Source organism: Podarcis muralis, chromosome 5 (assembly GCF_964188315.1).
Source record: "Podarcis muralis chromosome 5, rPodMur119.hap1.1, whole genome shotgun sequence".
NCBI classification, from domain to species: domain Eukaryota; kingdom Metazoa; phylum Chordata; class Lepidosauria; order Squamata; family Lacertidae; genus Podarcis; species Podarcis muralis.
Window position 1 is genome coordinate 79545059 of NC_135659.1, and position 220853 is coordinate 79765911.

Below are 220853 nucleotides of genomic sequence, written 5' to 3' on the forward strand. Positions count from 1 at the left end.
CTTACTCCCAGGTTTGCAGCGTTCGGGAGCCGATTTGTTTGACAACTAAGCCATTCGATAACCAAGGTACCACTGTATTTTCCAGGGACCTTGAAGTTAGGGCACCACACTAAAACACATCAAAGAGAAGACGTGCCTTTCTTTTTACCACTGAGTTGCAACCAGCTGGGATCAGGGTGTCACAGAGTGAGCCAGTCAGTAAATCACACCATCCAGAGTTGGAGCTAACTCTTTATCAGCAAAAACACAATCATCACAGACCTTCTTGAGTGTCGGGCCTAATAAACACAGCAGTTCCTTCTCTGTAGGTCTTACTCCAGGAAATCAGTTACCAAGACTAAAGGTCTCCCTACTGCCATCTGTGTCTCCTCCTCCTCTGGGCTTTCCCCCAAGCAATCAGAGACTGCATCTGCACATCTGTCTTTGCTTCTCCTGTTTTATGCCATTTCTGGTCCTGGGAAGAGGGAGGGTATCTGTCCTTTGCTTTCATGGAATAGGCTGTGATCCTATTAGGCTTGTGTGGAGCCATTTACCATTTTCTAAGCACTCATACAATCAATATTTTATCATTCTTCTACCTCACCCCCAGTCTGTAAGGGTCATATTTGGCCCCCAGGCATGTAAGTCCACCCAACTGGATCTATGATTTGGGGTTCTAATTCATTAGGAAAGTAACAGGGCTTATGATTGGTAAACACAGCATTTGGCTTAATTCCAAATCACCCCAGGATTCATGGGCTGTATCAGAGAACTTGTTGCATTGACCAGATATTTCAAGGCTACGTTTTACTCAAATTATGCCTCCTGTTAAGCTACAGTGGTGGAAGACAAGGGCAATCAAGTAGGTTGGGAGGAGAGAAACTAAGAGGGGACCCCAGGGTATAGAAATGGAGTGGCAGACGACGAGAAGAAGTGCCCATAAGACTTACCCATTGCTCAAAAGATGTTTGTTTTTTTAATGTAACCAAAGCAGATTATGGAAAAGTCACCATCAGTTCCCCCATCACCAACTTCCAAAAGGAGCATCAGCTTCTGGCTGTTGCTAGGCAACTGGTGCCCTCCGCATAATATCTCCTAGCAACCCAAGGACGGTGACAGCAACAAATAATAAACAAACAGGTGCCTTGACTTGATAGCTTCTCACATTCTCTATGAATGGCAGCCACTCTGTTTGTGAAACAAACGCTCAGCACTACAGATGTCCCAGTTCATCACTTCCTGCGGGGTCCCTGGCATTACTTTCTGCACAGTTAATTTGCAGCTTTTGTGCTCTGGTGTTCTCTGTGACACAGGCTGATCAGACATGGTGAGCAAATGTAGAAACCAGCCAACAGAAACAGTGAAGGAGCAATCCAGGGCCTGATCCTACTCTCCAAAGTTTCTTTGTAGCTGCACTTTGGTGCTGAGCTTTTGTTTCCCAGGGTGTCTAATAAGTAAGGCTAACACCCAACTGAGGAAATCTGAAGTCCTGGTCTACACCTGTAGCAGCATGAGCAGGAAATGAGATGGCACAGAACTGGTGGTGGACGTATGGATGGCACCTCTTCAGGCTGAAGACAGGTGGGTATGGAGAACATCTTTAAACACCTGTAAGAAAGGAACCCACCCTACAATCACCCTACAGCAAGGAAGGTGAGGACCATGTGATTCTTTATGCTCCACCTTGGTCACCAAGATCCTCAGATGTGGCACTTCTAGTGGTTCCCCATACCCCTGAGGTTTGGTCTGATGATTTCAGGTAGCTTCCTTGAGCATATATTATTTTTCTTAGTGGATAGCACCAGGGCAATTCTGGGGAGAAGTGATGCAACAACAGCAGAATGTGAAAACACCAACAGCAGAATGTGAAAACACCAAGAGAGACACAGCAAAGAGCCAACTCTCACTCTCGACAGCCAAAGACCACATCTCATGGCACTGGTTTCCTTTCCCTTTCTCCACCAGTGAGCCAACCACTGCATCATCCTGCCTGTGGTTTCTGCATATGCTGCCTCATGGAAGCCCTGAGCAGCAATCAATGTACCGTAAATGATCTCTCAGGGATCACAGGACTTTCCTCCTACATGCATGTAGTCCTGAGTCAAATCTGGATGGTTTGGTTTTCTCTACACATTCGAAGATGGCGATTTGCAATAAAGATCTGGCTTCTAACGCCACTATTTCATAAGCAGTATTCTGTGATGCATCTGCCCAGTTCAGGATAGATAGATGATAGATAGATAGATGATAGATAGATAGATAGATAGATAGATAGATAGATAGATGATAGATGATAGATAGATAGATAGATAGATAGATAGATAGATAGATAGATGATAGATAGATAGATAGATAGATATAGACAGATAGACAGACAGATAGATAGATGATAGATAGATAGATAGATAGATAGATAGATAGATAGATAGATAACATTTATATATTGCTTTTGTTCCACCATGGAACCAAATGGAGAATCATCCTTCCAGGCACTGAGCAGACCCAGATCTCCTTAACTTCAGTAAGTTGAGAGCCTCATGTGTATTCAAGACCATACTTTGGGATGTAGAGCAGGGCTGGAAGATCCCTGGTCCTCCAGATGTTGTTGGACTCTAACTCCCATCAGCCCTAGCTAGCATAATTAGTGGTCAGGGATAGAGATGTGAAGGCCGGGGGGGGGGGGACCATCAGGTTTCTCCCCACCACAACTGCCACCAGTTTTTCTACTTTTTCAAATTTTTCAGATACAGATAGGCTGGAAAAAGAAAATTGGAGAAAAACTATCTCTTCCCCCTTTCCTCCAGACGTTTCCAGGTTTTTTCCCAGCCTTTCACATCTCTAGTCATGAATGATGGGGGCTAGAATCTAGCATTCAGAGAGCTTCAAGTTTCCCACCCGTAAATGTAGGGGTGATCAATCTTTCCAGATATCACCTGTGTGCCGAGAGGCAGGTAGTTATTCCTGGGGCTGCACCGCATGTGAGTCCAAAGGTATGGAGAACAGCTACATTGGCGCTGGAATGCCAGTCCCCTGGGGCACTCATTACCATGTTCCCTCAAGGAACAAACCAAGGTCTGCAAGTAATTAGAGCTAAATCTCGAAGGGCTCACAAACTATACGTTGGAAGGCTTGTTAAGGTAGCCACACTTGTTTCTCCCTTGGACTCTGCTGCTTTTTATCATAGGAACAAGTGTACAAGAAGCATACAGGGAGCCCGTTTCCAAACTCACAAGAACATTCTCAGCACCCCATTTTCGGACCTTTGCATGCCTCATTTCCGATACATTTGAGAATTTCTCCTATCATATTTGCTGGCAAATACTAAAAGCTGGTGCTGCTTAGAGTGAGTTCACTTCTGAGTAAGCATGCATAGGATTAGAGCTATGCAGCGCAATCCAGGGCATATGTACTCAGAAGCCGCTATCTTCAATATGGCATAAGGTAAAGGTAAAGGCACCCCTGGCCATTAGGTCCAGTCGTGAACGACTCTGGGGTTGCGGCGCTCATCTCGCTTTATTGGCCGAGAGAGCCGGTGTACAGCTTCCGGGTCATGTGGCCAGCATGACTAAGCCACTTCTGGCGAACCAGAGCAGCGCACGGAAACGCCGTTTACCTTCCTGCCGGAGTGGTACCTATTTATTTACTTGCACTTTGACGTGCTTTCGAACTGCTAGGTTGGCAGGAGCAGGGACCGAGCAATGGGAGCTCACCCCGTCGTGGGATTCGAACCCCCAACCTTCTGATTGGCAATTCCTAGGCTCTGTGGTTTGACCCACAGCGCCACCCGCGTCCCTCAATATGGCATAGTCCCAGGTATTTGTGCATATGACTCCAGCTTACGTGAGCTTCGATCTGCATTGTATTCTGGTCTTCAAATTCTATCCTGCATTAAAACAAGAGAATTGTTTGTTGATTTACTCAAAGCATCATCTAGTCCAACCCCCTTGCAATGCCAGGAATCCTTTGCCCAGCATGGAGCTTGAACCCACAACCCTGAGGTTAAGAGACTGTGGGTTCATTTTGCCTTGTGCTCAGGACATGCAGTTTCTTCCTCTGGGTCCAGATAAAACTCAACCGAGTGATCAATTGGGCAGGCATGAACCCCAGAGTGTCATTGCTGAATGGCGCAGTTCTCTGTGTTGACCACAAGATGGCACTCATTTGTGCCAAATGAGGACATTTTCCAAGCCCTGAAAATGTCACCTATTTTCTATCCTTAGCAAAGAAAACAAGGGTGTCATCGCCCTTCACTTGCCATGCTGTAGTGCATATTTTTGCATGCACAGTTCTCCTGCAATATACACACAGAGGAGATTGTTCCTATTCCTGGCAACACATCTCACACTTTCAAAATGCGACTGAAGAGATGCGGCGTAAAGGAAACTCAGATATACAGTACATAGAAACTCAGATATATAAGCTAGGCACCAGATGGCTCCTTAAACCAAGGAGTTGCCAAAACAAAATGCCTAGTTGCCATTTTGGAGGACAAGACGGCTCTGAAGTCTTATTTTTCAAAGGATGGACTGACAATGATCGATTCTCTGTTAAACATCTGGCAAGTTCAGATGACAACCTTGAACTAGGTTAAGAACTTTGAGATTTTAAAGAAGAAAAGTCACTTGATCCACATATATATTGGCCTATTCCTACCTTTTTTCTTAATGGTGACACAGACCATTCATAAGGCAAGAACATTCTTCACAACTGTGAGCAGGGCAGTGGCATGGGGTAGACAAGCTGCAACAATTAACTGTATCCTTTGAAGGTGACCCAGAAACTACAACTAATCCAGAATGCGGCAGCTAGACTGGTGACTGGGAGCAGCTGCTGAGACCACATAACACCGGTCTTGAAAGACCTACACTCGCTCCCAGTACATTTCTAAGCACAATTCAAAGTGTTGCTGCTGACCTTTAAAGCCCTAAATGGCCTCAGCCCAGTATACCTGAAGGAGCGCCTCCACCTCCATCGTTCTACCTGGACACTGAGGTCCAGCGCCGAGGGCCTTCTGGTGGTTCCCTCACTGTGAGAAGCCAAGTTACAGGGAACCAGGCAGAGGGCCTTCTCGGTAGCGGTGCCCGCCCTGTGGAACGCCCTCCCACCAGATGTCAAAGAGAAAAATAACTACCAAACTTTTAGAAGACATTTAAAGGCAGCCCTGTTTAGGGTAGCTTTTAATGTTTAATAGGTTAGAGTGTTTTGTTGGAAGCCGCCCAGAGTGGGCGGGGTATAAATAATAATAATAATAATAATAATAATAATAATAATAATAATTACTACTACTACTACTACTACTACTACTACTACTACTACTACGCTGTTCACTGCTCCTGCTCAGGAAAAAAGCATTTTGGTACCTGAAGTTCATTCCGATTGTGCAGATAAAATATCATGGATAGAATTCTACAGGATGTGGTATTAGTGTGTGAAAACAGCCCAAATCCAAGCATAGCCCCAGGCATTCATTTTCAGATGGTGGAGATGGCAGGTGCCATCTTGATACCCAGACATCTTCACTTGGTCGCAGTTTCGAAAACTGGTTAATTAGCAAGCAAGGTGTTGCACTCCTCGGCTGATGCAGACTGCCTGCCGTAGCCTTTTCCAACCTGATGCCCTCCAGACGTCTTGGGAGTGGTACTTCAAAATATCTGGGAGGTCACCAGTTGGGGACAGGCTGATCTACAAAACAAAAGGGCGGGGAGCTGGGGCCCCATGAACCTATGCATGTTGCAGCACGTAACACAAGAGTGGAGTTGATTTTCACTGCTATCGGGAGCAGAAAGCCTGGCACACTTTTGCAAGGAAAACACACACCAAGCCCAGGGGAGGAAAAGGCTTCTATGGTGGCTTCTCAGAAGCTGAAGAAATGAAAGGAGTTGGGGAAAGCAAGCTAAGAGACTGAAGTCAAGTAGCAGCTGGTGGCTCTTCCACAGCCACTTCTGCCTATTTTAAGGGGCTGAAACTGTCCCCATGAGAGTGGGAATGTCTGGGGGATGGGGGGAGGTAATTGGAGGGAAGGCACTGTCAGCACATGCATGTGTTATGCAGCCAGAGTGACAGGCAGCTGCTAGAAAATTATTTGCCAGGCTGATCAACACCTTTAATTGGATCACTTCTGCTCATGAAAGTTGGCTGACTAAACTGGTATCACGTTACCAGTTTCCGGTGGCTTAAAAAAACCTACAGTCTTTTTATAGAGCTTCTTTCTTCCCACACCCAACTAGATGCTGCCTTCTGCCCCAATGCACTTTTAAAACTGGCATGGTGACATTGCACAAGGAGCAGAATATTTTCATGTGTTGCCATTATGGATTAAAATCAGTGGTGGAAAGCCGAGGATGGGGAAACTGTGGCCCTCTGGTTGTTGATACCCCTGGCTAATGGCCACAGTGGATGGAGCCAATACTAATCCAACACAACAGGTGTCACATAAACACACCCAAAGGTAATAGCATGCTGCACAGTTGTAAACAGGTTGAGCGATGAGCCAACTGTGGATCTTCAGACTCGCCCCTCTGGCCAGATGTACAGCCTTCCTCTGGAAAGCAAGGAGGCCTCCCACTTTCGAGAAAATCAGGTTGTGCAGAATGCTGATTGGCTGGGCATTGTGTCAGTCACAAAGCCACCTCCCTTCCACCCCTCTTATCTCACTGGGCAGAGTGCTGATTGGCTGGGCATTGTGACAGTCACAAAGCCACCTCCCCTCCTCTCCTCTTATCTGGCTGGGCAGAGTGCTGACTGGCTGGCCCTTGTAGCATATACAAAGCCAAAGCACTTCCTCCAAAATCTAGTGTTCATTCCTTTTTAAAAAAATAAAATCAAATCAAAGCCTGCCTAAAGTCCCCACCCCCTCAAAACATAGCTTCAGGAATAGGTTTATGTGTCATTAGAAGAACAAAGATGTGGGGAGCGGGCGGGAAGCAGAGCAAAAAAAAGAACAAAAAAAGGCACTCAATCCAGTAGGACGGTGGTTTTTCAACCAGTCTGTCATGGCACCCTGGGGTGCCTTGATTGATGGTCAGGTGTGCCGTGGGCAACACTGACCTCTGTCCCTCTTTCCCTCCTCTGATGCCCTCTCGCATCTCTGCCTCCCCAAGGCTTGCACAGCTGTTTGTTGTACAAGCTCCCCAGGCAAATGGTGCCTCTGGGGCTGGCCAGGGAGTGATTCCAAGGCCCCTGTGGGGCAGTGTGAGGAGGCACCTCTCTTTGGGGTGGGGGGGAGCAGCTCAGAGATCAGGGGCAACGGCAGGTGCTGCACGGAGGACTCCCAAGGAGAGGGGTGAGGAGAGGAGGCCGAGGGAACACTCCACAAGGAGTATTTGAAAAAGGGTGAGAGGCTGCCAGCTCTGCAGGCAAGGGGGTGACATAACTGGGCTCCTGAGCACCACAGGGGTGCCGCAGAAAGAATGTAGTTGGTCAAGGGAGCCGTGGACCCAAAAAGGTTGAAAATCTCTGCTGTAGGAGGTACATCTGTACACTCCTACAGTTGGGGGTAAAGCCAGGACAAACCTAGAACACAGGCTGCAATGATGTAATTGAGCATTATCTATGTATTTTCCCCTGAGGCAATAATTAGGGCTTTCTGCAGATGGCTTGACAACTTTGATGCACTGTGGGGTTCTATTATTTAAGTCCCCTAAAACACTTAGCTTCTCCTGCAATTGTTGTGACATACTCTGTTGCTGGGAGAAGCTATTTTCCACAATTTGTATTTTATAAAAAGCAGTGCTCAGGCAAGTGCATTGTGGAGCTGGCAGCACCGCAGGTTGGTGGCCATTTTGGGATGTGCCCGCAAAGGAAAAAGAAGAATAAAGGAGATGAAAGAAAGGCAACCAGAACAACCCGGCGTCTCAGTTCATAATTTATCATCAAAAGAAGTTCAGGAGCAGAACACAGCTCAGAGTAATAAAAAAAAAGTCCAAAAAGAGCATGCACGTTTATCAGATAGACTTCCTCCGCAGCTGGGAGTGCTCCCGGCAGCTGGGACTATTGGACGACAGAGTGCTCCGGGGGGAAGACAAGCCAGTGTGGTCCTTACCGCCCAGGGAGACTTCCATGATTTTGTAAGAAATGGAATTGTAATATACAAGGTTGGTGTGGCAGTTGAAGGCCTCTGGTTGGGAAGGAACTGGGCTCCTGCTTAGCCGCGGCCGGTAGCACAGGCAGTTGCAGAAGGAAGGGACTCTCGTGGTGGAGCCTGAGGACTTGCCCCTCTGTCTCCCGGCCTCTTCTTGCATCAACGGCAGGAGGTTCATCTGACTTGTCCCGTCTTCGATGGGGAGCAGGAGGTCGTTCCTGCCCCGGTTCTCCTCCCGGCTGATGTAATTCCTGGCCCTCCTCAGAGACGCCCTTTCCTCTTCGTCCCGCCGCTCGTCTTCCGAGTTCATAATCAAAAACCGGAAGACGACCAAGTTGAGGAAAGCCCCGATCACCGTCAAGCCCACCAGGATGTACATGAAGCTGAAGGCGACGTAAGGGGGCTTCTTCTGCAAAGCTTCGTGCTTCTGCAAGGCCACAAAGTCTCCGAACCCAATGGTGGTCAAGGTTATGAAGCAGTAATAAAAGGCGTGGAAGAAAGTCCAGCCTTCAAAATAGGAGAAGGCGGCTGCTCCGATGCCCAGCGTCCCCATGCAGGAGAGGAAGCCCACCACCACCATGTTCTTCATGGAGACGGTTGGCTGCCTCATTCCCAGGCACCTCTTTATTTTCTTCAGCACCATTCGGACCAGGATGTTCATGCGCTCGCCAAGGCTTTGGAACATCACCAGGGTGAGGGGAATGCCGAGGATCGCATAGAACATGCAGAAAACTTTGCCAGCATCCGTTCCAGGCGCGGCATGTCCGTAACCTGTGGCAAAAGAAGAGAAAACGTAAGCATTTCTCTAGATTGCGTATTAATGAATGGAGAACCATGTCAACACAATCCTTTGTCACAGAATTATTCCCATACACCCCCAAAAAATGTTTTATTTAGTCCACTCCTCCAAGGAGCTCAGGGTGAAACACAGAAGCCCATTTTTGAACTCACAACACCCTGAGAGACAGCGAGTGGCCCAAGCATACCCAGAAAGTTTCCTGGATGAATAAGGGGACCTGAAACCAGGTCTCATGAATCCAGTTCTGTATCTCTCCTCTGATTTTGGGGGGCATTATTGTTGCTACAGGTTATTTTTCATTGGTACTGCAATTCTAATCCATTTTAATTTGTATGTTGCCCAGAGAACTCAGGTTATCAGCTGACCCAAAATATGAAATACCATATTTTTTGCTCTATAAGACTCACTTTTTCCCTCCTAAAAAGTAAGGGGAAATGTGTGTGTCTTATGGAGTGAGTGCAGGCTGCGCAGCTATCACAGAAGCCAGAACAGCAAGAGGGATTGCTGCTTTCACTGCGCAGCGATCCCTCTTGCTGTTCTGGCTTCTGAGATTCAGAATATTTTTTTCCTTGTTTTCCTACTCCAAAAACTAGGTGCGTCTTGTGGTCTGGTGCGTCTTATAGAGCGAAAAATACGGTAAGTAAATATTTGCTTTGATTGCATTATAGAGGTTCTCAAGCACATGTCCAAATTATCAGTCTGATGACCCCACATGTCCTAATTTTCAGCAGTTTTTCATATCACCCACTAGAGTCGCTTCTAATTTAATCAAGTGTAAGCTTCACTCGGTGTACTTCAGTTAGTATTGCCTTTGCTGCGCATCATCATTGAATGAAACAACTGCTCCAGGAGATAAGGTGAGCCATAGGGAAACCTGAGACTGCAGAAGGGGGAAATGTTAATGTTTGTCCATCGTCAATAGCTTCTTCCTGGGCCCCATTTTCAAAACAGTCAGATAAACAAGAAGAGAGGACCACACCGAGGTGGGTGCAATATACCCAACACCACTACAATTCCTCATGGCAGTAGTTCAGCTGCACAAGCCTGATGGAAGCTGGTAACCTCTGCAATACACAGAGGTCAAAGTATCTGGATGGACCATTACACTACAACTTGCTGTAACTGTTGTGGACAGAAGAGCCACCAAAAGCCATATTCTAGTCCCAGCAAATACAAACTCTACCATTTAAGCCTGTTTACACTCCACGAGATTAGCCCATCACACCAAACGGCCTCCAAGTAACAGATCAAAAGCCTGACTCATTAAAGAGCAATCATCTTATGTTGTTGCCATTTTGCTGAGTTATGGGATGGAAGATGTTTAATAGTAATCGACCGTTTCTTTTATTCTGAAGATTTTTGATGCAATTTTCATTGAGCTTCCAACAGATTGTTTTAGATCTCATAAACTTGCCTTGGAAATACAGATGACAGACTTTAAAAATAAATAAGGTTTAAATCATCCCTGGGAAGTCTATGACACATTGTAGCATATTTCAGTATATGAAAATATTTCTGATCCTGTATTATGATTCCTTCTGCCCTCGTCGCATCTAACAATTCATTAAAAGCTATAATAAGAAAACAGCAAAAAGTCTCTCCCTCTTGAATAATGTGAAAGAGCCAGATTTTTGCTATTCACCAAAAGACAAGCAGGGTGGGCCTCTTTGGAGGGAGAAAGAATCCCACAAACAAGGATCAAATGTTGTGTATCTGTTTGCTGTTCCTCATGCAGCCATCTCATACCTTTCTAATGTAAGCACCTGCCAAACTGCAGATGATGGAGGGTAACAGAACTCCACCTCTTGATGTTGACCTTAATTCCCGCATACGTTAGCAAACCATACACCTATGTAGGGGAATGCTGTCCATAACATAGCTGTCAAATATCTGATGCTAGACAAAGGCTAAGTCCAGGAAATGGTTTAAAGCAGCCTTTCCCTACCCTGGTGCGCTCCAGTTCTGTTGGATGACAATTCCCATCTACTGCAGCTAGCATAGCCAATGGTCACAGATGACAGCAGTTGTAGCCTAGTCTAGAAGAATGAGGGGCCTCTGCAAGCCCCTCTAACTATCAGCCTTACCCATATCGTTGGGTTACACTCCCACAAGCCCCAGTCAGCATAGTCAATGGTCAGGAATGATGGGAGTTGTAGTGGGAGGGCCACACATCAGCCACACTTGCTGTAGACTATCTGGATGGAAGCCCACCTAGAAACCACATGCAAGTTGTTTTGAGTTCAGAGGATGAGTGTGGAATAGGTGTAATAATAGGGGTGGTGCAGTTGGCTCCACATAGCATCCCTCCTGCATCTGTTGCCATGGTGACCTAGTAGTCACCAGGAAGTTTGTCTGGAGGAAGACAAGCCATGAAACCAGGTTCAGATGACAAAGCCAAAGCATGGCTTGGCTCACAGCGGTGCAGGAGCCCACACTTTCAAACGATGCTGTAGTTTGGCTTAGCATTATGTGTAAACCAGCTCACTGGGCCAATGTTTTCATTGAGCTGTCCACCATGGCCCCAAGATCTGTTAAGTCTCACCATCAACACAGACCTCAGTTATTGCTTTACAATATTTATTATTTGCCTTTTGCTGCTCATCAGAGGCCCAAGCCCAAGCCAATATACAGTCGCTAAAAATATGCGCATTTGGAATTTGGGGCCCAGTGTATATCGCTTTACACTTACATCAACCATCGCCTGCCATTTTGTTGCCCACTCACCCAAGTTCGGAAAGATCCTTTTGGAATGCTTGTAGTTTTTCCCCACCACTACCCTGTCATCTGTAGACTTGGCCACTTCACTGTTAACCCCCAACTTAAGACCACTTAGGATTGTTAAAAAACAAAGAAATCCTGGTCCCAATAGAGATCCTTGGAGGACCCCAATTCTTACAGCCCTCAATTAATGGACCTGTCCATTTATTCCTACTCTCTTCTTCCCTTTTTTTAAGCCAGTTAAAAGGTAAAGGGACCCCTGACCATTAGGTCCAGTCGTGACCAACTCTGGGGTTGCGCACTCATCTCACTCTATAGGCCGAGGGAGCCGGCGTTTGTCCGCAGACAGCTTCCAGGTCATGTGGCCAGCATGACTAAGCCGCTTGTGACGAACCAGAGCAGCACACGTAAACGCCGTTTACCTTCCTGCCGGAGCGGTACCTATTTATCTTCTTGCACTTTGACGTGCTTTTGAACTGCTAGGTTGGCAGGAGCAGGGACCGAAAAACGGGAGCTCACCCCGTCATGGGGATTCGAACTGCCGACCTTCTGATCGGCAAGCCCTAGGCTCTGTGGTTTAACCCACAGCGCCACCAGCGTCCCTTTCTTTAAGCCAGTTACCAATCCATATAAGGCCCCATCCTCTTATCCCATGACAACAACATTTACTCAGGAGCCACTTCCCCTTGCCTCATGGCAGGGACACCTCTGGGTGCCAGTTTCCTACAGCAGAGACAGTCAGCAAGAGGACAAAAGGCTGCATGCTGATGATGAGAGCATCATGCACAGCCGATGGGAGTGACACACGCGCCACAGCAATATGACGACAGCATGGCATGCCCATTTATTATGCCAGACGTCTGCAGGTCCAAAGCCAGCAGGACACTCTCCTGTTTCTTCTGGTTTACCTCGCCCCTTGTGGGAAAGTGCCATCATTGGTGCTAACTGTACTTTCCAAAGAACAGGCAGTTCAAGATGAACGCCCTGGATACAGAAAACGTGTATAGTATATATATATTTGCAGCAAATGGAGCAATTGCTTTTATAATGGGACGAGAGGGGAGCTGCTGTTGTCCTTTCTTATTGCAATGTTTAAAAGGTTCTTCCTCTACTGAGGTTCAATAAAGAACTTCATAGTTGCTCATTAAAATGAGTATTCAGGACACTAGCTCCCCAGACAGTGAATGGCATGATTGTCAGTGACCCAAAAATGCCACAGAAAGAACAGGGACAGGTCTGCCTGCTGAGTTGTTTGCTCCCTGCAGTAAGCACCCATAGGTGCTTGTTATCCATCTTCATGACCTTAACTCTTCACTGGCTATGTTCCACCTGCACTGTCAGAGGCATTGTGCCTCTGAATACTAGTGGCAAGAATCGCAGGTAAGAAGAGTGCTGGGGTGCTTGTGTCCATCTTCGCAGGCTTCCCACAGATATCTAGTTGGCTGCTGTGTGAACAGGAAGCTGGACTACATGGCCCATGGGCCTGACCCAGCAGGGATTGTCTGGAGTTCTTACATACTGACACCACATAATGCAGAGAGGCAAGGAACCTGAACCCCTATAGATGTTGTTGGACTCCCATTGGGCCAGCGGTCAGAGATTACGAGAGTTAGGTGCAGAAATTATAGGTGGTGCAGTGGCAAATGCAACAAAAGTGAGCATGAGAGGATCTTGGTTGCTTTTAATGTGGCTTTGGAACTGCCAAACCCTGTGGACACTTGGTTTTATATGGTGGCAATTTATGCTCATCTCTCAAGAAGCAAAAGTGTCCTCAAATTCACTTGCTCATTATGTAGTGGTATTGATGTGCTTGAAGAGGGTTGGATACCTGCTGAATGGGCACTGCTGGGTCTGAAGCTTGGCTGAGAAATCATGTACAGTGGTACCTCGGGTTAAGAACTTAATTCATTCTGGAGGTCCGTTCTTAACCTGAAACTGTTCTTCACCTGAGACACCACTTTAGCTAATGGGGCCTCCTGCTGCCGCCGCTCTACCACCACATGATTTCTGTTCTCATCCTGAAGCAAAGTTCTTAACCCGAGGTACTATTTCTGGGTTAGTGGAGTTTGTAACCTGAAGCGTCTGTAACCTGAAGCATTTGTAACCCGAGGTGCCACTGTATTTTGCCAAGAAAACTCTGCCCCCAATTTCAGGTGAGAGAAAGCTAGCTGTGGCTACACTGTACTGGAGACAAAGCACTCAGTACATATGTACTTGCAGGTGCCCTTCACTGTAGTTGCTCCACGTTTTCTAGGGCTGAAGCCAAGGTTGAAAGTTGACCCTGCTGATGCCCAGCCCATGTGGACTGGAGATAGCTCAAGGTCTCCTGGAGGACCCACTGATCAATTTCTGCCAGAACATCTAAAGCTTGTTGGAAGTTGGCTTCTTGCTAAGAACGATAGACTAGATGAAACTTGAGCTGGTCCAGCAAGGGACATCTTATATTCTTAAAACGAGAATGTTCTACTCATGAGGTCTTTCAACATGTTTGGAAATGACATTAAGCCAGATGCGTGGAGACAGTGCAAGATGGCACACACTGCTACCATTCCTGATCTCCTGGGCATTCAAGGGCTCTCTATGCACAGTCTACACATGCACAACCTGAGCGCATGAAGGCTGCCCCTCCCTACTGCATGGACCTTACGAAATGCAGGTTGCAGATCACACTATGGCAAAATGCATACAACCTGCATGTACATATGTTGGTTCACACACAGAACCAATGAAGGGATGGAAGTTCAGAATCAACTTCCCTTCTGCACATTTCAGCCCAGCATGGTTAACTCTGGGGTAAAAATGGCTAGGTTGACTAGGTTGACACTGGTTAAGTCTTTACTGATTGCAAAGACGAACCCCTGCATTGTACATTTAACACACATTAGTGGACCACAATGGGGATCTGGGGAGGTGGAGAAAGGGGTCAAATTGAGCAAGGCGGAAACAAGCCCACACCGACTCCTGGTCCAGGAGTGGGAAACCTGTGGCCGTCCAGATGTTGCTGGACTGGACTCCAACTCCCATCGTCCCTGGCCATTGACCATACTGGATGGGGTTGATGGGAGTTGGAGTCTAAAGACTTCCACAGGCTCTCCTGTCCCTGCCCTGGAGAGTGACAGAAGAGAGCCCGGCGCACCCAGCGATGGGTTGCTTTGGGGATCGCGCACTCACCGATGGTGGTGATGACCGTGATGGCGAAATAGAAGGAGCCGGCGAACCTCCACTGCGTGCCTGCTCGGTGCGGCTCGGCCCGCAGCGCCAGGCGCTCGAACTCGCGGTAGTCCTCGGCGGTGAAGCGGTACTTCCTCCGCAGGCCGCTGCGCTTCTGCTCCAGGAGGCGCTTGTGGCCGATCTCGGCCTCCGACTCGAGCGCATCGAAGACCGCGGCGCCCACCAGCAGGTAGGAGAAGACGCACACGATCAGCGACAGCGTGCGCAGGTTTTGCCGCTTCATGGCGAGGCCGGCCAGCCGGGCGCCGCTGCCCCGGGCACAGCGCATCAGCCGCGGGGGCGCCGCCGCCGCATGGCACCGCCGCGCGGGGAGCTGCCGGCCTCGGCGGACGACGGCCTCCTCGGAGCCCGGGGCATTCGCGGCACAGCCTCTCCCCGGAGCCCGACCACCCCGGCTCCCGCTCACATCGAGGGTCGCTTCTCGTCGCGCAAGCGGGGGCTACCGGGAGCGCCCCCCCCCGCCGGAGCCCCGGTTCCCGCGAGGCACCGGAGGCGGCTCCGTTCGTCCTCAGCGCCTCGGTGCAGCTCCCTCCTTGCGCCGATCGCAGCCACGCAGCTCCGGAGGCGAGGAAGAGGAGCCGGCGCTGCTCCCGCCGCTGCTCCCCGCGTGCTCCCGCCGCAGGGACTCGCCGGACCCGGCCACGCCTCCGCTTGCCAGCGCCGGCTGCGAGGAGGAGGGGCTGGCGGGGCCGGGGCTGGCGCGCGGGGACGGGCCACACCTACAGCGCGCTCGAGGAGAAGGCAAACGGATCGGTACTCTTCCCACGGCCGCTCTCTGAACTACCCCCTCGCCTTCTGCTCCTTTGCGCGATGCTTTTGCAGCGGGGATTTAAGACTGTCGGTTCAGGACGAGGACAAGCCCAGAAACGGGATAAGATCCTAACCTAAGAACAGCCTTCTTCTTTCTTCTTCTTTGGCGATCACTCGTAGCCGAATAAGATTGTCTTCCATAAACACGGTTTTAACAGCGAGTCCGTAAGTGACCGTGGAGGCCAATTCTGGATCCACACGTCCTTCCACAGTGAGGACATTGGTTTCCGGGCGGGAGTTGATCACGGTTTGGATTTGCCAAGCGTGCCTTCCTCTTAGCACGTTTCTCCCTTGCTTCCTGAGTGTCTTCAAAGCCTATGACACCTTTGGTAAAGGTTGTTCTTGGTTTGGTCCTCTTGCATCCTTTTAGGAAGCAGCAGAAGGCTGCTTCCTAAAAGGATGCAAGAGGACCAGACCAAGACCTCATCCTGTTCTCAGAGCCAGATCATAGAATCATAGAATTGGAAGGGACTCGAGGGTCATCTAGCCCAACTTTCTGCTATCCATGACAGATGGCTATCCAACCTCCGCTGAGAAACTTCCAAGGAAGGAGAGTCCACCACCTCTCAAGGAAGACCATTCCACCGCTGGGAAACCTGGAAGGAGGACTTCCATTTGTCTCTCAGTTTGTGATGCCCAGCATGCTGCCTTCAACAAAGGAGGTGGAACAGAGCCATTGCTGTTAGTAGCTATGGATCACATTCTCTGTGCCTTTGGCTAATATTCTTTTAAAGGCATCCAGAATTGTTGCCGTCATGAATGACATCTTGTGGATAGCTCAGTTGGTTAGAGCTTGGTGCTCCTGATAACACCAAGGCTGCAGTTTTGATGCCCATATGGGAAAGGCACATATTCCTGCCTTGGACTAGATGATCCCCAGGGTCTCTTCCTTTTTTTTTTAAATAAATTTTTTATTGAAGTTTTAACAAACACCATAGCATAAAAAGAAAAAAGAAAAGAAAAAAAAAAGGTACAAAAAATAAAACACGTATAACCTCAATTTTTACTTTCTTTAAGCTTACTTTCACGACTTCCTCATACCTTCCCTTTCTGTATTCTAATTTCAGATTCAATTTTCAGCAAATCCTTTCCCTACATTTACAATAATTTTAGTAACAAATATTTTCTTCCAATTATCCCTTACTGCTTTTAACCCCTTAATAACCAATCCAACATTTTTCTAACCTTCATTAATTTTACAATATTTTTTTTAGATACTCTTTAAACTTCTTCCAATCTTCCTGCGCCGTATCGCTTCCCTGGTCACGGATTCTGCTCGTCATTTCTGCCAGTCCCATATAGTCTATCACCTTCAGTTGCCACTCTTCCACGGTGGGTAGTTCTTGCATCTTCCAGTACTTTGCGATGAGTATTCTTGCTGCTGTTGTAGGATCCCCAGGGTCTCTTCCAACTCTACAGCTCTGTGCTTCTATGCCCTTGAGTCCCTTCCAACTCTATGATTCTAATGTTGTGACCTTTTCCAACAGGGGGAGTTGCTGTGTCCCCTTGACCATTTTGGTTTCTCCTTTCTTACACTTTTCCAGCTCTGCAATATCCTTTTCAAGGTGAGGCAACCAGGACGATACACAGTATTCCAAGTCTGGTCTCACCCTAAGAACATGAGAAGAGCCCTGCTTGGAGCAGGCCAATGGACCATCTAGGCAACACTGTGTTCTCAAAGTAGTCAACCAGATACATATGGGAAGTCCAAAAGCAACAGCTCAGTGCAACAGCAGTCTCCCACTTGTGATTCCTATCAACCCGCAAATAAATTTGCACAACATATGGATACTGGCAGTTTATTATAAACCCCTTTCCTAATCATTGCTGTCATGAAATTAACCTTTTCCACTGCTGCCTCTCACAGGGTCAACATCAGCAGTGAACTATCCTAGTCACTCGTGGCTGGTTCATGTCCCATTAGTGTATATATTAAATTAGGGTGGGTTTTGGTTTTTTTGCTCCAATGTGCATTATTTTACATTTGTTTACATTTGCCATTTTACTACCAATTCACTCAGTCTGGAGTTCTTTACAATCCCTTTCAGTTTTAACCACCTCAAACAATTTTGTATGGTCAACAAATTGGCTACCTCACATCACCTCTTAACTCTGAATTATTTCCAAACAAGTTAAAAAGCACAGGCCCAAATGTCAATCCTTGGGGGACACCACTTTGTACACCCACCCATGGACAGAACTGTTCATTTATTCCTACTCTCCACTTCTTATTTCTTAACCAGGCCATGGAGGGAAGGACCTGGCCTCTTCACCCTGCTGCTGAACTCGCTCAACTGCTGAACTCACTTGTTACCTTGATGCTTTGTCACTGGGATTGAGAGACTGCGTCAGCTGAGGCACCCCTCTTGCTCATGGAATGGACTCCTTCACTCAATTGTTTTTAAGTTTATAACCCTAGCTAGCTTTCTCCAGCTGCTAAGGCAACTAATTAGATCAGGAGGTTCTTGTTTGAAAAGCACAAGGAGGTGTGTGTCTCAACAACAGGGCTCACACAAATTCCAGTCAGGAGGCGTTTGATCAGAAGAGATAATGAGATAAAAGAAAGTGCTTCTGTCAGTATCTTTTTTTAGCCCTATGCAGGTGTTCTGATCATGTGCAAAACTGATACATCAGCAGAGATGTGCATGCTATTTTAGGAAACGAGGACATTGCATAAATACTACTAACAAAAAATACAGTTTACCCACTAGAATGGGTAGGATAGCTTCAACTATATCTTGAAGTAAGTGAACTCATGCTCACATCGCCATCTAAAGAGCTGCCCCACTTCCATAAGACCATTAAGTCCAGAGTCTAAATTTACCTAACTGCATCATTGTATCCACTAAATAAATTAGGGTTGGGCACACAATCCTCTCACTTCTTATGTGACAATAACTGGGGGGCAGGGGGTGGAATATGTTTGCAAACAGGTTCCTCCTAATTATTTTCCCAGTTATTGTCACATAAGGCCTGGCGAAATGTGAGTTACGTACTATGGTGTCTGGAAGAACAAAGCTTACTCTGCACTTCATTGATATATCAAACTAAGTGGCATCTAATGATTTTAACCCAGTAGCGAAATTACCAAATGCTATACAAGACTTATCGAAAGCTATACTAGAATGGGACTGCGCTGCTTAACATGCACCGTTGAAAAAAGTGCTAATTTGATTCATTTGAATCAAAGCCAAGATGGTGTCAGTATAAATTTAGCTCCCAGCTATTCTTGCTGATAGATAGCCCACTATCTTCCACACACTTCTCCCACTCCTAAGCAAGGCTGCTAAGAGGTTGAAGGGTACCCCAGCACAAAAGGACACAGGTGGCTCTTGGGCCTGCCAATTGGAAGGTCAGCACTTCGATGACAGGATGAGCTCCCATTCCTCTGTCCCAGCTCCTGCCAGCCTAGCAGTTCGAAAGCACACCAGCACAAGTAGATAAATAGGTATCGCTGTGGCAGGAAGGTAAACGGCATTTCTGTGCGCTTTGGCTTCCATCACAGTGTTCCGTTGCGCCAGAAGTGGTTTAGTCATGCTGGCCACATGACCTGGAAAGATGTTTGCGGACTAATGCCAGCTCCCTCGGCCTGAAGCAAGATGAGCACCGCACCCTAAAGTCGCCTTTGAGTGGACTTAACAGTCCAGGGGTTCTTTACCTTTACCTTTTTATCTTATTCCAGCACAATCCACCATGTGATTAGACCATACGTTCACCATGTTTGGTATCTCAGAATGTGAGGGTTGATAACTTTTAGATCAATATTTTCCCTGCAGTTCCGTTTCTGTTGTTTTATAAACCATAATAGAGCAAGCAGATGGCTAGCTCTGAAAGAGGGGGACGGGGAGCCACTCTTCCATTTTTAAATACAGCTGGTTAAAAACCACCATGTCTACGTGCGCAAAGGGGAAAAAAGAAAAAGTAACCTTCAGAACAACATTTTGATATATTAATATATTTGATATATTGATCAGCTGTATTTTAAGCTATATTTTAATTAACTGTTTGTTTGTTTGTTTGTTTGTTGTTTTTCTATTATGTTTTATTGTAATTCATATTTGGTGTTAGCCGCCCTGAGCCTGGCCCTGGCCAGGGAGGGGGGGAATATAAATAAAAATTATTATTATTATTATTATTATTATTATTATTATTATTATTTAGCAGCAAATCCCATTCAGGACTTTTTATTATTATTTTAATGTAGAATGTCTGAATTTCAGTGATACCCCTCCTCTCTCACACACACACTGGATGTATGAAGGTTGCTGCATACACTCAAAGGGCAGTGAGGCTGCAGCTCTGGCCCTGTCCTGAGGTCATGCACCTGTCCCCAGTGTGCTCAGGTGTGGGCACCTACAGGGGAAAAAATAACACCTATGTCCATGGCAGATTTGGGAGAAATCATAGAATCGGAGAGTTGGAAGGGACCACAAGGGTAATCTGTTAGGATATAGTTCCGTTCCACCTTAAAAGGATCAGGCATGACTGTTGTGTGTCACATGCCTGTTTACTTCCAGCACAGTCTACTGGGAACTTCCGTTTGTATATTGCTTTTGCTATACTGTTGTGCTTGGACACAAAGGGAAGCAGACATGTTGTTTCCTTTGTTCCTGAACTATGCTGAATAAACACCTGTAAATAATGCTTACACATGTCTCTGTCCGCCATTTCTGTTGTGAAAAGTTATTCACTCTGCTGACTAGAGCGTGCCAAGTCTCTAAAGGTCTCTGAGGCTTGTGTTGCTGTCTGATGCTGTTCCGAGGACTGGAGATCGCCTGGCTGCTGGCCGGTGGCTGGAGCCAGCTGGGGCCTGCCAAATGCCTCCACCTCCCCAGATGCATCCCAATATAATCTAGTCCAACCCACTGCAATGCAGGAATCTTTTACCCAATGTGGAGCCCTGAGATTAAGAGACTCATGGTGTTCCGACTGAGCTATCCCTTATGTGTATGTCCATGAACACCGCTATTTAAAATCAAATCAACAAATCCATGCTTGAGCCACTGTAGGCGTACCTAAAGGATTTTCAGGGCTTACTGTCTAACTGCACCTGTACAGTAGCATTGAGCTGAGGCATAGAGGAAGGATGAGTAGCAGAGGTAGGGAGACTATCAGGGCAATCATGAGCGGCATCTGATTGGACAGCAGCTGCCCCTTTTCAATTCCACGTCTTTATTCTCTTACGGGGAGGCAGAAGCAGAGTCGGGAAAAGTGAGGCCTTTAGCTATCATGGGCTCCATGGAGAGTGTTGGGCTAGAGGAGGAATCGAACTTGGGTAGATGGGGTTGGAAGATGGTGGGAATGGGGGATGTGACATGCGACTCCTCTGTGTTTTCAGCAGCAGCAGCAGCTACTTGTCCTAATGAGACAAACAGAGGGGATTTAATTGTGCAGAAAGGAATATCTAAGTCACTGCCAAGAGAGAGAGAGAGAGAGAGAGAGAGGGGAGAAAGGATTGTGTCTCTCAGCTAAGGCTTTGCTTAGAATTCAGCAGAGACACAGGAGGAAGCAGAGCTTTCATATCTGCATCTGAAATGCACCCCTCCCCCTGCCAGCTGACAAGCATCAGCCTAATTAGGCAGGGGAAGAAACCAGGCTGAGCTTCTTCCCTTAATGAGGCCAAAACTGGAATTTAGTTCCATCCCCAGTCTTGGAAGATGGGAAAGGGAGCTTTCGTATCTCCGCACAAACTCCAATTTTGGATTTTTTTATTCCTCTTGGAAACCAGCTCAAAGATGCCTGCAAAGCATCATCGGTCAAGTCCTTAGCTGATGACAGATGCTGATTCAGGACACCCACGCCCTCACCGGGATCAGCAAGCAAGCCCCAGAGCCGGGCATCATCTGCATACAGAAAACACCCCCACCAGCTTGGAAGACTTTAAAAGGATTGGACATATTCATTACAATCTGTGGCCTTTTAAACTGTGCATGGGGTGGGCCTTGTTTTCGTTTGTTATTATGGTGTGTACTTTTGCGTTTTTATATTGTAAACTGCCCTGTAATCTTTGGATGAAGGGCGGTATAGATATTTAATAAATAAGAAATAAATAAACACAAGGCTATTGACGGCCCCGTTGCTGGAAACTGCTTGGGCTACGCTTAGGGTGTTAAGTTGTGGGTGAACATATCAGACGACATAGCGATTCTTCAAACAGCTCTTGTTTATTCAGAGGCCAGAACAGAACTGAGCTGAAGGGCTCAGTCAGCCTGCTTATATAGAGCTCAAGTACAACGTTACTGTAGCAACTTTCTAAAACTATCCAATCACTGAACGTCACTTTCGATCCTTTATTTGCATAACTATCTACAGTATCCCCCTGCTGGCCCAGGGTGAGAACTTCAGTACATAACATAGGGGTTTCCCACAGGCTTCTGGTTGGCCAGTGTGAGAACAGGATCCTGAACTAGATGGGCCATTGACAGGCTTCTCTTATGTTCTTCGCATTAAGTAGCATGGGAGATAAGATTGGATTTGTTCGTTTGTTTAATAAATCACTCCCCATGAAACAGACCCAAGTAGTTTCACAAGAAAAGCATCAACCGTAATAAAAACCATATACGCATAGATAGATCTTTGTTGGACCTTGAACACCCTAGGCCTGTTATAATAAGTTGGTTAGAAACCTTGGAAGCTGCCTAATACTGAGTCAGACCACTGGTCCCTCTAGCTCACCTGGAAATGCCAGGACTTGAACCTGGGACCACCTGCTGATGCTCTACCACTGAGCGACAGGCTGTCCCCAGAGTGGGTGATGGTGTTATTCTCTGTTTCTTGAACAGCTTTGCTGGCAGATTTCTATAGATCAAGGTGCTGTAAAAGGTACACAAGCAGGCCAGGTTGAAGGGGGTTATTCCCTGGTCAGTTGGCAACCCTACATCGAAAGTGCACACACCAACCCACTGCAGGGGTTGGACTAGATGATCCTCAGGGTCCCTTCCAGCTCTACAGTTCTATGATTCTTTCTCTTTTCGTGCCCCAGAACACTTGAAGTGGTATGCTCAGACACTCTGAGAGTTCAGAAGTGGAAATAAGGGCCCTCCACTTACAGCACGACTTTCTCTCAGATAAGATCACTGCCTGTACATTTACCCCTTAACATTAAAATGCATTTATTTAAAATATTTCTATCCTTTTTGGGGCAAAGCCTCAGATGATGATGATAATATAAAAAGATTAAAAGCAAAAACAATTAAGCAAATGTAATAAAACAACCTCAGATTAAAAACAATGGGGGGGATTAAGGAAAATCTCCCTGGCATTGTTTAAAGCTGGGAGTTCTGAAGCCCTCTAAAGCTTACACCTACTTCAAAAACACACCTACTTTGCAATTTTGGTGGAATCTACACACATATAAAAACCGTTCTGAAAATGCTTTTTTGAAAAAAAGGTTTTTTTAAAAAAATACATTGAATTTTCCATAAGGCTCACCATCACTATCTAGTATCACACTGTATATTGCACTTAAAACACACTTAAAACGTTTTATTTGCAGCTGAGTCCCAAATCTCTCAATCTAGAGAGTTCTGTTGCTGGCAGACCAACCTTGTTCCTCCTTCAATACCCTGAAAATTGTACTGAATCCTGGCTAGTTATCAATTCTGTTCACTCCCCATGCCATTCAGCAATGTCCAGAACCTTCTACATATGCCAGAATCTGGTTGCAGGTACATCCTTGGTATAAATTCCTCTTTCTTGCTGAAATTGACATATTTGATCCATTCTAGATGAGTGACAGCCACTTCCAAACATTCCCTATGCAGTTCTAAATAACTAGAAGAGGTATTACAGGAAGGTTATGTTTTCACTTTGATTCATTTTGGCTTTGCAAAGACCCCCAAGAGCATTTTATAGATTTCTGCCTATCCTTTGCATTGTTTAGGTTCTAACTGCTTTTTCTTGATATTGCACGCAATAAATCCACCCCTCCTCTTGCTCTTCCTGCACCTTTTACTATGGCATTCTGGTTTTATTTTAAAATGTTAGACATGTGCTTTAAATGTGTGGTGTGTATGTGGCTCTTCTGGGCTCACAGAGCTTCTGTTTCGTTCCGTTCGAAAATCTTCCCGGTGCTCACAGAACCCGTGACACAGTTTGCAAATGAGCAGAGTTATATTTATTTTTACGTTGCTCGTGGTCCGAGTTTCTCTGCAGCACTTCAATCCTCGTGTCATTGGAACAGAAAACATTTTCCGCTCCTCGTGGAGTGGCCAGCCACCTTCTCTGGGCCTGTCACAGTAGCCTGTTAGCAAAGTGGTAAGCAAATAATGAAAAGGACCCTACTCAGCTTTTTCCACCCTCCGTTCTCTCCCTTTCAGAAACTGATGTATTGCACCTATTAGCGGAATTAGAAGCACCAAGACAGTGACATAAACCCTTATCCCGCCCCTGAGTTAATGGAATGGAACTGGAAACCCAGTGAAGCAAGAATCCAATGTCGTCTTGCTGCTTCTATTTATACTTGGTGAATACGATAGGACCAGGATGTAAAGCATTTCGATTCTTCGTGTGAAATGAATGCGAAAAAAAGAATAATTCTGCACCTCCTCCTTTTTTGCAGGGAGTCAACAGCAGGTTCCTATTCACACTTCAATACAGAGATTCTTCAAGGTCATTCAAGATTCGTGTTATTCCTGGAAGGAAGGGAGGGAGCACTGTTTATACATCTTTTCTAGAAAGTCACCTTTCCAGCAAAAGGAAAATATTATTTTCCCCAATAGTTCATCCATTGTTATCGCAATTGCCCCACATAAGATAAAAACGTAATATGAGCCTGCTAGATTAGGCCACCTCGTCCAGCCCCCTGTTCTCACAGGGTAAAAGGGGAGGGATGCAGGTGGCGCTGTGGTCTAAACCACTGAGCCTCTTGGGCTTGCCGATCGGAAGGTCGGCGGTTCAAATCTCCATGATGGAGTGAGCTCTCGTTGCTTTGTCCCAGCTCCTGCCAACCTAGCAGTTCGAAAGCATACCAGTGCAAGTAGATAAATATCTCCCCAGGTGGGGAGATAAATAGGTACCGCTGTGGCAGGAAGATAAACAGCATTTCTGTGTGCTCTGGTTTCCATCACGGTGTTCCGTTGTGCCAGAAGCAGTTTAGTCATGCTGGCCACATGACCCGGAAAGGGAGATGAGCGCCACAACCCCATAGTCGCCTTTGACTGGACTTAACCACCCAGGGGTCCTTTGCCTTTGCCTTTTACCTTTTCACAGGGTCCAAATAGATGCCCACAAGCAGGGCCTGAGAACAAAAGCCATCTCCCCACATGCAATTCCCAGCAACTGGCATTCAGAAGCATTGCTTCCTCCAACAGTGGAGACACAACCTTAACACTGTGGCTGGTAGCCATTGAGGGATTGATCCACCACGAATTTGTTAAATCTCTTTTAAAGCCATCCAAGTTGAATGCGATCGAGACTGTACATTCTGTAAGAGCAGGCAATCAAGCCAGCTGCAGGTTTGAGAAAGCTCTGAACAAACTGCCCTCAGCGCCTCAGATAAAAGGGCTTGATGTGGCCTAGAGAGCCACAGCAGGTGGGGAGATGGTAGAAACAGGTCCAGCACCCTCCAAGTGTCCCTATTTTCCAGGGACAGTCCCAGATTTACAGAAGCCATCCCAGTTTCTGATTTGATCCTGGAATGTCCTGCTTTTCCTTGAAGGTAAAGGTAAAGGGACCATTAGGTCCAGTCGTGACCGACTCTGAGGTTGCGCCGTTCATCTCGCTTTACTGGCCAAGGGAGCTGGCGTACAGCTTCCAGGTCATGTGGCCAGCATGACTAAGCCGCTTCTGGCGAACCAGAGCAGTGCACGGAAATAGGATGTCCCTATTTTCATTGGAGAAATATTGGCGGGATGGAGTTATGCGACCCCCAAGCCTAGGAGATAACTATACAACCTTTAGAAGACATCTGAAGTCAGCCCTGTGCAGGGAAGCTTTAAATATATATATATTAATGGTTTCTTTTGTTTTTATATATGTTGGAAGCTGCCCAGTGTGGCTGGGACAACCCAGTCAGATGGGCAGGTAACAACAACAACAACAACAACAACAGGGTGTCCCTGTTTTCATCAGAGAAATGTTGAATGCTTTGCTAGCCACCAGGCAGGTTGGGCCTGGTCTCCAGGGTTGGGCCAAGGTCTCCAGGGTTCAGAAGGACCCCTCACCAGCTCATTTTGCCACATGTTCACCACTACCCAACCCACGTGGCCCTGTGTGGACACCACATGGCAGCCAAGCTCAGCACCCATCTGCAGCAGTTAGCTGGGTGCCCATCTTCACCTCCCTGCTGCCTTGCCTAGGCTCTGAGAAAGGGCCCAGGGATCTTCCTTCTCAGAGACAGGTTTTCTGGGCAAAGTCGCCAGGAAAATGCCCGCTTCAAAGTCCTTCAAAACTGGAACCTTCTGCCAAACACATCTTCTGTAATCCAGCTGCTTTGGCATTATATCCTAGTTCCGCTAATGCAGGCGGTATCTCGCCATTAGTTACTGTTGTTATAGTTATTGTGGCATTTGTCCTGCTCTCCCACACAAAGCAGTGTTTCGTCTCAGAGTCTTTACCGATAATAAAAAAAAAGGCTTAGCCATCTTAGGAATAAGGCAGGGGTCTTTTTCAGCAGGGGGCTGGTCCACTGTCCCTCAGACTTTGTGAGGGGCCAAACTGTATTTTGGGGCAGGAGGAAATGAACGAATTCCTATGCCCCACAAATAACCCAGAGATGCATTTTAAATAAAAGCACACATTCTACTTATGTAAAAACACCAGGCAGGTCCCACAAATAACCCAGAGATGCATTTTAAATAAAAGGACATATTCTACTCATGTAAAAACACACTGATTCCCAGACCGTCTGCGGACCAGATTTAGAAGGTGACTGGGCCGGATCCAGCCCTCGGACCTTAGTTTGCCTACCCATGGAATAAGGGAACGACCTTATAGTGCACAGATCGACGGTTAGTTTCGGTGTGGGACGTTTACATTCAAGCCCTAGCATAAAGATTACTAAGGTGGACTCAAGCAAGTCACCTCATAGTCACTTTGTGCTCTAAACAGAACTGTAGAAATGCTGTAACCATACAAGTCCCGCTAGCCTCTGCATTTGTTTTTCCCTCCTGCTCTGCCCACCCCCCAAATCCACTCTGAAAGGCCAGGAGAACCTTCAGGACCACACACTGGGATGGAGCAGCGGTCGGAAGATCATTTCATCAGGCAAGCAGAAACACTTGTGCTGACCAATCAGTCTCTTTAGTGTTGGAACTCCGCCCTCTGTCCCCATGTATGGGAATACGGCCACCCGTGATATTTTTTGCAAGGACGTTTAGTTTGTCCATTAGATCTGTTATTAAAGCTTCCTGCATATGTAGAACTCTCAGCATCCGTTGTTGTCTAGAACAAGCCACAGGCTTTGGAAGTCTCCGATATGGTGACATATTTATAAGACCCACCTGGATATTGTAGCAATGCCGATAACCCAGTTGTGCTTAGCGAATGAGGACTTTGCAGCCAAAATTTCTGAGGTAGGTGGGGAGTTTTGTCAGGATTAGATTTCAGCTGAAGGCCATTTGTTTCATGTCTGAGGCAGGCTGTACATCATTTATACAACTGAGATTTCCAAGACACTTTTGCTTGTCTCGCCAACAGCCATTAAACGAACCTTAAGCTGCAGAGAAATGATGGATTCAAGGAGACTCAATAACTCATAAGGCAGTCACTGTTTGTGTTTCCATTCGTGGTTTGAATAGCTGACCTTCTATTTAACAACTCCTACTTAATCTGAAGTCAAAATAGCACAAGCATTGAGGGTGTTTCACAATTTCAAAGCCTTTGCTATTCTGCCTGTGCAAAACCAACAAGAATGAAACACATCTGGTAGGTTATAAATGTGCTCAAATGGTCCACTAACTCTGATATTATCTCTTTCATAAAGACGTGTTTTCTTTAAAAGGGAACAGGCTGCCAAACTGTAGGATGGTCCTAAGACCATGATAATATTTCAGTATCCATTCAGAATTCCTTCTTGCACACAATTCTCTTTGATAGCGTGAGACCTAAATTTGATACCACATTTGTCAGACTCCAAATCCCACCATCCCCAGCCAGTATGGCCTCCAGCTGGGGATGGTGGGAGTTGGAGTCCCAACAACATCTGGAGGGCTGCAGAATCTGCCCTGCAGTTGGTCTCTTTAAGATGTTTATATACTACTTAATTATTTGAATTTCTTAGTAGTGTACGTAAGAACAATTAAATAAAATGTGACAATAGAACAATAATATAAAACCAAAGACTTCCTTAAAATGCCTGCTGAAGGAACAACAACAACAACAACAACAACAACAACAACAACAACAACAAATCTAGTGCCTGAAATTTAACTAGGAGAATGCCTGTCTACCCTCAGTTGGTAAGAATACAAAGAGTAATTCCATGAATAATTCTACATTGCTCTCTATCCCATGCCATTCCAGTAATGCCTGTACTGCATTCATCTCAAATTGACGTGGACAGAGTACTGGCACAGAGCTATTTTTCAAAGTCTCCTAAAAAATGGAGGGAAATGCTAAAGTGTATCTTAACCTGATTGCCTGCTTTTCTCTAATATGAGAGAATTGCATCCTGTATTGGCCTGCAGCTCCCATGCGAATTGTCCTTAAGGATTTGGCTAGCATTATACCCATAGCCCATTCCTAGCATTTAAAAAAAAATGTCAGGCAAGAATTGCTCAGTCACACAAAAATCTAATAAGTGCAGAAAGCTTCTGCACAGTGATATGTGGTGGTTTTGTTTTGTTTTGATTCTTGATAGCAATCATTCCATCTTTGTTTGTTCTGCTTTCACTGTATGTGCCCGTGGTGGAAAAGCTGTGCTCCTCCAGATTTATTAGACTTCAACTCCCATCAGCCCCTGACAAGATGGCCAATGGTCAGGAGTTGGAGTCCAGAACCATCTAGAGGTGCTCATTCCTGTCATATATCATTGTGAAGCTGAATTGTCGTGAAATGCAAGGAAAAGGTTAAAAGCAATTGCAGCTGCACATGCTTCCAACTGAAGGCTAGTCCATAATAGCAAATAGGGCACTGACACAATGTCCTCAATCTATCCTCACCTGTCTGCCTTCTCACTTACAACCAGACTTGGTAGTGGGCCTGGATATCAGTTTGCTTCTCCTTAGTCTCAGGGTTTCTCCGCACTTCTGTTTGTCCCGTGCCCAGGGACGGATTTAGGTTTGATGAGGCCCTAAGTTATTGACACGGGTGGCGCTATGGGTTAAACCACAGAGCCTAGGACTTGCCCATCAGAAGGTCGGCGGTTCGAATCCCCGTGACGGGGTGAGCTCCCATTGCTTGGTCCCTGCTCCTGCCAACCTAGCAGTTCGAAAGCACGTCAAAGTGCAAGTAGATAAATAGGTACCGCTCCAGCGGGAAGGTAAACGGCGTTTCCGTGTTCTGCTCTGGTTCGCCAGAAGCAACTTAGTCATGCTGGCCACATGACCCAGAAGCTGTACGCCGGCTCCCTCAGCCAATAAAGTGAGATGAGCACCGCAACCCCAGAGTCGGTCACGACTGGACCTAATGGTCAGGGGTCCCTTTACCTTTAAGTTCTTGAAGGTAATGGGGCCCTTTATATGTCCAGCTGCCCTTTGTCAACAACAAATTGTCGCTGTTTTTTGTGTTGAATATATGCTATGTGGTAATTTATGGACCTAATAGGTATCTAAAGCCATTTGCACATGTTGCCATGCAACTAGTCCATGCAGAATGTAGGCACCCTATATATAGAAATGAGCAAACCAGTGATATTTTAGGGAGCAAGCTAGCAGGTGGGGCCCATTACTTACATCATAGGAGCCTACACAACACAAAATACTGTTGCTGTATGTAGGTTTTGTTTTATTAGTTTTTTATCTTATATTTTGGAAATGTACATCCAGGGTTTCTTCCTTTAATTTTTTTTTTTGGGGGGGGGGGGACTAAGCTATAGCTTGTTTAGCTTATATGTAAATCCAGCACTGGTCCTGTGCTTAAAAAGCATGGTTCCAAGCAATTTTCCTCGTGTCCTCTGCTTTCTAGGCATATGCCTGAGTGGATTTCTGTTTGCTCTGCTGCTTTTCCTAGGAAGACCCACTTTTTATTGCTGAAATGGAGCAAAAGTCAATCCCCAGAAAACTGATGGCTCCAATTCAGCGTTCAAGATCAGATTTTCCAGGGGAATGAGGCAGGACAAGCAGAAATGTGGATGAGCCTATCGTCTCTCTAATATTCGTCTAAATACTCATTCATCAAGTTTCCATGAAGAGCAATGCCTGCTGTGGCATCCCAAGTAGTAACTGAGAGCTTTTGAACGAGGCAACTTCCAAATCTTTTCTTAGTGCAAAGAATAAGCCCCCTGTTTACTTGCAAAGCAATGGAGGTTTGGGCCACGGAAGAGAAAACGAATGCAGTATAAATCAGGTAGAGCAATGCCTTCAGCGATGTGTAATAAATAATATGCAGGTGCTGTAGTTTGGATGTGATCTGGCATGAGAACTGGCAAGTGTGCCCCTATTTTCATGTGAGAAATGATGGGAGGTATGAGAGAGGCCTCAACATGGGCAACATGCTGAGTATTCATAGATTATTACAATCTTATTAACTTGATTTCTTACCAGTTCTTCATCCCTAAGGTCCCTGATGGTGGAACAGAACAGGCAGAGTTCTGGGGCCCTGGCAACTGCCCAAGGATGCCAGAGGTACTGCCCTGGCAGTGCTTCCAGCTGATGCTACCCACTCTGCTAAAATGTCCCTGGATCTATGGTATCTGCAGGTTTTGGTTTCTTTTCCTGCGATCGCTTGCTGCTGAAGGGATATGCCTTCTGGATTTTTATACAACTACTGCAGTCAGTGACTGTTTATAAGGGAGACACTACACAGATGGAGACGGCAGTGAATTCCCTTCTCTTTCTATTCCAAAAAAGATCAAAGTAAGCAGAAAATACTACACTCAGAGGGATTGTTCTCTGTTCTCTCAGTCCGAAAGAGAGGTTGCAGTCTCCTCCGATTCTTATTTATTCCACAGTGAAGGTGAACAATGTGGAAAATGTTCCAACTGCTCTCTCTTTAATCCATGTATAAGCATTGGGAAGGAAGAAAAATCACAACAGTTGGGAGTTAATAATGAAGGAGGCTTCCTTGCACAGTTCTAGATCAAAGCCAAATGCCTGCCCAAGTCAAACAAATGGTACCTGCACTCTTCAACCTGGCTACTGGATGTTGTTGTTTTGATTTGGGACTAGTTGCCATGAAAGCAAAGAAGAAGGTTGCTTTCTGCTCCATAAAGGTAAAGGTAAAGGTACCCCTGCCCGTACGGGCCAGTCTTGCCAGACTCTAGGGTTGTGCGCCCATCTCACTCTATAGGCCGGGAGCCAGCGCTGTCCGCAGACACTTCCAGGTCACGTGGCCAGCGTGACAAGGTGCATCTGGCGAGCCAGCGCAGCACACAGAACGCCGTTTACCTTCCCGCTGGTAAGCGGTCCCTATTTATCTACTTGCACCCGGGGGTGCTTTCGAACTGCTAGGTTGGCAGGCGCTGGGACCGAACGACGGGAGCGCACCCCGCCGTGGGGATTTGAACCGCCGACCATGTGATCGGCAAGTCCTAGGCACTGAGGCTTTAACCCACAGCGCCACCCACGTCCCTTTCTGCTCCATACCACCACCTATTTTAAAAAGCTGTACCCTTCTGGGCAGTTTTGTTTTTTATAGACAGTTTAGGGTTTTTTTTAAGAGAGTGCTTTGGGCCCATCTTCTTCTAGAGAGCCACACCCCAGATACAGTTCGATTAAACAAAGGATATTGCTAACTCTGCAGTCTTAAAAGAAACTTATCAAGGGGTAGGTACCATTGAACACAAACATGCATAAGGTTGTGCAGCTAAACAGGCAGCTGTTTGTACACTCCTTCCAGTATACAAATACAGCAAGGGTACCCAGTGCCGGATTTACGTAGGAGCTAAACAAGCTATAGCTTAGGGCCCCATTCTCTTGGGGGCCCCCAAAAAAAATTAAAGGAAGAAAAAAACTGGATTTACATTTCCAAAATATAAGATAAAAAATAAATAGAATAAAACCTACATACAGCAACAGTGTTTTGTGTTGTGTAGGCTCCTGTGATGCAAGTAATGGGCCCTGCCTGCTGCTCATTTCTATATATAGGGTGCCTATATTCTGCATGTGCAAATTGCTTTAGATGCCTATTAGGTCCATAAATTACCATATAGCATATATTCAACACAAAAAACAGCGACAATTTGTTGTTGACAAAGGACAGCTGGACATATAAAGGGCCCCATTACCTTCAGTAGCTTAGGGCCTCATCAAACCTAAATCCAGCCCTGGGCATGGCCCAATGTTGTTGGACTGCAACCCCCATCATCCCTGATTATTGGCTTTGCTGAGTGGGGCTGATGGGAGTTGTAGTCCAAGAACAGCATAGCTCAGTTAGTAGGGCCTGAGACTCTTAATCTCAGGGTCGTGGGTTCGAGACCCATCTTGGGCAAAAGATCCCTGCATTGCAGCAGGCAAACTAGATGACTCTCGTGCTCCCTGCCAACTCAAGAATTCTGTGGTTCTAACATCTGTCGAGGGCACCAGGTTGAAGACAGTTGGGCTAGATGGACAAATTGTCTGACAGATGTTTCCCAGGCTGGTCTACATGTAATAATAAAAAGGTAAAGGGACCCCTAACCATTAGGTCCAGTCGTGGCCGACTCTGGGGTTGCGGTGCTCATCTCGTTTTAGTGGCCGAGGGAGCCGGCGTACAGCTTCCAGGTCATGTGGCCAGCATGACTAAGCCACTTCTGGCGAACCAGAGCAGCGCATGGAAACACTGTTTACCTTCCCACCAGAGTGGTACCTATTTATCTACTTGCACTTTGACGTGCTTTCGAACTGCTAGGTTGGCAGCAGCAGGGACCAAGCAACGGGAGCTCACCCCGTTGCAGGGATTCGAACCGCCGACCTTCTGCAACTTGAGTTTGACCAAACTGCGGGAGGCAGTGGAAGATAGGAGTGTCTGGCATGCTCTGGTCCATGGAGTCACAAAGAGTCAGACACAACTAAACGACTAAACAACAACAATATTGTATATGCCTTTTTTTTTTTAACCATAAAGACATTAAGTAGTGCAAATAGCATCTGTATGCTTCTTACTAGCATAAGGATTTCACATGTGCTGTGCCATATGTTTGTTTACATTCTTGCTATGACTTTTGGCTGCCTGCAACACAAATCTAGATTTAATCCGTAGACTATTAATCAATTTAACGATTTGCCCAAGACCACCTAGTAAGTCTTGCGGCTAACCAGGGACATGAATTTAAACATGCATGAGTGCCTTGTATCCAGACCCCACAAACCATCATATGCACCCACCCCTGCCCTCCATATTCTTCCCCCCTAAAATGTGTACTTTTATTTAATATTGGGTGTTATATACTTAGCCCCAAATGCCCCAGCTGACTCAGAGACAAAACTAAACATTCTTTTTGAGGCACGAAAACAAAAAAAAAGAGGAGTATGTTACAGTTCCAGCTGATCTCTTACAACAATGTCTAAAGTACGTCAAGTGTTTCTAATTAATTCAAATTAGGCAGAAGGAGACACAGAAATTGACACAGAGTGCCTGATCTCCAAAAGTCCAGCTGTCTGAAACTGAACACATCCCCGAATGCTTCACTGCAGAGGACATCTTTCCAGCTTCCCTTGAAAGGATATTTGAGAGCACAATGTATGCTGCCTCCTCTTATGAGAAAGCAGTGGGCTGTTTGAAAACAAGATTAAGGGCACTTCTTATTTCATAGAATCACAGAGTTGGAAGGGATCCCAAGAATGATCTAGTCTTACCCTCTGCAATGCAGGAATCTCAACTTCTGAAAATCAGTTGCTGGGAACCACAGGAGGGAAGAGGGATCCTGTGTTCAAATCCTGCTTGTGCATTTCCCACAGCCATCTGTTTGGCCACTATGAGAACAGGATGCTGGACTACATGGGCCATTGGCCTGATCCAGCAAACTCTTCTTATGATCTTAAGAGAAAACAAGTCCACACCATCCTTTTCCTACATGGCAGCCCTTCAGATATTTGAAGACTGCTCTCATGACCCACTCCTTAATCTTCTCTATAGACTGAACTCTATAGACTTTCAACCATTCATCAAAGTCCTTGATGCTAAGGCTGCTGCTCCATGTTTGATCGTTTAAACCTGCATTCCCATACCTTCAGAAGTTTTGGACTACAATTTCCACCAGCCACCAGCCAGTTGTTGGGTTGGACAGGTAGCTGGTTATGGATCTGTCTCTTCCTTGTAATATAACAACAACAACAACAACAACAACAACAACAACAATTTATTATTTATACCTTGCCCATATGGCTGGGCGGCTTCCAACAAAACACTAAAATACAAAAACCTATTAAACATTAAAAGCTTCCCTAAACAGGACTACCTTTAGATGTCTTCTAAAAGTTTGGTAGTTATTTTTCTCTTTGACATCTGCTGGGAGGGCGTTCCACAGGGCGGTTGCCACTACCCAGAAGGCCCTCTGCCTGGTTCCCTGTAACTTGGCTTCTCGCAGTGAGGGAACCGCCAGAAGGCCCTCAGCACTGGACCTCAGTGTCCGGGCAGAACGATGGAGTGTGGTACCTTGAGTTACAAACGCCTCACGTTACAAACGCTTCAGGTTACAAACTCTGCTAACCTGGAAGAGTTACCTCGAGTTGAGAACTTTGCCCCAGGATGAGAACGGAAATCGTGTGCCCGCGGTGCAGCAGCAGCAAGGCCCCATTAGCGAAAGCACACCTCTAGTTAAGAACAGTTTCAGGTTAAGAACGGACCTCCGGAACGAATTAAGTTCGTAACTAGAGGTACCACTGTACTTGCAAGAATGAGCTCTGCGGCTCTTCTGTGAGACTCTGGGCCAGCTGGCTTGCATTCATTCACATTTTAAACAGCTCAAAACAACCCGTCACCAAAAGCTGTAAATGTTTATTTGGTTGCTATCATTATCTGGTATGAACAGAGAAGCCTGGTTTCCTTTGTGTACGTCAAAAGAGGGCCGGGAGTGCACACAAGCCAAGCTTTGGTGCGATAAATCTTCATCCAGTCCAGCGAGCTTTTATCATGGAAAGCTCTTCAGCTCTTCAAACTCAGCTGGTGAAATAAACCATCTTTGTAACTTCAGGACTCTCTTGCCGGTTGTCTGAAATGGATAGACTCAAACTAAGCACTGGGTGTTGTGAGATTTGCCTTCTTGTGCAACAAATGGGGGTTCTTTGAGGTGACCCACACTGAAGTTAATCCTTGGCTTCAGTGTGTGCTGAAAAACCCTTTGCAGACATTTTGTGGCAATAGGCTTTAGCCTTCTCTTCCCAGAAGACAAGCCCTGACTGGAAATGAAAATGAGGCAAGTGATTAAGCAAAGGAAGCCAAGATTAACAAATATATAATCAGAAATTGCTTTCGGTTTTTGATACTACTTATCTGGAAGATTCCAGACCCTCCAAGTGTCCCTGTCTTCCAAGGACAGTCCCAGATTTACAGAAGCTGTTCCAGTTTCTGATTTGATCCTGGAATGTCCCGCTTTTCCTTAGGACATCCCTTTTTTCATTGGAGAAATATTGGATGGTATGGAGTTATGCAACCCCCGAGCCAAGGAGATAAGTAACTATACAACCCTTAGAAGACATCTGAAGGCAGCCCTGTATAGGGAAGTTGTTATGTTTAATGGTTTATTATTGTGTGTGTGTGTGTGTGTGTGTGTGTGTGTGTGTGTGTGTGTGTGTTGGAAGCTGCCCAGAGTGGCTGGGGCAACCCAGATAGATGTGTGGGGTATTATCATCATCATCATCATCATCATCATCATCATCATCATCATTAAGGATGTCCCTATTTTCATCAGAGAAATGATGGTGGGGTATGAGATTCTGGTACTACCCATTCATCTATTAAAAGTCACTAATAAGGGGTGACTTTCTGTATGATGTTGTTATGTTTCCGAAGAGTGAAAGTAGACATTGCACAGGAATTTGCCTTATACCGAGGCAAGACTATTTCTTTATCTAGCCTAGCACTTTTGACTAGCAGTTCTCCTGCAGAATCACAGGCAGGGTCTTTTACACCACCTGTTCCCTGATCTGTTTAACTGCACAGGCCAGTTAAACCTGGGAAACTTCAACACATAGATATGGTGGGCTTAGCCAAAGAGGTGCCTTTCAGCCTTTTTTGAACTACAAGTCCCATGTTGCATTTCCTCCTGAGCTAGGGTCTCTCCATTTACATGAAACACCCAACCACTGCTGTTTTTCTTCTTCCCCTCTTCTAGCGACAACGCCGCACTGTGCATTTATCTGACCCCAATGGCAGCTAATATTGTTAAGTGGGGACAGGACAACCAGGGATGGAGCAAGGTGGGGGTGGAGGGCGGACCGCTTGGGTGTCATCCCCGAGGGGGGTGACATTCGACGGGCCGCCTGCTCACGACTCAGACCTATCCCGAGCCGTCGGGGGAAGGGGGGAGCTGCGGCACTTTGCTGGCGGCCTTCCCCTCTTCCCCCTTTGTTTTGACAGCCCTGAGCTCCCTGGCTACTGGAGGCGGCATGCAGGCAGCAGGGACAGGACGGGAAGGAGGCAGGCGAGCAAACAAGCAGAGAGTGGAGGGAAGGAGAGAAGCAGAAGCTCCCTCAACTCAAGACCCAAACCCTGTAACCCCAAAGAAAGCTCAACAACTTTGGCCAACCCTCCCCTAAGAAAAGCACAGCAACTTTGGTCAATCCTTCCCTTAAAAAGGCTCAGCAACTTTCTGTCAATGACAATGGGTAGATCACAGCCAGTCTTTTTATACTGTGAGTAGATCGCAGTCTCTTGGGAGTCCAACTAGATTTCAATGGGGGAGGGGAGAGACAAGACATTTTCTGCACCGGGTACCACCTGACCTTGCTACACCACTGAGGACAACGCAGAGCATGATGCTGTCATGGGATGAGGGACAGAGGGAGAGCAATGTAGTGATGGGAGAGAATATTGGTTCATTTTAAAGGCAAACCTACCTACCTAATCCATACTTCTCAAAACAATGTGACATGAAAGCACAGCCACCTTTCGAAAAATGTACACCTCTGAATTTTGCAGTGCAGTTCTCCGGCCACATCATGTGTACAGAAATGCAGATATTGGGGGGGGGGGGGGTTAGTAGTGCAATTGACCAGATGAGATTGTTGGGCGGCTTTCATTAAATTATCAGAGGTTTCTGGCTCCCGGTAAAAGAACTGCTTGCACTTAGGCTATACAAAACAGAGAAGAGTATCAGTCTTTGGATGTAGTGGGCAATCATCCCCTGAGTCACTGCTTTGCATCGGTTCCCCCCCCCCCCCCCCGCCAAGTCACAATTTTGGGCCTGGCCAGGTACAAATGAGGACAAGCCTCCTGCACCTTTGATAGTTGCATAGAAGATGAAATGTCAGCAGGTGTAGCTTATTGAAACCCCGCCCCCCACTAATGAAGATGCAATACAGTGGTACCTCGGGTTAAGTACTTAATTCATTCCGGAGGTCCGTTCTTAATCTGAAACTGTTCTTAACCTGAAGCACCACTTTAGCTAATGGGGCCTCCTGCTGCTGCTGCGCCACCAGAGCACGATTTCTGTTCTCATCCTGAAGCAAAGTTCTTAATCTGAAGCACTATTTCTATGTTAGTGGAGTCTGTAACCTGAAGTGTATGTAACCTGAAGCGTACGTAACCCGAGGTACCACTGTAGTCCTGTTCCTGTTTTGCATCTGGCAAGCATAACCTTAGATTCCCAGGTCTCCGAGAGAGAGAGACAGAGAGAGAGTGAGAGATCCTATCCTGCAAAAGTAAAGTCAGCCCATGCCTGACATATTGCATATATCGCAGTCAAAATAAATGCTGAAATAGGCAAAACAAAAAACAAAAACCCACAACCCCTCTCAATTGCAGTGATAAAAAGCATGTCACTTTTGTGAACACACATATAGGACTGACCACTGATGTTACTGAAGAAACACTATAAACTGAATTATTTGTGTTCAATATAGGAACCTGCTGTATACCACGTCAGACTTAGGACTGTTTGCCTAGCTCTTTCTCTGACTGGCAGCAGCTCTCCAGGGTCTCCTTCCCATCAATGGCTTTCCTATCAATGGCTACTTGACCCTCTTTTTTAACCAGCCAAGGGCTGAACCTCAAACCGTCTGTGTGCATGGCATGTTCTCTATTACTGAGCCATGGCTTCCACGCCTAAATTTAGCCGGCCGTATACATTTATGGGTAAAGAGTTGTCCTGTCACCACTACCTCACATTCAAAGGGAAACTGGCTAAGGGGAAATATACAGGATAGGGGAAAAAAGTGTAATTTTGTGTTGCCAATTTAGCAATTCAGGCAGAGAAGCAGGGCATTCAAAATCCGACCCTTTCATGCCTATCTCCAATTTTCTGATGAAGGGTTCCTGTAGTCTACCAGTGTGGTTTTCTTGTGGGTGCATTTGGCAACATGTCTTTGAGAGAATTATACTGCATTAGTGGTGGATCGATTCTGGACCATACAGAATCATACACTTTAAGAGAGCCAGTGTGGTGTAGTGGTTAAGAGCGGTAGTCTGCTAATCTGGGGAACCGGGTTCGCGTCTCCACTCCTCCACTTGCAGCTGCTGGGTGACCTTGGGCCAGTCACGCTTCCTTGAAGTCTCTCAGCCCCACTCACCTCACAGAGTGTTTGTTGTGGGGGAGGAAGGGAAAGGAGAATGTTAGCCGCTTTGAGACTCCTTAAAGGGAGTGAAAGGCGGGATATCAAATCCAAACTCTTCTTCTTCTTCTTCTTCTTCTTCTTCTTCTTCTTAAACGTTGCTCTGCCGTGCTTCCCCAATGCTACCACATTATTGCCATTGAGAGGGGCACTCTTGCACTCTACCAAGGCCAAAAAACAAGCAAACAACCCAACCAAAACCCAGGACATTTGTGGCATCAAAAGCTACAGGGTTTCAGCAGGATGGTACAGGGTATGCACTCTTTGGGAACAAAGCAATAGGTCTGCCCAGAAAGTTTTGCAGACACAAACAGTATTAAAAGTGGGATCACATATAACTGCCCCATTGCCGTCATGAGCACAAATCATCATGAAGGCACAATAAAAAGGCCATTGGGAAGGACCCCAAGACTACTCATATACAGTTGTGGTAGCTTCTGTTTGCTCATGTGGTTCCTCATCTCAATAAGGATATACTGGTATGTGTGGAATTCTGTTTCCATGCCCATATTTCCATTAGGCTAAGCAAGCCGCTCTTTAAATATTACAAGCAGTGACCGTGCTCAACTAGCTGCGCTCAGCTAGAAATGCCCAAGCCACTTCTACAGTTGCAGATAATTTTATTTTTGAATTAAATACTAGCTCTTAGCAAAAATGCAATGGCGTGTCAACAACACCAGCAAAAACCCTTTAAAATCTATCTAGAATGTCTTGTTTCCACCCCACCCCGAAGCCATCATCATATGTCACCCTGCAATAATTATCCAGTCAGCAAGTTTTCCCTGAAATTCTTGTGTTTGTCACAAGTGACATTAGTTGGACAAGGACTGTGAATTCCCAAACATCATCTTTTACCAAAAAAAGGCACCTACGTAAAGCCTATGTCCAGTTTCACAGCAACTAGCTATGTGTGTGGTTCTGATCTAGCTGCTAAAAAAACCTGGAGATAGTTATTTTGATCAACTGAGTGAAAGGGAAAGCTGTGGGGCTGGATTTAATTTATCTAGGTAAAGGGACCCCTGACCATTAGGTCCAGTCGTGGCCGACTCTGGGGTTGCGGCGCTCATCTCGCTTTATTGGCCGAGGGAGCCGGGGTACAGCTTCCGGGTCATGTGGCCAGCATGATTAAGCCACTTCTGGCGAACCAGAGCAGCTCACGGAAACACTGTTTACCTTCCCACCGAAGCGGTACCTATTTATCTACTTGCACTTTGACGTGCTTTCGAACTGCTAGGTTGGCAGGAGCAGGGACCGAGCAACAGGAGCTCACCCCGTTGTGAGGATTCGAACCACCGACCTTCTGATCGGCAAGTCCGAGGCTCTGTGGTTTAACCCACAGCACCACCCGCGTCCCTTTAGTTTATCTACTCCCTTGCTAAACTGGCACCACCACTGATTTATCAGATCAGATTATGTGTGTTTTTCTGTCCTGTGCATTTCCACTTGAAAGAAAAACAGCCAAACTCCAAATAACATAAGAGCCAAGTGATACCTTATGCAGGAAATCTCTGGATTTGTATCCCGGCCACTGCTGCCTTTTGCAGGTCAAAATAGCAGTTGGAGTGGGTGGGTTTTGGCCAGCAAAATGGCATGGTGGGGAAAGGGTTGACCACCATTAACTGCATTCCATACAAAAATGCAAAGGGTTGGATCTTGATTAAGCTGGTTCAGTTTAGGTTCTGTTGAAATTGATGAACAGAGAGGGAAGGACCACAGCTCAGTGGCAGCACATCAACTCACACCATATGTCCATCAAGCTCAATACTGCCTACACTGACCTGCAGTGGCTTTCCAGGGTTTCAGACAAGGAGTCTCTCCCATCTCTACCTGGAGATGCTGGGGATTGAACCTGGGACCTTCTGCATGCAAAGCGGATGCTCTGCCACTGAGCTATGGCCCATCCTTCAAAGAACTGCAGCCTCAATCTGGAGCCAGCCCAGTATCCTAGGACCTAGTGTACTGCAAACTGCCCTGTGATCCTTGGATTAAGGGTGGTACATTAAATGAATGAATGAATGAATGAATGATCCAACCACAGACCTCCCATGTAAAGTGTAGTTTGAGTTCAGATTTATCAGTACACTGCTGCTTTTTACTGAAGCGATCTACACTGTTAAAACCTCAGCTCCTGTAAAACAGGATAGAGACTTTACAGTGTGACAAGAGATCCAATCTCAGTCATAGAAACACAGAGTCATAGAGTTGGAAGGAGCCACATGTTGGAAGGAACCCCTGCAATGCAGGAATCTTTCATCCAATATGGGGCTCAAACCTACAAACCTTAAGATTAAGAGTCTCATGCTCTACCGACTGAGCTATTCCAATCCTCCTAAGACAATAAAAACCTCCTTATTCCATTTTTACAAACCAACAAGGAGATGTGCAAAGATTATCATGGATTGGACGGGCAATATCATATGTATTTTGCTCTGATAATGTTTATTTTCATAAAACTAAGAAACCCCCAAAATGTCATATGGAATTGTAAGGAGAAACAATATGATTGCAAGGTACTCCTCCCAAGATAACCATTCTGATCTGATGCTTAGCTGTTGTAAGCCGGAAACCTGTACAATGCTTTCAGATTTCATCTCCAGAAACAAAATGCTTAAATTTGTTGCATACCAAATAAAACGGGCTGGATAAAAATATTAAGTACACCAATGTGTGAATTCCTGCGGATTAGCGTGTATGAGCTGCTAACTGTTTTGTGATTAGACCCCTGGCTGCCTAAAGTGACTACATGCATCTGCATTGTTCTACTATCTTGCTCTCCCAAAATAGCTGAGAAACAAGGTGACCTTTCCATTCTGCCCAGTGAAGATTTGGATGCAGTTCAATGACTTATACCTTCTTCTAGCAGCATCAACACAAATTATTACTTTATCCATTTTGAAATTATTGCACTCACTGATTGACCTTGGGCCCTTTTCTCTCTTTCCATCTCTCCCTCCTCCAACCTTCCTCACGGGATAGCTCCAAGGATGCTGTAGCTCTGTGGTAAACCATAGTTGAGTGAAGGCCCGTGTTTCTATAGACCATAGCTCAGTGAAGGATCCTGCCTTTGCACATAGGTCTCAGATACAATCCCTGGCATCTCCAGGCAGGACTGCAAGAGACCCTCTGCGAAACCCCAGGAAGCTGTTACCAGTCAATGTAGCCAATACTGAACTAGATAAACCCATGGTCTGATTCAGTATAAGACAACATCCTTTGCCTCTATGCCCACCACTATGCACACTCCTCAAAAGACAGAATACAAATGTGGGAGTCTGACAAATGTGGATGAAGCTGTGTGTTTCAAAAACTGATTCTGGAAGATATAAGACCAGTGGGCATTTTCTAAGAGATAAATATTTGTGATAAAGCAAAATCTACCAGACCCTTGGATTCAACTGTTAACTTCACTGCATAATGCACACATTGTTTTACACCCTTTATCTAATTGGCAAATACAGCATATGATGTTCTGATGGGGGGTGGTTTGTTGAGGACCAGGGGTGGGGAAGTACAGACGTTGTTGAAGTACAACTTCCATCATCTCTGACCACTGGGCATGCTGGCTGAGGCTGATGGGTCCTGGAGTCCAACAACTTTTGTAGGATCACAGATTCCCCATCTCTGTGTTTGGATAATGAGAGGTTTGCTTGGTGCAACAGAGACTCATGTCACATTAGATGTGGTGACTTAGCTCAAGAGCTCATTGACTTGTGTTAGAGAGGCTCCTGGTTCAATCCTTTCTACATGGACCGACAGCCAATCTTTCAAACAACCAAAAGCTACCTTAAAATCAAGCAAATGCAACATCTTCAATGTGCTCAGAACCATTTCAAAAAATTATTTAATTCCTCATTTCAAAATCTTGAAATAGACACCAAAGGAATTGGTACAAATGAGTAAATAACTCCAGTACAGCTATATTTGTAATCATCATAATGTGCTGTAAGGTCATTTGCACGCATTAAGCAGTGGTATTGTTAGCCGTACGTGTCTTACTGAGCTCAGAAGAACTTCCTAGGTAAGAGTGCATAAGGTTGCAGACTAACTGGTGTAGCCACTTCAGGATATACTTTAGAGAATGTTGTCTGATTCAATGTAAACACTGTAACACAGCCCCTCCAGAAACAAAACCACAAGTTTCTAGCCCTCAAACATTTTGCATAGCCCATTTCTTCCCAAATGTTTGTATTAATCATTTGTGGTCAAAAATGGGAGGGGGAAAGTGTCAATGAATTGTTGAAAATCCTGGATCTACAGTGACAGCAATAGCATTGGCATGCTTTCTCCAGTAAAGAGAAATGGTAATTTTCACGGATAATTGAAAAGTGCATCTAATACAGGCATCTGGATAAATTTCCTGCTTATGCTCCCCACCAAGTGGTACCACAAATATGGATATACATAAGGCTTGCAATCCTTCGTGTTAAGTCAGGTTGCTTAAATCCTATTGTCTTCAAATGCACAGGCCTCTAGTCGTGGCAATTAGACATATACTGAGTAAACAGGTGCAGGACTATCAAATTGAGTAAATGAATAACTGTACAGGTGCAGAATAATCAAGGTGCAGTGCTATAAATCTTGGCTGTGCATCGGACAGTTTCTGATAAACCCTTCCTTTCTGGTAAAGGACAAACACCACATTCACCCCACTATTGCCTCTGAACATAGCCTTTCCAAGAAGCACTTGCAGGGTTTACTAGATCTGTTTCACTGGAGAAAACAAGGGCATAAAAGAAATATGTGCTTAAATCACATGCAATGGTGCCTCCATGACATATCACGTTTAGTTCTTTTAAAAACCACCGTAGTCTCTGCCCAGAGAGAAATGGATATTGCAAAGAAGCCCACATAAGCATTTAGGGTATGCTTTTCTTCTTCTAAAGTCAGTTCAGAGATAATTAGACACCTCCTCGCATTCTTCATTGAGCATAATGCTTTGCTTATTTTGGTCCAAGCGCTGCTGGTTTTGACTTTGCCAAAGATACCCCAGCGCCTTTCTCATCCTTCGGCCAAAAGCCCTTGACTGGGTCACCAGGTCCTCGCTAGCCATCAGGTACAAGAGAGGATTCACAGCACTGTTGAGGCTGGCCAAGCCTCGTGTCACTTGATATGCGATGTAGATGTTCCTCAAAGTCTGAGTGCAGGACCCCTGGAGCTGCCACCTCCGCGACAGCAAGTTGAGGTTCCTGAAGATGTGGTAGGGGAGGAAGCAGACGGAGAAGAGCACCGTCACCAGCACCACCAGTTTGATGCTCCTGCGCCTGAGGATGGGGTCCACGTTCCGGTTCCTCTGCAGGACCAGGACCACGTGGCAGTAGCATCCCGTGATGATGAGGAAAGGGATGACGAAGCCGGTCACTGTGATGGTCAGGATGTATGGCAGGTAGGTCCCCAGGTTCTCGTGCTCCGTCGTGTCATGGCACTTGACACCCACACGGTCCGTCTTGCTGAAGATGAAGTCGGGAGAGAGCTGGATGAGGACCCAGGCCCAGACCACGACGCTGAGCGAGACGGTAGGCCCGAGGGTCTGGCACCTGCCCAGCATCCTTAGCGGGTACACGATGCCCAGGTAACGATGCACACTGATGCAGGTCAGGAAGCCGATGCTGGCATAAAGGTTCAGGTGGAACAGCAGACGCGTCACCCGGCACCAGCCTTGGCCAAAGAGCCACACGCGACCCAGGAGGTAGTAGGAGACCAGGAAAGGGAGTGTGACCACGTACAGCAAGTCCGCCACCCCTAAGTTGCACACCAGGACGCTGAGGGCGCTCCAGCTGCCCTTCCGAGAGCTGGCACACAGGTTCCACAAGCCCAGCCCGTTGCCCACAACCCCTAGCAGAGAGACCACCAGGTAAATCGTCGGCAGGAACCACTGGGTGAAATCCGTGTTCACGGGGCACAGGAGCTCAATGTTGAGTGGGGTGGTGCCAGCTGTGGTGTTGGCCAGGCTGTCTATTTCTCCTTCCATGAGGTCCATGACAAAGCTGCAGCTGGGGTAGAGGAGGAGGAACCAGGGAGAGGAACTACAGAAGGGGGTCCTGCCAGGACTAAATCAGGGAAAGGAGCAGGGGAGATGTCTATGCAGGAGGGATCTATGAGTTCCCAAGGGAAGGTTTAGGAAAGGAGGCAGCATTGGTGGACGGCAGAGGCACCAGGAGAGCTTTGCAGCCTTGCCTCAGAAGGGAGGTATGTGAATCAAGAACAGTTGTGGGCAATGGACACAGAAGGGAGCTAAGAACGGGAGGAGGAAGGCAGCAGAAGGTGTCCTAGGACAAGGTGATGAGGATGTGGAAACTCGAGGGAGGGAAGCGGAATGGACGGCACTTCAGAGGAAGAAAAGGTGCAGGGCTTTTCTCCTCGACGGGGCGGTTTTGGAGGAAGGGGAAAGGGCGCAGGAGGACAGGTCTCACTTTGCCGCTGGCTTGCTTCGCGTTGCGTCCGATCTCCGCCCTCTCCGACTCCAGATTCGACTCGTGGCCCCGGGTCGCGATGGAAAGCTGTCGCCTTCCGACGTGCTGCTCGCGGTTGAGGCGTCGGTGGGGCCGCGTCCGCACCGTCGTGAGGGGAGCCTGTCGGATGCGCGCTGCTCCCGGAGCGCGGCGGAGTCTGCAGAGAGGAGGGGAGGTGAGACGCGACGGGACGGGACGCGAGGAGAGCAGGGGGCGGAGATGCAGGAGGGATCCGGGAGGAGCCCGAAAGTGAAAGTCCAAGCTGGGGTTGTTTGGGAAAGGGGAAGGCGGGCGGGGAAGGGGGCGCCTCGAGGGAGGGGAAGCAGGGGGCGTGGGACGGCCACCCTTCCCGTGCCCTCGGTTTGAACCTCGCCTTTGCACGACTACCTAGATTGCATTGGCTTTGCTGCTGGTCCTCACCACGCACTCCTGCTTTTATTTGTCCTGCGTTCGCGCAGGTTCTCCAAATTCCTCCAGGGAAATGGTTGTGCAGGATCCAAGTAGGTGAAGGACTTGGGCTTCATGGATGATGGCTGCAGCCATAACTTGCCACGATTTCCCCATCTTACCACTTTATTACCTGTGAGTAGCGATTGTAAGCCACTTTAAGGTATTTTATGGTGTGTAAGTGATGAATAAATGCAAATAATAGTTACATGTCACACCTGGTTGTCTGACATGTATAGTCTGCTACACATACAAATCCTAAGAAGCTGGGGACTGGCTTCGCAATATGCTTGAATACAGCTTACATGCGCATAACGTCATTGGACATGATGATGTATACACATGGGACATAAATTGTGTTGCTTTGTTGCTTCGGTTTAATTATTTACTTGTGTTTTATCTTGTATTTTATTCTGTGAACTGCCCTGAGATCTTTTTATGAATTTAATAAATATATATAAATTTAATAAATAAAATAATCATAATAAATATTCCCACTTAACTGTTTCCATTGCTTTTTTTCTAAAAAAAATGTATAGGGGTACTCTCATTTTGACTCAAGAAAATCGCCATTTTATAGTTCAAACCAGGAAAAATAAATACAGTAAATGGACAGAAGTACAAAGATTCACAAATTGTTTAGGGGTATGCATCCCCCTGCATCCCCCCCGAAAAAAGCACTGAGTCTTTCTTTCACAGCTAATGGATCCCTGGCCATCACTGAGTGAGTGAGTTCCATAGCTGAACAATACGCTATACCCTTCAGGTATTTGAAGATGGCTATCTCAGTCTTCTCTTCTCCGGGTCAAACATACCCAACTTATCTCAAAAGGGAGAGACAAAGAGTGAAGTTTACAAACTAAAATGTCAGAATGAGGAAACGGGCTAAGGCACCTTTCCTGAGTCTACTTGGGTCTCCAGCTGTTTTTCTGGACTACAGTTCCCAACATCCCTGACCCCTGGTCCTGGTAGCTAGGGTTGATGGGAGTTGTAGTCCAAACAGCTGGAGACCCAAGTTTGGGAAACCCTCCCCCAGAGACTCCTGGGAACTGTAGCAAAATAGTACGGGTCATTTGCAGAACGCCCCACTTGTCCAGTTCTGATTCCCAAGCATTATCCATCTAGGAATGTGGGAGGCTACCTTGCACTGAATCACCCATTGGTCCATGGGTAGGCAAACTAAGGCCCGGCAGTCGGATCTGGCCCAATCGCCTTCTAAATTCAGCCCACGGACGGTCTGAGAATCAGCATGTTTTTACATGAGTAGAATGTGTGCTTTTATTTAAAATGCATCTCTGGGTTATTTTGGGGGCATAGGAATTTGTTCATTCCTCCCCCAAAGAAATATAGTCTGGCCACCTACATGGTCTGAGGGACAGTGGACCGACCCCCTGCTGAAAAAGTTTGCTGCCCCCTGCATTTGTCTATCTAGCTCAGTGTTGTCTATCTGCACTGACTGGCAGAAACTCTACAGGGTTTCGGATCTGGGATGTTTGCAGCCCTGCCGGAAGATGCTGCTGACTGAACTGGAGACCTGTTGCATACAAAGGAAATGCTCTGCCTCTGAGCCAAAGCCCTTCTCAAGCAAAAGGAGACAGAATGTATTTATGGCAGCCTTAGCTATTCTTAGGGATTGCTACATGCTTGGACCACCTGCCTCTCTGGCCCAGGAAAATATGTTGGCCGGTTCAAAACAAACCACGGCTTGCCTGGGGTTTATGGGCACCGAGCAAGAGATCTGCAGTTAGCCCCTCCACCCCCCCAGCAGAAACACACACACAAACTGCATACACTGAGCCCGTCTGGGCAAGCAATGGGGTAGTTCCTGCTTGCAGAGCTGAGCTGTTATGGCAGCTTGGCTGCGGCTCAACGTTGGAAAATGTCGATCACTTCTCCTACCTAGGCAGTTATCTTTCCACAAGGGCCAACACTGATGCCAAAATCCAGCATTGCCTGAGCTCTGTGAGTGCAGCTTTCTCCCGATTGAAGTGCAGAGTGTTTGAGGACTGGGACATTCGCAGGGAAACCAAAATGCTTTTTTACAAAGCTATTGTACTGCCAACCTTACTATATGCTTGTGAAACATGGACCACTTATAAACGCCATCTCCAACTCCTCAAAAGATTCCATCAATGGTGTCTCTGAAAAATTTTACACATCACTTGGGAAGACAGGAGACCTCATATCAGTGTACTGGAAGAAGCAAAGATCACCAGTGTCAAAGCAATGATTCTTCAACATCAACTTCGTTGGACTGGTCATGTTGTGCGGATGCCTGATGATCGTCTTCCAAAGCAACTACTCTATTTCGAACTTAAAAATGGAAAATATAATGCTGGTGGTCAACAAAAGAGGTTTAAAGACTGTCTCTTTTTTTTTAAAATAATTTTTTTTATTAAAGTTTCAAAAGTTTAATAACCGTGATCAACTCCAGCCCGGAAACCAATGTTCCCACTGTGGAAGGACGTGTGGATCCAGAACTGGCCTCCACAGTCACTTACGGACTCACTGTTAAAATTGTGTTTATGGAAGACAATCTTACTTTGCTACAAGTGATTGCCAAAGAAGATTCCTTCCCTCTCCCAGCAGTGGCGCAACATCTGTCTGTCTGAGATCAACCGGCTGCAGCTTATGTGCATGCCTGATGACATGTAACCTGTGCACCTGTTTGTGTGCATGGGCCAAGCAAAATAGCACTCAACAGCCCAGGGTATTTGGTCAGGAGGGTGTCCTTGTTGTTCCAGGGGTCCTGCCAGCTACCAGACTGCACCAGTCACAGCTCTGGTAGTGGTGCTCACCCTGTGGAATGCCCTCCTATCAGATGTCAAGGAAATAAACAACTATCTGACTTTTAGAAGACATCTAAAGGCCGCCCCGTTTATGGAAGTTTTTAATGTTTGAAGTTTTATTCAAACTGTTTGGTTGGGAGCCGCCCAGAGTGGCTGGGGAAACCCAACCAGATGTCTGCTCCCATGCATCTTTCCATTCAACATCGCATATAAAAAAATGCAAACAGTATCTGCTGGAGGCATGTGATCTTTGTTGGGATTGCAGCAAGCATGGAGAGAGAATGCAACTCTTTTCCCGCTATGGTACTGAGGAAGATCCCTCCCCTGAAGCTGCTATTTACATTAAAAAATGCAGATATCTCCCCACATTGGCACCAATAGGTTGGCATTGAATATCTCGTCTAATTAAGCTCCTTCTCTAGGCTAAGTCTGAGGCTGGGTTTTTAAAATGTGTGTGTGTTTCATCTCTATCAAAGCCAGCACATATGCACTCCTTACAGCAGGACAGATTGGGGACACAGAAATATTAGTTGTGCCCACCCGATTTTGGCAGTGCTAGAAGATCTCTACTGACGGTCCAGCATGAACAGGTGGCCTTAGCTGTTACTGTACGGATGTAGCAAATAAAGCCCAGAGAAGCAACCAAGGAGAAAGGAGAGAGAGAGAGAGAGAGAGAGAGAGAGAGAGAGAGAGAGAGAGAGAGAGAGAGAGCTGAAGGTCTGAATGATTCTTGCCTAATGGTGGTTCACAGCCTATCACATATCTGAAGTTCTGTGTATACAGAGGTTACACAATCCTGTGTTGTAAATGTGACCAAGCAAATAGTGGTCCGAACGTTGATGCTCATTTTGCACTATGACCTCGAGAGCTTCTCATCACTAAGCATTTTTTAAAAAATCAAGACCAGGTTCTACTCATTTTCTTTTCAATTTTTTTTTTTTAAAAACACCTTTAAGTTGTGTAAAAAAAAAGAAAAAAAGCAACCCCACCTAAATTGTCCCTGGTGTTTGTCAGCCCCAGCTTCTCCCTGTGATATTTTTGACAGCAGAATCAGGGAAACAAATGCCTGGCATGACTTATTCCTGGCACCGATGCTTGCCTTGGCAGCAGTGAGGAGCTACGTTGCCTGACAAATAAGGATTCTATATTAGAACAGAGGGTTTGCCTTGCTTGTTGATGGACCAGGGAACCGTCCAGTTCAGCATTCTGTCTCCAGTAGGGGTCAGGCAGATGCATTGAAGCTGACAAATAAGCCATTAAGGGGAAAACCAACTTCTTTTGTTTTGACTCCAGCATCTGGTCGTCAAATATCTTGACCTGCATCCAATGCAGCTCTAAAGAAGCATGCCACCAGCACAAGGATCCCCACTCGTGTGATGGGACTTTCCCTCTCTTCTTCCCTTCTGCTGCAACTCCCCCCCCCCCCATCAGTTCTGGGTTTCCCCCCAAACCCTCCAGAGCAGGTTTGTGGAAGGTATGTGGGGCACAAGCAAGGATAACCCATTGTGCAAGCAGCAATCCTTGCATTGATAGGATGTTTACTTAGCACTGCATTGGATAGAGACCATTGCCTGTTTGAACATGGATATTCAGTTTCTAAATATGACCGTTTATTAATTTCTACCATTCGCTAATGGACACTGTCTGGTACCCTAGATTTAGGACATGGAACCAGAGGCCTTTCTTCTGGGGATAACAGGTCTGGAAAGATGTTGATTTATTTTTGTATGCCACGACGGCTGCTCGAATTTTACTAGCTAAGAACTGGAAAATACAAGAATTACCAACTGTGGAAGACTGGCAGATGAAGATGATGGATTTCTCAGAGCTAGCTGACCTGACTGGAAGAATCCGCAACCAGAAAGAAGAGGAATACCAAGAAGATTGGAAGAAATTTAAAGACTATTTGAATAAATACTGTAATATAAAAAATTAGAAATCACTTGAAAGTATCAAATAGGCCTAGGATTAAAATAGGAACTATTAAACAAATGAGGTCTAGAAAGTAAGAAAAGTGAATAAATTAGATAATAACTGGAAATATTTTTGTTTAAGAATGATATTGGAAAGCTGTAACATACAGGTAAAAAAGAAATTCAGAAGGGAGGGAATTGAGGAAGTCAACTAACATGTAAATAAGTATGGGTTTTTAAAGAATCAAGGTTGTTTATTTTTTATGGTGGTGGATTGTATTGTTTTTCTTTTTGATGCATTCTTTATTCCTTTTTTCTTTTTTCTTTCCCCCCCTTTCTTTATGTGTTATATGTTCTGGTATGTGTTATAATTGTGGAAAACTCAATAAATATTTTTATTTTTTTTTTAAAATAGATTTAGGAAACTATCTTAGCAGCCTTCTAATTCATGGGCTGTCTGGTCTAAGTCTAGTTTAAAGATAAAGAACCATAAAAAGGAATAGCAGTAGAAACTTTGAGTTGCCCATAAATAGTTGGCCACCCTGACACACACACCCCACGCCCATCCGTCTTCTGACTACATGCCAGCAATCTTCAACATCTGGCGTGGAGATGCCTCTGAAGTCCATGTAAACAGGACCTAGGAATCTGGCCGCATCTCCAGCCCACATGCGGAGCATGTTTGGAAGAAAGAACAAAAGCAAACCATTGGCATATCGCTAAATAAGATGCTGAGGAGGCAGGAAAAGCAGTGTATGAAATTAAGCATGGTCTGGAAAAAGTGGACAGGATGAAGCTTTCTCCCTCTGTCACAAAACTAGAACTCAATGAAGCTGAACGCTGGGAAATTCACAACAGACAAAAGAAAGTACATCTTTAAACACGGCAATGTGAAATTATGACATTTGGCTCCACAAGAGGCAACGATGGCCAGCAACCTGGTTGACTTTAAAGAGGATAAGTTTCTCAGTGGCTACTAGTCACAAGAGCATAGCTGTCAACGGTCCCTTATTTGGCAGGAAACTCCCTTATCCCAGCACCGTGTCCCCCTGCTGTCCCTTATTGATGATGTCCCTTAAATTTTCAAAGGAAGGTTTCAAAGGAAGGTTTCAAAGGAAGCAGCTCCTCTCCCTCCCTCCCTGCCGGCCAGGGAGGAGGGAGGCTCCAGCTGTGTTGCTTGGCTGCGTTGCTCACCCAATAAGGAGTCTAAGAACGACTGGAGGGTGGAGCTTGCATGCCTTGTGCCGATCAAATCGGCCGCGTTGCCTGGGGACTCGCCTTTGCTCAGTGCTTCCCAGCGGAGAGGTGAGGGTGGTTTTCCTTGCTGCATGCCGTTTGCCGGGTTGCTGCACTGTGGGAACCACCGCTTGAGGCTTCATTTGGCTGCTGGCTGGGCTTTCTGCCTTTGGCTTTGAGGGGCTCAGAAGTCGAACATACCTGTGCCCAGAAAATCCCTTATTTTGGCTGCTGATCCCTTATTTTCGAGGCTGCTGGTCCCTTATTTTCAAATCTGTAAGTTGACAGCTATGCACAATAGCCATATTTCACCTCCACTGTTTTAGGCAGTATGCCTCTGGATACCCTTTGCTGGGAATCAAAGAGTTCTGCACTGCTTTGGTTCGGCTTCCAGGCTTCCCATTGGGATCTGGTTAGCCATTATGAGAACCCCGTGCTGGAGTAGGTGGGCCTTTGGCCTGATCCAGCAGGCTTGTCTTCTTAGGCAACTACAGCTTCTCTGTTTGAGCCTGTTGTGATGGAACTGTACTCTAGTGGAGAGCATTTGGTTCCTGGTCCTAAGTGTGACATGCTTGGTACTGCCAGGGACTGGAAATCAGAGGAGGAATGGTGGAGACCGTTCCCCCTCCCCCTCCTCCTCCTCCTGCACTTCCCACAGAAGGGGGAGACAGTATAGATTTAGAACAGTGGTTTGCAGAAGGTCACAATTCAGAGGCTGCAGAGGAGAGAAGCTGGGAAATATTGGGAGAGGAGCAGGAGGAAGAAGAAGCACCAGGGGAGAGACAGCTGACAGACTCAGTGTCTTTGGACAGCATGCCAGAACCCCACCCTCTCCCAGGTCCAGGTGGGCATTGAGAGTAGGAGAACAGAAAGGTCAGAGGCAAAAAGCACAGATCAGCCACCGTAGGGATGACATATAATAGGAGAGATGAAGGGGGTGGGACTTTACTCAGAGCAACGTCATTATCCTAGAGGCAGCATCATGCGTCTCTCTCTCTGTGTGAATACAGTCATACCTCGGGTTACAGCCGCTTCAGATTGCGTTTTTTCAGGTTGCAGACCACCGAAACCTGGAAGTACTGGAACGGGTTACTTCCAGGTTTCGGCAGTCATGAATGCGCAGAAGTGCTATATCGCGGTCGCGCATGTGCAGAAGTGCTGATTTGCAACCCACACGTGCGCAGACATGGGTTGCGAATGTGCATCCCACACGGATCACGTTCGCAACCTGAGTGTCCACTGTATTGAATAAATTACATTGGTAAGAACTTCTTGTTTTTCCATTTCTGGCTGCCAGCCGTAAGGGAAGGGAGTCGGGTTCCCTGAAGCCTGACAGATACTACACAACCTCAACTCCTGAAATATAACCAATCCCCGCTGGTAGGTGACACAAATATCAACATCAGGCAGATGCCATCACTGTATTGTTTCAGATGCCTAATGAAATCATGTTTGTTTCAGCAAGCCTAACCTGATATATAATTTAGTTGCATATAGTTTAGTTGCCTGCATCAGTTTTAAATATTTTAAAGGTTTTATTTGTGGTTTAAGGCTGATGGTTTTATACACATTTGTGTGGGTTTTTTTTTAAAAAAAAATGGTTTGTGGATTTTAGCAATGGTACTTGTACCCTGTATGGAGAGCTGTTTGATCAAGAGGTTCGTAAATCTTTTAAATCAATCAATAACATGAAGTGTACCTAGGGAGTTTAACGGTGCTTGTTTGCGACTCTTGCTTCTTCAAAACAACATCTAGCCAGAAAAGCACAATGCATCTGAAGAAGGAGAGGTATTTGCTTGTCGGAAAAACAACGCTCTGCTCCTGCAGAGCCTCACAGAGCCTCGGGCTGTTGCACAATTATGCTGGCCTAGATCCCAGGCCCTGCACAAATTCAAAATAGAACTGCTGTCACTCAGGCCTAAAGAGGGCAAGCAAGGTAAGAATGAAGAAGGAGGCAGCATGAAGGACTTGGGTCATCAGTGAGCTGCAAGACAATGAAGCTGGATGTTGGAAGATTTGGAACCAATAAAAGGAAAAACTTCTTTATGCAATGCACTGTTAAACTATGAAACTCACTCCCACAGTGATGGCCACAGACTTGGATGGCTTTAAAAGAGGATTAGACAAATTCATGAAGAGTAAGTGTTAAGTTGTGGGTGAAAATATCAGATGACACAGTGATTCTTCAAACAGCTCTTGTTTATTCACAGGCCAGAACAGAACTGAACAGAAGGGTTCAGCCAGCCTGCTTATATAGAGCTCCACTAGAACGCAACAGTAACCACTTTCTGTAACTATCCAATCCCTGAACATCACTTTCAATCCCTTATTTGCATAAGTGGACCTGAGTGAAAACTATCTACAGTATCCCCCTGCTGGCCCAGGGTGAGAACTTCAGTACATAACAGTAAGGCTATCAATGGCTACTAGCCATGATAGATTTGCTCTGCCTCCATGGCTGGAGGCTGTAATGCTACTGAACATCAGTTGCTGAAAACCACAGGAGGGGAGTGTGTGCTTGTTCTGCTTGCAGGCTCCCCAGACGCATCTGGGTGGTTAGTGTGAGAACAGGGTGCTGTCTTAGAATGGCCATTGGTCTGGTCCAGCAGGCTCTCCTTATGTTCTTATGAATGATCAATGTGCAAGCATTGAATTCAGAATGAATGTTTATTGTCAGATAACCTTTCCAGAAACAAATCAAATGCACATTAAAGACAGTATGGTCTGATCTCTGTGTGAGTTTTGTGCAAGCACATTTGTAAAGCTAAGCTCAGCAGAGAGCGGGGGCAGCGCATGACTTTTGGAACAATGGTATGGCGAGTTCTCCTTATATGCAGCCGTTCTGCTTCCTTCCTTGTTCTCTGGGAAGTGACTTCCATGGACTTGTTGTGCAGTCCGATAGGCCATCTAATGTTTTAGGCAAACGCTGCAATCGTATGAGCACTTCCTTGGCAGTAAGACCCACTGAACACAGTGGGACTTGCTCTTGCCGACGTATTCATACCTTGGGGTGCTCTGAACATGTTCAGTTAGGGGGCATTGGAACATTTTATGCTCACATGTTGAAACCGAACAAACTGCCCCAAGCACCTTTCAATGACTTGAAGCTTTCGTTGTTTGATTTGTAATTTGTTTATGGAAGCAATCTGAGTTCCCTTATTTATATTTTAAAAATATAAATCCTTTTAAGATTCTTTCCCCCATCCCCACCCCCCAGTTTCCCTAGCTATTTCCAGTTCCACAGTCCTTGGCCTGGGTCAGTTTTTCTATTGCCAGCAGCCGTTTTTGCATTTTCTCATCATTCCCTCACTCCACAAGCCACAAACAAACCTATCTCAATATATCTTCCAGGAGGTGACCGAATGGGCAGTAACTTTTTTTGCTCGGCTGCATGGTTTGATGTAAACCCCACCTCTCTGCGCATATTATTATGGAATTTAAAACATCCCACAACAACGCTTGGCTTCAGAATAGAGTTCTCTGGTAACATGCTTTGGTGGTCTGCTATACTTTTGTCTCCTGGCTTCTGGGGCTGCAAAACCTTTCTTAAGAGGGAGTATGTTTCACTGCCCAGACACTGAAAAATACTGCTTTCTGTTTGTCCTGATCATTCGTTCCATTTCCTAGATAAGAGTGGCCCAATTTTGCTTTCAATATATTGCTGCCAGTCCTCTTTTCCAGTGCCAAACTCCTCGATTTTCCCACAGAATGCCATTGTTAAGTTTCCTCACCACCATATATTACGAGTCCCCTTTTGATATGAATCACAGTCTTACTGTTATTGCAGGCCAAAGAACATATTACTTTATTGCTGGAAAGAAGACTTGAGGGTCAAACTAGATGTGATTGTGGAAGCCATGTTTTTTATTCAAAGTGTGAGCATAAAACAGCATGGATGGCAAACCTCCAGCCTTTGGGCCAAATCTGGCAAACCAGGGGTTCAAGTTTGGGCTGTGAAGCCATTTCCCCCAAACCACATCCACTTGCTCCCCACCTCATCTTTCATATGTGACGTTAGGTGCAGAGCAGGTACAGACACAGCTGCCAATGCACATTCAGGAGCCATAAAGTGCACACTGACAAAGTAAAACAGGCTTCAACTCTACCAACTTTTGGGCAGGTGGGTTGGCTGTGCTAAACCCAAGCCTCAAGTCTTTAAACTACCACTCAGGACTCTTTGCAGGCCCCGTGCATTGCTCTGATGTCCCTACTTTGGGACTTCAAAGCGCCCAATCGCTTCATGTCATTGTGACATCAAGCGATTGGCAGGTGGGCAATGTCACCCACCTGCCAAATTTGGCCTGTTAACAAAGGATCTGGCCCGCAGAGTCAAACAGTTCCCCACTCCCAACATACACAGACAGGGGAGTATGTGTATATTTTAATATCGGAAAGGCTGCATGAATGAGGGGCAGGGGCGAAGCAAGGCAGCATGACACCCAGGGCGGGCGTCGCTACGTAGGGCGCATGTGTGGCATCACTACGTTTGGTGCATGCGCTGTATGTAGCGATGCTGCACATGCGCTGTATAGCGGTTTGCCGGCGCTGGTGCTCCAGCGCCGTGCGGACAGTGCCAGGATCCCTCCATCACCACTACAGCCATTTAGGAAAGTTTTTAATGTCTGACGCTGTATTGTTTTTAATATTCGGTTGGAAGCTGCCAAGAGTGGCTGGGGAAACCCCAGTAATATACTAAAAAATAGTAAATTGTTATTATTATTATTATTATTATTATTATTATTCTCTGTTCATGGCTGCAGCCATGAGCAGAGGATCCCGACACCGTCCGCACGGCGCTGAAGTGCTAGCGCCGGCGCACTGCTAAGTACAGCGCATGTGCGGCATCGCACACATGTGCCGTATGTAGTGACGCCGCACATGCACTGTATAACAGTTTGCCAGCGGCACCGCTCCAGTGCCGTACGGATGGTGCTGGGATCCTCTGCTCACGGCTTCAGCCGTGAACGGAGGATCTTCTCCATGTGGCTGCGGCTGTGGCGGCGCGATGGCTGCTCGCGCTACCGCGAGCCCCCACGAGGTGACTTCTTGTCACCCCCGCAGACATGGAACCCGGGGTGAACTGCCCCCCCCCCGCCCACTGTTGCGATGCCACTGGTGAGGGGAGCTTAATGTTCCCCAATCCTGAGCCTTGTTTCTCTGCATTCAGCCACCCCTAGAAATTTCCTCTCACCTTTGTTCCAGTATTGGAAAGATGATCACAAGAGGTGCCCTGGTAGCTCAGATCCCTCTAGTGCAGCAGCATCCTCTTCGCCACTGTAGCCAATCAGATGACTCTTGGAAGTTCACCAGGAGGGAATGAAAGCAATGGCTCTCTCAGTAGCATCCCAGTCAGACTATGGGAAAATGCCTGAAGACATATACCAACTTTGCAGAAAGGACAAGAGTTCAAACAGGGCTACATCTCTGGATGTGCTTTGTTTATTTTTTGTTTTGCTGTTGAATATCGTTGTGCTGCTGTTCAATGAATGTTGCGTATTGCTATGTTCCATATATAAAAGGGCCTGAAATGATTGGGTACAGGAATATAATGTGGGGGGCCCCCCCCCTTGTCCACACAGCCTCTTTGAGCTTCTCTTTCCACCTTATATGGGAAAAGAGTAGACACATGTGTAAGTAGATAAATATGGGTTCCACATTGTGTTTTGTGTGGCCCTGTGCTGACACTAAAAAGTCAGAAAAAGGATCTGAGCAACATGTCAGGATCCGGCTCAAGATAATAATGGGTGATCCTAAATGTAACCTTATCATGCATTGACAATCCAGTCCTGCTCTTACCTTGCCAGCCCCATCCTCAGTTCTGTTTCCTTCTCATACCAGAGTGGGTCAAAATACTGGCTTGTGTGAAGAAAAGAAACACAGTGAGAGGAAATGTACTTTTGCTGTCAGAGATCCAAATGATAGACAGCTTATATATATAGAAAGGTTCATTGCTTAGCCTTCATCACTGTTCACAATTTCCCAGTTTTATGCCTGCAGATCTAGAGCAAGGCCATTAGAGGGCATTTAAACTTCATCCTTCAGTCCAGCTAGAAGTTTCAATCCCCACAACAAAACTTCTGGATAACCCCATGGCCTGCTTGGAATAGTTTCGTTTTGTTTGTTTTCATACGGCTTTCCATCTCTGCTGCATTGTTTTTCTATTTTGAGTCTCTTATTTTCACCTCAGGCTGCAAAAGCTTTGGGGCTGGATATTGTGTAGTGTGCCTGGTAATTTGGAAGGGTGTGTGTGTGTGTTTGTGTGCTTGAACTCCTTCTATTTCTAAGTCCCTAGCCACCTCCATTAACAATGTGAAGATGCTCAGAGGGAGATTATCTCCACCCCACCTAATTATTTGGAGACAGGTGCCCTTTCAAAGCAAGAAATGTCAAAGGCACCCGAAGAAGAAGAACCTTCTTGTTTTGGTGACAGCTTGAACGTGTCCTGTTTATTTTGGGTATCTGCTGGATATAGCAGGATAATTGCTGCCTTATTCTCTGGGGCCAGTCCAAAAATAATTGACTTTTTCATAGAAACAAATATGACAACACCTTCTGTATTAGATCACATTCATTAATTAATTTTTATAATGAATGATTTTAGAATGTTGTTTATGCTGTACTTTTGTACTGTTTTATTGTTGTTAGCCGCCCTGAGCCCGGCTTCGGCTGGGGAGGGCGGGATATAAATAAAATTTATTATTATTATTATTATTATTATTATTATTATTATTATTATTATTATTATCTCTTCCCCCTGAGCCAAGAAATTCCTGATAGTTTGAAGTACAGGTTTTCAGACTTTATTTGCAAAACACAACAGTGCTTGCCATTCCTAATCCACGGTCATCTGTTGGAAAAGTCAGGTGCTTGTCTTGGGGGGGGGGTCTGGCCCTGAAGGAGGGCATTAAGCAACAGGGAAGAAAAGCAGACCTACATGGGCACAATGTGGGCAAAATACAAAACTACACGGATGTGCGACCTTTTAGCACATTACCCAACAAACCCTGAGGCCTCCGTGGTATGCAGCAAGTCCCACCATCTCAGGTTGATGCACAGGGACAGGCTTGTGGCCCCTCTTGGGCAGAGATGACCCGAACTTCTAGGTATAGGATGCATCCAAAGTAGTGTGGAGTAACACATCCCATCAGTGCAAGGATATCTCTGCCCCCCATGCGTCATCTGTTGTAAGGGTTCTCCCTCACCTCCAGAGCAGATTTGGGAAAGGTGTAGAAAAAAGAGAGGTGAGAAAGTCCCATTGTGCTGATGGGACACATTCATTGGCTATTGCTGTCCACTTCTGCAGTAAATATTGCATGGGAGCACCGCTGAAGACTCTGTTAGTCCAGAACATCAGCTAGGTTGCTAGAATATTGCTAGAACATTGGCTTTTGCCCAACTGGGGATTTTCTTGGGTAGTTTCCTTGAGCATATAGTGAGTTCTTAGTATCCAATCCATAAACTAGGAGCAATAAAGGCAAAAGGCTGTTCTGTAGAGATTCTGAGTGCAAGGTATGAATGGTGTCACAGACATGATAAATACCCTTCAGCAATGTCAAATAGACCTTCCACCTTTGGGGAAACTGTTGATGGTTGGAGCAAAAGGAAGGAGTCCTTCAGACCATCAGTGCCACTTTCCCTATTCATGTTTACACAAGCAGAACAGCTGCACAGGGCATCAAAGAATACCTTGAACTTTACTACAGATGCTCTGTTTCTCTTATACTGCTGTTCTTCCCTTTCTTGTATACCAAATAAGGTCTATTTTCTGCTGCATGTTGCCTGGGGCTTGCCACGAAACATTAGATTTCACTGCGAGTTCCTTGAACGACCCCTGGTCAATTCATCCTCAGCCAGTTCATCATTGCATTTATTCTTTTATTTCTAACAACAACAGCCTGGTTTGAACAGTGGTGGCTGCTTCACCCTTCCCTCCCCCAGCCCCCCCATAACTATTCTCCAGTGAAATGATAACACAGAGAAAGAATAACAAGACACGGTTCCTTAGATTACTGTAGCTGCAAAGCATCATTTTTCCAATGGATGGATTTATAATAGTAGCCACAAGCTGGCATTAAACACATCAGTATTGTACAGTATTAAAACATATGGTCTGGTTTCCCTCACTGAACGATAACATTGCCTAGCATAATTGCAGGGGAATCAAGGGAGAAGACAGATGTCGGCTGCGATGAGGAGCTGCACTTTAGCTTTCTTCCTCTCTCCCAGCTAAAGACGGTCATTTCTTCTCTCTGTTTCTAGGCAGTTATCTCATTATCAAAGAAATGAGAGCATCTTGGACTTGTGACGATCCAGCTGCTAGGATAAGGCCAGTATATCAACTTCTGAATGGAGCGGGCTGGTTTTACAAGCGGCTTCCTCTTCCTCTCTGTGGAGGCAACACACTCAGTGGAATTTCCAACATACTCTGAAAAAGCACAGCTGAATGAGAGGGCCAAACTAGATGTCAAGAGAGGATGGGAGAAAACTCACCAATCTCCAGGTTTCTTTTCAATTGAGAAGCAGCCCTCGGAGGCTGTCAGTTTTAGTGGTGGAGAAGGGGGTGCTTAATATTTTCTCCTCCCGTTGTTCACCTGCTCACATTATCCCTCCCAGAATTGCTTTTCTGGATCTCTGTATCTGTATCTATTCCCTTACATTAGAAGAGTGGGCCCTTTTGACTAGACAGATGGTGGGATATGAATGGGTTGAGATGCTCATCGTGACTGCTATTCTTTTGTTCAAATTGGCAGACTCTCAGATAATAATGATGATGATGATGATGATGATGATGTCTTCTGCATAATGTCTAGTTTGGGTATGATTTTCTTTGGAGTTTATTTTCATGTATCTGGTGCTGATGTACTTAGGGTATGCTTGCAGCGTTCCTTCCCAATTTTCCCTTGTTTATCTCCCTATCTCAGTATCCTATATGTTGGGGGGGGGGGGTTGCACCATTTCACTGCTTCCACTGATAGATAGATAGATAGATAGATAGATAGATAGATAGATAGATGATAGATAGATAGATAATAGATAGATAGATGATAGATGATAGATAGATAGATAGATAGACAGATAGATAGATAGATAGATAGATAGATAGATAGATAGATAGATGATAGAAAGATAGATAGATGGATAGATAGATGATAGATAGATAGATATAGATAGATAGATAGATAGATAGATAGATAGATAGATAGATAGATAGATAGATGATAGATAGATGATAGATAGATAGATAGATAGATGATAGATAGATAGATAGATTGATAGATAGATGATAGATAGATGATAGATGATAGATAGATAGAGATAGATAGATAGATAGATAGATAGATAGATAGATAGATAGATGATAGATAGATAGATATAGATAGATGATAGATGATAGATGATAGATAGATAGATAGATAGATGATAGATGCAGGTTTTGGTGTCCTCGGGTGTCTTCCCGTGTAAAAGATGGGGTGTCTAGGCGACGTTTCGACGAGGTCTCACTCGTCATCTTCAGGCTGGTGTTTTCGGCTTCTTGTTACTGGAACAGAGCAGGGTCTCAGTGTTTGAGTTCCTATAAATACTGTTGAGGTGTGGTGTATAGCCTCCAATGTTCTTGGGCAGAGAGGAAGTTCCCAGGCTAGTGTGCCTTTTCTTCTTTTGTTCCTTAATTACTTGAGGGATATCTTGAGTGATTTCTTGAGTGATATCCTGAGTACCACTTAGGTGGGTCATTAGGTGTGGATTAGTTGCTAAAGCCTTTGTGTCTTGACCTCTTGAACTTTGTGAAGAGTTTTTCTGAGAAGATGCACTTAGTTGTGCTCTGGCTTGGCTTCGTGTATAGGGGCGAGCTGTGGTTTTGTGGCCTGTGCCAGCCAGATCTGTGTAGGGATTGCAGGGGGGTGCAGCATCCGGAGGTGCCACCATGGTTTGGCTACTGGATGGTGTCTGTAATTTATCTGTGGAGAGGGTCTGGGTTTGGGTCTGGTGTGGTTGATTGGTGATGGCGTTCTGTGTGCCTCTGGCTCTGGTGTCAGTTTTTGTGGGGAGGGCTAATTTCCAGATGTCTGGCAAGCGGGATGTGTCGTCACGCTTGTTCATGTTGTGAGGGTGTTTCAGTGTGAAAACACCAGCCTGAAGATGACGAGTGAGACCTCGTCGAAACGTCGCCTAGACACCCCATCTTTTACACGGGAAGACACCCGAGGACACCAAAACCTGCATTCCTGTACCCGTGAAAATCTACGAAAGCACATAGATGATAGATAGATATAGATAGATGATAGATATAGATCAATATAGATAGATATAGATAGAAAGATAGATGATAGATAGATAGATAGATAGATAGATAGATGATAGATAGATGATAGATAGATAGATAGATAGATAGATAGATAGATAGATAGATAGATAGATAGATAGATAGATAGATGATAGATATAGATAGATAGATGATAGATAGATAGATATCAGTACCTGTACAAAGGAGCCCTTTAATCAGTATGTATAGGTGAAAATCTGTTGTCTGGACTGATCAATGACTTAAGTGGCATTGCTGAGCACACTTTTCACTGAAATGTGCTTAATGTAACATGTAGTTTGACCTTGGCTTTAAATCAAACATTTTTTTTTCTTCCCAAACTCCATCTGGGTTTGTTTTTCACAGTTGACACTATGAACACATTTTAGCCTGGGCTGATCCAAACTGAATCAACTTTACAGGAACAGAAAATGCCAAAACCAACTTACAAGAAGACAGGCACAAAATTGAAGTCTCAGATTGCTTGGGAAGGACCCAGGGGGCAGGAAGAGACTTAGGCAACTGTGGGAAGGTGGGGACCTTCCATCCCCACAGGTGCCTCATAAGGGCAAGATCTACTGGGACAAGTTGCTGTGCTCTCTAGGCCTTGCCTCATAAGTCAACCTTGTTTCCTTGAATAGTTAATTTCACTGAAGCTGTGTGATTTATTGCCGCCCTACCCCTAATCCCAGCTCCTGATACCAGTCTGATGCTCCTACCAGTGTTTCTTTAAAACCCCAAGCTTGACAGCACCCAGACCTACACCAGTCCCATCCAGGTAAGTTGTAGCGACACTAGTGTTCAGAAGGTGCTCTTGCAGCTCTGTCCCATCACACCGACCGCTACACATATCTTTGATGTGTGGAAAGCAGTGTGAGTGTTTTATTTCCCAGAAATTGCGCTATCAACTGCCGCACCCAGATCTTCCAAAGTAACCTTCGTTGCAGCCCTCCAAACTTCACACTTCGGAAGCTATAAAGTACGAATTGTTCCTGGTGGAGCCAGAGCCCCTCCCCAATGAAGGAGGAAAACAGCACAACCTCCCCTCCCCAAAAAACAAGCCAGTTTAAATCCAGCCAGGTAGCTCATTTAGCTCCAGCTGTGTCAATAAATCACGCTGCTGCATTTTGGGTCACAGAGGGTCCGTTGCTATTTGGGGATTCAGCCACTTACAGAGCTTGGCAGTCGAATTGCAAGTATTGATTTTGCTGGAACAATTTATATCGGACTTAAAGAGAATGTCTTTCTTAAGATGCTCGGTCCTTTAGCACGCAGCTAGGTGGTCCATGGAGAATTTAGGGAGAGTTTAGGTAGAGGTAGGTGACAAGGCTAGTCATAGGAATTTGGGGGGCCCTGTGGCAGGTGGGGGAAGATTAAAATGCCTCCTGCTCTGCACTGGAAAACAATATCATAAAGAACTGCCCCCTCCATAATGTCTGGCTAAATTTACTCTATGCCAGATTCCCCCAGATTTCAAGATGTTTTGGACTACAAATCCCATCAGCCCTGTCTACGGTTGATGGGATTTGTAGTCCAAAATGCCCAGCGGACACCAGGCTGGGAAAAGCTGCTCCATGTCCTGATGTCAACGAAATGTGCATTTGCTCAACCCCGCCAGGAACATCCAAAGCTGTGGGAGTGAGGGAATGCACATTGTACATAGGTGGTAACAGAGGGGCAAGCAACCCCCTCAGACAAGTTGTGCTCCCCCTTCACTGGACACCTGTGGCTAACTTGAAGGAAAGGCAAATTATAACTGAATCATGATTTGGGCATTAAGAATTAAGGCTGCAATGCTATGCATGCTGACTTGAAACTTAACTCCATCAGAGCCAGCTGGACTCTCTGCAGAGGGAATGTGTTTAGGGCAGAAGTATTAATATGAGCATTCTTCCTGTTTGGGGAATCTAACATATGAGAATAAGGTCACACACACACGATGAACTTTTCCCCCTCTGTGCCTTCCCTCCCCAGCAATCCACACACCCACACACACACCCGGTTCTCCGGTTCTGCCATTGTAATAGGGAAAACGGAATGGGGCTGTTACAGAAGGAGAGGGTGGGAAATCGACACAGGGCAGCCCTAGGCACTTAGCCTGTGAGTGGTTCCTAGAATCCTAGAATGGTCCAATTGGAAGGGGCCATGAGAGTCATCTATCCCAAACCCCCTAAAATGCAGGAATCCTTTTGCCCAACTTGGGGTTTGAGCCCACAACCCAGAAATCAAGAGTCTCGTGCTCTCCAGATTAAGCTACCCATCTGGGCTTGCTTCACAAATATGTATTTCCCACAACTATACCAAAAAGCTGGCTTGCTGGGCCGCTCATTCACATACAGACCTTTCTCCATTATGTCCCTCAGCAAGCCCTGGTCTTCCAGCCAGGCTTCACACTCAAAAATGTCCTACACCCCATCAAAGGACCTCCTCCTTTGTACTTGCCCTCACTTGCTTGTTGACCAGCCCCTTTTTCCTGTCCTTTAGTTCTGTATCCTCGTTTGCTCTGTCTCCAAAGCGAGGAATTCTCTGTGACAGTAACCACATTAGCCACCTGACATATGTCTGCCATGTGGTGGGGAGTCCCTCCTTTAAAAAAGCAACTTCAGCCCTGGTGGAGATTTCTTGTATTTTGCCACAGACCCATCACTTACCATGCTGGCTATTCCCGTCAGACCCTGGCAGGATCTGAGGAGGCATAAGCGTCTTTGGGTCTCGAGCCTGCAGTACTGATTCTGGTTAGATACTCGCGTGGTGAACCCTACGCCACAGGTGGCAGAACAGGCGGACCATTCAGTGCTCCACTGTTCACATGCGTAGGGGATCAATATCGACGCTGTCCCAGGGAGCCTTTGTGCTGAGCAGGGAATGAAAGAAAGAAGCTTCATTAAAATGGATGCACATCAATTTCAAGGCAACAACCTCCAGAGGGATAGTCTTCTTAGTTTTGTAGCAAAAAATGGGAAGGATTTTTTGGGATTTGTAAAACTTGCAGGTTTGGCTGAGGCAGCCAGCTAGATGGGCAGGGTATAAATAATAAATTTATTATTGTTGTTGTTATTATTATTATTACTGCTGTGGCCTAAGCTTTTGTGAATTAGGACCTCCTCCAGACTGAGGGTGGGTTGTTGTTGTTGTTTTTAGATGTATTCTGTAACATGTCATGGATGCAATAACAACATATTTGTGCATGCACACTTCTTCAGAAGAAGTGTGCATGCACACAAAAGCTCATACCAAGAACTAACTTAGTTGGTCTTTAAGGTGCTACTGGAAGGAATTTTTTTTGTTTTGACTATGGCAGACCAACACGGCTACCTATCTGTAACTGGAACATATTTGTGGTACACTAATGACAGTGTACTGGAAGAAGCAAAGATCACCACTGTTGAAGCGATGATTCTTCAACATCAACTTCGTTGGACTGGTCATGTTGTGTGGATGCCTGATTATCGTCTTCCAAAGCAACTACTCTGTTCCAAACTTAAAAATGGAAAGCATAATGCCAGTGGTCAACAAAAGAGGTTTAAAGACTCTCTCAAGGCAAATCTAAATAAATGTAGTATAAACACCAACAATTGGGAAACGCTGGCCTGTGAGCGCTCCAACTGGAGAACAGCCTTTACCAAAAGCGTCATGGGCTTTGAAGACGCTCAAACTTAGGATGGAAGGGATAAATGTGCTAAGAGGAAGGCACGCTTGGCAAACCCTCACCATGATCAATTCCTGCCCAGAAACCTATGTCCCCACTGTGGAAGGACGTGTGGATGCAGAATTGGCCTCCACAGTCACTTACGAACCCACTGTTAAAACCGTGTTTATGGAAGACAATCTTACTCGGCTACGAGTGATCGCCAAAGAAGAAAGATTTGTGGTGGATTTATATTGGACTGTCCACATAGCATTCTGATTTATTAGTAGTTCTACAGTATTTCCCTAATGTTTTTGTTTTGTTTTTCGGAGTTTTAATGTTTTAATGTTCAACTGTGCTGTGCCAATAGCTCAACTTCTTGAGAGCAGCAACACAACAATGTTTACATTTGGGGAAGAAACAAGCATAAGGAGGAAGCTTGTGAGGTCTTTTTTTATATAATTGTCAATAGAAATCACCCACCCCCAGAAAAAAACCAAGTTCTTTCAGGCTTCCTTTTCACAGAAGAGAAGGAGGAGAGAGTTATAGGAAAGTGAATCTGAAGAAGAGGGCATGGCTTGCCCCTAATGAGTCCTGCCAGTGCAAAGGTCAATGGAGCTTTCCCACCTTTCCTCCTCTTGTGCCCCCAGAAATTGGCTTGGGATTTCAGTGTCAGGAGAAGCCTCAGAACAGTGTGTGGGGTGAGGACATGGGGGATTATGCCATCTGGTAAACCGCAATGCTTGCACTGACAGAATGTTCGCCAAGTGCAAGGTTGAATTCCACCCAGGGGTTCCTGAAATAGCTCCTTGGTTCCATTCTTAGCAAGGTCTTCCAAAGGAGGAATCTGCACATGATTTGTCCAGTGAACTTTCAGTTCCAGCAAGTGCCAGTGTGCACCGAATCATCTAACTCCAGTTGAGGATCTAAGCTGCACAACCTCTGAAGCAAATGCTTTAAGGCCTAGACCAGCAGCACCTGAACAGCAGACTGTGCCAGTACATACAAGTCACCTGGCCACAGTCTTCCCCACGATGGGGAGATGCGTTGTGCTTGTTTAAATTGCAGAAATTACTTCTAAATCTAAGTTCCAGGAAACTCTAGAGCCTCCTTTTAGGCAATGCCTTTCCTCTTTTTTTGTCAGTGTCTAAGTAGCCACCCTTGCAAGCCCCCTCATTCACCTGCATGCAACAGCTTTTCAGCTCCGGCTACCAGGCTAGTGCTTAAATGCAAGGTTAGTTTGGGCTGTAACTTCAACAACAAAGTGATGATCGAAAAGGTGGGCCAGGACCTGTTGAGTGTTACCTGCCATGGTATCCGGCAAGATCTGCCTGTCTTGTCTTTCACAAATCCATTCCTGGCAGCACTTTCCTGGGATCTCCACACGCCTTGGATGGGGGCAATCTGGAGTGGGGAGGCGAACATCCTCACTGCAGAGGGGGACACATGTGAAACCTCCTCCTGAGCAGCGGCACTGGAGCTTACAGCTTGGCTGGAACACTTCCCCATCCTGATAGATCTTCCCATTCACTTCGCAGCTGTCGTCGTCGTCCTCATCTGTAGTCCACATTCAGAGCAGACAGAAACAATGGGAGAAATCAAATGTAGGCATTCAGTCTGTAACAGAGCTACCACGTAATATGATCAGCAATGGAATATGGTACTTCCACATTCTGAAACTGAAATTGGCTCTGTGTTTTTGTTTTTAGGAAAGGGAATTTCTCCACTGAATTCCCTACATAGGTACAGTATCAGGAATTAGGGTCAGAAACCCAGTACATTTGAGCCTAAAAGCCCAAAACTAAAAAGGTTATTTAAAACTTAACATTTTGGGCCAAAAGACTAGTTATAAGACTGATGAGTCCATGTATCTTCTTCCACTGCAAGAACAGGTGAGAGGTACATTGTTCCTAATGATTATGAGAAATATTTTTGTGCCAGAGATTCTCCTACAGGCAACTCCACAAACCAGAAGGTTGGCTATACAATATAAGGTGGAATGAAAAGCCGTTACACAGTCAGGCCTTGTGTTGGCCTTCCATCTGGATTTTCTGCTGTGGCACAGTCTTCCATGGAGAAGCTCAGAAACCATGAAATCCACTGGCAACATTCCAAAGTGGGAATGGGAAGTGAAATCTGAACAATTTCAGACCAGGTTATTTGAAGAATCCTCTGCACTCATATGAACAGGGCCAGCCCAAAACAATTTACATAGAAATCTGTATTATATGGTGTCAGACCATTGGTCTATCAAAGATGTCCAGACTGTCGCAATTTTCAGCTGGGATTCAGCCATACACCTGCAAATTCATGTTGCACAATTAAAGCGGATTTGGAGCTGTTGCACAACAAATCTGCTTCCTCAAAAGATCTGATTGTTTGCAATAGGGAAAGTGGCAGGGAAAGTCAGTGGAAAGTCTGGGACAACACTTGCTTTGATGTGACATCATCTAATCTCGTGGCAAACAAATCAGGATGGATGCCCAATAAACAGGTCATTTGGAAGGGTGGAAGCTCAGGATTATCTACACCAGTGGTTCCCAAATTTCCCCTGCCCAGGAGCATTTGAAAATTGCAGATCATGTTGGTGGACAATAGAACAATATGAATATTTATTGCTGATATGGAACAAACCACCCAAATTAAGCTCGAAAGAAGGTCCACAGACCACATTTTTTGGAACCCCTGATTTCTACTAACTGGCAGTGACAAGCACAGCCTTGTTTCCTGCTAGAATGAAGGTCTATAGTTCAGTGACAGAACTTTACTTTCCATGCAGAGATTTCCAGATGCAATCCCTGGCATCTCTAGTTAAAAGCAGGAGATGATGTGAAAGACTTCTGCCTGAGATGTTGGGAGTGCCACCTGCTAGGGCTGAAAATACAAGACAAACTAGATAGTAGTTTCTTACCTGGCAGCTTCTGATATCCATGTTTTGTTTAATTGCCTAATGGACTAATACCCAAGCTAAACCTGACTCCATCCTCAGAGTGTGGGATCCCTACCTTTCCAAGAGTTGGTCACAGTTCTCCCTCTCTTTCTAGAAAGCTTTTAAAAAGGGGAAAGTCACTTTGCTCCAAGTTAGGTCTTGTTATTTTGTAAAAGGCCGATATTTGTTTAACTCACATCCCTGTCAGCTGACCTGAACTCTCCAAGTAGGACAGGAAATCGGGGCATATTTGCTGAGTTTTGTTTGCATTCCTGCCTGCTGCCATGGGAGCTCTAGGGGAAGAATAGAGAAGACACAGTCATGACATATAGCCAAGCCTGCACTGTGTACCAACTTACAGGACTGTCATCACAGCCTCTGATTTATGGCCCTGTGAGAGCATCATCACCCCTTTCTAGCAAAGTGCCCACCAAAGGGTGTGAATGTTTGGAATTGCCAGCGTGGACCAATGCGCCATTCGACACTCAGGATTTTCACGCATGCCAACAGAGGCGAGGGCAAAGGGAGAAGATTGGTTCACCGAGTGCTGATGTCACAATGGCCCTTAACTCTTTGGTGAGTGAAATATTCTTCTTTACTAGTACTTCTCAGGATATGGAGCATTTCCTAGTTATGTATGGCACTTTCTGTCTTGCTACGGCTGTTCATAATTATTAGGTATGAGTATAATAGCAGCAGGGTATCTGGAATTTAGATCAGGGCCATGGCACAGAGGAGCAAAGTTTTAACCCTTTCCACACAAATTTTCCTGATTAACGCCCCCGTCCCTAAAAAAGCTATACAACAACTGCATGTCTTGCCATAAAGGACCAATAGAAACTTCTTGAGAGAGGGGTGTTAACTGAAAAGAATAATGTGAGATTGAAAAATCTACACACACGCCAGCGCTGCAGTCCCAGTTCAAATTCCTCTCCCTGCTACCCTGTAATTCCCACAGTTACTATTAACACTTTTAAAACACAAGATAGTCATGAATGATGGCTAGCCATGTGTACTTTGGCCCTGACTCACAGATCTAATAAAGATTTTGGAGTGCAACATGCTTTTGGACTCTTGTGTTTCAAGGGCACCCCGCAGGTTTCCTAATCTTTTCAGGCGTTCTTTCCGTATGCATTAGACATTTCTGGCTTTGCCCAGTTTGAGGGATCCAGTTCCATCCCGCTAAATGACAGAGGGGCTCCTGCAAAGAGAGGCAAGAAGGAATAGCTCACAATTGCAGGTTCCTCCTCTCCCCATCAGGGCAGCGCTGTAATCACAGACAAGTCCTTGGCTCCGATCGCAGACGTGTAGATAGCTGCAGGGCTCTCCCAGTCTGCGGGCGCATATGTTGCAGCAGCCGCAGCCGTCCAGAACTAAGGAGGAGCCTGGTGGACAACGTGGAGGGATCCATGGGCAGTAGCATGGAGTCTGGCAAAGCTGTGCATACACCTGCAAAGAGAGAGAGAGAGAGAGAGAGAGAGAGAGAGAGAGAGAGAATATAGGGACATGGTGAAATGAGCAGCTGAATAATAATAAGTTTTTTAAAAGGATATACAGTCATACCTCGGGTTACAGACGCTTCGGGTTGTGCCATTTCAGGTTGCGCACCGTGCCGAACCTGAAAGTACTGGAACTGGTTACTTCTGGGTTTTGGCACTTGCGCATGCGCAGAAGCACTAAATTGCACTTTGCACATGCGCAGAAGCACAGAAGCACGACCCGCACATGTCCACACGCTGCGCTGCAGGTTGCAAATGTGCTTCCCGCATGGATCACGTTTGCAACCCGAGCATCCACTGTAGTGACACTGAATGCCTTTCTTTTTTAGGTACACAAACCATGGCTACTAGCAGCATTCTCCTGAATACCAGTTACTGGGAATCGCAGGTGGAGAGAGGGCTGTTGTGCTCAAGTCTTGTATGTCATAGAATCATAGAATTGAAGAGTTAGAAGGGACTCCATGGGTCATCTAGTCCAACCCCCTGCAATGCAGGAATCTCAGCTAAAGCATCCATGACAGGTGGCCGTCCAACCTCTGCTTAAATATGTGGGAAGGAATTCACTGGGAGCAGTCAAATACAACATTCCTTGTTTCGCTAGAGTGGACATGCAAGGGAATGTTTGGTCCAGCCAGTCGAAACTTCCTGTTCCTCCTGGCCTGAAGCATCCTTCCTTGCATGTGACTAGTGGGTGGGCGTGACCTTTCCAGACCTGGTAAAAGGACAAGGCATGCTGCCTCTCTCTCTCTTTTCCATCTTCCTTTCATCCTGTGAACTGCTGGACTGCTAGCCTGCAGTCACTAGGTAAATCTCCCTTATGGGGTAAACCTGTTTGTATATGTTTCAAACTTGAAGCCTAAAGCCTGCCTTCGGGGATCACACTGTGCTCTGTCTGATCGTGAGTAAACTTTCTTTCTGTTACTTATGAATAAGACTGTGGTGTCTTTATTCTTTTAGGAGGGATTCAAGGGGTCTTACCAGGAAAATATGAGAACACATTTCAATCTGGACAAGCAAGGCTGAATTGCGTATTGTCTTAAGAAATTCACACGAGTTTGCAACAAGTTTTCTGCTGTGTGAAGGGGAATGCACTCTGCTAAGTGAAGGAACTTGCTAGCGCAAGTTAGGAAGGATATCAATAAACAATATATCCTCTCCTGCCACCCTCAAGATTCCCACAAAGGAATTCTCTCCAAGGAAGGAGAGTCCACAACCTCAAGTGGGAGTCTGTTCCACTGTCGAAGAAGCTCTTACTGTCAGGAAGTTTTTTCTGATATTTAGTTGGAATTCCTTTGTGGACTTCCCATAGGCATCTCACCACAGTGACAGCAACATGCTGGCTAAATGGCCCTTTGGCCTACTCCAGCAGGTCTCTTCTGATGGGGCACAATTCACCAAGACACTCTGCTTTATAATCCCTCTCCACCTAAAATGGCTGGGGTCGGTTGAGGAGCACAATAGGCCTCCCTCCAAGCAGAGGCCTAACTATTGATTTGGCAAGAACTGTTCTTTGTTTGACTGACTCCTCTAAGTAGTTGAACCCTTCCAATGATCAATCATAGCTAAGGATACGTAGCAGTTAATAGGATAGGGACTCTCACAAACAATAATACCAGGAGAATCACGTGACTGAAGCTCACTTCTGTATTGATGGATGGTCAACTTTGATTTATGGTCAACTTTGATTTTGATATTGGCTTTATTGTGTTTTCATTACTGACCAGTGACTGAATAAGTAAGCACCTTAAGATGGGATGAATATCCTTAGATGTATGCCCTGGTCAGGACCAGGCTCAGGGTGGCTAACATCAAAGTAATACTATCAGCTAGTTTAGTATCAATCGAACAAGTATCCAATTGAGTGTCCTCTGGCATAACTCATAACAAAGGCTGGAAAATTCTGTGCCTTTGTAAAGTTGTTACATCAATAATGAGAGAAGCAAGATAAATAAATAGTTTTCTGCATCTTCCTAGCTTCTAAAATACATTGAAAGGGTGTGTTCCAAATTGACAGACTGCACCACAACATTTTGGTGATACGTTTTTGGGCTAGTCTCTAAACCAGTGGTGCCTTCCAGATTTTTTTTTACTACAAATCCCATCAGCCCCAGCCATCATTGCCAATGGGCAGAGTTTATGGGAGTTGTAGTCCAAAACACGTAGAGGGAAGCATGTTGACTACCCCTGATCTAAACTAACACAGAGTTTAGTACAGTGTTACCTCTGGTTATGAACTTAATTCGTTCCGGAGGTCTGTTCTTAACCTGAAACCGTTCTTAACCTGAGGTATCACTTTAGCTAATGGGGCCTCCCACTGCCGCTGCACCACTGCCACGTGGTTTCTGTTCTCATCCTGGGGCAAAGTTTTTAACCCGAGGTACTACTCCTGGGTTAGCGGAGTCTGTAACTTGATGTGTTTGTAACCCGAGGTACCACTGTTTCTGTATTTCATTCAGCTTCATTAGGTGAAGGCTCGCAGCCTTTGAGAAGGATTCTCCTAGTCCATGTCAAGGAGGAAGGTGAAAATCTAGAGACTGGGCTGTACATAAGGACACAGGGCACCATTAATATGCCTGAACACAACACAGGGTCTTTTTATGGTTACTACTCTAATTACATATAGGCCACGTTTGGACTTCATGGTAGTCCACGTATCATTATGTGTCAGGCTTCAGAGGCACTGCTTCCTCCCTCCCTTGGCCGTAGATAAGCAGTACAAAGTGAAAGCAGTCTCTTACCATTAACAGAAATGTTTAACGAATGCAGCAAAAGAACAAGCCACCCTTCTCAGAGTGCAGGTACTCCCAGTTAAGGTTCCACCGACTTCCCTCTAGTCACTTCCATCCTCTTGTCTCCTAGCCACCTGATCTGTCAACCTTTAGCCTTTTGCAAAGCCACCTTATCTAATCTCCTAGCCTTGACACTGAGAGGCTGAACATCTTCCAGTGAGAGAGAGTCTGCTAGCTCACTCTCTTCCTGTTCTGCTTCTTGCTGCTCACCTCCCAGTTCTGCCCAACTATTGTCTTCCGAACTGTGCCCCTCAGAAAACCATTGTTCCAAATCAACACTGCTCCACTGTTCCTGTGGAGTTTCAGGATCCTGGCCATTCCTCATCAGAGTTGTACTCCTCAGGCTGGTCTGTATTGCTCCAAACCATGATGATTGGCCACAGTTTGTTCTTGGCTTACCAATCTTGGTTCCTTAGTACAAAACAAACCATGATCCTTGTTTTAGATGTAACACTAAATGATTTGTCAAGATTGAAAAAGCACTGTTGTTAAATCAAGTATGGTGTTTTCAGACTAACAGTGTTCTATAATATCACATTTTCTACAAAAAAATAACATCTCTGTGCAGAGCACAGATCTCAAGTGCAGATGATTTCTTGTGATTTACAATTGCACACACACTAAGCCATATTTTCCCAGCTCATGTACCTCATACACAGATGCAAGCATTTTTATTTATTCATAGCAACTTCACCCCGCTCTTCAGACAAAAAGACTCCGGAGTGTCTTATGTACAATCATTTAATGGATTAACAACTAAAAGACATGGCACAGAAGGGGAAAGGAAAGATTGAAAAAAGCCAACTCAGGTTAGATTCAGGAACACCTGGGTTCAAATCCCCATTCAACAAAGAAGCTCACTGGTTAACTTTGGGCCCATCACTTAGTTTACTACACTCAGCTTAGTCTACCTCACAGGAGGCAAACAACTTCCCTGAGCTCAGCAAAGGAAGGAAGGGATAAAAACGTAATGAATGAGCAAATAAACTAATTGACACGAGAGTAAGGCCTTGAGGTAAGAAGAGAGGCAGTGGACACATTAAAGCAGGGGTTAGCAACCTTTTTCAGCCGTGGGCTGGTCCACTGTCACTCAGACCATGTGGTGGGCTGGACTATATTTTTTGGGGGGGAAATGAAGGAATTCCTATGCCCCACAAATAACCCAGAGATGCATTTTAAAGAAAAGGACACATTCTACTCATGCAAAAACACGCTGATTCCTGGACTGTCCACGGGCCGGATTGAGAAGGCGATTGGGCCGCATCCGGACCACGGGCCTTAGGTTGCCTACCCCTGCGTTAAAGCAAACAGGAAAGTGGTGAATCAAGACTAAAAAAAAGCAATGTATTTAGTATGGATACAGCCTGCCACACTCCTTCCTTTCCAATGAAGTGAGAAAGGGACTAGTGTCTATGGTAACTCACAATTGCTCTACTCAGTAGACAGGGGTCAAAGATTATAAGAGAATCTGCCTTCTTAAGAATCTGCTCAAGGTGAGCTTCTTTGTCAGTGTTTCTTCTTTATGGTGATATATTTGCATTCGAAAGAAAATAATGTCATTGTGATGCTAATATGTTCAGCATCTCTAGCAGTGTAACTCATCAAATGATGCCCTTTCATCTCCTTCACAGAATTTGGAAACAAAACCTACCTAGAGTCACTCACAGGAGTGCTATTTGAATAATCTAAAAATTGATCAATTGTGTTACCCCTGACATTGAGTCATACCGAGAGTGTGCAGTAAGGAAAAGCAAACCACACCTTTATATTTCCTAGGATAATATGACCAAACGAGAATTGATGTCATTGGGATATAATGCACAGCTTCTTATAGCTGTTGAGGTATAGTATTTGTTTTAATAGGCTTGCTTGTCTCCACTACAGGCTATTCTTGGATGTAAATATGCTGAATATCTGCTATGATCTGATTAATTTTACCTCTCCTATGCTTTATATTCTGGGTTGCTGTGTCCTTAAGTAACACCTGATTGTATTTTCACACAGGTATCCAGTCCATGTGTTACATATTTTTAAAGACAGGCAACTGCAACAATCTCAGCATTTACAGTGTGTTTCCAAAATCTGAAACTGAAGCAGTATTCTAAAACCACTGGAAAACTCTCAAGTGATTAAATTGTTCTCGTGTGTGTGTGTGTACATGTTAAATGAACAATGTTGTTCATCTTGTGCAATCCTGCAGGAGGCATCAGCTGTACATGTGCTTCTCTGTATTTCTCGGAGCAAAAGTTGGACAACAATTGAGCAATATTGAAAAATAATGCCAGCTGCTTGGCTTTGTGCCTCTTGAGATTGTAAAACAGAGAACTGAGTGTGCAGAAGAAACTATTTAATTGATTACTATGCAGCCTCCTCTGCTAGCATAAGCACATGACTTTGGTACCGGCGCACAATTAATGAAGTAGATTCAAATACAGTGATTTAAAATATGGGAAGAGTGGTGCTAAAGGATAAAAGTTGGCCTTTCAACATTTATTCACAACAGCACATTCTCCACGGTTTGCACAGATGTGACACTTAAGCATGCACATTAAAAAGACACATTAGTGTTTGAAGACATCCTTTAATTATTCCAGTTGCCAAACTGAAGTTGCTTGATTATAAATGGTTTTGTAAGTGGGGGAATGGGGGAAAGATCCTTGCTATCTAAACAAACATTCCCAGCTTCCTTACCTTGGAAAGGAGACAAAAGAAGGAGATCAAGAGAAGCTGGAGTTTCATTCTGACACTTCAGCACATCCCTCCCCAGGCAGTTTGGAGACAGCAGCGTGTCTGAAGTTTTTAAAGTCTGCGAGTAAAGCCCTGCAAGTGTTTATACTCTTCCCTGCTCTGATGTCACTCCTAGGCTCCAGTATAAACACGAGTAGGTTTGGACAAGCTTCAAGTTGTTTCTTTTTCTTTTTCTCCCCCCACATTCCAGTTAACATTTCCATTCACCTCAAGGTGAGAACATGCAACCCATTCACAAAGCACAGAAGGGAAGTTTTGCTGGGCTGATTGCAGAGAAGCAGAACAGAGGGGGAAGCAGCAAAGGTATCAACAGTAAGTGTATCTTTTAATGGGAGAGCTTCTCTCAGTGTGTATTTGTGTGCTCTCAACAAGACGCCTGCTCCACAGAGATCTTTGAGGAGCAGGGGTTCTGTGTATTGTGGCAGCCTGCACACTTTGAACACCTATGCACCCAAGTGAAAGCTTTCAAGGGAGGTTGAATAATAGCATGGGTAGGCAAACAAAGGCCCGGGGGCCGGATCTGGCCCAATCACTTTCTAAATCCGGCCCTGCGGATGATCCAGGAATCAGTGTGTTTTTACACGAGTAGAAGGTGTCCTTTTATTTAAAATGCACCTCTGGGTTATTTGTGGGGCATAGGAATTCGTTCATCCACACCCCCAAAAAATAGTCCAGCCCCCCACAAGGTCTGAGGGACAGTGGAACAGCCCCCAGCTGAAAAAGTTTGCTGACCCCTGGATAATAGCAGCTGACCACTGCCAATGGCTGTAGACCCAGACCAGGGAAGGGAACATGAGAGGCACCGGGGCAGCTAAGGCAGTGCCGAATGCAGGCAATGCTGCTGAATAGCCAGCAGCGCCCAGGTCAAATATATCATGCCAGATTGGGAGCTCATGGGTATGCAGCCGTACCTGCACCCATTGGTGCACAGAGCCCCATTCCAGTGGTGTAGCATGGGGGCAGGGGAGCGATGGCTAAGGGTGCAAATTTCTGAGGAGGTGCAACCAAGCACTCCCACAATGGGCTCCCTCATTGAGGCCAGAGCTGTGGGGAGATAAGTGCCTCTTTCTGCTCCCAGCCGGCAAAAGGACGCCCATGGGCCGGCCAAGAGGGGGGGGGGGCCGCTGCCACCCAGTGGCGTAGTGTGGGTTGTCAGCACCCGGGGCAAGGCAAGTAATTTGCGCCCCCTAACCCATGGATTTGCGCCCCCTAACCCGTGGATTTGCGCCCCCTAACCTGTGGATTTGCCCTAACCCCAGATGTTGCGCCCGGTGCGGCCGGCCCCCCCTGCACCCCCCACGCTACGCCACTGCTGCCACCACTGCCCACCAAGGAGGAAGGGAGGAAGAGGAAGGCGGTAAAACACTGCCAGAGCCACGTGCGCTGACCTGATTGCCTTTGTGTTTCTCTGCTTTGTCTCTGCTCCCAGGTTGGGGCTTGAAATATACTCAGAGTCCTGCAGTGATTTCATGCTCTTTATTGCAGCTTGTAAAACAGCGACTGAATTCCCCCCACACCCAAACCTCAGGCTTTTATATACATTATTTACACAATGAGTCCTGTCTGATTGGCTGATTCTGCTTCCCTCCTGGAGCCCGATTGGTCTTCTCCTGCAGGCCAATCAGTTGTTGCATTCTAGGATCCTACCTGCCTGTTGTTCTAGGATCCTAGCTTAGTACATAACAGGGCTAGTTTGCAAGGAGAGACTTCCTTGATTGGACACTGGCATGTGAAGGGACTGACCGCTGCCCAGTCCACCAGGGGGCACAACACTCGCCTCGCCCTGGGTGCCAGCAACCCACGGTATGTCCCAGCCCCATTCTCCGTCAATAATTGCTCAATGACTGCAGACTACCCTCCTCTCCAGTTTACGAGCTGCCATTGCTTGCACCTTTCTTGCTTATTTGAACACTTGTTGCCTCTTCACAAGGTTGCCTCTATGTGTCAGCTCAGTGGAGAGGGGATGGGCTGTATCTGCTGACCCTGACATCATATTGTACCCCACCCCACTCCTCAACATTGGTGAATTCAGTATGCGCTACATGAAAAGGGGAATCCAGATTGCATGGGGTTCTGAATCACATGAAATCCTATGAGCACGCAACAGGACATCCTCTTTGCAGATGTCATGCAGAGTAAGTTGGTAGGGGCATAAGGTCAATAGCTTTGCTCCCTACCCCATTTAGGCTGTATGTGGAGGTGACTTGTGAAAAGGCTGTGATGGAGCACAGAATAATGTGTCTCTTAATTTCATTGAAAAGCATTGCAACTTGCGCACTGCGATGGCTCTGCACAAGCTACCACTTCCTTCTATAGTCATTTTCTTATAAATATGCAGAGTGAATGAGCTCTTACCTGCCTCATTTGTCTTGCATTTCAATCCAATATTATGCTTTGAAAGAAATCCCATTGGTTTTAGCAGGAGTGATCTCTGTATAATGGATTCAAACTAGCATGTTTCAGGCCACCTCATAAAACAATTGTGGGGGCTACCGAGGGCCATTTTTAATTTGCTACTTAGATATTGACAAAATCCAGGTTTTGGTGGGTGTGAAAGCTTACACTGGAGGAAAGGGGGTGAAAAACAAAACTGCCCATGATGAAACTGCCTTTTTTTTTGAAAATCTATAGTGTGGCCATGCTTGCTGTGCTGTGCAAAGTTCTGGTTCCTGCAAATGGTGCTGTAGGAAAGGTAGAGGTGCAGAAAAGAGCAATGAAAATTGTCAGAGGATGGAGAAACTTCCCTATGAGAAACGGCTAAAAAGCGGGGCTTTATACTTTAGGGGAAGAAAAGTAACTTAGACAGGGAAATGATAGAGGGGTATAAAAATGTACATGGTGTGACAAAAGAAGATAGGGAGATGTTTTGTGTGCATGTGTGGTCATATGAGAACTTGGGAATTATCTAATGAATGATAGGAAATTCAGAATAGACAAACGTACTTCTTCACACAGTGCATAGCTAAGGTGTAGAATTCACCCCCACAAGATGCAGTAGTGGCCACCAGTTTAGACAGCTTAAAAAGGAGAGTAGACAAAATATCAAATTTGCATTTTTCGGAACAATATGAGAACCAAACCACAGCTATCCTTTGAAATTGGAACTTATCTGAATTGTGTGGTGCAGTTCTCCAACCAACCAAGATTTAGAAAAAAGCATATATTTCAGGAGAGTGCATAAAAATCATTTTATTAGCAAAAAATTAACATGCTAAAGTGCTTTATAGTACATTAGTCAAGGCTGCATACAGAAAATGTGTGTATTCTGTTGAATTTTAAAATCACAATACAATTTGAGATGTATAACAATGGGTATAATAATGCACTTAGTATGCAAACATTGTATTTATTTATTTAAAATCATTTACCAGCAGCTTAATTTTTTAATCTCTTAAGTGTTTGTATGTACAATATAAAAACTAAACAATATCATTAGAACAAAAATGCAATGCAAAACCAATAAAACAGCAGCATAAAATCTTATAAAACCAAAACAGAGGATTGAATCACCTAAATGGCCTCAGCTCAGTATTCCTGAAGAAGCGTCCCCACCCCCATTGTTCAGTTCGGACACTGAGGTCCAACTCTGAGGGCCTTCTGGCAGTTTCCCTCACTGCGAGAAGCGAGGTTACAGGGAACCAGGCAGAGAGCCTCTTCGGTAGTGGCACCCGCCCCTCACATCAGATGTCAAGGAAATAAACAACTGTCTGATTTTAGAAGACATCTGAAGGCAGCCCTGTATTGAGAAGTTTTTATTGTTTGATGTTTTATCGTGTTTTTAATATTCTGTTGGGAGCCGCTCAGAATATGTTGTTGTTGTTGTTGTTGTTGTTGTTGTTGTTGATGTTGTTGTTAATAATAATAATAATTGTTGTTGTTGTTGTTATTCAGGGTCCAGTCTTCTGGGTAAGGGAAAGCCTGGATGAAAAAGATGTCTTTTAGTAGAACTGGGCCCAGAGTGTGGTGGGGAGCATGGGGACTCTCTTCCTGACAATATTATGGGTTAAGATGGGAATTAGGAAAAAAGAAATCCATGTGGATAAACTCAGCATCAAGATTTTCTGTTAATCTTTCCTCTCCTTCCTCTGTTGTTCCTGTGGGGATTTCTTGACTTGGAAGCCCCTTGGGAAAGGGACCTATTCTCTTGTGCTCTGTAAAGTACCATGCATTCCACTGAGGATATATTATAATAAGAGCAATAATGATTTTTGCATCATGATTGGTCTTAAGGCCAAACCTGATGTGAAATGTGTTTTTGCATTTAATGTGGAGATTTTAAAAAGAAGAAATAGAATCAGCTGGGGGGAGAGCTTGGAGGGTGTGAGTTTGTGTGTGAATGGAGTGGGAAATTAACCCCTTCTTCCCCTGCAATAGTCCTAAGGAAACTCCTTCATCTGAAGCTGATACTTGCTTTGAGGCAGGAGGACACCTGCTATAGTTCCAGGCAATATCACCCCCTCCCAGTTGATACTATTTGCATTTTGCAAAACCTGCTATGGGCCATGTCGCCAGACCTTCCAAGTGTCCCTATTTTCCAGGGACAGTCCCGGATTTACAGAAACCGCCTTGGTTTCTGATTTGATCTCGGAATGTCCTGCTTTTCCTTAGGCTGTTCCTATTGTCACTGGACAAATGTTGGAGGGTATGGAGTTATATGACCCCTGGGTTAGGGAGATAACTAATTGTCCAACCTTTAGAAGACATCTGAAGGCAGCCCTGTATAGGGAAGGTTTTTTTAATGCTTAATGTTTTATTATGTTTTGATATATGTTGGAAGCCACCCAGAGTGGCTGGGGCAGCCCAGTCACATGGGTGGGGTATAAATGTTGTTGTTGTTGTTGTTGTTGTTGAACAGAAAATCCCTATTTTCATCCAAGAAATGTTGGAGGGTGTCTCCTCCACGTCTCCTCATGCAGTTACTCCTGTACCACACTCTCAGTTCAATAAGGAGTATGTATGATCTATTTGTTGCATCTTAATCCCATTGTTCTGCCAAGGAAGGAGTGGGGTACATGCTCCTTTCCTACCCCCATTTGATCTTCACAATAACACTGTGAGCTAGGTTAGGCTGAAATAATGGCCACTGGCCCAAGATTAACAGTGGGTGAGGGGCACCCAAAGGGCAGGCTGCATGGGAAACACAGGTCTGTCCTCTGACAAGCTGCTGCTGTCTTCCAGTATCTGATGCCTGAGGCAGCCAGCTCACTCTACCTAATGGTAGGGCTGGGCCAGAAACATAGAGAGAAATCTAAGAGTTTCTATCTGGAGTTACCTCAAACTGGGGTGCATCCTTTAGAGTGGCCAAGTTGCTCTCTGAGGATCTACTTTGCAGGAGTGTCTATTTTGGCTCTGCTTATCCTCTGCTTAAATACTTACACATAAAACAAACATTGCAAAGACCACATGAGTCTTTCTCTCTCTCCAGCGCTCTTGCCTCCAAAGGAAATGAAATTCCGTCACACTGCCCTGAGAACACCTCACCATGTGGGGAAGGACCGTGTGACAATACAGAGAAGCATTGCCCCATATTGTATAACTCACAGAGTTGAGGGAAAGCAAGTCTGAAACCAGTGAAGAATCCCATATTATAAACCTTATGCCAACAGCCACCCTGCTGAGCTCAGGAAGCAGAAGGAAGCGGCTGTGATTTTCTGGAAATACCAAGGAAGAAAGGAGGCCAAAACCACAAATGTGAAAACAGCCAATGGCCCATACTTAAGATTTTATCAAGGCTGTTCACTGACTAAGTGTCCCCCAGAGGGATTTGCTCCTGCCTCATTAGATTTCATAGCTGCTCCGGGGAAGGCAGCATGGGAACCAGGCAGCATCTCCACCACTGAACTGCCATGGCTGCTGATATCAGTCCCTTTGTGCCCTACGCCAGGTGTCATTTAATGAGGTGCCAAAGAGCAGTATGGGCCAGGCTGATTCCATGTGCAGTTGCAAATCAATGAGCTTTTAGGGGGGCTCAATCATCCATTGGGAAAAAGCACTGGAGAAGAGAAGATGGGAGGTGGTGCAACAGCCATCTTCAAATGTCTGAAGGGTTGTTGCTGACCAAGGTTGTGGGTTTCCTTTGAATCTTATTGCTCACCCTGGTGATGTACTTTCTGAATGTCTTCGTTGTTTCACTTTTCTCCTTTAGAAAGTACACAACACAGTCCCTCGAGAAGTCACCCAGAAAAAATAGTATGTCTTAATTTTTTTCCCTAGAGAGGGAATATAAAGTGGAAGACACACGTCACTGCAGATTACATCTAGCACCCTGGTGGTTCTCTTTTCGGTGCATGGAGGGAAAGAAGACTCCACACTTTTCTCAGTGATGCAACTTGCACACTTGGTTGTGCCATATCTGACATACAATTTCATTAGATGCATAATGAAATCACGATGTCAGTCTCTACATTTTCCATGGTGTGAAACCGTTGGACTCTCTTTCTGTAGCCAGTTGTGTAAGACAAGAGTTGACATAAGGACGAGAATCACATTCCTTTGCATCTGGAACTGGCAGTCGTCCTCCTGTGTTACTATAGAAATGAGGAAACCAGTGCAAGCAATTCAGATTCTGTGCAGTTGGCTGGCAAGCCTGTGTGTGCCCTTGGATGACGATGCCAGTTGCATCTCAAATAAGATTTTCAGCATACCCTCCGATATCTGCCAGATGGAAACAGATACACTTGCTTTACATTAAAGGAGGAGAGTATTTATTGAATGTAAGCAAGCAGTATGAAAAACAGCTTTGTGATTGCCACGTCCCTCCAAACCATTCGGGAAACCTTGACTTCAGAATTTACATTTCCCTCCCACTTAGAAAATGCAAATATTGTTCCCAAGGAAACTAAACAACATCTAGAGTTTCAAGTAAGCTTTATGCACTAGCAAGATTATTAGTTCTGGCATCGTAAACAAATAAAGGAAGATGATATTGTAATTATACTTAATGTATGTGACAGAGGCAATGCAAGCATCAACCTTGTGAGATGGGCTGGCTGCCAAGCAATCTCCTTTCTTTCCATCTGTTTCTGCAGCCATCGTGGCTTGTGAGATGCAGGGAGTCCCACAACCTATGGTCTATTAGCTTGGAAAGAAGTCACTGCCAGCTGACTTCCAGCTTGATACCCTTATTCTATCTCTTGTAGGGCCCCCTCAAGACCCTTTCCTGCCTGGTATGAAGGACAACAAAGTGTTTCCTCACCCCCAACCCCATCCATGTACAGACACTGATTGGGACAGTCCTATTTGGAATTCTCTTCCTCCCTTGTGGCAGCAATACGCAGAGAAAACAAGGTAGAGTCCTTTTTAATGAGTTTATTCATTCATAATAGCGAGAGACAAAAAGGATGCAACAAGCCCTGACAATGGCGTTGCTCCAACTGAGCACCTCCTCCTTCTTCCTAACAACAGCATTTCCCTTTACGGTGGCCGCTTGTGGCCAAGAGCCTCTGCGTCCTTTGTTCCTGCACCCTTAGCGAAGGCCGAGTTCTAGGAGAAGGTGGAGTCAGAAATACTCTCCAATGATGTGTCAGCTAGCTGCTCAGCCTCCCATCCCCTCCCCCTTCTCCTAACACTTCCCAACTCTTTTGTTCTTCTATCTCTGAGCTGTGATCTTCCTCAAACCCCTGCTGTAAAATCAGTACTGCTTCCCTCTCCTCTGGAAGAGTCAGGAGAAGGAGGGGGGGAATCTCCACCATTCCTCCTCCTCTATCTCGTCCCCTTCAGACCAGTCTCTGACAAGTGATGGGACAGCATCATCCATCAAACCTCAATGCAGCAAGCTAGCTTAGGGGACACAGGGCACACTTCTTTCCATAGTACAGGCTTCCTCAAACTCGGCCCTCCAGATGTTTTTGGCCTACAACTCCCATGATCCCTAGCTAGCCAGACCAGTGGTCAGGGATGATGGGAATTGTAGTCTCAAAACATCTGGAGGGCCGAGTTTGAGGAAGCCTGCCATAGTGCATAGTAATAGTAGTAGTTGTAGTAGTAGCAGTAGTAGTAGTAATAATAATAATAATAATAATAATAATAATAATAATAATAATAATTTTATTATTTATACCCCACCCATCTGGGTTTCCCCAGCCACTCTGGGCAGCTTACAGAATACATAAAACATCATAAAGCATTAAACATTTAAAACTTCTCAATACAGGGCTGCCATCAGATGTCTGCTAAAAGTTGTTTAGTGCTTTATCTCCTAGACATCTGAAGGAAGGGTGTTCCACAGAGAGGACGCCACTACCAAGAAGGCCCTCTGTCTGGTTCCCTGCAATCTCACTTCTCGCAGGGAGGAAACCGCTAGTAGGCCCTCAGAGCTGGACCTCAGTGTCTGGGCAGAATAATGGGAGTGGAGACGCTCCTCCAGGTATACTGGGCAAAGGCCATTTAGGGCTTTAAAGGTCAGCACCAACACTTTGAATTGTGCTTGGAAACACACTGGGAGCCAATGAAGATCCTTTAGGATGGGTGTTATACAGTGGATGCTTGGGTTGCGAATGTGATCTGTGCAGGAGGCACGTTCGCAAGCCGCAGCATTCACAACCCACAGCACTGCGTCTGCGCACACACAGGTTGCGATTCGGCACTTCTGTGCATGCGCAAAGCGTGATTTAACACTTCTGTGCATGTGCGAGTGCCGAAACCCAAAAGTAACCTGTTCTGGTACTTCTGGGTTTGGCGTAGTGCGCAACCCGAAAACAAACAACCCGAAGTGTCTGTAACCCGAGGTATAACTGTAGTTAAAACAGCCTTCAAGGAGGATTGGAAAATATTTGTAGACTATTAAAAAAATTATTGTGAACATGTTGGTACACTAGCAGGCTTGGAGTAAGTTCAGCCATTAAAAGTTACTTTGAGAATAAAGTTAAGAAAAGAAGGTATAGATAAATTATAATATGCAGTAGCATAAGATAGGGTAATCATGAGAAAACCATGGAAAGATGGGAGGGAGGTCATCTGTTTAAGTGACTGTATATGGGATAATGTTTGATTAACCATTTTATTTGTGAAAAATATACAAATAAAATATTTTTTAAAAGGAATAAAGATTTCATCCCAGAGTGCTTCTTGCTATGCAAGTTTTCTACATGGGGATGTGTTTATCCATAAGGTAAAGGTAAAGGTACCTCTGCCCGTACGGGCCAGTCTTGACAGACTCTAGGGTTGTGCGCTCATCTCACTCTATAGGCCGGGAGCCAGCGCTGTCCACAGACACTTCCGGGTCACGTGGCCAGCGTGACAAAGCTGCATCTGGCTAGCCAGCACAGCACACGGAATGCCGTTTACCTTCCCGCTGGTAAGCGGTCCCTATTTATCTACTTGCACCCGAAGGTGCTTTCGAACTGCTAGGTTGGCAGGTGCTGGGACCGAAAGACGGGAGCGCACCCCGCCGTGGGGATTCGAACCGCCGACCTTTCGATCGGCAAGTCCTAGGCACTGAGGCTTTAACCCACATAGGAGCATTCAAAAATGTGATCCCCTCCTGTAGACTCATTTTAGTATATTGCATTCTGTTTCACCTCAAAACTTTACTACAACATTCTAATGCATATGTAAATCTGTTTTATTATCACCTGTGAATTTGGGGGTGGGGTGGACTGACAGGTTGTCCCAAGACCATTTGATTATTGAGGCAAAGGACCCTATTTATTTTTTCTAGCCAATGAAAAGAAACCTATTTGGATAATGCTAAGCATAGCTGTCAACGTTTCCCTTTTTTAAAGGGAAATTCCCTTATTCCGAATAGGATTCCTCGCAAGAAAAAGGGAAAAGTTGACAGCTATGATGCTAAGTGTCAGCTGGCTCTATGGAGCATCCTGATCTCCACTTTGCTCAAAGCCCCCGCCCCCCCCCCCCGCCCCCGCAAATTTGGAAACTGGTTTTGGATTCTTATTCAGACTCAGCATTCAAAGAGATCTTTAGGAATAACTGGAGAGCAAACATTTGGGCAACAGATGTGTCAAAATGCAACCTGCCTTTCATGGGGCTTATTGCACAGCTCCTGCCATAAGGTGTGTGTGCATCTTGCATCTTCTGTGCTGCCTGCAGTGAGGGCAAGCAAGATACATACTGAAGACGGATGGATGTACAACTGGATTCCCTGTAACTCTCTGTTCCCAGACAGCCAGGAAGAAGCAAGGAATTAAAGCAAGGAGGTTAAATTCAATATTGCCAGCAGGAAAGCCAACAGTAAATAATAAGTCAGCCAAAGACAAGAAAGAATTCATAATCCAAGCCCACAGGGATAATTATTTTAATATCAGCGTATCCATCTCCTCATTCATTGCGAGACGTGCTTTCTAAGGGCTGTCTCAAATCCTGTGCAGTAATTGTCTGTCCTTCTTTGCTATACCATGCCGTCACTGGAAGTCTGGACAAGAGCAAATTCCTGAACCTTGCCATCAATTAAACCTCATCATTTGATAAGCTCTGTCTGATATCATAAAGCATCAAGCAGCACAGTTGGGTTTATTATTATTATTCCTGCAAAATGTTAAAGCACGCCATTCTCATTCTGTGACTGTTTTGTCTTTTTGCATGATTGTAAAACCCAGAGTCTGATCGCTGTGATCCCACGGGGCTTGTGTGAAGGAGCTGAATTGTTAAACACGCTCTGATCAGAGTGCAGTTCTGTCTGCCTTTGTTCCCCTTGGCAAACTTTGCTTTGAGAAAGAGTTCAGCTCCTCTCCTAAATTATTTAGGAATGTTATAGTGAATGTTGTGAGTTGGTACAGGCAGACCTCCTGTGCACCTCCTCCCCACACAGTGATGGATATTTTTTCCAGGCACCCTGTTTATATAGAGCTTTGAGTATAGCAGTGAGTCTATAATTGTAATTCATGTCCGCACTGGAAGTTATCCTTACTTCCCAGCTCAGGTGGCACTGATCTGAGCTATTCACAGAGCTCATCTGCTTATCTGCCTTCTCCACAGCCTGTCCCTACAAAAAAATACTTCCTTTGTGTATCAATTGCACTAGGTTAATCCAAGGAACCTAGACAACATCTTAAAAAGTAGAGACATCACCTTGCCAACAAAGGTCCGTATAGTTAAAGCCATGGTTTTCCCAGTAGTGATGTATAGAAGTGAGAGCTGGACCATAAAGAAGGCTGATCGCCGAAGAATGGATGCTTTTGAATTATGGTGCTAGAGGAGTCTCTTGAGAGTCCCATGGACTGCAAGAAGATCAAACCTATCCATTCTTAAGGAAATCAGCCCTGAGTGCTCACTGGAAGGACAGATCCTGAAGCTGAGGCTCCAATACTTTGGCCACCTCATGAGAAGAGAAGACTCCCTGGAGAAGACCCTGATGTGGGAAAGATGGAGGGCACAAGGAGAAGGGGACGACAGAGGACGAGATGGTTGGACAGTGTTCTCAAAGCTACAAACATGAGTCTGACCAAACTGCGGGAAGACAGTGGAAGACAGGAGTGCCTGGTGTGCTCTGGTGCATGGGGTCACAAAGAGTCAGTCACGACTAAACGACTAAACAACAACAACAATACAAGGAAATGGGTAGCACTCAATGAAAGTGCTGCGGCAAAGTGCCTTTGGAGCAATAGCTCTAGGGGTAGGTGATTTTAGTGAGACAGGCTAGGTCACATTGGTGGAAAATTCTCTCTATAGACAGCCTTGGCTAATAAATGAAGCACAGTGTTTTGAGAAAGTCCTGTGTACATGTCCCATTAGAAAGACCATATGTGGGCAAACAGTAAAATGGGATTTACTGGTAGATCTCTGAGTCATTTGCAGTAGACCAGGAAGAATTCTGTTTAGCAACAGCTTAGCAACAGCAAAAAGACCTCCCCTCGCATTTGAAATTATGATTGTGAGATGAAGAAAGCTGAGAAGGGCAGACCTTTGTGTGCAACAAGTTCTGGTACTGCATCTAAATTTCTTGGCTGAGTTACGTGCTCACAGGCACCCTGTTTCTTAATTCTAAGAGCGTCATCCTCCCCAGCCCACCATTTTTCACCTTGGTCTGACTGGCGTATTTCAACTTTCTATTTAAAAAGATATAAGTAGATCTCACAACCCTGAAGCCTTCCTGCCCCTGAAAAAGACTATTCAGGCTATTCTAGGGAACTAAAATTAAATAATAAATTCTCCTCCCAAAGGAGCCCAGGGTGGCAAGCAGAAACATAACAGCTAAATAAAACATTCTAAAAACAATTACAAGTAAAAACCTCTAGAAGCAGATACAGTTCAAAACATTATTCAAAACATTATTTCATGCAGCACCCTCAGGGTTGCCCGGAACAGCATTCTTCAGGTGCCAAGTGCCTAGATAAACAGGAATGTTTCCAAATTCCTCCTAAAAGATTAAAAATGATGGATGGATACAGGCACACCTCACTAGGGAGGGCATTCCATAGCCAGGAAACCACCACTAGAAAGGCCCTGCCATGGGTCAGCAGCACCAACCAGGGAAGCCTCACCTGCTGATCGTAAGGCCTGTGATGACTGATATTGCCTCTTTTGGGTACTTGGGTCCCATGCAATTTCGGGCTTTATATGCCAGTGAAGTGGTGGCCAAACTTGGCCCTCCAGCTGTTTTGGGACTACAACTCCCATCATCCCTAGCTAACAGGACCAGTGGTCAGGGATGATGGGAATTTTAGTCCCAAAACAGCTGGAGGGTCAAGTTTGGCCACCACTGTGCTAGTACTAACACCTTGAATTGGACCCAGTAGCTCACTGGCAGCCAGTGCGGTGCTTTCAGGACTACTGTCACAGGGCCCCACTGGGCTGCCCTGCTTACCAACCTAGCAGTTGCCTTCTGTACCAGTGGCGGCCTGCAGACCCTCTTCAAGGGCCGCCCCACATTGAGTGCATTGCAGTAGTCCAAGCTGGAGGTCACTAGAACATGGACAACTGAGGTTAGGGTATGCCAGTCCAGGAGCAACTAGAACTGGCAAACCAGCCTAAAGCTAGGCAGAAGCATTCTTAGCCATGGAAGCTACTTGAGACTCCAGTGTTAAGTTGGAATCTAGGAGTGCTCCTACACTATGACCCTGATGCTTCAGGGAGATTGTTGGTCCTCCCAGAACAGGGCACACACCTAATTCCCAGACACGAAAACCACCTGCCCACAACACTTCAGTCTTTCAGGATTCAGCCTCAGTTTATTGGCCCTCATCCACTCCATCACTGCCTCCAGACACCTTCAAAGAATAAATCACGCCTGGCCAAACTTTATTCTTGATAAAACCCATGTTGGTTAGTAGCAATCAATGCATTCTTTACTAGATTCTCATAAACTGGCTCTTTAATCATCTGTTAGATTGCAAAGGAAGCTCTCTGCATTAATTGAGTTGCAAGGTAGAACGGTGACTATGCTCATAGTGAAATGGAGGCTGAGACTTGCCAATTGACATTGTAGAAGCAATATCTGAACCAGCAGTATTGCAGTTCATAGTTGAGGATGTAGGAAAATGCCTTGTTCACAATAGGGATGGTCAAATTCATCCATTTCAGTTTCTTTCAGTTCCTCATTTTTCCGATCTTAAATTCAGTTATTCGCATTTTCTCATCGGTTTTTGATTTTCTTTTTTAAAGTCCTCGTGAATGAATTTATCCTAACATGCACATTTGCATTTTTGCCAAATATACACATTTTTACAAAGCATATTTCGCTTAACATTTATACGTTTTCTAGCATAATGCATTCTTGTATGCAACTTTCACTAATATAAGCATTCCATGCACAGTTTGGTGTCTGATTTTTTGGCAGACATTGCCTGGCTGGAAAACTGCTTTGCAAAATGCATTGAGGTGTGAATGAGGTAGATTTGCCTTTAAATGCTAAATCAATCCCTAATACCAAGTGAGACTATTTGTCTACATAGCCCAGGATTGTCTACTTTGAGTACCAGTACCTCTCCTGGGTCTCAGGCAGAGTTCTATCCCACCACCAACTAACTGATCCTTTTAAGTGGACAACTTGGGGATTGAATCTGGGATCTTATGCATGCAAAGCATTTGCTCTGCCACTGAGCTATGATTCATCCCCATAGCTCTTTAGCCATTAGAGTAGCTCATTCCAAAGGTCTTGAGACTCAGACAATGCTTTAGCTCTTAACAGCTGCAGCCAACACAATGAATTCCATCAGAGGCATTTCAGGTGCAAAGGTATCCCTTCTTTCTATCTGCTAGCAATGGACTAGTCTGGTTCCTGGCATTGTATGCCATCTAGTGGAAGCATTGCAAAAGAAGATTTTGTTGACTTGCAAAGCATGATTACATTTCCCCTGCTCATACTTTGAAACGTATACAAGGGAGGGAGGAGAAAGGGTGGATGCAAAACAGGTAATACATGTGTTTCATTATATCCTGAATGAAGAATTTAATTTATTTTCACAAACATCTTTTCCAGCAACACTAATATCATAGTAGCGCATGGTCTGGAGGAAATGAGTTTTCCTAGTTCGAAGGGATGCTGTTCTGCATCTAAACTCAATTTAGTTTCTTTCCCTGCCTATGGCAGGCATAAAGCTGCAGTTCTTGAACCAATCTACATAGCATGGCCTTTCATGTAGAAATTCTTCTCCCCTAATCACAATTAGCTGAATTTGGTTGTGGCTCTGCAGAGAGGAGGAGAATGTGCAACATGAGTTCGAGGCAACTCCTGGCTTGGAGGGCTAGATGTGGAATCAGGGAGTGTGCTAGCTGGCAATTCATTCTGGGCAACAGCCAATCCACAGCAATGCACACAAGGAGGAACAAGGAGGACCCTGGTAGCCCCTTAACAAATCCCTCAGTACATGTGTGTGTGGCTACAGGCACACTGGGGAGGAATGTGGCCAACACATGTCTCTCTTTCTTACCCATTTTTGGCTGACATTTTAAACAGATTCCTCCCATCTTTGAGCTTTTGCCTCAGGAATATCAGATTCCCAATAATGAATGCATGGTTCTGCATCTCAAAAAGACACACAACACATTCATATTGAGATTGCCATGTGGTAGTGGCTGCGCAATTATCATGAACACCTATTGGCTAGCAGGTCATGTCCCTGTCCGTGTGGCACTTTGCAACCTCTCTCCTTCTCTTGCTTTTCCGAAAGCTTTTAACTTGGCATTTTTAAAGAAAGAATTGTGCCTAATGTTATAGCTAACAGTTAAGAGCCAAGATCTGAACCAGAAGGTCTTTGAGCACAGTTTGAGGGGGAGGGGATGAAGAATTACCAGTATCTCCACCAGGATTTGTTGAAGAAAATCACAAATGTGCATAAATGTGCACAAAACCTATACAAAAGGGTAGCAAAAATCTTTCCTAACAGTTGTTTTTGCAGTGGTGGTGCCACATATCATGCCATTGTGCACATTAGCGGCTCAAAATGCAGCAAGGTCATTCTTTTTCTCAATTTGGATCAAAGCTGGTTTGGGAAAAGAAGTGTTAAAATGCAGTATTTCATAAGAATTGGCAACATTAGATACAAGATAAACATTGTCACACGCCACAGGGAACCACTGCCTGCCAAGCCCCTTTACAAAATAAATGTTGCCAACCTGGGACCCCAAACAGCAGGTCCAGTTCCCATTTAAATTTCCCCAAGTGTTCCAGAGTGACACTACGTCATAGGCATTGTGGGAAATTAAAATGGCAGCTGGGTTCAGCTGCCCAGTGCTGTTTAGAGCATTGCTTGGAGGACTGTTTGAAGCCTACTAGAGTTCACCAAAGGAGGAGATGGCCTTTGGTTGACCCAGGAGCCCTGCCCAATAGCGCATCCATCTTCCCACTTTAGCTTAGAACAAAAAAAAGTTCTTTATGACCTTTGTATACAACAGAGGTGAGGAAAGGTTGCCAGACTCCTTAACTCCCATCAGTCCAGAGCTAGCATGGCCAGGGGTTAGGGATGATAGTAGTTGTAAAGGTAAAGGTAAAGAGACCCCTGACCGTTAGGTCCAGTCGTGACCGACTCTGGGGTTGCGGCGCTCATCTCGCTTTATTAGCTGAGGGAGCCGGTGTACAGCTGCCGGGTCATGCGGCCAGCATGACTAAGCCACTTCTGGCGAACCAGAGCAGCGCATGGAAATGCCATTATCTTCCCACCAGAATGGTACCTATTTATCTACTCGCACTTTCAAACTGCTAGATTGGCAGGAGCAGGGACCGAGCAACGGGAGCTCACCCCGTTGAGGGGATTCGAACCGCCGACTTTCTGATCGGCAAGTCCTAGGCTCTGTGGTTTAACCCACAGCGCCACCCGTGTCCCAGATAGTAGTTGTAGATGTTACTAAACATCTGGGAGGGCACTGGTTCTCCATCCCTGCTGCAGTGGTTCCTTTGGAGATGTTCTTCCTTTGCCCTCCATGCTGAACATATCTGGTGGCCTCTCACTCATATACAATTTATATAAGCCAGTCCAAGAAGGGTCTTCCTTCCTCAGCATCCTGAGACAACTCAGTAAAGATGCAGCTGCAACCTGTGTGCGAGAGTGTGTCTTGTGTTATGTGTTTGTACGATTCAGCCGAGAAAAATAAACTTTTGGTCTAGTCTGGTTATGAAAGCAACGATGTCGCCTGGAAACTATGCAAGGCCAAGAGAACATCCTGTATCAGGAGGCGGACGGGAAGGGGAGGACGGCGGCTCAGATTGAATTCAAAATCAGTGGGAAATATAATTACTCCGGCTCCAGCCACGATCAATCTGAGTAACTAAAGTGCCTGTAAAGAGGCTGAGAATGCAAAGCATGCGAAGTAATTTGTAAAAGGTGTTTGGCTTAAACGCAAAGACATGTTGTTGTTGCTGCGTTTGCTGTGTAAGGCTGGATGGGCCCGGCTTCTAGTGGGTGGCAGCTTCTGAACCATAAAGCAGTGTTTCAAGAGTAGGAGAAGATGATGGGACTCAAGCTTGCCTGGACACAGCATCCTCTGATCTGGAAGCCGTTTCCTGTAATCCTTGATTGTGAAAACTCTCTGTTGTCATTCAGTGGGAGACCAAAACTCACATCCAACACTTGAAACACAAAGAATCCTGGGAACTGTAGTTTATTAAGGGTGCTGGGAATTGTAGCTCTGTGGGGGTAAACTGCATCCCCAGGATTCTCTGGGGGAAGCAATGTAGCTTAACTTGTGCTTTAATAGTAGAGGGTGAATGTGGCCACACTGCACCTGATTGGGGCACTTTTGTCTATTCCCAGTGTCCCTACACAAATTAAGCCCTAGGGTGAAGAAATATTCAGCATAGCCCAACGAATGTCTTTTTATATGATGCTGCCCTTGGCATTGACATTGTCCAGTCAAGAAAACCCATAGGGCCTCCACCACTGTGCAAGGAGAGGTCACACAAACAGTTCTGTCCTTGATCCTACAGGAAGCAGGTGGGACAAAACACATCACTCAAAACAACTGAAGCAGATGTGTCTGATTGGCACAGTTTCTTCCACTTAGAACAGAAGAGCTCACATAGACATCTAGGTCTCCTGGTTAACGTGCCTCTGACCAAAAGCTCCTTGTCCTGTCACTGATTTTCATTTCTGTTTCAAATCTAGTCCTCTGTTTTCAGATCAGTTTCCAGATGGGAATAATACAATGTGAAATAACTAAGGCAGGACCCCGGGGAGGCTGGGGAATTTGAAGAATTTCTTAGTGGAATGCGGCAGCAGCTGAAGTTTCCATTGCCTGCATCTCCAAATATGAGAAGGAGAAAGAACTCAGCACCAAGCAGACATGGCTAATGTGGAAAGCAGAAGTCTGTCTCCTGCTTCCTGGACCTTCAGAGAGGAGGGTACCTATAGAATTCAAGTGGGAAGCCTGAAGCTGGGGGGGAGGGAGCTGAACTCACCCAACAACTTCTGTGTGTGTGTGTGTGTGTGTGAGAGAGAGAGAGAGAGAGAGAGAGAGAGAGAGAGAAATAGGGGGGGAGGGAGAGAGAGAGAGAGAGAGAGAGAGAGAGAGAGAGAGAGAGAGATTTGTTATTTTTCAAACACACACCAAAGTTGTGAAGTGGCTGCAATGGCAGGAGATGATGGGGAGGAGGATGGGTGAAGGTTGCTTGGAATTTGCTGGGGCCAAATGACACATTGCAGCAGAGATGCTGTCTCTTTCATGCATCTCTGTCTCTTTCATGCTTTCACATACAACACCCAGACCGGGTCCACAGCATAGGGGCTGGAAGGGAAAAACTGCCACCCCGGGCTCCTTCAAGAGGAAAGCTGGGATAGAAATCAAACTATAGTAAATTGGGGAGAGCCTAAATCCACCTCTAGATCCCGCTCTGGAACACCTGGTTAGCATTATGCTCATTTCCTAAAAGGGATGCTGAGAGCTAGATCAGGGGAGGAACCATGCTGCATTGGACAGAGTTGCACTAGATGACCCTGGAGTCCCTTCCAACTCTATAATTATGTGGTTCATGTGCATGGTGCTTGGGTCAGAATTTGAGTTACTTCAGCTTCAAACCCTGAGCACAGGGAGCTCTTGGAACAGACACCTCACTTTCAGGTGGCTCAGAATATGATCATTTCAGCATATGAGTGACAAATAAGGTTGCCGGATCAGGAGCCTCCCAGAACCTGAGATTCTGGGAAGCTCCTGAGATCTAGGGGTGGCCCAGTGATGTCACAGGGGGAGACCCTCTTTCCCCTCAACCACCATGTCCTTTCGTGACATCACAGGAGGCCCACAGACAATGGCAACACCCTGCGCCTGGCAATTGTGGGGCTCTTGAGCCTTATTGGCCATGTTAGGGGTGGAGCCAGGGAACTTCTGCAAAAAGTGTGTTGTCCAACCTGAAAGTGTCCTTCCAGACTGGACATTATTTAGCAAAGCAAAGTACAGCACACCTGGAAGAAGAAGGGGCAGCTATTGGTTTGAGGCCGAAGATGGACCCTAACAGGCACTAGAATGTGATATCCAGGAGTTTATGACAAGGCTCTTTCATAGCCTGCTCTGCTAACTTTGATGGATGGATGGCAAGGATGCGGCTGGGGGTTCATTTGCCAATGAAGTGCATTCCTCTGTCCTCTCTCTCTCCCCTCTTCCCATTGGACCATAAAAACACATGCTGGGAAATAGCTGAAAGGAAAGGGAGGAAGCCCTCTGTTTTCCTTTCTAAATTTGGGCCAGCTGGAGCTGTTTGAAGCATTTAAAAATAGCCACGAAGGGAACCTGCCTAGTTCCTGTTTGCTTCTATCTTCCACCTTTTTTGCCCCTCTTTGCACTCCTTGCAGCTACAAGAAATAAACTTCGGCACATAAAGCAAATACTACCAGATCTGGATCGTATTCTGAGCCACCTGAAGGGGGTGGGGCTGCTCCAATGGCGCCCTGTGCTCAGGGCAGAGTATGCTGCATGTCTGAGGAACTTTTGGAGCCAAAGTAACTCAAATTCTGGCCCAAGCACCATGCACATGGTTCCTGCCCTGATCTAGCTGCCAGGATCCCTTTTAGGAAATCAGCAGAATGCCAACCAGGTGTTCCAGAGAGGGATCCAGAGGTGAATTTAGTCCTTTCACCCCTGCCCTGTTTTCATCTCCCCACCAAAAAGCTGAGGGGTGCAATTTCAAGTTCTATAACATGCACGTTTAGGGTAGCACCATGCAGACTAGCAATAGGTTATAAAGCCCACTAGGCATAGTGGTTCATAAAGACCACTATAAAGGTAAAGGGACCCCTGACCATTAGGTCCAGTCGTGGCCAACTCGGGTTGCGGTGCTCATCTCGCTTTATTGGCCGAGGGAGCTGGTGTACAGCTTCCGGGTCATGTGGCCAGCATGACTAAGATGCTTCTGGCAAACCAGAGCAACACACGGAAACGCCGCTTACCTTCCTGCTGGAGTGGTACCTATTTATTACTTGCACTTTGACGTGCTTTCGAACTGCTAGGTTGGCAGGAGCAGGGACCGAGCACCGGGAGCTCACCCCGTCACGGGGATTTGAACCGCTGACCTTCTGATCGGCAAGTCCTAGGCTCTGTGGTTTAACCCACAGCGCCACCCGCGTTCCTATAAAGACCCATTTTTCCAATAATGACTACAATAATACGAGGCCGGCCCACTCATGATGTAAGGTGAGGCGACCATCTCAGGTGGCATGATTCACAGGGGCAGCAGATCCGGCCTTCAAGGAATGATTGGCAGCAAGAGTTGAGGCATGTTCCTTGGAGGCCAGATCTTCTGCCTCCTTAGCAGCCTCCCCCAAGGCCACCTCCATAGTATAGGAGGCACTGCTGGTCTCCTGCCACCCTTGTTCCCAATATAGATCTTTATTTCCCCACTTGTAATGTGTAGATCTTCGCTCACCCCTTCTTCCCTGGGTGGAAGGGGACACCATTTTGTGGTTTGCCTCAGGTGCCAAATTGTCTTGGGCTGACCCTGCCTAATGCTAATGGTTACACAGCAAATGCTTCTCCCTGATCCAGTGAAATAGTTGGGCTGCCCATACCAAGCCAGGTTGCATGCTGAAATAAGGGAGAGAGACGTTCCTCCTTCGGCTTCAAGCTCTTCCCACCACCACCACTCAAGTTATTTAGGAGCACATTTTCACCCCTGCGAATGGTTTATCTGACCTCAAGTACATAACCGGACTCTAGCAGTGCAACAGTTATGCCTGCCCACAACCTACCCTAGAGCCTAAAATAACAGTCTTATGTGATGCGATGTTATTAATTCCATCCTGGTGTGTTTATACGACCAAAGAGGTCATAAAGCGGTTATAATAAGTGCTGACCGATGGCTCATAAACTGACCCCTGTAAAAACACTGGGTGGCAACACTCTGAAATGTTTAGGTCTTTATGTGGTTTGCCACTTTGGCCTCTCTGCGTGGCCTGAATGTTATGCCCGTAAAATAGTTGAAGAGATCCTGCAGCCCTGTTGGCTCTGAAGTGCAGTTAGCAGCTCATCAGAGAGACCTGGGACTCCAGCTGACTTTCCACTCTTCCGAGATTGTTGTTGACAGTGCTTCAAATGCCCTGTGAATGATGACTATGAGCAGCAAAGCTATGAGACTGTGATATCAGACTGGGAAAGCTTAGTCTTACAGGTTGTGATTATAGAAAATCATAGAATTATAGAGTTGGGGGTAATCTAGTCTAATTCTTTGCAGTGAAACAGGAGAAATAGGCATGCAGACCATTGGCTTGTGATTTGCTTTTGTACTCTAGATCCTTTCAGTCCCAGCGAGCATGGCTAATGGTCAGGGACACTGGGAGTTGATAGGACCTAGAGTCCAAAAACATCTCGCAAGCCACAGGTTCCCCATGCCTATTTTAAACCCATATTTCAGGTATACCTATGACATTGTTATACGCTCCCCACTTCCCCCAAGCAGTAAGAAGTTCCAGGGCATGGCTATCAGGGCATGGCTCCTACTTGGAGGAGCGATCACTAGAGACATACAGTGGTGCCTCGCAAGACGAAATTAATTCGTTCCGCAAGTTTTTTCTTCTTGCGAGTTTTTCGTCTTGCGATGCACGATTTCCCATAGGAATGCATTGAAAATCAATTAATGCGTTCCTAGGGAAACCGACTTCAGACCAGGTCCGGGGACAGTCTGTCCCCCGACCTCTTCTGAAGGCTGGGGGGGGACAAGGGCTTTTCTTCCCACCCCCAGCATTTTAAAAAAACCCGGGACAGCGGAGGGCTTCTCCGCTGTCCGGGGCGATCTTAAAATGCTGGCGGGCGGCATTTTAAAATCGCCCCGGACAGCGGAGGACTTCTCCGCTGTCCGGGGCGATTTAAAAGCCCCTGGGAAGGCAGGCAGGGGGGACAAAGACATTTGCCCCCCGCCAGCCTTCAGAAGAGGTCCTGGACCTCTTCTGAAGGCTGGCGGGGGGCGAAAGTCTTTGTCCCCCCTGCCTGCCTTTAAAAGCCCTCCCGGAAGAGCGGAGAAACGCAGCGTTTCTCCGCTCTCCCGGGAAGGCAGGCAGGGGGGACAAAGACATTTGCCCCCCGCCCTCCTTCAGAAGAGGTCCAGGACCTCTTCTGAAGGCTGGCGGGGGCGAAAGTCTTTGCTCCCCCCCGCCTGCCTTCAAAAGCTGTCCGGCCAAGGCTTCGCGGACCTCTCCGCAAGCAGCGGCAGCGCTGCCGCTGCTTGCGGTGAGTTGCCGGCATGCCTAAGCCTGCGCGCGCTGAGATCAGCGCGCCCAGGCTTCGCGGACCTCTCCTGCCTTCAAAAGCCGTCCGGGATAGCGGGAAGCGCTTCCCTGCTATCCCGGACTGCTTTTAAAATGCTGGCGGTGGGGAGCAAAGCCTTTCGGCCCCCGCCAGCCTTCCTGGACCTCTTCTGAAGGCCGGAGGGGGGGGGGAAAGGCTTTGCTCCCCACCGCTAGCATTTAAAAGAGGTCCCCGGAGATTTCCCTATGGGCTTTCGTCTTGCGAAGCAACCCCATAGGGAAATTCGTTTTGCGAAGCGCCTCCAAAACGGAAAACCCTTTCGTCTAGCAGGTTTTCCGTCTTGCGAGGCGTTCGTCTTGCGGGGTACCACTGTATTGCCTTTTAACTATATTTGATTTATTTACAAATATAGAAGCAGAGCACAGGTGGAAGCCAGAATATAGGAATTCAAGAAGGGAGCAGATCCAGTGCCACACTTCACATCTCCAGAGAGGGATCTGAAACCCCAAGATTCTTCCAGACCTCACAGGTTCCCATGGCCGGCCCAAGATATTTTGCAGCCTGAGGCAAAGGACAAGATGACACCTCACTCTATTCCCATTCCATGCAGAGAAGCAGACTAGACTGCCAGTTGAATCTTACTTGTAGCCTTATCCTACAGCACACCTGAGGAAAGCAATCTAGTGACAGGGGTGCAGGAAAGACTGCCCGGCACACACAATTCTATGCTCCCACAGGGGAGAATGCCTGGGGGCTCAGGAGGAACAGCCAGCAGACTGCTGCTGCTGCTATCCCCTATCATCAGAAACAATTGTCCCACTCTGCCTAATGGACCTTGCCAACAAAGGTCCGTATAGTTAAAGCTATGGTTTTCCCAGTAGTGATGCATGGAAGTGAGAGCTGGACCATAAAGAAGGCTGATCGCCAAAGAATTGATGCTTTTGTATTATGGTGCTGGAGGAGACTCTTGAGAGTCCCATGGACTGCTAGAAGATCAAACCTATCCATTCTGAAGGAAATCAGCCCTGAGTGCTCACTGGAAGGACAGATCCTGAAGCTGAGGCTCCAATACTTTGGCCACCTCATGAGAAGAGAAGACTCCCTGGAAAAGACCCTGATGTTGGGAAAGATGGAAGGCACAAGGAGAAGGGGACGACAGAGGACAAGATGGTTGGACAGTGTTCTCGAAGCTACCAGCATGAGTTTGACCAAACTGCGGGAGGCAGTGGAAGACAGGAGTGCCTGGCGTGCTCTGGTCCATGGGGTCATGAAGAGTCGGACACGACTAAACAACTAAACAACAACAACAACAAGCTGATGGTAGGGCTCGCCCTGCAGCTTGCAGTGAGCATGCTTGCTGTCTAAAAAGCTGGTTTTTCGCACAGAGAGACCTCGGATCAGTTCCTGAGACAGTGTGTTACTTTCACATAGCCTTTCCCTTTGCATAAACATCAACCAGGCATCCTGAGTAATTAGCCAGCAATCTTCCTAACAAAAGGAAGCTGCAGCCAGAAGTAGTTGCCCATAGCACCGTGTTGTGTGTGCATATATAAATGTGGCAAATGCCCCCTGCATAATATAGAAAGCTGTCTTATACTGAGTCTTGGTCCATCTAGCTCAGTATTGTCCACACTGACTGTCAGTGGATCTGCAGGATTTCTGGCAAGTTGACATTCCTAGCCATACCTGGAGAAGCTGGGGTTGAACATGGGACTTTCTGCATGCAAAGCAATCTATACCGCCAGATATAAATGTCGCGGGGATCACAGTAACCTTAGATCCTTAGGAATGTACACTCTGTGACAAATGCACACTCTGAGTTCCTCCGGCTGCTTCACATGGGTTTGGAAGGGGAAGTTACTCTAATCTCAATAAAATGTTGCCAATGGCTGCCAAATCCCACTTTCAGCCCCAGAGAGGTTGCTCTTCAATGCAAATTAAAAATTCTGTGTCCACAAGTTGATGTTTCCTTAACTCTTAATGTTTTCGTCCAATAAACTATGTGTCATTCAGGATGTGCTGCAAACTTGACCCCAGTGGATTCATTCATTTCCAAAAATGAAGGAACATTGGCGTTGAAGCAACACTATTCCCAGTCACTTACCTTTTCTCTGAACCCAAGTTTTCTTGTGGACTCTGGGGGGAAACTTATTTTAGCCTAGACTTGCATCATGGTTGAGGAATGATCAAGAGGAGTGCCAACTTCATGAGAGACAGCCAGTCGTCCACAAACCGAGGTAGCTGACTCCCTAATGATCTGTTTCCAAATTCTCGACAATTGACTCTTTTGCCAACATCTACACACAAGACAAACACTTTTAGAGTTTTGACACAGCAACAGCCAACAATTCAAGGAGTGAGAATATCTCAGCTGCAAGAAATAGGTATCATTGCCTTTCAAAGCAAAACAAAATACACAAAAAACCTTGACTTATTTTCTGCAATTGTAGGGATAATAATCCTGGCTTAATTTACAGAGTTCTTGTACTATGCAAAGCACATTGAAACAGGTTTGTCTGAGTGCTTTGTCTGGTTGTTTTGTGACATTTCATATGTCATGTAAGAGCTGAAAAAAAGATTTGAACATGCAGTCCTCTGAGATTGATGTCTTTTCCCACTGCACTCCTATGATGCTGAACTGGCTTGTCACAGGCGGCTGTGGATACCAGGCAGCATTTGGTAGCAGTCTGCCAAGCATAGCAATTGCTATGACAGCTATCTGTATTGACCACTACAATCCAAACCCCCTTTGCAATGGGTTGCAAGGGAGTTGGACTGGCTGGAGATGTCCCTGCGCCTTGCCCTGCTGACTTCAGCCCAGTGAGTGGTACCAGCATCACCCTGCAGGTGTAGAGATCCCCATTCTGCCCACCAAACTCACTGACAGGTGAGAGCCCCACCCAAGTGGGGCATTCTGGCGATGGGGAGCGTTGAAGCCTGCCTGTGATGGACTGGATCCTGCAACAGCAGACTCAAATCCAGACACATGCAACAATTTGCCTCTCTCCCCACCTTCCACCCTGGCCAGTGTGAGCAACAGGATTGAAGATGCAGCAGTGTCTATGACACTCTGCCATGCCCTTTTGGGTTTGGATTGCACTGCCCACGGTCAAAGTGAGTCCATGCATCATGTCCAACGAAAAGACAATGGCACTGTACTTTTTAAAGCAGAAAACATAATGGCAGCAATCTGTCTCTGGAACCTCAAGTCAGCAGGAGAAGTCAAGCCTCTGTGATTTTTACAAGTTAACCACCTCTCCTGAAGTAGCCCCTGCAGCTGCTAACAAGGTTGATGAAATCTCACACACAGGTTTTGTGACACAAACACCCCCCTCCGGAACACCCCTCTCCATTGGTGGAAAGGTGAACACACAACATCCACACTAACAATGGGGGATAGCTGCAATCACACTCTGTGCACCAACTTTATTTTCTAGAATCATAGCACTATATATATTTGTGCTAGCAAAGCAAGGAGGGTTATTTTACAAGTCAAATATTCTGTCTATGACAGCAAGAAGAGAACACATTTTCATACTCACCAATCAAGCATTCTCACATAAGCAAACATATGCATGTCATCTGACAGCCCACACTTGCAACACAATCACGGACATTACTGGGATTTCAAAGGTGGAATTGATGTTCAAGGGGAATTTCTGAAATGTGGCGCTTTGTCCTGGTTCTTAGACAAGACAATCAAAAAATTGTGTTTTGGGGTTTTTTTTTTTAGTTTTTCCCAAAAGCTCAACAATTTTGGTGGTTTCCTAAAGAAAAACTCAACAATTCTGAGGTCTTCCTGAAAAAAGCACAACTTTCAGGGTGCCCTGGTTTTTACTTTTTGAAATATGGCAACTCTATAATTCAGCCAATATAAAGTAGCAAAATATGCAAGAAGGTAAAACTGAAGTAAGCCCATGCATAGATAAAACAGTTATATTTATAAGAATATTTATTTACAAGAACATTTATAAGCTCGTGAAAAATACCAAGGCAGTATGCAATAAATTTAGTGTAAAAAAAGGTAAAGGTAAAGAACTCCTGACAGTTAAGTCCAGTCGCAGAAGACTCTGGGGTTGCAGCACTCATCTCACTTTACAGGCCGAGGAAGCTGGTGTTTGTCAGCAGACAGTTTTTCTGGGTCATGTGGCCAGCATGGCTAAGCCGCTTCTGGTGCAACGGAACACCGAAACCAGAGCAGCACACGGAAATGCCGTTTACCTTCCTGCCGGAGCAGTACCTATTTATCTACTTGCACTTTTGGCATCCTTTCAAACTGCTAGGTTGACAGGAGCTGGGTCCAAGCAATGGGAGCTCACCCCGTCGCGGGGATTCGAACTGCCGACATTCTGATTGGCAAGCCCAAGAGGCTCAGTGGTTTAGACCACAGCGCCACCCGCGTACATTAGTGTACTTAAAAAACTCCTGTTCTCATCTATCACTCCTTTTAAGTCGGTTTGAGCTGAAATCTGTGGGGAAAGATATCTGGGGGTTGGACTGGATGACTTCCAAGGTTCCCTGCAGTTCCACAGTTCTTATGGAACCAACCATGCTGCGCCTCCACAAGCCCCTAGAACAGTCAGCAATGTGCCGAATTTCTTGTGCTGTATTCCAGAACGTATACGGCACCTTGGCTACACAGAGCTTGCCTTAAAGACCCATGCAATTCCCAAAAGAGGTCGGAACATTTATTTCAACAAGAAAGCCAGAGAGCCTCCTGTGGAGAATAAAATATGACTATGTGATGGCAAAATGGACTGGCCTGTGTGGAACATGCCTGATTTGCAGCCAGTTCAGCAAGCGCATAGTGCCCTCTAATGGCTGCTTGGCACAGATATCGACAGATTCATTAGAAATGCAGGAAGTTACACTATGAGGAGACAAACCTTTGGTCCCTAGAAGAACCACTGGGCAGTGGGCCAGGTGGAGCCTCCGCATCCACCCCAAAGCTTCTCCTTCACCCACCACTGCGAATAGGCTAGAAAAAGGCCTCCTACTGTAGCCAATAAGGGAGTGTTAACCCTGCTGAAAATGCCCCACAATGGTATATTTAGGCTTGGGGAAAGACTCGAGTTACTTCCAACTGGAGCCTTTTTCAAGCTTGGTAAAGTGAAAAATGTACTGTGTGTTTGAGAGAGAGAGCAGGGGGGAAGGAGGCTGAGAGGGGGCTATGTGTGGCAGCATGTATTCGCAGGACAATTTAGTTAGGCAAAAGGTGAGGTGACCTGATAGAAGTTGACAGAATTATGCATGGCCTAGAGAGAGTGGGCAGGGAAATTGCTTTTCTCCCTCCCTCATTACACCAAAACACGCGGACATCCAGCGAAGCTGAATGTTGGAGAATTCAAGCCAGATAAAAGAAAGCATTTTTAAAAATGCAGCACATAGTTAAAACTCCGGAAGTTGCTGCCGCAGGAGGTGGTGGTGGCCTTTAAAAGCAGATGGGACAAATTCAAGGAGGATAAGGTTACTAGCTGCAATGGAACTACTTCTGCCTCCACGGTACGGGCAGTAGTGCTTCTGAATACCAGCTGCTGGAAACCACTGCATGAGGGATACGTGAAGGAGCATCTCCACCCCCACTGTTCAGCCTGGACACTGAAGTCCAGCTCCAAGGGCCTTTTGGTGGTCCCTCCCTGCAGTGGTGGAGGAACCTTCTCCAGCACCCGGGGTGGCGCAGCCCGTACGGACTGCGCATTTGCGACATCCTGTGCATGCGCACTCTGTACGGAATGCCACACATGCGCAGTCTGTATGGGCTGTCGCGCATGCGCAGTCCGTACAGGCTGCCATTCATGCGTACTGCCACTGTACAGACTGTACGGATGGTGCACGCACTCAGCCGCTCTACAGCTGGGGGGAGGCAAGGGCCTTCTTGTCACCCCTCCCTGAATGGCACCCGGGGTGGCCCGCCCCCTCCACTCCCCCTTCCTACGCCCCTGCCTCCCTGCGAGAATTGAGGTTACAGGGAACCAGGCAGAGGGCCTTCTCGGTAGTGGCGCCTGCCCTGTGGAACGCCCTCCCATCAGACGTCAAGGAAATCAACAACTATCTGACTTTTAGAAGACATCTGAAGGCAGCCCTGTTTAGGGAAGTTTTTAATGTTTAATGTTTTATTGTGTTTTTAATATTCTGTTGGGAGCCACCCAGAGGGGCTGGGGAAACTCAGCCAGATGGGCAGGTTATAAATTATTCTTATTCTTACTTGTGCTCAGGTCCTGCTTGAAGGCATCTAGCCAGCCACTGTGAAAGCAGAATGCTGGATTAGATGGACCATTGGCCTGGTTCAGCAGGCTCTTCTTATGTGAATGTGTATGTGAGGGATATGTTGCAGTGTGGGTGGGTGGCGTGTGCTGGCCCCATTCAGTACGAGATACAACCATGCCCATTTTGGACACGCCCACTTTTGTTTTGGCCATGTCCACCACATGAGCCCTTTGCGAAAGGCTGTCAACAAGGAAATGTGGTCCCTGGTCTAACTGGCGGATGCCCCAGCAGTGTAGTGGTAAATATAGGAGTGCAGACTCCCATCACGAGTCCTTATACCTGCCCACCCTCATTATGACCAAACAACAGAAGTGAACTTTAAATTTCTTAACATGCAAAATTCCGTGGGCCCAATCCACCCAACTAACCTGAGGCAGAGTGCAGGTGAGAGAGGAAGAGAATGAGATACTCTCTACAGTGCACTGCGCAAAAAGAGGTCAAGTGTGCAGAGGCGGTTGCTTAGTGTGTCATCTGTACCAGGCTTCCGTTTAAGCTCTTTCCTCACTAACCGAGAGCATTTTCTGATTGCTGAATTGATAAGCTTGTTTATCTGGTAGGCAGAGGATTGCCCAAGAGTGCTCTAGGAGATGGCATCAGTTTTCCCTGCTGTGGAAAAAAAGAAGGGGCCATGTCATGACCATAGATGTGGGTGGCAAATAATGAGATACACACACAGGAAAAGCACAATATTTGCTGACTGCAAATGCACCTTTATAGCAAAAAACCAATGATTAGCAGTGCTGGGATCTATCAGGCTAGAAGCATCCAAGATGGCCATATGCTACCACCAGAATCAGAGACAACATGCATCTGAATGCTACCAGTTCCTGGGTGATTGAAAGCTAGAGAAAAATATGGCCCTTATTGTGCTGCTTGTGATCTTCACATGTGGGCCTGTGGGAAACAGGATATTGGATTAAATAGGCCTTTGGGCTAATCCACAAGGGGCCACCTTCTATTCTTGTTTTTAAGACTCGCATGTGAAAGTACACACAGATTAAGAAAGTCTGTCTGACTCTGAGTGGTGTATGTTTCATGAAGAAGAGACTTTACCAATGGATGAACCCTTTATCAGTTTTCAGCCTCCATATGCCTGGTGCAGGTTAACTTTCTGACCCCAGGAAAAGCATACATCTAACAAGCATGTTGCAGGAAACAAATTGTGTGGGTTTAAGCCAGGCTATTTTGTACTCGTGTTTTATCTTGAAATAAATTGAAATGGAGGCAACCCAATGTGAAAAGTAGGCTGCCAAACAGAGTCTGCAAACAGAGTCTGACTGTTTCTGCCAACGCTGTTATAAGTCCCATTAATAGCACTGATACTTTCGTGTGTGAATTATGCCATTTAATGCTACACAGGAAAATAGGAGGCTGCCTTCTACCAAGTCAGACCATTGGTTCATTTAGATTTAGCTCCTCCCAATAAGGAGCAGGACTCAGAGAACTGATTTTGCTATTAGCATATATGATGACTTTCTTGTAAGGAAGCACTGCAGCTGCACGTTAAATGCATTTGTTCTGCTGAGCCAGCATAGTGTGTGCTACATTCCCCAAGGATGCCATTGTTTATAGCACACACAATCCTCTTGTGCAAAGCTTTGTAGTTAGGGTCAGGGTGATTTTAATTGGCCTGACCTTGATCCAAGGTATCTATTTTTATCCTTAATCAGATGTTGCTATGGCTTTGAAGGCCAGGTTGTTTTCTAAGCAAGGTTTCCTCATCTTGCTGTTTGATTCAAAGCAGAAGTGTGTGTCCACCTTACCGGAAAACCATTGATGAACAGTTCCCAGAACTCTGTTATCTGATCACAATGAATGAGTCTCAGTATGCATAGAAGAGATATGATTGGTTATTGTTCCTTAATGACTAACTAGGGAAATAGAAGCTGGATTGCATTTTTTTAAAAAATGAGAGATTTACCATTTTAACTTTTCTTCTTTCCAGCAGATCAGTGCAATCAGAAAGCTGCATAGCACCTAATCAAATCCACATCTGAATGTCTGCTACCTCCTTCCAAATTCCATCTTAAGACTGTGACTAATACAGATTACAATGTTAGCCGATTTTTGTGTTCTCTCTGAACATTGCTTTGCTTACTATCTTGGACTGTTCTGGAAAACTTAAAAGCTTGCGCACACTTTTGTGACGTCTTGGTTGACCTAATAGAGGAATTACCGTATTTTTTGCTCTACAAGACGCACCAGACCACAAGACACACCTAGTTTTTGGAGGAGGAAAACAAGAAAAAAAATATTCTGAATCTCAGAAGCCAGAACAGCAAGAGGGATCGCTGCGCAGTGAAAGGAGCAATCCCTCTTGCTGTTCTGGCTTCTGGGATAGCTGTGCAGCCTGCATTCGCTCCATAAGACGCACACACATTTCCCCTTACCTTTTAGGAGGGAAAAAGTGAGTCTTATAGAGCAAAAAATACGGTACCCTAATGGGGATTTTGCATTCTTTACAGAAACTAGTTAGAGCACGGGTTACCAGTGTTGTGGCGGGCACTATGTACATTTGAAATTTTGAAAAAGTGTTGTGGGTGCCAGTCATAAAATGGCTGTCATGGGTGGCATGATGTTAACACCAAATTGTTGCTGTGGGGTAACATACCCTCCAACACGCTGTGACGAAAAACTGGGACGGCATCTTCCAGGCCACACTCCTGCAAGGGGCAAGATCACAGCCCTGGTTGCTGCACATGGGAGTAGCCAGGGTTTTTGTGGGGGTGGATATGCCTTTTGTTAGGAGGGGGGGGGGACCAAACCTCAATTTGCTATGTATTTTTATTGATGGGGGGGGAGCTGCCCCTCCCTGCCCCCTCCCTTGGCTACGCCCATTCTGCTGCATCTAAAAGAGCAGAAAAAGAGGCAGGACCACAAAAAGGTCCACCATCAATGTGGGCAAGGCTCCTACATCAGCCACACTCACAGAGAGAAGAAGCTCTTTACACCTCTCCCCTGTTCAGATGGAAGTGAGGATGGGTACACAGTCCTTGAATCCAATGAAATGTGAGCATATCTGAAGATGTATGTTGAACGCAGGAGAGGCAAAGCCAGTGCAAACAGGAGCTGATCAGGAAGAGAAAGCAGACCACAGTGCATTTTTTATTTTTGAGGGGATATTTACTGAGAACTTTTAGAGGCACCAGTTGGAGCTACTGGCTGGAACACTGACACCTATGGGTGCAATGTTGGTGACTCCTGTGTTAGGTGACAGATTGGAATGTGAAATCCATCACAGCCCAGGAAGGTGACAGAACTGGGAGAAGACTACAATGTTCCAATACCTCTGGCCTTTGGAATCTCTACTTACCAGTTATGTTGGTAATTCGTTTATTATTCTCTCTTGAGGCAATAATGTAAATAATGTGCTACTTTTAAAGCGATTGTTTTTAATTGTTATTATCTTGTAATTAACAATAACAGGAAGGTCTTGCAAAATTAGCATTTGAAAGCTTCAACAATGCACAAAAGGAAACACCAATGAGGAGGCGAAATTGAATGGCCTTTTTTGTTCTCAAAAAATGGATTGCAGTACAGTGGTACCTCGGGTTAAGTACTTACTTCGTTCCGGAGGTCCGTACTTAACCTGAAACTGTTCTTAACCTGAAGCACCACTTTAGCTAATGGTGCTGCTGCCGCGCCGCCGGAGCACGATTTCTGTTCTCATCCTGAAGCAAAGTTCTTAACCTGAAGCACTTTTTCTGAGTTAGTGGAGTCTGTAACCTGAAGCGTATGTAATCCGAGGTACCACTGTATCCTCATTTACTGTAGACTCTGAGCAATCTTAGAACATTGTAAAACCATAGATTAAATATGGCATCAGATGATTTCTTTTACAGTATTCAATAAAATTATTCCTTCGTATTAAAAAGATCACAGGGGGGGGGTTGTTCTCTAAATCCAAGAAAATGTGTTATTTTAGCCACAATGGCAAATTCCTATATTTTGCCCTGCCATTATTTGATGGAAGGTATCATAAACAATTTCAGCTTCCTTGCAAATCATATTCTAGCAGCTGCTAACATATGTGAGATTCACAGATCTTTCCACATAATTTAGCAAGAAAAATACCAGATGGAGAGGAATTTCATACCGTCATTAGTACGGTATTTATTTGGCTTTTGAGTTTCCTCAAGCGTTGGTCAAATTAGAATCCCACCACATGTGAAAGAAGTCTCCGCTTTGTTTCTGACACTTGCATCATACGGATGGATCATTCTTAATAATTTTATGTATCATGACTGGGGTGTGTGTACTATGTACTCATAATTTTGAACTGGAATCTCTGATCACCAGGTATATTGGTGATTAGTTTATTACTCTCTGTTGTACAACAGTAATGTAAATAACATGTTAACATTTTAATCATCTCAGTTTTATTTTAAAATGATTGATTTTATATCACTGAGAGTAAAGCAGCAAAATGTTTTTGCATTATATTGTTGTTCCTGACTCTTACATGGTTTCATAGTTTTGTTGGGTCAGGGATTATTCCCCTTTGTTGTCTTGGTTACTGCTGCAGCAAAAACAACAAGAGTTCTGCATGTGATGTTTCTATGCAAAGCTTGAATGTATACAGGATGAAAACAGTGGCCTGATCATTCACAGCAACCATTAACTGGTGATCATAACAGCTTCTTTCTAGATCTGTCATCTATTGGTTCTAATAATTTGTATTACCTATAAATACACCTTTTCTCCAATAAGTCCTGACCATTGCATACATGGTTCTCTCCCTCCCCATTTTATCCTCACAACCCTGTGAGATAAGTGAGGCTGAGAAACAGTGACTGACCCAAGGCCACTCAGTAAGTTTCATGGCTGAGTGAGGATTTGAACCCTGGCCTCTGAGCTCCTAGGCTAGGCATAGGCAAACTCGGCTGCCAGATGTTTTGGGACTACAATTCCCATCATCCCTGACCACTGGTCCTGTTAAATAGGGATGATGGGAGTTGTAGTCCCAAAATACCTGGAGGGCCGAGTTTGCCTATGCCTGTCCTATACCAACAATCACTAAACCACACTAGCCCTATTGGTCCATACAACTTCCTTCTTTGCTAGGCTGCTGGGAAAGGCAAATCAGTTTTTTGTTTTTGCATTGTCATAGACATATGCAATAACCATTGCAGAGTTAGCCACCTACCAACCAAGGAGAAGCCTGTACCACTCCCTGAAGCATGCTTCTAGAGCAGCCTTTCTCAACCTGTGGGTCCCCAGATGTTGTTGGACTACAACTCCCATCACTACTAGCTAGCAAGGCCAGAGCTCAGGGATGATGGGAGTTGCAGTCCAACAACATCTGGGGACCCACAGGTTGTGAACCGGTTCTAGAGCAAGCATAGTGGATATTGTGGCATCCAGGTTCTGTTGGACTCCAACTACCATCAGCCTCATAGCCTATGGTCAAAGATGGTGAGAGTTGTATTGTCCAGCAACATCTGGAGGGCACCACATTGACCAACCCTGTTCTGGAGTGTATTGTATCAAGGTGTGTCGTACTGTGGTATATATTTTGTAATGTTAGCATCACAGATCATTACACAGCACTTCCCAAACGAGTTTCTATTTTAAATTAAAATTAGAGGCACACTTCACACTTTCGCCTCCAACAGTTTGCTTCCTCAGAGTAAAAGTGTAACAATCCTCAGAGGAGCCTCCCCTCTACCTCCCAACACCATTTCTGTATGAATTTCAGAGGGGTAGCTATGTTACTATGTTGTAGTGGGGAGAAGTATTAGAGTGAGGTCAGAGAAATACAATGCAATAAGAACAAGGCAGTGATGATTACTTACAAGCAAAATAATCACAGTGAGCAATTAACAAGGCACATTTGCAAGCATATTTATAGGTCCCTATAGGTTTATATAGGTGCTAGGGACGCGGGTGGCGCTGTGGGTAAAACCTCAGCGCCTAGGACTTGCCGATCGCATGGTTGGCGGTTCGAATCTCCGCGGCGGGGTGCGCTCCCGTTGTTCGGTCCCAGTGCCTGCCAACCTAGCAGTTCGAAAGCACCCCCGGGTGCAAGTAGATAAATAGGGACCGCTTACCAGCGGGAAGGTAAACGGCGTTCCGTGTGCTGCGCTGGCTCGCCAGATGCAGCTTGTCATGCTGGCCACGTGACCCGGAAGTGTCTCCGGACAGCGCTGGCCGCCGGCCTATAGAGTGAGATGAGCGCACAACCCTAGAGTCTGGCAAGACTGGCCCGTACCGGCAGGGGTACCTTTACCTTTATAGGTTTATAGTTTCCCTATAGGTGCTACTTGAAAGCATTTGTTGCTGCCATGGGATAAAGTGGTTTGGTTTTTCAGTGGGTGGCAGGATTCTGTGCTCAGGTAGGTGAAAAGCAAATAAATGTACATGACTAGAAGTGTGTAAGAGACTCAGTGCATGTTTCTGGGCTTGTGTTTGAAAAAGAGATGGGCAGAACAAAGCCTGGAAGTAAAGTAGGAAGTGTGATAGCACTTAGCAGATCTAAGTATGTGTACCTAAGTATATGCATGCACATTTGATTACATTTACCCTTTATTGCCCTTTTTTTCTTCCCTTCCTTTTGCTGTCTCTTTCCTGACCACAGTTAAAATGCAGGTTGTAAATTACTCAGAGTCAGTAGGAACCTGTTCATTATTTGCTTATGCTCCAATCATGTGTATAGGCCTGCATAAATAAATAAATGCAGAAGGACAATGATTACTCACTCAGTGAAGAAGGGAGAGAGCAATTGGAGCCAAATGCACAGCATAATGGAAAGGCAATCTTTTTATTTCAAGAACATGACTTCTAATCTACAAAAGAGTGAATCTGATTCTACTCTCAGGTAGCTAATTCACTAGTGCTGGCGTCCCCAAGGTGGCAATGGTGGGACCATGGCAAACCATCCAACTTTTGGAGACCCAAAACTGGGACGCACGTCTTCCAGGATGCGCTCCCAGGTGAGTCACGTGATCTGCCCCTCACTCTCCCCTCCCCCTCAAAAAAGCACTTTTTCAGAACGAGAGCACAGTGCAAGATCGCAACACCCAAATGGCTGCCATGATCTCACACGAGAAAATGGGATGTCCTGTTTTTTCTGGGCATTTGGCAGGTATGCCATGGCACTCCCAGACACCCTCCTAGATGCCCATCTATGAGGCTTTATTGTTCACTTATTGTTATTGTTTATTGTTCACTTGGTTGTTTGGTTGTTATCTGTATTTTATTTGTTTTAGGGTCTGCATAGGTGTGTTCCCTGTTGTTGTTTGAAGATGGGTACTGAGCATTGCCACCTTTTCTTCATTGAGATGGCTATTTTGTGGTACACATTACAATTTATTAGATTTCCAAATGTGCTCCCAGGTCCAAAATAATTGGGGATCCCTGCCCTATTACTACAATACCATATGTGCCTATTCAGAAGTATGTTCCATGTGTTCAATGGGGCTTTGTTCCCTGGAAAGTGTGTATAGAATTGCAGGCCAATAGGCATTTATACTCCACTGAAAAAGACAGCAAGGTTGAGAAGCATCTAGCAACTAGAATCACTACTCACTTTGTTGTTGTTGTTTAGTCGTTTAGTCGTGTCCGACTCTTCGTGACCCCATGGACCAGAGCACGCCAGGCACCTCTGTCCTCCACTACCTCCCGCAGTTTGGTCAAACTCATGCTGGTAACCTCGAAAACACTATCCAACCATCTCGTCCTCTGTCGCCCCCTTCTCCATATCACTACTCACTATTTGACGACAAAAACCAAATAGGCAAAATGAACAACGCAGATGTAGTGTTTCTTGCTGTGGGTGTAGAATCATAAAGGAGATACAAAATAGTGTGGTTTGGCAGTTTGTAATGCTATGCACAGCATGCTGAAGCAGTGCAGCTGAAGCAGCATGGAAAAAAACCACCATAGGAACTATTTAAGTTAATCATGTCAAAAAATCTAGGGACTTCCTTGTCAACCTTTCAGTGCCCACTTGTGGTTTCCCCAAAAAGGCGAACTGAAACCACATCTATTTACCCAGCTTTGCCGGAACCTGCCTGTCCCTGCCTGTCCTATTCACCATCATCAGTCATCTGTGAACTGTAAACAGGTTTCACAAGAGTTTGTTTTAAGCATTCACAAGAATTAGGTACAAGCGCCCCATACAGCAAGGTTAAAAACTTAGTCAGATGACAAAAGCTACATAGCAGCCATGAACACATTTAGTCCTAGAGCACACTCTCCAGAATGGCTGCACCTTTCATTTGACAAATTGGGCCCCGCAAAGGCTTATGCCACAGTGGATGTGTAGATCTTCATGGTGCTGCAGGTAGAGCTGTCACTTATGCACCCCCACCCTCAAAAAAAAGGGTGGGGAGAGGAAAGGGAAAAGCAAGCACAAACTTGCATAAAAACTGCACACTATTGTTACTAGAATTTAAAAGGAAACGCATCTCGCCATAGTGTGGAAGATCTTTGTGCCTGCTTGGTCTGCTGTCCAGGTACAAATTGCTGACAGATAACTTCAAGGTCCCTTCTGTTCTCTCTTCTGATGTTTCTTTAAACTTTAAATTGGACATGGACATAGCCTTCAGATAAAGGGCTGTTATCTGACAGTTCCTCAAACAGAGGCATATCATCTGTAAAACAGGGGTGATGCCAACCTTAATACAGGACTTGTACGCTCTGCAACAGACTAAAAAGGCTTCCCTTCTAGATTCCGCCCCCCCCCCCAGCAATTGTGACATCAACAAAAACAAAAATGCCAATGTGTTCAATACAAAATTGGATAAATGTGTGTATTTTTATAACTATTTTTTGTTATTATTTATTATTAAAGCACTGACATCCTTGTGAGCCTGAAACACCATCCAAAACCATTAACGAAGGGAATAATTCAAAATACAGACTTGAGAAACTTGTAACCAAATTTCTTTAATTTTTGAACTTCTTGTTAAAATGGTGGCTGCTAATTTTTATTCATTTAATTTTTTTAAAAAAATCCTTTGTCCCTCAAAGCAAGGCTAGATAAACTAACTCAATTTAAAAATAACACCAGTCAGCAGTATAATGTAAAACAATAGCAGATAAATGCAAAACAAAAATAACATCTTAAAACTATAGCTCTATTACTTCCTGCTACTCAATATCAAGTTAAAATCCTGCCTAAGTCTACACTGAGCTCTGTGCAAGGATGCCTTTGAAAGAACTGGAAAATTTATGCTGGTACAATATGCAGCAGCAAAAATGCCGGCTAGAATCTGGTAGAGCAATCACATAACACTAACGTTGCATCAGTTTCATTGGCTGGCTCCCTATTTGCTTTTGGGCCCAATTCAAATGGTAATGATTTTTTTTAAAGCCTAGGACCAAACCACCATCTTCAACTGGAGCCAGCCTCCTATCTCAAATCTTCACAGTGGTAATCCTGTTATAAATTCTTAATGTTAGAGATTGAATGGGCAGGTATGCTTTTGACCCTTTCCCCTTCTCTTCTATCTCCCTGCTTTTACCCTTCTTGTCCATGGCTTCCCCAAACAATTTTGTTTCCAAAGTACATACATTTACTCAGTGGGGTCACTTTGAAAAGGGGCCTTGAAATAAGGCAGATGTAGGTACTGTACAGTCAGTGGTGTAGCAGCGGTGGGGGGGGGGAGGGCAGTTTCCCTGGGTGCAAAATTGTTAGGGACGCAAAGTTTCAACACCCGGTGCTGCCTCAATACAGCTGTGCACTTTCACCACTGTGTTCCGCTGAAAACCATTTCTCCATGTGAACCAGGAAATGACCTCTCCAGACAACGGAACAACTTTCCTCTTCTCATCTCTGCAGCTGCGATTCCCTGGGTGACACAGATGCCGTTAGGCAGTTGAATGTGCATGCAGGCTCCAGGAATGGCTGTAGCTGCTGGGCAAGTCATAGTTGGTAAAAGACACGTCTAGCCACTGAGGCTACCTGAGCCTCCAGTGACAGAGCTGGATTCAGAAGCATCCCCAAACTGCAGACCCACTCCTTCACAGGGAGTGCAACTCTATCCAATTACACGAAACTCATCCTTAGATCTAACTGCTCTTTGCAATTCTGGTTTGTAAACTACCAGCATGCTCAAACCAAAGTTCCATCATTCAGAAACTGTAATTAAACTGTAGTTTAACAAACCTGAAAGTCTGAAGTTTATCTGAGTTTACAAAGGAAGAAAGGAAAGGAATCATAGGGAGTATACTGCATGTGATACATTCCTGATCATAATTTGCTTGACCAAGGATGCGATGTATGAACACAGTCTTTGTATTATTTGTTTACGTTAATTTGTATTCCTGACATTTGCGGGGGGTCTCATCTTAATTCTTGAAAACGAGGAACAAATCTAGAAAAGTGGGTATTTACATTTAGCAGAGAAAAACTCAGAAAAAGCTTTTAATAATTTGAACTAATCTGAAGTTTAGTTTTATTCAAATGCCTTATGTTAAACATCAGAAACAAACGACTATGTGGGTAATAATAAGAAATTCATTTATATCCCACCCTCCCCAGCCAAGACCGGGCTCAGGGCAGCTACACCGAATATAAATACAATAAAAACATTAAAAACAAAACAAAAAACAAAACAGTTGATTAAAATATAAATTAGAATACAGTTTAAAATGCAGCTTAAAATGCAGTCTTGTTTTAGTGGTAGCCCATAGATCAAAGCTGTAAGGGGAGAAAACGTCAAATATTCACTGGGACCAACTATCCATGCTGGTCCTACATGGGCCAGCATAAGAGCCGAGGGAAAATTGATATACAAAATCCCATATAAGGGGTTCCATCAAAAAATAAATCAAGAATTAATCAAGCTTGACATTTTTAGCGCTCACTTAAATTGTAACTACTACTTTTTGTGTTGTTGAATGTGCAGCATCAAACCTAAGTCAAATACCTCATTGTACATTTGTGTACAGAGATTAGTTCAAACCTGTTAATCTAGTATCATGGCAGGTGATATTTGCAGAATGTTGTCAGTGCCATCAGTATCTTAGTCTTTTCTTCTATATGAACTCATGTAAAACTTGTTTTGGATCTAAGACAGTAATAACACAGTTATAGGAGTTCCGTTTTAAGCTTCCTTACTTATAGCAGAAAGGAATGCCACCTGTTTTTCAGACAGGGGTCATGTGGCTTGTTTAAATTGGAACCATTGATGGTGATGAATGCCCTATGTAATTGTTTGGAGGTGATTGGAGGGTGGATGGCAGTTAATGGACTGAGGTTGAATCCTGACAAGACAGAAGTACTGTTTTGGGGGAAGAGGGCGGGCAGGTGGGGGGGACTCCCTGGTCTTGAATGGGGTAGCTGTGCCCCTAAAGGGCCAGGTGCACAGCCTGGGGGTCATTTTGGACTCACAGCTGTCCATGGAGGTACAGGTCAAGTCTGTGTCCAGGATGGCTGTTTACCAGCTCCATCTGGTACGCAGGCTGAGACCCTACCTGCCCACAGACTGTCTCACCATAGTGGTGCATGCTCTAGTTATCTGCGCTTGGACTACTGCAATGCACTCTGTGTGGGGCTACCTTTGAAGGTGACCCGGAAATTACAATTAATCCAGAAAGCAGCTGCTAGACTGGTGACTGGGAGTGGCAGCCGGGACAGCATAACACCAGTCCTGAAAGACCTACATTGACTCCTAGTAAATTTCCGAGCACAATTCAAAGTGCTGGTGCTGACCTTTAAAGCCTAAACGGCTTCACCCTGTATACATTGTAGAGGAGCGTCTCCACGCCATTGTTCAGCCTAGACACTGAAGCCATTCTTCTGGCAGTTCCCTCACTACAAGACTAATTAGAGAACCAGGCAGAGGGCCTTCTAGCAGTACTTCCTAAGAGATGTCAAAGAGATAAACAATATTATTATTATGAGTCTCTTGCTCTGCCAGCTGAGCTATCCCAATTTTACAAACTACAGTTGTAAATTTCTTAGGGATAGTTTTAGCTTTTTTTGTAAACTTCTTTGGGGTTTTCCCCTCCTGCAATCAAGCAATACAGTCATACCTCGGGTTACAGACACTTCAGGTTGTGTTTTTTCAGGTTACGGACGCACCGAAACCCGGAAGTAACCGATTCCCGTTACTTCCGGGTTTCGGTGGTCGCGCATGAGCAGAAGCACCGAATTGCAACCCGCGCATGCGCAGACATGCCGCTGCGGGTTGCGAACGTGCATCCCGCAAGGATCATGTTTGCAACCCGAGCGTCCACTGTATATGTATAACAATCAATCAACCAATCAATCAAGTCTGTTCCAGATGAGGCTAGGAGAGACCCCCGACCCCGACAAGCTGCTGCTGCCAGTCAGTGCAGACAATCCTGAGCTAAGGCCTTAAGGCAGGCTTGCGTGTTCCTAACCGAACTCCGCACATGCTCAAGGGTGGCGGGAGCATTAACCTCATTTTGTGTGCCTCTCTGGTAGGGCCTGCCCACCCTTGCAAAGGCAAGGTGAGGAGACTGCCTCAGGCGTCAGGACCCGCAGGGGCAGGAGATCCTGATGTAGATCTTTAGTCCCTCCTGGTCGCTGGTGCAGCTGTTCTTCATTCACCCTTTCTTGCCTGGTAGGATGGGAGCGCCATTTTGTGGCGCCAAAATGCCTTGGGCCGGCCCTGATGTCTGGCATTCATAACCTGCACTGAACCCTAGAGGTGTGGTTGGTGAGGGGGGAAAACTCTGTATGTGTGTCAGAGATGAGCCGGCTTCGTAACCCTGGCCGCGACCGGCAGCGTCTGTTACTGGCAGGGAAGGGTTGTTGTTGTTTCCCCGTCGCCTCAGCCGCCCTTCTCGCTGCCTCACACACCGGGCGGGCCGGTCCCAGAAGAGACCGCTGGGCGGAGCCAGCCCTGCAGGAGAGCAACAGGCCGGGCCGGCGGCCACTGAAGCCCGGACTGGCGGAGGAGCAGGAGGAGGCAGCAGCATGGAGAACAGCCCGCGGGTTTTCGACAAGCCCAAGGTGAGAGAGCTGGGCGTCCCAGAGCTCGCCGTCAGCTCAGGCGGCTTTCCCGGGCCGCTGAGGGGGCGACTGCCCGCCACAGGGCTCGCCCTGCCCAGGCACCTTCGCGGACATGCCGGCTTCGCCAGGGGAGCTTGCTCGGCAGGAAGCCCCGCGGTGCCTCAGCGGGACTTACTCCCAGGGAAGCGCGCCTGGCGGGAGGATCCCTCCGCTTGCTTCCCTCTCCTGCCCTTCTCGCTCTGCCCCAGCAACTCCTCCCCACCTTCATTTCCCCCTCAACGTTATTTCTGTTTTTCTTGCCTCTTTAACGCCTCGGGGAGGTGCCCGCTTCACCTCTCCCTCAGACACCCGTTCCCAGAAACGGGGTCTCTGAAACAGATGACCCAACTCCCCCCCCCCAAAAAAACCCGGTGGTATTTTGTTGTTTCGTTACTATTTGCTGTTTTATAAAGGTAGGTGGGCTTCCCCGCTGTGCCTTATCTGGGGAAACCCCAGCCAGATGGGCGGGGTATAAATAATAAAATTATTATTATTATTATTATTATTATTATTATTATTATTATTATTATTATTATTATTATCTCCCCCTTCGCTTACCTCTGTATAACCACCTCTTTTTATTTCGGCTTTCCCCACTTTATTTGCACCCCACTCCCAAGACCCCAGTTCCCTTTCAATTCCTGCCTCTCCCCCCCCATCACCCCATTACCTTTAATGTTACCTGCCTTACTGCTCCTGCATTAATAGAACGACGGAATAGAAATTTAATACATATATATATATATATACACACACATACATACATACATATATACACATACAGTATAGCAAATAACTGCCTATTCTCCCTCACTTGCTTCCTATCTCTTGCATTTTATCTCCCATTGCACATGTTCCTTCTGTACCTTGCCTGTTCCTGGCCTAATTGTCCTCTTGCCTTATCCATCAAATGATAACATTAGTGTTGCTACTCCTATGATCTTTAGCCCCGCTTTGGGCATCCTGTTTGTAGGTCTGCCCAGTTTCTATCACCGAGAGTTACACAGAAAACAAGATTTTGCTTATCGGTTATGGCATTTATTTTCCGCCAAGGAGCTCAAGGATGCATGGGGTTGTCTTCCCTTCTCATTTTAACATTCCAACAACCCTATGGGATAGATTAGAATGAGAGATAGTGACTGGCCCAATAACACCCAGTGAAACTTGTGGCTGAGTTACTCATCATTCAGAACTTCCTGATACTGTACCTCTGTCTTGCTCATAGATAAGTTCTGTTTTGGCCACGTAAGGGTAGGCACTCAGATTTGAGTACTGATAAAGAGAGTGAGCAAACAGTATCTGGTTCATCAAAGTGTTTTTATGGTGCGACTTCTGCTTTTGTCAGTAATTCAACGAATGTAGTCTGAATCTGATTGCAAGCTAGACAAGTGTGACCTAACTCTCTCTTTTTTTTACTACCCTTTGGGTAGTAACATGATCTGAATGTATGTTAAGACATTCATGAGTACTGTCTCCATGTGGATGCATACATCCACATTTTATAAGGGGAAGTCAATGGGTGAAAAATTTGCTAAATTGTGGTATGCTTTTTTTTTTTGGTGTATTTTAGCAGCTCCTGCAACCTGAACTGCACACACCAACTTCAAGCATATAACTTTGCATGAACCATTTAGTAAAACAGCACTTATTTATATCCCACCTTTTTTCTTCAAGAAGCTCAAGGTGGTAGACATGGTTCTCCCTCTCCTCATTTGATCACCACAACAACCCTCTGAGGTAGGTTAGACTGAGAGGCACTGACTGGCCCAAGATCATCCAGTGAGCGTCATGGCAGAGCAGGGATTTGAACCCTGGCTTCTGAGCTCATAGTCCAACATTCTTAACGACTAGTAATATATAGATCTAATCCATTCAGCACTGACGAACTTGCATCCGTTGCTAATGGCACTACAACTTTTTGCTGGAACCAGCTTATTTATCTTCAACAAGGCTCAGCAGAAACAAGTAGGAGTGTTTAACAAACAAAAAACCCTGGAAACTACTTCAATCTATGCAGTAATCATATGGGTTGTATCTCTGACACTCGCCTTGTTTAACATTCAGTGACAGCACATTCTGCTAGTCAGTAAAGTTCCAAACAGCAGGGAAGTTCCAAATGATGAGGAAGTTAAATATGCAATGCTGAATTGCAAGAATAAGACATGAAGTAAGTTTAAAAATAGCTTTTCTTTTATGATTCATTGCCGTTTTGAGACGCAATATCTTCACATTTTTGCAGAAATCTGATAAAACAAGATTTTATGTATTTACGAAATAAGTGGTGCCATTAGTCATTACTCAGTGGGAGTAGTTAAACTTAGATCCAGATATATGGTTAAAATGACTTGGGGTAGTTCTGTGTTGTGCGAACTCATTTCATCCCTTTGTGGGTTTCTTCACTGCTCAAACTCAACTTAATTCATTAAATAATAAAGTTCACACAAATTCAGTGAAACACAACCTCTTTAAAAAAAAATATTGGTAGCAGCAATATTACTCCATCCCTAAAAACAACATTAATTTAATTTAATTTATTAGATTTATATACAGTACCGCCCTTCATCACAAGATCTCAGGGCAGTTCACAAGATAAAAACACAGGTTAAAAACAGAAATACAGGATTAAAATAAAAACTACAAAACAATAACCCCCTCCCACAAACACATTTCAAATACTAGAATATTAATCAGCCAAATGCCTGGTTGAGGAGAAATATTTTTGCCTGGTGCCTAAAGATATATAATGAAGGTGCCAGGTGAACCTCCCTACGGAGAACATCCCACAAACAGGGAGCCACTACAGAAAAGGCCCATTTTTGTGTTGCTACTCTCCATACCTCCTATGAAGGAGGCACATGAACATCTGGTAATCTTTTGTAACACTTTTGAAATAAGCTGAAACATTGGCAGTCCTTAGGAAACTGACTTTTACTGCAATGGTGCAATTGTCTGGACTGCCTTTCTCTGATGCTTCAGACTCCAAATAATATTATAATGATGACACTCATGATTGATTACAAATGTCAATAGGATATGTGGAAGAGGGCAGTGCCATAGGTTTGTCAGCCCTGGTTATAAATCATAAGATAAACCACATTGTATGAGATCAAAGGTCCATGTAGTTCAGCATCTTGGTTTATGTTAGTGACCAGCCAGATGCCTTTGGGAAATCCAGAAGCAGGGACTAGAGTATTCTCTAAGCAGTTTATTATAATAAAAATGTTGACCCTGGTTTCTTAAGAGCACTTTGCCCTCCCTAAGTAGTCTCATTGACGTCACAGACTGAGGAGGAGTCATCTGCTTTCTTCTGATAAGTAGCATCAGCTGGAAGACTTTTGGTAGTTAAGTTCAGTATGCATACTGAAGAATTTGCAGTATCAGGCTTCAGCGCTCCTTGTTTTATTTATATATAACATCTAAGTGAGTTCTTGGTCTTTGGCTCTGAATTTGTTTATGAAAAGATAAACAACAGAGGCATAATAATCATATGGTGAGGCTTTCAAATTTGTACTGAAGATAGACAATTGTTTGGTTACAGCTAGGAGAATTTCAACAATACTGCTTTTGATCCTCTTGATCCTTAACAATATTGCTCTTGATCCTATTCAGAATTGGATACGTTCAATGGAACACAGTTTGTGAAATTTTATTTCAGGAATGCATCATCTAGAAACAAGCAAAAGTTTATTCTTGCTTCAGGAGTATTGTTTTTACCCATAAATAAATTTAATTGGTGGATTAATTAACTACCCAGCTGCATTTCTAACCCCATTTACCTGGGAATAAGACCAGCGGAATTCTGCATGACTTATTCTGAGTTGCCATGGTTAGGATTACACTGCAAGATTTCTTTAATTGTATGACAGCCATCTATCATGCTTACATTTTTATTGTTAGAAAATACAGCGTGTCATAGATTTGCAGTGCAATGAGCCAAATTTTATTAATGAAATAATTTTAAAAGCAAAGCAATGTAATTAGAATAATTCCACTAAATATGTTTAGTCTGAAAAAGTTATGAAACAACATTTTGGGTTCAAACCTAAAATCATATGCATGTTTCCAAGTATCTGATAAGAATAATTTATTAAAATTTAATGTAGCAAATTAGATTGTAAATAATAAACATGTAATTAATAAATTAGATAAAATAATAAACTGAGCTGTACTGCATTTCTCTCCCAATTTTGAACCATACATTTATTCCAGAGAGATATGTGGTAGCTGGGACAGGGCAGTTCATTTGCCATTTTCTCCCTGCTGAGATTTGTTGATAGTGGTTCCAGAAAGTAATTTCTGAACAGGCTCCATTTCATTGGATGGAGGGCATTTTTTTCAAGCTTTGCGGTGCTCCTTTATACCATTCAGACACCCAGTCATTGTATCAATGTAAGTATGTGGTACAATGAGTCAGTGAGCCTGGCTGTTAACCAAAAGATTGGAGGTTTGAGCCCGCCCAGGGACAGCTGTGAGCAGGATACCTGCATCGCAGGGTGTTGGAATAGATAACCCTCTGGGTCCCTTCCAACTCTACAATTTTAAGATTCTACCAGGTCATTTACAATGCACTGCTCTTCCCAGTATAAAAGGTTTGAAAAGAAGTCTGTATGTATTTGTCAAGCTGTAATTAATGAAACTGGTTGAGTGGGAAGAAGTATTCTAGAGTAATGATAGTGTTGTGGACTTACTGTGAACTTATTCATCTACTAAAACCCTTGAGGCGTTGCAACAGCTTGTTGAACACTAGCATTGCTATGATTTCACTTGGCCACATGAGTGTCTTGAGATCACTTTGATCCTTTCCCAGGGAGTGTAGTACAATTTTATCCATGCCCTATAAATACCATACCTCAGCTTGTACCAGTTTCTTTTGTTAGGAAGGGAAATGAGAGTAATGACTATGTTTACGTCTCATAGAGGCTTTCTTTGCTACTAATCTGAAAATACACTTATTAGTGAGGGGCAATTCAGTACAATAGATGTCAGGGAATCAGAGTAGTCCCCCATTGGGCAGAAACATATTAGAGAAGTCAAGAATTGGTTTAACCTGCTTTATATAATTAGGTTTTAGTAATAAAGCTACTAGTACTAAAACAATTTAATAACATGAAATTAAAGTGCATCTAAAATTTGTACAATTTTTTACAAGGAACTATAAGAAAATAAATTCTTAATGTAACATAGAAATCTTATGTACTGCGCAATCCTAATGTTTTGTCAGAACTCTCACAATGTGCAGCTTGGTTTGTATGAGGTTTGAGCAGTTTTCTTTTTTGTGTACAGCAGTTGAAACATTGCACTGTGGACTTATCAGATCTAGACCAAATCAGGCAGCCTGATAGATTATATCTTCCATCTCTAGCAGCTTTTGCTATGTCAGAGGAGGGCATTGGAATTTTGAATACAGTATATCTTAATATGAGCCTTCTGCAGACTCACTGACTTACAGACAGGGTTATTGTCATGTACATAAGGAGCCACTCTGGGTTCTTTTGGGAGGAAGGGTGGGATAGAAATTTCAGAAATAATACGTTGGAAACAAAGTCTGCTACTTGTTGCTGAAGTGTATGTACCACTATTCTTAAACTAGCTGAATACATTCTATTTTCAACTCAAAACCCTGGGCTGCCTGGATTGGGCATATTATAGTGAATAGTGTTCTGTTCTCTCCACTTCTCTGAGTGGTGAGAAGTTCAGCATATGCTAGGTTTAGTTTTCTTTGGAAAGGGGTCACTGGAAGTGTATGGTGTTCTGTAATATTTTGAGTGTATTTACAAATATATAGGTTGGGTGTAGGGGAAGGCAGGGCTTAAATATTCCAAGATCAACTGCTCTCACATCAGATCTCCAGAGGGAGAGTGCCAGCACTCCAAAATGCTGTTAGCTTGCAAAACCCAAAACTCACAGACATCTCTTTACCACAAAAGGAAATTACTAGTGCACTCATCATGAGCTATGCTGCTTTTTACAAACAGGTTCAAAAGAGCGTCCATAATAGGCGTTTTCATTGGGAGCAGGCAAATGAAGCAAATCTTGGAATCTGATATGTTTGTGGCTTCTTCCTTCATAAGAAGCTGCTACGCAACCATCAGCCAAATTACTATCCTCATTTTATTTGTTTAGCTTGTGTTGTGTAAGCAGGCATTATGCAGAGATCAGAGAGTAAGAATATTGGTCATTTCCCTATGCTGCTCTAGAAGCTGGTTTTAAATGCTACCAACTTTCAAGTTGCTTGTATTTTGGAGGATGGGGAGAGAGAGCTGCTGCGCTAAACTAAAAACTACGACTGCATGCACATATCTGTCAGAAATGTCATTTTCCACTCTTAGGTCACAAGGGCTTTAATGTATATTACTATTCACATTCTTTCAACTGTTTTGCAGGTAGAACTTCATGTCCACCTAGATGGAGCCATTAAACCAGAAACCATTTTATACTTTGGCAAGTGAGTCAGTGGTTTTGGGCTTGGGTGGTGTTTTTCCTTTTTTCCCCCCAGAAGCTCATGCTTAGTCTGAATTGTTTGCAAAATGTTCCTTGGTCATTAATGTCTCCAGGATAAAAGCAAATGAAACATCAAAACCTTTGATCAGGCTTCATTACTTGCATTTTGTTAGTTTAATGCAATTTTAGAGAGTAAGATTCCACCTAATTGTTATAGAACAACTAGTGTGCTTTGGTAAGGGAAATACACCAAAAGCACAGTTTTGTGCTTCTGTATGTCCCACTGTGCTCAATAGAGCTTATCCCCAGGTAAGGGTGCATAGGATTTCAGCCTCAAAGTTTGCAAGCTGCAGTAGTGGCATGTTTCTCATCAACTATCCCTCTGCAACTATTTCGAAATCCATCCCCAGTCAGGAAGGTAGGGGAATCTGGGAGTCAGAGACAGAAAAGAATCAAGCAAGCTAAGAAGTGTGAGAGAGCCTGATTCTCTGCAGAGAACTAAAAGAGTCTATTCAGAATCAAGACTATCACTGATTGGTATTTTTGTTTTAAAACTTTTTCCAGATGTGAAAATCTATTTAAAAGTTCAAAGATTTTCGCAAATAATAACCTATTATAAATATACTTCAGCCCTAACTATTACAGCAAAATGGGAAGGTCATATAAGGTTACTGCGTTAGGAATTCAGATTTGCAAAGGGGACAGCTTAAGGCCGAAGTCAGATGCTTTTGTTTACAGAGATACCAGTTTCTATGAAAAAAGGAAATTTGACAGAAGAACCAGAAGTAAGGGCCATGAAACATCTGGAGTACAAGAATATAGCTTACCAGCAATTGTACTCCAAAAAGGGAATTTGCTATTTTATTAGCCAGCACTCAGTTTAGTTTGGCTTTTAGCTGAGGATGGAGATTCTACATAAACATTTCCTGATTTAATCAGAAAGCCAAGATTCTACAAATGTGTGCTTCATTTACATTCTTTGTTCAATTGGTTTAAGAGAATTGTCCTCAGGCTGTCAACTTTGCCTCCTTCAACATAAGAACAAGAACTTTTATAATCTAAAAATAAAGACATAATTCCATTAATCACATAGAGTCACTTTGTATGTTGTTACATATGTTACAATGTATATTTTTATAGTCTTCCAGAGCATAAGAGAGGAATGATAGACACAGAAAGTGCCATCAGATTAATCAGTGACTACATGAAAAATATCTAGGGCTTTCTGACCATCAGTTTTCTTCACTGACTTACTAAAAGAATTTAGTTCAGAACTTACCCAAGTAAGCCTACGGCAGTTGATGTATGTATTTTGTTTAACATCTAGGAAAAGGGGAAAACAGCTTCCTGCAGATACAGTAGAAGGCCTTCTACAACATGTTAGCTACAGCGAACCTATCAGTCTCACAGAGTTCCTAGAAAAATTTTCTTTCTACATGCCAGCAATTGCGTGAGTAAAGTAACTTGCTCCATCTTTACTGTTGTCAAACCTCCCTTCTATCCCTTTGAGTCGCTGTTGATGCATGTTGCATAGTATATGACCACCAAGCAAAACTTGCTTTGGTTTTGCCCTGATTATGTTTTCTTGCCATTAAAGCATTAGACCAAAATAGTACAAACCTTTAATTTGTGAGATTGCTTAGAGATCAGTGTCGTTATTCCCGCTGAGAAAGAAACAGCCTGGTGTATGTGACTTGCTGGTGCATGGTGACCCTGTACCCTATCAGTAGTTAATGAGTGGAACAGGTTCATAATTTATCTTCGTCCTTGAAGCCCTGTCTGGGCAGTTCTAGAACTGCTGTCAGCAGGATTGGATTCATTGGGACCAGCACAATATGCTTTCAGATTAGCAAAATGATCACCAGACTACTGAACTGGTTGCAGAGCTTACTGATTTTGACACATTGGATAAATCTCTTCCAGTACATAGATTTTTTGCATTCTGATTCTTGGAATAAATTCTGGTCCACATTGACCATCTAGATCTTAACCGAACACAGGCTTAATTGTATTGCTGACAGGCCATATTTAGGAAAAGCACAACTACTGCTAACTTGAGAAATATGGCTTTTGGAGTTTTTTTATTTGCTCTGTACTCTAATAGCAAAAAGCGGAGCTTTTACTTCCCTTCCAACTAGGATCCTAATTTGCAGGGTCGGGGGGAGGGAAATACAGGACCTAGGTCACAGATGACAACAAACATGACATTCCTTTTCCTTGAACCCTTTAAACTTTTAGTGGGTCACTTAAGGATGATCCAAAATAGAGAGCATACTACTTCCTGAAATCCAAATTAACATCCATTCAGTTGTGAAAGTAGCAACACTCTTAAATCCTTAAATAATCCTTGATTAGTATGGCATTGGCAGATTTAGGGAAGCGCAACCCATTTGCCCACACTGGGTGCTGAGCAATGACAAACAGTGGAAGGCCAGAAATGGGAAGGCACTGAATTTTGGTGTTGCACAGGGTGCTGCTGAAATTTTAAAGTCTGCCACTGATATGTGCCACGAGGTACACATTTTGGATGAAAAGGCAAACTGTGGTTTGCCAATAGCGGCGATTAAGAAATCAAGAGGAGACAGAGAGATAGTGTGTGAGTTTGAATCTCATGCAACCTCAAACAGTAGTTTGTATTACATCTGAACTAACATGGTGTGTGAATGCTAGTAACTGACTAGGCAAGCCACAGTGTCTAAAAACTGGGAAGAACTGGGATGTTTCTTTTGGAACCTACAGGCTTCTTTGGCACCCTTGAAATTTGACTGCTTAGGAAATGGCAGTGTTGGCTCATATTGTTGTTTTTTCAGATCGTGAGTTAGAACTGACTCATAACTTATGGACACTACCTTAAAATTTAGGCACTCATGAATAACAGAAATGTCACATTTTGATGACTGGTAGGAGGACATTGGCAAGTAGAGAAATTGCTGGTTCCAAAACAGAATAAGTACACAGCCCTTATCCAGTGAATCCAAAGTACACTTTGCTTTTTATCTGTCTTGCACACTTAGAACTACAACCACTTTCTTCAGCTCCTTATCTGCAACTCTGTGTGAGAGTTAAACTGAGTGCCTTGCCACTTGGAATGCAAAAAGGATCGAAAAGATTCTTTGCTGCAGCTAATTGGCTACTTAAGTATCCTGAATTTTCCCATTAGCCTATGTAGCTCATGCTCAAATAGGAAAAATGTTTTTCCTGCATTAATGTGACAAACATAGCTTAGCTGCTTCATAATATTTTGGGTTTTAGAATTGGATGAGACCACATTGGCTCCTTTTATTTGATTTTAATTATCGTGAACCATTTTAAATTCCTTTGGGGAAACAGCATATAAATGTACCAAATAAAATTTTATTAATCTGTGGTCAGATCAGGCTTGCAAATTCACAAGGGTTTGAACAGTATGTTGCTGAGGTGTAGAATTTTGGTCTGCTGAGAAGCATTAACTCCCACAGCACCGCATATCCATGTTTTGTAGAGTTTAGATTGTTGATTGACTACAGCAATTATAGAAATCAACATTTTTTACATTCACAGGGGGGACCGTGAGGCTGTGGAAAGAATTGCTTATGAATTTGTAGAAATGAAAGCAAAGGAAGGTGTAATCTATGTTGAAGCCCGGTACAGCCCTCACCTCCTAGCCAACTGCAAAGTGCATCCTATCCCCTGGAACCAAGAAGAGTGAGTACCTTCTTAAAGGTGTAAGATAACACAATATAAAGTAACCTTCTTAAGAGAGGTAAATAGCTGGTGGCATACTACTAACTGACAGCATGCAGTTAAAGAAAATATGTTGAAAATAAGTACATCTTCAAGGGCAATGTGAAATTCCTCACTGCACTCCACCCTACACCAGGGATCAGTGCAGTATGCCCAACCAGCGTTCTAGAGTCTAAATAATACAACGTACCAGTCTCTTTGTTTAAAGCAGCCTTTCTCAACCTGTGGGTCCCCAGATGTTGTTGAACTACAACTCCCATCACCCCTAGCTAGCAAGGCCAGAGCTCAGGGATGATGGGAGTTGTAGTCCAACAACATCTGGGGACCCACAGGTTGAGAACCGCTGGCTTAAAGGATGCTGCCCATGCATTTCTGATAGATATGGTTCAACAATGGATATCTAATTGACTTTCTTTGCATATACTGTTGTTATATTTTCCCCAGAGAATGAGAGAAAAGTATGAAAGTGCACAGTTGCTAAAGTTAGCATTTTAGGCTATGTTCACTTTCCTGGGAGTAAAACCTGTTGAACTCAGTGTGGATTAGTTCCACGTAAGCATGCATAAGCTTGTAGCATTAAAGTCCAACTGGTGTCATAGACAGGGATTAGGAACTGTTTAACTTTCCCTTAGAAATCAGTGATGCTCCAAAATTTCATTCCCTGGTTAAAATACTTCCATGTTTTTGGATCATCCTCACAAGCACTCACTCTCTTAATGGAGCAGCATATTTAGATTCTTCAAATTACATAAAACTCTTTACTGTGCACAATAGAAAAATAACGAAACTTTCAACTATAAAACAGAAAACAGATATTTAGAAAATTAGCTGTTGCTTGAGGCAGACAGTGAACAGATAGTAAAATCTTTTACCTCAAATATGACATAACAGAGTTGAATATTAGGTTACTATAATTAGTCAGGAGACAAAGATCTCTAGCTACCCTTATGTAGTTGCCACGACTTGCGTGCCCCCACACACCCAAATTTAAAATAGGTTACAATAGGACTATGTTACAACAGGTCGCAAATAAAAAGCACCACATGAATAGGATAAATAAAATAAGTATTTGTGATGCGCCCACAATTAACAGAATTGTTGAGGCTTGCCTTGTGTTTCTACTTTTTTGACAAGAAAATAATCTTAGTTTTAGAATATGAAATCCACAGCTTTTGTATTTACAGAGCACATGAAGTCCATCTGCCTTTAGCTTTCCATTTTAGAAAGCAGAGCTGGTGATTTATCAAGCCTGTCGTGTTTTTTCCTCCATCCCTCCTTTTCTCTGAGAATGCTGCCACGTTAGTGTGACCTCCTGCCCCGAGTACTTCATCCATCTTGCCTGTGTGAAGCAGCTGTAAGAGTTCTTGGCAGAAGTTACTCTTAGCTGAAGAAAAGAACCAGAGCTCAAACACAAGCATTTTTCTTCCCCAGCTCTTATTTAAGAATTTAAAAAAACCTTGCAGTTTTGACTGTTACAGCTACTGGTTTGAAACCCTGCAGGTGATCTTTCTAGCTCTTAATTTGTTTAGAAGAAACCAGAGCTTTGTTTGACAATACATTGCTAATTTGTATAAGGGAGTTTCGGGAGTGAGAATAGAGAAGGGAGGAAAGTTTGCTGCTATTGCCTGCAATTCCTGCCAGGGAAGACTGAAGCTGTGCATGTTAATAAAGAACAGGGAGGATGCTATTCCAGCTGGAAAAACCCATTTCCTTATAGAAATACTCAATGATCTACCATGGACGTTACCAATACAGATGTAAAATTCATTTGACTTAATACCAAGAATAGCACCTAGACCTTTTCTGGTATGTTTATAGTGCTTAGAAAATGTTTTGGGAACTGCTGGATCTGAATAGAGGAGACATACTTAGCCTGATTTGGACCACTGATCCCTTGAGGACCAATATTGTCTGCTGTTGCCAACTCTGCTATCTGAGGGCTCATCCACACTTCCGCTTGCCCTGTCACTTTCTCCCTGGGAAAACCCACTCTTTACCACTGAATTGGAGCTGACATCAGTCAGGTTTTCTGTGAATTGATGTTTGTTCCAATTCAGCGCTAAAGAGCGGGTTTTCTCGGGGAAAGTGGCAGGGCAAATTGAAAACTGCTCAGACCCAAACAGAAAACCTCTCGTACTTTGCAAGTGTGGGTGAGCCTTGAGATCCTTTCAAATGGAGATGCTGGGACTGAACCTGGATCTTCTGCATTCCTGTCATCTGTTCTACCACTGAACTAGGTTTTATCTGGCAGACTTGTTTGCTGTTTGTACCCAGATGTTGGTTGTACTGAGTCCTTTGTAATTCAGCCTGAGATGCAAGCAGCTTGGTGATAGGATTATGAGCACTTCCTTGAGCACTGATAATTGGAAACAACGATGCCCTAACTGATCTCTTCGTATTTTTCTTTGTACAGGGGAGACCTAACTCCAGATGAAGTGGTTAGCCTTGTTAATCGGGGGCTAAAAGCTGGAGAGAAGGCTTTCAACATCAAAGCCAGGTCTATTCTATGCTGCATGCGTCACATGCCAAGTAATGTATTACAGGTCATCTGTGGCTCTGATTCTTACTTTATCAAATCTGTCTTGCTCACCTCTCTGCCTCCCCACCCCTTCCCCATACACTAAGGTCAAATCCTTTTGCAATATATCAGTAAGTAATTCGTTGTGTTTAGATGCTCAATCACAACATAACCTCGTTAACTATTCTCACTTAAGTGTAGGCCCAGGGATAGAAACAGAGGAACAAATAGAGGCAGGAGGAAGATAACTTCATATAACAATAGCCAAGAAAACTTGAACAGGTTGCTAACTATTCAGGCATGAGAGAGGGGGCTAATTTTGTAGTAATTAGTTGGGAACTTTTGATAAGTATGAATTAACAGTGCAATTGTTGTGGTTGGTGTTGGTAATCTTAGACTTCTTCCACAGTTGTTGTTTTCTCTCTATTTGCCATCCTTCATTCATTCACTTTCTGTGCATGGTTCTAATGACACAATTAACAAACTATTACATCCTAGTATTTTCTACATTGGCCTTCTATTTTTTTCCTCAGATATTAATTTCACATATATACTATTTATACAGCTACCTCTCTGCAATCTATTGACCCAGACCTACTGCTTATGTACATATGTTAACTTAACCTAGCCTACCCCACAGCGCTGTTGCAAAAATAAAAGGGGAGAGGGGAGGAAAACCTACACAATCTTGAGTTCCTGGGTAGAAAAGAAAGATACAAATGTATGCATAATTCAGCTATGGAATGCACTCCCATGGGAAGCGGTGATGACCTCCAACTTGGATGGCTTTAAAAAGAGGATTGGACAAATTCATGAAGGGTAAGGCTATCAGTGGCTACTAGTGACAATGGCTATGCTCTGCCTTCATGGTTAGAGGCAGTCTGTTTCTGAATACTAGTTGCTTGGAACAGTAGGAAGGGAGAGTGCTATTGCCCTCAGGTCCTGCCTGCTGGCATCTTCTCAGCCACTGAGAACAATAAAAGGTAAAGGTACCCCTGCCCGTACGGGCCAGTCTTGACAGACTCTGGGGTTGTGCGCCCATCTCACTCAAGAGGCCAGGGGCCAGCGCTGTCCGGAGACACTTCCGGGTCACGTGGCTAGCGTGACAAAGCTGCATCTGGCGAGCCAGCACAGCACACGGAAACGCCGTTTACCTTCCCGCCAGTAAGCGGTCCCTATTTATCTACTTGCACCTGGGGGTGCTTTCGAACTGCTAGGTTGGCAGGCGCTGGGACCGAGCAACGGGAGCGCACCCCGCCGCAGGGATTCGAACCGCCGACCTTTCGATCGGCAAGCCCTAGGCACTGAGGCTTTTACCCACAGCGCCACCCGCGTACTGAGAACAATATGCTGATCTAATTCTTAACAATATCCCTAAGGCAAATAATATGCAAGCCCCCCCTTTAACATTTATTTTATCCATGCAAGAAGTCTCAGTCATACTTTAATGCTTGTGTGTTCATTTGAGTAGACAGTCATTTTAATGATTGCTTTGTATTGCTTTTAAAAGTTGTCACCAGCCTGATGTTTTGCAAGATAGAATGTAAATACTTCTATGTATTTATGTAAGTGCAGGCTGTAAATAAATAAATTTCTGAATAAACATCTAAAACTTCATCTCCTGGGGCTATTAAATTGTGGGCATATGGACATATAATACAGAAATGCTTCTGCGCTATTTTAGGCAGATGTGGTTCTTCGAGTTCGTAAAAAGCTAAAGGGACCACTGACCAATAGGTCCAGTCGTGACCGACTCTGGGGTTGCGGCGCTCATCTCACTTTATTGGCCGTGGGAGCCAGCGTACAGCTTCTGGGTCATGTGGCCAGCATGACTAAGCCGCTTCTGGCGAACCAGAGCAGCGCACGGAAACACCGTTTGCCTTCCCACCGGAGTGGTACCTATTTATCTGCTTGCACTTTGATATGCTTTCGAACTGCTAGGTTGGCAGGAGCAGGGACCGAGCAACGGGAGCTCACCCCGTCGCGGGGATTCGAACCGCCGACCTGATCGGCAAGTCCTAGGCTCTGTGGTTTAACCCACAGCGCCACCCGCGTTAATTTCAAATAGAGTTTATAGTTCACAAGCTAGCAGCAGTGGAACATGTGGCATGTAGAGTGGCAACTGTGCCCTCCCAGTGATGGCAGAACTGTGTTCACCAGGAAGGGCCAGGTGAGGCAGTGCTGGATCATAGAGTTGTAGAGTTGGAAGAGACCTCAGTGTCATCTGGTCCAACCACCTGCAATGCAGGAATCTTGCCCACAACTGTCCCTGGGTGGACTGGGCTCATGTTCTGCTTTCTGGACTAAAAATATTTTGATCTTAGAAGATGTTTGTTGCCAGAATTTTTGGAGAAAATGGCGGGTTGGATATTAATGTCTGCTAAATGTAGCTGAAGTGTCTGAAATGATTACAGTGAGGTTTGATCTTTATTAAATGACAAAACAAATTGCCTTAATGTGTCGGAGCACTACACAGTAGGTAGTTAATTGTTAACAACATGCTAACTTATCTCTGCTCTTTGCTGAAGTATGGTTAAGTAATAAATTAAGAGTCCACATACCATCTTAATCACAGATTGCCAAGCTAATGAGAATTTTCTGTCTTGAGTTTTGTGAAAGCAGCAGTCAATTAAAATTAGTGTCAGTGAAGCTTTGTCTATGCCTTGAAACTTTGGCAGGTATTAAAGATCTTGCTGAGCTAATTTCAAAATATTGCCTGGAACTTAGAACAGCCTTTTTACAGCCCAGTCTTATATATTTAGGTGCACCTAAGTCCATTTATTTGAGTGGACTACGGCATACCTTACTTCGCATTGAACTGGACTGCAAGTTGAAAGGAAGCTGCAAACAGGCAGAAGTTCAGATCGGTCAAGCCTCTTGGTATAAGCTGTTGTTTGTACTATCATCTTTAGCAAACATCTGTTTTATAAAATAATATTGCAATTGGATCACCTAAAAACAGGTGCTTTGCTGTGTGCAGTACAAACAGCTGTTCTTAATAAAGAGCCGTCATTATATCTTTTTAGGCACCAGGCAAAAACATCCCTCTATAACCAAGCCTTTGGGCTTTAACTACCTGTGGCTTTTTAGAAGTGGGTGGGATGTTTTTAAAGTCTTTCTCTTTCTTCTTGGTTTCAATGTATCTATGTGGAGTTATTGTCTGTCTGGTTGTAAGATGCTTTGGGCAAGATAAAGTGACTGCAACTTTAATAAATTAATAAAAAATGTAAAGTGCCATATTTTTCCATGTATAAGACGCCCCCATGTATAAGACAACCCCTATTTTTGAGCCCAAAATTAAGAAATAAATTTATATATTTAGTTGCAACATTCTGTGTATAAGATGACCCCCAATTTTAAACTTAAAAAAATCGGGGGGAAATATAGTCTTATACACAGAAAAATACAGTAAGTGGAGTGTACCATAGTACCCACTCTGTTTCAGTTTTCTACAACCTGGTCCCCTCCTAATGTTACGCTACAGCTCCCATTATCCTTGAAACACTGGCCCTGTTGGCTGGTGCTGATGGGAGTTGTAGTCTGACAACATCAGGAGGGCACAAGAATGGGTAGGGCTGTCCTATTTCTCCCTTTCATTTGAACCAGGTGCAACCTCCGTAATGGGTGATGGATGGCTGTGGATGAATAAATAGGAAGCTCAGTTTAGACAGGGAAAATATGATGGTGGAAGATTCCGTTGATGAGATATTTGTGGAATTGGCTGTTCCTGATAGCAGGATTGTTTTACATGGCAGAGCCAGCCAGAAACCCAGGTAACCTCCTCAGGATCACTGGCAGGGCTGGATCTGCTGGAGGGTGATCATCCCTCTGCTCTTCCACATGTGAACCTCAAGTATGGGCAGGATTGAACCCTGAAGTGCTTTGGCTGCTTCTTCTTTGGTGATCACTTGCAGCCGAGTAGGATTGTCTTCCATGAATATGGTCTTAACAGTGTCTCCATAAGCGACTGTTGAGGCCAATTCTGGATCCGCACATCCTTCCATAGTCAGGACATAGGTTTCCAGTGAGGATTTGCCAAACGTGCCTTCCTCTTAGCTCACAGCTGGAAGTCACAGAATTGACTGCTATGGTTATTGTTTAAGTGATTTCCATATTAAGCTTCTGAAAATGTATTGGCATTTATACTGAGACTTGTCAAGACAGAGTTAATCCACTGCTTTATAAGGAAAGGGTCACACTTTCCTGTTAGTGTGTGGAAATCTGACAGCTCTGATATTATGATTGGCATTGTGGTTGGAATGACTCAAGTTCAGGGCCAAGATAATCTGCAGTACAGATATAGTCACTTGCATAACTAACTCCATTGTGACTTCTGTGCTAACGCTGTGCTTACTCAGAACTGTAGTTGAGCAATGAGCAATAATACAGCTTTCAAACCAGCTATGGAATTATGTAGTAACAAGCATGTCTAGAGGAAATTGACTAACAAATGTAAAAATAATAATAATAGGAAACAGTTGTGAGTATCTCCTGAAAATATCTTCTTGAGGAGGTCTTCTCCAATAAAGTCGAACCTAAATAGTCAAATCTGAATTATAAGTTAACTATTGCCTGAAGAAAATATTTGAACTCACTGCTCCTTTATTTTCCTTGCGGTTGGCCCAGGGCAATAATGAAAAGAACCTTTGCAATTACAGATTAGATAATGAGATATCCTTCCCCTTGTTCTTTCAAACACTCTGATATACATGACCTTAATGCAGGGATAGCGCTTCAGCGTAAGAAAGCATGGAAGCTGTTTAGATTAGACAACAGCAGACATATTTCGCTGTATGGACCTTTGAAGTTGATGTTTAAGATAGAAGACCAACTGTCCTCTATGCCTAAGTTAAATAACATGCAAAGAGGTGTTCTTGTTGGGTTAAAAGGCTGTAAACCTCCCATTGCCTTAAAGTCTGTCTAAGCGTGAGCGATGCAATACCTACCTGTTTCAGCTGGTATTCAATAACCAAATAACAAAGGCGGAAACGATCTATACTGTTTTTTTAATTAGCTGATTAGTTTTAATGGTTTGCTTTCCTTGAACAGTTGCCTACCCAGAGCACTTAGGAAGTGGTACAATAAAAAGCAAAATATTTAAATAAAACTACATTTGATTCACTAATATAGCAATTACTTGGACCTCTTCAGTTGTACAAAAGAAAGAAAGAAAGTTTGTTGGTATTGCTTTTTGAAGTTGGGTGTGTGTGTGTGTGTGTGTGTGTGTGAGAGAGAGAGAGAGAGAGAGAGAGAGAGAAAGAGAATGAAAGCAGTACCTGTAAACAGTGCTTGAAAACAGCTTCTGTCAGAACACTTCCCATTAATTGGTTTTTAGGGAAACCAGTTATATTTTTATTTCTTAAAAATTGTCGGCTTTGCCTGCAAACAAACTCAGCTAACACCCTGGGTGCACCCTGGATTTTATTGTATTTCAGTTTGAATTCCATAGAATAATACAAGAAAATACAATATATAAGAAATAAAAGACACAATAAATATACAGTTAAAAATCAATGTGAAAATTTAATGTGATGGGTGTGCCATCTCCCATCTTCAACTGTCTTCAACCACAAATCCAGACATGTCATGGACTGTCTGAATGAAGTTTGGACTACTGGTGGTCCACAGACCACAGTTTGGGAACCCTTGGCTTGGATCAATGAAATACAGTGTGTCATTTTTCTCCGACTTGTAATCATGCATAAATTATAGTGGTCCATGCACGAAGGAGTGAGTAGAGTAATGCAATAATTGATGGGCTTCTAGAATTAAAAAAAAATCATGGTGCATCCAAAGTGTTTGCTGAGTTTGATTGCATGCCAAACTTACAGTTTTCTATGAAATCATAACTAGAGTTGCTGAAAACCAAGAAATGGAAAGGGTTCTGGCAGAAACTGCTTTCCAGCAATGTTTGCAATTATACCGCAAATCTTCCTCCCCATCCTCTCATACACACACTATTAAGATGTCCTCAGCATTTTAGAAGAGGCTTATATTTATATTCCCATCTGCTTTCTATTTTGTCTGGCAGCTGACCCAATTAAATCACACCTAACAAGATGCTTGGCATTCTCTGAACTCCTGACCTCTGGACTTCACAGCTTTTTTAAAAATAACTATTGTTGCAAGTTTACTATTTCCACAGGGAACCATTTTAGGATTTGTATTTTTCTCTGATTCTGGATAGCTTAGTGGCCTGCATAATGTCCTTTCTATAGAACCATGGTGTGTGGTTTTTTAATTGTTCTCTATCAAAGCAAGGTGGGCATTTCCATGCGCTCTGGCTTCCGTCACGGTGTTCCGTTGTGCCAAAAGTGGTTTAGTCAGGCTGGTCACATGACCAGGAAAGCTGTCTGTGGACAAATGCCGGCTCCCTTGGCCTGAAAGCGAAATGAGCGCTGCAACCCCATAGTCGCCTTTGACTGGACTTAACCGTTCAGGAGTCCTTTACCTTTTTACCTTACCAACAATTGCCTGATCTTCTCAGAAGGCCTTGTCAAAGGAGGGAAACTCTGGAAAACACAATGATGTTTTTATGTGACAAATATTTTCCTATACATTGGGGGGGGGGGTGTCATGGCAGCTGCAGAAAGTCAACTGCATCCTTACAAGATTGTTGTGCTTTTCTTTCCAGGCTGGTCACTGGAAGTGGTGGAACTGTGTAAGAAGTATCAGAATGATACAGTGGTCGCTATAGACTTAGCTGGCGATGAGTTGATAAATGCTGAGACCTACCCAGATCATCGGAAGGCTTATGAGGTTTGTTCAGATGATGAGTAAGGAGCCAAAAGAACAGGATTGGGGGAGGTGGGTAGTTCAAAACCCTCAGTGCCTGCCTTACATGCAATCTGAGAAGAACAACATATAAGACTCCCATTCCAGTGTTTTATTATCATGCACTCATGTAAAACCTGCTACATCTTTTTATTAAAACGGGACTGGTCTACAGGTACGAGAACCTAATCCCAACTGCTAGCAAACCTTCAGTCACAGACTGAGGCTAGAGATAAGAAATGTCTGGCTAAAGCTTTCCAAATAGAAGATTGGTGTAGTTACTCCTCTCTGTAGATTCACTCAGGTATAAATCAATATGCTTTTGCTGGAATTTTTTTTATCAACTATGTGAACAGTTATGCATGGGGTAGAGTTTTGCAGGTGCTCCCCCAGTTTTAGCCCAAGGATGCTAGGCTCTTCTGTGAAAGACTTAAGACTCTTGGGGGTGCGGGAAATACATTTTCCTCCAGACTAAAAGCTTGTCCACACTTACCTTTTGCCCCAATCTTTCTAGGCACAGATCCACGCTTAAAACCTCTTTGTCCAAGCATTTCCCACTCCCCCACAACCTGCACAGCTTCCCCTGTGAAACTTGCACTTTAGCACGTCAATTCAGGTTTTCCATGTTTTGCCGTTTCCTCCTATTAAGATTTAAAGAGTGGGTTTTTGCAGGGAAAACTCAGAGGGTGTGCGTGTGCTCAGACACGAAGATTTAAAGCACAGACCATGCCTGGAAAGAGTGGAGGAAAGGTGCCAGAAGGAGATAGGGAAGGAAATGTACTGCTGCTAGGCTTATTGAAAAATCTTGGTATCATTGTTACCTTCGGTTACAATGAAGTAATTCCACCAGCATTTGAAGACATGCCCAAGAACTTTCAACCAGTCTCCTGTTTTAATCTCCAAGGAACTTTATTGCATAGTTTAATTCCACATGTTTAGGTTTTAATGGAATTGTTTTATTGTGTATTTTAACAATGCTGTGTAATCGTGTTTTTTATTGTGTTTTTTATATTTTGTAAACCACTTTGAAGCCTTGGCATTAAGTGGTATTTTACTACACATTTTATCATGATTGTTGTGAAGCAAAAAGTGACAATCTTTAGTTTTACGTGTATTTTAATAAAATAACAAATTTTCCTCTTCGGGAGAAAAACCAATTTTAAGCAGATTTTTCTATTGGGCATATTCCAGTTTTTAGCAGCTCTGCTTAGACTACAGCCAAAGAAAGATAAGGTAGCAAATGCTACCTTAAGAAATTCTATGGATCTCTAGCATTTGCCAGTCAGTTTTTATTCTCTTCCTTATGCTCCCTTTTATTCAGGAAGCTGAAAGATGTGGCATTCACCGAACTGTTCATGCTGGTGAGGTTGGGCCACCCAAGGTTGTCAAGGAGGTAAGAAGTTGTACTGCAGAACAAACAAACAAACAAAAAAGGATGTTGTGTCATTGGAAAAGCTGACAATTGACACTGAATATACAGCAAACTGTAGAATGTACAATATGAACCATGGGGGAGAGGGTGGAAGGAGAGCTCTGTTGTGACTGATAGGTCAAGTTTGTAATCAGAAGGAACAATTTTACCTAGACTCTCCATTTCCAGCGTCTTGAGGGTGGAAAGTGAATCCTATTTAGTTCTTTCTCTCTTCCATTCAATTTTAAAGGTGCCTAGTTCAAAAATTGCTAGACCAATTTGGGTGCAATTTTGATACTTTTACCTAGAGCTACCTCTCATATCTGCAATTTTCAGATATGCTAAGGGAGACTAAATGATTCCTCTCTTTTTTGTTACACACACCCCAAACTGTAAGGACTGCCCTTGCAAGAAGACTGCTGCAGCTACCCATCTGAAATTTGGTGGGATTCGTCTCCTCACAAGGGGCAAACATGCATGTATGTTTCATCTAATTCTTACAAAAAATCAAAACAGTTATAAACTGTTCCTAAAAAAAAAAAAAAAAGCCACCAACGCTTGGTGTAATTTCACAGGAGTAATCCACTCGGGAGAGGCAAACAGAGCTGCACCCACTTCTGTAAAAAGAAAAAAAAGTTATACCAGGTGTTTTATTTCTGTCTTCCATCCATCACTCTAATTTGATTGTGATTTGAGTGCAAGCTACATAGCTTACTTGTTCAAGTAAGAAAACTATTGCTATTTGCAAAAGACAGTGCATTGGAGATCATAAAGAGAGGAAGGAACGTGTGAGCCCAATGCTTGTTCATGTAATGACAAACTAAACCATACTCTCCCATATTTTTTTTTTAGTATTACAATTCAAGGGTTTTTGGGGGTCTCCAGAAGGTCTGTGCCATACATAGTATGGCTGTGTTTCTAAATAAGCTTTTAGCAGATTGTGATAAGTACGGTATACCTTATTTAATAGGAGTAATAGCTCAAAACAGTTTATAGAGCTGCTCTCACTTTAATGCTGTGGGCTGTAGTTATCGTGAACTGCGCAATCGAGAGTAACCTAATTAGCAAAAAGTTGATTCTACATTCCCACCACTCCCTGTCTTTCATTATAGGCAGTCAACATCCTAAAGGCAGAGCGAATTGGCCATGGCTACCATGTCTTGGAAGATGAAAGTCTATATAAACAGCTGTTGAAAGAAAATATGCATTTTGAGGTAATGGAATGTCTTTCAAGTCTCCAACTCTCTGTTACTTGAACCAGATAATAGCTGCAGTTGATATTAACAGAGGAAGCTGCCTTGTATCAAGGCAGACCATTAGTCCGCCTAGCTCAGTATTGTCTCCCTTCACTGACAGCCACTGCCCAGCATTTCTAAATAATGAACATAGGTATTTTAAAGGGGATGTGTACTGATTCTGTTTTGTTTTCTTATATAAATATACAGATCTGCCCTTGGTCTAGTCACCTCACTAGTGCATGCCAAACCAGCTTCAGTAAGCATCCATTAGTAAGGTAAGGATTTGGGTTGGTTGTTTTTTAACTTTGGAATAATCATGCTACATTTTATTTAATTATTCTGACATTACTTCTCAATTATTGGATCAAAATCATTACCCAGTTATCAGCTCAAATCCTAATATTGAGGCGAGCCATGAGGTTTAAGCCTCCCAGTTTGCCTAATAATAATAATAATTTTATTATTACTGCCCATCTGGCTGGGTTTTCCCAGCTGCTCTGGGTGGCTTACAGCATATATAGCAACATAATAAAACATCAGGCATTTAAAACTTCCTGATACAGGGCTGCTTTCAGAAGTCTTCTAAAAGTTGTGTAGTTCTTTATCTCCTTGACATCTGAAGGAAGGGTGTTCCACAGGGAGGGCGCCACTTCTGAGAAAGCCACCTGCCTTCTAGAGCATTCAGTTAGCACTTTATCTAATTTGTCTTTTCTATAACAAAGAAAAGTAATATGACAAGAAAATATTCAACAGTATACATTGGATCTTATATTATTCTTAACATCTGAGAAAACTTAATATGATTTGATGTATAGTAAATAAATAGTAAATGTATGATGTATAGTAAATAAATCACATTTATTAGTGATTTCTCCCCCTGTGATATTTTATGTGGATTACTTGAAATGTGTTTTATCATGTCACATTATTGTACAGTGGATGCTCGGGTAGCAAATGTGATCTGTGCGGGAAGCACGTTCGCAACCCGCAGCACCGCATCTGTGCATGCGCAGGTGCGATTTAGCGCTTCTGTGCAAGCGCCGAAACCCAGAAGTAACCCGTTCCAGTACTTCTGGGTTCGGTGCGATGCGCAACCTGAAATCGCGCAACCCGATGCGTCTGTAACCCGAGGTATGACTGTACAGTGAAAAATAAATAAAAAGTATATTTGGTGTTTGGACTGTAGTTTAATGGAAATTGTCTATGGGGTTCAGTACAAGTGGGATAGAAAACAGGCTTCACTATATTTTTCCCCATGAGGAAAATGCAAATTATACTCTAAAAAAAACCTGTTGTTCTTTCAATTCTGTTGTGTTTTTTTTCCAGGTTAATGAAAGATGAAGCAAATTATTCCTTGAACACGGATGATCCACTCATTTTCAACTCCACAGTTAACACGGATTACAAAATAGCTCGTGATTGCATGGGCTTCACTGAGGAAGAATTCAAGAGGCTGGTAAATTAGTTTCGGTTTTTCACATCGGTTGTGCTTGATCCTAAACATCTTTGCTTTGAAATAATAGCTTACTTCCAAGTAAGCTGTGCTTCGATCTGCAGCCAAAGTAAATCTTCCTAAAGTTACTTCTCCAAAACAGAAATGGCCTTATAGGAGCTCACCATAGTGGGCATAGAACCACATCTGCAGCCTGTCAATTTCCGTGAATTGTACCCCACACCTGCACCAAATCACAACTCTAGATTGTAGAGGTATGGTGAGATTCTTAACTGCCGTATAGACAGGCGCAGTAGATAGTTAGCTCCCCACATAATTATAAGACCATTGCAGAAAAGTTACTGCTTTGTAAATGGACATCTTAATTCACAATCTGTATCTGCATATGTTTATAAACTTTGTCATTGTGTAAAGCACTGATGCACTTCAACCCATGCTCTGACTGATACATTTAGCTCCTTACTTCAGATAATAAAATAAGCAGGAAGTGGAGTGCTTCTTAAATCATTAAGGAGTTGCTGAGAAGAGTAATTCTATATAAACTCATTCAAGTGCTTATTACAGGACACAGTGTCCTTTATTGCAGCCATTGTCCTCCTCCCCACTTCATAGCTGGAGTGTTTCCTCACCCATTCTTGAAACCATTTTTAGCTGAATTTCTACTTACCCACCCATTCAGCCCTTCCTTCTTCTCCAGAACTGTCAGTTCTTTGCTTAGTCGTTTTTTAAAAAATGGGCACATATCTGCCCATTCACCCCAAGAGCCTTGTTGACTTGGTATGTGGGAGCAGGGATATAATTGTTTATTTTAAACACTGTGCCCATAAAAAGGAAGAACCATGTAGGAAGAAAGCATGTGGATATGCAGAAAATATATTAGGGTTTGACTTATGAAAACAAAGGCACAAGGCATACAAATGGAGACAAGTGCTCAGTTTCACTATGAGCCAGGAAAAACAATCTCCATTTACAATCTCTCTGGAGAAATGTTGACTCATCCTGGCAGACACATTACATGTCAGGAGGAAAGAGAGTGCTGAGTCACCACATCGTTTAGCCAACAAGCCAGCATATGACATGTTATTTATGTAGCAGCACTACCAAAATATATGGCACTTTACAAAAAATGAGGTGATAGGTTCTTGCTTCCAGAGATCAGCAGTTAAACTGCTTCTGGAAGTCAAAACACAGAACCATCTATTGCTTGCATTGCTGCGCTCTCAGAGCAGTATTTTAGTTTTGAACAATAAGCCCACAAGGCTCCAACTTTTGTGCATCACCATGGTTTGCTGCCAGTGGTTCACACCAGCCTGACAGGTAAGGAGTTTGGGGGGAAGAAGGCCACTAACATAGGGCAGCTCATAGTGTAGTCTGCTTCTCTCACCTACGGAGACTAACCAGGAGATGTGGCAGGTACCACCCAGCCCTTTAAAGAGGTTGAAATGTGAGCCCTTACCGCTAAGGGTCCCCCCATGAGGACAGGTTGGGATTCCCTGTCTGTGATCCCTGCATAATGCCCCAGACCAGAAGTCATTTTGACACAGACAGTAATATGAGAACAAAAGAGAAGTATAAACCTTTGTAGCTGTAATGAGGAAGGTATTAAAAACTCAGAACCCTAACACTGGCAACTGAGACATGTCCCATAGCATAGGATTGACCAGCAAAGGCATAAAATTGGTCAGGCAAGGAAAACACGTGTTTGATTTTTAATGGGTCCTTAATTTATAAGCCAATGCATTTCCCCCATCCCATCAGGGAGCAGGGCTGTACTGCTTTGTCGCACAGCTTTCCCCTGCCCCAGACCCGACATCCGTATATTAGGCATGGACAACTGAAGGGAGAGAACCATGTGGATTTCTGCACACTTAAGTTTCCCTTGGAGCTGGAGCCCTCTTTTGGTGGCAGTGATGGTGGGCCGCTGGAATGAGAAGTGGGCCAAGTGATTAAAACTTCAATTTTCCCACCAAGAACCTCTCTGATTTCTAATACTCCATGCCTTGAGTCTGATCGTGATTACGGAAGCTTTGTAGTAGTGGTAGAAAAATCTGGTAATAATAATTTGCATGCTGGAGGTCCCAGCTTTAATCCCTGGAATCTCTACTTAAAAGTTATGTGGTAGGAGCTGCGCTGGGGAAATGCTACCTTTGATTCCATAGAGCCCTCACTAGTCCTGATAGATAGATGGATCATTGCTCTCACTTGGCATAACACAGTGTTACATCAACTGATTACCAGATCTCTGGAATATGACTGTTTGTGCTTCTTAAAGTGCTCCATTTTGCATGTCTAATCAGGAGCAGTGGGACTTAATCCCAGCTAAGTGATCAAAGCCTAAAGACTGTTTTCAAAAGGCTGCCATTTTCCCACTTAACGAAAAGCTGTGAATGTACGGTTGGAAACTGCATCCATTACTTTCACTTAGATTTGGCTAGTAATGCATACTAAGACACAAGCAGAATATTATACTTGCTGAGCTTCACTTCTGTGTTTGTTCCAATTTTCGCAGAACATAAATGCTGCCAAGTCTAGCTTCTTGCCAGAGAAAGAAAAAAAGGAGCTTCTCTACAAGCTGTATGAAGCCTATGGGATGGTACAAAGCACAGAGTTCTGATCCATATGATGCCGTCTACTCGTGACCTCTTTTCCTGACATCTTCATGGTAGTCAGAGACCTCCATTTTGTTTCTTTGAAGACAACGCACAAACTTAGTACTGTGTTACTATCTTGTTTACTATTACCATCCACAGAGTGGGGGCATACAGTATATATAAAGAACAGTATTCCTACAGTGTTTGTGTTATATTTGCCTAGAGCACCCAGATCCCATAAATAAGATGGGTGCTATGAGTTTACATGTTTGTTTTTTTAGGCTAAAGATAATAATCTTTTCAGAGACTGGAAAGTTTGGAGGAGGGGTTGCTTCTTGTAATGGCTGAATTTACCTCTGTTTACCAAAGTGGAAGCAGGTTTTAGAGACTGGATTATTTCAAGAACCTAGTTGACCAGAAGCAACAGAGAGACAAAAGAATGTGTATATACAATGGGAAGCAAAGCATCTCTCAAACCATTTTCCTCTCTCTCTTGAAAGCTATAACTTATCTCTGGCCTTACTGAGATTTCTCTGTAATTTGTCTTCTGTATGCCCATACACTTGAAACAGAGAGAATCACAACTGAGTTTTTTCAGATGTTTAACATCTTTTAGTGGGGAATCTCTGATAGAAATGAGTATTTCACTTTATCCCTGGTTCTCTGATTGTTTGACACAGTCATAGGCTGGGTTTATTCCTTTCTTGATTCTGCTTGGCCTTAATACCAACTTAATACTTATTTAAATGTCATCAAATTCTTTGGAGCTAATACTTAAAGAATAGTGGTTCTGATCCAAGGATTGTTGAGTGCACCTGGAAGATAACAGTTCCTACCTATATTTCAAGAATGCTAGGAGCGTGCATCACTATCCAGAAGACAGTGTCAATGGTGATCACCTTGAATGAGTCACATGCATCTGATCTGTGCATATAGGTCCCAATATAGCAAGGGATCGCTGCCGAATTGGGGCAAATCCAGATTCAGCATCTTGCCTTTCCCCAAATCAGACTTGTCCAAGATGTCTTAAGCTGTATATGTTCAAAGAACAACACAGCATTTTAAAAAGGATTGATTTGCAAAAGAAGCAAACTCCTTTATTCCAGTACACTTGCTTTGTCTGCTGCCTGCACTATTGGAACTGCTGCCCTTTTTAACTAGCATTTTTGACTAAGCTCTGTTTTATATAGCATAATGTTTTTTTCTTGTCTGTTACCAACAGTATGGTAAATTTAGCTAATGGTACTAAGTTATCTGGTAGGTTTTCAACTGCCTGGTACACAAACCAGTTAGGATGAATTTCTGGAATTGAACTTCATGGTCTTTTGATGCACACACACACACACACACACACACCCATCCATGGGACTGATTTGACTTATGCAAATACTTTGGTTTAACCAAGTTATGGTCAGTCTGTAAGTAAATACCTTAAAAACCACATGTCAGTGGTCTTTTGCAGAAATAGAAAATATGGTATCCAAATCAAAGTAATACTGCATCAGCACCATACCAGGAGGCCTCATCTCGCATATATTTGTGGGATTTCTTCTAGTGATTATAATGTTCTATTTTGCATCTTTTAGAAATACTCATTTGTTGGAGAATCTTTTAAAAATATCCACAAAGTCTCCATGTATCTGAGCAGATCCTTTTGTCTTTGTATTTCATTATAAAGAACCTGGAAGTCTTGTACTTGCAAGGATAAGACTAATGTACTACAGAATTTGTCTCCTAGACTCACAGAAATCTTCCACTCTGGAACTTGAAACTCCCAAATACATGTGCTTTGATCTGAACTTCTATTCTTTCCGTGAATAGAACAGAGTTCATAGAACAGGGATTTCTTGATTCTCCCTTCCCTTTGCATATCTGCTCCTAGGGACTGGGGAGCCTTGGATGTGTTGTGAGATATGTTGTGGGGCTGCAGATGGAGGAAGGAGTTGGCAAGATTTGCTCCCCTCTTACATGAACAGAGCAGCATTTAAAGTGGATCTTTTAAATGATGTAATTTTATCAGATTTCTAGAAAGGTGATCAGCATCTGTGAACCTCTAAAGATGCCTCAAGGTGCTTTCAGTAGTGGAGCATGAATAATTTGTGCAGTGGCTCAGCATATGTTAAAATACCCAGGTTTTATTTATTTTACCTTTGTGCTTCATTCATAAGGAATAGTTGTTGAGGGCACAAACAGATACTCTAGCAAAAGTGCATCTGCTGCAACCACATGTTTAGCTCCCCTTCCATAATGTTTAATAGAACTTACTGATTTGATCGCAACACACCATGTTTCTGCCTCCTTCCAAGCGGCAGCCAACAACATGAAGTGGCGTTGTGACATCAGAATGCAGTTGAGTTCTTCTAGATGTCATGGACCGGAGGATGGTGCCTAAAACCTCAGTTACCATTTTTAGTAACAGCTGTGCACTTAATATAAATCTGGCTTGGTCCATAGACACATGTCTTCAGCCACACAAAAGTGAATTCACACAATCGTTTTTTTTCTATCGACAGAGCAGGATTTCTTATCTTAGTTTAACATTTCTGGACTGACGTACTTGTGAACATGGCTGGCGCACAATCTGAATGTGTATTAAACTGTTCACAACAAATGGAGGCTTATTGTAGGCTTCTATCCTGAGCTGAAAATGAGACTGAGGCCCTTTATAAAATGAACCTATCTTCATGCTTTTTTTAAAAAATGAAAAGAATCTATATCAAGGAGCTGGACTTGCTTTAAACACTGTTTCTTTGTGAAAGGAAAGCTCTTCACAGAGCCCTTTGTCTGTTCTAGCTTATCACCAAGTAGCTCTTTACATTGCTGGGACTAGTGGTCCTTTTTTGTCTTAAGTGTGGCCGTGAAGTGTTAGTTTTGTAGGACATAGGAATGACACACATCTTTGTTTTCATCACAATGCAAGCAGGGCTTATATCTATCAGAGATAGCAAGTGGTACATGCGAACCTGAGTCTGCATGACCCAGAGCCTGTCTATCACTGTATTTCTGATGCTGTACTACTAATTATTCTATATAATAGTGATATTGGCTTAAGTTTACAATGTTTTTAAAAGTTCATAAACACAGCTGAGGAAATCATACAATGCCATATTTCGGTGGTTATATAGGCTGGTATTACAAAGCTTCAGACACCAAAAACATGCCTCTGATGAATGGCTTTGACGTCACTGGGTTGCATGTGAAAAAGAGACTGAGCCTTGCATAGCGCTTGTCTCCAAAAATAAGTTCTGAATGTAAACTATAATGTCTTATGTATAACCAGGAATATATATATAGGAATTATTTTGTTATTTTTATAATGTCAATGAAAAGTTATCCTTATAAATTTTTCTTATGTTCACATCCTGAAGAACAAAGGAGAATTTTTATTTTGGTTTAATGAAATAAATTGCATTTTAACTATATTCATATGTCACTGTTGTTGTTGATTTCAAGCCCAAGTCTGCAAGATGTGATTCAATTAAAAAACAAAACTAGAAATGTTGTGATTTTATCTCAAAGGCAGGTACTGTCACTTGGTGGAACAAGGGGATGGAGGGATGTCCAGTTGGATTCCACCTGGACTGCAGTAGCTATGAAACCTGTTAGGGCAGTTGGATGGGCAAAATTAACTGTAATGAAGGAACTGTGGGCTAGACATCCACTTAAGAGTGCCAATGCGTGGCTACATAACACAGAAGAAACGAGAACTTGTGCTACTGTTCTTCATGCTTCTCAAGGCCAAATTAGATGTGACACCCAATTGCATGCCTCTTCCCCAGCAGCTGGCTGTTGCAGCTGCTTCTTTTAAAAAAATAGAAATTAAAAGCTGTGAGTTTGAGTATAGGAAAGCAACTGGGAGAGGGAAGAAAGAAAAGGGTTAAGCAGTACTGCACACACTGTTTCCATGTCATTCTTCCACAACTACAGACTCTCAGGGATTCTTTTGACTTAGAAAGAAGCCATTGGTGGATAGCCCTGGCATTTCCAGTGAAAAAGGGGGTAGTGAGGAAGATCCCTCATTGCCTGAGGTCCTAATGAGAGCCGCCATTTCTCTCCCCACACCCCAAAAGAATGATCCTGGCAAGATGCTATATCAGGATGTGGTATCATTTCCCTGGGGCATAAACTCCCAACAGAAATGCCAGGCTGCTAAGCCACTGCTTGAAGCAACGGTGAAGCTTTGCTTTTTGTTTCTTAAAAATAAATAAATGGGCCACCTCATCTTTAAAGTAAGCTCAGTCCTGCCTTAAGTTTTTTGTTTGTTTTTGCCTGCCCCACTCCCCAATCACTGATACCATCTAACTTTCACCAGAGAATGAAGGGTCCTATGAAAGATGAGTGGGATATTTGGTCCAGCCTTCGTATAAGGCAGCTTCCTTTGTTCCTATCTAGATTGGCCTAAAATAAGCCATTCAGTTTTGGAATTTGCTTTGAAACATCTTGCAAGGGGGACCAAGTGGTTGCCAATAGATAGAGCATATAAAACTTATAAGAGTTTGAATGGTCACTGCATCACCAAATATTCCAGCAGGTAACACAGTGCTTTGGAAGGCCAATGTAACGCAGGCCTACAGACAAGTTACAGGACTGCCTTGGAAGGTGGTGGATTCTCCATTGGAGGCTTTTAAGGAGAGGTTGGATGGTCATCCTTCATGTAAGCTTTAGTTGAGATTCCTGCATTGCAGGGAATTGGACTAGATAACCCTCGAGGTCCCTTCCCACTCTACAGTTCTATGACTCTATGAAGTCTGAAACTGAATATTCGCATCTTTCTATACAGCTACATATGCAAGATCCATCAACTTTTGGTTGCCAACTTATATAGTAAGGAACTAGGAAATACTATATAACCCGGATATAATAAATGGCTGCATGTCATTCAGTGGGAAATGCCTTTGGAAAACAGGATGTTACATGATTTAAAAGAGCAGTACCATTGGCAAATGCTCTTCATATGTTAATTCCCCACTGAAACTTCATGCTGAAGTAGCTTGGAACCAGCTCACAGGGGATTTGGCTAAATATAATACTTAACCCAGGCATACTTAACAGGCTAGAAGCACTATGTTTAGCATGTCTCCTGTGATATCACAGTTACTAGTGAATAACCTACTGTCCCTCTTTTTCCCCAGTGTGGGTTTGCGTAGGAGACTGAAGCAGGAAAACTCATTTTGCTGAGCAGGATAATTCCTGTTGGTTATGTCCCAGAAAGCTCTTCCTTATTGACACCACCCTCTAACTCTTCACCCCAATTAAAGGGCAAGGAGAAAGGGCAGAGACTGGTTTCTTATTGAAAGAGGTAACACAAAGCCTCTTGGCTTTCTGGAAGGGGAAGGAGTGACTGGCATGTTATTGAGAGAGATTGGATTGAGTAGGCAGTTGTATTAGATGATCTAATAGTCCCACTCCAACTCTTGAATCTGATTTAACCATGGAAGAATTGAAGTAGATCAGGCATAGGCAAACTTGGCCCTCCAGATGTTTTGGGACTACAACTCCCATGATCCCTAGCTAACAGGACCAGTGGTCAGGGATGATGGGAATTGTAGTCTCAAAACATCTGGAGGGCTGAGTTTGCCTATGCCTGAGGTAGATAGCCTGATCTGACTTCTTCAGGAAGTAGGTCTGAAGAGCTGACACAAATAGTGTTGGCAATAGATGAAGTTAAATGAATTACTGGTCAATTAAAAATTAACAGATCGCTGGTATCCACCCAAATGTTTTTAAAGCATATGTGGATTGCTAATCTAACAGAAATGTGTCACGTGGCCTAATGTACTAGAGGACTGGACAGCTGCCAATGCAACACCAATTTTACAGTGGATCTGGAGGGTGGTGGAGTGTGTGTGTGTGTGTGTGTGTGTGTGTGTGTGTGTGTGTGTGTAAGTGTAAAACATTGCATACCCAGTAGCTTAATGTATAAATTACTGGAAAATATGAAAAAGAAAAATTATCAAGCATTTAGGAGAACGTGCCTTGCTGGAGAAGAATCAGCAAGGCTTCCGCAATGGTAAGTCCAATTTCAGTAAACCTTTAGAATTACAGTGGTACCTCGGGTTACATACGCTTCAGGTTACATACACTTCAGGTTACATACTCCGCTAACCCAGAATAGTACCTCGGGTTAAGAACTTTGCTTCAGGATGAGAACAGAAATCGTGCTCCAGCGGCGCGGTGGCAGTAGGAGGCCCCATTAGCTAAAGTGGTGCTTCAGGTTAAGAACAGTTTCAGGTTAAGAACGGACCTCCGGAACGAATTAAGTACTTAACCCGAGGTAGCACTGTATTTGAGTGGGTTCATATGGATAGGAGTGAGCCAGTAGAATGTGTGTATTTGACACTGTGTACAGTTTGGGTCTTATCTCAAAAGAATGTAGAAATAATTTCTTAAATTCATAACTGTAAACATCTTTTATCCCATCCCATCCCTTAACAACAGCCATATTTGTCAGATTTTCTGCGTTTTCTTATATAGTGTGAATGAATGTTGTCCTGTTGACCCCCCTTTTCCATTTTTTCTCTTCTGCTCCCTTTCCTCCTTTTATCCCCACCCCAACCCTGTTCCTGGTGTTTTCTTTGAGAACTGTAATTTGAAAACTTAATATATATTCTTAGAAAGAATGTAGAACGGGAACAGAGCAGCCAAAATGATCAGCAACTCTCTTATGAAGAAATATTGCAATGTCCAGAACTGCTTAGTTTAGAAGTGTATGGAAAGACATGACAGACAGTTGTATAAAATTAATGCATGGTGTGGAGAAAATATAGAAATAATTTTTGTGCTCTCCCTGATAATAACCAGAATCCAGGGTTATCCAGTGAAGCTGAATGGGGATAGATTCAGGACACACAAAAGGAAGAACTTCCTACAGCACAGAGTTAATCTGCGGTATTCACTTCTACAGACTGTGGTGGAGATGGCCAACAATTTTAGATGGCTTTAAAATGAGATTAGACAAATTGATGGGAGAACAAGATATTCAATGACTAGTGCTAGTATATAACCAAGGCAGTATGTCTCTGAATATCAGCAGCAGGAGAGGGCTATGGCTATCATGTGGTGCTCATTGTCTGCTGGGCAAAACAATGCTGGGCTATAGCCTTGGGTTTGATCCAACAAAGTTCTTTTGTTCTTAGATTGCCACACTCACACAGCTAAAATCATGTTGCTGTGAGGGGGCAGCCAGCTACCATTTCCACCCCACCCTGCTTGAGGTGTGCACACATAGACCAGTGCTTTAATGCCCCCCAGAGGCCATTTTGAGAATCCTGCCATATTCCATGGATAGACATGGCTGTCTGTATTCCGATCCGAAGAATTGATGCTTTTGTATTATGGTGCTGGAGGAGACTCTTGAGAGTCCCATGGACTGCAAGAAGATCAAACCTCCCCATTCTGAAGGAAATCAGCCCTGAGTGCTCACTGGAAGGACAGATCCTGAAGCTGAGGCTCCAATTCTTTGGCCACCTCATGAAAAGAGAAGACTCCCTGGAGAAGACCCTGATGTTGGGAAAGATGGAGGGCACAAGGAGAAGGGGACGACAGAGGACGAGATGGTTGGACAGTGTTCTCGAAGCTACCAGCATGAGTTTGACCAAACTGCGGGAGGCAGTGGAAGATAGGAGTGCCGGGCGTGCTCTGGTCCATGGGGTCATGAAGAGTCGGACACGACTAAACGACTAAACAACAACAACTCTGATTGTAAATATCTGTCCCTGCAGCACTGCAGCAGTAACTTATATTGGCACAGGAATTGGGGTGCTCCAATTAACGCAAACATTTTCTGGCACACTCATAGTTAAGATTGGGTTATAAGCAGTGCTTTTTCCTGGGGGTACGCATACCCCTAAACATTTTGTGATTCTAAGTTTGGCCTCACTGAGGGGCAGTATTTCAATATGAGTAGGAAAATGAGAGGAAATGTTAAGTATTTATTTTTTTAAAAAAGCACTGGTTATAAGACCAAATGAAAACCCTGCAAGTCTGGGGCATAAAGTGCTAGAAAAGAGCAAAACACATGAACGAAGAACTCATTTAGTTTTAATTGCTGGGGTGGGGGGACAACAGGTTTATGGATCTGCATACAAGTTTCACCACAAGATACAACTCTTAACAGAGGATGCAACTATTTACCAGAGGCATTGGAACTCTAGAACTTGGTAATGAGTTTGCTTGAAGTAGTGCTGCCTTCTCTTTTTAGCACGCACAATTAAGCCAATTTTTGAATCCACTGGTTTGTGCCTCTGAAAGCCTTTTTCTGCATACCAGAAAGAAGCAGCGACGTAAGCAGAAGTGGTATGTCACTGGTGCCTCTTTCATGGAGAACACTTCCTGTGGAATTGCCACTGAACTGAATTAGTGTTGTGCAAGGCTGCACCTGCCCTTATGCCACAAAAGAACCAAACTTCATTGGTTTCAATGGTGTCCATGTTGGAGAAGTGGCTGGCGGATTATGTCCCATACTTCTCTTCACCAATGTTCACAGCCCCAAAAATATCAGCACTTCTGAGATGCAGCATGTGCACAAGTGAGATAGATACCACAAGTCACCTAACAATCTACAGGGAGATAGGAATAAATAATAGTTTATCGTGTGAGCAAAATGTACCTTGTACGATAAAATCTGAAGTATATATATTATTACTGAAATTGTGTTTTTCCTATACAGGAAGATAGTTGCCAAAAGGCTCTCTGAGTGGCTCAAGTCACTAAACATCTCTTGGTGTGTAGTGTTGCAGAGTGAGAGAGAGACAGTTCTCTGAAGGTACCAGCTGCCACAGAAAGTGACTGTAAGAGCCAGATGGCCATGGCAGAAACCTTTAAGTGAGGACTCCTTATTGCAATTTGGTTTCTTAACAGATGGAAGAGCTGTAGTTGTTGTTGTCCACCCTTCCGCAGCCTAAATCAGAGCTCTCACAAGGTCGGGCTGCCGTCTTCGCTCTTAGGAGTCAATCCAGATTCCTTCTCGGTAGCATCGGCCGAATCTTGGTTTTCTGTAAAAAATAAATGATCAAACAGAGAGTTGTGTGAATTGGATCCAATGGAAATTGATTTATTTAGCAAATAAAGCTAGTGTGGCTATTGCCAATGGTTCAGTGGTACCAGCAGAATACTAGCTCTTCAGCAACGTGTTAAGAAGTGTGAGAAGTTGGATGTTAGTAGCATATACCTATGTCCCATCTGCATTACATGATGCAACTGGTATACATTGTGCAGTGATTTAGATAAGCCCTGTGTGTTTTGCAGAGAACATGTTCATCTGAGCTTCCTGATTAGATCAGCTGCCTGAGAAGCAGCTCAGGTTGGACTTGGGCAAAGAGGGACTCACCATCCCCTGCAATAGCGATATCCTCCATGGTGCTTGCCAGTTTCTCCAGTTTAAGAGCAGCTGCGTCTCCTTGAAGGTCGGGTATTGCGTTTCTCCGGCCGCTCCGGTCACAGCTGATGAAGTCAGAATAGGCAGGCTCGGTCTCCATCGTCTCATTCACATTGTATGAGGCAGGATCCCTGTGTAACGGAGATGTGTACGGTTGAGAAAACGTCAAGGGGCACGAGGTCCATTTTCACTGAACAATTCATAAGCATCATATGAAACCACTGTCACTAGCCAATGTAATCAAGGAGCCATTTTGAAATTATGCCTTTCTCCATATAGCTCAGGAGTTGCAAGCCAGACCCACTGCCTTAAGAGGAAATTCCTATTGGCAGACCACGTGTCCATCTAGCTCGGTAGGAAGTGCCAGATACAGTTTGGAAAACAGAAAGCCTCTTAGGATGCCAGTAGAGTAAACCCAGTATATATCTTTGGTATGAAAAGTACCCACAGAAGGCTAAAAGCAGGGGTGGAGGGCTGGCAGGGGAAGAGGTTACTTTCACTTCCATTTTCACAAAAATGGGAAGCAGGAATGAGTGACTCTCTCAATGTTGGAAGTGAAAGTAACCTCTTCCCCTGTGAAAGTGAAAGTAACCTCTTCCCCTGCCAGCCCTCCACCCCTGCTTTTAGCCTTCTGTGGGTACTTTTCATACCAAAGATGTATCTCTCAATGTTGGTTTCTCATTTTTCTATTCTTAAGCTGAGTTCCCCACATATCCACAACAGGTGGCAATGAAACAGGTCCTCATGAAACTTCTTCAATTTAGTACAAATCTCTCCTAATATGTACATTTCTTAAGAAATATGCAACTTTGATTAATATACACATATTTGCAAAGCAATGTTCCCTAATACAGTGCATTTTTGAATGCTGTTTTCACCAACACGTGCATATGCTTGACTGGAGTATTGTACTGCAAAATTCAGAGAAGTGCAGCTTTCAAAAGATGGCAATGCTTTGCTTCATGTATTGTTTCAGAAGGCATAAATTAGGTAGATTCACCTTTAAAGGTGAACTGAACCAAATTTCTCTCCTAGTCCTGCACATCACCTGCTTTTGGGAAAGGAAGGTAACAATTGAAACAGCCCGCCTCTGCACTCCAGCCGGGCTGCCACTCCTGATTTCAGTCTCTCATGGCTGAATTTTTAAAAGCAGAGAGAGGGAGAGTCGTGAAAGTGCCTGGCTCTTTCAATGTTCTTTGGTGCCCTGCTTCCAGCAGCCCCAAAGATTAGGGCACAGGGCTGGGCTGGGCTGGGCTGGGCTGGCACAGTGGCATCAGCATCGTACCTCACACCTATGAGAACATGCAACACAGAAACTAAAAAAGTGGGCCACCGTTGAGATGAATGTTCAATACACAGTTTATCGGGAGGGGCCCCGCCACCCTACTAAGCTTAGCAGGTTTGGTACAAAAATACTGCCAGGAATAACATCCTTTCTCCCCTGTCCTTCCCCCCAAGCTCAGCAGTAAAGTCCATGATTGATGAGGAGCTAAAGGAACACAGATCTAAAAACTGATTACCCTTGAGAAATGTATTCACCTTCAGCATTACAAAGATGCCCTTTCTCCAACCGGGGCATTCTGCCACCTCAAGAAATATTATCTGTCTGTAGTCCAAAATGGAAAGACCTGAACTGAACTCCTGAAGTCCATAGAATTCACACTGCCTTTCCTCTTGTCCAGATCTGGATTTATATTTTTTCAGGATCTGAGAGTACACGCCTACATTCTGAGTTGTGGTGTTGTCCTTTTGGAGCTATTTCCTGGAACAAGCATGCTATAAACTGCGACAAACCAACTGATCAGGTTGCTACATTGGTATGAGAAGGTGACACAGAGTTGACCTAACAGCTATATTCAAGAACAGCAATCAGGGACCAGTGAGATGGGAGCTTTCAGAAAAGGCCAGCACACATGTACCTATCATTAAAAGACACCCTCAGGACCCAAATTAAAAACAAATGACTGTCAAAGCTGGAACAATCCCACCATAAAGCCTACGATGAATTGCAAAAATGAGGGAAGTTGTGAGGAGAGGACTAAAGAGAACATGTGTTCCCTCTCTTATTGCAAGCTTTCACAGCAGCTACTATAGATACTAGTCATTTGCTTGTCGTATTTCTGGCAACATATATTCAGAATGTCAGGTTGGTGCCAATAACTTAGAAATGCACCATGAAGCAGCTTTTCCCCACCCCTATAATAATTTTAATAATAATAGTAATTATTATTATTATTATTATTATTATTATTATTATTATTATTATTACCCTCTGGGTGGCTTCCAACAAAATATTAAAATACGATATCAAACATTAAAAGCTTCCCTAAAGAGGGCTGCCTTCAGATGTCTTCTAAAAGTCTGGTAGTTGTTGTTCTATTTGACATCTGGTGGGAGGGCATTCCACAGGGCGGGTGCCACTACCAAGAAGGCCCTCTGCCTGGTTCCCTGTAACTATATGACAAGCTGCACTTTTTCTCTTCTTATAGACATTTAAAGATGTCCTTTCTTTGCATCTAGACACCCTATTGCCTCAGTTCTCAAACTATTCTTTTATCAGAGCATTTGAAAAATGCTGGAGGTCTCAACAAACCACTTACCAAACTTTTTTTTGTTTGTTTTGCACACCAACCACACTCTCTCTTTCATATGACACTCTGGGTGCCTCCATACACAGCAGCTCACTGTGGTCTTGGTGCTGCTCGTGCAAGCACGTTTTGCACCGTGTTTTCCACATGGCATTGTCCTCATCAGAGTCATGCCCTGTATTATTTTCCTGTTTAATCTGGATTCATCATATCCATGGAAAATACATGTGGAAGTGGTAAGTCTGGGTTGCGGGGGGTATGGGTGTGTGTGGCATTTTGATGAGGACAACATTTCTATCATTGGTTTTTGTTTAGTATTTGATATGTGTGAAATAACCTTGATTTTGATAAGGAAAAAAGGCATGGTAAATATGGTAACTTATAAATAGATTTGTTGGAAAATGTAAAAGTCCTCTTAGGAGATTATTATTTTAAGTAGTTCCAGAGGAATAGAGTCCAATGGCACCTTATAGAATGATAAATTTCTTGTGGGCTGCATCCTGTTTTGCTAGATAGATTTTGACAGGACTCATTGCTCATTGAATATCTTTGGGGTTGAAATATTAGAGTTCTAGTTAGGAAATACTGGGGCTCCTGTTAAGACAGAGAAGAGACAAGTCTGGTGTGCTGGACTGAGTACATCGTACGGCCAGCAGATGGAGTCTTTGGGTTATGTTTAACTCCCATTACAGTAAAAACGTGGGATCTTGTCAAGGTTCACATGTTCTGCAGCAGGCTGTGGGCGCTCTCAACAAGTGGCATGGCGATTGGCTCAGCTGTATGGGAAGCTGCTTTAAACAAACAGGTTCTCACATGAAATGGTGCTTATTTTTGTTTTCAAGCAGCAAGACTGAAGTCCAAAGGCATGGTCCAAACATACATGATGCATCCATCTTGCTGGAGCTAAGCCTGAGAGTGAGGCCATCAGAATCTGATGGAAGAAATGTAGGACACCAACTAGAAAGGAAAGTTGTTTTTTGTAATGTGAGGAGGGAAAGTGGCAATGCATCCTACTCTAATTCATCTGATGTTTCAGCTGATGATCTCCAAAAGCTCTGGAGCGATAGCTATAACTGAGTTTTGCTTGTTTTTCCCTGAGGCCAGAGGTGGTGATAGAATGGAGATCAAGATGTGGGGGTTTTTTCAGGGAGGATTCACATGCTGGCAAATTTAAGTTGATTTGGAGCTCTTGGGCAACAAACCTACTTCCTCAAGAGATCTAACTTTTTGTCATATGGAAAGTTAGGGGCAAATGCAATGGAAAGGGTAGGATATCACTTGCTTCGATGCAACTTCGTCTAGCCTCCCTGTGAGCAAATCAGGATCAATGCACAATAAATATATCCTCTGGAAGCACCCATAATGCTAAGTTGGTCCTAGAAAATAAGAGGTGTGAAGCAAGCACAAGGAGGTCTTTCATTGGCTTCACTTCTGAAATTTCAAAATTTGTCAATAGAAGCAGGTGCATATAAGAAGAAAATTAGCCATGGAGGTGTACTAGATCTGATCTGATCAGTTTTGCAATCTCATTTCACCTACTTGGCACTATCTTGGTAACACAAGCCCAGAACTTAATCTGCAGGATATAAAGGTGTGATCAGTTCCTGCGTGCATATTTCACTGAGTGCAAAGTCATAGCCCTGGTCATTTGAAACTGAGGTGGCACTGAATATTTAAATTTTGAGGACTGGTGTTGGTATCTGTATCTAGAGATGTAGGGACACGTGTGGCACTGTTGTCTAAACCACTGAGCCTCTTGGGCTTGCCGATAGGAACGTCTGAAGTTTGAATCTGTGCGACGGAGTGAACTCCTGTTGCTCTGTCCTAGCTTCTGCCAACCTAGTAGTTTGAAAGCACACCAGTGCAAGTAGATAAATAGGTACTGCTGCGGTGGGAAGGTAAACAGCATTTCCGTGCGCTCTGGCACTCGTCACAGTGTCCCGTTGCACCAGAAGTGGTTTAGCCACATGACCCGGAAAGCTGTTTGCGGACAAACACCAGCTCCCTCGGCCTGAAAAGCAAGATGAGTGCTGCACACCATAGTCGCCTTTGACTGGACTTAACCGTCCAGGAGTCCTTTACCTTTTACCTTATATAGAGATGCGATGCATACTTGATCATAAATAGAAAATGATATAAAACAATGCTACTGCTGCATTTTTTAAAATGAAAGTAAGAAATAAAATTCCAACCAAGCTTGATTTTTCTGTTTAAAAGTGAATTTTGCCAGCAGAATTTTACCAGCAGAATCTTGGGATTTGGGTAAAGAAGCTAAGAGACGACAGCTTAGAATATGAAGGATCACAGCTTCAGAAGGAAGGGTGAGCAAATATGTCAGTTTTAGTTTCTCATTCAGTTGGGCTGAATGATCATTAAAATGGCAAGTATGATTCAATGTGCAAAGAGATAAGCCAGGTAAAAAGTGATGTGCATCCCAAAACTTCATAGATGTGCTAGTGAGGTTTGAAGTGGTGATGATGAGTAAGGCTATCTGGGAAAAATAGTAGACAGCTTGGTGGTAACGGCGGCCTAGTATATGGTAGCTGTGAAGAAGGCAAATTCCGTGTTCGGGATTGTTTGGAACAGGACTGGGGGTGGCGGGGTGGGGAAAGAGAGACTGTTAGTATCAGGTGGTCATTATACAACTCTCTGGTGAGGCTGCACTTGGAATACTGTGTTCAGGTTCGGTTGCCACACCTCAAAAAGGATACTGCAGAGCTGGAAAGGGTTCAGGAAAGGGAAGCATTTGCAAGTTTGTTAGTTCAGACAAAAGACAAGTAAGGGAGGCCATGATAGAGGTGTGTAGAATTCTGTGTGGTGTGGAGTTAGATGGGAGTTTTTCTCCTTCTCCCATAATACCCAAAGTCATCCAGTGAATCTGAATATTCAAAGATTCTGGACAGACATAATGAAGTACTTCCTCGCATAGCACACAAAGTATGGAATTTGTAACCACAAGATGTAGCAACCAACTTGGATGGCTTTAAGAACGCCTTGGGCGTTGAGGGTACCGATGGCTACAAGCCATAATGGCTGAGTATTACTCTCAGGCGTTGAGTAATACTCCAGTTGCTGTGAAGCACAAGAGGGGAGAGGGCTGTTGTGCTCATGCCCTGCTTGTGGACTTCCCATCAACATCTGGCTGGCCATTGGGAGAAGAGGGTGCTAGATGAAATGGGCCTTTGCTCTGATGCAGAAGTGCTCTTCTGATGCTCTTGCTAGCCAGCTAAGTCGCAGGGTCTTTGAATGAATGCTCTAGCTTCCTCTTTTCTCTCTTAACCCCAACCCCAGCCAGACTTAACAAGAACCAAATCAGACCAAAGATCCATCCAGTCCAGCATTCTCTTCCCCATATTGGCCAACCAAGTTGTTACAGGAAGTATAGAAGCAGAGCCTGCTTTTCCCCGCCCCATTTCCCCCTCCCCATGGCCCTGAGCATGGAAGCTCTGTCTAGCTAACATAGCTAATAGTTATTGATAGATACATTCTCCAATGGTGTGACTAATTACCATATTTTTCGCTCTATAGGACGCACCGGACCATAGGACGTACCGGACCATAGGAGGAGGAGAACGGGGGGGGGGGGGATTTCTTGTTCTTCCCCTCTAAAATGAGGTGTGTTCAAGGTGCATTCACCCAAAGCCTCCGGAGCGCAGCGGGAGTTCCCTCTGGGCTCCAGAGGCTTCAGGTTCCTTTCGACCTGCTCTTTGGGGCTGGCGGGGGGAAGTGCTGCTTTCCCCCACCACCAGCCTCAAAGAGCAGATCGGGGAGAAGCGCGAAGGTGGCAAGCGGCCTTCCCGCTGCCCCCCGAGGTTGTGGGGCTGGTGGTGGGGGAAGCACTGCTTTCCCCCCACCACCAGCTTCAAAGATCCCTGAAGCCTTTGGAGCGCAGCACAAGTTCCCGCTGCGCTCCAAAGGCTTCAGGCTTCGGGGACAGACTTTGGAGCCTCCACAGGGCAGGCTTTGCGCAGCTAACCCCAAGCTAGAAGAGCGAGACGGAGCGCTCCACAGCGCTCTGTCTCCCTGTTCTGGCTTTGGGCTTAGCCGCGCAGCCTGCATTCGCTCTATAGGACGCACACACATTTCCCCTTAATTTTTGGAGGGGAAAAAGTGCGTCCTATAGAGCGAAAAATACGGTACTTTTTTTTTTTAAGCCATCTAGTTGGTGTGTTCCGTAAATTAATCCAAACCTTGCTGTTCTACCCTGCCTTACCTCTTGCCTTTCTGATTCTTTTGCTGCTCCTCAGCTTTGCAGCGAAGACATATACCCTGTGCATCTAACATGTCTCCATTCATGTCGATGAGGCATTTCTGGCATTGTTTGAGTAAGGTTACCTTTTTTTTCTCGGCCATTCCAAATGTTAAACTGGCAGGCTCAGCAGTCCTGGACTTAACTGCAGCGAAGGGGAATTGGGAAAAGCATTAACAACGTAACCTATTCTCCTTTTTAGAATCAGGAGCTCCTGTCTAGCACAGCCCAGTGTGTTTATGCCCACTGAAATCCCAATAATATGGGCAACTGGAGTGTATGGAGATATACTTAGGGAGCTTCTGTTTTCTTGATAAGCGCTCCTGCTCTCTTCAGCTCCTCACTGGCTCCGACCACCTGTACTATCTACTCCTTGCTTGCTTTCTCCCTTCACTTCAGGTTCTGACTGGCTCAGTGGATGTGAGCCAGAGGCCCTACATCTTGTGCCACGACAGCCATTTGCCAGTGGCCATTTTTAGTTCCAGAGAAGGGTGGCAGCTTAAACTAGGCTTTAAACTCGGCCTGTAACTGGCCTAATGGGGAATGAATGTGTGAAGCTGCTCCCCTTAGTTCCCATGCGTACCCCTCACCCGTTATCTAATTCCAGCAACTTCCTCCCCCCATTACTCCTGCCACATACCCGCTTTTCAAATGACCTGGCAGTTAAAGATCCAGCAGCTTCAACTGTGAAACAGACATGTGCAATTCTTTCCGCCCTGCAAGTTCTGAATGGAATCCTTCGCCCCACTCAGCCTTGTCAGAGCAGAGGACATGGCGGGATGGAGTGAGAAGAATGGGATTATATTGCCCCACCCACAAAAGCAAGAGAAGGGCTGCGGTAGTACAAGCTATTAAAAGTTCTTCTCAGCTCTCTCTTTTTACCTGTTTCCCCATGGGAGGTACATGTGGACTGGCATGCGTGCACACCAACCATTTAAAGCAGTGGTTCCCAATTAACTAAGTACCGCATACACCTTGTTTTTCAAAAGCCAAGCCACGGACCCCCTATTTTTGAAAATGTTATCCCTCTGGTAGTCTTGTGAATGGTGCCACTATACCCTCCAACACACCCCTGGCACAAAACCGGGATGCACATCTTCCGGGCCATGCTCCCTCCCACATGAGTCATGTGACCTGCATGAGAGCACAGCCCCCCAAAATGAGATGTCCCAGACAGTTGATGGGTATCTGCCACAGACCCCGTTGGTTGGGTGACCACCAATTGGGAGCCACTGATTTAAAGCATTGAAGGGTTGGAAGGCTCACAAGAGAAAGGCTTAAGCACCCCCTTCTCTTCCAGTATCTCCAGTCCTACCTGCCATTTCAGGTTTAAAAAGGATGCTGAAGAGGTGGAAGGTTTGCAGGCTATGAAGGACTTGCTCACAAATTTATTGACAGCTGCACGAATGATGGTAGCTAGGAATTGGAAGGGGCAAGAAGACTTTAAAATGGAAGAAGGGTGTAAAGAGGTGTGGGATATAGCTGTTAATGATAAATTAACATGTGCCATTAAGGTAAGACGGGGAATACGCAGGAGAAATAATTTCGAGGAGATATGGATGGTGTTTGTAGAATTTGTACTGTTAAAACCGAAAGGGGCTAGTTAACAATAGAATGGTCTCGGGGGTGGGGTGCACATTTTTATTCTTATTTATTTGTGATTATTACTTTGTAAAAAAATAGAAAAGGAAAAAAGGGGGGAAGAAAAGAGATATGCAAAATACAATGGTAAAAAAGGGGGGAGGTGCTGAACCGATGAAGTATACTACTTATCTGCATGTAATGCCCAATTTGGCCTTGAGTGGCCTGGGGAGGCCATTTATTTAAATTTTTCCATGCCTAGGTTTTTTTCGGGTGTGGATTTCCAATAGATGCTGTTCTCTTCACAAGATGCAAAGAAAAAATGGGACAGGCAGGGACTTCCGGGATAGCGCGAACGGGTAATGGCGGATTCCCTCCGAGCTCCGGGGGGAATCGGCTCCGCTAAGGACGGGTCTTGCCGTGCCGGCGACACGGGGACCCTTAGAAACCGCAGGCGCGGAAGCCTGCGGACATGGTGACTCGGTGGGCACCTTAATCGCCCTCCCTGACCCGCGAAGAGCCTTTTTAAAGGCTACGGAGTGGACCGGAGAGTGGCGTGGTGCTGAGAGTCGATCGCTGCCTTGGCGGAGCGAAGCCGCGAGCCATGACCGGAGAGCGCTATCTTTCTTCCTGAAATTTGGACTGAAACAAATAACCCGTGAGTAGAAGGGAATTTTGGCATTAAAAGTTTTTATACCTAAAATTGAGTACGATCGGGGGTGTGTTAAAAGGAAGTCCGCACCCCCCCCCCCCACAGAAAGACTCAAAGCAAAGAGAGGAGTACTAAGGCGGAAAGACTTTGGCTTTAAATAGATAACTCTCACGAATTGGATGACAAAGTTATTGTGCTGGAGTGGAAAAGAGCAGAATTTTGAAAGTTTCCTTTTCTCCTGGTAATCCCCCCCCTTGGACCCGGGAGCGCCCTGCGTGAGAGCCCGAGGAAAAAGAATAAAGAGTTTGACAGCTGTCAAAAGAGCTGTCAAACGGAAGGCAAAGACTTGGGACTGTGTTATTGGTACTTTTTCGGACTAAAAAAGCTACATTAAAATTGACCTTTTTGAAACAAAGTGACTGGGAATAATAAAGTGGCTGGGAGCTACAAAGAAACGGATTGTTGGAATAGAATCATGATGGAAATCCCCCTGGAGGGAACTAAAGACATTGCAATGGCTGCAGAAGGGAAACTATGGGCAGAGATTGAAAGGATGTTTTTTCTCGTGGGAACTTTACAAGAGCAAAGTACCACAATAAGTAAACAACTGGAGACTTTCGGTTTGGAACTGAGCAACTCTGCTAATGATACAAAGTTGATGGAAAGAAATTCTGCAGCTGCAGAGAAGGAGATAACTTTGGAGCGGGGGGAAAAAGAAGAAGAAGAAGGAGAGGAACTTCAGGTGGAAAAAACCAACCAAAAGCCTGCAACCTCTGGGAACAAAGGAAACAAAGAAAATGACAAGTGGATTACAAATCTGCAAAAGGAGAGAAAGACAAAGGAAGAAGTCCCTAGAATAACTGGAATATTGGACTATATAAGAGTAAACAAGTATGATTGGGGCTTTTTCATCAAGCAGGAGTATGAGAGACTGAGTGGTCCTGAGCAGAAACTGAAACTTATTGAATTGGAAGGAGGAAAAAATGAGAGGCTGGTGACAGAACCTCTTCAAGAAGAGAGGGCCAACAAAATGGATTACCAACAAAATTGGTGGAGAGAGACTAACTGGGGCTTAAGAGCCTCTGATGTGAGAAACCCGGGCTAAAGCAGCCAATCTATTGGGACATTGGTTTGGGAAGGGACAGAAACCGGGGCAGGGCAGGAGGGGAGAGGAGAATAGTTAAAATCTGAGATTTAGAACTGCTATATTATGATTTTTTGATGCAATATGTGAAGGAAGGAATTCATGGGAGAAGAATTTAGGCCGTCCTTAGAGAAAAGATTTATTGTGTAAAACTGGATAAGTTCAAATTGGGTCAAGCATAAGTGACAAATTTTAAGAAAGGATGAGACATTTAAGGGAGGAGAGCAAATAACTTGCTGAGATAATTAATGAAACTGGAATGTGGGAAGGAGGGTGCGGGGAAGTCAATGAAAGAAGGTAATGAAAGCAAGGTTATGTAATTATGTATGTTTTGTTTTGTCTTTATATGTCTGTTTGTCTTTTAAAAATTTGAAAATTCAATAAAAATTTATTGGAAAAAAAAAAATGGGACAGGCAGCATCCAGATTTTTAAAATATTTTAAAAATTATTATTAATGTATTTTTAGGCTGCCTTTCAGGCTAATACCCTCACAAGTGGGTTTACAAAATATATGAATTGTGCAATCCATTCATGATTTGACTGTGCATATATTATATCCTCATCTGGGCTTTTTCAGGTGAAACAACAAACGTTTGTGATCTGCCCCCAACAATATGTCACAGGCATACTGAATCTCCAGTGAAGATACAGTTAGTTTATAAATTTGCACAACAATTTGAAAAGTTGCGAACAGCATTTAAAAATAGCTGCCCTCCTGCCCTTTCCAGCCAGTGTTCAAACTTTCCCCTGGAGCTCTTGAATGATTTAAAGTGTACAGATTACTTACTTCTGAGATCTCATTTGATGCAAGTATTGGATATCAAGAAGACCTCTGGGCTTTTTCATTGTGGCTACTGTGACAGTATTATTTGAAAGAGAGGGGGAAATATCAAGGTTGTGGGCCTTTCCCCAAGATACCAAATTTCAAGCAGAATTACTACAAATTTTCCTGTTAACATTTCACCAGCAATAGCAATTAAAGCTATATGGTTATAGTGTTCCCTGGAGATTTTATTAGTAGATGATTATTCAGGTATGGAAGGAATTAAAGGGACTCCTGACCATTAGGTCCAGTCGTGACCGACTCTGGGGTTGCGGCGCTCATCTCGCTTTATTGGCCGAGGGAGCCGACGTACAGCTTCCAGGTCATGTGGCCAGCATGACTAAGCCGCTTCTGGCGAACCAGAGCAGCGCATGGAAACGCCGTTTACCTTCCTGCCGGAGCGGTACCTATTTATCTACTTGCACTTTGACATGCTTTCGAACTGCTAGGTTGGCAGGAGCAGGGACCGAGCAATTACTGCATGTCAATCAAGTGGGTAGCACCTGGTTTGCACATAGCTGTCAACTTTTCCCTTTTCTTGCGAGGAATGCTATTCGGAATAAGGGGATTTCCCTTAAAAAAAGGGAAACGTTGACAGCTATGTTTACATATATGTAAGGACCTGAATATCCGTAGTTCAAACCACTGAATATTATTCACGTTAACATGAACCATTGAATAATATAACTAAGCACATATAGGCTGAATGCTTTATATCATATGCCAGAGGCAGGCAGACTTCAGACTCGGGAGGGATCGTGTGTGTGTGTGTGTGTGTGTGTGTGTGTGTGTGTGTGTGTTTGTGTGTGTGTGTGTTGGGTTTTTTACTAGAACCCAAGATCTGCCAACTGCAGACAAGCACAAACTAGCCTCTGAGCACATGCTCAGCCCAGGAATTTGCATACAGTTCCAAAACTGAACTCTCAGCCCTGCCACACAAAAACCCAGTACTACAAATCATTCCGAGATCTACTGGTAAATCCCTCTGGAACTACCTTCTGCCTACCTCTGCACCCATGGGCTACTCATTGTTAGTGGGGGTCAGGGGCAGCCCATCCTGTTTCACCACCTGAGGCAGAATAGGAAGGTGCTGTCCGCCGTTGCTGAAGCCTTACATACCCAATAAACACACAAGACGTAACCGGCTGTACATTTGAAAAAATAATATATATTATTCATTGTACTGAATTGTAGATTTCAACAGAAGTAGCTCATAAAGTTCAACGAAAACTGTAGAAGACCCAGTTCATTCTCTAATCAGTTTCTGCATAAGGTCCATATATGTGAAAGTGTCTATTCCACCTCTCTGTTCATAGAGTCCAACATAGAGTCAACGGCAAAACAAGGCTTAGACTCTGTGAAAGGATTCTGTGGAACTGCAACAACCTTTTGTGTGGATTGTTGGACTCTATGAACAGAGAGGTGGAATAGACACTTTCACATATATGGACCTGATGCAGAAACTGATTAGAGAATGAACTGATCCACTGGGTCTTCTACTTCTTTCGTTGAACTTTATGAGCTACTTCTGTTGAAATCTACAATTCAATACAATGAATAGTATATATTATTTTTTCAAACGTACAGCCGGTTACGTCTTGTGTGTTTATTGAATACGTTTCACGTAACCAGAGGTTTGTTGTTGTTTTGAAGCCTTGCATACTGGCGTCACACAGAGGCGGCTTCCAGCAAGATCTTGCAAAACTCTCGCAAGATCTTGCCACTTCTCCTTGGTTCTCTGGTGGCAGCAGCAGGTGTGGGCAGGGTGCCGCTGGGAGCACTGTCCTTCAGGATTCCACTGCCTGAGGCAGCAACCTCAGTCTGCCTCATGTGTGGGCTAGCCCTGGTGGGGGGCTGTGTGTGTTGAATGCAAAAGGATTCTTCAGATTACATAGGATGGCAATTCTCAGCAATGCTATGAGGTTAAATATTAACTTTTATATAGTGCTTCCAAGGTGCCGAAAGCACTTCAAATGCACTACAAGAGAATTGTTTCACCATTTTATATTCTGTTCTTTATCATAAAAACGGTTGGTTTATGTTTTTCGAGTTGCTCCGATCAGAAGGGGCAAAGGTTCAGCCAAGATGTTTGACACTAAAGGGGAGAAGGGAACCTAAAGCCTTAAAGGGGAATGGGGGAGTGGGAAGAAAGCAAATAAATTATGAGGGCGATAAATGCAAATAAAACTACTGCTGCGCTTCTGATTAGCTGACAGGTTTGGTAAGCGCTGGAAACGAGGTGTATAAGTAGAACTGACAAAAAAGAGCGCTAGCGCTATTTACCTGCGAGGAAGCCCCATTGAATTCAATAGGACTTGCAGCTGAGTAGACATTGTTAGATTGTCTTGTTAGAGTGCTATTGAATAAAAAAGTACAGAAACCAGAAGGGAAAAGCCAGAGGACTGCAGCAGACTTTCCAGGATCAAAGTTAACACTGAAAAGCCTGGGAGTTGCTTTAACACTTAGTCTAAACTGGGTACCAGGATGTGTTTCCCTGTGTAGTTTGCATTTGTTCTAGTGGTTAAATGTTCATTTTTATTTTACTAACAACTTCACAGCTGTTTAAATGGTTGCCTTATAGAAACCTTTAGTAAAAGCTAAATTTGGTTTGTTTGCAGATATTTTTGGGGGTGGTGGTGTTGAACATATTGGAAGCATGAAGTACTACGAATAGTGTCTCTCCCCCACCCCCAGAAAAGGAACAATTAGGCCCCTAAATGCCTTACCATACTATTCAGTTTAGAGAGCTGGTTGACCCAGGAAAGAAATTAGTCCCGCAGGAACTAAAGATATCCACTGGGTGGCAGCAGTTAGGACCACAAGAGAAATGACACACCTTTCCCCTCCCTCTCAGGGTGCAGGCTGCAGCCTGTGCTTTTCACATCAGCCAGCATTATCCCCATATTATCCTTATCCCTGTATTACAAATATAGGCAGAGCTCTGAACGGAAGGTGAATGCAGGCATCAAATTTCCCCCCTGCAGTACAGTCCTGACTTTGCAACTTGGCTTGCGCAGGTAAATACCAGCACGTTATCAGCGTTAAATGTGTCTCTAGGAAAATGCATAATAAGTGTGATTCACACCTGAACCCAAAAATGTGAACATGAGAGAGATGAATCTTTTCACGTGAGTCAAAATGTGTGTGGTCCTGAAAATGTGCTTACGCCCCAAAAAATCATATCCAAAAGCAGAGAAAAATTTTAAAGGGACATTTTATTACAGAGGGGTAGGAAAAATAAGGTTTCAGTCACTACAATCTGATAAATGCAGTACAAATTACGGGTGCGTTTAACCTTAATATGCTAATACATTCATATCCCTTGTTCCTGTTGGCATCCGTCTGTCTCGAGAGACAATGGAGTGCGTCTCCAGGGGTGAAGTCAAACCACGATGTTAGCAGCACCCAAGCGACCTCCCCGGGGCGCAAGCCTGGGCAATGTGTAGGGAGCTCCGTCTCAGTGATGTGGTCCAAAGGAAAGCAGAGTGTTATGTACTGAAGTTCTCACCCTGGGCCAGCAGGGGGATACTGTAGATAGTTTTCACTCAGGTCCGCATATGCAAATAAGGGATTGAAAGTGACATTCAGTGATTGGCTAGTTACAGAAAGTTGCTACTGTAGCGTTGTAGTGGAGCTCTATATAAGCAGGCTGGCTGAACCCTTCAGTTCAGTTCTGTTCTGGCCTGTGAATAAACAAGAGCTGTTTGAAGAATCGCTGTGCCGTTTGATATGTTCACCCACAACTTAACACAGAGCAATATGCCTGGCAACAGCTTGGCTTAACGAGTTGCTGGAAGGAGATGCCCAAGGCACCATCCAACCGTCTTAGGAACTCCACTCCAAATCCGTGTAGGTGTTACTCCGTAGCCTTTTCGTCTCCCGAAGATATCACGAATGGTCATGGAGGTTGAGGATTAGAGTTTTCCTTCTCCTAGGTGGGCTACCTCTCACTTCCTTATACAGCACATGCGCATGCAGAAACTTCCTTTTTGACCATTGGACCCACTATTGGTCTTGTCCACTCAATCCACTGCAGGGGAAATCCCTAACTCACTAAGGGTTTGAGATCTATTAGTTATCCTCAGTGGTTTAGCCAGCCAGTTGACCCAGGGTGTGGCTGCTGTTGCATGCTGACAGCTTCTAGGAGCTTTAGGTGAGACCCTAGTGCAAGGTGGAGACCTAAGGTGGACAAGCATCCTGGAGAATTGAATGCTGGCCAAGGCATCAGTGCTGCCCCTTCAACATAATGCATCAGGCAGCCCAGCCATCTTTTTAATTAAAAAATAATAATAATAATAATAATTTTTTTTTGTATTTTAATTCCACATGAATATTCTTGTGTTGCTGTTAGTTTGTGGCCTTATTCGGTTTTCTTCAAAAGGAAACTTTTTAAAGTTCAGAAATATTCTGGGGATTGTGGAGAAGCTTGGGATAGCATCCTTCTCCCTGTGTGATCTTCCTGAATTCTGCAGATTTGCAACTTTCCAACAGCACATTTATTTTGCATAGGAGATGAATTTTAAACCATTGGTAGGAAAAGAATTTTTTTAAAAAGTTTTCAGCTTTTATAAATATTTTAACAAGAAAAACAAAATCTTTACAAATCTAATTTACCTTCCCCCTCGACTTCCCTCACCTCCCTTCTGTGGATATTTATTTCATATCTTTTTATTACTGTATATCCAATTCAAATATATTTATAATTTTTCCTTTATGTTCCCCTGAATTGTCTCTTACTGCACGTGTTTTTATCAGTCCCGCTAATGCTTTTAATTTGTTTCCAATGTGTCTTCAAATAGTCAATCAATTTCCTCCATTCTGTTTTTAAAAGTCTCTCCTCTTGATTTCTTATTCTTCCATTACTGTAATTGCCAATCTTCCTTTGTTAGAACTGTTTCTTGCTTCCATCTTTGGGCATAAATCAGTCAAGCAGCTGTGGTAGCATACATAAACTCCCCCCCCCCCCACCTCTTTGGTAGGTAATTCTCCACCAATTATTCCTAAAAGAAAAGCTTCTGGTTTTTCCGCACCAAAGAAATCTGAATCATCTGTAGAAAGCAGAAAACTTTGTTCTCTCTTCAGCTCTCAGTAAACAGAAATAAAGTAGGACCCCAGAGGGTGTCACTATGGAATGAAGTTATGCTGAATTGCAGCAGGGAGCTTCTCCTCTCCCAAGATGCTGTTGTTTGTCTTCCTCCATCTTCTTGGTTTTTTGTTTTTGTTTTAAAACAATGTTTCATTTTGTCTGAGCTCCTTTGAAGGCACTGGAAAATTCCCGATTTTCTCAGGGATGTACAGTAAATACTGCATGTCCAAAAAAGACTGTGGTGTTCCTCAACAAAGCAAGGATGGGTTAGGGTAAATTCCAGCAGTCTTGCCATACTACACACAGTGGACTATTCATTAGGCAGAGAATTCAGGACTATATTTAGATCCCTTGCTTCAGTCCTAGTGCAGTGCTGCAAATGAGTGGGACAGATGATTTGACTTGGCAAGAACTGTCCGATGCAGCATATAGAACGAATAAGATATTCATGCTTTGTAGCACTCACCACATCGCTAGTGCTGGGTTTTTACTCCCATGTTCACACGACATTATCCAAAATGCATATGTCTCTTGTAAAAAGGTAAAGGGACCCCTGACCATTAGGTCCAGTCGTGGCCGACTCTGGGGCTGTGGTGCTCATCTCACTTTATTGGCCGAGAGAGTCAGCGTATAGCTTCCGGGTCATGTGGCCAGCATGACTAAGCCGCTTCTGGCGAACCAGAGCAGCGCACGGAAACGCCGTTTACCTTCCCGCCGGAGGGGTACCTATTTATCTACTTGCACTTTGATGTGCTTTCGAACTACTAGGTTGGCAGGAGCAGGGACCGAGCAACGGGAGCTCACCCTGTCACGGGGATTCGAACCACCGACCTTCTGATCGGCAAGTCCTAGGCTCTGTGGTTTAACCCACAAAATACTACAGTGGTACCTCGGGTTAAGAACTTAATTCGTTCTGGAGGTCTGTTCTTAACCTGAAACTGCTCTTAACCTGAAGCACCACTTTAGCTAATGGGGCCTCCTGCTGCTGCCGTGCCACCGCTGCACAATTTCTGTTCTCATCCTGAAGCAAAGTTCTTAACCTGAGGTACTATTTCTGGGTTAGCGGAGTCTGTAACCCGAGGTACCACTGTACTGTTCAATGCAGTTTCTCAAACCAACTTAACACCAAGTGGAGTCCTTAAACCAGAGGTTTTCAACCTTTTTGAGTCTTCGGCTCCTTTGACCAGCTACATTCTTTCTGCGGCACCCCTGTGGGGCTCAAGAGCCCAGTTATGTCACCCCTTGCCTGCAGAGCTGGCTTCTTCTCACCCTTTTTCGACCACCCTCCCTTGTGGAGTGTGCCCTCAGTCTCCTCTCCCCTCTCCTTGGGAGTCCTCCAGGCAGCAGCTGTCGTTGCCCCTGATCTCTGAGCTGCTCCCCTGCCCTAAAGAGAGGTGCCTCTCCCCACACTGCCCCCTCTCCGGGGCACAGAGGATGCCCCCAGCCTTTGTGACCCAGCGGAGAATGGCCAAAGGGATTTGGCTGGCCGGAAACAGTGTCCGGGCTTCATATTTTTTCTGTTTTTGCACAAAAAATGCTCAACGGTTTTTGTGTCTGGATGTCACAGAGCAAGCACAAGAAAGGCCAGCGCAACACCTGGCTGTCTGCTGGCCCGCCTGGCCTCCCACTTGTTTGTCTATTTGCAATAGCAAGGGCTGGTGGACTGGCTGGCTGAGCTCCGCTTGCTTGCTTGCTCCAAGGCCACCATCATATGATGCTTTTGTTTTGTTTTAAAGACAGTTCTTTTGGGCCTTGACAGTGTTTCATTTCCAAAAAGGAGTCAGTTTTTATGCATCCAGTTGCTTCAAACTGCCAAATATGAATATCTGCAATAGTACAGCACTTGCACACGCATACAGCCACTGTAATAATAAAATTTAAGGTCATATATATATATATATATATATATATATATATATATATATAATAAATGTTCATAAATGTACCAACCAAGCACATACATAGATCATCAGCACAGGAAGACAGTCCTGAAACCATTTTGACTCCCAAGCTGACCAAATGTTTCTCTGCAAGGAGGGAGGAGGTGAAAATAACCTTCCTTGTTGCAGGAATTTAGTATTCACCATTTCAAAGGAATGGGCAGACTCTCAGGAAAGGCAATCAGATAAGGCATTATTGGATAACCTGACAGACAGGAAAAACAACAACATTCAAATTTCTGTTGCAGACCACCTTTTCTGTGATGTATGTATGATGTATGGAGGGGTGGTCTTGAGCTCCAGGGCAAGGAATTTAAAATGTCTGTACAGTATAAGGGCAGGCACACCTTCATTCTGGGTCCTCCTCCTTTCCTGCGTGTGAGGGGAGCAATCCTGTTGCAACAGCTTTAATAAAGATCAGGCTTACTAGCTGCTTTCCTTCTCAAAATTCTCTGGTTGGCCTCTGTTATTGTCTCCTACCAATAGGGAACCCACTTAAGGACTCTATACAGGCTCTTGGATACCCCATAAGGGGGAAAGGGCAGGTTTTGTTTATAACACCACCAACTCGTGTGTGTGTGTGTTGGGAACATACCTTACTTAATTCCTTTTCCTTCTGCTGAGGACAGACATCTAGCTCCATGCACCAGAAGGCACCAAGTAGTTCTGGAGAGGAAGTAGAAAGGAAAGGAGGATAAACGTGGTCCTTAATCATTAGCAAACACTTACCTATTCTGGACCCTTTTGAGGACTCTGAGGACAAGTGTGAAGGGAAGGGAAGACTTGAAGGGCAACTGGAAGGGAACTGGAAAATTTAAAAGATACACCGTGGTTGTATCCAGCACTGCATAAGTTGACTTCCATCTGCACAACAGAATCTCCCCTTTCTCTCCTCCTGCTTCAGCTTCCTAAAATCTGCTCTGGTTAGGATATTTTAGCATTGTTGCTGCTGTGCAATTGCTGCTACTAGGGCCATATCTGCTTTAGAAAGTTGTACTGATTTTACATCATATTAGCATCCCCTAAGAAATCCCAGGAATAATAGTTTGCTGAGATACTGAGAACACTCATGACAATATGTACCCATCTTCCAATTCCAAAGAATGGCGGTTATCCTGTATCAGGTAAGTCCATAATGAAGAGATTCTGTTTATCTAATCATGTGGCAAGATGGTGTAGGAAAACTTTCCCACTAATGTCTTCTCCTTATTTTTACTTCTGGCTTGGAAAAAATGGGCTATATATTCACTGATTTGTTTTATTTTATTGCCCCCTGGGTTCCTTTCGAAGTATGCAAATAAGCCTGTATCCAGCTGAGTTTTCATTCTGGAATTTCCCTAGTAGAGGGACCAAGATCCGGAAATGTCTTTGGTAAGTTAGCTGAAAATCCACACAGTGAAGTTCATAGAAAAATCCCTGCCCCCTCCACGGTTTTAACGATTTTGGCTTGCATTCAGCACTTTAAAACTTCTCTGGGTTTCCTTGTTTGCAGCTGCTTGTTCCTAATGTTCAGTCAATATATTTTCTTTGGTTTCTGACCAGTACTAGTGTATTGCAGTCTTCTGAGCTGAAAAACGTCACCAACAAGAAAACATGAGCTGGTCTGCCTTCCAGAGCAAGGATGTGATCGTCGCCACTTTGTTTTGTTTTTAATCAAAGTTTCATCTCCGGAATCGAAAGAAAGCAAATGATGTAGGTACTAAAAAGCTGGATATAATCCTTCACATTTCAGGACAAAGCTGTCCTAAAAAGGACAAATTGGTTTTAGGTCAGCAGGTATCAAAAGTACAACTATATCTGGTTACAAAACAGTGCCAGTTCCATAGGTATAGATGGAGGATGTAACTGTTGTTATCTGAATTTCTACGATGGAACAAATGACCTCAGTAGAGATGCTCCAGAAGGACAGCTGTCCAACAAATGCTACGTAGACTAGTTTTTGTTCCAAAGAGGAAATCCTTTAAAGATATAAGTCATGGTGATGACAAGATCTGAAGGTCATCAGGACATCTCTTGTTTCACGGACTAAACACTGGAGGAGGTGCAGGCCAGGTCATTAATCTGTTTTGCTATTTCTCTAGTGGGCATCAATACTTGATGCTTCAGAGAAAAGGTATAGCTATACTACATACTTTAACAGCCAGGCATATTCCCTAGGAAAGCACTGGAAACTGCAGTCCTATGATGGGGAACTGGGAGCTCTAACAAAGAATCCTCAGGTGCTTCATGGAACTACAATTCCCAGCATTCTTTGAGGGAAACCGTAACAGTTAAAAGTGGGAGGAGATATGGAAGGCGTCTGTAGAATTTGTACTGTTAAAACGGAAAGGGATCAAACCATCGCAAGAGGTGTTGAAATTTTGGGAGGTTGGATAGTTACAATGGAATGGTCTTGGGGTGGAGTGCACATTTTTATTCTTATTTATTTATTATTATTACTTTGTCCAAAAAAAAAAAAGTGGGACAGAAACAATACAGTCATACCTCGGGTTAAATATGCTTCAGGTTGAGCGCTTTTGGGTTGCACTCTGTGGCAACACATTACTTCTGGGTATTGCCGCTCGCGCATGCGCAGACGGTCAAAGTGACATAATGCGCAGGAGCAGCAAATCGCGACCTGCGCATGCGCATGCACGGGTTACGTTCGCTTCAGGATGCAAACAGGGATCCGGAACAGATCCCGTTCGTATCCAGAGGTACCACTGTATAAGTGTGGGTATTCCTAAAGAGAGTATAAAAATCCTTCAGAGACTCATGAAAGAATATTGATTGATTTTATATATTTATATCCCACCTGTCCTCCAGCTCAAGGTGGCATATATCATTCTCCTCCTCATCCTATCATCACAACAGCCCTGTGAGGCAGGTTAGGCTGAAAAATGGAGACTGGCCCAAAATTATCTTGTGAGCTCCATGGCTGAGTGGATATTTGAATCTGGATCGCCCCACTTCTAGAGCTCCTCCCTATTTCCATCCGTCACGTGATCTCTAGGCACAGGGTCTGAGAGGTCCCACCATTTCCCCGGGAAACCCCACTGTTTACTACTGAATAGGAACAAACATCAATTGGGTTTTCTGCAGATTGATTCAACAGTAAATAGTGGGTTCCCCCAGGGAAAAGGCAGGACAAAATAAAAGCCTTTCAGACCCATCCCTGGAAACCAGGGCCGGATTTAGGTTTGAGGAGGCCCTAAGCTATTGAAGGTAATGGTTCCCTTTATATGTCCAGCTGTCCTTTGTCAACAACAAATTGTAGCTGTTTTTTGTGTTGAATATATGCTATATGGTAATTTATGGACCTAATAGGTATCTAAAGCCATTTGCACATGCAGAATGTAGGAACCCTATATATAGAAATGAGCAAACCAGTGATATTTTAGGGAGCAGGCTAGCAGGCAGGGCCCATTACTTGCATCATAGGAGCCTACACAACACAAAACACTGTTGCTGTATGTGGGTTTTATTTTATTTGTTTTTTATCTTATATTTTGGAAATGTACATCTAGGTTGTTTTTTTCTTTAATTTTTTTGGAGGGCCCCAAGAGAGTGGGGCCCTAAGCTATAGCTTGTTTAGCTTATACGTAATTCCTGCACTCATAGAAACCATGGGACAAATAGAAAATATCATGGGGCAAACAGAAGCGTGGGTTAGCCCCTAGTCTAACACTGGGTTTCATGGTGAAGTTTATTCCAACCTTCCGTTAACCAGTAGCAGCAGCCAACAGACTTCTTTATGAAAATTCTCACCCAAGATTGAAGTCATCCAGTATGTGTTGTGTGGTGAGCTCCATGGACAAGTGGGAATTCGAACCCTGGTCTCCCAAGTCCCAGTCCAACACAGTAAATCTCAGCCCTCATGTGTGGGTCCCGAGGGTAGACATTTTGAGAATTTTGAGCCTGATTTAAGAGTACTGGAGAACTTGAGCTTGCACACTATTTTGTGACATTCGGCTTGGCCCAATGTGGGTTTTGGAGTTTTTCTCATAGGCCAACAAGGCTACCTTTACTTTTTGGCTGTTGTGTGTTTGCAATACCATCAACAGGGATCCAGCATAAAGGGTACTAAGGTGCTTTTCTAATCACAGGAATTATTGAGGCGGCCTAAACTTCAAGGCCAAAGGATCCATTACTTTTTCCTACAGACATTAAGATGGTTATAGAGAAGAGATAAAACTGTTGAAGAGACTCAAATAGGTGAAACACTGGACTGGTCAGACCTGGGTCTAATTCGCACAGCCTTCAGATGTCTGTAGCGAAGAGCCTGGTTCAGTGACTGAGCCCATGATCTGGTTTTCTGTATGAGGAGGGTTCCAAGTTCAGTATCTGGAAAGTCAGTTAAGAGCATCTCAGATTGCTATCTGAGTTGGGGAAGGAGGACTTCTGCCTGAAATTTTGGAGAGCTACAGCTAGTCAGAGTTGGCACTACTGGGCTTGACAAAACAAATATCTAAGTAAGCAGCAATTTATATTCCTACATAAGAACTGTATATAAGAACTTATAAGACCTGTAACTTGTTGAATTAATGCTTGAGCTTGCTTTTTCCTCCTCCCTCCCATTCCTTTTCCCTTGCGTGCCATGTCTTTTCAGACTGTGAAATTTGAAGGCAGGGACTGCCTCAGTACGGACTTTTGTAAGCCACTACTCTGAGAGTTCTTTTGGGATGGCAGGAATTGAATGCTATAAATAATAAATTATGATATATAATTCATCTTTGCTAGCTTGCTAGCTATCAGGATGAATTGAGTTTTTCAGTTTGGACCTCCACACCAACCATTCCTGCCTTTTAGGCCCAACTTTTTGCCTCCAATCCATTGTGAACATCACAATGTTCTTTCTCTTCTCAATCACTTGTTAATTGGTGGTGACAGTTGTTAACATTCACAACAGGTGAAGGAGCTTGACAATCAATAGTTTCAATATTCTTAACCATAAAATTGAAAAATTCCTCATTGTCCAACTCCTTCATTGGCAGAATATGATGGTCATTCGGTACCATGTAAAATACAATTATTTCCAGAGTCAAAAAAACTGTCATGCACACACACAAATACAATACATGTATGAAACTAGTAATTTTAATAATCGTTTAATTTCAGTTTTGTAAAAACTTTGCTTTATTTTCCCTCGACTGCAAAAGATTTCTCACCCTTCATTTCACTGTTGCTCCCTTCATTTAATCTTTGATAAATCACTAGAACATTGCTTTTCCCCCACAGCTGTTACACATTTCATGGTGAACACAATTCTGCCACACACCGAAAAGTTCATGCGGAAGAAAAGATATTTTAAACAATTGTGTTCTAGGGAGGGCCCTAGCCAGCCACTCAACTCACTCCCTCACTATATAACACCGTACATTTTGTAGCATATAAGCGACGGTTTCAACGCAGCTGCTGCCTACCATTGTTCAGAATGCGAAGTTATACTTACAGAAGATGGCTCCAAGCTCCAACAGCTCTCAGTGTGGCGAGTTAGGAACCCCAACTGTTAAAACTCAAGGCTCAAGTGCGGCTCTGTCACCCACACATCCCCCCCAAGCATGAGTGTGCTTGGAATGTCAAAGGGCCAGAGCAGACAGCTTAGTCACAGTTTCAGACTTCCAGTTTCCTTGCGTTAATAGCTGCTAAATGCAGTCGCACTTCGAGGGCTCAGGAGGCGTTTCCTCACTCCCTTCCCTTGCCAAGTAAGTCCCTGTTTGCTGTAATCCAATGCTCGGCCTCCGTGATGTCAACCAAGCAGCTACTTGCTTGGCTCCCATCTCCCTGCACGCAGGAGGGGATCTGTTTCCTTTGCTTTTGTTTAACTTCGCATTGTAACCTCATCTCCCAGCAGCTGTGGGCTGAAACATCCTTCCTTCTGTTTTCTGTTTGTCAAAAGAGGCTTCCTACTTTAATACACCCACTGGCTGTTGTTTAGGTGTAGGCAAACGTTTATTCTCAAGGAAGCTATGGGCGAAATCAAGGCATATTGTGGGTGGAATGCGTCTCAGACATTTGCCAATTAAGTAATTGCTCAGAGTCCTAGCAATGGGAAATGGGGTCCCAGTTCCCATATTACCTATCCATTTTACATTAAGACCCTTCAACTCATTTATACTTTGAAGGATAAATACCCACCATGCAATGGTCTGAGGGCCTCAGCGCCCTGGCTATATTTGAACATACTTCATATAAACATCAATTTCATGCAAATACCTGATTGGACATCTGGAGAGCTTACATTAACTTATATGTTTACTTTAAGATGCATGTACTGAAGTTTACTGTATCCATAATGTGAACTGATGGTGGGTGTTTTTGTTTTTGTTGTTGTTACTACAGTGGTACCTCGGATTACATACGCTTCAGGTTACATATGCTTCAGGTTACAGACTCCGCTAACCCAGAAATATTACCTCAGGTTAAGAACTTTGCTTCAGGATGAGAACAGAAATCGTGCAGCAGCGGCGCAGTGGCATCAGGAGGCCCCATTAGCTAAAGTGGTGCTTCAGGTTAAGAATAGTTTCAGGTTAAGAACAGACCTCCAGAACGAATTAAGTTCTTAACCCGAGGTACCACTGTATTAATATTATTCACATCGTTTCCTTTTTCGTTACTATTTCCTCCCTTCTGTTCCTTTGTTAAATTTGCAACTCAAAAATATTTTTTTAAAAAAATCAATGCAGCAAATGTGGTGATGTCACCTGATGACATCTGATGTCACCTGAATTAGTGGAAATTCTGTCCGGTATCTGCCTAATTTACACTTCCTGAAACAATATGTGAACTGAAGCACAGCCCTCCTTCAAAATTTTCACTTCTCTTAATTTTGCAGTGCTATTCTCCAAACAAAAAACCAGGTGTGCAATAATGCCTATTTTAGGGGGAAGTATGCATTGAAAAAGCATAAAAATATCATGCATATTAGGGAAAATATCTTGCAAAAAGTGTACATATTAGGGGAAATAATTATCCATTTTTGTGAGGACTTTTTCAATGCAATATTTTACAAAAATGCAGACTGATGCAGAAAGGTGATGAACTGAACTTAATATTAAAATGAGAAACTGAAATGGCCTGATTTGTACATCCCTAGTTCTCAGACTAGCCTATTGCTCCATGGACAGAAAGCTCCCTGCTCTCCAAAGTCATCTTTCCAGAGAAGTGGCTGCTTTTCCAGAGAAGTGGCTGCTTGAAACCTGTCATGAAATGGAAACTAAACCCTGGATTGCTTTCCAAGCCTAGCAAAGAGGCTGTGTTAAGTGCTGGCTGCACTCCAACTGTATAATTGGCTTCATACACAGCTAGGATCCAAAGGTAGTGAGATATCCTTTTACACTTAATTGCTCTCAGCTTTTGTGGAGTTAGCTGGTGTATTGTAGTGATTATGCGTTACAAAGATGTCGGCTGGCAACATCAACCGTGCCGTTTGGGAATCCCTTGCAGACGACTGTGCGGTGCCTGGCAACAGACAGTCAGGTCCTGCATCCACAGCAGTGACCAGAGGAGAAATGTGTTAAGTTGTGGGTGAACATATCACACGACACAGTGATTCTTCAAACAGCTCCTGTTTATTCACAGGCCAGAACAGAACTTAGCTGAAGGGTTCAGCCAGCCTGCTTATATAGAGCTCAACTACAAAGCAACAGTAGCAACTTTCTGTAACTATCCAATCACTGAACGTCACTTTCAATTCCTTATTTGCATATGTGGACATGAGTGAAAACAGTATCCCCCTACTGGCCCAGGGTGAGAACTTCAGTACATAACAAAATGACCGTTGGGAGGAGCGCAGAGAGAAGAAAGGCCATGGCACACCTGTATTGGCAAAACCAGACGCTTTCATCTGCCCCAGCTGCAACAAAACATGTCTCTCCCTTATTGGTCTCTACAGCCACAGCAGGTGCTGTAACTCTCCAATGGTTTCACCCCCGAAAGGTGCACTTCTCCATTACAGACAGATGCAAACTCAATTCAATGTGAACTGGTCGGTTGCTATTTAAACTTTCCCCTGAGCAATAGGTGGCTTGAGATAGGTTATCTATTACAGTGGTACCTTGGGTTAAGTACTTAATTTGTTCCGGACGTCCGTACTTAACCTGACACTGTTCTTAACCTGAAGCACCACTTTAGCTAATGGGGCTTCCTGCTGCCGCTGTGCCACCACTGCACGATTTCTGTTCTCATCCTGCAAAGTTCTTAACCCGAGGTACTATTTCTGGGTTAGTGGAGTCTGTAACCTGAAGCGTATGTAACCCGAAGCGTATGTAATCCGAGGTACCACTGTATCTCAGCTGTGGGGGATGATATTAATACTGGCTGCTTTGCGGAGCTGTTGTGTGAAGATCGTTACCTTATTATATTGTTACACACACGCCGATTCCCTGAATGGTGAGCAGTGCTTAATTGGAATCCATTTCCTTTGGAATGAGGGAACAGGAAGCTATTGCATTTGGTAATAGCTGTATTTATTTATAAATACAGGCAGCCCCACCCCCACCCCCCATTAACGCGGGGATTATGTTCCAAGGCACGACACACGTTGGTGAAATCCCATATAATTGAAACTCACTGAAAAAGTCTGCAAACACCCCCTTCTGCCCCCACCCTGCTCCCATTCTGCCCTTTTAGTGACTTTTTAACTTGGGGAGTCATAAAGGTAAAGGGGACCCCTGACCATTAGGTCAGTTGTGACCGACTCTGGGGTTGCAGTGCTCATCTCGCTTTATTGGACGAGGGAGCTGGCGTACAGCTTCCAGGTCATGTGGCCAGCATGACTAAGCCGCTTCTGGCGAACCAGAGCAGCGCACGGAAATGCCGTTTACCTTCCCGCCGGAGCAGTACCTATTTATCTACTTGCACTTTGAGGTGTTTTCGAACTGGTAGGTTGGCAGGAGCAGGGACCGAACAACGGGAGCTCACCCCGTTGCGGGGATTCGAACCGCACGACCTTCTGATTGGCAAGTCCTAGGCTCTGTGGTTTAACCCACAGTGCCACCCATGTCCCGGTGGGGAGTCATAGTTGACCATAATAAACTGATTCAGGGGGCGCTGTTTATGGGTTACTATAGGGATATTTATTGTGATGGAGATAAATATTAGTAAATATGAACTCATTAACGGTGCAATGCTCCATTCTACATCATTGCTCTGACGCCCCCTGTCGCCCTACCCCCAAAACCTCCTGTCACCAACTGGAGTGTCACAGATCTGTCTCCTTCTGGCAGAGAGCGGGGGCAGAGAAAACATTTGTTTCAGCTCAGTCTGTTCTGTTCTTTTGCTCTGCAGAAAGGAATGGACTGTCATAATCTGATACAGACCTCCGTTTAGCCATAGAAATTCTCAGCCAATGCAAGCAGGAAAAGATAACGTTAATCAGATTAGTAAGTAGAAACGTTGCCAGGAAAACTCCCAATGGAGAAACAGAATTTCCCCACAAGTGTGGTATTTCCACCCAAACCCAAGATACAGTGGTACCTCAGGTTACATACGCTTCAGGTTACATACGCTTCAGGTTACAGACTCCGCTAACCCAGAAATAGTGCTTCAGGTTAAGAACTTTGCTTCAGGATGAGAACAGAAATTGTGCTCCGGCGGTGCAGCGGCAGCGGGAGGCCCCATTAGCTAAAGTGGTGCTTCAGGTTAAGAACAGTTTCAGGTTAAGAATGGACCTCCGGAACGAATTAAGTACTTAACCCGAGGTACCACTGTAATAGAAGTAGAGATGTCACCTTGCCAACAAAGGTCCGTATAGTTAAAGCCATGGTCTTCCCAGTAGTGATGTATGGAAGTGAGAGCTGGACTATAAAGAAGGCTGATCGCCAAAGAATTGATGCTTTTGAATTATGGTGCTGGAGAAGACTCTTGAGAGTCCCATAGACGGCAAGAAGATCAAATGCATCCATTCTTAAGGAAATCAGACCTGAGTGCTCACTGGAAGGACAGATCGTGAAGCTGAGGCTCCAGTACTTTGGCCACCTCATGAGAAGAGAAGACTCCCTGGAGAAGACACTGATGCTGGGAAAGATGGAGGGCACAAGGAGAAGGGGGCGACAGAGGACGAGATGGTTGGATAGCGTTTTTGAGGTTACCAGCATGAGTTTGACCAAACTGCGGGAGGTAGTGGAGGACAGAGGTGCCTGGCGTGCTCTGGTCCATGGGGTCACGAAGAGTCGGACACGACTAAACGACTAAACAACAACAACAACCACTGTAATGATATTTTAAAATTAACAATACGGGAGATGACTCAAGTCATTTTTTGTGCCTGGGTCAAACAAATCTCAGTGTGTCACACACACACACACACACACACACACACACACACACCGGTGACAACTAACAACAGCTTACCTCTTAATGGTATCCCACAATCTGTTCTACCCTGTGCTAGGCCTGACCCTACACAGTAGAACTATGGAACCATTGTCCTTTAAGATGTATTTATTTAAAACACTTATGAGCCACACTTCAGGGAAAATGTGCAGGAACTGTGCTCCTGCAAGTATCATGTGATGTTCACTCCACATCTGGTCAGAGTCAAAGCTTTGAGTGTGGCAGCACCTGTGATCTGGGACTATTTCAAACACCTGCTACCCAGACACGTAAGCAAGTTGTGTACACTGGTTTTAAATTTTTGCTTATTTTATTTCTATATTGATAATTGTTTTGCAAGAATTTCTGCACCCCACTTTGATTAAGCAATGTGACCCAGAGGTTCCCAGGTGTCTAAGAAGGAAAGGAATTAATGGTACAAAAGTGCCTTAAGAAACACATCCTATCCATCTTGGGTTTGTAAGTTTTTGTCACCAGGGAAGTGTGGACATGCAAAGAGAAAAGATGGTCACTTTTGAAACTGCACTAAAGACGACTCCAAAGAGCTCCCCGCCCCCACCCCAATGTTTACTCTGTCAAATAGCTATTTATAGCTCTAATAATCTGTGTGGAGATAAAACATTTGTGGGCCCAAATGCTTTCCATCTCTGGGGAATTTCATTCCACAACTATATCCCTGCTACTTCCCAAAGAAAACTCCCTCCCACACTGCTTAACCAGATTTTTTAAAAAATGTGTGTCTCAGATGATTATTATTATTATTATTATTATTATTATTATTATTATTACCTAATACAAGCAGTCTCCAGGCAATTTATTATTACCAATAGTATTATTAATTTGATTTTGAAGACTATAAAGAAGAGAACATTTAAAATTTATCTGCCACAAAACATGTTTCTCAAATTTCTGTGTCCATCATTCGTATCTGGAAGATATGACACTGAATTGTGCTTGTTCTGAAAAAATTGCTCTACTTGATTTCACTTCACACTTTAAAATCAAAGACCCCATAAAACACGTTGGTATAACATTTGCTGTAATGGCAAGACTGTAAGGCGATATATGTTTTATGTGCTATTTTTGTGTTTTTTCTTAATATCTCACCCAATGGTGTTGAGCACTGGGTAATATCCTTTTGCTTTTAAAATAAAGCATGAAATAATAATTCTGAAATAGACACCATTCTGTATTGATAGAGTCACAGAACTGTGGGGTTGGAAGAGATCCAACCTTCTGCAATGCAGGCTCACTGCATATTTTACTAACCAGGGCTTGTATTCAATGCTACTAGTGTTGAGATCAGCATCTTAAAAAGCAGAGACATCACCTTGCCAACAAAGGTCCGTATAGTTCAAGCGATGGTTTTCCCAGTAGTGATGTATGGAAGTGAGAGCTGGACCATAAAGAAGGCTGATCGCTGAAGAATTGATGCTTTTGAATTATGGTCCTGGAGGAGACTCTTGAGAGTCCCATGGACTGCAAGAAGATCAAACCTATCCATTCTGAAGGAAATCAGCCCTGATTGCTCACTGGAAGGACAGATCCTGAATACTTTGGCCACCTCATGAGAAGAGAAGACTCCCTGGAAAAGACCCTGATGTTGGGAAAGATGGAGGGCACAAGGAGAAGGGGTCGACAGAGGATGAGATGGTTGGACAGTGTTCTTGAAGCTACCAGCATGAGTTTGACCAAACTGCAAGACGCAGTGGAAGACAGGAGTGCCTGGCGTGCTCTGGTCCATGGGGTCACGAAGAGTCGGACATGACTAAACGACTAAACAACAAGTGTTGAGATTTCTATTCCATCTTAAGGAGCAGACATGTGGAACTGTTACGTGTCAAATGTCTGTTTACATTCTAGCACAGCTTGCTGGGAACTTCCGTTGTGTGTGTAGCTTTTGGTTTTCCCATTCTCTCTGAGAAGACGAAGAGAGAGAGAGACGACATGCTTCTTTGTCCTGATTTATGATTAATAAATCTGTAGTTGTAGTATGCTTTCACAAGCCTCACGCCTATTCTATGTCCGCAGTTCTATCTGCTGATAGCGTGCCCTGGCTTTGAAGCCCGGGTCGCTGATTTACGGCGGAGCAGAGGCCAATGAGTCTTTGCAGCGGGATGGCTGGAAGGTGATGGCCCAGCTGGGGCTAGCCAGCTGGCCTCCTGGCCCTCTGCATGTCGACAACAGTTCCCTTGTATAATGGTTATTATTATTAAAAAAGCATTTTCAGAACGGTTATTATATGTGTGTAGATTCCACCTATGTCATCTCATTATTCATTTCTAGCTCAGGTTCATTCAACATGAACAAGTTAAAAAGCACATGCCCAAATACAGAGCTTCGAGGCTGAGTGGGGATTTGAATCCTCCCACTAACCACTACATGGAATTGGCAAGTAGTAACAGTGACAAGACACAGTACATAAAACAGATCCACAAGCTGAAATGCAGACATGAGCCAGTCTGAATTTTTCTGCGGTCCACTTAGAAGCATTTCTGGAAGTTTTGCCTTGGAACCAAGCCAGTTTTGGGTAAACAAGCCCAACCACAAGAGAAATACTTCAAGTTGATATTGTGGTCAGGAGTGTTTGACTGCTAAATTGTTCTGGATTTAGATTTAGATTTTAATCACTAAGTAAGAGGGATGAGAGAGTAGAGGGCGAGGAATGAGAGTCTCCAGATGTTGTTGAACTACAACTCCCATCACTCCTAGCTAGCAAGGCCAGAGCTCAGGGATGATGGGAGTTGTAGTCCAACAATATCTGGGGGACCCAAAGTTGAGAAACACTGAGTTAAATGATTCCCCCTCATCTTAACAAAATTAACAAATTTAGCAAAAATCATGGGAAGAGATGTGACTCCTAAGGAGATCATGTGAAACTATTTCATGGGGGCGGGGGGAGAAGCATCCTCTTTGCAAAAATATAAACAACTCAAAGAAGTGCAACATATTAAGTGCTTCCAAACATTCCTTCAAAAATCTGGAATCTAAAATGTCAGTTGTGATGCCAAGGACAGCGTACATGATTAAATTACTTACAGGGGCAGGGTGACTATTAACTGTTTAATTGGTTCTGTTTGGAAAGATTAGAGCGATCTGAAAAGCAAATGAAAGACCAGCATTGTCAAAGATAAAATGCCCATTGTACTGTAGTTATTTAAAACCCGATGCTAGTTCTATGTTTGTTGTAAACTGGCATAAGTGCAGCCCATGTCATGTATTGCCTCTACACAGAAAACTCTACACATACATATTACTTAAGTGGAGAATTGCATTGCAAAATTTGGAGAATTTTGAAAGATGGCTTTGTTTTAGTTCTTCTATTGTTTCACAAAGTGTGAACTAGTTAGGTTCGTTTTTAAATGTGAAATGAATTGAATTTACCTTCCGTCGCTATTTAGGATTCTCATGAAAGAGTTTTGAATATACGTTAATTAGGGTTCCCATATTTCAAGAAGTAAACACCAAAGTTGTTGAGCTTTTTGGCAGGAATCACACAAAAAATTGTTGAGACGGTTATTTTTAAAATCTCCCCCTGATGCTATTTTCACCATTTGAACCTCGGACATGTCCGGGAATATCTGGATGTATCGCAACTCTACTTTAATGCAAAAGCATATTATTAAAGAATATAGATCTAAAAGCACTAACAGCAGAAATTTCAAAGCTTTAATCTTTGCATCTTCCCTTCATTCTACAATTGACTGTGGATTGGAGCTCAGTTCATTCTGTCAAATAGGAATTCCTGTCTGACAAGCGATTTATCACAGGCTTCGTAGATTGGGATAACCTTCTGGCATATTCTGGTTCTTTTCCCACAACAGTCAGAAAGCTGATTTCACCCTTATCTCTTTTTAAACACGTGCAGCTGGAGATGATGCAGAACAGAAGCAGGATGCCTTGTGTTGTTGGGAAAGAGCCATTAGAAGGTTCTCTGATGATGTTATCTTTGGAGGCATTTCCCCATAGCCATTTCCTCCAAGCATTTGACAGAACAGCTCTTTCACCTTTCCAAGCATGCTGTTCTTCACGACTAAGGTGGAAATCTTATGCACAATTCTCTGGAAGTACGGTAAGCTCCATTGAACACATTAATACTTACTGTAATTTGCTAACCATAGTATCTACCATTTAGCTAGGACATGAGTGAACTTCATATCAAATCATATCTGATTGCATTTATTAAACCATTTGGATTTTTTCTTTCTTTTTGAATCCATGTCACTTTGTTATGAAAATGCCAGCCCATAATTCTTTTTTACATTTCATTTGGATTTTTTCCTCACTACAGAAAATGCAGTAAGTAAAAATAGCCCATTTTATATCAGTAGTCACTGCTGAGTGAAAGCTCTTTAGATGTCAAGGCAGTAAACAACTATTTTGCTTTTAAAAGACAACTGAAGGCAGCCCTGTTTAGGGAAGTTTTTAATGTCTGACACTGTATTGTTTTTAATATTCGGTTGGAAGCCGCCCAGAGTGGCTGGGGAAACCCAGCCAGATGGGCGGAGTATAAATATTATTATTATTATTATTATTATTATTATTATTATTATTACTCTGTGAATGTGCGGTTTTTCACATGTCAGTGGGTGGCCTCTTAACACCATTCGTCTACTTCCCACTTTTTAAAAGAATAGGACTTTTTGTGGTTTGCAAAGTGATGGGAAAATGCACCAGAAAGCGTGGGATGAACAAATGGCTAATGGGTAAGCGAATAATTGTTATATAGCTGCCTCACAAATGATTCAGAACAAATGTTCAATAGAGACTGGATATAATCTAACCTGCATAGGCTTTGTGCAAGCAAATCAGAATGAATGCTCAATAACCAGGTCATCTGGAGGGACCCTAAATGGGGAGCACAAATGGAAAACAGTGCTTTCGCACCCAGGTCCTGCTTTCTGGGCTTCCCAGAGGCATGTGGTTAGTCACTGTAGTAAAAAGATGCAGGACTAGATGGGCCTTAATAGATAGATTATTCAAGGTGTTTCTTATGACTGCCAATAGTTTAACGAAAGCAACAATGAATACCCCCCTTTTCTAAAGCAGGTTGCATGATACGAAGGGTGTTTAAGGGAGAAAAGAAGAGTGGATTTTTGTCTTAAACACCATTCTGGGGCTGAAAACTATTTTCTCAACTTGAACATGCTCTTTAGAGGCACACTGTTCTTTAACTGGGTATCCCCCATACCGCATGAGCCACTATTTAGCACCTGGCAGGGATGGTTGGATCTCAGGACTCTCAACATATTATGTACAAGCAATAACAGAAAGGAGATTGTAACTAAGGATTGTAACCACACACAAAAAAAAGCGTTGACTTCCTTTTGGTCTAAGATCTTTAACAGTACTGGAGACCTACAGGACCAATTCTCCTGGTATGTCCCACGGAGGACCTTACATGCTTGCAAATAACAACACCCTGAAGATTCTGGCCCCCAGGGAGATAAGACTGGCCTTGACCAGAGCCAGGGCCTTTTCGGCCGTGGCCCCAGCCTGGTGGAACGCTCTCTCACAAGAGACCAGGGCCCTGCGAGATTTGACATCCTTCCGCAGGACCTGCAAGACGGAGCTGTTCCGCCAGGCCTTTGGTCAGGGTTCAGTCTGACTCATTTTCTCTTTGTGTAAGAACAAGCACAAAGGAGGTTTCCCAGCCCGCTCACAGGTCCTTATATATCAGTGGAAAGAGGTGGTCCTGACGGGTATTAACCGCTTTCAATTTTAACCTGAGGACTGTCATTTGTCCAGTTTTAACTTTAATCTTAATTTATTTGAATTTTGGGATGCATTTTAATTGACGGATTGCTTGTTTTTATGCATATTGCATTATTTATATGATGTTAGCCTCTCTGAGCCCAGCTCCGGCCGGGGAGGGTGGGGTACAAATAAAAATTTTTTATTATTATTATTATTATTATTATTATTATTATTAAGATTTTCTAAGCTGCACATATTTCTGAATTACATTCCAGTCATATGGCAGTTATCTGGTGAACACCACAAATGGCTGCTGCAAGCTTATGATGGCATAAAGGGTACTGTTGTAAACGAAATCTGCTCGTTTTGCCTTATGGGGTATCCAAGAGCCCATATAGAGTCCTTACATGGGTTCCCTATTGGTAGGAGAAAATAACAGAGGCCAACCAGAGAATATTGAGAAGCAAAGCAGCTAGTAAGCCTGATCTTTATTGATCTGTTCAACGGGGTCCTCACTCACCACACACAGGAGGGAGGAGGAACCCAGAACAATGGTGTGCAAGCCCTTCTATAGACTTTTGAAATTGCCACCGTGTAGATCAAGACCACCCCCAGAAACATCATACATACATCACAGAAGGGGTGTAGCTCAAGACCCCCCTCCCGATACATCATACCTATATCACAGAAATGGCGGTCTACATGAGAAATCTGAGTGGTTTGTTTACCTCCTGTCTGCCAGGTTACCCGTTTAATGGTCACTTGATTGGATTGCCTGGGGAGCCTGGCCAGTCTTTTGTAATGATAAATACTTAGTTCCTGAGCCAGGTCAGGCTCACACCCTATTCATATTTTAAATGTGCCCTTAAGACAGGATTTGTGAAGGAAAAGACAATGGGGAGGCTTTTCCATTTTCCTTTAACCTTGCAGAAAAAAATTTGCTCACTTTGGGAATCAAAATGGTTTCAGGTCGGTCTTCCTGTGCTGATCTATGTACGTGCTTGGTTGGTACACTTATGAACATTTGTTGTTGTTTAGTCGTTTAGTCGTGTCCGACTCTTTGTGACCTCATGGACCAGAGCACGCCAGGCACCTCTGTCCTCCACTACCTCCCGCAGTTTCGTCAAACTCATGCTGGTAACCTCGAAAACACTATCCAACCATCTCGTCCTCTGTCGCCCCCTTCTCCTTGTGCCCTCCATCTTTCCCTGCATCAGTGTCTTCTCCAGGGAGTCTTCTTCTTGAACATTTAACATATATCTAAGACCTCAAAATTCCTATCACAGTACTTACTGGCAAATGAATGTTTATTATGGAATCGCTACTGTTCCTGCATGCAAAGTTGTTTGTTTGTTTGTTTGTTTGTTTTTTGCAGCACCCACACATTTTGCCAGCCCATACTCCTCCACCCACATTTAATCGGGATTTACCATTTCTGGGGGAAATAAAAAAACTGTTGCCAAAGTCCACCATGAAATATCTTAACAAACTGCTTGCAAATTGAGGCCACCATTTTAGTGGCTTATGAAACGTTTGACAGCTTAGCAACACAAAGACACTTTTGTATCATAAAAGTTGTTAACAAATTTTGGACACACTTTGGGCAGAGATCAGTTCAAAGGTTTCTGTACCTCCAGGGGAACAAGCCACCGGGCGTTGCATTACAAGTGAGCAGAAATGTAAAAGCAACTTTTTATTTATTTTAAATTTTATTTATTTGGTTTTTCAGATTAAAATTTTACTTTGTTTTTGAGCAGCACTGGCTGAAGCTAAGGAGCAACTGCAGAAACGACATTAAGCTTTGTTAACGGAGAAATCTGAGGACTCCCTTGGACAAAAAACAAGGCACCAGCCAGGAATACCAGAGCAAAACAGCAGACTTGGTCTTTATTGAAGACTATCACGACAGGACTCCCACCTGCCACAAGGTGGAACAAGATGGACACCCTGAACAAAAGAGCACCCAAACTTTAATTAGCTGCTAATTCCCATGGTACAGCCCCCCCCCCAAACTACATCATGGTTACATCTTGAAAGGGGAGGTCTGGTGGCAGTAATCTGAGCATCCTGGTTCTCCTTGCCCTCCACCAAACACCCATCAAGTGTAACAAAAGAGATATTTACACTTCCCTGTATCCCAGCCAAGTTAATCACACCCTCTTGTCTTCATCTGGGTTTCTTATTTCTGGAATGGCTACCTGTCTGGCACTCAGGTATCAGGATGCCAGGAATTATCCCTCAGGCAGAGGGGCTGCTGAGTAGCTGAGCTCACCTCTATATGAATTTCTGAAGTTTTCCCAGTGAGCCAGTACATAGATACATTTATCAGTGAATTCTTACATTTGGTATTGTGCCGCAAAGGCCCTTTGAATAGATAGAAAGAAACTGTGATGAAGTGTAATTTGGGGACAAATCACAAAAATCACAAAAGTGATTGTGCTGATTTTTGTAGTGGGCTGCATGTGCATGATATCTGCTGGTGGGGCAACCCCCCCCCCCCTATACATAAATTCCTGCAACAGCCTGCAAAGCAAGGCAGATGACGAAATAACTGCCTGGTCCCGGGTAACGCCATCCTTCAGCCGCAGCCCATCCACCAAGCAAGCTCTAAAGAGGCTGTTGCCAAGGGAACCGTTCGCACCAACGACGGCTAATCCCATTGAAGACAGGCGAGGGGGGAAGGACCCTTCTCCTCCGTCCCACCCGCTCGAAGGGACTAAGATCTCTAATAGGCCAACCGCTGACAATAAACGCTTGTCCTTTAAAAACCTTATAGCCAATCACCGTCGCTCAAGGTCATTGCGTCACCGCCAACCATGCTAGCACTTCCCTCCTCTCTTGTTTCGCTTTTTTTCTGTTTTTGTTTTTCCCCCTTTTCCGGCCTCGCGACAGGCTGGGCCTCGCCTCTCCATTGGTCGGCTTGCTCAGACCCCACCCCCGATGTTCGGGCCTGCGGCGCCCGGCCAATCAGCGCGGCCCGGAAGGGTGGCGGCGTCGACCGCAGAGCCAACAACAACAACAACGGCGGCGGCGGCGGCGGCGGCAGCAGAAGCGGCTGAGGCGGCGCCAGGCCCGGAGAGGAAGGCGACGGAGTGAGGCGGAAGCGTCCACGCGGGGGAAGGCAAAGAGCGGAGGGGCTGCGTTGCCACCATGGGGGCCGTGCTAGGGGTTTGTTCCTTGGCCAGCTGGGTAAGTACCTGGGGGGAGAAGGTGGGGTAGGCCCCGCCGGGAGGCGGCTTCCGGACTGAGGGAAGTAGGCCTCGTCGTTCCCCATTCCCTGTTTCTGGGTGTTTGGGTTGCCGCCGTTTCCCACAGAGGCTGAGGGGGCGGCCTCGACAGACGCTCCCAGGTGCCTTTGGCGGCTCTGGGGTTCAAAGCGAAACCTCCGTGTCTAGGAGCACTATTTCTCCATAAATACCGCGACAAATAACTCGTTGTCCAGGTTTGGGGCCTCGCAAGAGCCCTTGAGTGATGGCTGCTGGACCTAAACGGACCTTGAGGCCACATTCCGATGCCCATTCTACTCGCGAGTAAGCCCCACTCAAGCTCACGGAGGCTTGCTTCTGTGTAGATATATGCTTTCGTTTCGCCCTGTTAGGCCGATCCAGTTTCGTTTGTATAATCGTGCCTTTCTTTGCTTCAGATTTATTTATTTGGATTTGTATACCACTCTTCCTCCAAAGATCATGAGGTGGTTCGCAACATAAAGATACAATGTTCAGCACACAAAATACATAATAAGAAGAAAAACAAACCAATAACACTTCCGCCTCCCACCAACACATTTATAAGGCCATATAGAATGTTGGGCAGCCTACCCATTCTTATGTTGCCACACTCCAGAACTTTTGTGGTGAGGAGCTATACGAAAAAAGGCCTCAGATGATGACCACAGGGTCCAGGGCATTTTGCAATACTGGGCTTCCCTAGTATTACAAAAATGAACGAAAACTAGTAATGGCAGGTTAACATCAAATTGGAAACAGGATAGGGTATTTGGATTTTTACTCTTGTAATATGGCAGCGGTTCTCAAACTTCTTTTTTGTGGGATACTTTAAAATTTCTCAGATTTCAGTGGATGGCTTTATAAAACTTCTTTTTGTTCTGCATTGTAGAGCAAACACACACCTTGCTTTTGGATTAAGCTTGAAGATACAAAAAAGAACCACCACCACCCCCATGCCAGTTTCATTGCCAAAAGCAGTGCTATCACTACCCTTAGACTAGGTTGCTGAAAGGGGCCTGGTATTTTGTTTAGTGAGAAACTGCTAGTCTGCACCAGTGTTGTATCAAGAAAATCACAGGCCACCGTTTGAAAACCTCTGATGTGCTACATTCCTGTACTGTATACAAAGTAGTATTGCACTCTTTTTTGGCATATGTTTAATATTTCTTATCTATAGCTTTAAAAAGAATAATTATGGAAGTGGTTGCTGTCCTAAACATCAGATTTTTTTGGGGGGGGGGCTGTGGTTTTTTTTAATTATTTTTGCCTACTGTTTGTCTTTATGGCAAGGAAGGAGAGTTTATTTGGACTGTGGTTCTCTTTCCTCTCTTCGCCAAGACCTGTGATTTCATCTCTAGGAATGATGTTAGTTCCTAATCCAGGAAGTGGTGGCTGAGTCATAGCCTTCTCAGCACGTTGACAGCTAACATTTATCCATGAGCTTTTTCCTGTGTAAGCAGGTATTACAAATCCAGTATTAGGTGACTGTCCTTTTTTATCAACTTTCTTGGTCTGGCCCCATTTGGCTGTTTTGGATGGGTTTAGTAGATCAGCCTAAATTTTTATTAATTTTTTTGGGGGGGAAACTAGGATCTCTACAAGCACAACTGTGGTATGTTCGAATACAGAATGTGTGTTCATCTGCAGTAGCACTGAGGCATTTAGAATAAGCAAGATTAATTCAGATTAAGTGATGGTAAATAGGCAACATCTCTTTAAATAAGGGAGAGCTGTCATAGCCAATTGAACAAGGGATGATTTCATATTTCTTGTCATCAGAGAGGGCATGAAGCTTAACATTAGCAGCTATATCTCCCTCCAAAGTGCATCCAAATATTAAGACTTTTTATTACATAAAAGTAAGCTTTTTTGTGCTGCCAAGTTATCAGACGTTTCATAATTCACTGAAATGATGGCATCCATTTGCAAAGCAGTTCCATGCACTTGAAAGAACAGAAAGTTGTTCGGAGATATTCCTCAGCGTTTCCATGACCTCTCAGAGTAGTGTAGAAATGAGTTACCCTCGCCACCAACAGTTTGAGTTGCCTGTTTTTCTTTTTCCAGTAGTAGTTTGGAGTTAGTCCCTATCAAGAGAGAGTTATGTGCATATGTGCAAGGTATTGTGTTCCTTTGTTTTCAGGCATGAGTAAATGGAGTGTGCAGTGTGTGTGTGTGTGTGTGTGTGTGTGTGTGTGTGTGTGTGCATGAACCTGAGGCATGAGTCGTGGGCATGTGCAACTAACAATAAACATGCAGTACAATAGTTTTGCAGCATCCACTTCATTGATTCTTACAGTGGCTGCTGGGATATTCCAATGTACAGTGGTGCCTCGCAATACGAAATTAATCCGTTCCGTGAGTCTCTTTCGTCTTGCGGTTTTTTCGTCTTGCGACACACGGCTATTAGTGGCTATTAACAGCTTAGCGGCTATTAACGGCTTAGCGGCTTTAAGAAAAAGGAAACAAACTCGCAAGACGTTTCGTCAAGCCCATAGGGAAATTCGTCTTGTGGAACGACTCAAAAAACGGAAAACCCTTTCGTCTAGCGAGTTTTTCGTCTTGCGAGGCATTCGTCTTGCGGGGCACCACTGTACCTGCGAGAACTGATAACATGCCACTAGGAATAAGTTAACTCAAAAGCTGCTGTAAGACGAAGGCACTCATCTGTTCAGTTAGCAACCCATAGTGTATCTGCATGGTTCACTGGTCTGCCTTTGCTTATTTCCAGCCAGCTTTCCACTAGGAGTAGAATTAGCAATAAAATATACGTTAAGCAGCACATTCAAGAATAAAACAAGATGGATAAACTATAATCAACCATTTAAATTGGAACTAGCAGTTGCTTTTTTCCTCTTAAATCAGCCAAAAGGGCTGCCAGACATTGACTGCTCTTTTTATGAAACACGAGGCTTAAAGCGCTTGTTTGTGGATGAACCAGTTTGAGTTTTCTTTATTTTCTTGTGACTGCCCAGATATATGACTTGTTATAGAATATTTTAATATATTTCAATTTTATTTTTGTATGGCTCTAAGAATTTTCTACAAATCATCTAGTTAGGGGTGCTCCTTGATCCAGTGTGCAGATGGGGTCAGCAGCAAATGGCACCATTTTTTAGCTCTGGCTGGTTCCCCAACTACAACGCTATCTGACAAAGCTACAGTTTGAAAAGCCATTTTAAATTTAGAGAGTGGTTTATCCGTAGAGAAATAGCACAAACCATTCTGAAAATATGTCAGCCATTAAAGAACATGTTGTGGTTTATGATTATTTTACGTACACAATTTGGACATAGTGCTAAACCATATACTCTTTCTCTTTCTAAAAACTAACTATACTGGTTTATAAGATGGTGATAGATTCATGGTAGAGATAGATTGATAGATTTAGTGGGATGCAGGTGGCTCTGTGGTCTAAACCACCAAACCTCTTGGACTTGCGGATCGGAAAGTCGGCAGTTCAAATCCCCATGACAGGGTGAGCTACCTTTGCTCTGTCCCAGCTCCTGCCAACCTAGCAGTTTGAAAGCACTCCAGTGCAAGTATATAAATAGGTACCACTGTGGTGGGAAGGTAAGTGGCATTTCCATTGCGCCAGAAGCGGTTTCGTCATGCTAGCCACATGACCTGGAAAGCTGTGGTCAAACACTGGCTCCCTGGGCCTGAAAGCAAGATGAGGGCCACAACCCCATAGTCGCTTTTAACTGGGCTTAACTGTCCAGGGGTCCTTTACCTTTTAGATTCATTTGACTCTATACACAGTATGTACTTTGTATGTAAGAGTTAACACTTAAGATAATATTTTCATTTCCATTCTACAGATACCATGTCTGTGCAGCGGTGCATCATGTTTGCTGTGTCGCTGTTGTCCCAACAGCAAGAACTCTACGGTGACTCGGCTTATTTATGCCTTCTTGCTTCTACTAAGTACTGTTGTTGCTTGTATCATGCTGGCACCGGGAATGGAAATGCAGCTGAAAAAGGTACTGAGACTTTTTGTGACTGTGTTTGTAACACAAGTCACGGTGCACAGATTCACCTACATATCATATGGCATGCAACAGAGACTGAAATATGAGATGACAGTATTTTCATTAGACACTTGCTGTAAGAAGGGAAGGGCAAGTGGATTGTTTGACTGGACTCATATTCCAGTGTCCTATCTCAGCTAGTATTGGAAGAATGTTCCATGTATAAGCTGAAGATCTTTAGATTTATTTTGCTAAGCTTCAGTTAGCCGCCTTATGCAATCTCTCTTCAAATGCTATTTCACTAGGATTCTCTGGTTTGCTGCAATAGTAGTCTTTCCCTGCTTAGGTGTGTACCTCTTTTGCATGTTGGTGGTTGGGGGCCCTGGGGCCTTCAGCTGATCCTGCTTTATTGTGTTCAATTAAAGATGAGTTTGTGTTATGTCACTGCATTAATATCATATGAGTTGGAATGGTCACCTAGTCCAACCCCTTGCAATGCAGGAATCCCAACTAAAGCATCCATGACTGGACATCCAACCTCTGCTTTAAAACCTTCAATGAAGGAGAGTCCACAACCTCCTGAGGGGTTGTGAAACTTCTAGTCTGTCTGCCATGACACAGGGTGATTTATGTGTAGTTTGTGGGCTTTATGAAGCCCCAAAATACTATAAAGTGGGCCACCCATTTGGTAGTGCAAAGAGAACATCAGCTTTCATTTTTCATCAGCATTTCAAATCTTGTTGAGCAATGGAAGCATATGCCGAACGTTCAGTAAAATGGTGTGTTATTATTTTGTAAGGTGCCTTCAAAGTCTGCTTCAGCTGAGAAAAATCTTGGGCTTTGTTGCTCTCTTCTTTCAGGTGCCTGGATTTTGTGATAAGGTGGTTCACTGTGAAGAATTGGTTGGATACAGAGCAGTCTACCGAGTCAGTTTTGCCATGGCGGTGTTTTTCTTTCTCTTCTCACTAATCATGATACAAGTGAAATCAAGTAAAGATCCAAGGGCTTCTGTACATAATGGGTAGGTTGGGAATGTGGACTGGTCTCTTCTTTCCTCTGCCCAGAGTATTAAACTCATAAGCATAGAAAATGGCCAAGTGAATATGTTCGTGTTTTACTGAGTGGGAGCTAGTGCCCCCGTGAGGCGAAATAGAGGTATAACTCCTAGATTCTACTTTAAAAAAAGATACTCATAGACTAACAGCAAAGTCCAGTTAAATATATTCTAGCATTTGTGGGGCAGGGTGGGCTTTATGTCCACTGGATACTAGGCATTAAGTGGGCAACTTTGATGGGGCTTCCCTTTGAGGTGTTAACCTAACACTTCCATTTGGGGCTCATCAGTCCTTGGCTCCTGGGTGCTTCCCCATTCTCCTGTGAGATGGATCTGGCAGGCAGGCCTTGGTGGAGATCTGGGACCATGTTCTCACCCCTAGGTTAGGGTCTCTAGGAAGGGATCACCAGGGGGTTATTTACCAGGAGCAGGTGAAACATACAGTATCTAAAAAGACAATATGTCATGAATCGCTTGAAGTAGACATGGGGCTTCCTTTTAGCTAAGTGAGATTAAGATTGCAACCCAAGTAACTGCAGGCATATACGTGACCACCTATCTTTATAATACTTTGGCACAACCCTTAAAGGTGCTTGACTTTGTTAGCTTAAGAGAAATTATTCTAATCAGTGTTCTCCTTTTTTAAAAAACAGGTTTTGGTTCTTCAAAATAGCTGCCATTGTTGGCATCATGGTTGGAGCATTTTACATTCCAGAAGGACCTTTCACAACAGGCAAGCATTGATGGATGAGGAAATAGAATTTCCCTTAGCTTGTTGCTATTCAGTGAAGCATTTGGTATTCAGTAAAGTGTCTTACTAAGCGTTGATTCAGTTGTTCTCATGCCTTGGGGGGCAACATGAGTTCCTAGAGTAGTCACAACTATGGGGACAGCTCGTATTTTGCTGAACTGTTCGTTTTAAAAGAATTGGGGTTCATGAAGAGCTGGGGCTTATTAAATGCAAAAGTTTTTAGGAGCATATACGTTTGCCCACTCACATAGCAGATAAAGGGCTGGATTCACCTAATGAGCTCTGTAAGCCGAAGTTTACACAACAGGACTTTCCTCCTTTTGCTCTGTGTGCCCCTGTTACCCAAAATTGACTCGGAGGGGGGTCCGGAGAACACCAAGAATAGTGTACAGAGGGCAGAAAGGGGGGATGGCTCTGTCTGGTAAGCTGAAATGCTTGTGGGGAGGAAACATTCATCATAGCAAGATGCTGAATTCCACCCAAAGGCTCTATAACGTCCTTTAAATATGTTTAGCCAGAGGTCGTCAGAAGTTAAGAGGTTGATTATAACATTCTCCTTTTCTTTCTAGCATTGTTTGCTATTGGCACGTGTGGCGCCTTCTGCTTCATTTTAATCCAGCTGGTACTGCTTGTTGATTTTGCGCACTCCTGGAATGAATCCTGGGTTGAACGAATGGAAGAAGGAAACTCAAAATGCTGGTATGCTGGTAAGTGCCGTTTAACTAGTGAGTAGCAGAAATCAGCAGGAGGCAAGAAGTTTAGTATGAAACTCTGTGTTTATTGGCCAGCGTGTCAGCATTGTTGATAAAACAAGTTCGTGCCTAGTGAAAAAAATGGGATCCACCAACACCTGCTAAACATTGTTGCTTAAATGCTATCACTGTAGCAAGGTGTGAATTGGGTGTTGCATAAGAAGTTGTGACATTCGGAATGAAGGATACGTCATTTAAATCTTAACTTTGCCAACGTCTTGCCTGCCTCTGAGCAAACCAGGTAGTTGCTCTTCTTTCATTATGGAGAAAATACGTGAGATGTTGGTGTGATTGTATAGCACTTTTGAATATTAAATGTGTTTATTAGTAAAAAGTTGCGAAGGCAGCCATATAATATAAGAAAATGCTTTATAACTAATTTGTGGTATTATATTATGCAAGCCCTGCAGAATGTCAGTATTTCCCATGGATGAGAGGGATAATATTTTCCTATTTGAAACAGTCTTAATAGGTGTTCTGATAATCTTTTGAAAAACTGCATTGTAATTTAACAATTGAACGTTGAAATGTGCTTTTTCTTTAGCTCTGTTGGCATGTACTGGCCTTTTCTACACCCTGTCCTTTATTGCCGTTGTGCTCTTCTATGTCTTCTACACAAAACCTGATGCCTGTACTGAGAACAAGTTTTTCATCAGTTTTAATATGCTTGTCTGCATTGCTGTGTCAATCACATCAGTCCTTCCAAAAGTCCAGGTATGATGAATTATGCATTGGGATTATTGTGTGGGATATAGCTTAGGCTGACCTAATGTTTAGCTGACTGCATTGAGACGCAATATGACAGCAGACATTTTATGCGAGGGCTGGGGAACACAACTAGCAAGATTGTATAGTCATTTCTAGAAGAGTTGCTTGCAAGAAACAGATTTAGATATTGAAAGAAGAGTCTGGAGGCTGTATTAAAATACATGAAATAATATATGTGGGTAGGGGTGGAATGAGAAAAGCATCAGTTCCCCAAGTAGTTCTTGTGCCGCTACTTATGCTTCATATTCCCCTCTGTACAGAAGCCTTAAGTTGTAGTGAAAGTGAAATCTTTCCAGTCAAGGCTAACCAACATGGAGTTAAACAAAAAAGCAATCTACATGGTTCAGGTACAGTTCAGTTATATAAAATTTGCTTGTCTCAAACAGGAACACCAGCCTCGTTCTGGCCTTCTTCAGTCTTCTATCATTACTCTCTACACGATGTACCTCACTTGGTCAGCCATGTCCAATGAGCCTGGTAAGCTTTCATAAGTGCAGATAATTGTTCCTTCAAAACTAATGGTAGTGGAGACAGTTGCGAAGGAATAAAAATATACTGAATCTTTGAGTGTATTAGGAATTGGAACCCTGCAGGCTTCTAAGAGATGCACAGTTTGGTTAAGTATGAAGGCAACAAATAATCTCTTGTCCGGCTACTTCACATCTGGAAATCATATATACTTTGTGAGTTCATGATGGGCGAAGAATTAGATCGAATTCCAAGTTTTTTGTAGAGCATTTTCACTATGACAGGCAAAGAGATTCTGGGCTTATTACTAAGCTATAAACTCTCCTGAGAGTGAGTACTATTTTATAAATCTGTGGAATTTATTTTCCAGAACGCATCTGTAACCCAAGTCTTCTGAACATCATCAGCCAGATAGCTGCTCCTACTTCCATCCCAGCAAATGTAACTGCTATTGTACCTGTTGTTCCTACACCTGGACCACAAAAGCTGCAGTGGTGGGATGCACAGAGCGTTGTTGGACTTACAGTCTTCGTACTTTGTCTCTTGTATTCCAGGTAACATTTGATCTCTGTAGTTTCAAAACTTCAGGCAAATTCTTGAGAATCGCATCGTAGGTTTAGGCATAATAAACAGGTAGCTGCTGTGTTTTGAATCAAGGGAAACATTAACTGAACATAGTTAGGCGCATTTCATCAAATTGTTGGAGCAGTAGGGCATCTTATGCCATTAATAAAGTATTTGAGCTAGACTTCAACTGTAACGGAATTCTATGAATTTTTATCTCTTCCCAGCGTGGCTGGTGGTCAAGAAAGTTGGGAGTTGTAGTCCATCCATTTCTAAAGGGCCATAGTTTTCCCACCCCTTCTAAGGATTTTTAATGTATTTTTGACACCCGTAATTCATTCCTCCTCCCAGAGTTGAAAGCAGATTATATGGTTTCCAGCGGTCTCGTTTCCAAGCAGCTTACGTAGCCAGGTCTACTTAGCATCTTTGGTAGAATTGCATTACATACTTATAGACTCAGGTGTTCTTGGGCACTTTGAATAAGGCTAAACTATTTTCTGGTAGATTTCAACTTTCTTATTCAATCTGAAACATTTAACACCCTCTTCCTTGAACGGTTTTGCAGTATCCGATCTTCCAACAACAGTCAAGTGAACAAACTGACTCTGTCGACAAGTGACAGTGTCATTTTGGATGATACTACCGGAACTGGTAGCGATGTAGAAGATGGAGAAATTCGCCGGGTCCCGGATAATGAAAAGGATGGTGTCCAGTACAGTTATGCCTTCTTCCACTTCATGCTGTTCCTTGCCTCCTTGTATATCATGATGACTCTTACTAATTGGTACAGGTAAGAATAGTTTGCGGAGATTTAATCAGATAGTATAATATTGCTGCTGACAAGTACAGTGAGGTTATCATAATCATCTCAAATATTAACTACTATTTTTAAATTTACTTTCTTAAAAAATGGGAACCTAGGAATCTGCCTTATACCAAGTTGGACATTAGTCCATGTTGCTCAGTATTGTGCACACTGACTGGCAGCATCTTGCCAGGCTTTCAGATTGTCTTTCCCAGCCTTGCCTAGAGATGCAAGGAAAACTATCTGATCTTCCACAATTACTGAATAATAGTATTGACTGCTTTATTGCCGAGAGCTTTACATGCATTCTCTGTAATCTTGCGACAGCTTTATAATGAAAGTCAGCTACTTCCATGTGTGTGTGGCTTACCTAAAGTCACCCTGTGAGTAAAGCCAGAAGCTTCCAGCTCATAATGTGTGCTTTAATATGCTGCTTCTAGTTGTGTATCAAAATTGTAGGACTTGCACCTCTATAAAGTAGGATAGGTACTTGGTGTATCTGAGCCCTTTTTAAGTATCTAATGAAGTATATTAGTAGTCTCGTTTCCCAGCCTTGCTGATTGTTGGAATTAAAAGAATTATCACTGTCTCTAGAATTCCTCAGTGTACAATAGATATGCGCATAGCCAAATTAAGTTTGAAATAAAGGTAGTGGCATAGTACCTGCTTCAGTCTGTATGATATATGTCATACAGCTGAATCTCTTTTTGTTTTTCCTGTTAAGCCACTGTAATATTCCAGCTCTCTTAACTCATTAAGCTAGATAGTTCTCTTATGCTTCAAACTGCATGACATCTTGTCAACAGCTAGCCCGCTCGGGCACTGACAGGAAGAAACAGTTGCTTTCATGGGACTTACTTCTGAGTAAACATGGTTACAATGCTCCTGTTAGTTACCCTAACCCCTAGTTTCTTGCATGAATAAATTAGGCTTTAAGTTATGGCTTAATTCATTTTTACCATTTATTCATTCCACAGCCCTGACGCCGAATTCAAAACTCTGACAAGCAAGTGGCCAGCTGTCTGGGTGAAGATCTCCTCCAGCTGGGTTTGTCTCCTCCTCTATCTCTGGACCTTAGTGGCACCTCTTGTCCTTCCTAATCGGGACTTCAATTAAACAATAATTTTTCTGAAAGCATAGAAACATGAAGTTCCTCTCTGCTGAAAGCCAAATGGTCTGTATCGCTTCTTGGAGCCAAGGCTCCAGCCATCTCTCCTGCAACATATACAGATGAATAGAAAGCTGCTAACTTGTATAATGCTTGACGCAAAAATCTAAGCTCTGTACATTTTGATACGTTTAAATGAAAGCTAGCTTTACCATTAGTCTACTACAGCTGTGCTGTTTGATACCGTAAAAAAGCCAGTAGTGTAAACAGCCGAGTTGAAAGAAAAATTGCTTGAGCTTAAAGTAATATATTTTAAAGTTATTCTAATGCTTCAGTATATGGAAGTGAAAGCCATACTGCAGGTGTACATTCCACTTCAAGAAAACATGCTTAATGGCATTTTAACATAATCTGTTTTTCTCAATGGAGCAGCATGCTATGTAGTATGGGAAGTTCAAATTAGCAATTTTTGGATCACTGTAGAAGACCAATTTTATAGAAAAGTTCTACTGAACTTTAGTATTTGTCAGTTAATTCCAAATGAAGTATCTACTATGCTTTAATTAAATTATATTAAAATAATTTGAAGTGCTTTTTTGTCTAATATTTGCGATGTGAGTAAAAGCCAGTGCATCGTTTTGTCAATCTTGGCATTTGCACTATAAACATGTTTGATTAAAATTACCTGTTCAGTGTCTCTTTATATTGGGCAGAGGTATGAAAAATCCTGTATATCTTTTCAAACCACAGTTCAGAGAAATCAATTCATGTCTGGAAATTGGGATAATGAGCACCACAGAATGGAAGATCAGTTGTTCTCTCCCTGAGCTGCTTTTTAAAAAATTAATCCACCCCCCACCCCCCTTCACATACCTTGATGGCTTCAGAAGGCAGTCAAATCCCATTGTGTTAATTGTATTTACTGATACACTTGGAATTTAAAATGGACTTAACAAGGAAGCAAATATTGTCTTGAAATAATGAGGCTGTCTTAAGGTAGATGGTTTAATATCCACTCATGCATAAAGTTACAATTAAACTATTCCTTTTATAAAATGCAATATAAAAATAAATTCTCACAGGTGTATACTGTAACCAAACACCTGACTTCTACATACAGCAAAAGGCAAAACAAATACTGAAACAATTTACTTAGCAAAATGCCAAAACTGACTGACGGAACAGTAGAAATAAAGCACCTCAACTACTATTCTGGAAAAAACCTCAAAAATTTTAATAGTGCCTGTCAAGCCCACTGTATAAATTCAAGTATCTTTCATTTTCTGTTAGACTTAAAGGCAATTTGACAGTTGTGGTAGGTTACCAATGTCTCTTTCTTAAGGCCTGGTACTGTTTCAATATGACCAAATAATTTCTTAAATAAAGGTCGAGGGTACATTAGATTTATTAGCTGCTAATATCTCTACTTGAAAAATTAGTGCATTAGTATAAACATAATACCTGAACTTTAACTTCTGTAACACTATGCTAGCTGTTTAATTTGCCCCAAACTTAGAGGGACAGTTTAAATGAAAAGATGAATTTAGATCTTTTTCTGCACAATAATGAACTTCATCATTCAGTATCACGTGTTTTCACACTTCTTACATGCACAGGAGCTACCTGTGACTGCCAGAAGAAATATTTACACCTAGTATATCCATTTCAGAACACTTGTAAAAAGCTTTGCGTAATAATAATAAAACCTGTTTCAAATGCCTATGATGGCCTATTTTGATAACATACCACATAGTGTAATCAATGGGGCCTCTAGTTCAAGCACACAAAATTGCTTCACCTTTTGGCAATACAGAGGCAGATGGTTATGCCTTTTTTTTTTTAATGTGAGGGGAAATACAAGTTTGGCACTGACAATACAAAAAGTCCACCAGCTGATAACCTTATCTCATATTTACAATAAGCACCAGTTTCTGGTCTGTAGTTGGCACTAGGTAAAAGCCTCCGCAAATGGCTCCAACCATCTAGTTGAAAGTGCTAAAAGATGAGGTGGTAATAAGTGTTGACCTGCCTCCCTCTAAACATGAAACAGCAGTCAATTCAATCTCCACAAAGGTTTCAGGCTGAAGTGCTGGATGTCACAAATATCTAGGTTAATCTACAACTCTGAGACTCTGAAAGAAGAGGAAGCTGCGTACATAACTCCAAGACCAAACACACATGAGATAAGCCACAAATAAAAAGGAAGACATAAAGCACTAATGCACATTAACAAGGACAACCATGAAGGACGGACAGAAAGTGACCTTTGTAAAAGGAAGCCAATTTAGCACTGAGGTCCAACTGATAACATCCCCCCCGTCCACACATACACTGAACGGAAAATAGTTACATTTACAAAACAGAAATTGTGCTTGTAAAATACCCTGTCCATTTGGTTTACAGAGACTCAGAAATAAACACGTCTAAACACGCATCCTTGCTTTGCTGGACAGACATCTACAACTATGACAGTTTCTGTATTACACTCCCCCCCGCCAAGACCTATGGTAATAGAATTCTATAACTAAGGCAGGGTATTAACTGGCAGCTAAGCTAATAAGCAGAATTACCTGTCCCTTTCAGTTGGTCCTGGTACAAATTCAAGTATGGGCATAAAAACGGTGTACAGATTCTTTAATGCTTTCTATTAGGCAGAGTGAACATGTGCTTTCATTGATTTCAGTGGTTTTAAGGATACCCACTGCATTTGCAAACCCTGTCTGCAAGATTCAAGTCTAAGGTTTGCATCTCAGTGGCAACACACCCCCTTACAAGAGAAGAGAATATGCTTATATGTGGAAATAACTGAATAACGATAGCGATAATCAGAGCATGTCAAACCAAAGTGTATCAGAATGGCAGCCCGGCATTTACTCCTAGAAACTAGCCTGCCGTAAAACAGCTACCATTATATCACACAACCAATATTATTTCTTACTTCTCTAGGGAAAGTCAGTACTGTATAATGCATTATGACACTTCCGCTTTGTCAAAGCTGTTGGCCATTTTAGCTCTTTTCAGCCTGAGAAAGTCTAGCACTTTGACCTTAAACTTGCTCATTTGGAAGCAGGTCTCATTAATTTCAGAGCAACTTACTTCCAAATAATTGTGCTTAAAACCTTGGCGTTAGCAACGTTCCTTAAGTCACATAAGTTTAATCTTAGGAGATGCTGCTGTTTGCAAAGGGTCAAGAAACCACAACGTTTACGGTGCCTCAAAACTGCACCCTTCTCCTGGATTGCGGTAGAACTTCACCTTGCTCCATGGCTTCCCCTTTTTAATTTGCTTTGGTTCCAATGTAAAGTGCCTCCCTCAGCTGTCTCTACGCCTAGGCTACAGTCTACCTAAGAACAAGGCAGAGTTCGTAATCCCTTTGTAAACAGGAAGGTGACCTTTTGGAAGCTTTAACTGCTATGTTAATAGCAGGAATAGAGTTGCGTTTTCAAGCTTCGCAAAGAGTCATCACATTGCTTCTCATCAATCTCCCCAGTCAATAATGGGTCGAGAGGAGAAGAGTCAGTGGAGGGAGCCAGAAGAGAAGCATCATACAGGAAGTCATCTTCTGAGGCCAGCAGCAGCTCATTCCAGGCAGAGATATCCAGTTTCCCTGCAGTGCCCCCATATTCTTCAGGTAGGATCCATGGTGGGAGGTTGTGGTGAAGAGAGCTCAAGTCTGACCCATGAAGAAAAAACTGAAAAAGAAAAACCCAGAAGTTTCAACAACACTGATACAGTATTCTTGAAATAATAATGTAACACTCTGATACAGTATTCTTGAAATAATAATGTGATACCTCAATTTCAAGAAATTCAGAGTATAATTCACATTGTGTATCCAAACAACTGTGGCAACAAGAGACCAGGCTGATCCTAATATTAAATTGTGACCCACCCTGGGGCCTGCTGGTGAATGGCAGGAAACAAATTTACCACATTGAGCTCCCGTTGTTTGGTCCCTGTTCCTGCCCACCTAGCAGTTCGAAAGCCCGTCAAAGTGCAAGTAGATAAATAGGTACTGCTCCGGTGGGAAGGTAAATGGTGTTTCCGTGCGCTGCTCTGTTTCGCCAGAAGTGGCTTAGTCATGCTGGCCACATGACCTGGAAGCTGTCTGTGGATAAACGCCGGTTCCCTCAGCCTATAGAGCAAGATGAGCACGTAACCCCAGAGTCGTCCACGACTGGACCTAACAGTCAGGGGTACCTTTACCTTTACCCACCTGGTTGCAACAGCCACTACTCCTCTGCCATTGTAAGCTGTGCAAGGTGGGAGAAGATAAGAGGAGGCCCCTTCCAGCTATGCCAAGTAGAATTTCATTGGTCACAATTACACTACAGATATATGCAACTTGCTAGTCTGACCTCTATGAATGAACAACAGCCTGTCTGCAATATTAGCTACTTTTGTTGTGTCTTTTGGACTGTAAGCCTTTGGGGCAAGGGTTGTCTTGTGTTTACTGATGTTATGTAAGCTGCTCTGGCAGCATTTTCAGCTGACAAGCAAGATTAAAATGCTTTAAATGAATGAATAAATAAAAATAGCCACTTACCCGATTTGCTATTTTCTCTTTCAGAAAGGGTTTGATGATGGCAAAAATGCCCTTGAATATTCGAGGTTCATTTATAATATTGACAGCTTTTATTCTAATAGGAAAGCCATCCTAAAAAAAAAAAAAAATACCAGTCAGGTTTATAAATAAATACTGGTTACTTTATGAATAGCTTCTACCAGTTTTCAAAAAACACACATTTAATTTACTTATGTATGAACTCACAATGGAACAAAAATAGCTCCTTACAAAAGATCTGTAGGCAGCATGTACATTTGTGAAGATTCGTTTTTTTTATTTTTATATATATTTGTGAAGATTAAAGCACAGATGTGTGCTGTTCATTCTTCCTTGAGAGGACACCACAAGGTAACACTTTAAAGTACACACACGTCTTATCCAAGGTGAAATATAATATTTTAAGAGAAGATACCGATTACACGAAGCTTCATAAGGATCTCTTATAATTAAAATCCAGGTTTCTTTCAATTGAAAATGAAGACGGTTTCAAAGATAAACTATGCTCACAAAGATATTCCACTCTTTTGTTGAAACCCACCCAATTCCAAAAGCAGCTGTGTCAAGTGAAATGGCTTTTAATATTTGTTGGTTATATAATTATTTTTTCCGTTTATAGATTCAGATCTTACCTGAAGAATTCCAATCACTTTTTTGCCTATAAAGGGACCAAAATGAGATGCCTTAGATAGGCTGACTCCTTTATAGTCTGCAAGGATAACAATTCCATTCACCTGGGTCTCTTCAGACTGAATGAGCTTTTCTAATGTTAAGTATATGGCACGAATATTTTCAGTAATTGGGTAGTTACTTGGGATCCATCTGTCTACGGTTATAAGACAGAGATGATAAGTTGCAAAGCTGAATAAACCAACAGTACATTTTATTATTTATATCACTTATTTATTTCATAAAATTTATACACAGTGTGTAAAAAACCAAAAAAACCCTCAAAACAGTTTACAAAAAGATAAAACAATAAAATCAAGAACAATTCACAACCATAATTTAAAAGACACAAAAGTTAAAATACTTAAACAGATTAAAATTATTTCAACTGGCTAGGTTTATCTAAACAACAATGTTTTTTGCAGGCACCCAAAAGAGCACAGTGAAGGCACCTGTTTGATCTCAACAGGCAGGGAGTTCTAAAATTGCTTGCCTGGTTTTTTCTCTCTGGGCTGTCACCATGCATGGTGTTGGCCAAAGTTCAGGACAAGATGACTGGAGGTTTAAACTACTAAGAGGCCAAATTGTCAGCCTCGATCCATAAAACTGTCGTCACCACATCTTTTCTCCTACGTCAATGAACTGGACCCAGAACATAACAGCAGTAGATTAACCAATCAGGGACAAATAAATCCCAGTTACTTTCTTCAGCAGTACACTGTCCAAACCATTCCATTAGAGATCAAAAATATCATACTCCTTTATGGTCTGTTTAAGGCAGGCCTACTCAAAATCGAGTTTCTTTCAAAGATATGTCTGCACCAGTGTTTTAGCTCACAACTGAAATTTGAAATATTTTTGGTGATTTCCTCAATGATAATATATGCCTGAAAATACTGTATGTATGTACTGAGGATGTTTGTTTCTGTTAGCTCATATATTATGTTACAACATACCATATTAGCATTGAAAACGTATTCTGTCTCCTATGTACAATTCAGATTTAAGTAACAATTTAAAGTGTTACTTTAAAAGACTGGTGGTAACAAGAAGAAAAAGTAAATATTTATGGAATGCCAGGAAGGAACAAAAGGAAATGTAGGATTTTAGTCCTCTAGAAATTATATAAGTACAACAAACAACAACAACAACATCCCATCTCCTCATACAGAAATTAGAGATAAAAAAATGTGTTCTGAAAACTGAACTCCCTGAAGTACGTGAATTAATGATACAATTCTCAAGTCATTAACAGCATTTTACTGGGCGATGCAGTACTATTAGTAATAGGGGAAAGAAAGCATCAACATCAAATGAAATATTTGTATCTTTTTTAAAAATAGATTTTGGTAGCAAGACACAAGAAGCAATCCTAAACAGTTAACCAAAGGGGGAGAAGAAGTATTAAAAAAAATACCTGGGCGAATGCAAACAACATGGCGTCCTTCAGTATCTAAGTGAGAAAGCACAGTGACAAAACCAGACTCTAAGGCAGGCTTTATAGCAGACGGTTTCAGGTTAGTAAAAACTTCAGGCCAACTCCTCCTACAGCAGTGATAGTTCACTAGAAGCTGAAGTGCCCGATCATAATCAAACTTCCGGGCTCTAAGGAACCTGAGCAAGAAAGCGTCGTCTAAACATGTTCCCAGGTTAGGATAGTCTTTGCACACCATGTCTCTGAGGGCTTGAACATCTCGAAGCCGCCACTCAGGTTTTTCCTGCAGCTCTTCACGTGCCTTGGCGACAAGCTCAGCGGACAATGAGCACACATACTTTGGCTGATCGGGCAGGACCTCAATCTCTGACAGAGATCCCACAGAGGGACTTGGAATGGTGCCATCACCATTTCCTGACATTGGTTAGTGGGAAAATCTGCAAGGAAGATAAAAAACAATAACACAATACTATGAACAAACAGCATCTAGGAAAATTGGTCAGAAGCATCTACCTAGTCTTCCATGTAAGTCTTAAGAATTCCAAAACAAAACACCTATTTATTGGTTCTATTTGGGCTTAAAAATCACTCTGAAATATTCTTTAGTCAGCTCTGATTCAGAGAAATGTTTGTACAGGAATAGCTCCACCTACCCCAGTATAACTGCACATTGCTTATGACAAGATACTGTTAGATATCACCTACCACTTAAATTTGCATATAAGATTTCATTTCAACTTCAAGGGGAAGGGTGCTTTTCCACTAAGAGCTGCAATATTCTGAAAGTGATGCAGAACTCAATTTGCAGGAATGGTAAGCCAAACTATCACTTAATGCAAACACTTGAGCGTGTGAACTCTTGGAGAGGAGATTGTGGCCTCGAGTCTTTTAGTGCTGAGGGTTAAGCGTGTTATAGGAACCTAAGCTCATAGTTTGTCTCATTCAGACAAAGGATGAGCTGTAATCTTGTTCTTGGTTTACAATTCGTAAGAACAGAAGAAGAGCCTGCTGGATGAGGCCATCTACTCCTGTTTTCACAGTAACCGACCAGATGCCTATGGGAAACCCACAAGAAAGAGCTGAGCACAGCACAACAGCATTCTTCTCAAGGTTCATCGGGAGTGAGACAAAATATGAGCCTGGGTTCAGACAACACATTAAACCAAACATCCCTGATGCAGGAGAGAAAAGGAAAACATGTGCTATTTAAGAGCAGTATCCAATGGCTACCTATGAGTATCATGCCAAAATTTATGGACAAATCTATTGTTATTGTGCTGGGGACCAAAGCTGTAACTATTCCTTGATAATGTGAAGTGTTAAAACTTGTCAACCTAAGGTTATGAGCTGACAGGGTGGGGGGAAGACAGGTGAGGACAAAGGCAGAATTACAACTCCATGTTACAACAGTCCCTCATGAAAACACGAGACAAGCCCTGCCGGAAGAAACCAAAGGTCCATCAAGTCCATTATCCTGTTTTTCATAGTAGCCAACCAGGCATTTCCTAGAAGCCCACAAGAAAGCCTCCCACATTGAATCCCAGAATCTAGGAGTCAAACAGAACTATGCTTCCGCAGAGCATTTAGCTGTCATATACCTACCATAACTCACAGGCAATGACAGGTGTTTTCCTGCCCATTAATCTGACTAGCCGTGTATATCTAAAGCACTTGCACCTTAAAGAATCTGGGAACTGTAGCTCTCTGAGGGGTAAAAAACTACAGCCCCCCATGTTCTTTTTCTTGGAGTGGGTAGGTGTTGCTGCTTTAGATGCATGGCATATCCACCGCCACTTTCTTTGAAAGCACATCACTCCTCCCAATTTCGTACACATCTGACTAGATCCAGACTAGGGCCGGATTTAGGTTTGATGAGGCTCTAAGCTACTGAAGGTAATGGGGCTCTTTATATGTCCAGCTGTCCTTTGTCAACAACAAATTGTCACTTTTTTGTGTTGAATATATGCTATATGGTAATTTATGGACCTAATAGGTTGCTGTATGTAGGTTTTATTTTATTTGTTTTTTATCTTCTATTTTGGAAATGTACATCCAGGTTTTTCCCCATTTATTTTTTTGGGTCCCCCCCAAGAGAGTGGGGCCCTAAGCTATAGCTTGTTTAGCTTGTAAATCTGGCACTAGATGTACGGCATGCCCACCGCCACCTTCTCTGAAAGCACATCTCTCCTCGCAATTTCGTACAAAGCAGGCTGGATCCAGGCCATGCCAGCCACACTTCTGACCCCACTGAACGCAAAATAAAGCGAAGAGCGACTCCCAAGCCCCATATGCATAGCTGTCAACGTTTCCCTTTTTTAAAGGGAAAATCCCTTATTCCATTTCCCCCCTCCAAATACTTTTTATTGCTTTTTTGTATCAACAACAAATAAAATAAATACTCTTACATTCAAAAATTTGTATGTCTTCTTATTTACCCTGCGCCTTATTGCGCCCGGACTTCCTTCCATCCCTTCAACGGTTTTCATGTCTCAAATCTTTTCTTACAGTTTCTTATTTACACTCCATCCACACCACAAGATTTACATTAACCCTGCTACAGTTTTTAAATTCTTACAATTACTCCGTATACATTCAACAAATTTACTCCAATCCTTTTTGAACTTTGGTTCCGAATCTTATAAAGTCAATCTCGCCAATTCTATGTATTCAAACATTTTTGTCTGCCACTCCATTAAAGTTGGGATTTCTTGGAAAATCCCTTATTCCGAATAGGATTCCTCGCAAGAAAAGGGAAAAGTTGGCAGCTATGCCCATATGTTTCAATGGAACCCAGGTAATTGGCTGGATCCGGGCTAGTTACTGGTCTTGAATCGCCTGCCAGTTTCGCTGGGCAGCCTTTCCCCCGCTCCCACCCGAGGGAAGAAAAACTCTCCCTCCTCACGAGTAACCTTAGGAAGCCTCCAGTTCCCTGGGAAACCGCGCGCGGCTTTTGCCGAAGCGACGTCCAGGAGGCAGCCCAAGTCCTCGGCTGGAGCCCGGCCACCGCCCGCCAGGCCTCCCCGGGCTCCCACCTCAGGAGGGGCAGCAGCAGACGCCAACACCTCCCTCCCGCCCTCCGGTCTCCCCGTCCCCGTCCCCTCACCGCAGCTCCAGCTCCACTTGAAACTGAAGGGACACTTTCCAGGAAGAAAACCCGCTCGCGACCCGGAAGCACTCGCGTGACATCACAAACCTCGGCCCGCCCTGAGTTAACCTAAGAACGCGCGGGTGGGCGGAGGGTAAACTAGACTGGGCATGCGCGGAATTCCTGGATGGCGGTGCAGTTGCGGAGTAAAGGGTCGCAGTCTGTTGGTTCGGAGCCGTAATTCCGGTTCCCGGTGTATGTCAGGGCTTAGAATCCACCTTGCGCAGGGTCAAGGGAGGGTAGAGGAAAGGACGGGAATCCAAGCTCTAATAAGGTAGAGTTAAAGAAGAGGTAGGGTTTTGTCTTTTTTTAAAAAAAAGATCGCAAGTGCTTTGAAATGACCCTGCTTTCTATCTATTTTATTTTATTATTAAAAAAAAAAAAAGCAGAAAAGAAACTGGCCAAAGGGCAATTCAGGAAAGACTCCTCCAGGGCACTTTTAGTGTGTTTGCTCGTCTTTGTACTTTGCACCTTTAAAAAGTTAATTTAAGGGCAGGATTAGATCTGTTGTCCGGATTCTGCGGCAGGGCTTTGAAATGCCCTCACCTGCTCTGCCCCAAACACTAAGGCTTTTAATGTAATCATGCAATATGCTTGGACCCAATAAGGTGTTATGCAAAAGGAAGCTTCTCTTCTTACATTAAGGCTCAGTGCTTGTTTTCATTACCCCTTAACGCATTCCTCTCCAACCCAGTTGTTTTAGACCACAACTCCAGAACATCTGGCCCATCAGATTGTGGTGTGAAACATCTGGAGTCAGTGGCAGACCTACAATTTTGGGTCCCTGAAGCATGGGTGTAGCCAGGATTTACGGTATGTTGGGGTGGGGGCAGAACCTCAATTAGTTAAGTATTTTTTAAATTTATTTATTTGACCCCCCTGGCAACGCCCATGCCCTGAAGCTTGAACTGTTGCAACAAGGTCTGAGCAGCCACTGTTATCTTCAATGGGGCTGTCCCATGTCATGTCACCACAATTTATTTATTTCTTAAATTAACTACATTTCAGATTGTATTGGATTATCTCATACTACATGAAGCACATTTTACAAAATACTCTTTATCTGGTTTTTCCTAGCAACATATTCAAGTACAGTTTCACCATTTGAGAGCGTTCCTGCGATGTCATTTTCTAGAGACAATATACATAAAGGATTTAAGCGCTCTTTAGCAGAACAGCCAACTGACCGTGACATTCCACCTTTGCAACATCTGTGCTACCGACTCTCAAACATCGGGGTTGTTGAATTATATTCAATCAAAAAATAATCAGTTTGATTTTGTTAAGTGATGTGGACAGTGGATTAGGGGCCCTGGAGCTTAAGCTTCCTTAGATAGGGCTGCTGTGCATCTGGAATTTCCCGGACATAGACGGTATTTGGCTGTGTCTGGGCGGAAATTGCAGAAAATGTCTGGGAAAATCCGGACGTGTCGTAAGTGTAGATTTTGTCCTCCACCCCCCAAAAGAAGCAGCTCAACAATTACACCCCCCCCAAAAAAGGGGGGGGGAATCTCAACAACTTTTGTGTCCGGATTTTCACTTTTTGAAATATGGCAATCCTACTTTAGTTTCATACAGTCATACCTCTGGTTGCGAACGTGATCCGTGTGGGAGGCAACCTGCAGCGCTGCATCTGTGCATGCGCGTGACGCAATTCGGCACATCTGCGCATGCACGTGACGTCATTTTGTGCTTCTGCGCATGCGCGAGTGCCGGAACCCAGAAGTAACCCGTTCCGGTACTTCCAGATTCGGCGTGGTCCGCAACCCGAAAATGCGCAACCCGCAGCCTTTGCAGGCTGGTAGTAGATTCAGCCCTGCCTGGAGAGCATCATGGGTGGCAACGCCAGCTGTAATCTGTTCCAGTTAGTTCACTTAAAACATTTGGCCAGCAGAGGGTGCCAAATGCACGTCACAAATTGAAGCAGGGCCGCAAATGCGTACAATTCTCATACAGTATACAGTGATACCTCGGGTTAAGTACTTAATTCGTTCCGGAGGTCTGTTCTTAACCTGAAAATGTTCTTAACCTGAAGCACCACTTTAGCTAGTGGAGCTTCCTGCTGCCACCACACCGCCAGAGCACAATTTCTGTTCTCATCCTGAAGCAAAGTTCTTAACCTGAAGCACTATTTCTGGGTTAGCGGAGTCTGTAACCTGAAGCGTATGTAACCTGAAGCGTATGTAACCCGAGGTACCACTGTAGTCTTACTTCTTCCTTTAGGATGGATTTAAATTCGCTTTTAGGCTCATCCCAAAATACTGAATGACTGACACCATAATGGCAGGCTTAGAAGTAACCCAAAGGCCTGAAGAGCATAATGTAAAAATGCTGTTTAGTAGAGCTGGGCGATCCTCCGTTTCATTGTCTGTAACCAGTATGGCGTTCACATCACGATAACCAGTTTCAGACTTTTTGAGCTGCTGATACATTGCGGCTCCCCAGCTGCTGCCAGCTCAGCGCACTTCCTTCTCCTTGCCTGCCTGCGCTGTGATGGCGGCAGCCAGGGAGCTGCAATATATTGGCAGCTAGATGCATGGAGAACATGCTTCTCAGGCTCTGTGCGCTTGACTGCCGCCTACTTGCCTTCACCTGGGAGGAAAGATGCAGTCTTTCCTCCCAGAACGCCCGACCGCCCCAGAAGGAAAGTTGAAGCCTGCCTGCCTGCTTGCTTAGGCAAAGGCAGACACCTTTGAGGGAGGCCTGATGCATTTCCGGCTGGAGGTGCATCAAAACATCCTTGAAACGCTCAGCTGAGGAGAGGGAAGCCTCTCGGCCCCCATCTGAGCGAAGTTCTGGTGCTGTGCTCCCCTGCATTCGCTGTGGCAGGGAATCGTAGAATGGTAGAACTGGAAAGGACCACGAGGGCAATTTAGTCCAACCCCCGACAATGCAGGAATATTTTTTTTTGCTCAGTGTGGAGCTCGAACCCAGAACCATGAGAACAAGAGCCCTGTGCTCTACCAGCTGAGCTATAGAAGATATTTGATGGGAGGGGAAAAACTGGCGAGATCCAGATTGATTGTTGTGGGAGTACTTTGTGATTTTTAAAAGGAGGACTCTCAGATACACACACAAACATACTTTGCAAGGCATGCTTACAGGAGAGGGTCTTAACTGTGTTTGATGAATGCAGTGGTTATGGAATACAGTGGTACCTCAGGTTACATACGCTTCAGGTTACAGACTCCGCTAACCCAGAAATAGTGCTTCAGGTTAAGAACTTTGCTTCAGGATGAGAACAGAAATCGTGCTCCGGTGGCGCGGCGGCAGCAGGAGGCCCCTTTAGCTAAAGTGGTACCTCGGATTAAGAACAATTTCAGGTTAAGTACAGACCTCTGGAACGAATTAAGTACTTAACCTGAGGTACCACTGTATAGAGGGCAGAAATGCGATTGTGTGTATGTGATGGCAAATATTTTGTGTGTCAGCAGCACTGAGCATTGAGGGAGAGAGAGTCCTTTTTGGGAGTCCTCCTGATGTTCCCCGAAGGAGCAATGTGCATGATGGTCGTCTGCTAATCACACATTGACTTGTGAACCTTCTGAGTCAGCAGCCAGCAGCTCTGCTTAGCGTGGTGTGGCAAATGGTGTCCTTGAGGTCTTCTGATGCTGCCCTGGAAACCAGACAGGATCCCAAACGTTTCCAAAACATGGCAGCAGCACTCTGCAGTTTCAGACTCCTTCACTGACCGCAAAAAAGTAATCATAAACACCAGGACAGAACTGAAGCCTGACTCCACAGAAGCGCCACCGCCTCCTCTTATATAAACAGGAGCATTAATGGGGTTTGGCTGAGTTGCTTTGATTAATTTTTGAACTCAGGCAGACGATTTGGACTTTTTCCTTGGGTGAAATTTTATCACCAAGGTCAGCTTTCTTATATATAAAACCCCCCCTCAAAATATACTTGTAAATACATTCAAATGATCTTCTGTCTGGTCCCAAAGTAATCACATTTCATTCCATCAGTAAAGACATCCTGTTAAAACATCCATAAAACGTTCAATTACTTTAAACAGATTTGTTTTCTTTTTCCCTGCCACCAAGGTAAATTCAAGCATCTGAACACAATCCAGAAGAAGTTAAGGAGGTTTGGTTCCCATTTAAATCCATGGGGCTTGAAAACCTGGGTGTGCACATTTGAGGAGAGGCAAGCCAGTCGTTGGTGTGTTTAGCATCATAATTTGCACACCTGATACCCACAAATCACATACAGAATGTCCCAATCCCCTTGCCACTTCCCATTTATTGATTATTAACATTAAATCTGCTGTCAGTCCTTTCACCTACAGCTCTCAGGTCAGCTTACAACAATTTAAAATTCAGAATCAAAAAGCATTTAAAACAGATTAGTCACAGAAATGGAGTGGCCCTTTTTATTTATCATGGTTGTTTATTTCATTTATGGATTGCCTGCAATGAGGCACCCCAAAGCGATTTACGATAATAAAAGTGTGCAGGGCACAATTGCGCGTACAAAACCGCTGGGCAATCTCCAATGCACTTGTGCCGCTAGCATGAGGATTTATACTTGTGCAACAGAACTTCCCCTCACCACTCTCCTCCCCTTGCGCCTGCCCCCAATCTGCTCTGGAGGTGGGGGGAAGCCCAGAACAGATTTATGGGGTGTATCGTATGTGGAGACCAGGGAAAGCTCCTGTGAGCAAGCATGACTTCTTCCACTAACAGAAAGAATAATAGATTAAGAGTCTCGTGCTCTACCAATTGAGCTATTCCAACTGAGCAAGGGTTACCTAGCGCTCCATTGTTTACAACCCAATTAGAATATTTGCATAAATAAGTGTGTGTGTGTGTGTGTGTGTGTGTGTGTGTGTGTAGTGCATTTACCACCACTACACATATAAAATCAATTTAGTTCCAATACAGATGGCAACTAGAACAACTCCTAGTTTCTTTCGTTGGACTCAGAATTGGCTGTTTCTCTCTCTCATTCTATCTGACAAAGAGTTTCGTGATTTCAAAAGTCCGTGTTCATTTACCTGAGCCATGAGATCGCCACCAGGCAGTACCATCCTATGGATGCTATGATGATCTTAAATACAGAGCAAGGCTATGCACAAACCACATGTTTAAAGTACATTCTTCTACACAAAGTATCATGGAAAATGTAATTTGGTAAGGGTGTTTGGAATTGTAGCTCTGTGGGTAAACTACAGTTTCCAGGATTCAGGGAGGTGCCTCAAAAGTATGGTATATTCAGTACGAAATATTATAACGAGAATTATCTTAGTTACAGAAAACCCTGGAAGGCTGCCACCAAACTCAAGCCAATTCTGAGCCTCGACCTGCCCACCTTAGGAAACAAGAATTCAGGATTGGCCCCTTCGCTCTCTGCAATGCAGGTCGATTATCTTTATTGCTGGACTTGTTATGTTTGTTCAGTTTTGAGATTAAATATCTTCCCCAGGCTTTCTCTGTTTGAAGATATGCCCAGCTTTCAAATCAACCACCTCCCTATGGTCGTAAAAGGTTTTATTGCTAATGGTGGAGAAGCTTTTGTTTTGTTTTTTAATGAAGAAATGAAAACCGAAGATAATTTTCCCAGGCTGAGAACCTGACGTGAGTCAAGAAGTGAAGACCATTACATGGAGCCCATTAAATATAAACCAACTCTGGCTGCCATTTGTTTACAGCGCCATTCATCCATATGTCCCAGGGCTGATGTACAGCTCAGAATGGTGAGCTATATTTTATAAAGGCCTGGCAACAGAACATGAGCAGGAAAGATTTAGAATGGAAAGCTCCCAGAATCACATCCATCCCGGCAGGTCATAAAACAGTGCTTTCAGCCCTAGCAAATGAATTTGGCACAACTGGAAAGATGATTGTAGCTCAGTGGTAGAGCACATGTTCTGCATCCAAAAGGTCATGGGGTACAGACCCTGGTCTTTCCATTAGAGGTTGGGGGAAATGGATGCCTGAAATGTAGGTAAGCCATTGCAAGTGAGCGTCAACAATGCTTTGCACACCAAGTGATCCATGCAGGGTGCAAGCGCTGGGAACTATAATGGGCCATAAACAAAGGAACTATAATGAGCCATAGACAAGAGCATGGATTAAATAAGGCCACAACTTCATTGCTAACAGCAGATCTCAGGTTAGATTTGGCCCAGAGCAAGGATCCATCAATCGGGCGATTTGCCTGCTGGGATAACTGGAGGAGTCGGCAGCAGCTTCTGGGGCTGAAAACAAAGTATCCATTAAAGGTAGCACTTCAGTTGGGTGTACACGAACATGTTGCCTGAAGTCTGAAGCAGTGCTAGAAACAGATATGAAAGCTAGGAGCTAAATCAATTGCACTTTAAAGTTATGGGTGCAGCAATGGAATGTCTAGGCGCGCTTTTTTATATATATAGCAAGAATTCAAAGTTGAAAATGAATGCACTGCAGCTAAAATATTATGTCCGTTTTTCACATGGTCTAGTCCAGGGCCGGATTTAGGTTTGATGAGGCCCTAAGCTACTACTGAAGGTAATGGAGCCCTTTATATGTCCAGCTGTCGTTTGTCAACAACAAATTGTTGCTGTTTTTTATGTTTAATATATGCTATATGGTAATTTATGGACCTAATAGGCATCTAAAGCCATGTGCACGTAACAAAATAATGTATTTTATCAAAATAATTGTTGAACTGAAATACAATTAAGAAGGAAGTATATTAATAGTGAAAAAATTTGGGGGCCCCCAAGAGAGTGGCGCCCTAACTATAGCTTGTTTAGCTCATATGTAAATCGGACACTGGTCCTACCCCTGCCCACCAACCTAATATTTTTAAGAGGGCCTCTCCTCCAGTCTCCAGAGAGTAGCTGGAAGTGGTGAGGCAGAAAAAAGGTCCTCCTTTCCTTCCACTCTGCAGTTTTAATCTGAAATCTTCGGCGCAGTACTGCGCCCAGAGCTCAGAAATTGCTCGCACTAACGAATTTCCCTGTCGCAAAATGCGCCTAGAACAATGGGAGTTTCGAACACTGGTCTGAAGTGATATAATTTCTTCTACCTCATTCTGTTCCATTCTGTTCCACAGCCACAGTAAGGCTGTGTAGACACAATACATTTAAAACACATTCAAAGTACACACACACACACACACACAAAATTCCTGGGAACCAGTTTACCCCTCAGAGCTACAATCCCCAGCACCCTTAACAATCCTCACTTCCAAGGATTCTTTGTATTTATCGGGTGGGGAGGGCAATGTCCTCTGAATGTGCTTTAAAAGTATGGCATGTCCACAGTGCAATTTTTCTAGAAAAAGAGGTGCCGGAACTCACCACGAACACCTCCTCTGTTCTCATAATGGCAAAGGTGCCCACCAGAGAGGTGCCGGCGAGTTCCGCATGGAAATAAGCCCTCCATATAAACAGGTTTCAGATATGGAAGTACACTGGAGCTGGATTCATGGGTGCAGAGGTTGCCCATCCCTTGCAAATGATAGTTTTGGCCAGCAGCTTTAAACAAATCTAATCCACAAGCTGCTTGGCATGAAGAGCCCATTTTAGTTATCCAATATTTTATGGCCTACTGCTGTAGCACCAGAGACCAAAACGCAGTGTGTAGGAAAACATCTAGTGAAAGACGCCACAAACACAGCGCTGACAGTTCTGCAGCCCAAAGGCCTCCACAGGCAAACCTAAACACTGCCAGCCTCTATTTTTACAGTGTTGTCTTGCAATCACATTAATGTTTGGCTTCTTCTCCAAAAGGCAGCACATTTTTTATTTTATTTTTGCACTCTGCAAAAACTGGACCTAACAAAACACATCTGGTGAGGGAATGTGCTGTTGAGCTAATGACTTTCTTTCTGCAGTAATTTGCAGAGTGTCAGTTGACTTGTTCCCAAAGTTTCCTGGAAGGATTATTAGTTAAAAGGATTGGGGGAGGGGGGGTTAAGTTGAACCAAAATGAACATGTCTTTATTGTCAGCAAAAACGTGTTCCGGTTCTCTTTTCTTTCCTTGGTGTCATTTCCAAGAAGCAATTTGCTTGCATTTAAACAGTTGTATTTCAGAAAATGCCTCCTAGCTTCAAATATTTAGGTAAAGGTAAAGGGACCCCTAACCATTAGGTCCAGTCGTGACCGACTCTGGGGTTGCGGCGCTCATCTCGCTTTATTGTCTGAGGGAGCCAGCGTATAGCTTCCGGGTCATGTGGCCAGCAGGACTAAGCTGCTTCCGGCGAACCAGAGCAGCGCACGGAAACGCCGTTTACCTTCCCGCTGGAGCGATACCTATTTATCTACTTGCTCTTTGACGTGCTTTCGAATTGCTAGGTTGGCAGGAGCAGGGACCGAACAACAGGAGTTCACCCCGTCACAGGGATTCGAACCGCCGACCTTCTGATCGGCAAGTCCTAGGCTCTGTGGTTTAACCCACAGCGCCACCTGTGTCTTCAAATATTTAGTGTCACATAAATAAAGTTGCTTATGACAAAGGGATCCTTCTTCACAAAATACATCATTCTGAAACTAGGTATCAGAACCATCATCTTGTACATATGGACACTCAAAGATCTTACAGATGGAACTGAAATGTATCAAAAGACCTTTGTTGACATGGAGCTCTTAGGACTAGTCAGTTAGGGGGTGTCAGATAATTCCGACAGAAACAGGGATGGAAATTGCTGCTGTTTGCTTATTTGTCTCATGTCCAGAATGGAAATCAATCCAGTGACTATGACTGGCATTTGCTGCTGTTTGTTCTTAATCCAGAATTGAGGACACAACCCAATTTGCACGGCATTTCTGTTGCACTGAAATGAATGGTAAGGGACAACATAATAATGCAACTAATTAACTAATTCATTCACGGAAATTCTTCCCACAGCGGCAAGCAAGGCAAATACTGTTGTTTTGTTGGAAGTCAAACTGCAGCAGAATGGAAACAGCACTTAATGCAACAAACATGAGCTGGAATGGAAATCAGTACCCTCCTGTCTTCTTATTGTCAGCCAATCTCCATTTCTTTAAGACAACGAAAGGTAGGTCAGGATCTTCTGGTAGATATCTGGGTAATCGAAAGTAGATTGGCAAGGAATTCGGACTCCAATTATTTTCAAGTGGCAACAGCAAAATGGCACCCCTGCCCTAAATCTTTTGCACTGTTGAAATTAAAATAGTTTGTGAGGTGGGATTGGGTTTTTCATGGAAGGTTAATTTGGTTCTGATGGTCAAAACAAATTCCCAGGCCCAGAATCCTTTAGCTTTAAGTGTATGTCTTTTGCACCTCACTCTGACTGGTGGATCTTAAAGGTTCTGTTAAAAAAAGAAAGCAGATCTTGCAAGCAGGAGGTCTGCCCACATCTGATACAGGGCAGACTGGGGATCTCCAGCTGGGGATACTGGCAGCCTGACACAACCACCTCTCTTTCGACATCACTTAACATAAAAGGAAGCCAATGGGGGCTACTTAAGAGCATCCACAGTACCTAATAAGAGCCCTTCTAGCGTGGACCAAAGGCCCATGTGGTTCAGCATCCTGTTCTCACAGTGGCCAACCAGATGCCTGTGGGAAGTCTGCAAGAAGGACCACAGCACTCTGTGAGTCTCAGCAACTAGTATTTCGAGGTTAGCTGTCTCTTGACAGCGGAGGTAGAACATAGCTATTGTGGTTAGAAGTCACAAATAGCCTTATGTACATCATAGCTGTAAGCTGCAAGCTTTAAGTGAATTCTGTGGTGTTCTATGTGAACTCACCCTTAGGTTCAGAAAGTAGCCATGCCCTATCACTGTTGTACAACTCTGGCGGGTCGTTTGCATCTCCCAAGGAATCCTGGGAACTGTAGTTTGGTGAGCCAACGTGAAAGATCTCTAACCCCAGGGTACTGATTTGTCAGTGTCGATATGCCCTATAAATAAGGTCTGTGGTTTAACAGAAGTCAGCGTTATTATATATGATGGTGCTGCTGCTGCTTGCAGCGTACACACCCACAACAAAGCTGGGAATCTTGTGCCGTGATTTTATGGGCCTGAGTTTTGATTTGCAGTTCTAGCCACAGTGTTTACTCTTGAAGGTGAGTCTCGCCTTTCTATAAAATATGAGTTAGACAGGAGCTCCAAAACTCATGCACAGAACTTCCTCCTTAGCGTGGTTCCTAGGAAAGGACGGGACACCCTCCTTTTCTTTTCTTTTTTACAGAAGGCAGCCCATTGTCACCAAACGAACTGTACAAAAATTGAACTGCATTCAACCTTGAAGGAACTGAGAAGGCTGGCCCACGTAAATGCCTGTCTCAGCACTGCCACGTCTCTGGGCCGTCCCCAAAGCCTCTCAGTTTTATGGCCATCAGGCCTTGGAATAGGTGTGGGTTTTTATAGCAGTAATAGCTGGTGGATTTTTAAAAAAAGCATAATATATGGGGCCATAAAATGCTCTCAGCGGCACCATATTCCACGAAGAAGTTTTAAACGACCATAGAGGTGGTAGAGAAAGTTCTGAAGCCATTTAGAGGAGCTCACTCAGGAATACTTAAGGGAGAAAAGGAAGAAACGCTGTTCACTTCACAGTAGTGTATAATCTTAAACACCATGAGTGCAATCTAGTTGAAATATTGCAACTCATAAATTTCAATGCAGGGTTCCCCGATTTCCCACTGAAATCAGAGAGACTTAAGTGCTTGACTTGACCTGTGCTGTGCTGTGCCTCATTTTCTCTGATAGGGAATTTTTTTGGATTGCTGTATATATATGATTAGGGATACGGGTGGCGCTGTGGGTTAAACCACAGAGCCTAGGACTTGCCGATCAGAAGGTCGGCTGTTCGAATCCCCGTGATGGGGTGAGCTCCCATTGCTCAGTCCCTGCTCCTGCCAACCTAGCAGTTCGAAAGCGCGTCAAAGTGCAAGTAGATCAATAGGTACCGCTCTGGCGGGAAGGTAAATGGTGTTTCTGTGCGCTGCTCTGGTTTGCCAGAAGTAGCTTAGTCATGCTGGCCACATGACCCGGAAGCTGTACGCCGGCTCCCTCGGCCAATAAAGCGAGATGAGCGCCGCAACCCCAGAGTCGGCCATGACTGGACCTAATGGTCAGGGCTCCCTTTACCTTTATATATATGTGATTGCTATTAAAAGAAGATAAAGGACTAATGATATCAAATGGCGGTGGTCCTTTTAGAGAAAGAAATGTTATCCCTGGTAAATGGAAGTGGAGAGGTGAGAGTGGGGGTCCTTAGAACGTACTTGAACGCTTCAGGGGTGTGGACGGGTGGAGCCACTGAGGGGGACAACTTGGAGCCAGGAATTATGGGAAGGGCTAAGGCCTCCCTCTTTGCCCACTGCTTCTCCATTCCTGATTGCACACATACCTGAAAGTGGCTTGTCTCCTTCAAGAATGGCTATGGTCACGTCCACACCAAACATTTAAAGCACCATGATTCCACTTTAAACGGTAATGGATTTCTCCTAGAGAATTCTGGGAGTTTGTGAAGTGTGCTGAGAGTTGTTAGGAGGCTCTTACTCCCCTCAAAGAGCTACAGGTTTCCTATGAAGAGGGAGGGAGTCTTAAAACACTCTGTAGTTCTGGGAGGGGAATATGGAGTC

General features: G+C 44.0%; 7 protein-coding genes and 2 long non-coding RNA genes across 17 annotated transcripts; 2 read left to right on the top strand and 7 right to left on the bottom strand.

Annotated features, from left to right (window-relative positions):
* Positions 1–7830: 7830 nt before the first annotated feature.
* KCNK15 (potassium two pore domain channel subfamily K member 15) lies at positions 7831–15889 on the bottom strand. Its single transcript, XM_028735058.2, has 2 exons — positions 14748–15889; positions 7831–8830 (listed from the first exon to the last, which is right to left on the bottom strand). Exons 1-2 carry the CDS (start codon positions 15073–15075, stop codon positions 7923–7925), a joined length of 1236 nt encoding a protein of 411 aa, XP_028590891.2. The 5' UTR covers positions 15076–15889; the 3' UTR covers positions 7831–7922.
* Positions 15890–21762: 5873 nt separating this feature from the next.
* Positions 21763–45364, bottom strand: LOC144327846 (uncharacterized). The gene is made up of 2 exons (XR_013393015.1): positions 44815–45364; positions 21763–24250 (listed from the first exon to the last, which is right to left on the bottom strand). It is a non-coding gene; the product is annotated as an uncharacterized LOC144327846 (long non-coding RNA).
* On the bottom strand, positions 42213–44821 carry LOC114599582 (P2Y purinoceptor 1-like). The gene has a single exon (XM_028735059.2). The coding sequence runs from the start codon at positions 44379–44381 to the stop codon at positions 43293–43295; it is 1089 nt and encodes a 362-aa protein (XP_028590892.2). The 5' UTR covers positions 44382–44821; the 3' UTR covers positions 42213–43292.
* Positions 45365–59239: 13875 nt separating the features above from the next.
* CCN5 (cellular communication network factor 5) lies at positions 59240–75232 on the bottom strand. Its single transcript, XM_028735061.2, has 5 exons — positions 75075–75232; positions 69328–69544; positions 66472–66723; positions 64190–64392; positions 59240–59624 (listed from the first exon to the last, which is right to left on the bottom strand). Exons 1-5 carry the CDS (start codon positions 75120–75122, stop codon positions 59601–59603), a joined length of 744 nt encoding a protein of 247 aa, XP_028590894.2. The 5' UTR covers positions 75123–75232; the 3' UTR covers positions 59240–59600.
* ADA (adenosine deaminase) lies at positions 68195–145995 on the top strand. 5 transcript variants are annotated; one of them, XM_077929263.1, is made up of 13 exons: positions 68195–68671; positions 69924–70492; positions 75322–75443; positions 122808–122869; positions 124193–124315; positions 126406–126549; positions 129002–129117; positions 135741–135865; positions 137202–137273; positions 138404–138505; positions 138737–138804; positions 139856–139985; positions 142492–145995. In XM_077929263.1, exons 5-13 carry the CDS (start codon positions 124302–124304, stop codon positions 142594–142596), a joined length of 876 nt encoding a protein of 291 aa, XP_077785389.1. In that variant the 5' UTR covers positions 68195–68671; positions 69924–70492; positions 75322–75443; positions 122808–122869; positions 124193–124301; the 3' UTR covers positions 142597–145995. The 5 variants fall into 5 exon arrangements, 4 of the variants coding, with proteins under 4 accessions (XP_077785389.1, XP_077785390.1, XP_028590895.2 ...); XM_077929264.1 differs by lacking the exon at positions 69924–70492; XM_028735062.2 differs by lacking the exons at positions 68195–68671; positions 69924–70492; positions 75322–75443 and adding an exon at positions 116144–116385.
* Positions 145996–150593: 4598 nt separating this feature from the next.
* PKIG (cAMP-dependent protein kinase inhibitor gamma) lies at positions 150594–158920 on the bottom strand. The gene is made up of 3 exons (XM_028735063.2): positions 158751–158920; positions 151902–152080; positions 150594–151566 (listed from the first exon to the last, which is right to left on the bottom strand). The coding sequence occupies exons 1-3, from the start codon at positions 158888–158890 to the stop codon at positions 151487–151489; spliced, it is 399 nt and encodes a 132-aa protein (XP_028590896.2). The 5' UTR covers positions 158891–158920; the 3' UTR covers positions 150594–151486.
* Positions 158921–166183: 7263 nt separating this feature from the next.
* LOC144324862 (uncharacterized) lies at positions 166184–175833 on the bottom strand. The gene is made up of 3 exons (XR_003707337.2): positions 175445–175833; positions 170609–170679; positions 166184–166670 (listed from the first exon to the last, which is right to left on the bottom strand). It is a non-coding gene; the product is annotated as an uncharacterized LOC144324862 (long non-coding RNA).
* A 13202-nt stretch (positions 175834–189035) lies between these two features.
* SERINC3 (serine incorporator 3) lies at positions 189036–200173 on the top strand. 2 transcript variants are annotated; one of them, XM_028735066.2, is made up of 11 exons: positions 189040–189213; positions 191316–191368; positions 193070–193231; positions 194080–194240; positions 194927–195006; positions 195594–195731; positions 196321–196490; positions 196931–197021; positions 197383–197566; positions 198142–198366; positions 199359–200173. In XM_028735066.2, the coding sequence occupies exons 2-11, from the start codon at positions 191360–191362 to the stop codon at positions 199495–199497; spliced, it is 1359 nt and encodes a 452-aa protein (XP_028590899.1). In that variant the 5' UTR covers positions 189040–189213; positions 191316–191359; the 3' UTR covers positions 199498–200173. The 2 variants fall into 2 exon arrangements, with proteins under 2 accessions (XP_028590898.1, XP_028590899.1); XM_028735065.2 differs by lacking the exon at positions 191316–191368 and having other exon boundaries at positions 189036–189213.
* Positions 200174–200480: 307 nt separating this feature from the next.
* On the bottom strand, positions 200481–209359 carry TTPAL (alpha tocopherol transfer protein like). 4 transcript variants are annotated; one of them, XM_028735068.2, is made up of 5 exons: positions 209261–209359; positions 206140–206594; positions 204686–204879; positions 204036–204146; positions 200481–203181 (listed from the first exon to the last, which is right to left on the bottom strand). In XM_028735068.2, the coding sequence occupies exons 2-5, from the start codon at positions 206576–206578 to the stop codon at positions 202906–202908; spliced, it is 1020 nt and encodes a 339-aa protein (XP_028590901.1). In that variant the 5' UTR covers positions 206579–206594; positions 209261–209359; the 3' UTR covers positions 200481–202905. The 4 variants fall into 4 exon arrangements, with proteins under 4 accessions (XP_028590901.1, XP_028590904.1, XP_028590903.1 ...); XM_028735071.2 differs by lacking the exon at positions 209261–209359 and adding an exon at positions 209067–209240; XM_028735070.2 differs by lacking the exon at positions 209261–209359 and adding an exon at positions 208593–209060.
* Between the last annotated feature and the right edge of the window lie 11494 nt (positions 209360–220853).

Bases quoted from the DNA above. Each gene is read 5' to 3' on its own strand.
- KCNK15 (XM_028735058.2), bottom strand. From the start codon at position 15,075: ATGCGCTGTGCCCGGGGCAGCGGCGCCCGGCTGGCCGGCCTCGCCATG. The intron at 8,831-14,747 runs GTGAGTGCGCGA...CTTTTGCCACAG, and splicing joins CACGGTCATCACCACCATCG to GTTACGGACATGCCGCGCCT.
- LOC114599582 (XM_028735059.2), bottom strand. From the start codon at position 44,381: ATGGACCTCATGGAAGGAGAAATAGACAGCCTGGCCAACACCACAGCT.
- PKIG (XM_028735063.2), bottom strand. From the start codon at position 158,890: ATGGCCGAGAAAAAAAAGGTAACCTTACTCAAACAATGCCAGAAATGC. The intron at 152,081-158,750 runs GTAAGGCAGGGT...TCCGTTACACAG, and splicing joins AAGAATCAGAAAGGCAAGAG to GGATCCTGCCTCATACAATG. The intron at 151,567-151,901 runs GTGAGTCCCTCT...TATTTTTTACAG, and splicing joins TATCGCTATTGCAGGGGATG to AAAACCAAGATTCGGCCGAT.
- ADA (XM_028735062.2), top strand. From the start codon at position 116,350: ATGGAGAACAGCCCGCGGGTTTTCGACAAGCCCAAG. The intron at 116,386-122,807 runs GTGAGAGAGCTG...ACTGTTTTGCAG, and splicing joins GGGTTTTCGACAAGCCCAAG to GTAGAACTTCATGTCCACCT. The intron at 138,506-138,736 runs GTAATGGAATGT...ATAAATATACAG, and splicing joins AAGAAAATATGCATTTTGAG to ATCTGCCCTTGGTCTAGTCA.
- CCN5 (XM_028735061.2), bottom strand. From the start codon at position 75,122: ATGAAACTCCAGCTTCTCTTGATCTCCTTCTTTTGTCTCCTTTCCAAG. The intron at 66,724-69,327 runs GTGAGCTATTCC...TGTGGACTACAG, and splicing joins GAGAGGAGGAACCTGCAATT to ATGAGGACGACGACGACAGC. The intron at 59,625-64,189 runs GTAAGTGATGGG...TTGCCTCCACAG, and splicing joins TGACGGGAATAGCCAGCATG to AGAGGAAGAGGAAGCCGCTT.
- TTPAL (XM_028735068.2), bottom strand. From the start codon at position 206,578: ATGTCAGGAAATGGTGATGGCACCATTCCAAGTCCCTCTGTGGGATCT. The intron at 204,147-204,685 runs GTAAGATCTGAA...TTTTTTTTTTAG, and splicing joins AAGTGATTGGAATTCTTCAG to GATGGCTTTCCTATTAGAAT. The intron at 203,182-204,035 runs GTAAGTGGCTAT...TTTCTTTTTCAG, and splicing joins AAGAGAAAATAGCAAATCGG to TTTTTTCTTCATGGGTCAGA.
- SERINC3 (XM_028735065.2), top strand. From the start codon at position 189,175: ATGGGGGCCGTGCTAGGGGTTTGTTCCTTGGCCAGCTGG. The intron at 193,232-194,079 runs GTACTGAGACTT...CTCTTCTTTCAG, and splicing joins TGGAAATGCAGCTGAAAAAG to GTGCCTGGATTTTGTGATAA. The intron at 194,241-194,926 runs GTAGGTTGGGAA...TTTAAAAAACAG, and splicing joins AGGGCTTCTGTACATAATGG to GTTTTGGTTCTTCAAAATAG.